The sequence below is a fragment of the Neofelis nebulosa genome, chromosome 15 (genome assembly GCF_028018385.1).
Source record: "Neofelis nebulosa isolate mNeoNeb1 chromosome 15, mNeoNeb1.pri, whole genome shotgun sequence".
Taxonomy (NCBI): Eukaryota; Metazoa; Chordata; class Mammalia; order Carnivora; family Felidae; genus Neofelis; species Neofelis nebulosa.
Genome location: NC_080796.1, coordinates 16,401,210 through 16,689,567, shown reverse-complemented (window position 1 = coordinate 16,689,567; position 288,358 = coordinate 16,401,210). Strand labels below are relative to the sequence as shown.

Here is a 288,358-nt window from a genome sequence, read left to right as displayed (position 1 = left end):
GAATCACCTTTTCGTGCTCTTAAAGAAGTTTTAGCACCCAGCAAAACTTTAATTTTGATAAAATCTAATTTACCAATTTTTTTCTTTTGTAGGCTGTGTTTCTGGTGTTATTGTTTTTTAAAAGATTTTATTTTTAAGTCATCTCTACACCCAACATGGCTCAAACTTAAAACCTCAAGAAATGAGCCAGGCTGGCACCCCTCTGGTGTCATGTTTAAGAACTACTCACCAAGTGTTGGGGCACCTGGGTGGCTCCGTCGGCTAAGCATCCGACTCTTGATTTTGGCTCAGGTCATGATCTCATGGTTCGTGAGATCGAGCCCCATGTCAGGCTCTGCGCTGACAGTGTGGAGCCTGCTTGTGAGTCTCTCTCTCTCCCCTTCCCAGGCCATCCCCTTCCCTCTCTTTCTCTCTCTCTCAAAAGAAATAAACATTAAAAAAAATTTTTTTTTAAAGAACTATTCATCAAGTCCTATGTCCTAAAGGTTTTCCATGTTTTTCACTAGTGTGAGGATTAAATGTTTTTCTTTTTTAATCACTTGTCCAAAATATTATCCTTCCTCTGTTTACTCCAATTGCTTTTGTACCTTAGTCACAAATTAGTTGGCTACACCTGTGCAGGCCTATTTTTGGGTTTTATATTCCATTTCAAAGACTAATATGTTAATTTCTCAACCAATATCCTCAGGCTTGATTCCTGCAACTATATAACATGGCTTGAAATTATAGAAAATGATTTCTTTTCCTCTTCTTTTTCAGAATTTTGCTAGCTATTCTAATTCTTTTGCATTCCCACATTAATTTTAGAATAATCTTGTCTGTTAAAAAAAATCACAGGGGGAATCTGATAGGAATTACATTTAAACCTGTATATCAATCTGGGGAGAAGTGATCTTTCCTATGTTGAGCCTTCTAACCCATGAATGCAGTAGATCTCTCCATTTCTCTGTGTCGTCCTCTAGTTCTCCCACCAGCATTTTGTAGTTTTTGGTATACATAAGTCCTGGATATGTTGTGTTGGATTTAAAACTACATAAGTCATTTCTTTAGCCATTCTTTTATGACACCTTTACTGGAGACGAGTTTGCTTTGTTTTCCTTCATCTAAAAAGGTCTTGATTTCTCCTTCATTCCTGAAGAAGGCTTCTGTTAAATACAGAACTTGGGATTTTGAGCTCTTTCCGAATACTTAAAAAACGTCATGCCGCCGCCTCCTGGCCTCCATGATTTCTGAGGAGAAATCCATTATCTCTGGAATTATTTTTCCCCATAGAAAAAGGTGTCATTTCTCTCTTGTTGTTTTCAAGGTTCTTCCTTTGCTCTTAGTTTACCAATGTTTTACTATTACTTCTTTGGGTTTATCTTGTTTGGAACTTGCTCAGCTCCTTGAATCCGTAGGCCTGTGTCTTCTAACAAGTCTTCTGGAAGTCGTCAGCCAGTCTTTCTGCAAGTAGCTCAGTCCCCTTTCTCCTCTCCTCCTCCTTGTGGTCTTTCTGTCATAGTCCTACAGGTCCCACAGCTCTGTTCATTTATGTGTTCTATTTCCTCCTTGTTCAGATAGGGCAATTTCTATGTTCTGTCCTCCAGTTCACTCTGTTCCCCTTCACTCTGCTGCGAGGCCATCCGGTGGGCTTTTGTTTCGGTTCCTGTAGTTTTCAGTTCTAAAATTTCTGTTTAGTTCCTTACATTTTCTACTTCTTTACTGAGGCTTTGGTTTCTAGGCTAAGACTTTATATTTTATTTTTCCTTTTACTGTTTCAGTGAAGAAGTTAGTAGTGAAAGTGCTTTAAAAATGATGGGAAAAATGATGAGCCTGGGTGGCTCAGTGGCTCAGTCAGTTATGTGTCAGACTCTCGATTTTGGCTCAGGTCATTACGTCACAGTTTGTGAGATCGAGCCTGCGTCAGGCTCTGTGCTAACAGTGCAGAGTCTGCTTGGGAGTCTCTTTCCCTCTCTCTGCCCCTTCCCCGCTCACACGCACACTCTCAATGATAAAAGTTTAAAAACTAAATAACGTATTTAAAGTGTTGAACACTTTTTAAATGTTGTACTTATAAACATTTTTTTTTTTTTTTTAAATCGTGGGACTATGTGGAAAAGACACAGATGCAAGTCTGAATGGTCTCCCGTTGACCAAATTTTGGGTAACACGAAGAAAATAAATTACAAAAATAATAAATTGTAACCATTTACTCATGACAGCTTATGAGCCCAGTTGATATAAATCAACAGGGGGAAGAGAAAGATTTTCCTTACAGAATGCCAAATAATATAGAAAGTCGGTATTTGGAAACCATTATAATAAGTTCAGTCGAAATGCTAAATCTAGTGGGCCAAAATTTGATGATGAAAAATGTACAGTTTCTCTACAAAATATTAAGCAATTACAAAGGGAAGATGTAACTTTACGGAGGAGAGGCTTGGTGAACGTCACCTTAATCAGGTGTTCAAAGATAACATCACTAGTCCAGGAACAAATCAAAACTGCACTACCAGAAAAGAGGAGTTGAGAGCACAGCATCACTTCCCTCTGATATTCCTGCCATAGATGCATAACCTGAATCTAATCATGAGGAACTATCAGATAAACCCGAGTTCATAGACACTCTACAAAATGTATTTTTCCAATACATAGTCTTGAAACTCAAGGAAAGGCTAAGGAACTGTGATTGGAGAACACTAAAGAGATAGAATAATTACATGCTACATACGATCCTGGATTAGGTTCTTTTGTTATGAAAGGCACTATGGCAACAACCAGCCAAATGTGGATCAGGTCTATGGATTAGTTGACAGGAAAGTAATACTGTTAATTTCTCGCATCTTATGTCTGTATTGTAGCGATGTAGCAGAGGGCCCTTACTTGGTAGGATTACTCACTAAAGTACTGAGAGTGTTTTGAGGTCAAAATAAAAAATAGCAAAGAAAGAAAAGAAAAAAGGGTGTGGGGGGGAAGCAGCTCAACAAACTGCCAGTATTTTATGATTATTCTAGTGGGGCCCTGCCCTCCTCATGCCACAACAATCTGTGATCACAAGGTGCACAGTAACACTGACAGCACAACAATTTTTAAAGAATTGTGAAATTATGTACAGTCAGAATGCACTTGAAACCAACTGAACAGTATTCTGATGGACATCTCAAGACATGGAGGGGCACACAGTTTAAAGCTCTACCTTACACATCATGAAGTTCAGATTTGAATCCGGACGAAAGCACTGAGGACCAAACACCCTTCCACAGCTGGTGTATCACTGACTTATGATCCAAAGTAAAAGAGCTTGAAACCCATCACAACACAAAATTTTACTATTTTATTTATTTATTTTTCAAGTAAGTTCCATGGCCAATGTGGGGCATGAATGAACTCACAACCACGAGATCAAGAGTTCCATGCACTTCTGAATGAGCCGGCCAGGCGCTCCTCTAATTAAACTTTAGAAACTCGGTTAATTTTAAGTCAAATCTACGCGGACAAAAGACAGTATTAGAAAATTAATTTTAAGTTGGTATTATAGAGGGGCACCTGGGTGGCTCGATCGGTTGAGCGTCCGACTTCGGCTCAGGTCATGATCTCACGGTCCGTGAGTTCGAGCCCCGCGTCGGGCTCTGTGCTGACAGCTCGGAGCCTGGAGCCTGTTTCAGATTCTGTGTCTCCCTCTCTCTCCGCCCCTCCCCTGTTCACGCTCTGTCTCTCTCTGTCTCAAAAATCAATAAACGTTAAAAAAAAAAAATAAAAATTTCAAAAAAGTTGGTATTATAGATACACCGTTACGTTCTTCTGAAACTATGATTTTAGTGGCACTACAATGTGATGGGTCTAACTTTCCTACTTAAGAGACGTTGAGCAAAAGACTTAACGTCCTCTATGGGTTGAATTGTGCCCCTCAAAAGCTGTTAAAGGCCTAACCCCAAGGATCTGTGAGTGTGACCTTTTTGGAAACAGGGTCTTTGCAGATCAAATTAAGAGGAGGTCAGGAGCGTGGGCCCCAATCCAATACTATTGGTATCCTTATAGAAAGGGAACATTTGCACACAGAGACAGATACGTACAGAGGGAAGACGAGAAGATACGAAACAGATTCTCCCTCGCAGTTTTCAGAAGGAACCAATCCTAATACCTTAATCTCAAATTTCTAGCCTCCAGAACTATGAGGTAAGAAATTTCGGTTCTCTGAGCCAGCCAGTCTAAGGCATCCCCGGGAAACTTCACATGCCATCTGAAGCTTAACTTCCTCATTTGAAAAATGGGGCTTATGCCATCTCTCACATTCGTTCTAAAAATTAAAATCGGAACATAAATTATTTTTAAAATGATCAAGAATTATAAAAATGATAATGGTAATATTATTATTATACTCTTGATAATTTAAAAAATATCACTGTCAAGATTTTTCTCCTGTTACAATAAAAAATTTTAAGTGATGCTCTCAAACATTTCTATGTACCTTAACTAATTTTTAATCCACAGGCCCCAAATCACCTTTGCTGTACACGTAAGAACAGAGTCTTAATAATGTTACCAGTATCTGAACATGGCTGATTTCTTCCTTTTTCTCATGTTTTAATCCTTAAATAACATTTAAACGCAGATTTTCTCTTTTGAACTCTTTTTGAAAAAATTTTATTGAGTTATGATTGACCTACATAAAGCTGTACATATTTAATATATACAATTTGATAAATTTAGAGATAAGTATACACCTGTGAGAGTACAAACAAGGCCATAAACTTGTCCATCGCCTCCAAGTTTCCTCCCCTCCTTCTTTTTCATTAAAAAATCTTTGTGTGTGTGGCAAGAGCCCTTGACGTAAGATCCACCCTCTAAGAACAATTTTAAGTGTGTAATACAGTATTGTTAACTATAGTTTCCCGCAAATTCAAAATCTGATGCCCTCCCCGGCAAAAAAAATCAAAAACTGACGCCCTTCTGGCCACATAAGCACGACAACAGCAATCCCAGGTAACTGATTCAGCCCCCTGGACATCACCACCAGCCTTTGATGCTGCCAAAAGCAGATGATGACAGAATATGGGAGGTGAACAGGCCGACCATCCAGACAAAAAGCAAGGCCGCATTTTGCACATTGTGCTTTCTTCGTCTCTTGGCTCTACTTCTCGTACTTCGACACCCCTACTAAAAACGAGAGCACAAATGTGGATGTGTCCAGCAGATACCCTACAGAGCAGGAATTCAATCCACATTAGCTGCCCCAGCCCTGCCTGACCCTCCTTCCTTGCTACTCAGGTGACGAGTACCTGCAAGTGATATTCAGGGAGGTGAGTAGCTTTGTAATCTTCTCAAAATGTCACAGTACCGATACGAGTCACACCGTCTTTGTAAGCTTCAGTTACAAAGAACTTAACTAAAAAAATCATAAAATTTGTCAGCGTATCTCACCTTTTACAAAGTCCTAACGTACGACTGCCTAAAACAGAAAGACACCAGGCAATCTAACGTACATTTCTCCTTTTGAATGATAGAGATTAAAATGCACATAAGTTATATTTCACGCTACCAGAAAAAAAAGTTACTTCCCATGAGCTACTAATAGAATGTTATTTTTAGTATCTCACTACCTACATTCTATGCATCCCCACCCCCTTTTGGTCAGGCAGGTGATGGTGGTAAATCAGTCAAAGACTGGGGGGGAAAGGTGAGTTTCAGGGGCTGGGTCAGGTTTTAAGGCAAAGATACACCTGGTTTTGGCGAACTCTGATACTCTGGGTACTTTACTAAATAAAGAAGAAGGAATTTTCTTTATATCTTCATCATTACAATTCCATTTAACATGGTAACTTTTTATTTATCCCCAAGCCAGACACTTGAAATGTATTAATTTTTGAATGTAACACCAATTTCTTTCATCACTTAACTAATTTTGAAAAATCTGTTTTAAAAATACTTTACAAAAATAATCATTCCTCGATGATCGACTATACTAAGTAAAAACACGGGAGACAAATGTTCAGTCACACAAAAATAGACCTTTGGATCTGCTCAAATTAGTTCACTTTAAGCATATGTTTAGAATATACAAATATTTTATAAACGCCTTTCTTTTTTAAAGGGGGTATAAGACCTCTAACTTGCAATTACATTATAAATATAGCTAATATGATTCCTATAATTAAAATCATTACAGAGGATGAAATGGTTTCTCCCCTAACTACCTCCATATGTCCCCTAAAATGCTGAGATTTTTGAATGGGTGAATTAGGAGAGGAAATTATTCCATAATCAGTATCCGTTAACATGTGATAGGCTGGACGATCAAGTTTTAATTCCTCAGGCTTCACCGCTGAGTCATGGGCTTTGAAGTCAAAGAAAACTGGGTTTAAACTCCACTTCTAATATCCTAAGCTATAGCACTCTCATTCTAAGCCTCATTTTCCTCTTCTGCAAAACAGGTACAAAATATGCCCAAGGATTCTCCTCACGCTTAAATAAAGTGTATCGAAAAGATTTAATAGTACCTAGTAGCTAAGTTAATACTGTTAATAGAGACAATACTTTATGTAGCATAAATAAATCCATTCTATCTTCTCTGATCCTACATTAACATTCTAAGCTATACAAAAGATCCATATGAAATGTCACTATGGTTTGTTTACTCCCTTGGGCATGTTAATTCTTATTTAAGGTAGTTAAAAAACGAGGATTTTTTAAAGGCCCTAGAGTAGGAATCAAAATATGTAGCCTCTGATCTAGATTCTGACCTCAGGTCTACACTGGCTAGTTGAACTTTCTTCAGCAAGTTATTTGATCTCTCTAATCTTCACTTAGGTCATGTGTCAAGTGGTAAAAGGTAGGCTTAATATTCTGATTACTGGATTAATTTTATAAAACTATTATTGACAAAGTACTTCTATTAAACTACCACGTAGGGAATATTGCTAATGTTATATCATCTGAGTAAAGAGGATACTCAGTAATATATTTATGTACCCTATTTGCATTAATTTCACAACCTTTTCCCCCCAATAAACCCAACAGAGCCTAATCTAAGTACCAGGGCCAATTCTAGACTAGCTTCTGTTGCTGGCTAGGGCACAGGCATTCTAGGCATCACTCCACCATAACAATAATATCAAATAAATTTCAGAGTTAATATCATATATATGATAAGTCATTTTTTATAGTCATCCCACAAAATTAAAGGTAATCATCATAAACACCTGGATTTATCAGAGGCTACTAAGTTAATAGCTTTTATGAGCAGAAAATATTTACCAGGTATAGAAAGACTGCATTCTTTCTTTGAATTGATTCATTGAAAACTGAGAGTAGTTTGGTAATTAAAAAGGCAGGAAAGCTCTTCTTACTTTTCCAGTCTATGAATACAAAAAGAGAAAAAGGCAACACTGAGTAAGCCGTATAAAATAACCTAACACTTTAAGAGGGAACAATTACACATAGTGGGCAACGCTGAACTACAGGTGTGTTTAACTGCGTAAACATAAAGTGATTAATAAAGGCAGGCACTTCTCTTGTGCCTATTTCCTCATCTACAAAACAGGGACACTAGCACCTGCCCTTACTTTAGGAACATGGAGGTGAATCAGAGAATTCTTGGAACGTGTATTAGAAGGTGCTACTCTTTCGTGAAACTGAGTAACACAGCCTACCTAGTATTTTCTTTAAAGAGTATATTTCACTAATATTAAAAAATCCCCAACTCCCTGTTACCTCCTTCCAAATTTACAAGCATCTACTTCAATATATATATATATACATATATATATATGTATATATATATGCACACACATAGATGTTCATAGATGATAGACTGATACATATCGCTATCACCGTAAAATATTCGGAAAAAAGGTACAAGACTACATTCTGATTTAGAAGATAAGAAATGTCAATATTTGGCGCACACAAGTATGGAAATTCACCATCACTGGCTGGCCACCACACTCTGACAGAATATCTTAGAACCTTGATCAGTAGAAAGTCCAAGCAGCCTTAACTAAGGAGGAGGAGTTGGTATGCGTGCTCTTATTGGCCATATACCTATACTATGTAGCTATTTGTGAATTAGCCTAATTACTCCAACTAGGATAAATTCGTACAACTGACTGAGTAGCATAACTTATTAATAATAACCTCTAAGTTTTATATAACTGTACTCGGTGCTCATGTAACTAGTCCATATAGTTGTCTTCTATACATTCACTGTTGGTCCTAACCATTTATGAAACTCTGAAACAAAGGCTTAAGCTCAATGGTGCAAACAAAGTCAAATACGTAAATAGTTCAAACTGCCTTCTTTTTAGAAAAAGTTACGTTTGTGAGAGAAGGGGTTCACAGTAGCTCCTAACACTTGCAAAGTACAGATCAACATAAACTTCTTCCATAATTCTGCAACAGTGGTCAAAAACTAAGACATTCTATTGCATTATAACTGGAAAGCAATGAAAATTCTTTGAAAAAGAGTCTGATCTACATGTACTTTTCTTTAAGAGTCTGATCTACATGTACTTTCTTTAAGAGAATTTTAAAATCATTAGGTTAGGATATTTAAATAAGGACATAAATTAGGATATTTAATTTAAAGAGATATTCCTAAAACAAAAGCAAAAACAAAACAAAAACACAATGACACAAATAAATCCACAAAACAAATAGAGACGTTAGCATGCCCACCAAAGCCCTCCAGAAACATGAACTATAGTAAGGGATACCCACCCAAGTCTTCCTCTTTAGTTAGACCAATATGATGGTTACAAACTGACAAGCTCTTTCTGGCTGACCATTGACTCATCTACAGACCTTTTATTCTTTTGAAATCTCCCCAATTTAAACTGGATGCAAATAAGCCAGGTATGGTCCTTACAACAGTAATCCTGCTAGACCCTATGGAGTTTCCATGGAAACACACACAGCTGGCAATGGCAAAGGAGTTGTACTGGCCTTAGACTGGTTAAAAAAGTCTCAATGCTCACTGAATGAAATAATTATCGTATCTTAGTAAAGAACAAATACAAAAAAAAAAAAAAATTCCCACCTTTGGGATCATCAAGCAAAATAATGCAAAGTATTTTCATCTAGGCCAAAAGTGGCTTTTGGCCCAGCAGCAATAGTCATCTGTGAAAAGTTAAGAGATGCCAATTACCAAATGGTAAATACGCTTTTACTAAAGAAATATAATTCAAGAGAGTACTCCCTGTGGGTCACTTAATTTAACAGCTGACAACCAGAGAGAGAAAAACAATACAAAGTCTAATCTAAACAGTAATAAATAGCATGTATCTTTTCCTTAAATAAATTCAGTATGACTGTTCCTTGCTGTATTAAAAGTAAGTGTTTTCAGGGTGCCTGGGTGGCTCAATCAGTTGAGTGTCTGACTTCGGCTCAGGTCATGATCTTGTGGTTGGGTCTGTGAGTTCAAGCCCCACACTGGGCTCTGTGCTAACAGAACAGAACCTAGAGCCTGGTTCAGATTCTGTCTCTCCCTTTCCCTTGTTCCTCTCCTGCTTATGCTCTATCTCTGTCTCTCTCTCTCTCTCTCTCAAAAATAAACATTAAAAAAAAAAAGTAAATGTTTTCACAGCAGTGATTCTCAAAGGGCAGTACCTGGATCAGCATCATCAATGTCATCTGGAAATTGTTAGAAATGTAAATTCTCAGGCCCCATCCCAGACCTACTCAATCAGAAACTTTGGGGATTAGAGGCCCACCGACTGGTGCTTTCACAAACCCTCCAGAAGATTCTGATGTATGCCAGAACTCGAGAACCACTGATTTACAGTGTCAAACCTGAGAAGAGACTGATGTATGAAATAGGAAATGGATTGTTTGGGGCACCTGGGTGGCTCATTCAGTTGAGCATCCGACTCTTGGTTTTGGCTCAGGTCATGATTTCACAGCTTTATGGGTTCAAGCCCCATATCAGGCTCTGCACTGACAGCGTGGAGCCTGCTTGGGATATTTTCTCTCTCTCTCTCTCTCTCTCTCTCTCTCTCTCTCTCTCTCTCTCTGCCCCTCCACCATTTGCGCTGTCTCCGACTCCCTAAAAATAAATAAATAAACTTAAAAAAAAAAAAAAAAAAAAAAAAGAAAAGAAAACACAATGCTTTATCTCACTCCTTGGAACTAAGTGAAGCTTAGTAATAAAACATAAAGGAGAACTCACTGGCCTCAACTGAGTATGTTGGCTAGTATCTCACTGCCTATAAAAAAGATGCAGAGACTAGCAGTGAGTGGTTCATCATGCCTATCCTTCCTATACGTGTCAAGCCAAAGTAAAAATTACAAGGGTCTGTTCATGATTACTCAAGGAGAGGAGGGTCCTCGTACCTAAGACACTCAATTCACTACCATTCATAGTCTATTACCAATCATGACTCATTTCTAATCACTGAGGTCTTCAGACACAGGTTAGCAAACTTTACCCTTTATTCCTTTATAATAAAAGAATAATAGTTTTTCCAAGACATCAAATATGCACGTAGGGAGAAGTCTGAAGTTTGAGTCATGAATTTTAACATTCCTCACTCCTTGTAAGAACTTAAAAAAAAAAAAAAAAAAGCATACTCGGATGCAGTTCCTCCTTAGTATCTAACACATTCGATCATTCATGTACTACAAAACACACATTTCATTTTTCCTTTAACTTCAGGATACATTTATAATTCCTTCCCTATTTCCTTTAAGATAATGGGCAGCACTCCAAAGAAACAGCCATGGTAGTGACATTAAAGTGACCAGAGACTAACAGAGAGATATAATGGAGAAAAACCACTGGGTAAATCAAATATGAAATAGGCTGTTAGAATTGAAGAAATAAGAGCAAACGAATAGCCTTCTGAAGCTCATAATTAAAAATAAATACAGAATAAATTTAAGTAGAAGACTGATTCACAGGCTCTGCGTTCTCTTAGGGTCTGTCCTCAGTCCACTCTCACTATACACCAGTGATGGCCAAGTATTGTCTTTGTGCTACTAGTGGGTCGGAACCGATCCCAAAATGCTAATTATTATTTAAATTGTTTTTCATTTTATTTTAGAGAGGGAGAGGGAGAGGGAGTGGGCAGAGAGGGGATGGAGAGAGGGAGAGAGAATCTCAAGCAGTATTTCTATTTTTAATTTTTTGAGGAACCTCTATAACTACTTTCCACAGTGGGCGCTAATTCCATTCACTTCGATGTGTCACTTCTGACTACATACTAATAGTCCAAGGGGGTGCCACTCCAACTCTCCCCATTTGGATAAGGGCAGTGCCATTTAGCAAATGACCTTGGCTCAAGGGAAAGAGCTGAATGATTCATCTCAACCCCCGAGCTATTGACTTATTCAGGACTAGACTGTAACCCAGAACATTCCTCAATTCTAGCCTGTGAAATCCAGGAGAGCTCTCCCAGACCTTTCCGGGACAGTTATTCTCACCTTTAGAGAACAGTAAGGAGCTACTATCCATCTCTAGACTCAAACAAGGAAGCACACTTCCTGGCTGCTGCTAGCAGCTCTTTGGCAACCACCAGGGAAAGGACCCGAGGGCAAAGCAACACGGACAGCCCAGTCCTGTTGTCCCCAGTCCTGCTGTCCCCGAAGCTTCAGGTCCCAGTCCTGTGAGCCGAGCCAACTCCTTTGTGCTTAAAACAGACTCAGTTTCTGTTATCTGAAGCTGAAAGCAACCTACCAATAACATATCTGTAAGTGATTAAGCATTACTAATCTGGTGCTCATAAATTAAAATTAGCTATTGGAGTCTGCTAATTAATGTGGTTGCCACCTAATGTTAGGCAACTCTGTAAAATTCCTAACGTACATGCACATAACATACAGGTTGGGATTTCCAAAATTTGGTCTTGTTATGTGTGCACGATCAATATTAAGTTATAGGTTTTTCAGTCTCAATTATTCTTTCCTATTTTGATCAATTTAGACATACGCTTGCATATTTGCATTGACATTTCTAGGTTATGTTCCAAAAAATTAGCCTTCATGACAGAAGTCAGTAAAGTTCAAAGAGTTTCCATATTTCACAGTAAAGTGCTTTGCATATAAACAGGAATGTTAGATGAGTTCTATGCATGATTCCACTTTTATCTATACCTAGAGGCATATATATATGCACATGGAAAAAGGACTATTCAGGTTCGTAACAAATGGTTAATATTCAGCATGCATATCTCTGTTTTTTGGTTTCAACTGATAGAGTTTTTGTAAAATTCTTTTTTATTATGAAACAATTTTTAGCTAAATTACTTTTTTAATGCATCTGACAATACTAGTTTTAAATATAAAGATTTGTTATGAGAAAGCTCTGCAATTAAGAGGGAACAAGGCACATACAAGGAAGACTTTCCAAAACAAAGTTCAGGTTGCCTAGAGATAATATCAAAAATATAAAAATACAAATCCTATAAAAATAATAATATAAAACTATAAAAAGGATTCTTTTTGACCATTTCTACACTTGGCCTGAATTTATTTACCTAAATGCAAAAAAGCTAATCGAAGTAACTTCCACAATGCTGCCCTACCTCTGAATCTCCTACAATAATCTACTTCCTTCAGTAGGGTAAATTCTTTGTCAACTCATGACTAAACTACACAAGAAGGAAGCACAATCTTCTACTTGTACAGTTTGAGACAAAATAAAAATGCTAATAACTTTTTAATAGTATGGCAGCCCCTACAGACTCTTTCTGTACTATTTTTAGTAGAGAGCAGTAGCTCCACAACATACCTCTATCATAGGTCCTACTTACTTCACAAAGTCACTCATTAGCAAATCACAACAAAAATTAACAGTGACCCTTCAGGGGTTCAAAGCGGCAGACAGAGAGGCCTTCTGGTCAACATGGTAGAAAGACGTTCTGTACAGTCCGTACATCCTATAATCCTTCTACACATCACGCTGGTTATGGTAACACCAAGCAACTGATTCCACTGAATGCCATTAAAAAAACTTTATTACAATTTTGGCCTCTGAAGTAATGTTCATACTCCACAAAAATGACGACAGGAATTTCTAAAGCCTTAGATGAAACTCCTAAACCCGTTAACCTATCAGCAGATGATTCTATAACCCAGTTTAACTCAGTGCTTCCTCCAGACAATAAAGCCAAGATATGTCAGAATTGCCAATAACTTTTTTTAAAATTTATTTTTATTTTTTAATTTACATTCTAGTTCGTTAGTTAGCATATAATGATTTCAGGGGTAGAATCCAGGGATTCATCTCCTGTGTATAACACCCAGTGCTCATCTACCAAGTGTCTTCCTTAATGCCCCTTGCCCATTTCGCCATCCCCCCTACCCAGAACCCCTCCAGCAATCCTCTGTTTGTTCTCTATATTTAAGAGTCTCTTATGTTTTGTACCCCTCCCTGTTTTTATTTTTTGCTTCCCTTCCCCTATGTTCATCTGTTTTGTATCTTAAACTCTACACTTAAGTCAAGTCATATGATATGTCTTTCTCTGACTAATTTCACTTAGCATAATACCCTCTGGTTCCATCCACATTGTTGCCAATGGCAAGATTTCATTCTTTTTGACTGCCGAGTAATATTCCAGTGGGGTGTGTGTGTGTGTGTGTGTGTGTGTGTGTGTTCCATTCATTTGTTGATGGACATCTGGGCTCTTTCCATACTTTTGAGTTGCTAGTAACTTTCAAAATAGAAAGTCAAGATAAAAATTCCAAGCAACGGGGAATGGTTAATGATTATTAGAAACAGGATCAATAAATAGGGGACATTTTAGTTAAATTTAGATCAAGATCCTGTCTTGGGGCACCTGGGTGGCTCGGTTGGTTGGGCATCCGACTTCGGCTCAGGTCATGATCTCACAGTCTGTGGGTTCGAGCCCCACATCGGGCTCTGTGCTGACAGCTCAGACCGTGACCGACGCGGAAACCAAGAGTCAGACGCTTAACCGACTGAGCAACCCAGGCGCCCCGGACACACGGTTTTCTGACGTGAATTTGGAAACAAACAACAGAAAAACCCAAGTTGAGACAGTGTGACGGGCCGGATCTGAGCAGCTCCAAGCCAGCAGCACTTCAATAGGGCAGCCAGACTGCACTCTGCCCACTACAAAGGAAGAAACGCGAGCACCTCTAGTAACGTCACTCAAAGAATCCAGTACCTCACACTGTTTGGGAGACCAAATGAGGCTATTAAAATTCTCTATCCTGGGGCGCCTGGCTGGCTCTGTCAGTGGGGTACGTGACTACTGATCTTGGGGTTGTGAGTTCGAGCCCCATGCTGGGTATACAGATGACTTAAAAAAAAATTCTCTAAGCTTGAAAACACTATTAAACAGATTTTATTTTCACTTTAGAAAACTTCCTCAACGATATACTGACGTGTGTAAGAGAGAATGTTATGCTTGATATGAAAGAGAGAAGTACCTAACACCTCCGCCCACACTGAAAATACACAACCTTAAAAAAACGTGCTGTATGGTAGACCGGTCCCTACTTAGAAATCACCAACTATCCAGACATCTTTTTGTTTGTTTGTACGATCCAGACATTTTACCATACTGACTGAGCCCCTTCTTACAAACATACCTCTTGTTTGTACTAAAATAATCTCAGTACTAAGAGAAGAATCAGGTAGATGAGGAGTACAGGCCATTAAAGTACAGGCAGTACAAGCAGCACAGTTAATCATAACAGAACACAGTATGCACGCTACCACTGAATCTTTTTCAGTGGCCTTACCTTTTAACAAGACGAGCTGAAGCACCCCTGTCCTGTATCATTAGATTTAGAATCAAATCTAACATAAAAGGCAAACTTCACCTCTCCTGGCTCTTGCAAATGTCAAAGGATAAAAAGCATAGAGTTTTAGAGCAGAGAGAGATGCTAGCAATAATCAATCCAACCCCTTCACCGTACAAACAAGGAAATCACGTGCAAGATTGCCTGATTTATTTCAGGACGAACTGAGTGATGCCTCAGCTAAAATTCAGATCCGTTTTCTGATTCTTAGTCCATATGAGCGAGCGCTCTACACAATGGCCACCTCCCCTTCAGAAATGCTTACCTTTTCCAACAATATTATAAAGGCACTTCTTAAACAGTGATCCATGTTACGTCAATCTTTTTAAGCATACTGACTACTGGTACCTATTCTCCAGAGATAAGTTCATAATAGATGTTCACATATTCATTCCTTCGTTCATTCAGGCACTCAAATAGTTTTAAGAGATTGGTATGTATAAGGAACTGTACTCTGCTCCATGGGGCCAGAAAGATGAATCAGACATGATTCTGATCTTGAAAAGCTTCAGTCTATAGACTGAAAAGCTAGAATAGACATCAGAACTCTCCAATTTGAGTAATAACTAAAAAAAAGTTTTTACTTAAACTGTGCCCGAGTGGCTCAGTCGGTTAAGCATCTGACTCTTGATTTCAGCTCAGATCATGATCTCACGGTTTGTGGGACAGAGCCCCGGGTGCATGGGATTCTCTCTCTCCTTTTCTCTGCCCCTCCCCAGCTTGCGCTGTCTCTAAAAATAAATTTAAAAAAAAACTTAAAAAAAGAAGTTTTACTTTTTGACAAAAGGGTACAAGTATATGCATCATTCAACACACAGGAGAAAGTGTTTTCATGTGATTTTAAGGATTTCTTACTTACATAGAAAAATCATAAATAACTAGATTTTATGAAATAAGGTATATTCTAAAGAAAACAGACTAATGCTTAAATTCTATGACATATCTTCAGCTTTCAGGTACTGCCTTTAAAGTTTCTTCCATATCTAACACGCTATGTATGATCTTTGGCCATTCTCTTGTCTCCCTACATACAAAACTAGATTTCGAATTCAACTAATTTTAGCAAATATTTTAATGTTTTTATATTACAGTGAGGTCACTAAAAACTGTCCAAATGAGACGGACCACAAGCCAGCAAATAAATCAAACATCTCCAACCAAATGTTACTGAGTTCACTGGCTGAATACAGAATAGGGCAAAAATTAGGGTAGCTTACAACCCTTGAGTCAGGAAAGGATATGAATTTAAGCGATGACAATCTGGTGTGATTTTTATACCATTATAAAATCAAAATTAATTTCTACAAGATGTAAGGTCATTTTAAACCATCACAAGGATATCCTCTCTCAGCACTTAAAATACCACAAACGCCAAGCTCACATGGGCCTTACAGCCTTTGCGATTTCTGTTCCTTCAGCCTAGGACACCTCTGCTCAGGTAGCTTCTTACTATTACAGGTTCTGATGGTCATCTCTCGAAGAGGCCTTCCCTGACCATTCAACCTAAAACACACACACACACCCATTACTATCATGTCACCCTATTTTAGTCTACGTTCTTTTGATAATTTTAAAACTTGTTTACTTGCTTCAGTAGAAGGAAAGCTTCTTGAGCACAGGCACCTTATGAACCTTGTTCACAACCTTAGTGCAGGAGAGAACCTGACAGCTGCTCAAAAGTATTTGTTAAGCAAATGAATAGCACCCAGAAAGTCTAATAAGTAGTAGATCAGGGATATCAACTTAAGTCCACAAAACTCGCTAATGAAACCATTCCAAAACCACAAAAACTATGTGCTGAGAGACTTCATCTATTAATTTTGGCCCTCTTAACAAAATCCTACTCTAAGTATACTCCTGATAGTGTATCTGAATTTCAACAGAAAAAATTCTGTCTGGCAAATACTTCTTTATTAAAAAATACTTTTAATGTTTATTTGAGAGACAGAGCATGAGTGGGAGTGAGGCAGACAGAGAGGGAGACACAGAATCTGAAGCAGTCAGATTCTGAAGCAGCTGTCAACACAGAGCCCGACGTGGGGCTCAAACTCATGAACCGTGAGATCATGACCTGAGCTGAAGTCGGACGCTTAACTTACTGAGCCACCCAGGCGCCCCTAGCAAATACTTCTTTTTTCAAGTCAGGAGAAACAGCAGTTTCTGGTTTGTGATATTCTTGGCCATTCAAAGAGTATCAAGTTTATTTTATTTATTACATTTATAATGTTTTCCCTAGATTATCAGACATGGGTTCTCAGAGACAATAAATTTAGAACTGTCTTCTAATTAATGGATGTGAAATCTGAGAACATTTGAGTAAATCAAGACTGACATTTAGGATCTTGGTAAACAGGGGATAAAGTTAGTTAATACGCAAATTAAAATTTGCTCAGCAGCCAATAATTTGCTCAGCAGCCAATAAACAGATACAAATCTTTCAAGAAACTTAGCCATTCCAAATCACATCCCAGAGACTGTGCCTCTTGATTTTATAAAATAAGACTACTTGTGTTGGGAGTCCTGTTGAAATTCTAGCTTCTCTTTGGGAAATTCTGAAATAAGCAGTCGATTCCTCTATTTGCCATGGTTGAACAAGAAAGCACACTATTTCAGGAAAACTGATGAGCCAATTATGTTAATCAAGCATTTACTGCGTATCAAGTTCTTAAAGCAGGTGTGTAGAGTTTACTTAGATTTACCCACATTCCCAACTTCTTGGTCTTTCCATCTGAGTTCAATTTCCTTCTTTAAGTACATCTAAAAAAGTTCCTTTAGTATGATGGGAGTGAATTCAGTTTTTGATTTGCCCACTTCATCTTTATTCTTGAATAAAAGTTTAGCTGGGTAAAAATTTTAAGGTTGGTAGTTATTTTCTCTCAGCATTTTATACTTTCATTGTCTTCAGGGTTCCACTCCTGCGATTGAGTACTGTGAAATTTGGGCCTTTTATGAGCAATTATCTATTCTTCCTGTCCCTATTAAAGATCTTCTCTTTGTATTCAATTTTCGTCAGTTACACTATAATATATCTAAGGATAGAATTTTTATCTATCCTGCTTGGGGTTTCATTGTGCTTCCTAAAGCTGAGAAATCATGCCTTTCATCAATTCTAGAAAATTCTCAGCCAGTATGTAGTATTTGAATTGATAATAGCTGCGAACTACTTCTATTCTGAGTTCCAAAATTAGATTCATTGTAAACCTTCTCATCCTATCCTCCAGATCTCTTACCTTCCATTCCAGTCTTTCATCTGTAACCACTAGTATTGCATCTGCCCTGATCCTTATCTCCAAAGTCACAGTGGAGCCCCCCCCCCCCAAAAATGATCTGCTAATTCTTATCTTCTTGTAGCCAAAGCAGGAATCACTAAAGCAATGTCAGTGCTCATGCGTTTCCTTGGATTGCTGAACATTCAGAATGTTTGCTGAAATCAGGGCAGGGAGGGGCGCCTGGGTGGCTCGGTTGGGTTGAGTGGGTTCAGCGTCAGACTTCTGCTCAGGTCCTGACCTCACAGTTCCTGGGTTCAAGCCCCACGTCCAGCTTTGTTCTGACAGCGCAGCGTCTGCTTTGGATTCTCTATCTCTGTCTCTCTCTCACAAAAATAAATAAACATTAAAAAAAAAAAGAAAAGAAATCAGGGCATGGATATGGTCAACCGCAGTGACAAGGTGGGGTAAAAGAAGAGCAATGACAGAGTGTACAATCAGAACATTTATGGCACAAAAACAAACACTCAGATCAATGGAACAGAATAGAGAACCCAGAAATGGATGCACAAACATATGGCCAACTAATCTTTGAGACAAAGCAGGAAAGAATATCCAGTGGAATAAAGACAGTCTCTTCAGCAAGTGGTGCTGGGAAAACTGGACAGCGACATGCAGAAAAATGAACCTGGACCACTTTCTTACATTACCCATAAACATACACTCAAAATGGATGAAAGACCTAAACAAACGTAAGACAGGAAGCCATCAAAATCCTCGAGGAGAAAGCAGGCAAAAACCTCTTTGACCTTGACCGCAGCAACCTCATACTCAACACATCTCCAGAGGCAAGGGAAACAAAAGCAAAAATGAACTATTGGGACCTCATCAAAATAAAAAGCTTCTGCACAGCGAAGGAAACAATCAGCAAAACTAAAAGGCAACCAACAGAATGGGAGAAGATATTTGCCAACGACATATCAGATAAAGGGTTAGGATCCAAAATCTATAAAGGACTTATCAAACTCAACACCCAAAAAGCAAATAATCCAGTGAAGAAATGGGCAAAAGACAAGAATAGACACTTCTCCAAAGACATCCAGATGGCCAACCGACACATGAAAAAATGCTCAACATCATTCATCATCAGGGAAACGCAAATCAAAACCACAATGAGATACCACCTCACCCCTGTCAGAATGGCTAACATTAACAACTCAGGCAACAACGGATGTTGGCAAGGATGTGAAGAAAGAGGGTCTCTTTTGCACTGCTGGTGGGAACGCAAACTGGTGCGGCCACTCTGGAAAACAATATGGAGGTCCCTCAAAAAATTAAAAATAGAACTAGCCTATGCCCCAGCAGTTGCACTACTGGGTATTTATCCAAGGGATACAGGTATGCTGTTTCGAAGGGGTACGTGCACCCCAATGTTTATAGCAGCACTATCAACAACAGCCAAAGTATGAAAAGAGCCCAAATGTCCATCGATGGATGAATGGATAAAGATGATGTGACACACACACACACACATATACACACACACAATGGAGTATTACCCGGCAATCAAAAAGAATGAAATCTTGTCATTTGCAACTATGTGGATAGAACTGGAGGGTATCGTGCTAAGTGAAGTTAGCCAGTCAGAAAAAGACGAAAATCATATGACTTCACTCATGTCAGGACCTTAAGATACAAAACAGATGAACAAAAGGGAGGGAAGCAAAAATAATATAAGAACAGGAGGGGGACAAAACAGAAGGGACTTAAATATGGAGAACAAACAGAGGGTTGTTAGGGGGGGTTGCAGGAGGGGGGATGGGCTAAATGTGTCAGGGGCATTAAGGAATCTACTCCTGAAATCACTGTTGCACTATATGCTAAGTTGGATGTAAATTAAAAAAAAAAAAAATCAGAACATTTACTGAAAAATGGAATGAATCTGAGTATATCACTTCCAGGTAACATGTTCTCTGTATTTCATTCGATGGGTATGAGGAGGTCAAGTTACAGACTTCTAGGATCTGGCCGCAATCTTTTCCAACCTTACCTTACACTATTCCTTTACATCGCCCTAATCTCTGATTAAATGGAAGGCCTCAGATTCACGATTTTCTGCGGCTGCCCTCTATCCTTTCGTCTGCTCCTCCTACTCCTGTAGTCAGAAACCCCTGTAAACAGTTAGATTCTACTCCTCTCTCAAGATCTAGCTCCACTACCAGGTCTTCAACAGAGCCTGTCCTGAGCAATCTCCTTCAGGAGAGTGTCTGTGCCTTATTCAACTCTGCGGCTTCCTGAAAATCTACCAACAGCGCCCTGTCTGACGAAGAAACTTAACAGAAACCGAGAAATTAACACTCGATAGGGATACTAGAGAAGGAATTAAGTTCTTATGAGGAGGCTGGGCTTGAACTCTGATATCCCCTCTAATTGTAAGGTTTTGTGATTCCATAAAACCTCTAGTAAAAGTCTTAAGATAGACCGTTTGTTTTTTAATCTGGTAAACACTTATTAAACACTCTTCACATACCAGATACTGTGCTAGGTAGGCTTAATGTGATCCCATTTAATCCTAACAAAACTCTGTGAAGCAGTTACTCTTTTTTTCTTTTACAGGTGAGGAAATCTATGCACACTGTCCTAATACAAATGCTATTCAAGTGCCAGAGTCAAGGCACAAACTTGATCTTTCGACTTCAAGCCTCCTGCTCTTATACTAACATCACAGCTGACAACTGATTCAGAGTATTGTTTAATTTCTACATTACAAATAAGAAAAAAAAAACATTGAAAATATCATAGACAAGCATGAACCCTGTATAGATAGCAAATAACCCCGAGTTATTCTTTTATATTGTGGCGGAAATTTTTTTCACTAGGCAAAGCAATTCATCTACTCAGCAGGTTCAATTCAACATTTACTGTGAAAGGCATGGCTAGCATTCTAAAAGAAAAAATCCAAGAAAACTATTAAAGCAGAGAGTCTACCATTGTAAGTATTAGAGCTCATGGTAGCATGGAGGAACATTTTATGGCTTAACACTAAAGATTAAACATCAAGTTATTCCCCATTTTTTGGTTAAAAAATCCCTTTTAAGAGAGAAATGTAACCGTATATTGACATAAAATCTTTTCCACAAGGCAGTGTTCTAGAGCAGGCTTTTTCCTCCAAATCAGAATATGGAGGTGAGAACTATATATTAAAATGCATCTATCTCAATTCCACCAAATGGCACCCATTAAGCCAGGGGGGCAGGAGATGCAGTGCGGTCTACCAGAAAGCAAAACCAGCGGATGCCAGAGTGCTGGGCTTCCACCTCTCACTGTACTAAGTACCTCTGTGATTTTAAGTAATTGACCAATCTGTGGCATACTCTCTGGAACTTTCAGATTAGAAATACGCAAATGGTTAGGGCGCCTGAGTGGCTCAGTCGGTTAAGTGTCCGACTTCGGCTCAAGTCACAATCTCACGGTTCGCAAGTTTGAGCCCCACGTCGGGCTCTGGGCTGACAGCTCGGAGCCTGGAGCCTGCTTCCGATTCTGTGTCTCCCTCTCTCCCCCCCTCCCCCACTCACACTCCGTCAATCTCTGCCTGTCAAAAATGAATAAATGTTAAACAAAAAATTAAAAAAAAAAAGAAATATGCAAATGGTTGCAATTAACAACAACAACAACAAATTTTTAGAAGTCAGTATTATAATTTGGACATTAGCTTTAAGACATACACTATGCAGAGCAAACAGAAAATTGAATCATTAAGGAAATGAAAAGGAAAAGAGGGGCGCCTGGGAGCTCAGTTGATCAAGCGTCCAACTCTTGGTTTCAGCTCAGGTCAGGATCTCGCGGGTTTGCGAGTTTGAGTCCTGCTTGGGATTCTCTCCCTCTCTCTCTGCCTCTCCTCCACTCTCCCTCTCAAAATAAATAAATTAAAAAAAAAAAATTTTAAGGGAAATAAATTATTTTCTGTTTATGTCACTGAAACCATTTCTTTCCCTTTTTGTTTCCTCAATTAGAGGGTAAATTGTTTTGGCCAAAGTCCCCTAAGAATGGTGAAAAATAAATATTAAAGAATCTGGTTTTAACTTAGTATTTCTCAGCCTGCTCTATTTCCACCAATCTACACAGGCAAAATATATGAAGCCAGTTAAATCCTAAAGTCAGTATTTACTATTAGTTTACTACCAGCATGGACGCTGAGGAATGCCTCATGGAAAACACAGACTTCTTCTAACTTTCATCCTTACAACCCACAGGAGCTGGTGAATTCTCGTCTTCTATCACATGTTGATACCTGGGCATTTGAACAGCATTCTTGTACCCAACTTTTCAAACACAACAGAAAGATGCAGGCCCTGAAAATCATGTCCCTACACAACAAACAGACAGGCTAGTCCCATATTACCAGATGAGAGAGCAACTATTTTGGACTGTCCGTTGACTTTCACATTTTCACAATAAGGCTGCCACTTCTCACAAACAGTCACCAATACCCACAATTCTGATCTTTCTAACCTGCTCATGTATCTATCCACCATCCCATGGGTAGCATCAGTATCTCTGGCATCTAGCTCAGACATGAGCAAATGGTTTCTGTGAATAAATACATCAGAGGTGGTAAATATCTTAGGCTTTGTGGGCCCATAATCTTTATTCACATACTCTTTTACCTGTGTGTTTTTTTTTTTTTTTTTTTTTAACAACCCTTTTAAAATGTAAAAACCATTCTCCTAGTTCATGGGCCTGACAAAAACAGGCCACAGTTTGTACTTAGCCAACTATCCCTGACTTAGTGGATGCCCAATAAATATATTTTTTAAAGATTATTTATTTTTGAGAGAGAGAGCGAGAGAGAGCACGTGTGTGAATATGAGTGGGGGAGGGGCATACAGAGAGCAAGAGAGAGAACCCCAAGCAGGCTCCACACTGTCAGCACAGAGCCCGATGCAGGGCTTGATCTCGTGAACTGTGAGATCACGACCTCAGCTAAAATCAAGAGTCGAGGGCTTAACCAACTGAGCCACCCAGGCTCCCCCAATAAGTATTTTTTGATGAAATTAAAGTTGAGTATAATTTAGTTCCTTCTCTCAAAAAAGTTCACAGTGCAGTAGAAAAGGGAACACGTCAGCAGATAGTATCTGCTATGAATGAGGTATGCATAAAATAATAACAGGTTAATGCTCACTAAGTGTTAACATGTGCCAGGTACTACTGTGCATGTTTGACCTATTAACTAATTTGCTCTCACAAGAACAAGCCTATGAGGTAAGTTCTATTATTACTCCCATTTGATAAGAGAAAACTGAATGATAGAGATTTAGCGAATTGTCCAAGGAGACCTAATCAGCAAAGAGCAGGGCTGTTTTGAACGTGGACAGTCTGCCTCTGGAGCCAGCCCTGCATTTAGCCTCTCCACGAGGACGCTAAAGGGGCAGAGAGGAGATGCAACATCTAGATCAGAGAACAAAGGCAGACCAGGCTTCCAAGCAGAAGCAAGTGAAACAGAATATTGGGTAGACAAGTACAGAAAAAGCAGAACATTTGTGACTACACTCCAACTTAATATAAAGGGAAAAAAAAAAAAGAAAAGAAAAAGTCGAACACAGGAAGGGAAAGAGATGTGACAGGCATGACACGTCCAGGAAGTGGCAAACACACGAGATGGTCAGAATGAAGGGTGAGGAGGGGGCAGGAGGTAAGGGTAGAGAGGTGGGCAGGGACAGTATCATCCACTTCCCCAAATTTAACTTTCAGCTCAACTTAACGTTTAAATTTTGTCCTTAAAGCAAAACTAATATAATAAAACAAACCAACCTTTATATATATATATAGTTTACTTGGTATCTGCATGAATACATGTTCCAGGGGCTAAGTCTGAAAACTGAACCAACACATGAACCCAAGGCAAGAGTGGAGGCCAGAACTAAGGTAGCAGCCAAGAGAACAGAGAAGAAACAGGTATGAAGAATATTACGAAGGAAGGTTTGGTACTTGCTCTAAGTGCTTGGGTAAGTGAAGGAGATGAGCAGAGTGACCGCCAGCCTCAAGCTGGAGCCCTAACTAGGCGGTGGAAAGAGGAAAACGAGCATGAGAAGGAAACATGTGAGAGGGAAGGGGAAAAGAAGGACTTTGGATATGTCTAAGTTGATGTGCCTATGGCAGAGTTTTAGCAAACAGTTGAATTTACAGAGCAAAGGTCCCTATCTTCTTCTTCCTGATCAAACGATTTTCCTCAGCACACTGCCTCCCTCCCCAATGATTCCACACACCAGGCAATCCCCCATTTCACTTACAAACTGTCATCTCTATCTCTCATTCTAACCATATTGCAATTCTGTTAAACCTCCAGAGTGACTTCAGGAGCCATCCCTACAGATGAATATCAAGGATCCCTATGTCTTCAAGCGTGGACTTTCTTTATTCAACCACTAAAGTGAACCTTCCTTATTCACTGTATTTTAACCAATCACCTTGCCTGGTGTACAAAAAAAGCACGTCCCGGGTACGTGCAACAAAAAAAGACCTAGGAAAAAAGAGATAGTTGCTAACAGTTTTACTGCAATCTCTAATCTAAGCAAATGTTGATTACATTTTTTTCCCCTGCTAGGATGGGGAAGGATGACGTAGAGCATGGAGGTTTTAGCAAGGATACAGTCATTTTAGTCTCCTGATCGCATGGTAAAAGACAATGTTGCACTCAACAAAGGAAACAATCAACAAAACTAAAAGACAGCCTAATGAATGGGAAAAGATATTTGCAAACGTGATAAAGGATTAGTATCCAAAATATATAAGGAACATATCAACTCAACACCAAAAAAACAATAATTCAATTAGAAAATGGGCAGAAGACACGAACAGACATTTGAAGACATCCAGATGGCCAACAGACACATGAAAAGATGCTCAACATCACTCATCATCAGGGAAATGCAAACCAAAACCACAATGAGATATCACTGCACACCTGTCAGAATGGCTAAAATCCAAAAACACAAGAAACAACAAGTGTTGACAAGGATGTGGAGAAAAAGAAACCCTCGGGCACTGTGGGAATGCAAACTGATGCATCCATCATGGAAAACAGTATGGAGGTTCCTCAAAAAGTTAAAAATAGAATTATCATCTGATCCAATAATTCCACTATTGGGTATTTAACCAAAGAATATGAAAACACTAATTACAAAAGATACATGCACCCCTATGTTTACTGCAGCATTATATACAATAGCCAGATTACAGAAGCAACCCAAGTGCCCATCCATGGATGAATGGATAAAGATGTGGTGTGTGTGTGTACACACACACACACACACACACACACAGAATGGAATATTACTCAGCCATAAAAAAGAATGAGATCTTGCCATTTGCAACAACATGGATGGATCTATGGATCTAGTGGGTATAATTCTAAATGAGATAAGGCAGTCAGAGAAAGACAAATACCATATGATTTTGTTCATATGTGGAATAAGAAATGAACAAAGAAAAAAAAGACCAACAAAAAGACAGACTGTTAAATATAGAGAACAAACTGATGGTTACCAGAGGGGAGGTGGTGAGGGGTGGGTGAAATAGACGAAGGGGATTAGGAGTACACTCATTGTGATGAGCATTTAGTAATCTATAGAACTGTTGAATCACTAGATTGAATACCCGAAACTAATATAACACTGTATGTTAACTACATTGCAATTAAAAAACAAATAACTATGCAGAACACGTAGCCAGCCGTCCGGCACTCTAGAAATTTCAGTAAAATTAGTTACTAGCTGTTAAAAAACAAAAAGACAAACAAAAAAACCCCTGAAATCAAAGAAGACAGAGCTGGAGACACAAATTTGAGTTAAGTTGTAGATGGTATTTGCAGCCAAGAACATACCCAGGGAATGAGAGTAAAAAGAGAAAAGGTTTGATTGTGAGTCCTGGGCACTCTAACATTTAGAGGTCACAATGATTAAGGAAGATCCGGCAGTGGAAACAATTTAAAGCTACAAACTGGCGTTCTTGAGCCTGGTTTATAGGAGTTCTATCTAAAGACATGTACTGATAAATGGGATTCTGAACCTGTCAGGCTGGAGACTAAATCTTGGGCTTTGGCATATTAGCTTGGATAACAAAAAACATCTTGTGAGGCTTCTTCCAGAGAGCCCCCACCACTCTGGCCAATCTGTTTCCATTTGAATTTCTGCACTTAACTCATTAATCTTTATATCAACTCTGGACATAACTGTTATTACACTCCTTTTATAGATGAAAAAACAGTACACTCCTTTTATAGATGAAAAAATTGGGGTGGGAGTGTTCAGAAAAGCAAGGGAATTTGCTTGATGTGACATGGGGAATTAATAGAAAAGCGGGGATTAGATCCCTGATATGTTTTATCTAAATTTCTTATTTTCTTCCATTGGGAATAAAGTGATCTACTGGAGAAAAAAAAAAAAAGAAGAGAATGTTGACAGCAAGGTGGCCAGTTTAAGGAGGTGTGTGTATGTATCACAGGGAGTCAGATTAACCTGATCTAAATCTGTACTCACATTTGTTTTATGGAGGGAAAAGTGGAGATAAAATTATAAATGTAGGCTTCTATTGCCAGGTGGCCTTTATTACACCCTGTCCTGGAACACAGTCAGCACTATGTCATTTTGGGCAGGTCTCTACTGTGTGGACCATCTTGTGCCCTGTAGGCTGTTTAGCTGCACCCCAGGCCTCTAATTATGAAACGCCAGTGGCGTGTCCTTCTCCTCCAACTCAGGGCAATAAAAAACGTCTCCAGGGTCAAATGTCTTCTGAGGGGCAAGGGGCGAAAGTGTCCACGTTTGAGAACATTGATCCAGACCCATACAAACTGATTCAACATCCTCTTTTCCGTGCTTGGAATGCTCTTCCACATTCAGCAGGCCAATCTTTTACCGAACAACCCTTACCACCCCCTTCTAATAAATCTCAAGCACCGAGGCGCCTGGGTGGCTCAGTGGGTTAAGAGACAGACAGACTTTTGATTTCAGCTCAGGTCATGACCTCACGTGAGATCGAACCCTGTGCTGAGTTCTGCGCTGTCAGCCTGGACTCTGACTGGGACTCTCTCTCAGAGTAAACAAATAAACATTAAAAAATAAAATAAATCTCACGCACCATAATCATATCTCAGGATTCTAAAAAGGTGAATATTTACATGCTACTGGAAGGCCTTCTCCACTGGATCTGATCTTCGGTTTGCCAGCAAATTTGTTTAAGAACATGCTGATTAATTGTGGAGGTGCTTTACATTTTTCATTTGTCTAATATCTAGTTCTCCAAATCTTTGAGAAGTTCTAGTGTTCTTCAAATTAATAGCTACCATTTAGTAAGCAATAACTGTTCTCAACACTTTGTACACATTAACCTCAAAAAAGCCCAATTTATAGATGAGGTAGCCAAGATTAGATCCCTGACATGTTTTATCTAAATGTGTTGTTATTTTCTTCCATTGGGAATAAAGTGATCTATTGAACAACAACAACAACAACAACAACAACAACAACAAAGATCATGTTGACAGCAGGGTGGTGAGTTTAAGGAAGTGTGTCATGCATCACGGCGAGTTAGATTAACCTGAGCTAACCCACATTGGTAGTAAGCCCAAGACTCAAATGCAGGTGTAGTCTGGCCATAGAACCCCATTCTCAAACCCTAGTCTACGCTGTGTCCCAAATGTTGATTAAAAAAAAAAACGCTGCCATCTATTCCACCTAAGTCAAGATTTTAGAACCTGTGATCATAGGTTTGTGTTTTATTTCTTGTTCTTTTATTTTCCCATAACAGCAGAAGCAAAATTAGTGACATAGTTTGCACAGACCAGTGGTATCCTGTCTGACAAAGGCAACAAAGAACATTTTGTGAGTCCGGCACAAGGCCTAGAACACTGTTGTTCCTCAATAAAAAATTGCTTGAATGAATGCCTAAAACATCCTCAAGTTTTTTTAATAATCTAGACTGAAGCCCTGCAACTGTTTTGTTTTTCTGGTCCTCTTCTGACCTTCCTTCTTTGCTGAAGCAATGTGCCCAAATCGATCGATCAATTGATATCTATATACATACACAGATTATTCTGGTATAAGAGTAAACAAATATTTTGTTTCTTTTGAAATCCAGAACTAGTCTTTTGGTCACAGTACATCAATCTGCTATTTTCAATAATAATAAAAAGTAATTTTTAATTACTTTTTCAAATGTTTATTCATTGAAAGAGAGAGAGAGAGAGATGGGGAAGGGGCAGAAAGAGAGACTGGGGCGGGGGGCGGGGGGCAGAGAGAGAGGGAGACACTGTATCCAAAGAAGGCTCCAGGCTCCAAACTGTCAGCACAGAGCCTGACGCGGGGCTCAAACTCACGAACCTCGAGATCATGACCTAAGCTGAAGTCAGACGCTTAATCCACTGAGCCACCCAGGTGTCTTGAACAGTAACTTTTAAATTCTCTTCCCTAGCAATAGCTTGAAAACTGTAATCCTACAAGGGTAAACTAGAATATTTTCCCTAAACACATTACTTTAAACTCACACACTATAGCTCTTTTGCCACTTAGACAATCGCAGTCTCAGGCATTTTGCTACTCAGAGAGTACTCCCAAATACTTTATGTACATTTTAAGTAAGACCAGTGTACAAATGGACCTCTGGAGAACTGTATAGCTTACATTTCTTCATCTAAACCAGACCCAAATGAAAACTAAACACTCCACCCTCCTTCTATGGGGATGCAGTCTTAAAGCATTTAAGGCACTTAGCTTGGTGGGATGCGGGTGAAGGGACACTATTTATATGAATGCCTTTGATACTATGATTTGCATTAGTGTTACCTGGCACTTTAAAAGCACTTAATAGACATGAGTCCCAAGAGTTCCTACTTTATTACTATAGAACTTAGCATAGTAGCAAGCACATGTGGACACTGAATAAATGCTTTCAGCATGAGGAAGCTGGTAATTCAGCACAATTAATTTCAGGGAAGGGGTGAGAAGAAAGATCATCCTTTTTATGCTTAGCTGGGACTGAAAAATAAAGGTTAAGAGCGGAAAGAACGTGCAAAGGAAACCATTTCAATGAAAAGGGAAGAAAGCCAAACGTTCACAAAAGCCTAATTTAAAATAATTTCAAAGAAAAGCAAAATTGGTTTGTAACAGACTTTGATCCTCACTTTTAAAAAAAAGAAAGGGTCAGGGGCGCCTGGGTGGCTTAGTGGGTTAAGCCATTTGACTCTTGATTTCAGCTCTGGTCACAATTCCACGGTTTTGTGAGTTTGAGCCCTGTGACGGGCTCTGCGCTGACAGTGTGGAGCCTGCTTGAGATTCTCCCTCTTTCTCTGTCCCCCACCCACTCCCTACTCGCACTCTCTAATAAATAAATAAGCTTAAAAAACTTTTTTTAAAGAGTCATATAAAAACCTAATGTCAAAGGCAGGCTGCCTAAGACGGTCCATTTTGGCATGAAGCAATTATTTTGACTTAAAAGCAATCCAAACCTAGCAGACCCAGGGAAAGCTCTTTATGCCCCTCAACTGTCTGCTTTCCCAGGAAGCAAGCTAGTAAACAAAGATTCCTCTTTGCAATTTATGTAATAAGGCAGCAAAAAATGTTTTTAGAAAATGTTTATTTATTTTTGTGAGAGAGAGCACGAGCGGGGAAGAGGGCAGAGAGAGAGGGAGACAGAGAATCCCAAGCAGGCTCCACGCTATCAGTGCAGAACCCGACATAGGGTTTGAACCCAGGAACCATGAGATCACGACCTGGCCTGAAACCAAGAGTCATTCGCTCAACTGACTGAGCCACCCGGGCACCCCAACACCTTTGTTTTCTAAACATCTCCTCAACTTCCTGTTAATGAGCTTTCTCCCTTTTGTACCCTCAGGCCCCTACCCCTCTCCTTAGCTCATATAAGCATGATGTTGCCTCACTGTCTTTGGAATTTCATGTGTATGTGGATTCTTCGTATGTATGCTATTAAATTTGATTTTCTCCTGTTAATCTGTCTCATGTCAACTTGATTCTTAGTCCAGCTACAAGAACCTTAAAGGGCAGAAGAAATTCTTCCTCCCCAACAATACCTTTAAATGATTTGGGCAGGGGCGCCTGGGTGGCGCAGTCGGTTAAGCGTCCGACTTCAGCCAGGTCACGATCTCACGGCCTGTGAGTTCGAGCCCCGCGTCAGGCTCTGTGCTGACAGCTCAGAGCCTGGAGCCTGTTTCCGATTCCGTGTCTCCCTCTCTCTCTGCCCCTCCCCTGTTCATGCTCTGTCTCTCTCTGTCCCAAAGATAAATAAAAAGCGTTGGAAAAAAAAAATTAAAAAAAAAAAAATGATTTGGGCAGATACTGGCACAGAACAAATGACTCTAGAAATTGTGTTGTTGATGGGGAACCTGGGTGGCTCAGCTGATTAAGTGTCTGACTTCAGCTCAGGTCATGATTTCACAGTTTGTGGGTTCAAGCCCCATGTCAGGCTCTGTGCTGACAGCTCAGATCCTGGAACCTGCTTCGGATTCTGTGTCTCCTTCTCTCTCTCTCTCTGCCCCTTCTCCACTTGTTTCTGTCTCTCAAAGGTGAATATTTTTTAAAAATTTAGAAATTGTTTTGCTGACAGCCTAACAACATGTTTACTAATGGAAGTGTTCAGGGTTACTGTTCCACATTCTCCAAATGAACAGACCAGCTATAAAATCTCAAAAACAAACAAAAAAATCAAGCTCAAATGTCAAACATCTTTGCTACCTATCATGTCCATTAAAAATTTTTTTTTTTAGTGTTTATTCATTTTTTGAGAGACAGAGAGAGACAGAGCATGAGTGGGAGAGGGGCAGAAAGGAAGACACAGAATCTGAAGCAGGCTCCAGGCTCTGAGCTGTCCGCAGAGAGCCCGACATGGGGCTTGAACTCACAAACTGTGAGATCATGACCTGAGCCAAAGTCGGAGGCTTAACCTACTGAGCCACCCAGGTGCCCCTCACGTCCATTTTTATTTTCACAAGACCAACAGAACAGGTTTTATTATTTCTTACATCACAAATTTATACTATGTTTTTAAATACAAATCATTTCATCAGGTTAGAATTCTTAGCATATGTTTCCAATCACAATTCCAAGCAATCACCACCTTTTCTCACTCTACACAGGTGAAGGGGTTCAGAAAGAGCCCCCCAAAGTCCTTACTCTGACATGGGGATCATCTTGAACCGAAGACTAAAAAGGCCCTAAAGACTCAGGAAGAGGTTTTTGTTCATCTGTTTGTTTTGTTTTTGTTTTTACCTCCCCTGTAACTGCCTCTAAGATAGAGGGCCTGGTCCAGGAAGAGAGCTATCACTAGGGACAACCACAAAGAACATGGGCTGGGTGTGGTAAGGGGAGGCCGTCCTCACAGGGCTTGTTTATTCAGGTTCTTCTCTGTGTCTGTTGTCTCTGTGTGACATGACAAACATTTGTTTACCAAACGTTCGCTCTTATCTTCCTGAAAAATCGCCTTCCTGTGCTTTGAGGACTCAGGCCCCCATTCCCTTCTCCTTAGGTCAGGATGCATATAAGCCTCCATTGCCTGTTTGCAGCCTCTCCCCTGTGAATCTGTCTTATGTAAATATATAGACAGTCAGAAGAACCTAGAAGGGTAGAGGAAAACTTTTTCCTACCCTATGCAAGAAACCTGCTTGCTAAGCCTTCTACTTGAAGCATTCATCATTACCCAACACCAACCAGTATGGGTTTGTTTCCTTTGAAACATTTATGCTGTAGTTCCTTCCACCAAGAATTACATTTCTGCCCCAACCGTAGATCGTATCTCTTCTCGCCTTTTAAGTATTCCTCAAGCACTTGTAACTAATTTATCAAGTATTTCTATAATTATCTGAGTTGCAAGGGTAGGTCACAGGTTATTCCCTTCATATACGTATACATATACATATACATACACATATACACGTACACATATACATATATACGTATACATATACATACACATATATTCTATCATGGTTGGCAGGACATCTATAAGAAAAAGAAATGGTTCAGTATAAACCTACATTTGTGAACTTGTGACAGCTCTTCGTCTGCATCCCAGGGCAGAAGTCAGTTGTACTATATTTGTAAAACGAGGCACTGAATTGTCACCAAGGTTAAACCTTTTCTTTCCATTAATGACATCTGTTACATACTGCCAACCCCTGCCCAAATACCTGGGAAGTATTCTACACATATAATGTGTGCTCACTAAATACTGTCAGGCTTATGCTAGAAGGATCAAGTACCATTATGAACACAAGGAAAGAGAAGAACTTAGGGACACAAATCTTATTCCAATAGCATTTGAATACCTTTAACATGCATAATTATGTATAAATTAAAGAGAACCTATTTAACTAATTAATCAAGTGAAAAAAATAGCTTCAGGTGAACACTTTATTTATAAAGCACTTTATTTAAAGAATCACACTCAAAGACCCAAATATGTAACTCTGTAAAACAGAGGTCTTGAAAACCAAATCCAAGTTTAAAATTATTTTAAATTCCATTATCATAGAAAGATCAATGAAGGAGAAGTAGCCAATTAAAGTTCTGCAAAGTGTCTGGCATATTTTAGGCCCTCAAATGTTTGCTGAATAAGAGCAAAATCCCGAGGTTGTCATTATCTTCTTTGAGGAAATACGTCAGGTCAGGTAAAAATGGAGTTCCCAATCTCAACAGATTCAAGTCCAATGCAGAAATCGGCTGATCTTATCTTTAGTTTCTAACTTGTGTTGAATGATAAACATAATATTATCCTTATCTTCGAGGCCTAAAAAGATTATGCTGTGCCCTAAGATTTCTTGAAAGTAAAATTTATGGGCCAGTGACGGATACCTTAAATCTATAGAAAAGACAGACTCTAGTCATTTAAAGACTATTAATTACCTACCACGTGCCAGGTAATGGAGATACTGGGAGTTCAGCAATGAATGAAACAAGACAAGTTTCCATCCCTCTTGGGAGTTTTCAGTCTCATCAGAGATATATAATGATAAATTATGATAAATGCTATAAAAGGAAAGCATATATATCAAGAAGCAGTTTTTCTAGGGAAACTCTTTTTGTGCTGAGATCTGAAGAATGAAATGGAACTAACTTGGCAAAAGGAGATGTGGACGGCAGGAGCAGGATACCTGTGAGGACGTGAACAGAGGCCTGGGTGGCTCAAGTGCCAGTTGGGAGAGTGGGAGGGAAGGCTGGAGAAGCAGGCATGCAAGAGGTTAGTTCGTACCCTAACAGCAGTGGGAAACAATTTTAAGCAGGAGAATGACATGACTGGGTTTGTACTGTCAAAAGACCACCCCAGCTTCAGTGTAGAGAATCAATTAAAGGAAGATTGGAGGGACTGCTGTCACTCTCAAGACAGAGATGCTGCTGCTCCTTCGACTGGGGTAGCAGAGAACACGGCCTGAGAAATGGGCAGGTCTTGGAATTATTAAAGGATACAAAACACACAGACTATGCTATAATAGGGCTTTGGGGGGTGAGCGTGAGGGGCAACTGGGAATGACTCTTAGGTCTTTGACTTGGTATTAAGAAAACACTACTGGTGGGAGCGTGGTCTCTCCTCACCAAACTTACTCCCCAGCAAAAGCAACCCCCACCGTGGCCACTGATGCGAGCACACAGGTGCATTTATTCAGCACGTACTCTGAGCACCTACTGAGCTCTGTTCACTGTTCGGGTGCTGGGGACAGCACAGAGAACACGCCAATACCTACGTCCTCATGGAGCACACATTCCAATATGGGAAACCATGATTCTTAAAAAAATACACATAAAAATAAATGTTAAGGAGAAAAACTAATTAAGAAGGAGATGAAGCTATTAAATAATGAGACTGGATTTCTTGTGTGGTTTAATGAGTCCTATTTATCACAGACATATCCAGGGAAGTTATTAAACAGTAAAATGGAGGCACCTGGCTGGCTCGGTCAGTGAGGTGGCCAACTTTAGCTCAGGTCATGATCTCGGTTTGTGGGTTCGAGCCTTGCGTTGGGCTCTGCACTGACAGCTTGGAGCGTGGAGGCTGTTTCTGATTCTGTGTCTCTCTACCCCTCTCCCACTTGTGCTCTTTTTCTCTCTCTCAAAAATAAGTAAAGCTTAAAAAAAAAATTGTTTTAAACAGTAAAATGAAACCCGTGATTTGCAGGAAAAAACCCAGAAACACAAGATATCACTACAAGAATGACAAAATAAAGGGGTGCTTGGGTGGCTCAGTCAATTAAGTGTCTGACTTCAGCTCGGGTCATAATCTTGTCGTTCGTGAGTTTGAGCCCCGCGTCGGGCTCTGTGCTGACAGCTCAGAACCTGACCCCTGCTTCAGATTCTGTGTCTCCCTCTCTCTCTCTCTCTCTCTCTGCCCCTCCCCTGCTCTCACTCTTTCTCTCAAAAATGAATAAACCTTAGGGGTGCCTGGGTGGCTCAGTCGGTTAAGTGTCTGGCTTCGGCTCAGGTCATGATCTCATGGTTCCTGGGTTCCAGCCCCGCGTCGGGCTCTGTGCTGATGGCTCAGAGCCTGGAGCCTGTTTTGGATTCTGTGTCTCCCTCTCTCTCTGACCCTCCCCTGTTCATGCTCTGTCTCTGTCTCAAAAATAAATAAACGTTAAAAAAAAATTTTTTTTAATGAATAAACCTTAATAAAATAAAAAAATTTTTCAAAGAATGACAAAATTAAATTAAATTAAAATTAAACTACTCCTCTATGCTCCTTACAAAAATACTGTAATTCCTCTATTAGGCAAACTGATAATGCTCCTTACCACTACTACCTTATTTTCCTCTTGCAATATGTACAAGTACTTCCAAAAGAAAAAAAGAGAGAGAGAGGGGGAAAGAAAGAAAGAAAGAAAGAAAGAGAAAGAAAGAAAGAAAGAAAGAAAGAAAGATAGAAAGAAGAAAGAAAACACTGTTGCTCTCATCATAGTTTTTCTTTTTTTTTTTTTTTTTTTTAATTTTTTTTTTTCAACGTTTTTTATTTATTTTTGGGACAGAGAGAGACAGAGCATGAACAGGGGAGGGGCAGAGAGAGAGGGAGACACAGAATCGGAAACAGGCTCCAGGCTCCGAGCCATCAGCCCAGAGCCTGACGCGGGGCTCGAACTCACAGACCGCGAGATCGTGACCTGGCTGAAGTCGGACGCTTAACCGACTGCGCCACCCAGGCGCCCCTCATCATAGTTTTTCTATCATCTATAGTGATTACATTCAACTAAGGTTGAATTAGCCCTGGAATTCATGAGCAGCAAATCTGAGGACTAAAAACAGATGTTCCACATGAGTATCTTTGAAAAGATAAGAAAAAAAGACTGAAAACAAGAACGAACTGTAAAGGAAAGGGGGAAGAGTGCCAATATTCTTAGATGGAGATGCTGGCATTAATGAAAAGGTCACAAGAATTCTTGCAAAAACTGGATTTATAAGAAAATGTAACTTTACCAAATTTCACGGTTTATACAAACATCATTAACAAGTAAGAACCAAACTACTTGAACTCCCCAATCTTTTTGAGAGCACAGGTGAGTCTACAGAGGAGTAATCCTACCAAATGTACACAGCAAATGTATTTACTATGTTAAAACTCAGAGCAGTGGGTAAACTTTTGGTTTCTACAGTGGAGTATAGCACCAAATACATAGCAAACTCTTCAAAAAGCAAGGCCAATAAAATAACAGGAATAGGTAACTTCTTATTTAAAAATCAAATCTGCCTCTTCAATAATCCCGTATCTCCTATACATATTTACCAGAAAAGTATATTTCAGGACTATTATTAGTTCTACAGCCAATGGATTTTTCATTTTCTAGCCAGGCACATTATGATAAAACTCCTTAAACTTTACCTAAAAGGGGCTGGGGGGATGACTAGGAGACAAAAGCAATGGGTTAACTACAAAATATTACCTGCTAGAGATTGCAGTTCTAACAAATGAGGAAAAAGATGTATAATAACTTACACAAAGTGTTTTTCTAAATCTTGCATGATCCTGCATAGAGTAATACAACGTGAACCACAAGGAAGTAAAAAAGAAAATATCAACCTTGGGGCGCCTGGGTGGCGCAGTCGGTTAAGCGTCCGACTTCAGCCAGGTCACGATCTCACGGTCCGTGAGTTCGAGCCCCGCGTCAGGCTCTGGGCTGATGGCTCGGAGCCTGGAGCCTGTTTCCGATTCTGTGTCTCCCTCTCTCTCTGCCCCTCTCCCGCCCGTTCATGCTCTGTCTCTCTCTGTCCCAAAAATAAATAAAAAACATTAAAAAAAAAAATTAAAAAAAAAAATATCAACCTTATCATTGCTTAGATATGATTAGAAACAAGAAAACCTAATTGAGGGGAAAATCACTTTGTTTGCGGCTGGTGGTCATTTAGAATAAATCAGGAATTTGATCTGCAATTACTACCTTTGTTTTTTCTACACAGAGATTCATCACAAACAACGTGCTCATGGTTCAGGCTCAATTATTTACGAGAAGAAATACAAAAAAAATTAAATAACTTAACTATGACTTTTATAACTTTGTTAAACCCAATAATTTATTTTACTGTGACATTTCAAAATCTCTAATTTTACTGTTCTAAGCATGGGAAGCTGACAGGAGGGAGCAAGGCAGGAAGAGTCAGAGAAACCGGACTGTAAGTTCAAATTTTTGTCTGCACTACTCCCTCTACCCAGGCAAATCAGTAAATCATAATATGGGTCATCCTAGCTTTCCCTACAGAAGCCCAGAGGAGCTCCCAGTTACTTCCCAACAAGGGCCACACTCCTGGCATGTATAATAGGGGAAGCACAGAGAACAAGAGAAAGACAAATCACTATTTTGTTTTACTATTATTTTCTTAATTTAACTTAATTTAATTTTAAGTAAATTCTAGCCCCAACATCTGGGCTCAAACTCATAGCCCTGAGATCAAGAGTTGCAGACTCTTCAGACTGGGCCAGCCAGGCACTCCAAAAAACCAACGTTTTAAAGAACAAGCCTAGGAGTGCCTGGGTGGCTTAGTTGGTTGAGGGTCCAACTCTTGATTTTAGCTCAGGTCATGATCCCGGGGTCACGGGATTGAGCCCCGCGTCGGGCTCTGCGCTGAGCATGAAGTCTGCTTGAGATTCCCTCTCCCTCTGCCCCCTCCCCTACTCTCGCACTCATAAGCTCTCTAAAATTAAAAAAACAAACAAACAAAAAAAAAGCTTAAAAACTAAAGAACAAGTCTATCGTGCGATTCCCTAAACGCATCTTAAAATGCCTGATTTACAAATTTTAGAGGGCCTAATGCTTTTGAGAAAGATTCATCGCCCATTTCAGTGTTAAGTGGCTCAAATGGGACGAAACTTGTCTGCGTAAATCTAAGATCTCAAACTTCGCCAAAGAGCAGTGTTAAAAACCACAGGCCCAAAATGGCATCACTTAGGCCAAGTCACCAAACAGGAGCTTAATACCTAATCTGATTGAAGTTTCAACCTCCCCCAGAAACCTACTCTTAACTGGTCGGTCAGGAATTTCTGATCAGCGCTGGTGAGGTAATCTGTCACAAGGGTCCTCTCCATTCCCCAAGGGAAGATGACAGGGTCTGCACGATAAGACAACCTGCCGTCCCCCACAAGGAAGAGTTACCTTGTCTGGAACAATCCCTTTCCTCTGCTAGTAACTTTCTTGCTCCATCTTCCTTTCCGTAAAAACCTTCCATTTTTGTACAACTACTAAGAGCTCCCCTCTACTTGCTGCCTGATTCATGAATCCTTTAATAGAGCTATTTAGATCTTCAAATTTCCTTGGATGAATTTTGTTTTTTAACAGCAGTAAACAGCTCTCCTAATGTTCAAACAATAGGGTCTCCCATCCTCCAAAGAAGAGAGAGCAGCAAAGCTTCACAAACTTGGAAGTTGAGACTGAGTTCTGACTATGGCTTGATCTTCTGAAATCTTAATGAGTCGGGAACATACTAATGAGCCAGAGCAAGAGCACCCCACCCCTAGAACAAGGAGCGTTTTTAAGCAACTCCCCCCAACCAAAAAAAGGTTGTATTTACTTTCTTGGCATTTTGCAGAATTAATGAAGCAACTCACTAGAAAAAGCACTCATTCTTGATGACCATACACAAGAACACTGAAAACAAAGAGGAATGGCAACCTTAGCAAAAATCCTATATTGTTCACTCTAACATTCTGCAGGCAATCCTTTATTATTATAGCAAACATGTTCTGGAAAGGTCCAGGAAGCAAACACTCTAGTCTTTATGAACCAGTCGATTCACAACTACTCACCTGTGCCACTGTAGCACAAATGCAGCCATCATAGCACAGATGACACTAAACAAATGGGTATGGTTGTGTCCCAATGAAACTTTACTTATGGATACAGAAATGTCGACTTCATAGAATTTTCATGTGTCATAAAATAGTACGCTTTTTTTTTTCCATTTCAAAATGTAAAAAGTGTCGGGGTGCCTGGGTGGCTCAGTCAGTTAAGCATCCGACTTTGGCTCCAGTTATGATCTCGTGATTTGTGAGTTCAAGCCCCACATCGGGCTCTGTGCTGACAGCTCAGAGCCTGGGGCCTGTTTCGGATTCTGTGTCTCCCTCTCTCTCTGCCCCTCCCCTGCTCACGTTCTGTCTTTCTTCTCAAAGATAAATAAACATTAAAAAAATTTTAAGAAAAAACAAACTTTAAAACAAATCAAAATGTAAAAAGTGTAAAACTCATTACAGCCATTATAGCCAGAGGACCAATTATGCCCATCCCTGTGTTATTTTTATCAATATTTGCAGAAACAAAAATTTATAAATGTCCACAAAAAGATTTTCTTTCTTGATCTTTTTTTAATCTCTTTTCTCCCTTCCCAGTTCCAAGCCTTCCACCGAAACTTTCTAAGGTCCTTTATTTCATCGGATTCCTTCCCTCCTTACACATCCCTCTCCCCAGGGTACAGCCAGCTAGTCAGTCCCTTCGATGTTTTTGAATCAAAATCTTACCCATGTCGGGGGAAAAAAAAGTCACCCATCGCCATTTTTTATAAATCCTACTTCCTTCAACTACTGTAAAGCTCCAAATCTTTTCATGCTCAATCTTTCAATAAATATAGGTTTGGCCAATCTTATCATGCCCGGTCTCTTTCAGCCATCATGGAAGTCTGATTCTACACAATGAGACCCTGTGAGGGTCACAGCCGCAGTTAGGCTGTGTTCTTGAGAAGGCAGGTTTTAGTCACAAATACATTTAATGTTTAAAATCTTGCCAGTAACTGTCCAAAGGGCATCTCAGGAAAACAGATGATCTTTAAAATGCTTTTCTCTCCATTTTCCCAGTTAGGTATTCTTTTCTATTTTTAGACTTACTTTATTGTTTTTCTAATTGCTATCATTGTTATAATAACATTATTAGGATGAGGTTTCAAAACATGTTAAACTAAACACTTACATCTCTTTCAATTTAAAGCCACAGAGTCCTAAGATGTTAAATTACTTAAATAACTGAAACAGTGTAAGTATACATTAACTGGAGTACAATATTTAAAATATGTTAAAATCAATACTAACTTGGAAAGGTATAATCATGAACCAGAAAGTGTCAAGAAATCGTTAATTTCAGAAGTGTCTCCATATGCGGAAAGTGTAAGTGTGTAGTCCCTGATGCAGGGGATCTTTCAGATTAGCATACACATCTGGGCATTAGTGAAAAGCCATGTGCTGGGGCAGAATTGTTTCCCGAAAGGTGATGGGCAGGAGACGGAGCGTTCAGTAAAGAATGAGCCTTCCCTCTCCATCTCTCCCCATTCACAAATAACAAGTGTTTAAATGCACCTATATTAAAATGGTTCCCAACGAACTGGGAACAGCAAAAATGCCACAGTTCAGCAATCTGTGTCTGACTGTGAAGTGATTTCTCCTGAAGATAGATGCCACCCTAAGGAACAAAAGCAGAAACACAATCCATCCTATGACCAGAGGCAAAAGCAAGAAAAGATGAGAACTGCAAGTCTCTGTGTCTCTGTGTCTCTCTGTCTCTCTGTCTCTCTGTCTCTCTCTCCCCTCTGAGACTCCCTGGCTACATCTTTAGAACATCCTGCGCAGACAACAGAAATGGTAATTTCCTACACAATACAAAGCGAGAAGCCCTTTGCCTTTTATTCTGTCAAGTATATAAACCAAAGGACTTCTTGCAAACTACTGTACCCCAAAAATAAGAAACCAAGGGACACGGTTTCTGAAAAGCAACATGCAGGGTCCATTAAAGGTCAAAATATTTCCTCAAGTAGTTAACACATTTAATTTCAGGTTTGGTTTTGTTTTTTGGTTTTTTTTGTTTTTTTGTTTTTTTGTTTTTACTTCAAGTGCATTAGCCAGGTTTTAGTACTAAAAGAAATCCTTAGGATGAAAAAAAAGTGGGGTGAGGGTTGAGTGTACTGTGTGCTTTTATTTAGAATGCACGTAGGGAAAGACACAAATACCAAAAATTTCCTCATGAAACTTTCAAGATAAAATGCTACTACTGTTCCCACAAAGGAATTATCTCTTTCATTTTCTTTTTACTCCACTGTAACCCTAAAAAGGCAGACACCCTTACCGAAGGCTGTCACAAGTTGCCCAGCATTAGTTCAACCTCAGATAAAACCCGTCAGAAGTTCTAACCCTGCTCTCCACTATAGTGCAATCTTTAATTTAAAAATACAAAAAAAGGGAAGACTATTCTTTCTTCCCCCATCGTCACTCTCCCTCTTCCATCGTTCTGACAGGCCCTTAAACCCTACCACAAAGCACTTACCATCCAACTTCTCTGAAAGAATAAATATAAATCAAGCCATAGTCCAAAACTCTAATCATCAGATACTTCATCTCTGCAGTGAATTAAGGAGGTCTCTGGCAATTTCGAAACACCCACTAACTTGATAATGCTTTTTCTCAATGAAAATGGCAAAGTATCTAGAATCACGTACTTCCTTACAAAAGCAACCACCTTTGTCATCAACATTAAAGCAACTTGACCGTAAGCAAGCTAAATTACACATACGTAGAACACGAAATTTCACTAATTTTCTCTGAAATTTTAAGTTTGTTCTGCATAGGCCATCCCTTTTGTTATTTCCTACGTAAAGCTTCTTTTTTGTGATTTCTCAGTTCCAGCCCCACGAAAAGTCCTGAAGACAACAAACCTACAGTTAAGCCATCTACGTGACACCAAAGAGCAAACATCCAAGAAGTAGGAACAGATTGGCAAGAGTTCTCATTATTACAAGAACTGTTCTCAGCAATTAAATTTATTCCCATTTGTGTGTTTTGTTACAGAGACAAAGAAAGGAGAGACTAACTCACCCATCTATACGGGAGTGTAAATCAAAGTCATTATCTTAAAAGTGCAGGATATTAAAAGGCACAGAGTGGAAGAATAATAGCAGTGAAATCTTTGGTTCCTTCCACCTGCCCTGGATTCTTGGGTTGCAGCTTCTCTATCAGCTAATTTTCTCTCCGTGTGGGGTTTTACTTGGTGTGCGTCCGTCCGTTGCTCTCCACTTCCATTTCTACCCCTGGAGTTTTTTAAAGGAGATAAAGCAACTGTATAAGAATGCCTAAAGACATCAAAGCCCCAAAGCTTCACTGGTTGTGTGTGGCATAGGAGGAAGAGGAGGAAAACGTGAGGTAATGAGGATCTACTGTATTTACCTTATGTGCAGGGCATGTGGGCGACAATAGAAACCATGTAGGGTGCACGTTTGGTCAAAAAAGAACATGGCAGCCTAATGGGAGGCCTTTGTTCTTCAAAAGGGTCTCCTTTCCCCCTTTTGTGTTTCACCTAATTCATGGCATCTGAGCTGCTCTTGAACTTGACAGACTGAGAGAAAGAGAGGGAGAAGAGTGGGGGAGTTGAACACACAAAGAGGAGAGAAAGGGGGGACTTCAAAGGGAATTCATTTGAAAAAATTAGTTCTCTTGCCAGTTTTGGTGAAGTTTTGGAACTTTAAAGGAGTTAGAGAATATCACTCAGGGTTGAAATAAGTTTCTTTTTCCCAGAGACTGTAACAAGTAATAACCTAGCTAAATAAGGAACCAAATGAACTGATGTCCTAAACACCTGCTATAATTGTTTTCTGCTACACTGTAGTTCTTGAAATGATAGTAATAGTACATCTGATTTTCAATAATTACATGAAAGATAGCATTCTACAAGCAGAACCAGTAATTAAATAATTTTCCAGTTTAGGGGAATTTTACTTGAGTGATAAACAGTACCACAGAACACTGCAAAACCAGCAGCACCGCCTGCAGGGTAAGTACAGATGAGCATTCTGCAACATGCTTCGAAGCCTAAGATTCTTTTAAAAAAAAACAAAACAATCACACTAACCTTTGCTAATTTCACTTTAAAGTCAAGAATTAAAACATTTTTAAAGACGAGTGAGTAACTTCGGATAAAGAACAAAAGCTCTAGGAACCGTTGGCTAATTTTAGGCATTCATGAATATAAATACAGAAGGGCTCGAAGATCCTTAAATGCAATGTTAATACAAAAAACTGCTTCAAAACAATAAACGATCGTGGCTTTAAAACAGATTTATATTTTTCTGACTGTAAAACACTACATTCATCATACAACAACAAACAAGTCTGAAATATTGGAAATCCCACTGTTAGATCTAGCATTTTTTCCTCCGGTTCTTCTATGTATAGCTTACATATATAACTCTGTATAATTTGTATATACTAGTTTGGGATTGCTGTTTTTACACACCCCTGCCCCAACTGAATATATTTGGTACCTCCTTTCATGTCAGTCGACATATCAAAATTTTTTGGTATAGTAGCAGTCAACTGAAATGACATACTAAGGATTAATAACCAACATGCTGTTGTTATATATTTGGACTGTTCCTATTTTTTCCACTTTACAAACAAAGCTTTAAGAAAGAGCACTGTAGGTATACCTTTGCTCACCGGTGTAAATGTTTCTATAAATTAATGGCTAGAGGTGGAATTCCTAAGTGAAAGGGTACAAACATTTTTAAATTTCATAGTATGACCAAACTGCTGTCCAAAAGTTTTGCCAAGTTGTCTTTCCAATATTATATGAGAATGTCTCTCTCCCATGATCCTAGACAGTAACGATAAACACAGTTTCTGTTTTAAATCATCTTAAATTTTCACATACCACTTCTCTTTATCTTTATTATTTTTTAAGTTTATTTAATTACTTTTGAGAGAGGGGGAGAGAGAGAGAGAGAGAGAGAGAGAGAGAGAGTGTGTGTGTGTGTGTGTGTGTGTGTGTGTGTGTGTGTGGAAGGGGCAGAGAAAGAGGAACACAGAGAATCCTAAGCAAGCTCCACACACACTGTCGGCGTAGAACCAGACATGGGGCTCGAACCCACGAACTGTGAGATTGTGACCTGAGCCAAAATCAAGAGTCAGACGCTCAACAGACTGAGCCACCCAGGCCACCTCTTTTTTTTTTTTTTTTTAAGTTAATGTTGGGCTCGAACTCACAACGTTGGTAGTCATGCGACTACCAACTCTACCAACTGAGCCAGCCAGGTGCCCCACAACTACTCTCCTTCAATGAGAATATAAACATTTATTTCCCAGATTTACTTATGACATATTCTGTTAGAAGACACATTACTTGTAATCTTCAGGGCCAATTATTTCTTGATAGTCATATCTCAACTTCGTCTTACAACCGAATCACTGCACAACCTCACTACTCATCACAGTACGTTCAGAAGGCGCAGTACATCTCAGAAGAAAATGTGGTACCAATAGGGAGGTTTAAAGGATTTCCTGCAGGTCGCAAAGGCAATTGTGAAAAAAAGGGCAGGATCACATAAACAAACGAATGACCGCTGCAAGAGAACGATTTTGAAGATGTAGCTTTCAACTGGATTTCAGTACATGAGCACACACGTGTGTCAGTTACAGCATATTTGTTTAAAACTTAAGTACAACCATTCTAATGAAATCTTGTATAGGCAAGAGGTTGTACCAGCCTGTGGCTGTAACGGTGTAACTGTAGGTTTGGCACTGACATAAGGTGAAGTTTTAATCCCTGAGGCAGGTCTTCTCGACCTCAGCACTAACTGACATTCTGGACCAGATGATTCCGTCGAGGGGGGAGGGCTGAGCTGGCACAGTGTAGGGTGTCTCGCAGCACACCTGGGCTCCAACGACTACTGCCACGAGCAGCACCCTAGAAGTTGTGACAACCAAAAACGTCTCCACACGTTGCCAGGTGCTCCCCAGGGGAGAACCACTACCCTAGGCTGACAACTATCACACACGTTTCACTACCGTATGCACGGTCTCACATGCTCAATTTTAAAAGTATACATGTATTTTAAGCACGTGAAAGATTTACCAAGTTCTTATTAGCCTTCACCACACTCTGCAGCCATCAGTGAGCAATCAGTGAGCACCATGAGACACAGACTTAAAAAAAAAAAAAAAAAAAAAAGACTCATCTAGTTACTAACATATTACTAGCTAACAATTATGTTTCACGTGCTTTAACGGAAAGAATACTAAATTTGTTAAGGTAAAAACTTGAGTTATTTTAATCATTGCGAACCATCCTGTTGAATCTGCCTCCAAAATATAGCTTGAATCCATCATTTCTCTGCATCTTCCACAACCTTCATCCCAGCCAACATCACCTCTCATCTGGACAAAGAACCTTTAATTGTTCTCACAGCTTCTACTCACCTTTTGCTCTAGACTCTTCCAAACCATTCTCCTTCCATTCATTCCTTCAACTAATACTTACTGAATGTCTGCTATATGCCAGGCACTCTATGCGCTGAGAATACATCAGTGCACAAGATGCGCTTACAAAATCCTTTACCCAGGGAAACTTAGATTCTAATATAGAACATCAGAGGTCGGTAAGTGTTTTGAGAAAAGAGAAAGGAAGGAAGGATGGGCAGGGGTGTGGTCCAGTGCCACATACAGCGGCCAGGGATAGATTCACCAGCTAGATAAAGGCCTGAGGAAGGTTAGGAAGTGAACCATGAGGATACGGGGGAAAGTATCCTAGACAAAGAGAACAGCAAGTACAAAGGCCCTGAGGTAGGAGCATGCCTCTGCCTTTTTACTCTGCATGAAATGGGAAACCACTAGAAGATCTGGAGCAGAGGAGAGTTATGCTCTAATATCTTAAAGGAAAACACTAACACTATGTCAAGAATAGGCCGTAGGGCTACAAGGGTAGAAACAGAGACCAGTTAATTTATATGAGATTTAGACCAGAGTGGGGTAGTGGAGAGAAGTGGTTAGATTTAGGATGTATTATTATTATTATTTTTTTAACGTTTATTTATTTTTGAGACAGAGAGAGACAGAGCATGAACAGGGGAGGGGCAGAGAGAGAGGGAGACACAGAATCGGAAGCAGGCTCCAGGCTATCGGCCCAGAGCCCGACGCGGGGCTCGAACTCACGGACGGTGAGATCGTGACCTGAGCCGAAGTCGGACGCTTAACCGACTGAGCCACCCAGGCGCCCCAAGGATGTATTATTAATCACAATATTTTTACAACATAAATCGGACCGTGTCATTCCTCCACTCAAAAGCCCTTCAATTGCTACTTTCTTCTCACTGCACTTTATATAAAACGAAAAATCCTTAACATGGCCTAAATGGCTCTATAAGATCTGGTCTCTGCCTAACTTTCCAGCCTCATCCTACTTCTCATTAATCAAAATACACTCTGGCCACACCGGCCTTTCCGGTTCTCTACTACCCCAAATTTTTTCCCACCGGGGGCACCTTCCTGTCTACTGTTCCCTCTGCCTGGAATGCCCTTCTCACGCTGGGCCTTGCCTGCATGACTGCGGAAGCTCTCACATTTCATTTCTCCGCTTATAAAATTCACTTCCTCAAAGAGACCTTCCCCAACACAAGTCACTCGGAATTAGCTTCACCCCCTTCCCCCATGATATCCTCTCCTAGTACCCCAAAGGACTTTTCCTTGATAGGACCTACCCTATTTAGGAGTTATAACATTGGTTTAAATTATACTTGATGGTTAATGTCTGTCCCTCAAGACTGTGGGCTATCAACAGCAGGGACCACTTCTCTTTTGCTTACCATCACGTCCATCCTCAAGGTATGACACAACACCCCGTACGTAGCAAGTACAAAAAATAATTTTTGAACAAATGATAAGAGCTTTGATCCCAGCTCTGCCAGTCACTTAAGTTCTCAGACCTCAACATATTTCCCCCCCTTTTTAATCTTATGACGATAAGTCCCAGAAAATAGAGTAAATGGCACAAGAAAAGGAAATCGCAACAGTCTTAAGAAGTTTTCTGAAGCAGTCTGGGAGTGGGAGAGAAAAATGAAGGAGGGCCTTGACTGTCGGGTTAAGTTCGGACTTTATTTGGTGGCCAAATGGAGAGGTGTTGAAAGCTTTCTGAGCTTTACGATGCTACAAGCAGGACAGTGTATTTGGAAGATTCAACACCCTCCGTGGTGCATAACTAACTGAAGAATCCGAATGCAACAAGTACTTCTGCTCTTTCCGCCATCTTGGAGCCCTCTGGGGGCCTGCTGGGAACAGGGTTCCGGGAAGGCTGTGGTGCAAAGCCATTTTTGCTGGTGATAAGCAGAGTCTCCGGAACCAGAGGGAACACATATCTCTTCTTAAAACTGAAGGTGTTTATGCTCGAGATGAAAATGAATTCTATCTAGACAAGAGATGTGCTGATGTGTACAAAGCAAAGCGCAGCACAGTGACTCCTCGTGGCAAAATGAACAACCCAGAGTACTCTGGGGAAAAGTAACTTGGGCTCATGGAAGCAGTGGCATGGTTCCTGCCAAATTCTGAAGCAACCCAACCTTCCTGCTAAAGCCATGGGCCACAGAATCCGTGTGATGCTTACCCCTCAAGGATTTGAACTTACTGCAAAGTAAATAAAGAACAGGTGTAGATTTGTTCTCTTGTATTTTTGTTAAAAACAAAACAAAATGGGGCACCAGAGTGGCTTAGTCGGTTAAGTGTCCGACTTCTGCTCGGGTCATGACCTCGCGGTTAGTGGGCTGAGCCCATGAGGGGCTCTGTGCTGACAGCTCGGAGCCTGGAGCCTGCTTTGGATTTTGTGTCTCCCTCTCTCTCTGCCCCTCCCCCACTCGCACTCTGTGTCTCTCTCAAAAAATAATTAAAACACTTAAAAGATTTAAAAAAGAAAACAAATACAAGTACTTCTTTTTAAAAAACAGTGTATTTTGACAGAGTGTGCGCGCGCGTGCGCCAGTGGGGAAGCAGAAGCAGCAGAGACAGAGAGGGAGAGAGGGAGAATCCCAAGCAGGCTCCGCATTACAGGGCAGAGCCCGATGCGGGATGCGGGCTCGAACTCATGACCTGTGAGATCGCGACCTGAGCTGAGGTCAGATGTTTAAAGGAGTGAGCCACCCGGGCGCCCCAGCAAGTACTTCTGACAGTGGGGAAGCCCCCAAAGAAATGCCAGCCATAAGAAAATTTTAATTAGAATCCAAGAGGTGAATAGGTTTATTTAATAATAGGTTTATTATTAAACCTATTCAACTAGTTTTAAGAGGTAGTGTGAATATGACAACACAAAAATATATACATATTTTTCTTACGTATTAATGAAGATGCTCAGCATTATTTAGTAGCTAAATTAAGCTTACGTTTGTTTTAATTATATTCTAAAGAGAAAACAAAAAGGGATCCAACAATGGAAAATACTTTCGTTTTCCCATTCATTCATTACTCACAATGCAACCAGATTAATCCTCCAAAAGCATGACTCAGACCATATTACTCAAAAAACTTTGATGGCTCCCCACTGTCTACTGAATTAAGTCCAAACACCTTGGCCTGATATTTAAGACCCTACACAAACTGGCCCCAATTTATTTGCTTTTACTCCCCTCCATTCTAGCAAATTGAACTACTTTGGCTCCAACATACTGGCTTTTTGTGCCTCTACCAGACGTAGGCTCACACAGTTCCATCTTTCTGAAATACTATTCCACCCTCCACTCATAATCCACCTGTCAAAATCCTCCCTTCCTATTTCAGGACCCAGCTCACACGCTACTGTCACCCTCAGTCTCTCTCCAGGCCACCAGAAGTACAAAATGACTTCTCCGTCTTCTGTAGACGCTCTTAGCCCCAGTGCTTTATAACTTAATACATTCCATCTTGAATGACTTTTTCCTATGTTTGATCCTCACAATTAAATTATAAATAATTTCTAGCCCCTTCCTCTTGTAAAAGGAAGAGGAGTGCTTACTTACACACACAAAATCAAGCAACTGCATTTACAGTCTGTAAACTGTTTCTAGGAGCCTGTTCCTTTGGAGGGCAGGAATTGTTTCTGATTTATCTTTGGTCTCCTACGATTCTTGGAACAAAGTGTATATTTCAACAACTTTGGTGACTAAAACTCAAAAATTTTAAGTTGAATATAAACTCACCCTTTATCACTGAGGTCTTACTCACTAAACCATATTAAAAGAAAGAACAATTGGTAAGCACCTGCAGTGTAGTTAGCTACTGTACTAAGACACAGTGCAGATTATTAAAAATAACTATAAAATGCCATCCCTGTCCTAAGAAGCTTACAATACTGTTAGGAACATAAGATAATTTCCACAGCAATCAGAAAAATAATAAAAGACCTATAGAACAATTCAATTCTCAACTATGAATTTCCAAAGAGCTGGTATAGAGAACAGGTTCCATGATGTCTTGAACAGGAAGACCACAGGGGACTACTAGCCTCCACGAAGAAAGCTTCTCAGAGGCTTGGCGAGAAGGGTAGGAGGAGGCCAGGTTATCCAAAACAAAGTGTTCCCCCAGGTTGCTCCAAGAGCTATATCCTCCCTACATCTTGGTTTAAAAAATAAGAATAGGGGCGCCTGGGTGGCTCAGTCGGTTAAGCATCCGACTTCGGCTCAGGTCATGATCTCACTGTCCGTGAGTTCGAGCCCCGCGTCGGGCTCTGTGCTGACAGCTCAGAGCCTGGAGCCTGCTTCAGATTCTGTGTCTCCCTCTCTCTCTGACCCTCCCCCGTTCATGCTCTGTCTCTCTCTGTCTCAAAAATAAATAAACAATAATTTGTATTATTGTTTATTGTATTTTGTATTTTGTAACAATAAATAAATAAATAAATAAATACTAAGAATAACCCACAAGAACACCAGATCTCTCACCTGTAAATGTCCTATACTAGCACTCATATGAAAAAAAATCAGAAATTTGATACACAACAAACATGTTCCAAAATATAAAATCATTTTCTACATTTTCCTCACATGCAACGTGAAAGGGGAAGAGGGAAATCTCAGAGACGACCATTTTAGGAGCCAAATTAAAATTTAAAAACAAACTACAATACATCTTTACGGCCCCTACTTGACTCCGATTCTAGGAATCACCTCCTTAAACATCAGTAATGGGACACGTTTTAGATGGGGTATAGTTGACTTGAAGCGACTGTTCAAAGGTTTCAAATGAGAAAAGTCACTTATAAACTCATTCAAATGAGAGATGGTCTAGAGCACAGTGGTTTCAAGTTGAGACCCTGAGACCAGCTGGCCTGGGCTCATAATCCCAGCTAAGTAGGCTTCCTCTGGGCCTCCGTTTATTCATCCCTAAAATGAGAACAAACATAGCTAGCTCATAGTACGGTTATGAGGACCAAATGAACTAATGCATTAAAGCACTGAGTACAGTAATCTAGCATTCAGTAAGCAACCAAAAGACCTACCTATTATTACCCAAAGGAATTAAGGACACTAATTCGGTCAGGACTACTTAAGCAATAAAACAGTGTAACACTCCCTTCTTACCCATGGCATTCCACCACCCCCAGGAGATACCTGAAGCCTCAAATCATACAGAATCCCTATACATACTATGCTTTTTCTTTACATACATATATACCTATGATAAAGTTTACTTTAAAAATTAGACACAGTAAAGAGATTAATGGCAAAAACTAATAATAGAACAATTATAACAATATAATGTGATATGAAACATAAAAGCTAGGTGAATGTACTCTCAAATATCTTATTGATATCACCCTTCTCGTGATGATATGAGATGACAAAATGCCTACATGATGAGATGAAGGGAGGTGAATGGCGTAAGCACTGTGATGTAGCATTAGGCTACTAGTGACCTTCTGATGAGAGTCAGGAGGACCATGTGCCTCTGGACCAAGGTTGACTGTGGGTAACAAACCACGGAAAGCAAAACCGTGGATAAGGGGAGACTACTGTAGTAAACAAAATGTACCAGCTTCAAAAGTGAAAACTGGGCATTTCTATTGTACGGACCCAGGGCAGGCTGCCCCCAAATGCACCACTTTGGCTAAAGATCATTTCGAGTTAAAAGCAACAAAAATGCAGCAGAGGCAGGATAGGCTCTCTGCCTCCCCCATCATGGCCTAGATTTACACTGGAAGTGAGAGCCTAGAACAGGAAGAGAAGTATTAACAGAGGCCCCCTTTACCTAAGGAACTCCTCTGCATAACAGAACAATTTTGTTTTTCCAAACATCTCCTTTCACCTTCTCGATAATGAGTTTTCTCCCTTTTGCGTCCTCAGGCCCTCACCTTATTCCTTAGCTTCGTGTTGTCTCCTTGTCTTCAGAATTTCATGTCTACGTGGATTCCCTGGACGTACGTCTAATAAACTGGATTTTCTCCTGTTCATCTGTCTTATGTCAACATGATTCTAAGTCCAGCTGGAAGGACCAAAGGGCAGAGGAAGGTCTTCCTCCCTGACATTATATATAAAATTAACGTTAAAGGAAATGCAGAACCGATGTACGCATAGACACTCACTGTATGACAGAGCTGAGAGTGCATGAAAACAGAGGAAAGGAAAAAAAATTTCAATAAATTACAATGGGAGAACTACAAATCCATTTATATGTCCTGACCTCACGCCATACACAAAAATAAATTCCAGGCTGATTCACAACCAAAACGTGAAATAACAAACGCTACAACTTTGAGAAAATACAAGATTTGGAACATGGAGAAGGAAAAAAATATTTCCTTAATGACACATAAAAAATACAAACCATGGGGGGAAAAAGGCTGAAAATTCAAGTATTAAAACTAAAAAATTTTGTTAATCAAGAGTCCATTTAAGAAATGCAAAGACAGGGGCGCCTAGGTGGCTCAGTAGATTGAGCATCCAACTTCGGGTCAGGTTATGATCTGTCAGTTTGTGAGTTCGAGCCCCGCGTCAGGCTCTGTGCTGTCAGTCGGAGCCGGAAACCTGCTTCAGATTCTGTGTGTGTATGTCTCTCTCTCTGCCCCTTCCCTGATCTTTCTCTGTCTCTCTCTCTCAAAAATAAATAAACATTAAAAAAAAATGCAAAGACAAAACACAGACTGGGAAAGGATAACACATAAAACCAACATTAGAATCCAAAAATTTCCACAAATCACTGAAAGATAAAAACAATCCAATTAAAAGTGGGTAAGACATACTTAACTGGCAATTCACAAAAGAAACAAAATGGCCAGTAACCATATGAAAAGATGCTTATCTCATTAATAATAAAGAAAAGACAAATTAAACCCTCATGAGATACCGTTTCATACGCACCGGGACTGGCAAAAGTTAAAACCTCTTGGCAAAGATGCGGAGCAGTGAGAACTACACTACCGGTAGGAATGTAAGTCAATCCAGTCACTCTGGCAACATCTAGTCAAGCTAAAAACAGGTATACCCTACAACACAAAAATTTCACTTCTAGCTTATGTAATACATACACATTTTGCACATGCATACTCTTTCTCTCTCTCTCTCTCTCTCTCTCTCTCTCTCACACACACCTTAATGAAACTCTTGCAGCACGTGTACCCAAGGACATGCGTGCGAGATTGCCCACAGCAGCACTGTTGGTAAGTGCCAAGAACTGGAAAAAGAGATATGCATTAATGTACATGAATAAAAGAATGTGCCAGTTCCTAGCCTAAGTCTCTAGGCCTTGCACTTCCTCCTGTCTCCTATAATCCCGCTCAGCTGACAAAATTGGGCTAATATCCTGCAACCTAAAATACGTTAAGCAGAAACAAGCTCTCTCAACCAAAGCATCCTGACGTACCCAAACTTCAACCAACCCAGCAGCTGGTCAGAGACACACACGAGCACGCCTAGCCATGGTCAGAGAGTCACCTAGCTGACCTGCAGTCTCATGAGCAACAATGAATGCTTGTTAAATTTTAAGCCGGTAGGTTTTAGGGTTTGTTACAAAGTGCCAGACAACTGATACATACACGGGTTAAAGTGACACCTATTAATATGACTAAATCTGACAAATAATGTTACAGGTAAAAAGCCGCACAAATGTAAGCTATCATACTAATTATGTATATATACATATAAAAACATAAACATATATAGGCAAGTATACGTGTATGTTTCAAAAGCATTGTTTAGAGGTATACTACCATTAAGTACGAAGAATGGTGGTTACCTGCAGGAGGGACCATCACTAGCCACCCTACATAAAACAGCCATCTTCCCAATACACTCTGTCCTATATTCCCTTTCCCGCTTTATTTTTCTACTTAGCACTTAACGTCGGCTAATTCCATAAAAGCAGGGATTTGTACTGTGTCTGTCACTGCTTCCTCAGCTCCCAAAACAATGACTGGCAGAAATTCTAATTTAAGGCTCCCCGGGTAACTACAATGTGCACCTGGCTGGAGATTCACTGCCTTGGTGAGTTAAGTGCCATGGTGGCAGTTAAGGACAGGAGCTGGCGGTCTGTGGGCAAAACCTGGCCTGCTGCCTGTTCTGTATGGTCCACACGCTCAGAACAGTTTTTACAGAAGAGCATTTGCAACTGCTTGATGACAGGGAACACTAACTTTGAACCTCAATTAAATGAAATGGTATTCTCCCCACCCACCCGAATAATTCTATTATTTTCATTAACAGACCTGTATTACAAAAATTTTTACTCAATTATTACTATATTTTGAATTTCAAGAACTGAAACTGCATGGAAATTTGGTTTCTCTCTGGTTATGCAAGTATCTACATCATATTCTTGAAAGGTCTCGAAAGCTTAAAATATTTACTACCATTTGGCCCTTTACAAAAAAGTTTGCCAGCCTCTAATTAAGAGCAACAGCCATGTTCAATCTTGTGTAAATTTAGGCAAGTTCTTAAACCCTCCATGCCTTAGTTCCCTCAATTGTTATCAATCTGAAAGAGCCGTCAGAAAGAATAATTATGTGAAATATATAGAACACACCTGACCACCAGGAATGGCTCAATAAACACAGGATATTATTAATAAGAAAACAATGCCGTCCAAAAAGGAAACAAAACAATTAATCCAATTATATAGCGGTTTCTAATTTATGATAAGTGCTATGAAGGAAAAAAAAGGATAGATAATAACCAGAATGCCAAAAAATGCTTAAGGATCATTTCAGAAAAGGAAGCAATATGAAGGAAATATGACGGGGAGAAGTTGCTGGTTCTTGCCCATTAAGTCAACACCCCCAAAAGACAGAGATGTACCCAAGCCATGAGGAATGGCAAAAAATTAGGTAAATTTTCTGTGAGGTCACTTCGGGAGTTACAGCACAACTGAAGGCGGCAGAGCGTACTGGTTAAGAGCGGGGCATGGGAATCACGTGCCCGCGTTCAAATCTCAGTTCTGGTATTCGAGGCTTCCTCTGGAACCTTGAGCAAGTTGTTCAACCTAAATTTCAGGATTTCTACTCGATAAAATGAGGGTTAGCAACACCATCTGCAACCTAAGACTCCTGTGTATTAAATAAGGTAACACAGGGGCGCCTGGGTGGCGCAGTCGGTTGAGCGTCCGACTTCAGCCAGGTCACGATCTCGCGGTCCGTGAGTTCGAGCCCCGCGTCGGGCTCTGGGCTGATGGCTCGGAGCCTGGAGCCTGTTTCCGATTCTGTGTCTCCCTCTCTCTCTGCCCCTCCCCCGTTCATGCTCTGTCTCTCTCTGTCCCAAAAATAAATAAACGTTGAAAAAAAAAATTTTTTTTAAATAAGGTAACACAGGGGCACCTGGGTGTCTCAGTCAGTTAAGCATCTGGCTCAGGTCATGAGCTCACTGTCTGTGAAATCGAGCCCTGTCTAGGGCTCTGGTCTGACAGCATGGAGCCTACTTGGGATTCTTTTTCCCTCCCTGTGTCTCTTCCCTGCTCGCTCGCTCTCTCTCAAAATAAGTAAACAAGAAAGGAACAAAGAGGGGCGCCTGGGTGGCTCAGCTGGTTGAGCGTCTGGCTTCGGCTCAGGTCATGATCTCGAGGTCTGTCAGTTCGAGCCCGGTGTCAGGCTCTGTGCTGACAGCTCGGAGTCTAGAGCCTGCTTCGGATTCTGTGTCTCCCTCTCTCTCTGCCCCTCCCCTGCTCATGCTCTGTCTGTCTCTCTCTCCTTCAAAAATAAATAAAAACATTTAAAAAAATTCTTTAAAAAAAAAAACAAAAAAGAAAGGAACAAAGGGAGGGAGAGGAAGAAAGGAAGGAAAGAAGAAAGAAGGAAGGAAGGAGAGAGAGAGAAAGAAGAGGAGAGAAAGAAAAGAGAAAGCAAGAAAGAAAAAGGGAGAAAAGAGAAAGAAAGGGGCAGAAAAGAGAAAGAAAGGGGGAGGGAAGGAGGAAATAAGGTAACACGGTGAAGCACAGTTCCTGGCACATCATCAGTGATCGGTAAATGATGGCATTATTACAACTAGTTACCAGCCTAGTCTAAATAGATCGCTTAGTATTTCCTTCAAAGCCAATCATTTATAGTCTGTTTTCCATTTTCTCCAATACCCTTCTGCCTCAAATAGTGTTTAATAAAGCTTTTTATTTCACTCCTCAGCAAATTTCTTTAGATTCGAAGCTACTATGTATTCTTAGCCCTGTATATTTCTACCACCTTCAACTGAAAATCAATATGGGGGCTCAAAAGAACGATGTTTTCTAGGGGAAAGAATGATGGTAACTGACACTGGGCCAAAATGCCATCTACTTCTCACCATTTGGACACAGGTATATATAATGTTACTATAGTGCTCTTCCTCGTTTTTATTTTCCATAGAACAAATAAAATAGCGCCAATGCCTCAAAAGAAGTTGTTTTTAAGTTATCTTTCTTCATGCTCATATGAGCATTCGCTGGTTTTTCTGTTTAAATCAGAGAAAAAGTAGTGCCAATGTCAGATTTTAAAGTGAGAGACCATTTGATGCCCAAAATGAGACATGATTCCTCAGCACTACCTATTCTTGTACAAAACAATAAATGGCTCCCTGCAGGACACAGTCTACAGCTCACCTACCCAACTTAATAACAATCTTATCACCAAAAGTACCTTGAGCAATAGATAGCATCAAGAAGTGGCTCTGTTATAAATTTAGGAACAAAATTAAAGGTCCTAGGGAGACATTTTCCACAAGCACATCCAGACAGTGAAAAGGCACTGCCACATTCGAACGGGATTTTACTGCTTTGTAAGTATCTCTCTCCCTGAAGCAACTCAAAATTATGACCGCCTCAAAATAAAGATTTGTGTAGCTATAACCAGTGTGCCCACACCCTAATACATCAGTAGATATGCAGTGAGGCTCTTTAGAGCAGGAGAGTCATTGTACTGCTATATCCCAAAGAGTTTTCCAAACATCATCACACACGCACCCACAAAAATCACTCTCCCTTTATCCACAGGCAGCTCATCCAAAGACCATCATTTTTTAAAAACTCTTCTGTTAGCGTAAGTCCAATAACACAGTATAAAAAATGACTGAGCTGTCCAAGAGCTGAATTCTAGTCTCCCCTAGTATTTGTCGGGTGCTTGATCTGCAGCAAGTCACTTAGCCTCATTTGTTTTTAACTGAGGAACTCAAAGTTACTTGGTGTGAGTATGAATATGCTCACCAAGTCTTCATCTGAAAATTCGTGTTATTTCCACCATTTATTCTCCTGCCTCAACAACAACAAATCATGATCGTTCTCTATCAGTGAAGAATCCTATCAATTTCGAGGGATAGGAACCCTAACACAAACAGATAAGTAAAAAAGGGGGGGGTTGGGGGGGGAGGATTTATTGGCTCACGTAACCGGAAGAACCAGAAGTAGAGCTTATTGCCAACACTCGAGCAGTATCTTCCAGCCTGATTTCTCTTTCTCTCTCACTCTCTTCTCTCTCCCTCCCCTCCCTCACTCTCTCCCAACTTGTCTCTCTTATTTCTGACTTTATTCCTGGGCTTCACCTGGTAGCCACGTAACTGCAGCCATTCTTGCCTTTTATCAGCCCGGGTTTAAGTCAGGATACTCTCTTCCACGGCTCAAGAAAGAAAGAAGAAGAAGAAGAAAAAAAAAGCTGTGGTTGGCTTCACTGGAGAAACTGAACTTGCCTGGGGGAACACAATCCTAACTGCTGAGCAACGTCAGCATCACCCATTAGGCAGGGACTAAAAGTAGGAAGGAGGAAGACCCTCCAAGCAAAACAGATGTGCTTTACACCTCTCCTCCCCAAGGTAAATCTCAGGCCCGGTTCCCATTTCCCTCCCCCATCAGCTGTAGCTCCACCCCACTATCTTCTTCCAAAACCCAGTCCCCCCTTTAAACCTTCACCTTGATATGTGGCACATCGTCCACACTCTCCATCCACATAAGTGAAAAATCACTTTTCCTCATCTCCCAAATCTGATCAGTCACAATTCTCAAAGATTCCACCTCCCTGGCCTCTTTTCTCCAATCTTCTTCCTCCCCAGCTGCTAGCGAGCCCCTTCCCCTTAGTGGAGGCCTCTTCTCCATCGCTCTGGCCCAGTTACTGTGACTGTACCTAACTCCTCGCCCCGCCTCCAGTCTTACTGCTCTGATCCATGCTCCATACTGTCACCTGTATCTTTCTGAAGTTCAAGTCTAATCTTATTCTCCCTACTTTATACTGGTTTTCTTTTTTTTCTCTTTTTATACTTTCTTACATCTCCTTGTTTCTGGCCACATAAAAACCATCTCATTTCTGACCACCTTCCCCTTATGGTTCAATCATGCCAACCACTGCAATTTCCAATATTTAATAAGCTGTTTCTTACCTGTCCTTTTGTTGACATTGTTCGCCATACGGAAATTTACCTGGGCTACTCTTGGATTCAAGGGTCTCCCCCTACTCTAAAACACCTGGGAGAACAAGATTCAGCTAAGGTGTGTCTACTTTTATGAAACCTTTCCTGAGGTACCTGCTAAATAAAACTTCTCTTTGTGTCCTCACTATACCCAATACAGTTATCTCTCACAGCACCTATAACACTTTATTGCACTCAGCTATTTGCAGGTAAATACGATTCTCAAAAGCAAACATGCTTTAGGATCATCTGAAAAGCTCTGTAAAGAACAGATGCCTGAACCTACACCACACTAAACATACTAAACCAGAATTAGGGCCCAGGCATGTATACTGTGAACGAGCTTCAAGATTAATGTTGCCTGCTCCCCCTCTCCAGGTAAAAACCACTTATAGATGATCATCTACTTAAGGAAAACAATCTCTATTAAATATATCCAGTTCTTCAGACTGTTCCTGGCCATAGGGAACCAATAAATGTTATGGAATGTAAGTCTTACACACTGCGGTGAACTATAGTTGCCAAAAATCACCCGGCGGAAGAAAAGAAACCACAACATACCATTTCTAGGCATTCCAACTAAATAAATTTTTATACACTGGGTGAGGGGGATGGAGAAAGAAACAGATGAAGAAGTTACCTGAACACCTTTTACCTGAACACTCTCGATAATCAAGAACAGAATGTTGTCTTATATGTTCAATTGCTCAAGCTGAGGACAAATGTTTCTGACTCTAGCTTCAAGGTCCTTTATGCTTACGAGTACTTGCTGCTTTTTAATGACGAATAAAACTAATACTGTCTTCTGCATTAGCTTTTTACACTGCAAGAATCGAGATACATAGGGAACACAGCTCTGGTAGGAATTATACTTAGGTAACACTCAAGGAAACAGAATTACCCCTACGTCAAACCCCATTTAATAAATATTTTCCGGGGTGCCTGGGTGGCTCAGTGGGTTAAGCATCTGACTCTTGATTTTGGCTCAGGTCACGATCTCACGATTCGTGAGCTCAAGTCCCGCAATGGGCTCCACACTGACATTGTGGAGCCTGCCTGGGATTCTCTCTCTCTCCCTCTCTCTCTGCCCCTCCCCTGCTATCTCTCAAAAAGAAAAAAAATATATATACATGTATACATACACACATATATAAATATATACACATATACATATATATAAACATATGTATATACATACATATACATACGTATATAAAAATATATACATATATATGTATATGTATGTATGAATGTGTATATATATGTATATATACATATATATTTATGTATATCTATGTACACATATGCATTGCAATGAACACTGTACTGCAATAAAAAAAGGCCGTTTTTTAAAAACCCAATGGTCCAATTAGATTATGTAAATCTGAATTAAATGTATACATAAATCAGTCAACACCCAAAGCTCCTGGCAAAATGCCAGCCGGCAGTCTTTGGCAAGAGAAATATTAGAAATGCTATCCTAGAGGAATACATGCTTTTTTCCCCCTAGTGTCATCACACATCAGAATGAGAGCTATAGTCATCCATGTTAACCTGACACTGCTGTGAGCAAGAAACTATCAAATGCAGTTATACTTTGAAAGAATTCTTTCCTAACCTTTTCTTTTCTTTTTTTTTTTTTTTTTTTTTTTTTAATTTATTTTTGGGACAGAGAGAGACAGCATGAACGGGGGAGGGGCAGAGAGAGAGGGAGACACAGAATCGGAAACAGGCTCCAGGCTCCGAGCCATCAGCCCAGAGCCTGACGCGGGGCTCGAACTCATGGACCACGAGATCGTGACCTGGCTGAAGTCGGACGCTTAACCGACTGCGCCACCCAGGCGCCCCTTTCCTAACCTTTTCTATTGGCCACAAATGCTTTGATTCATTTGGCCACTTGTGGCTCAGTTATGAACATTCTTGGGTTTGGGAGTTTGCAAAAAAGTAAAAAACCAAATCTAATAAAAGCTCTAATTTAACTACACAATTATACAGAATATAGATAATTATCTGGTTTGTGCTCTCAAACGATCAACAATGGAGTTTCTTATGGTGCTAGTTCGCCTTCACGGTGAGAAAAAATTAACACTGAAAATAGATTGGGGATCCTAGGACCCCCTACAAAACTTTGTATTAGCAATTCCTGCATGGCCCTCTCCAATTTGTAAAACTATACAGGAATTAACTTTGGACGGCACTTTGGAAAAGCACACTTGAATTCCTCAAATCTTTCAGGGAGAAACTGGTGGGGACTACTGTTTTGGAGGCATATTCTATGAAGAAACTGCAAACATCTGTGCTGCTCCTCATTTGCAAAGACATAACACATGGAACCTGAACTACTGGTTCTGAATACAGTCTCTCCAGAGGTCTGTTCAGAGAATCCTAATAGCAAATAGGATGGCCTTTATTTGTAGAAGCATCCAAAGGGATCCTTTTAGGACATAAAAAGATAAGAAAACACGTTTAACAACCTGGAGAAAACTGCCGACCCTTAGAAAAGAAACACATTTGACTAAAATAACCCATATATAAAGAAAAAACAAAATTTTAATGTTATCTTACACCCTATCTTCTCATCGTTGTCTCTTAATGGCAAAATATGGATAATTATTTTACGTTATGCATCATGAAGCCTGTCACAACATATAGTCAGTGATGACAAAAATGACAATGGGGTTTTCACTCATTTTGCAAAGCTTACTATGTCAAGCAGGAAATAACCTAGAGTCAGAACAAGCTCAGGCTGTCAAACCAGGAGAATTTCTAAAAAGCATGACTTTTTTTTTTTTTAAGTTTATTCATCTATTTTTAAGGTGAGAGAGAAATAGAGCAGGGGAAGGGCAGAGAGAGAAGGACAGAGAGAGAGTCCTAAGCAGGCTCCACACTCAGCCCAGAGCCAGACGTGGGGATCGATCCCACAACCCTGAGATCATGACCTAAGCAAAAATCAAGAGTGGCTCAACTGACTGAGCCACCCAGGCGCCACTGAGAAATATGATCTTTTAATGGAAAAATGCTATTTTCCTAGTACCTGAGATGGAGAGAACAGGAAAGAAAATCAAAAGGAAAACTTCTCACTAAAATATTGACTCTATCTCTAAACTCTATTTCTCCCCATAATCAGGAAAATATTGATAAATATCGGCCCTAATTTACTAAGGTACAAATGAATTCCAGATTAGTGTGAAAGCTAAAACCTCACAGTCTGCTCATGAGACTTTCTTATACCTGTCTGTATCACACACACATAAATCTCACTATTATTATCTGAAACTAGTTGGTTGTTGGTTAAATCTTTACTGATCCCTTGAGGAACACAATTCAGAAACTACTAAAATAACATATTAATTTACTTTTACAATCCTAGCAAAATAAAGTCTGTGTGTGTGTATTCATTTTTAATCTAATCTAAGCTGCACATAACTAAGGAAGGTAACAAACTTTGAAGAAATAACTTACAATAAAAGGAGACCGGATGTTATTAAAATATATTTTTTAGATAATGCTCTAATACCCCAGAATACTGAAGTATGTAATATATTCCAGGCACTTAGATTTCCTCTGTTCATGAGATTACTAGAAACCATTTTTTTAGAGTCAGTTTGATCCACTCTGTTGATTTAACAACAACAAAAAAAAAAGGTGGCGGGGGCAGGGGGCTTCCAGATTCCACTAAAGATAGTTATGCCAAAGTTCGTAGAAAACCAACAGACTGGGGCGCCTGGGTGGCGCAGTCGGTTAAGCGTCCGACTTCAGCCAGGTCACGATCTCGCGGTCCGTGAGTTCGAGCCCCGCGTCAGGCTCTGGGCTGATGGCTCGGAGCCCGGAGCCTGGAGCCTGTTTCCGATTCTGTGTCTCCCTCTCTCTCTGCCCCTCCCCCGTTCATGCTCTGTCTCTCTCTGTCCCAAAAATAAATAAAAAACAATAAAAAAAAAAAAAAAAGAAAACCAACAGACTGTACCACCACCTTCGTTGTTTGTGCTCATCAATGTTTAGCCCCAAAGTAGTACCCTTTTAGGGGAAGGCTAATAATAAGCTAATTCTCTCAAACATAAGATTACATTTTTTCCCCTGATGTTCCTGTGGTGACATCCTCAAAGATTAAAAACACTGTACTATGAAGCATCATTTTCCATTTTTACCTAAAATTTAAACACCATAATCCAAATCCTGAGAAGCACCTACAACATTCTAACTGTACACAATTAAAACAAAACAAGCAAGAACAACAAAAGGAAAACAACAATTATTTCCCAAGCCATGATTACTGCTTTCTTTCTATCTGACTCGGGTGGACATTCCCCCAAACTTTCAAACATTCTGAAGTAAAGATGTGTATACATCCACATCTTCACCTCACACCCTTTTCTCCTCTTTGATTTCTGGAAAGAAAATGCCAGAACAGACTGCCCAGAATGACAGATAAGGTCAAAATCCTGCTAACACGAGTACTTACGCTAGGAAATATACAAAAAGAAGGCACATACAAGAATCTGATCAAATAATATTCCTTTTCCGTGAAGCCTTTGCATTCATTACTCTATGCAAACAAGAATAAAATGTCAATTACAAAGGTAAACACATCCCTGTTAATAAAATGAGTATCTACCATCTAACAGCAAGCAACAGAGATAATAAAAGGGCATTTTGCAAATTCTGCATTCTTTCTTTCTTTCTTTGGCTCACCACAGTGCTCACTGTACATATAAGGCCCCTCCTCACCCTAGGGGACCGGCATCCTCCACTCTAATGACTGTCCCTTCAGTCACTCACACCAGTGGCCAGATCTCGAACCCATCATCACCTAGAACTCTTCCTCTTCTAATACCTTAAACTCTCCCAATACAACTCCACTCCTCCTGGATCTGTCACTCCCTTAATCTTCTCATCCAGTAAGTTAGGCACACCTCCTGGCCTCCATTTTCCCCCAGACCATCAATTTGCTCCTTTCTTCAATTCCATCTCAATTCCACTGAAACCACAATGTCCATTAATGACTTTCTTGTCAACCTTTTCTACCCCCTTGCTTCCTTGTCCATCTGCTGTACATCCCAACAAAGCCCCCAATCCCGGAGGATCCCACCTGCGTTCTCCATTCATATGCCTTGGGTTTCCAAGCACGGTTAGGGAAATTAAAAATAGCACAGCTCTACAGACTGGTCCTCCACAATCCAGCAAGTTTCCTCATGAATCCCTCTTTAGAACCCAGATTTCAATGGGCTGAGGAGGGAATTAAAGGCATATAGCAGAAGGAGGGAGTTGAGGAGTTTGCATTATGTTCAAAGATGTTTGGAGCTAAGGAAAGGCTGGTATGCAGAGGGAAGAGAAACAAAGCAATTGGATCATGCTGAGGTACAAGAGGGCTGGTAGCTGGAGGAAGAAGATGAAGATGCCCAACGTTCCTCCAGAAGCAGAACAAATGGAAAGAATCCACGGTTTCACATTTTACGAAAATAATATATTTGCTCCAGTAATACAAGTTAATTGAAAGGGTTTATCTCCAATGCAACCCAGAGTTTAACTTCTTGCATAGTAAAAGCCCAAAGCGAAATGAGACAGACTGGGTTTGAATTCTGGACCTACCACTTCCTAGCCACGTTGTTTCCTAGACAAGGTATTGCATCCTTGCCTCAGTTTCTTCATCTGTAAAATGGGGATAATTCTAATACCCACATAATAGGGTTGTTGTTTAAATGGGAGGAGTTAATACACACCACGAAGCTGGAATGGTGGCTGGCACATGATATGCACTATATTAAATGTCAGCTATCATTCTGGATAAAAACTTAGCATGCTATTTAAATGCTCTTGTGTTCAGTCCACTACAGAGAATGTACTGGACTTCCCTGACCCCCATACTCTCAACTTAATCCCTACCAGCCTTCTGGGTCTTCTTTGACAAGTCTTCTCTGGCTCTTCTCCCTCCTCCCTGCTAAATAACTGGGTTAAATGAATCTCTTCTATTCTTGCACAGCACACTAGGTTTACGTTCTCACAGTATTTATCACAGGGTATTATACTTTTCATCAATTCATCTGTCTCCCCCTTCCCCAAAACTGAATTGTGAGTTCTTCCAGGATGAGAGCTATCTTTTCTAAAAATTTTTGAACGTTTATTCATTTTTGAGAGACAGAGAGAGACAGAGCATGAGCAGGGGAGGGCCAGAGAGAGAGAGAGAGAGAGAGAGAGAGAGAGACAGAATTCAAAGGAGGCTCCAGGCTCTGAGCTGTCAGCACAGAGCCTGACATGGGGCTGGAACTCATGTATCGGGAGATCATGATCTGAGCTGAAGTCGCACGCTTAACCGACTGAGCCGCCCAAGCACCCCAAGAGTGATCTTTTCTGATTAAACTTCAGGGGGTTTAAGAGTAAGTGATGTATGCAACTGATGAATGGATAAAGAAACTGTGGTTTATATACACAATGGAGTACTACGTGGCAATGAGAAAGAACGAAATATGGTCCTTTGTAGCAACGTGGATGGAACTGGAGAGTGTGATGCTAACTGAAATAAGCCATACAGAGAAAGACAGATACCGTATGTTTTCACTCTTAGGTGGATTCTGAGAAACTTAACAGAAACCCATGGGGGAGGGGAAGGAAAAAAAAAAAAAAAAGAGGTTAGAGTGGGAGAGAGCCAAAGCATAAGAGACTCTTAAAAACTGAAAACAAACTGAGGGTTGGTGGGGGGTGGGAGGGAGGGGAGGGTAGGTGATGGGCATTGAAGAGGGCACCTTTTGGGATGAGCTCTGGCTGTTGTATGGAAACCAATTTGACAATAAATTTCATATATTAAAAAAAATAAAAATAAAAAATAAATAAAATAAAGTTGCATAGTAAAAAAAAGAAAGAATAAGTGATGTATGTAAATCAGTATACCATCACACTTAATGGGTAACAATAAAGGTTAAAATAAATTAATAAATCAGTTCTTCTAGTCTCAGATGATCGTTCTTTCTTTCTTTCTTTTTAATTTACTTCCAAGTTAGCATATAGTGCAACAATGATTTCAAGAGTAGATCCCTTAATGCCCTGACCCATTTAGCCCATCCCCCCTCCCACAATCCCTCCAGCAACCCTCTGTTTGTTCTCCATATTTAAAAGTCTCTTATGTTTTATCCCCCTCCCTGTTTTTGTATTATTTTTGCTTCCTTTCCCTTACATTCATCAAATAACTGTTTTATGCAAGAAAGCAAACAAGTTGTCTACTTAGTATCTCTCATTTATAAAATGTGCTGCAGTTAAACTCTAAAGTTAAAAAATGTAACTACCCCCTGAGCCCTTAAAGAGCACTACTGTACCCCAAAGAATTACCACACACATACTTCTGCAATGCTTCCAAATTCAGAATATGCATACACATTACTCAAGTAACTCCGTCCAAAATAAATCTGGTAACGGCTTAAAAGAAGTAAAACTGTTATCTACTTTGTAAAGCAAAATATTTAACTCCCAAGCACACATCTTTTCCTAAACCACAGATCATTCTATTACCAGAAATTGACACTTCCCCCTCACTGATGATCGGAAACTGACTAGTGTCCATTTCTCTCTCTGCATAAACCTAAAGAGACAGAGGGAGAGAGAGAGAGAGAGAGAGAGAGAGAGAGAGAGAGAAAGGAAGGAAGGAAGGAAGGAAGGAAGGAAGGAAGGAAGGAAGGAAGGAAGGAAAGAAAGAAAGAAAAAGAAAACTGAAGGCAGCACAATTTATATGACATTCAAAGATTCAAAGTATGGGTGGTTTCACTGTGTGGTATAATTACTCTACCTGCACTTTTTGTTTAAGCTAACTTTTCAGAACATCTTTTCAACGTATGCATATGAAACATGTATCAAAGCCAAGCTATTTTTCCTTTTATTTTCCATTTTATATTTATTTTATATAATAAGTCTTAGAGACTTCTTATACTTAACACTACTGACCAACAACAGAATTACTACCCAGAAGTTAACAGTATGGCAGAGCATGTGTACCAGATCATCATATTTTGGACAGGAAAAAAGAGAACTTAAAAAAAAATTCCATGTTCCAACTACTAAGAAAATAGAAGCCTAATATGTACCACATAGTTCAAAACTGAAATTCAATTGCAGATGCAGTATTCTCAAAAATTCTGAAATAATAAATGAAAAGAGGGCAAGAAGAAGAGAAAACCTGAAAGAGGGAAATGTGAGAAAAGGAAATTTGGGCAATGATGAAAATTTATGCCCTGTTTCTAAAGGTCCTTTATAAATCCAAACTCATTTTAAAATCTGGGGATATAAAAATTGAATAATGTATATAACCTGACTTACTTACAAACTTACATTTAGCATTAAACTTAAAGCACCACTGTTCAGAGTTATCAATTTACTTATGTCTTTCACGGCAATTAAAGTTATAAACATATCATTGTTTTAAAAAATAGCAACACCTCATTTCTATTAGCCTATGAGAAACAGACAAAACTCTGATGGAAGAAATTATCAACATAAAAGCAGAAGGAAAATAAAGGATATGGTCTTCCTGTCTTCCATAAGATACAGGAATCACTAAATTTCAATTTTTTAAAAACCCACTGTATAAAAGCAAACACATTTTACTTGGAAATCTGAAATCGAGAGTCTCTTTTTAACTCTAAGATCTTGGCCAGGTAACTTAATTCCTCTCTAAATGGGGGAGGAGGAGCTTAGGGGCTTCAAATCCCTTCCAGATCTAAAAATTATAGATATTATCTTCTATTCATTCATTTTTTTATATAAATCTTTTTAAATATTTATTTTTGAGAGAGAGAGAGAGAGAGAGAGTGTGTGTGTGTGTATGTGTGTGTGTGTGTGCGCGCATGTGCAAGTAGGGGAAAGGGAGACAGATGCGGACAGGGGATCCGAAGCTGGTTCCACACTGACAGCAGAGAGCCGGAGGTGGGTCTCGAACTCACAAACCGCAAGATCATGACTGGAGCTGAACTCAGATGCTTAACCGAAGTCGGATGTCCAGAGGCACTCCTCTATTTATTCCTTATTAAATAAATTTTAGGCTTCGCTCCCTCTACGACTCATCTCATAAGGAGGTACCATGAGAAGTGGCTCCAAGTACAGCTACAGAAATCAGACTCCAGGATTTGGACCCTGGCTCTCCCACCCAGTAGCTGGGTGGTCCCAGACAAGTTATTCCAGCTCCCCGAGCCTGTTTCCTTGTGTACGAAACAGAGTACCTATCCTCATAAGGTTGTTGTGCGGATGAAAAGAGAAAGCACTCAGCACACTCCTGGCACACAGTAAGATGCCAAATTAATGCTAGCCGGCATGATTCTGTTTGGTGGTTTTTAAAAAACGGTATTACTCTTTCCATCAAGTAGATACATAATAGTTTACTTAACAATTCCATTTAGGTGGTTTCTAAATATTACCTTCTTTAAATAAAGGAGGAGATAAAACACTTTTGTGCATAAAACCTTTCCCAAACTTAGGGCATTTCCTTAGGATATTTTCAAGAGGTTAAATCACTGGATCAAAATATATGGATATTTTACGGCTTTACAAAGAGACTGTATAGATTTTCACTTCCACATATGAAAGTGTCCAATTCACTTTCATAATTAGTTTCATTTCTAATAATATGATTTAAAATGTTTCTCAATGTTGCTATAATTTTACCATTTGATTATTTGTGAGGCTGAGAATTCTTTGTTTAAAAATATTTTTGGGGCGCCTGGGTGGCTGGGTTGGTTAAGCGTCCGACTTCGGCTCAGGTCACGATCTCGCCGTCTGCGGGTTCGAGCCCCGCGTCGGGCTCTGGGCTGATGGCTCAGAGCCTGGAGCCTGCTTCCGATTCTGTGTTTCCCTCTCTCTCTGCCCCTCCCCCGTTCATGCTGTGTCTCTCTGTCTGAAAAATAAATAAACGTTAAAAAAAAAAATTTTTTTAATAAAAAAAATAAAAATATTTTAAGAACAACCTCATCCAAAAATTTTTAAGCAAAGAAAAAAGTAAAACACACAGAATAAGGAAATTAAAAAGGAGTAGAAGATTAAAACAAGCATAAAATTAGAATGTAAATATGTAAAGTTATTAAACTAAAGCATAATTTGGCACTAAGAATCCTACTGGCTAAAGCCAAGAAGAAAATGTTCTGAACTTTGCTTTGGGAGGGCAGGAGTCAGGGCACAGCAGCATTCAATTCCTCCAGAAAAACAAGACTTTTTTCAGATATTTAGGATCTGAAAGATATTTCTTAGATGGGTCTTCATGAAAAGGATACAAAATGACTTAAGGACAACACTCTCCACAAGAAATCTGACAGAGGGCTCAATTGTTGTAACTGTATTACCCTTAAATTTTGAAAGTATAAGAAGTAAAGTAACTCACTAAACCTAGTGTTGGTATCTGAAACTCAGTATTCTGGTCATTTCCTGAGTTCTTACTGTACCACTGCCTACCATTCCTGCTGTCCCTATACCTCCATGTTGGCAAATCTCCAGAACTGAAGGCCTGACCAAACTGAGACCAGCTTCTCTACAATTTCTCAACTGCTTTTGTTGCTTTATTTTATATATTTGCAAAAACACAGATTTTCTTGCATATACTCTAGAAAGTATATATGAACTTGGGAAAAGCCAAAGAGGGACACACAAAGTGGTCTGTCCTTTGCAATAACTGAGGTGCATTATTAGTAATGTCATTGGAGGACCTTCCTGAAACCAAAAATCTAACTATATTTTGTAATCCGAAACATTTTTAAGATCTTATTTTTAAGTAACCGCTACACCCAACGTGGGCTCGAACTTAAAACCTGGAGACCAAGAGTCACATGTTCTACCTACCAAGCCAGGCAGGCAAACCCTGAAACATCTAAAAAGTATCTTTCCAGGGGTGCCTGGCTGGCTCTGTCAGAAGAGCATGAGACTCTTGGGGCACCTGGGCGGCTCAGCTGGTCCGACTCTTGATTTCAGCTCAGGTCACGATCTTGCGTTCAAGACCCGCAGCAACAGGCTCTGCACTGACAGCTGACAGACAGAGAGGATTCTCTCTCTCTCCCTCTCTCTCAAGATAAACTTAAGAAAAAAAAAAAAAAAAAAAAAGAACAGCATGCAACTCTTGATGTCAGAGTCGTCAATTCAAGCCCCACAATGGGGGTGGAGATTATAAAAACAAAACAAAACAAAAACAAACTTAAAGAAAAGAATAATAAAATAAATGTTTCCAATATCAAATGCTGAAACCTTTCAAATTTTCTAATGCTATTGTATGCATATATCTATATTACTTCTGCTTTTATATGTAAATCTTAAATATTGATAATACGGCTTAGCTGACATTCTTCTCAATTACATATTTGTAAGCAAAAATAAATGTAGGCTTCCAAAAGTATTATTTTATGTTGCCATTTAGAAAGTAAGGGGTATGAAAAATACAGCTTCTTGCCCAGACTAAATGACTGATATAAACAATTTTACAATAAAATCTTACCACAGTTTTTGTAAATTATTTGGGTCATATAATGGATTTCAGCCATGCTGAAATTTCTCTGAAACATTTTAACAACCATTTTAAAAATTATTACCCCAAACTCCTTCTCTTTGAGAACTGAGTTCTGGAGTTCCCTAAAGGGTAACTAACATACGTATAAAGACCCTTAAAAAAATAAAGTTTGACTTGGCTCTTGGAAGAATACGTTCTTAGTCTTTTCTCCCAGGCCTCTCTAAACTATAGGCATTAAAGCTAAAGAAAATCTGGACGCGAAGACTTGTGATCAAAATCCGGTAATCCTATTTTATGATACGAAGGGCTTAAATAAATATTGTAGCAAAATGAATAGCTTTACTATATTTATTTGAGTGGGTTCCATCTAAGGGAGAAAAAAGTAACAGGAACTTAAGATAAAGGAGGGATGGCAGAAAAGACACTGAAGACAAACGTCATACACTGAAGTTTTGCCTGAAGTCACCCCTTACCAAAGCTGCGACCGCTCATTTTCTTTCCCCCAGCACAGGCCATCTTAAGAAATTCTGAAGACAGACAGAACCTTCATCATCTAATCCATGGCTGCATTTTACAGATAAAGAAATTTTTGCCCAATGATATTAAGACCACAGAAGTAAACGGTGGCAAAATGAGTAGCAGAACCTTTTCACAATGTGGACAAGAAACCATGCATTCGGGCTTCTCAGGTCCCACAGGATAATAACAAATGTTAGTTAATGCTATTTTTCCATCTCTCAATCAGGCAACCTAGGTACCTGCATTCTTTCTTCCTACTAAGGACATGAAGTTAAAATGACGAGGACAAAATTGTGCTTTGTGTTCTCACAGCAGCTATGAGACGATTCAGATGTTTTGACTTTCATAACATTTGCTATTCTTCCTGTCATGTTTGTGTCATTTCCTAAAAGATGCTGATGGAAAATGGCTATGTAATACATAATATTAAGATCTCCCTCTTCAGAAAATGAAGTCCACAAAAATCAGAGGCTTTCCTCCTTTCATTTTCACTCCACAGGCCCAAGGTCTTACTCTAGAAAAACACCTTTTTAGGGATGGGATTGATTCCCACACATATTCCACTAATTTAATATGTTTAGATTAACAGTTCTCTAACTTTATCTCAAGGCCCCTTCATACTCTTAAAAAATCACTGAAGGTCCTGTGGGAGGCAGGTTTCAGGTTTCTAAGCCAGGTCTTAGTCTTGGTGCCTTTGTGCAGCCTCCTCCTCCCCTTGAGTGTGGGCTGGACAAAGTAATTTACTTCTAACGGAATACTGCAAAAGGGATGGAAGATCACTGCTATGGTTAGGGTATACAGACTGATTCCTAACACCTTCTTGACCCTTGAACAACATGGCTTTGAAGTGGGCAGGTCCATTTAGTTTTGGATTTTTCTTTTAAGAGTTGACCAGCAAAATCCACAAGGCATTTATTTACAACTGCCCACTCTAGTCTCCGCAGGACTGAATTAAAGGCTACTGGCACAGGGGTTACACCTGCTGCCTTCTGAGTACTGGGGAGGCCATCAGCTGCTCCTGGGGCTCCCCCGTGCTAAGTGGGTGATCGGTGAAGCCTGGGGTCTGGTGGGCAGGAGGCGAGGCTAAAGCAGAGAAGCACATGCCCAGAAGCAGGTTTGCGCGGGGTAGGGGATCCCCAGTCCCCACCCCAGTCCTCGCAATGGGTCAGGGCAGCCGGGACCTGAACTACTCCCAGCAAGATGTCAAGCCCCAGATGCCTTGAGGGCAGCACCCAGCCTGAAGCCTCCCAGCAGCCGGCACACTCACGTGTGGCCGTGGGCTAGTGGTATACCTCCAGGCAGAAGGGGTAGCTGTAGGGTGCCTCCAGGCCCCTATTGCCACAGGCCACCCTCCAGCTGCCCTGCCGAGCCAAGGCCACCAGGCTGCGAAACATCGCTATTCCCTAGCCTGGCCCACCTACGTGTGGATTTTTCTCAATAAATACACACATGTACAGTACTGTAAATCTGTTTTCTCTTCCTTGTGATTTTCTTAACATTTTCTTATCTCTAGCTTACTTTATTCTGAAAATACAGTATATAACACATATATAAACTATATACAAATCAACTGTTTATACCTATCAGTAAGGCTCCTAGTCAACAAGTAGACTTACCATAGTTAAGTTTTGGGGGAGTCCAAAGTTATAGGGGGACAGGGCTAGACACCTAGCCCACAGGGTTTTCAAGGGTCACAGTTCTGGCCAACACCTGACTACAGCCTTTTGAGAAACTGAAGCAGAGGGTTCAGCTAAGCTGCGCCCAGATTTCTGACCCACAAGATCTCTCCCTCTTCCTTTACATGCTATCCTCCAACCTAAGAACTATTCCCAATTCCAAACCAGAGCCCATATTATCACACTGCCCCAGCCCTTCACTTCAGTAAGCCGAGCAGAGAAAGGGCTTTTGGTATATGAGACTCAGTGTTCAGGATTTTCAGAGCCAGTATGAATAGGAAATTGGCAATGTGATTTAGAACACGGACCAACCCAGAGAGACTATACTCTGGGTCAGTTACAGAGGGCACATATGGATAAGAGGGCGAAAGAAGAAACGGTTCTACGTGATGGCTGTTAAGATCTGTGTCTTCTACTGTGCCTATTAGTATGGTTTGTTTTTTTGTTTGTTTGTTTGTTTGTTTGTTTGTTTGTTTGTTTTTTGAGTAGGCTCCATGCCCAGTGCAGAGCCCAATGCAGGGCTTGAACTCACAACCCTGAGATCAAGACCTGAGCTGAGATCAAGAGTCAGACGCTTGACTGAGCCACCCAGGCACCCCTATCAATGTTTGTGGTGGTGGACGTGATGCTAATTACATGGGACATGGAAAAAGGAGGAATGTCAATCCTGAAACTAATTCAAGAAAATTGTTTAATGAATATTTACTCAATTATCTACTAGAAGCTAAAATGAGGTGCTAAAATGAAGTACTAAGATTAACAAAACTTGGCTCCTATCCTCACGGAGCTCAAAGTCTGACACGTAGACCTTAAGAGTAAAATTAAAATCTACTTTGCAAAGAATAAAAATTACACAACATGGTGTTGACTTTGTTGTTTTATTTGATCTCAATAAATGTAGTCTTCCACAGTTTATTGCTTATCTTTTGACATCTTAAAATCAAAGGAGCCTTTTTAAATATGGATAATCATTTGCTTTGTGTGTTTGTAACTTTGTATGACACATTAAAAATTAGAGCATTTGTTTACACTTGCATTTTTACCATGAGGTTCCAAATCATCAAAAGATTTGAAAATAATATGAAGAAAGAGCTTCTATAAACTCACAGGTTCTTGGGGCGCCTGGGTGGCTCAGTCGGTTGGGCGTCTGACTTCAGCTCAGGTCATGATCTCACGGTTTGTGAGTTCAAGCTCCACATGGGGCTCTGTGCTGACAGCTCAGAACCTGGAGCCTGCTTCGGATTCTGTGTCTCCTTCTCTCTCTGCCCCTCCCCCACTTGTGCTCTGTCTCTCAAAAATAAATGAATGTAAAAAAAAAAAAAAAAACTTTTTTTTAAATAAAAAAAACTTACAGGTTCTGGGGTGGGAAAAATGTATAGGTTTCAATTTCTAGGCAATGTGCTCAGCAATTTATGTGCATTATCATATTTAATCCTATACACAGCTATGTAAGGAAGGATTTTTACAGTGAAGTTCTTAGAGCCTAGGTTTCTCTAAGTACCTAAAATAATATCTGACACATAGTAGCACTGAAATATTTGCTGAAGGAAGAAAGTTACTGGGCAGGTATTTGTTAGATGGCTGGGCCAGGGTTCTTAATTACCATGCAATGATGCCCTAAGTGAAAACATGAAATAGAGATGGAGAAGCAGGCGATCAGAAGCAGTTATTTAGAGGCACTAAAGAACAATAGATCCTGCCTCCACCAGGAGACATTTCCTCGAAATTCAACTGAGTCAAAAAGAAAGAATTCACTTTGGGAGACTAAGGAATGAGAGAGAAAGAGAATATACTCATACGTTTACATATGAATAAGTATGATATACCACCATTTTCTGAATTTTTATTCATGTACAGATAAAATATTTATTCTACTAAAAGCAGATATCATAAATCCGAAGTGCCATTTCATAGCCAAAAAATTATTACAAACTCACGAAGGTTTTTTTCATTTTTTTGTTACTTTGCTAATAAGAACAAGTAACAATTCCAAATCTCAAGAGTTGAGTCCATTTAAGTCAGTTAAGTTGTGGCTCCTGATCTGGATTAATTTTACATCAAGGGTATATAGGCAAAAGTTAAGCTGTGGAAAAAAACATCCCGTTTCTCATCCATTTCAGGACAAAATCCAGTCAATTCTATAGCTTAGACCATCTTGTGAGATGGACTCAAGCATTTACTGTTTCAGCACGTCACCCGCGGAAGAAAGTTCATCTTAGAATCTTTCTGTGATGGGGGCACCTGGGTGGCTCAGTCGGTTAACGTCTGACTTTGGCTCAGGTCATGATCTCGTAGCTCCTGAGTTCGAGCCCCGCGTCGGGCTGTGTGCTGACAGCTCAGAGCCTGGAGCCTACTTCGGATTCTGTGACTCCATCTCTCTCTTCCTCTACCCCCTACTTGTGCTCTGTCTCTATGTCTCTCTCTAAAATAAATAAGCGTTAAAAAAAAAAAAAAATTAAAAAAAAGAATCTTTCTTTGATCTGGGTCCTTCCATCATCAGCTTTTCATCTGTTTTTCAAATACCAGCTTTAACGGTCTTTCAGAATTATCAAGGGCAAGAACCTCTTCGAAGAGGTCCAGAGCAGAACAACGGCACCCAAATCTTCCCAAAGATGTCCACGTCCGATGGTTTCTCTTCTGTCGCTGTAATGCTGAAAGTTGCATTCATGGCATTTACTCTGTCACTAGACACGCAGGACCACTCGGTCTTGACACCTCAACGCCCAAAACAAGAAGTATTAAAGCTGGTGCTCATTGGTTCATCCACAGTTAACATCCACAATACTTCCTAGAAGTGCAAAGGAGCAAGTAGCACTTAAACGCATAATTATCCCTAAAAATATTTTACCACCCAACAGATAACTTCATTTCCAGATCTTGAAAAAAGGAATTGACTGCTATAAAAAAAGAACGTCTGCTACAACCGTCTTTCCTAACCCATCAAATATGGAAGTCCACTAAAGTTAACTGAAAACTGGAATCAATACACTTACATCATTTTAAACTAAATTCAACGCTTCCCAGTTATGTTAACTTTGGGAAATGGCATAACTTCCCCGTGCTTTGGCTTCCACGTCTACAAAATACAGATAACAGTATGTGTATCGTAGTGTTAGGTGACGATTAAATGAGACAATCCACAGGAAGAGTGACTGGCACATGAGCTAAAAACAAACCTGAAAAACTGTGATTTTATCCAACCCAGACCATTCTATCTCGAGCTAACGCCACCAACTACGGTTGTTATTTAATTTTTCAGCTGAAGCAACAAACCTTGCTGTTATTTACCCATAGCAAATTGTGCTTTACAATTCTTGTAACAGCATCACTTCACCTGCTCAATTAGCTCTGCTGATTATCAGTGTGTTTACAACCCAGAAGTACCTAGAAGGCAAGGGGATCTCTGACTCCTTCTTTTCAAACAAAATATTTCATTACTTCACCTGGCACTAACAGAAAAGATTCTGTAGACCATTTGGAGTCATGCCTGTAAGAAGACAAACAGGTTATAACAGAAGAGATGGCTCCACTAAGGTTATTGCTTTCCACTGGCCAATGAGAAGCAGGTGAGTGAAAGAGGAGAGAAGGAGGAGAGCTGGTTTACTGCTACCTCCTGGGTGACAATTTCATTACGAAACAAGCAGTCTCCTAACTCAAAAGTCCCAGAGTTGAGTTCTGAATCGGAATGGAAGTTCCCATAAACAAGCATAATGAAAAACCTGGGAAGGGCTTTAAACTACCAGAAACCAGTACCTTCATCAGGACATGGACACATTTATTAAAGATGTCTGTGCAGGAACACAAGAAAAGGGGAGTTAAAACAACAGCTGACTTTCAGTTATCTATGAGACACTGATCTTGGAACAAATTAACAATTACCGCACAAGCTCAGGCAAGGCATGAACCCAAATCACTTATCTGTTGTCCCGCATATTAAGTTAGGAATGGCAGGAATCCCTTGTCTACTTAACTATTTCCTGACTTTAAATATTTTTCCCTCCTTTAAAGCAAAAAAGGTACCAACTATATAAAAAACACTCCTAAATTACCTCTAAATAATGGCCAGAATTCATTTCAACTCTATACTTTTTCCACTACCATGTTAATTTCTCCACCACCAACCAAAAGCACACTTCTTCCAATTTCTTCATCCTTTCATTATTTTACCTATTTGGCTTGAAGAAGGCTCTGTCTTTGCAACTGAGAATCTTAATCAGGTTTCATACGTTTATACTCCTAAGTGAATGCCTACTCATACATTTTGACCATTTTCTTTCTTTTTTTGTTTTTAGTTTATTTTTTGAGACAGTGAGAGTGAGAGAGCGCTCTTAACACACGAGAAGGAGAGGGACAAAGAGAGAGGAAGAGAGAGGATCCCAAGCAGATACCAGGCTGTCAGCACGGAGCCCAACAAGGCTTGAAACTCACGAATCATGAGCTCATGACCGGAGCCAAAATCAAGAGCTGGACACTTAACCAACCGAAACACCCAGGGACCCCTTGACCATTTTTTTTTTTAACTTTTTTAACGTTTTTTTATTTATTTTTGAGAGAGAGGGAGAGAGACAGAGAGAAAAAGAGCATGAGCGGGGGAAGGGCAGAGACAGACGGAGACACAGAGTCCGAAGCAGGCTCCAGGTTCTGAGCGGTCAGCGCAGAGCCTGACAAAGGGCTCGAACCCACGAAGCATGAGATCATGCTCTGAGCCAAAGTCAGATGCTTAACCGACTGAGCCACCCAGGCACCCAGCCTTGTCCATTTTTCTATTGAGATATTTGTCATTTATTTTTGATGTCTAAGAGTATTTAATACATTAAGAAAAAGTTAATTCTTGGGGAGACTGGGTGGCTTAGTCGGCTGAGCATCTGACTTCGGCTCAGGTCATGATCTCAGGGTCCGTGAGTTCTAGCCCCGCATCCAACTCTTTGCCGATAGCTGAGAGGCTGGAGCCGGCTGCTGATTCAGTGTCTCCCTCTCTCTCTGCCCCTCCCCTGTTCATACTGTGTCTCTCTCTCCTTGCCCTCTCTCTCTCTCTCTCTCTCTCTCAAAATTAAATATTAAAAAAATAAATTTAAATAAATTAAAAAAAAAGAAAAAGTTAATTCTTTCATATAGGCTAATATTTCGTCCCACAATATTATATGACTCCATTATATCTGTAGATTCTTTTGGCAGATAGAACCTTCCATATTTACACTCTGAAATCTATCTTTTCCTCTTATGAGTTGTGTGTCATGTCAAAAGGCTTTCCATCCCTAATATTAAATTAAAATTATCCCTACTTTTGTCCCAGTACTTTTCCAAGTTTTCTTTTAAACATTCAAATCTTTAATCCCTCCAGAACTCATTTTTATGTATGGCATAAAGTATAACTCTGACACACAATTTCTTTTTTCAGACAGACAACTGTCCTAATACCACCTGGTCCCTCTACCTAATGTCAAGTTCAATCATGTCAGGCTCCTAAATTCTGGTTTAATGCTGACAGGAAACGTTCATGTCTGCATTAAAGTGATCACTTTTCAAAGCATATTGTTTCAAGGGGCTACGTATTCTGCTTCTAGCATTCCCAGCACCTGCTAGAATGAAAATAAAAGGGAAGGCTGGGATGGGAGTATCAAATTTGACTACAATGCCAAAATATAACCATTAAGGCACCAGAGCAGTTTATCATGCATGTGTACACCTGCCGTATGCATTAAAATGACCACTTGAACTGCTGCCTATGGACAGCACTTTTATTTACGTTCTTTTACTCTCGCAGGGCAGTGAAAACTATGAAGATAAACACATTTATCGTATCTGAGAGTGAACTATGTCTTAACAGCATGGCAAACAAGAACACGGGAGTGGAGACTCACAGACAATCCAAATACCAAATATCAATCTTCTCCCTTATTTATAACACCTTTTAAGCAGACCGTTCAACCGAGTTTTCTTTGCCAGTGGCAAACAATGTTCTTAGAGGACAGTGCCTGGATTAAGAACAGGAAAGGGAAGCCTGGAAAACAAAAATTTTCAGGATGTGCTTAGCCAGCAGGAATTATGACCATTATCATAATTAATTAATTTCCTTGGCCTTGACCAAGAGTCATTAAGCCACTCCTCTGATTATAATTTGGCTTCTCCTAAAGCAAGATTACGTCCTGCTGAATGGCCGGCAATTCCAGTCCACTGTGCAACTACACTTCCCATGATGGGTTAACACAAACAAGCGTTGTTTCTATTCCTGTCAATCCTGTATTTGGTTAGCAAGAGTCAGTTCCCTTGAACTCCATTACCTGCCAGTATGATAGCACAATCGAGTTTCTGAGAAGCAGGCCTGCCAAGGAGCCTGACATTGAGGGGCTGCCAGAAGGGCCGCCTAGTCTTCCTGAACAGGGCCATCTTCTCCACTTTCAAAAGTACCAACGAAGAGAATGTCAAAGCCAGTGCAGCCCATATGTATTCCAAAAAGACTTCTTACTGCCAGGAATTCTGTACTTATGTGCGCACAGATATATCTCCTTCCTCAACAAAAAGTTGAGAGAGTAGATATGAAAGACTGGCCAAGGATATGCACTCTATTCCAAAATCTCTTCCTCTTCTAGCTCAGATTGTTTTGAATCATCCACCACTTAATGCCTTTATTGGAGGTACTCTGGTTGATGTGTTTGGCCTACAGAAGGGCATCGTGAAGTCTGCTGGTGCATCCATAGTAGGCTACTAACTAGGAGCCCACTGCTCCTTCCGTTTCATGGGGTCCTGTTCAAAGAGGGCCTCAGAGGAGAACTTTCCTTCTGATCTTAGGGTCAAGGAATTGTGCTGTTCTTAAAACAAAAGTGTGTTTGCTTTTAAATGTTATGGACATAAACTGACTAGGTTTCTTTCTTTGCACCATCTAATAGGAAGCTTAGAGAAATACTTGTGCTCCACTGAAAGGAAACATTAGACTTTTATATTAGGCCTCTGATTTTATTTTATATCTGTATTTTGCATTTCTTACTAGTTTATGAATCGTTATAAACCACCTTAAGTTTGGGAGGAGGGGATGAAAAGAAACAAACGGATAGTTTGCATTAATGCATTGTAAGAATTTTTTTTTGTTTTTAATTTAAGGCGTCAGGAAAAAAAAAGTCACATGAGAAGTCAAGGAAAAGGAAGGATTTAAAGAATAGAATATATGGATTGAAAGAATAAAAATCTTAATTAACTAGGGAAAGAAGGAAGGGAAATTAACATGAAAAGAGGTACAGAGAAAAGATTAGAGAATATCCCAAATAATTTATATAAATTAAACAAATGGAAGTAAAAAATGAGTGTAAACTTAATCAAGTGTACTGTATGGTTAAGGATATATATGATGCTTAGAAATATGTATTATTCCACAGGCATCACTCAACACAGTAAAAACAACACAGTTACAGTGGATAAAGAAAACATTAAACTGCTTGATAAAAATGGTCAAAAGGTATTACTACCTGGAAAAACACACATACAGATTGTTACTGTAAGCTATGTCTTATCTGAGCTCTCCCCCCCCTCCTCCAACTATTAGGAAAAACCCTATGCATTGCAACCATCTGAGTCTACTGAGGTCTCAGCTTTATTAATAACCCAGCATAGTCTAGGTAGTTTAAACTCCCCAACAAGCTTGATCAAGTTTTTGCCAGGTAACCTCTCTCCTTCAAGGCTGCTGTCATCACGCCTAGCCACTAAGAGACTTTACAATGCTGTCACTGCTGTATGTCAACCCGGCTTCATACAGAACACTGTTGAGCCATCTCCACTCAGAAGTTAAATTATTTTTCCCTATTGTCAGCTTCCTTGTATTTCTTTTTCCCCATGCCCCAGAGAACCCCAAGTTTGCCAGAAGGTTAGACCCCAGTTCAATTTAGCACTGAAAAGATTTTAGGTTGGGTCCCATCAAGTACATCAAGTCTAAATAAACTCCTAGACTGCCCAAATGGCATTATCTTTCCATTCCTCCTTTACCCTTCCCCTCCTAAATATCTGATCAAAAAATTAAAATGCCTTAAGAGCACACAGTTAAGAAAATCATGCTCTCTAGTTTCCCTCTGCTGAAAGGAACATCTTATACAAGGGTAAGGTATGATTCTGCTCTCCAGTGCCACAGCTGACCAGTCCCTACCCAACCTCTGCAACTGTCCCCTCTCTATGTCTGAACAGCCAAAAGATGCCTAGAAATAGAAAGCATCTGACTACCAAGGTGATAAATATATCAAGCATTTATTGATTACCATGTAGAAGTCAATGAGAGATCACTTAGAATATGTAGATGTTTCTGCTTATCATTTTTATTCTTTCAAAAATGCACTATTTCTTTTAAACTATGGCTAGTCTGCATACCAGCTGGCTCCAGGTTAGTAAGATCTGGCTGTCAAGGAAGCTCTGCTAAGTGGGAGGGAAATCAGCTACAGATCCAGGGGAAGGAGGGCAAAGGCCTAACAGTCACATGGGATACTCCATTAAGACAAGCACTGTGGTTCTTACAATCACAAACTCAGGACAATGCCTTGCAAACTGTAAGCATTCAATAAATATTTGCTGTGCATAAACTTGTTAAGTAAAATAGATTATTCTGTAAAGTACTACAAAGAGGCCAAGTAACTAGCCCATTGGCCCACAGCCAGTAAGTGGCAAAGCCAAGATTCCAACCAGGTTGGAGAGTCCGTGTTCCAGAGTCAGTGCTATTTTCACTTCTGTATGTGCTTCTTATGGGGAGACCAATATACCAAAGATCTCTGGGAAAGTACTCAAAGGCACAAGATAAACATGCTAGATATCTCTGGAAAGTAAATTTTACTCCAAGTTGAATCATTTTAAGTATTTGATATATAAAACACCAATGCATTACAAAAGAGAATACAGAATCCATAAGTACTAATTTTAGATTACATGGCCATGACATCCTCTCATTTTGTAACAGCCCCAGGCTCTCTTTAAGGATACAAGTTCATCCTCCTCTTCGACTAGATGTACAGATAGCAGAAAATCTGAGAATCAAACCATCACTCCATCCATACTGGGAAGCCAAAATGGGCCCTTCCAAGCATGTGCTGGATCCGAGGAGGAGGAAGCAGTGGAGGTTTGCACACTCCAGCGAGGGCACGGTCAGGGCAGTCAGGACAAGGTCAGGGCGCACGGTGATGTGCTCGGGTGCTCCCGGCCCCGCCCACCGGACAGGGCTGGGCCGAAGACCACCAGTTCCTGCGGCAGGCAGGCCAGCCCGCACGGTGTGAACCAAGTCTGCTCCAAGCCGTAGGGGCTGCCCTGGAGTGAGCTGGCCGCCGCTGTGCAGCTCTGAGAGTCCTCACTTCCTACTGGACTGGTGAAGATTCCACATACAAAATCTCAGGTTATCCTCACTGGTCCACTCCACAAGGCTAGGAGAAGAAATCCTGCCACCCAGTGCATCACCTAAGCAGTCCACCAGCACAGGGACATGGGAGGGCTGACACGTGCAGGTGCGAGAGCAGGAGCTAAGGCCATGAAAAGGGCCGCAAGTTCCTCCGCACTGTCGGTGGGTCTCACGGTGCAGCTTGGAGAAGACCAACGCTCTCCAGCACCATATAATACAGGTAATGTCTGTACAATTCTTCCCTAATAAACAATTTAGGACAGTCATATCTTGCTTAAAAGTGTTCTTTGTCTGTTAAAACTAGTTGTCTACAGACTGTTGCATGAATACACTCTCAAATTATAAAAGTCCAAATGCAATAGTAGTTGAAGACTGATGGGTGTTATTTCTAAGATAACGCTTTTGTCTTTGCTTTATCTTATTAGGGAATTTATGTCAGTGTTTAAAATGCTGTTTGGTGTAACAAGGGTAAAATTAATTCTATACACGCAGAAAATAAATAAATAAACACAACCTTGCTAAGCACCAAAAACATAGCAAGCAGGTGTTAAATGTCAGGGTAAAATGTAGTCCTGAATCTTACAGAGTTTAAGCTATTCTGAAAAAGAGAAATAAGTTAGCCAATAATTAAATTAAAAGCTAAAATAGATGCTGGAATATCATCTGCAGAAACAGAGAAAAGGTCTCTAACTCTGACTCTGCAGAGTTTGGGGAAATTGGGAAGGCAGTGGGAGAGTTTTAAGAGTTCCCAGTTGGTAACCCAATCTCTTCTCTCATCCCTAAACTGCTTCTCAAAAGACTTATAGGCCTTAATTAATGAAAGAAGGGGGAGGTACTCATGTAAAGACAATATGAAAGTTATACATTTTCAGGAAAACCACAAATATTCTGAAAAGGCTAGAACCAGTGCAAAACAACAAGAAAAAAATCATTGACATTTGAAAGATATACAGAAAAAGAAAAAAATTTAATAAGATGCCCAACATACAATAAAAATATGAAAACGATAACATATTCATAGACATTCTTTATCTATCAACAAAGCAAAAATTTAAAAGAGCTTGTGGGGAAACTGACATTATTAAGTATTATAGATAAAATATATACTGTAGATAAAAATATAGAATGGTACCTCTCCCAAGGGCAATCTGATAACATGTCCAAAATATTGAAATATGTAACTTTTTTATTCTGTCATTCTTATTCCTAAGGATTTATATTTTAAAAAATATAACACTTTAGGGGCACCTGGCTGGCTTAGTGGGTGGGGCATGTGATTCTTGATCTCAGTATTGTCAGTTTGAGCCCCATGTTGGGTGTAGAGATTATTTAAAAATAAAATCTTAAATTTTTTTTTTTTTTTTTTTTTTTTTTTTAAATCGGGACACCTGGGTAGGTGATTTGGGTAAGCATCCACCTCTTGATCTCAGCTCAGGTCATGATCTCACTATTCATGAGTTTAAGCCCAGTGTTGGGCTCTATGCTGACAGCACAAAGCCTGCTTGAGATTCTGTCTCTCCCTCCCTCTGCCCCTTCCCCGCTTGCTCGCTCTCTCTCTCTCTCTCTCTCTCTTTCTCAAGATAAATAAAAACTAAAAAAAATAAAATAAAATAAAAATAAAAATTCAAAAATAAAAATAAAGCACTATAGATGGGATGCTTAGATCAAAAGGGATCAAGTAAATAATTGGTCTGTCTATACAATAAAATACTGTGTCATTTGTTATTTATGCCACTAGAAGTCATTCAACTAAATAAAGTTCAGAGATCTTAAAAAAAAAAAAAAAAAGGAAAAGTAAGGGGGGGAAGTCAGCCTTGAAATTACCCAAAGGTTACTTGCACCTAGCAAATAAATAAGATTGTTTATCTTATTTACCTCAACAAATTCTAAATAGGGAGCCCTGAAAAAATTTAAGCAAAGGGATGGAGGCAAGTCACAAAACATGTACACTATGATTCCTTTTGTAAATTATGCGCACACACGAGGGGCAGGCCCATCTGGGGGATGAGTTTGGATGTATGGATGCACATAGTCAGGGGCACATTCCAGGAAAGGGGCTCTAACTGAGCCAACATCATATCGGTCCTCACAGCAGTATGCAACTGACCAGACGAGACTGTGGCCTCATGAGCTGGCAATGGCCCTGATACCGGTCCTTACGGCGTATGTAACTGACATGATGAGACAAGATGCCAACGTCATGAGCTGGCAATGGCCCTGACGCTAAAGTCTAAGTCCCTGAAATCACACCATCATTTCTTCCAGCATCACTCATTACATTAGTCTTCCCAGGCGATAGTGATGTCTACAATGTCTTTCATAACATCAGAGGACTTTCACCGATTCCATTCTAACTGATTGGTATATGAATGTGTATGTATTACTCTGCCTAAACAGCATTAGTGGCCAACTGCACGAGAAAGCACCAGGGGAGCGCGAGAGTGGCTCTCAGCAGGGTCGCGTAAATTAAAATATTTCAGACAACTAAACAGGGTGATGCCGGGCAAGACTAAACAGAGGATACGTGATTGAGAACACCAATACTACTAAATGGCTAACTTATCAGAAACAATAATCAACAGTCATGTTTCCTCAACGGAAAGCTACAGCCCTGGTTTAGGAACAGCTTGGTCAGGGGAGCAGTAAACAAATGCATGCTATTTGCCTGCCTACCAATTTTAAGTCACAACTCATTTGAGAAACATTAAAACATTTTAGACACATGTTCATCAAAAGAATACATAACAGTAGAAGTCCTGTTTCCTAGGTAGCAAACTAGGTCATGAAAAAATATAAAATAAATGATGCCCCAAATAAAAATTATCTGAGTGCTAACATCTGCAAAGAGCTTCAGTTTTAAATACAATTCTTAACAGAAACCCAAAATGTTCAGGGTTCAGCAACCTATACACAGTTTCAAAATATTTCTATAGCCGACATATGGAGATACCTGAAATCTAGGTGAACGCTGGATCTAGTAACCAGTTAGACGTCCATCCCTCCAAACTGCAGGATATACAGTTGGTTCTAGACCACACAATTTGGGCCCGGGTAAGCGCCTGGGAGCTGTGTGTAAGCACACTAAGGATAAACTCAAATAACGGTTGTTAACATACTTCATCATCAAAGTGACTTGAAACAATTTAATGGTTAAAAGCATGAGAATTCTCTTAATTGCTCGCTGCCGCAATCAAAACGGGTCAGAGACCTAGATGTGCCACTGAGCCTCTTTACACTGTCGTCTCACGTGAAAGAAGGGGATGACAAGCACACACACCTCATGGGGCCATTGTGAAGATTAATATGAAAACGCATATAAAGATTTTGTACAGTAACTGGCACAAGGACTTGGTGAATGTTATGTATTATCGCCACCGGAAATTCATACATTTGGTAGAAGGTATGGAATCTCTTCCACAGATTTTGCCTGTGTATTGGGCCATTATGAAGGACAAAGAGCATGAAAACAGCCTCGTAATTTGAAAACCATCTTCAGCTCTTGAGCTAAATCTTACTCTTTCTGGACCACCCAGACCAAACGTGAGTTCCCTGGAAGTGCTGTGTTTTCACTGGTTTCAAGAATAGGGGCACCTGGGTGGCGCAGTCGGTTGAGCGGCCGACTTCGGCTCAGGTCGTGATCTCGCGGTCCGCGAGTTCGAGCCCCGCGTCGGGCTTGGGGCTGACGGCTCGGAGCCTGGAGCCTGCTTCCGATTCTGTATCTCCCTCTCTCTCTGCCCCTCCCCCGTTCATGCTCTGTCTCTCTCTGTCCCAAAAAAAAAAAAAAAAAAAAAAAAAAAAAAAGTTGAAAAAAAAAAGAATAATGTATATACTGTTCCTTTTGCTTAGGACATCTGCAATCCTACTTCCCACTCAGCCTTGGACTGATTAACTTGCAGTCATCCTTCATGTCTCAGTGTAAACATCATTTACTCAGGGAGCCCTTCCCAAGTCCTCCTGTCCAGATTAGGTACCCCTATCTCATGCTTAAAGGCCCTATCTTATTCAGAGTACTCTAGATTTCCCGTATTTTACTCAATTAAGTATGAACAGTGTTATTTAATGTATGACTTGCCCAGCAGATTATAAACTTTGAAGGCAAAAACTCTATCTGTCTCACTATTCTATCTCCAACGTTGCGTACGTGGCAAGGAATAAAACAAGCTCTATAAATATTTACTGAATTAAATGAATGCAGAAGGACCAGTCAGGTTGGTTAATTATAATCCAGTTCATGCTCACATTGAGAACTAGTACAGTTCCTGATAAGCTTACTGTCTTTGTTCATTCACATTCTAATAAGATGTCTCCAGTTTAAAATCCCAATGCTACCTTTCTGGACTACCCATCTCACATGATTTAGCTCTGTTGCTAAGATAGGATCAAACCTATCATGCTTTATATTCTTAATAGATTTATTAAAATAGTATTCAGATGAAAGCCAAGCTACTCAAAGTATCTGTGTTTACTGGCCTTCATCCAAAAGATAGTACTGAAGAATTCCACAGCTTAAAAAGAAAAAAAGAAAAAAAGTATGAAAACAATCCACAATTCATCAGTGAGAATCCTATGGGCTAGAAAATTTAAGTGATTTGTTCAACATCAGAAAGCTATACAGTGCTGGGCGCCTGGGTGGCTCAGTCAGTTAAGTGTCTGGCTTCGGCTCAGGTCATGATCTCATGACTTGTGGGTTTGAGCCCCGTGTCAGGCTCTGTGCTGACAGCTTAGAGCCTGGAGCCTGCTTTGGATTCTAGCTCCCTCTCTGCCCCTCCCCCACTCATGCTCTGTCTGTGTGTCTGTCTCTCTCTCTCTCAAAAATAAATAAACGTGAAGGAAGGAAGGAAGGAAGGAAGGAAGGAAGGAAGGAAGGAAGGAAGGAAGGAAGCTACACAGTGCTACAGACGGAATAAGGATCCAGGTTTCCTAGTTCTATTGGTCTTTCCACTACAGAGACTTTTTTTGTACATTGAGAACCACTGTTCAAGATAGTGTAAGCAATGGTCGTGAAATGCAACTATCCTTATTTAAATTGTCCTAATCATTCAATGCTACTGAAACATTTGTAAAGCTTTTTTAAACTATGCATGCCCAGACCTCTAGTGTATTAGAAACTCTGGAGGTAAGGCCTAGGCCTCTGCATGTTGAGAGTCCCAGGGATGAGTCTTATCCCAGCAAAGATTGAGAACCCCTAATTTAATCAATTAAACATTATCTGCTAAATGTGCACTCCGTCCCCAGGAGTGTGTTCTTGATCTCAAGGCTCTTGGAGACAAGGTTTACTTACATAACTCAATTAGAGAAGAAAATAAGACTGTGTATAATGAAGTGCTGAATTAGCTAAATGAACACAAATTAAGAGCTAACCTCAGAGAAACTAGGACAGTAGCACAGGCTTGAGAGATCAGCTATTTCAGGAGCTAGGGCCTTTATGATAAACAAGGACAACAGCTTTCAAACCGTGTGCTGAACAGGAGTCCTTCAGGATCCTGTGAAAGTGCCTTGAGGGCCACCATGGGAAACAGGGGATGCTTTTCCTACCTCTGACACCCATTTCAATCAGAATTGCTCCACTCTCACCTTTTATATAATAAGCTTCTGCCTAAAATTCATTACAAAAAACTCCAACGGCTTTTTAAAAGTGTGAAAACTCTTTTATTTACAGATATGTAGAAAAGGAAAAAAGTCAGTGGTGAAGTAACTTGTCCCCAAGTCACAAAGCCAATCAGCGATCCAGAACCCAGGTCTCTCACTCACTGTACCACATCACACACCCTGACATTCCAAAGGGATGTCAGTGTGAGCACAGGTTCTGACAGAGCATCCCAAGTGCCAGCCTGACCAAAACGGTGGGCTTACTTTCAAACTGGGATGGGGTTGTGCAGCAGGACGGGGAGGGGATGGGAGGGGGTGGGGAGGGAAGGATGAAGAGAGCCCAAAGCACCAGAATAAAATACAGCCACCCTCCTTGAACAGCTCTTCAACACAAAGTTTTAGGTAGATTTTTTTTTATCATTTTAATAAACTTTTTAAAGTTTATTTATTTGAGAGAGAGAGATAGAGAGAGAGCACATGCACATGCACAAGCGAGGAAGGAGCAGAGAGAGAGGGAGAGAGACAGAATCCCAAGGAGGCTCTGCACTGGCAGCACAGAGCCCGACGAGGGGCTTGAACTCACAAACTGTGAGATCATGACCTGAGCCGAAATCAAGAGCTGGACACTCAACCGACTGAGCCACTCAGGTGCCCCTATTTTATTTTTTTTCATGTTTATTTATTTTTGAAAGAGAGAAAGACAGAGAGAGAGAGAGAGAGAGAGAGCGAGCTCATGCGCATGATCGGGGAAGGGGCAGAGAAAGAGGGAGACAGGCCGAAGCAGGCCCCGTGACACCAGCTCAAAGCCTAGCTTGGGGCTCAAACCCACGAAACATGCAATCATGACCTGAGCCAAAGTCGTAGGCAACTGAGCCACCCAGGGGCCCCTAGGTAGAATTTTTTTTTTTTTTTTTTTTTTTTTAATTAAAACCTGGGGTGCCTGGGTGGCTCAATCGGTTAAGCGTCTGACTTCAGCTCAGGTCATGATCTTGCAGTTCATGGGTTCGAGCCCCGCATCGGGCTCTGCTTCGGATTCCGTGTCTCCCTCTCTCTCTGCCCCGCCTCTGCTCGCACTGTGTGTGTGTGTGTGTGTGTGTCTCAAAAGTAAATAATAAACATTCCAAAAAAATTAAAACCTGATAAAAGAAACACTGTGTTTGTGGTGGGCTGATAAGGGTGGAACTGTTGAATCATGCTCTGTAAGGAAGGAGTAGGAGATAAGAATGCATAGGCAGGGATGGGGGCCAGATAACAGAGAACCTTCAAAGTTTCTGTCTGCTACAATGCAACAACTCCATGGGAAAGCTGTCAGAAGAGCACCAGTGGAGTGCATTCCCTCTCCCAAGGTGCTGGCCGCACACGGAAATGTATAACCTGAAGTACAATGGCCCACAGAATCAATCTAAAGCTTCTCTACAGCAGCACCAGTAATAAAATTGCTGATTTTACTCTTGTGCTCATGTAAGAAAAACTATTACAGTCCTTAAAAAATTCTTCTGCTATCAATTTGTTACTCACCACGGCATGCCTCTAACACCGGTGTTATCACCATCTGATTGTTGAAAGAAACAACCACAGAAGTCAGTAGCAAAGTCAAAATGAGAGGTCTAGGATTTACAATGCTCAGACTCAGTGCTCAGTCCACACAATGGACTGGCAGGAGCACAAATCTCAATCCTAATATTTGTACGTTTATCACACATTTAATTCAGTAAAACTGTCTTGATTTTCACAATGAATTTATAACGCAGTAATAGCCACCAATCATGTCTCAAATGACATCTCCAAAGTTGAATTCATTGCCTAGTCTCCAAATGGCTCCCTCTTCCAACCTCCCTGCTTCTGTTTACTTGGCACTGCTCTTTATAATCTAAGCTCAAAACCTTAGCATCCCCCTTGACTCTAATTAGCTGCTAAACACTTAGAATTAAGGGCTTTGATCATGGCTAGTCCAGAACAAAAAAATTCAAAGGATCCCTACTGCCTAGCAAAAGAAATCCAGACTCGTACACCACCAGCCCAGAGCATTCAGAGCTCTCCAGAACAGAGTCAGTAACCTTCCACTGCTCCCCACTGTATAGCCTAAGCAATAACCGACCTGGAAGTCCTGCTGTTCCCCAAACACACTTTGTGCTTCCTGAGCACATGACTTTGGGGAAGTCACTTAATCTAGGCTTTATTTTACTCAACTTTATAAAATGGGTATAATAATACTTGCCTGAAAGGGCCAACTAAGGTAATGAAAATGAGAGGGCTGCTATAAACTTTAAAGTGCTATAAAAATACAGACAGTATCATTATGTTATGGTGATGGTAATTTATTTTATTTACACCTGCTTTGCTCCAGAAGGGATATAAAGCAGCCCACATAAAACACAAAAGAACAAGAATTTAAAGACAGAAGCTTAAATAAAAGAAATATAAAACAAAAGGTAAGGACATAAAAAGAAACTGGGAATGAGGAGGCTAAGAAAAATGCATACCATAATTGCCTTTCCCATCTTTCAGGTTAATAACTTGGTCTGAACACTGTAGTTTGATTTGAAAAGAAAACTAAGTCAATTATTAGCAGTGTCCAGAAGACTAAAAACAAAACTATTGGTGAGAAATAAAAAAGTTCCTAACATAAAGACCTGGCAAGAATTTTTCCCCAAGGTCCTTATTCTGTGTGATTAACTGGACAACATCCACAACATCCTCAACATATTTATCCTGGATTCTCTATTTTATTGCATCGTTATTAGACTGAACGCCTCTTGAGGTCAGGTGACTGTTCTTTGTATCTCCAATAGCATTTAAACCAATTAGTCGGCAAACCATATGCCTCGATTTTTATATATTGGTTTCCATGGATACAATCTCTGCGTTCTGTTTCAAACCATCTTGTACACCACATCAATCCTAAAACATCACTTTTATCACGGGATTCCTTAAAAACCCTGCACCTAGAACAAATGCCTCATGCTTTACCTACAATCCTGAATATTTCCCCAGCAATATGCTTCTCTGTCTTCCCATTCCTAATTCTTTTTGCCTTTTTTTAAGCTCAGCTTTAAAACTCATCTTCTGCTTAAAGTCTTATCTGACTGGCAGTGATGTGGCAGAGAGACTGGGGGTGTGGGGAGGAGTCTAGAAAGTCAGAAGTCTTGCGTTCTGATGCCTAACTCAACAGTGAAGAGACTGAGGGCAAGACACTGAATCGCTGTAAGAACATTTCCTCATCTGTAAAGGCTATAAGGATAGATGGTATCTACATTACCTTTCAGCTATAAAGGCTCTAGGAACCTTTGGTTCCTGCGAATTTGGACACACCCTGATATCTATCCTGATCACGATTATCTGCTACATATTCTAACATATAATTATATTACGTACATTGTTTTTTGATTTTCCTTGCTATGGAAAGATACCAACTCCTCCATAGCATAGTCTTATATTTCCCTTGTTATCCCCAAAAACAACTGACACAAGACCAGGTACACAGCAGATATATTTTGTAAACTATGAAATAATTGTAAATAAATAAAGGACTGATTATAATAAACTTCCTTGCTGCAGTATGAATCAGCCAAAAAGACATTTCTTTCATTAAGCAGACCATTAAAATAAATGTACTAAATCAAGAAAACAGGTAAGTCACTTTTCTGTAAAAAAGTATATTCACACAGTAAGTTACAAAGCCAGTCGGTACAACTCCATTACATGTTAAACAAAAAGGAGTTAAAAGACACAACATAATATTCACTCCCAGCCATTCCTGTTTATATCTCCTATTACAAAGAGGAAACTCACTAGTCCCCCCACAAAAAACCTACTAATTTGTTATTTTACTGATTTAACTTTACATACTATTGTTATGACTCCAACATAAAAACCAATAAAGTCACAGAGAATTATGAAATAAACCATGTGACTGTACTTTCAATGACTTTCTTTCAACATCACAGGTTAAGTAAAGCTACTACCAATATTCATACTGAGCTTAGTTTTGCGCTTTTCACATTGTCTTTTTTTTTTTTTTTTTTTAAATAAATATTATGTATCCTTTTCTGGATGAATATCCTAGTTTCCTGGACAGTACTTTAAAAAGAAAATCTGATAAATGTAGAGGTTTGCTGATTCTTCTTTTGTTCATTACTAGTCCTGTCAGCAAATCTAGGCAACAGTGAAAACTTGAGTATTTGCTTAACTGGAAAAAAAAAAAAAAACCCAAAACATGACACAAAGGAGCTATATCAGCAACTAAGTATAAACAACATAACCTATCAATGCTCAATAACACCCTATAGTGAAAACACACAGAACTCTATAAACTACATGCATAATATGTAAAGAGCTTCTTTAAATCAGAGGATCTGAAACTCAAGACAATTCTCATATTCCAAATTCTAAATATATTGTAAATGGATCAGTCACAGGCAATGGCTCCACTCATGCTATTTTTTTTCCCACTGCTATTACTGCTGAAAGAGTTTATAAGGGCTCACGGCCAGTTTAGAACACGGAAATATTTCAGTACAAAATAAAACAGATTTATTCCTAAGAAGAAATATAAGGAGGGAGGCTGGGAAGACGGTGGAGTAGGAGGGCCCTAAGACTGCCTCTTCCCATAGATATGATTAGATAACACTCACATCAGTGTAAATAACTTAAGAAGAAATATAAACCTGAAAAGTCATTATCTTTATTCACAAAATGTCAATATTGCACAAAAAATGTTCAGCAAAAGATGGGTAAGGCAACTGCTATTCTCTACAATCTGTAGTTATTACCTCTTTCATCCCTGATTCCCCTCAAAAAGATATTTACCTTATTTAAGCAATACAATAAAAGAATTAGGCAAAATCCCTGCCCAAAGAGTTTCCTAAAAAAAGAAGGAAAGCATTCAGAAGGGGTACAGAAACTCCGGTAAGACAGATGTATGACAATCAAATGCACATTCTAACGCCTAATACTGGATTTCCTTGAAGAAATAAATAATAAGCATGTTTGCTCAAGCATTTAAATTCAATATTAAAAAAAGGCAACAGAAACAAGAACCTAAGTAACCCAAAAGGGGCATGTTGCGTTACTTATTCCATTCTGTAAACAATAATTATTTAAATAGTTTTAAACCCAATCACTTCCACTGGGAAAACACATCCCTGCTTAAAATTGCACTTCACAGTATTTACTAATCACAAAAACTGTGTAACTGAACAAGTACTGTTGTATAAAAACAAGTTAATGATAGCCATATACCAGTATTTTAAAATATAATTGGTTTTAGGGGCGCCTGGGTGGCTCAGTCAGTTAAGCGTCAGACTCTCGGTTTCGGCTCAGGTCGTGATCTCACAGTTCGAGAATTCAGGCCCCGCGTAGGGCTCTGCGCTGACAGTTTGGAGCCTGGTTGGGATTTACCTCTCCCTCTCTCTCTGCCCCTCCCCAGCATGCTCACTCTGTCTCTCAAAAATAAATAAACATGAAAAAATTAAAAAAAAAATTATTTTAATAGTGCTCAAAAAACTAAAGAGTAGAGCAGATACAAAGAGTAGAGCTGTGTGTTTTCAATGTAAAAAAACAAACAAAAATAACCGTTAATAATGAGGCAATCACCACTACATAATGTTATAGTCTTCCTAGTACAAAGGAAACATGTTCATGAAAGTGAGTGACCAATGTTAAAAACAACTTAAACACAAAGACATACAACCAAATATCCAAGATCAAATAATATAGATTCAAGAAACTTCAAATATTTCATTTTTAATGCCAACCACTTATGAAAGATAACATTCAAATTTCCAGGTCTGTCATTCTTTTTTTTTAAGCTTTGGGGAAAGGCTAGGATATTACATGACTTAGTTACCTCATTTACATTACAAGCTTTTTAAAGTTAATTTACTTATCTTGAGAGAGAACAAGCATGTGAGGAGCGGGAGGCGAGGGGACAGAGGATCCAAAGCAGGCTCTGTGGTGACAGCAGAGAGCCCAATGTGGTGCTCAAACTCATGAACCATGAGATCATGACCCGAGGAAAGTCGTGCACTTAACCAACGGAGCCGCCCAGGCACCCCTCCGGTTCTGCCATTTTAGAAGCACCTGCCTAAGACAGTCAAGGCTCCTTTAAACATCTTTGGTGGCTTGGTAAGAGCGACTTAACATTCTGAGCCCTAAATTTATTCTGAAATCCGATGACCAGATGAATAACAGATTAACAATTACTTCAATCTAGGCAGCAATAAAACACATTTTATTTCTTCTGCTTTCTGCTGCTTATCGATGCAGAGAATAGTAAATTAAAAATATGGCAGAATACTATTCACTGTACACCTGAATAATAGTCACTCTTTTTCCTTGATTCCTGGGAGTTTTGACAATGACAAAATGAAAGGAGTTAAAAATTAGTTTGGAAAAGATGTTTAAAATTACAGTAATAGCTTGGAAGCAGAACGGTCCTTTCAAATATTAAAAACATTTGGTCAGCTGTCACATGAATTTTCAAGACCTAAACTCAAAAGTACCATTATAATTAGTAGGTGGGGCAAGTTAAGAAAGGGACAATGGGTCTTCTGAAAACTTGTGAGTAGCCTGCCAGATGGGTACACAAGGAGATGGGCAGGTTATAAACTAAGGCTCAAAAATAATCTAAAATACTCTATCAAGCTTGGAAGAGTTAGGGATAAAGCACAGCATCCTACCACATTCCTAAGGCATTTTAATCAGCACCGTAAGATACACTAGTTAAAATTATGATGAAAAATGTCTAAAAGGAAAACCTTTCTATGTCAAAAATCTTAGGTGGAATCACTACCTCACAATGTAGTAATTTTAAAAATCACTAATCAATCAAAATACATACATTTCTCCAGACTAAGACAAATCCAAAAAGAATTTTGAATTATTTTTTAAATTGTATGCAAAGCACATGCTTTCTTATAAGTATCCACCTTATTTTTAAACACTGTAATTTCAGTTTTTAAAAGAATGTATAGTGCTCATTCTCTTCAATTTCACTGTACTCATTAAAATAGGTACCAAGGCCAGGGGCGCCTGGGTGGCTCAGTCGGTTAAGTGTAGGACTTCGCTCAGGTCGTGATCTCACGGTCTGGGAGTTGGAGCCCTGAAAGCTCAGAGCCTGGAGCCTGCTTCAGACTCTGTCTCCCTCTCTCTCTCTCTGCTCCCCACCCCTGCTCACGCTCTGTCTCTCTCTCTCTCTTTCTCAAAAACTAAAAGATTAAAAAAAAATTCTTTTTAATAGGTACTAAGGCCAATGATCTCTCTTTCTTTAGCCTGGCACCTTCTTATTAGAGTTGGGGAGGTCACAAAGAACCTCTCTAAAATAAACATTTATATTGATCACTTCCAGGATTATACTTACTTAAAACCCATAGTCTCCATCTGAGAACCTGAGGAAACGAATTTTTACAATAGCATGGAATGCCAACCAAAATGCCAGTTAACAATACTCATCCTTTTCTCTATTAAAACAATTCTAACAGTGGAATTTTGTTTATAAAATTCAGCATACATTTTATCATCCTGGATAAAATATCTGCAGCCTCAGTAGTGGTTAAATTGCAGCTATAAAGGAAATTGTCCTGAGATAAATGGTTTCCCTATGAGAAGGTTTCACTGCTACACTTCACCTCAGGACAATAAATCAAATTAACTGCACCTTGTCCTCTGTCCAATGACATCATCAGTTTGACCACATCTTGGGAATCGGGTGCAAAAACATATGCTATTTAAGGCATGAAATCATATTACTGCCTTTTGTCCATTCGACCTCATGCTTCAGGTCTCTAAAGCAGTCAGTCACCTGAACATTCACATGAAAGCTACAGATCCCCCCCCCCCCATCCCCCAGCTGCATTCGGGCTGGCCTACTGGATGTGAAAGAGGAAAAATGATGAGAACTGGTTATTTGAAATTGGCTTGCTTTTAGCCCACCAAATCTACAATTTTGTTACAAATTAAACTGAAGACTAATGTCTCCCAAAATATGTACCTAGCAACTGACCGTAAATAAAGTGCCTTATAATTTCAGAGGTTTAACACATCAGAGCTAAATAACACTTCTCTGGTACTTTACTAGCAGGGGTAAAAAAAAAAAAACCACCAATGAGAAGCAACTCTATGTTCTTATAAAACACACTAAAACTAGATATAATGAAAAGGGGGAAAAAAGCTTTACTAAGAGAAAAACCAAAAATGAAAATTATTGTTTCCTCTAAACAACAGAAGTTAGCCTGACTTTCACAGACCAATTGTCCTGATTCTACATAAAACATAAAATCAATTCTGACAACTTAAAGAGGGGTGGGTGTGCTGGGAAGAGAGTAAGTTCCAAGATCAGAGTAGACACAATGACTATGTTTATTCTGCTATGTTCACTCATTTAACTGTGACACAAACCGCTCAAAGAAAACCTAACCCGTCTCTGTTTTTAGGAGTGCTCCCATTAAAATACGCAAACCTTGACAGGGACAGCACAAAATTAATATCAGCCCTATCTTAAATTAGAATGAAGAAGTTGAAAAGGAAACGCTGCACTGAGACATTCTGAAAGTGCTGTTAATTGGAATTTCTAAAACACTTAACTATTCTACAACTCCTAGGGAAAAACAACAACAACAACACACAACTATAGGTTTTACAAGTAGTGCAGACCTTTCCAAAGCCGGAAAGTGTTTAACTTGGAGGTGGAAGCCAAGGGGCAGGGGAGAGCTATCACTAAAGTAAAGTGACTCACTTGTATTAAGTCAAAATAGGTTTCACTCGTCCCTGAAAATGAGAAGATTTTTTTTTTCCCTTAGGCCTAATATTACTGCAAACTATGAGAAAATCTTTTTAGGAGAAAACAAAACACGACGGAGTTGGAGCTTAGCTAGGAGCTGGTTTAATGCTGGTGAAGGCCCCGGGAGGGTTTGTTTTGCCCGCGGAGGCCGGGTACGTGTGTGGAAGTTGGTGGGGGAAAGTCATTTTGGTTATTAGTAAATAAATCAAGCGGCAGAAAATGAGGCCTAGGCAACTGCCAGAGGAGCCAAGGCCTAGCTCTCCCCCTGCTCTTCCCAGCACAGCCTGGGTTTGATCTCAGAGCCCCGTGGATTGCCAAGGAAAAAAAAAAAAAAGAATCATATCGAACCACAAAAGCACATGGGGCGAATGTAAAATATAAACACGGCGTTGGGCTGTGAGTGGCTGTTATTAAAGGTCTGAATTACTAAACATGAGAGGCGGGGAAAGCCGGGCGGCCATTTCAATAATATAAACCTCCCCGAATTAGACATTATTCAAATGAGAGAGGTTCGGCTAAGCAGACAGTAGAGAGGACCCAGCACCCAGCAAGAAACCGACACCACAGAACCGAGGAGGGGGATCCCCGCCCCTACCTAACTCCCAACAGGAGAGGGGAAATCGAGAATACTATCAACTTGTCAGGCCGGCCGGTTGTGGGGCAGGGGCAGGAGGGCAGCCTTTACATCCGAGTTCTTGAGAGGCCTCCGGGTGCTTCTGGGGCCTGGGAGCAAGAGGGCCCCGAGGGCCCCCGGCCCCGTGGGTCCGGGTCAGCGCAGAGGGGCGGGGGAGCGGGGAGGGGCAGGGGAGAGGAAGATGAGACCACGCCAGGCACCTCCAACCCAACTCCCGGGGGGAAAGCACGGCCCACCGGAGACTGGGAGCTTTTCCAGCACCCAGGGGACTGCTGACCGATGGTCTGGAGCACATGGGGCTGCCCCGGAGGACATCCCCCTCCGAGGGGAACTTCCCACGAGGGCCGCCTTTCAACCCTGTCCGCCCCGGAGGGGGCGAAGCGGACCCCTGCGCGGGCTCCCCACCCCCGCCGCCCCGAGGCCACCTCGCAGCGCCCGCGACCGCTCACCCCTACCCACCTAGAGCGCGGGCCTGGCTCAGGTCAGGCCGCCACACCGGGGACAAGCGGGGCCCGGCCGAGGTACCCGGGGCCGTGACCCCCCGGCTCAGCCCCGCTCGGACCCCGGTGAGGCGGCGGGGCGCGGGCGCCGGCGGGGCGCTCTCCCCGGGCGCACCCCCGGCCGCCCTCCGGGCCGCCCGCCCCCCCGCCTGGGCCCACTCCCGGCGGGGGGACGCGTGTGGCTGTCCGGCCGCCGGGGTCCGCTCCGGCCCCGCCGCCTCCCCGGCATTGTGCTCGCCGCCACCTCCATCCCCCTCCACGCCCCCCCCCCCACCCCGCGCCCGCCCGGCCCGGGTCGCCCGCCCGCGCCCCGTCGGCCCAGTGGCTATGAATATGTAAAATGTCTTTATTGTCCTCTCCCTCTGCCCCGGCCCCGCGGCCCCGCCGCGGACCCGCTCGGGTTCGGGCACGGCGGCGAGGAGGCGGCGGCGGCGGCGGCCGGCGGAGGAGGAGGGCCGGTGCCGGCGGGCGGGCGAGCGGCGGCGGCGGCGGCGGGGTGGGCCAGGGGCAGGAGGAGGGCGGTGGATCGCAGCCCCCTTTGCCCCTTGTCTTCCCCCTCCGCCTGGCCGCTCCGAGCCTCTTTCCCCCTCCGCTCGGCGCCCGGCGGGGGCTCCGTGCTCCCCGGCCCCCCATCTCCCCGCCGTTAATTATAATAATCCTGAGTACTAATAAATTATGCTAAGTCGCGGGGGGGGGCAGCGGGAGCCGGGGTTGAGTATGAATATGAATATGTAAAATGCTGTAATGATTACCTGCTGCTGCTGCCGCCGCGGCTGAACTCTCATCTTGACTCGCTGCTCCTCCGTCCGCCATTTTGAATATTTTAACCAAAATCGCCCGGTCGATAAACCCTCCCTCGCTCCGGCTCCCCTCCCCCCTCCCGCCCTCCGTGCCTCCTCCCTCCTCTCCGCCCCCTCCCGCTCCTTCCTCTCCCCGGGCTCGCGCCAGGGGGCGCGCGAGGCCGTCCCCTCGGAGGAGCCCCACCCCTTCGGGCGCTGTGCGCACGCGCCCGCTGCCTGCCGTGGCTCTTCACTAGCTAAAGCGCCCTCAACCTGCCAGTCACCCCTTCGCTGCATTTTTTTTTTTTTTTCCTCTCGGCTCTGCACATGCGCGACTTTCTCCACGCGCCTGAAATGCAGGCGGCGCATGCGTTACCTCTCGGCTCCTTGAAGCGTAACCTGTGTAGTACGTTGAGTGCTCGTCCCTTCTGATAATCCTCCCTTTCCTCCCGCCTCACTGCCCTCCCGGCTTTGCTCCGACGTCCCCCAATGGCCAGTGGCATACTAAAAGGGCAAGGGACACGGCAGCCAAGAGCTTGGAAACGCGTGGAGTACCCGTGGGCGGACCAGCCCCGGCGTCCCCGCCGCTGCGCACTTTTTAAGGCTTTCCGCGCAGTTGAACTGCTGACAACAAAGGAGGGGCAGCTCCCCTGCTAGGTAATTTCCGGCCCGGTGGGCAGGTAGGGGCGGAAACGCCCGCCGCGGGGAGCCGGGCTGGAGGCACCTGCTGAGCTACGCGCGGGCGTCCCGCTTTAAATTTGAATCCTAACTAGTCCCCGCCCCCAGCCCTGCAAATGCTGGAGACCCGGCCTTGGCTAACACGAGGGGGAGTGTCTTGTGCTGGTTTTAATTAGCCCCAAATCGCTTCTACTCTACTTGTTTCTAACACCCAGCCGGCTTCTCGGGATCCGAGTGTTTAAGTCGCTAATTTCCGCCCCCTACCCTTGGTGGGGCTTTCACGTGCCTCGATCGCCGCTCACCGGATCGAAACGAATAGTCCAGCCCCTAGTCCGTAAAGAGGCAGTCTCCCTTTCGCTTAGCAACATATTTAAAACCTAGCCGTAAACTGGAAACTGATGACCTAATAAACCAAGATGTCGAAATCAGCAGTAGCTTCATCAAGAATTTTCCTTTGCTGTGTTTCTCAGAGTAACTATAATAGTAGGCGTTTCCTGTTGTAAATATCTTTATTTCAGGCATGTTCTAAGATTTCTTTAATGGTAAATTTCCCTGGACAAGACCCAGGTCTAATTATGTTACGAATTTTTTTTTCAAAAGCCCTAATATTTTTCCAAGAATATTGGAATATCCCCCAATATTTTTTAAGAGTAAAAAGAAAAGTATCTCAGGGTAAGCAAAGAGAAAGAAAGGAAGGAAGGGAGGGAGGAAGGAAGGAAAGATGGAAGAAAGATAATCCTAGTCTTGAGAGAAATGACTGTAAAGTTTAAATGGAGTAAAATTGCAGATTCTACACTGAAGAAAACGAATCTCTAAGAGAATTAGCAGTTATTCTAACGACTAAAGTTTTAATCATGGGTCTTAGCCTCCTCACAATTCCTTACACTGTGCAAGTACAGTTGAAGCTATTGTCAGCGACAGCCAATGAATTTGGGGTGGGATTGATTTATTCATGGTAATTAAGCTTTAGGGTGTGTGCATGACTGTTCAAATAATTGGACCAGCATATAATCTAATTATTTCAAGCCACACCAACACCACACAGTTAAGGAAATGCAAATTTCAATCATGTTACAATTAATCCGGAAATATGGCATAAATTATACTCACCAGCATTACTATAGGGGAAGACATGCCCCTGCTCTGAGGACAACGAATTTGAAATTACCTCCACTAAGACAAAGAACCCAAATACCTTTACTTAAATTCCTATCTTCTATTTACTCTTTGTTTTGCTCTTTTGTTTAAAAAGTAAATTAATATGACTTTCAGAGAGTAACTGAAGCCAGTGCCTGTGCTATTCATTCTTTATCTCATTTCCATAAAAAGCAAATTTCATGGAATGAATTTTTAGTTAAGGAAGAATAGCTCTGTGAGGAAAAAAAATAGTTTAAAATAGTCTATATCAATGATTCATTTTCCTCTTAATGAAAATATTTATGCCTGGGTATAGTAGATACTCATAAATATTTGCTGAATAAAAACTAATGAATAATACAGTTATATATGTTAGGATTCTTTTAAAAATTGATAAAGTCATTTATTCAACAAATATTTATGAACGTCTGCATTCTGCCATGAGCTTTACTCAGGTGGTAAAAATACCAAAATGTACGAAACACTGCTTTGACCTCAGCAAACTCACGTATACCATTTCCTTTTTTCAATCCTCACAACTCTGGGAGGTAGAAACCATTTATCCCAATTTTCCAGGAGGGGGAAATTGAGACACAGAGATGTTACATAACTTGCCTGTATTAGGGTCCTCCGGAGAAACAAAACCAATGGGAGAAATATATGTAATGACTTTCATTATGCAGTTGACCCTTGAACAAGGCAGGGTTGAGGATTGCTGATACCCCACGCAGGCAAAAGTCCAAGTTCCTCCAAATTCCTCCAAAACTTAATGCCTCCAAAACTTAACTACTAACAGCCTACTGTTGCCGGGAGCCTTACCAATAATAGAAATAGTTGAAAGGTTAATTAACACTATTTTATATATTATATGTATTATAAATAAATATAAAATAACATTTTATATGTTCTAGCTAGCCTATATAAGTTATATATTGGTACTATATTCTTACAATAAAGTAAGCTAGAGAAAAGAAAATGCTATTAAAATCTTACGGAAAGGGGCACCGGTTGAGCGACCGACTTTGGCTCAGGTCATGGTCTCACAGTTTGTGAGTTCGGGCCCCGCGCCGGGCTCTGTGCTGACAGCTCGGAGCCTGGAGCCTGCTTCGGATTCTGTGTCTCCCTCTCTCTCTGCCCCTTCCCTGCTCATGCTCTGTCTCCGTCTGTCTCAGAAATAAATAAACATTAAAAAAATTAAATAAAAATAAAATCTTACAGAAAATACAGTTACAGTACTATACAGTAAAAAATCTGCGTATAAGAGGACCTGCGTACTTCAAACTCATGTTGTTCAAGGATCAACCATATATATGAAAGAGATTTGTTACAAGGAATTGGCTTACACAGAAAGCCATGGAGGTTTAGAAATCCACTTATGTTCCTTCTACCACGGTCCCAGACCCTTAATGTCCATTCCCACACAGGTTCCCTAGATTTCTGTCTGTATAAGTTAGAAAACTCCTGTAACTCTTTTGATGTTTTATTTATTTTTAAGACAGAGAGAGACAGAGCATGAGCAGGGGAGAGGCAGAGAGGGAAACGCAGAATTGGAAGCAGGCTCCAGGCTCTGAGCTGTCAGCACAGAGCCCTTCACGGGGCTCGAACTCGCGGACCGCAAGATCATGACCTGAGCCGAAGTCGGACGCTTAACCGACTGAGCCACACAGGCACCCCCCCACATAACTTTTGGAGTCTAATGTCCCTCCTCATGAGTCAGATAACGCTGTCCGTAATGAGCAGCTCAGGTCTCGTGATAATATGGTGACCCATGGTTAAGCATTCGGTCTCTACTAAGGTCCCGTAGAATCCAAGAGCTATTTCTCAAAAGGAGAATAGTTCTCCACACAGGATGTCAGACTTTGCTCTAAAATTCTAAGGGTCGGAGGGGCATCTGGGTGGCTCAAGTAGGTTGGGTGTCCGACCTCGGCGCAGGTCAGGATCTCACTGTCCATGAGTTTAAGCCCTGCACAGGGCTCTCTGCTGACAGATGGGAGCCTGGAGCCTGCTCCAGATTCTGTGTCTCCTTCTCTTCCCTGCCCCTCCCCGCACATGCACTCTCTCTCTCTCTTTCAAAAATAAAAACATACAGGGGCGCCTGGGTGGCACAGTCGGTTAAGCGTCCGACTTCAGCCAGGTCACGATCTCGCGGTCCGTGAGTTCGAGCCCCGCGTCGGGCTCTGGGCTGACGGCTCGGAGCCTGGAGCCTGTTTCCGATTCTGTGTCTCCCTCTCTCTCTGCCCCTCCCCCGTTCATGCTCTGTCTCTCTCTGTCCCAAAAATAAATAAAAAACGTTGAAAAAAAAAATAAAAAAAAAAATAAAATAAAATAAAAACATACAAAAATTAAAAAGAAAATAAAATCCCAAGGGTCAGAGCTGCAAGTTGGGACCTCCCAAAGGCTCCCAGTTGTATCCTGACCTGCCACCTCCAGCACCACTGGATCCTACTGGATCACGTGGCCCAAGCAGCAGGGCAGCTTGCAGGGCACTCTGGACATGTCGTAGACTCTTCTCATTCAACAGCTTTTTGAGTCACTTGGGAAACGGGTTGGAAATGAGGAATATGTCACCCCCAAAATCCAAAGAGGCCCACGCAGCATCGGGCCTCTTTTTTGATCATAGGAGGGGCCAGATGCAACAATTTATCCTTTACCTTAAAAGGGACCTGTTGACGTGCTCTGTCCCACTGGACCCCTAAAAATTTCACTGAGATAGAAGGCCCCTGAATTTGTGCCGGATTTATGTCCCACCCTCTGACACACCGATGTCTTACCAATAAACCTAAGGTGGTTACTACTTGCTCACTGGGTCCAATCAGCATGAGAGCATCAGTGTAATGGATCAGTGGGACAGCCTGTGGAAGGGAAAGGAGCTCAAGATTCCTTTGAACTAAATTATGACTTAGAGCTGGAAAGTCGAGGTACCTCCGAGGAGGGACAGGGAAGGTGTATGGCTGACCTTGTCAGCCAAAAGCAAACTGCTTCTGGTGGTGAGGAGCCTACTTTGAACTCTCTGTCTCCCTCTCCTTCGGTCCCTCCCCCACTCGTGGTTAGCGCCTGTACTCTCTCCCTCTTTCAAAAGTAAATAAACATTAAAAAAATTTTTAACAACAGACCTGGGATTCCTATACAGGTCAGGAGCTTACTCTTTCTTAACTGTAACAGTCTGCTGCTTGCTAGAGATTCCTACATTTCAGTGTGGGAAGAGAAAACAGTAACCAATAATGTCCCTGTATGTAATCTCACCATAATAAAACTATGGGTGAAAATTTATGTTCGCACAACAACATGCACAAATAGCAATTCTATTATAATTGCCCCCAACTAGACGTAATCCAAATGTCCTTCCCGAGGTGAATGAATAAACGGGCAGGGGTACATTCATACTGTGGAATGCTATTCAGCGATAAAAAAGAAATCAACTTGGGACACATGCAACATACCACAAACAACTTCAATGAATCTCAGAGACATTACGCTGAATGAAAGAAGGCAGTCTCAAAAAGGAATCCTACTCTATGATTCCATTTGTATGACATTCTTGAAATCACAAAACTATAGTGATGGAAAACAGATCAGTGGTTGTCAGGAGGTAATGGTGGGAGAAGGTGCAACTACAAAGGATAGGCAAGTGAGAGAATTTGGGGGGTTCTGTGTCCTGATTGTGCTGGTGTAACAAAAATCTATACATATGATTTTATTCATACACACACACACACACACACACACACACGACTTACTCTCATACCTGAGTAAATCTGCCGACATATAAGGAACATACTGGATGTTCCTTATTACCAGTAGTAACGTGTAAATGACAAGTGTCACTCTGTCTTGCTCATGTGCGCCACAAAAGCCTTTGCAGCTAGGTGTGACCATGTGACTACATTTTGGCTGCTGAGTTTAAGGTGTTGTTGGACAGGATTTCTGGGAAAGCTCTTAAAAGAAGCAAGTTCCTTTCTCCTTTTTTTCCATCCTGCTGTCTGGAACACAGATACCAAGACCCAAATCCCTGCCGGTTTCTTGGGCTATGCGGTGCCTGTTCATAAAGATTATCATTCTGATAGAGGATATTAATTTGTTTAGTGACCTGGGGATGTATTTTGTAACTAATTACTCCAAACTCATTATAGCAGAGGCTTTCAAGCCGTGTTTCATGAAGCCCTTAAGTGGGCTGAAAACCAACCTTGCCTATGGTGGAGTTTAAGATGAGGTTTCATTTGAAAACATGGTATCAGAGGATGTACACTGAAGTTTTTAACAAGTCGATACTTATCAAAAAGCTCAATATCATTAATGTAAAACTATCTGATGGATACATAGCCCATTTTCCCCCTCTGGTTCATGGTCAGCAAATTCATGCCACTCCTCTTACTCCTATCCCTTCCAAGCCTCTAGCCAGCTTCTTTAATCCACAGCCCTTGCTTATGCTGAGCCGAGACTCTTGCCTCAAGCACGATTCTGCCCAACCGGTGCTTTGGGCAGTCACTGGCATCTCATCAGCATTGGCGAACGGGATGAAACCATTTGTAATTCTACCCTAGATACTCTTAAGAGCCAAACTGTCAGAAAGCGGTGCACTTGAAATACATCATTTTGTCCCGTTGTAGACTTCTTTCCTAGAATTATGCTTTGGACTTATGTCATCAGCCTACATTAAAAAAAGAAGAAGAAGAAAAAAAAAAAAAACCTCTGAGAAATGTATCCTATTTACTATAGGAATGTTTGGGGACTGTCTTCTTTCTGGGTCTTCTTCCTGAATATCTGAAGGGCTGAGGTTAAGCAACTTGCCCAAATTCATACAGTAAGGGACAGAGCTAGGAATTGAACGAAAGATTGCCTGATCCCATATCCTCTCTGCCTTTCCTCTCTAGGCCCCCACGTTTGCTCCCTGCCTCGACTGCCATCTGCCTTCCCGTCCTGCCTTCCTCCTAACCTCTAGACATTTAGCCCTTTGCTTTGTTTCCATGAGCTTCGGTGCCTATGTTTTCTCGTATTCATTGATTCCATTTCTGCCCTTCCTGTTTTTTTCTGCCTCTTCCTATCCTTTCTCATAAGCTTTTCTAGATAAACTCTTCCTGCGTTTACTCATCAACTCATTATAGTCTGACATCTGCTCCAATCATTTGCCTGAAATTGCTTTATTGAAAGTCACTGATGACCTCCTAACTGCCAGATCTGATAACATCTTTACTCCTCATCCTCCCCAATTCCTCGGCAATTTGACAATGGTGATTGTTTCTTCTGCCTTAAACCATCTAACTCTGGCTTCAGTTACAAATTACTCTCCAGTTTCTCCTGTTGCCTCGCTAACCATGTCTTGGTTTTCTTCATTGGATCCTCTTTTCCTTCCCATCTAACATATATAGGCACTCTCCAAGGATTTGCCCTTGCCCCTCGCCTCATTGCTGCAAACCTGTTGGATGTCATTATTTAGCCCAACAATTTCAGCTGTTAGCTCTCTGAAGACAACCCCCAAATCTACACCTTCAGTCCTGCTTTCTCCTCTAATGTCAGACTGTGTTTGTTACATTTGTCTCTTTCACGAAAGTATAAACTACTCAAGGTAGTCTATCTTGTCCTTATTATTTTTTGCTATCTTTTTACACTTAATGTTATAGCTCAGGGGCTGAACATGGTCTACGCTTAACAATTTTTTTCAAAACAATTTTTTCATACCTCATCCTGTATTTTAGTGACCATCCAATGTCATGCGGGAAGACTTTACTCTCTCATGAGTCTTCTTCAGGTACCTGCCAGGTACTTGGCACCGCTCTAGGCAAACATATTTCTTTTTGGTTTTTGAAACATCTTGAGATGAGTACACATCTCATTCGAACTTTTTATCTTGCAAGTCTATATCTATACCCCTTATTTTATCTACCTTGAGATGCACATTTTTTCACTGTTTAATATCTTTGAAATCAAGATGCATCTTACAAAGGTTGTGTAACAAAGCATTGCATCATAACTTATTTGGCAGCATTAAAATTTTTTTTTTCATGTTTATTTATTTTTGAGAGAGAGAGAGTGAGACAGAGTGCAAGTGGGGAAGAGGCAGAGAGAAAGGGAGAGACACAGAATCCGAAGCAGGCTCCGGGCTCTGAGCTGTCAGCACAGAGCCCGATGCGGGGCTCGAGCTCTCCAACTGTGAAATCATGACCTGAGCTGAAGTCGGACGCTTAACCGAGTGAACCACCCAGGCGCAGGTTCACATATCTAAGCATTTCCTCTGCTATGAATATATAGCAATTATAGATAAAATGCAAAGACTGAAACCCAAAAGAAATGGGCTCGAAAGCAGTTATTATTTCCACGAATCAGGAAGAGCACAAAAATACAAACCATGAGTCCTGTTAGGGTACAGGAGGCCCAGAAGCAGGCAGCGGTGCCTGGATTTTTAGTGCCACAAAGAGGAAGAACCAAAACACACACACACACACACACACACACACACACACACACACGCCCCTTTTGTATCTGGTGGGGTTTTGTTATAGTTTTATTTTACATAAATCTTACATAAATCATCTTCTATAGATAGATCGTACCAAAATCATAACTCAAAACTATAGCATTTTAGGATACAGGGAGAATCCCCATATTCACCTCTTTCCCTACTTCTCCTCTTTAAGAAACCATTTACATTAAATTGTAACATCTCTTCAAACATCTCTTTTTGCAGCTATCTACATTTTTATTTCTCTCCTTTTTTTTTTTTTTTTCAAGTAGGCTTCATAGCCAGCACGGGGCCCAACACGGGGATTGAACTCATGACCCTGAGGTAAAGACCTGAGCAGAGATCAAGAGTTGGATGCTTAACTGACTGAGCTGCCCAGGCACCCCTCTCTCTTTTTCTTACACAAAAGATACCTTATATATACTGTTTTTGCACCTTGCTTTTCTCACTTACCCGTATATTCAGAAGATCACCCATATCAGGGGGCGCCTGGGTGGCTCAGTCGATTAAGCTTCCGGCCTCAGCTCAGGTCATGATCTCATGGTCAGTGAGTTTGAGCCCCGCGTTGGGCTCTGTGCTGACAGCTCAGAGCCTGGAGCCTGCTTCAGATTCCACATCTCCCTCTTTGTCTGCCCGCCCCCATGCTTTTTGTCTCTCAAAATTAGGTCTGTACCTCAAACTTAGACCAGGATCAATTCCCCATGGTTAAGTGTAAAAAAGAAAAAGAAAAGTTCTAGAAGAAAACAAATAATGAAGTCCTTTATGAGAAAGCTATTTAGCAATATTGTTATCACAAAAATTGGAATTTAAGGCAAAAGAAATAAAAATACATGATGACAGAAGGCTAATCCATAAAGACGCTATAACAATTATGAACTTGTATGCAACTAGCAACCTACTTTGAAATGGATAAAATAAAAACTAAATTACAAAGAGAGAATGACAAGATCATAAGCACAAAAGATTTTATTTTTTTGTTTTTTATTTTTTTAATGTTTATTTAGGTTTTTTAATTTTATTTTTTATTTTTTTAAATTTACATCCAAATTAGTTAGCATATAGTGCAACAATGATTTCGGGAGTAGATTCCTTAGTGCTCCTGACCCATTTAGCCCATCCCCCCTCCCACAACCCCTCCAGCAACCCTCAGTTTGTTCTCCATATTTTTGAGTCTCTTCTGTTTTGTCCCCCTCCCTGTTTTTATTTTTGTTTCCCTTCCCTTATGCTCATTTGTTTTGTCTCTTAAAGTCCTCATATGAGTGAAGTCATATGATTTTTGTCTTTCTCTGACTCATTTCACTTTGCATCATACCCTCCAGTTCCATCCACGTAGTTGCAAATGGCAAGATTTCATTCTTTTTGATTGCCAAGTAATACTCCATTGTATATATATATACACCACATCGTCTTTGTCCATTCATCCATCGATGGACATTTGGGCTCTTTCCATACTTTGGCTATTGTTGATAGTGCTGCTATAAACATGGGGGTGCCTGTGTCCCTTCGAAACAGCACACCTGCATCCCTTGGATAGATGCCTAGTAGTGCAATTGCTGGGTCAGAGGGTGGTTCTATTTTTAGTTTTTTGAGCCACCTCCATGCTGTTTTCCAGAGTGGCTGCACCAGCTTGCATTCCCAAGCATAAAAGATTTTAATACAAAAGGCGTTTCCCCTGTTATTACTTGACCAGAAATGTAAATTAACCATAATACCCATTCTACTCTCACTACAATCAAGTGAGTTGGACTCCTCAGACTGAGTCCAAACTGCATGCCATAGCTGTGTCTGGACATATCTAGCAGAGTGAGATGGATCAGCATACACCTGTTTGCTTAAAGGTCTAGGGTAACTTCTGGGGAAAAAACAATCCCAAATGATTCTTGTACTGACAGCCTTTCTCACAGCTCGTGGGTTCGAGCCTCCTGTGTTCGAGTCAGCTGTGCTGACAGCTCGGAGCCTGGAGCCTGCTTTGGACTCTGTGTCTCCCTGTCTCTCTGCCCCTCCCCTACTCTCTCTCTCTCTCTCTCTCTCTCTTTCTCAAAAACAAATAAACATTAAAACAAAAAAATTTTTAAGACCATTTTGATGAGGGAGCGGGGGTGGGGGGTGGGGGGGCGGGCTGGGGACAGAGTGCAAGCTAGCGCCCCCGCCCTCTCCAGGTGGGAGGTGTGTGACATTCCTCAGGCCCTCCTGGCTGCCCAAGGACCAAGGAAAGGAAAGAAAACAAATGGTTACCTGATAGAGATCACAGTCATCCAGGACACGGGCCTCCATCCATCGGTTTACAAATATCTTAGTAAATGGCAAGAAAAGGGCAATCTTATCAAAAGCCTAATCTCCAGAAACTGTTTCCTGGAGCCCCAACATCACCCCTCCATAGTGATATGGAAAGAAGGAAATGGGAGGTAAAATTAAATTTCCTTGTAACCTACAGCCCATGGACAAATACTTGAGGCAAATGCAGGGTAAAACATTTCTCCAGGAACTTACTACGGTCTTAATACTAACGTTTTGCTAGAGGGAAAAACAACCTGAACTTGACAATAGCAAGTCCTCAGGTATTTTAGGAGTTTCCTTTAGCATATCAAAGTCCCTCTGGAGGTTTCCCTTTTGACTTTACCTCCCTCAACTTCATAGTATACAACTAGCCACTCTTCAGGACCCTAGTGCAGCTCTTTCTGCCCAGGGGTCCTGTCCCCATGCTTTAATAAAATTGCACCAAAGACGTCTTCAAGAATTCTTTCTCGGGCATCAGCTCCAGGCCCCCCATCATCAGCCCAAAACCTCATCACATTTTATGTGATTTAAGCTTTCTATAGGAAATCGAGACACAGGGAGCCCTGGTACCTCTCTGAGAAAGTTTCATGCAGGGGAGAGAGAGAACTCTGCCCAACTCTGGCAAATCAAAACCTGCAGGGCTGGAAAGGGGCCAGCAACACCAACCAAAAAGCAGTCGCAGTGCTTGGAGAGGGAAGCATAAGTTCACGAAAAGGTATGAAATGGATGCGGTGGGTAACTGATCAGCCGGATTAAAGGGGCTGAGCTCTGGCATCAGCCAGATCTGAGATCCATCCCATTGTGTTGGTCGCTCAACCATTTCACCGCAGGCAAGAGACTTGAGTGCCCTGGGGATCACGGTGTTGTCTCAGGGCAGCTACCACTGCAGGTGGCAGTAGGAGTGTGGGACACACCCTCAAGGTCCCCGAAATGCCCTCGGAGACCAGACCTGCATGGCTTGGCGGGGCACGAGCCAGTGACACGAGAGCAGCACAAGTTAGGATAAGCAGGAATAGGGAGAGAGCAAACTGGGATTTTGCGAGCTATTTCTCGTTTATTTTACTTCAGTTCCATAGGTATCATCTCCAGAGATAAAAACTACAATTCCTTCCCTCGAGAAAATTTTAGGTTATAGAGCGCTCACCAGTGTGGGTTAAGTACACAGTATGTAGTGCGTGTAGACCAGGCAGTCTCAAAGTAGATAAATCTGACTCCTAACACTCTCGAATTGGGGTCAGGGAGTCAGTCATTCAGAGGCTCCGGGAGGAAGGAGAGGGAGGAGACAACCAGGACCTCCTGTGAGTGTAGGGGATGTAGGGTGAAGGAATGTGCTGAATGTATACTACCTTATTTAAATATTACCTGTCCTGGGGGCGCCTGGGTGGCTCTGTCGGTTGAGCAGCTGACTTCTGCTCAGGTCATGATCCCGCGGTACGTGGGTTCAAGCCCCGCGTCGGGCTCTGTGCTGACAGCTCAGAGCCTGGAGCCTGCTTTGGATTCTGTGTCTCCCTCTCTCTCTGCCTCTCCCCCTCCTCGCGCTCGGTCTCTCTCATCTCTCAAAAATAAATAAACGTTTAAAGAAATTTTTTTTTTTAAATATTACCCGTCCTAGGGAAGGGTCATTTGCGTTGCATGATGTTCAGAGGGACTACGATTGAGAGAAACTTAGTAACTTGTCCAAAGTCACACAGGCATTGAGATTTGAACCCAGGACCATCTTACATCAACTTTTCTTACTAAGCCAGGCTGCCCCAACTCCGGAGAGAGAAAAAACCTAGTATTTCTCACTGCCAGAGAGTTCTGATTGCTATTTACTTTCTCATCTATTTCATATTATGATAATGTTTTCCTGGAATTGGATGATATAATACTAGAAATTGAAGATGTTTATTCGCTACAAAGATTACATATGCAGGCTTCCTGTCATAATCAAGGGAAGTTGCTCACATCATTTATGATTTCCAGTCTTCTCTGTATATGATAATGCTTATTTTAGAAAATCTGTTTTTACTAAGCCTGCTGGTCTTCAAAAGAAAAACAGGCAGAGGCAGGACAGTGATATACCCTTTTGATATTTATCGAGTCTGGAGTCTATCTTAAATTAGTTTGCTGGGAAGCATTGCATGTGATGAATGGTATAGTATTTAAATGATGCTGTGGATGTTTTCCCTTGTAATAAAGCAAATTACTCTAACAAAACTACTTTGTTTCACTTCTTCATACAAAATTCATGTTTGAATTTCATCTAGGCCCTAAAATTTTAAATTTCCATAACAAGTTTTATGCATTATTAAATTTTATACACCACTGCATTATGCTTTTGAAACTGGTTGTACAATCTAATTAATTCCAAATATTAACTACAATTTCCATAAAATGAAAAGGATAATGTTGCTCAGGGTAAGACAGTGGGCTACCCTCTCCCCCGGATCTCAATTATATGTGCAGTGAAACCACTTCTCTGGAAATCCCTTATCCGGTAACTTCAATTTGGGGCAACACAGCCAAGACCAAAAGTTAATTCAAAATGCCTCCAAATAGACAAAATGACCATCTTAAAGACTTGCACTTCATTCCTCGGCAAACCTTTCCGACCCTGTGTCAGAAGTTAGAAGGCGATTTTTTGTGTGTGTGGCTTTTTTAAGAGAGAATTTTCACAAGAACCGTGTGGTTTCTACATCCAGAGCAGATTAAATATCAAATTAAAAGGATGACGAGTTTAAAGTAGATTCCTAGAAATGGTCTCCCCAGGAGAAGCCAGAAGTGTCTATCGATAGTCAAAATTGGCTTACTTGGAATATCATATTTCCTAGTAATGTGAAATAAGTGAGGGTCTTATTATATAATGTAAATTGACTCATTTTTCTTCTGTTTAAAAAAAAACATAAATCAGGCAAATCACATGGATGTCATACACCCCCCGATGTCTCAAGACCCTACTGGCCTGTGGATGCAAATGAGGTCAAATGATCGTGGATTATCCCAAAGTGCCTGTTCACAGCAGCACCAGCCATCGTCACCGGAGAACATCAGCACACCCCATCAGAAGGTGTCCCCTCCTGTTCCTCTCTGTACAGAGCCACCCTGCTGTCCCTGCCAGCCAGGAGAAGGTGGCCCCCCAGGGCGGCCGCAAGCCACTGGGCACACCACGCTGGATGTTTGGCTAGAGTATCGTGCCCCATTAAGTGTTTGAAATTCTTCAATTGGTTAAAAAGAAAAAAGGCATCATATGAAGTCCTAACTTTCTTTTTCGGTAATCATGGGAACTCTCCCTTGAAACCCAATCTTTCCTCAGAAACTTAGCTCCCTTGCCCCCCTGTCCCCCTGTCCTAGGAACTGCCACATTTCTTGAATCCACACTGTGGCATCCGTAGGCCGAAGGCAGTGGTTCAGTAAAATCGGTCCCTAACTGGATGCTGAGTTCGTTCGTCACTATTTCACCCTCCATCACCTCACTAAGATACTTTTTCATCGCTACTTTAAAAAAAAAAAAAAGTGTCACGGGGTGCCTGAGTGACTCAGTCGGTTAAGCGTCTGACTCTTGTTTTCGGCTCAGGACATGATCTCACGGTTGGTGAGATCGAGCCCTGCATCTGAGCTCTGTGCTGACAGCATGGAGCTTGCTTGGGATCCTCTCTCTCCCTCTTTCGGCCCCTTCCCTGCTCACTGCACACACCCCCCCCCCCCCATTCTCAAAATAAATAAATAAACCTAAAATAAAAAAGTGTCACATTCTTCCCTAGAAGAGCCTGCCCTTGGGTTCTGGCAATCCCCATTTTACTTCCACCTGACAGGACTCGTGCTGGTTCAGGAGTGCACACAACACAGACACCAAGATTCTTGGACACCGTTCTGTAAGGGCAACTGCTCACTCCGTATGCTCGCCGTGAGCATGAGAAGCTTACAGTGTATGGGGACAACTCCTCTTACGCGGGGCCCTCTCTCTAAAACCCCCGACACCGAGTTCTTTGGTTTCGGGACTTGACAAAGACCACCAAATGGATTAACTGAGAACAGCAAAACTCTCACCGCGGCATAAACTGTAGTTTGCTAAACAACTTACAAATAATCACATATACTGATGGAAAAACTAATGTTCAATAGTTACCATAAAATAATTCTGGTTTCTTTTGAGAGCATGAGTGTGAGTGGGGGAGGGACAGAGGGAGAGAGAGAATCTTAAGCAGGCTCCACGCCGGCCTGGAGCTTAATGTGGGGCTTGATCTCACGACTATGAGCCTCCTGGGTGCCCCCAGTTGTTAACTCCTTGGTAATTCCTCATCATGTGGCTAAAAGGAGAACCTTTGTTCTGAATCTCTCTGGATCCTCCTTAGAGTCTGTCCAGCCCATGTGTGACCCCTTGGAAAGCCTCCAGCAGTTTCTCACCGTGGTGTTAATTTGCATCTCTTTCGTGACTTACGGGACCGAGTAAACTTTTAGTATGTTTGTGGGCTATTTTGCGTAATGTCTCTTCAAAGTTTTTGCTCATTTTAGTATTGTATTGTCTTGCTGATTTGTAGGAGCATTGTATACTAACCTTCTGTTGGCTAGATGTATTGTAAATGTCTCCTACCATCCCAATGTTTGTCTTTTCACTCTCTGTGGTGTATTTTGATGAACAGAAGTTCTTAGTTTTAACGCAGTCCACTTTGTCAATCTTTTCACTCACTGGTTAGGTAGGGTGACCAATCTTTCCAGTGTGCCTGGAACTAAGGGGTTGCCCAAACATGAGATGTCAATGCTAAAACAAGAACAAGAACAGTCCCAGATAAGCCGCAATGGTTGGCCACCCTAGCCTAGGTGGTTCTTGTTGTTGTTTGAGGGGACGGGTCCTGTCATGTTGCAAAAATATTTTCCAATGTTACCTTCTAGAAGCTTTATAGTTGAATCTTTCATATTTATACAAACATCCATCTGGAATGTACTCTTTGTGTGTGGTGTGAGGTAGAGACCTCATTTCCCCACCCCCCACCCCACCCCCCCCTTGGATGGATACAAACCTACTCAGCACCATTTATGGAAATGACCAAACTTTCTCTATTGCTCTGCAGGGTTACCTTCATCATAAGTCATGTGTCATGGCCCAGTTGTCAGCTTGGTTTCTGGACTTTACTATGTTCCATTCATCTAATTTGTCTCTCTCTGTGCCATTGTATTTATTTAGCTTCACAGTAAGTCATGAGAGCCGACAGTATAAAAATCTTCTGACTTTTCTTCTTTTTCTCTAAGATCGTCATGGCTGTTCTTGGTTGTTTGCATTTGCACAAACATTTTAGAACTAGATTGTTGAGTTCCTGAAAAAAATGAGGGTTTTCGATGAAATCTCTAGATTACTTTTGGGAGTTAACATCTTTTTTTTTTTCTTTTCCAATTGTTATTTAAATTCTAGCTAGTTAATGCACAGTACAATATTAGTTTTAGGAGTAGAATTCAGTGATTCATCACTTACATACAACACCCAGTGCTCATCATAACAGGCGCCCTCCTTGATATGCATCACCCATGTAGCCCATCCCCCAGCCACCTCCCTCAATCAACCCTGTTTGTTGTCTATTTTTAAAAGTCTCTTATGGTTTGTTTCCCTCTCTCTCTTTTATTCCCCCTTCCACATGTTCATCTGTTTTGTTTCTGAAATTCCACATGTGAATGAAATTACATGGTATTTGTCCTTATCCGGCTGACTTATTTTGCTTAGTGTAATATACTCTGGCTCCATCCACATTGTTGCAAAGGATGAGATTTCATTCTTTTTGATGCTCAAGTAATATTCCATTGTATGCATACACCACGTCTTCTTTATCCACTCATCAGTCGATGGACATTCGGGCCTTTTCCATACTTTGGAAAGAGTCGATTGGCTCTTGTCGATAACTCCCCTATAAACATTGGGGTGCATGTGCCCCTTTGAAACAGCACACCCATATCCCTTGGATAAATACCTAGCAGTGCAATTGCTGGGTCGTAGGGTAGGTCTATTTTTAACTTTTTGAGGAACCTCCATACTGTTCTCCAGGGTGGCTGCCCCAGTGTGCGTTCCCACCAACGGTGCAGGAGGGTTACTCTTTCTCTGCATCCTCACCAAAACTATTGTTTCTTGTGTTGCTAATTGTAGCCATTCTGACAGGTGTGAGGTGGTATCTCATTGTGGTTTTGACTTGTATTTCCCTGATGATGAGTGATGTGGAGCATCTTTTCACGTGTCTGTTAGCCGTCTGGATGTCTTCTTTGGAGAAGTGTCTACTCATGTATTCTGCCCATTTCTTCACTGGATTATTTGGTTTTGGGGGGGTGTTGAGTTTGATAAGTTCTTTATAGACTTTGGATAACCCTTATCAGATATGTCATTTACAAATATGGGAGATTTGACATCTTTACAAGCTCAATGTTCCAGTTCATGACCATGTTATTTATAGATCGGTGTATATTTAGGTCTTTCATTTCTCACATCAGTTTTTGGTAACTCTCTGGAATAAACCTCTAAATAGACATATTCAGGGGCCCTATTCCAAACCTAATGAAATAGAATCTCCAGAAACGAGCTGTGGTTATGACTGAGATAGTTTGGTACACGTTCTCCAGACTTGATTCAATGCTTAAACAAACATAAGTGGGTGTATTGGTCTGCAGAAGTTCTGATTCTCTGGGATTTAAATAGAATTATCGAACTCCACTTTTTGCTAACTACAGTGCCTATCCTTCCACTTCCCTCAATATAAGATTGCAAATTTCTGGAAGCAACTGTTCTCATGGTCACTTCTGGCCCTAAGCCCTGGTCTGGCAGACCTCTAGATCTCACTTCATTTTTTTTTAAATTTTTTTTTTTTAACATTTATTTATTTTTGAGACAGAGAGAGACACAGCATGAACGGGGGAGGGGCAGAGAGAGAGGGAGACACAGAATCAGAAACAGGCTCCAGGCTCCAAGCCATCAGCCCAGAGCCCGATGCGGGGCTCGAACTCGCGGACCGCGAGATCGTGACCTGAGCTGAAGTCGGACGCTCAACCGACTGAGCCACCCAGGCGCCCCTCTAGATCTCACTTCTATCATTCCCAGGCTTTCCTCTCTTGTGAGCCTCACAACAACCCAAGTAATCCATGGGCCCCCTAATGGAAGTTACGTCCTTTTCTCATTCCCTTTCTATCACGAATTCAGCATAACTTCACTCCGACACCCTCTGGACTCCATTCTGGCCTGCCTTTGCTCATCCAGACATATTGAGGTGCTCTGAAAAAAAAAAACAAAAACAAAGGCCATCATTATAAGCCTCACATTTTAGCAACAAACAATAATGAGGATTTAAAATATCTGTGTTTTTTTCTTCTTTCTCACAACTCCTACTCCCGCGAGTATCTATAAGCAGAAGGGACAAATTGGAGATAGCTATTTCCCCATGCATAAACAGTATTTTAGCATTATTCCAACTTGCAGAGGTATGAGGTTTTTCATATGTGTATATATACAACATACGCATATATACCCGTGTGTATACGCATATGTATGTATGTATGTGTAGCCACACATCTTTAAGTTTATTTTTAAATTAGCCTCCATATTGAATTCAGTAATGGTTGTTTTAAAAGTGATTCTGCTGTGGGGCACCTGGGTGGCTCATTCAGTTAAGCGTCTGACTCTCGGTTTCGGCTCAGGTCATGATCTCATGGTTTTGTAGGTTTGACCAGGGCTCTGCACTGGCAGCACAGAGCCTGCTTGGGATTCTCTCTCCCTCTCTGTCAGCCCCTGCCCTGCTCACACTGTCTCTGCCTCTCTTAAATAAATAAATAAAACTTGAAAAAAATATGTAAAAGTCACCCATTAAAATAATAATAAATAATAAGGGATTCTGCTATGGAGCGCCTGGGTGGCTCAGTCGGATGGGTGTCCAGCTTTGGCTCAGGTCATGATCTCCCAGTTTGAGTTCGAACCTCACATCCGGCTCTCGGCTATCAGAGCAGAGAGCAGATCCTCTGTCTCTCTCTCTCTCTGCCTGTCCCCTGCTTGCACATGCGCGCTCTCTCTCTCAAAAATAAACTTAAAAAAAAAGTGATTCTGCTATGATTTTTAGGTATACAATTATGTCATTTGCCATAACAATAATTTAGAAGAGACCACAATTAAAAGAAAAACTATATGCTTTTGAGAAAGTAATGAACACTTTGTGGCTTGAGGGTTGCATGCTACTGGCCTTGCATTTTGTTCTAATTTCATTAAAAAGGTCGAAAAAAAGCCTCACTTTGCTGCTTCCTTGATGGGTCTAGATATATTCATATTTATCGACAACAAAGCAGCTTTCATTTTTTCTGAGTTTACACTACTTTTATGAGGATAGAAAAATTAAGACATTTCTATTTAGAAAAAAATAAGAGAGTGGGCACCATAAACTTTTTATGTTACGTTTTTACATTGGCTCTTACATGAAAAGATTGCTTACCACTGATTTTGAATCTGGAGATTAATTATATTCGTTTGCGTCAAAAAAAACACATTTGTCCAAGAAAAGGCTCAAGAATGACTTCCCTTAATCTTCAGGAAAGCCCACCTACTGAGCAGATACTTCTGGACTTTAGGATTCTTCATCAGCGGTTGACCCACAACAGATCGTTGTTTTGGGGGAAGGTGAAAAGTCTGGCTTCCAAAATGGGCGCCCACAAAAGCAAGCTTTATTCAAGCTACTCCAAATAGATTTTTTAACTAAATTACATAGTAGTCATTTTAACCCGCTTTATACAGTTTGCACCATCAAAATTTCCTCCCACCGTCATTAAATGGCTTTGCTCTCCAAATACAAAGAAAGTGTGGACTGATAACTTGGCAAAGGGGAGGCAGAAAGATGAGGGGTAGTGGAGGCAGAAGAAAACTGCAACGTTTACAGCTTCAAAAGGGATTCTAATCTTTGGGGTGGAAACAGCAGAAACGTCCAGATTTTGAGCACTAGAAACCTTCCAGTCGAGGTGCTTGGGACTCCGACACAGATCGGTCTGAGACGTGGCACAGACATTCCCCGGGGGATTTGTACTGCTCTCATCTATGGGATCAAGCGCTGTGCATGCATCATATGACGGTTTCAAACATTTGCAGAGTTGGAAGTTACCGGGGTCAGCATTTTCCCCTTATTGAATAACAGCAGCTTTTGAGTTATCACTCCCTTGAAATTTTCTTTTACATAAAAGAAGTTGCGGCCTCTCCTTGGGTAAAAGAGACAAATCTCACAGAGGGAGGGCCTGCGCGCTTTTGTTTTAAAGGAAGATGGTGATCTCAGCGCCGGTCCTTATCGCTGGCGCTAAAAAAATGTTATTTCTGACCGAAAGTGCTTTCTGACTCTCACGCTTATCAATCTTTTGCTAAAATAGACAGTGAGGAAAGATTCCTGGAGTGCTCGTCCTAAGCCCGTTTTTCAGCCGCAGGAACTAACATTTATAGAGCACGGCTTATGAATCGTGGTTGTTGCTTTTTAAAATTTGTACATGTTGACTCACTTAAACTTTGCCACAACCCTAAGAAAAAGTTAGGAAGCCCGCTTCACAGATGAAGAAACTGAGGCTCAGAGAGGCTGAGCGACAGCCCAGTGCTCACAGAGCAAAAAGTGAAGCCAGGCTTCAAACCCAAGCCAGCATGGGGGCGCCTGGGTGGCTCATTCGGTTGGGCGTCCACCATCAGCTCAGGTCGTGATCTCACGGTCTGTGAGTTCGAGCCCCGTGCCGGGCTCTGTGCTGACAGCCCGGATCCTGGAGCCTGCTTCGGATTCTGTGTCTCCTTCTCTCTCTGCCCCTCCCCTGATCATGCTCTGTCTCAAAAATGAATACAAACACTAAAAAAAAAATTTTTTTTAAACCCAAGTCAGCATGTCTTCCTGATGGTTTCCCAGGCAGTCCAAGGTGGTCCTTGCTTTGTATTTGGAGATCACTTGTCTGCCGCGGCAAAGTTGTTGGGAGTAATGGCACATTAGCCATATGTTTGCTGCCTCTTCTTTATTCTAGTTCACTCTTTTTATAAAGGAATAAATGACATGCCTATGATCCCATAAGTGGCTGAGCCGAAATCAAAGTTCAGGTTCCTTCGATCTGTCGTTGTTGCTGTTAGACAACATTATACGTGGAGACATGTAAATACTCTGACGTTTAGTATTCAAATGGACTGGAATTTCTTATAGAGTTTGGAGCTCAATGATGGTTAATCTTGAACAAAATGAAATGTTTTCTCCAGCAAAATGCAAAAAAAAAAAAAAAATTTGCCATAACTTATGACGTCACATGGGAATGGCCTCAGGCACACAGGTGCTACGTGCTGGGGCTGACGATGTGCTGGGCTAGCCTCCCTGCGTGCTGTTGCCTGACATATCGCGATCACAGCTGGAAAGTCTGAGAAGTTTAACACCCAATTTCAAAGGCCAAGAGTATTCTGACAGTGCTAGAGTAGCATCGCCCTGGCATTAGACATCACAAGTCTCGACGCTGACACGGCACCAAGTGTGATCAATCTTCTGGTTCATTTAGAGTCTCCTTCGGGCCCGTGACAGAAGCACAGGCGGCTTCGTGAAGAATTTCACTACTGCAGTGTTTATGCAACTTAGCCCGCGAAGGTAAGCGGAGGTTAGTAACTATACATACGCAAGCAGGGACGCACAGGTGACCTTTGGGAATGATGGCGAAGTCTCCTCGACTTTGTTGTTATGGTTTATTCGGCGTAAGAGCAGTACAGGCTGTGAAACCACTGACTGCAACACAAGACTTGCAAAGCATAGCCGTACCGCAGAGAGACCGGCGTGGGTCATAGGTTCGAACACTGTGGCCACCCTCTCCTCTGTCAGCAGGGTTGTCTTTTGAGTACAAAAGACAAGGAGGTACATATTATGTAGTCCACTGTGGCCATCAAAGGCCAAACAGCTTTTTCTCCCAGTTAGAGCAACCTGTCTGACCACACAATACCCAAGACCCAGGGCAGTCCAGGGGCGAGTGCCCCACCCCGGTGCTTAGCCCCGGTCACCTCGGAGAGAGCAGACAGGGATTTCTCAGGGCTTTACACACTGCCTTTGTCGGCTGTTTCCAAGGTGACAAAGTGTTCTGTCCTTTGCTGTAAATAAAGACAGGAGCAAAGGGATCCAACCCCTTCCTACTCCCCTATTAGCTTCTGTCACACATACTTCTTGTGCCGGTGCGTGTGTAAGCTCTGCATCCCAGAGTCAGGCCTTCCTCGGGGATGTTTGCTTGTTTGCTTGTTTGATGTGCCTGGGGAACCCTGCTGGCAGTGAGGAGCCTTGGAGCTGGCCTTCTCGGCCCCTGGTTCTCACTCTTACCCCTCAGTCCAAAATGTCTTCCCGTCAGCGGAGAAGTTAATCCAAATGCTGTTCAAGATTGTGTTATACGTTCCCAAGGAGTCACTGAACCTCCTTGTGAAAGGGTTTTATTTTTCCAAACCACTGACACAGGCTTAGCATGTGACAGCCTTTGACCGAATGCACTCAGAGGGTGTGACGTAGGCTACGTCTGAGCAAAGGTTTTAAGAGCCATTTCGTGGTTCTGCCATTTTTCTGCTCTTTTCCTCCTCGGCCTTGAGAATAGTACCTCCTAGGAAGGTGCCGTTTCCTCGGCCTGGATCCCAGAAGGAAGGAGACACACAGAACACGGCCACAATCAACCACAGCTGATGTGTTAAGGGTGAGACCTAAGGCTTGGTAGTTGTGAACCACTGAGATCTGGGGCGGGGGCGGGCGGGAGTGTTTGTTACCACAGCATAACCCAGCAAAAGTGGACGGATAAAATACTGGTAAGCATGAGACAGATCAAGTAAAGCAAATGGGCCAGGTTGGGACTGCATCCAGGAAAACTCCCACTCTGCTCTGGGGGGGTGGGGGTGGGGGGGCTGGCAATTGGGATTCAGCTCCAGACTGATGTTGCCTTCCAGGAACACAGACCTATTGCTACCAGACTTGCCAGTTTTTACAAGAATATGAAGAATCCAGATTAAAAAAAAAGTTGGGGGGCGCCTGGGTGGCTCAGTCGGTTAAGCGTCCGACTTCGGCTCAGGTCATGAAACCACAGTTCGTGGATTCGAGCCCCGCGTCGGGCTCTGTGGTGACTCGGGGAGAGAGTCTGAAGCAGGCTCCAGGCTCTGAGCTGTCAGCACAGAGCCCCATGCGGGCCTCGAACCCACGAACTGTGGGGTCATGACCCGAGCCGAAGTCGGATGCTTAACCGACTGAGCCACCCAGCCCCCCAATCCAGATTTCGATGTGACGTCTACCTGTTTTGCAATATCCAAACTAAATTCAGGCCAAATAGTACACATACCACAGCTCAAATCAGACACCAGGTTCCAGTTAATAAACTCTGTTCCATAACACCCTCGGAAAGGAGCAAAAGTAGCCTGCTCCCACCCCTAAATTCCTAAATTCCCCTTTTCAAGGCCTTTGTCACGTTCTCCTTCCTCCGTTCTCCCCAACCAGACTATCCAGCCCTGAACTTATAGTCTATATAGACTATGTGGACTAAATAGTCTGTTAGGGTAAGCATTTTGCATGTGTCTCCAACGTGCTTCTTTATCTTCTTATAGACATATTCTGCCTTTTGAGAATCTATAAGCCCAGTGAAGACAGAGATCGTAGCTTATGCTTTTTGGCATCCTTGGTGCCTCGCAGATATAACGGATACAAAATTAGCGTTTTTATATGATAGCTTGTTGGTTCAGATGAATACCCACATTTGATGATCTGATTCTGAGGTTCTTGAAAACAAAGGATGAAGCCCAAAGGAGCCAGATTCTAGACACTTAATCGCCTATTTTTCTCATACTGGGTACCGCTGAGGGTACCGCTCATTAACAAACAAAAACCAATCAGTCGGGTTTGAATTCTGCACACGCAAATCTTGTTAACACCTGTGCTTCTTTGTACATGAAGTCCAGTCTGCAGCGAAATAGACAATTAAGGATATAATATCAGGGTTAATCCAGTTCAGATAGGATTGAGTTCTGCTTTAGGTTGACCATCCTTCTAAGACCCCAATTATAAATCATTTCATGCCTCAACAACCAAAATAAGTTAGACATTCAGTCGAATTCTTTTTTTTTTTTTTTTAATTTTTAACCTTTATTTATTTTTGAGACAGAGAGAGACAGAGCATGAATGGGGGAGGGTCAGAGAGAGGGAGACACAGAATCCGAAACAGGCTCCAGGCTCCGAGCTGTCAGCACAGAGCCCGACGCGGGGCTCGAACTCACGGACCGCGATATCATGACCCGAGCCGAAGACGGACGCTCAACTGACTGAGCCACCCAGGCGCCCCTCAGTCGAATTGTTACAGAAGGGCATTTCATTTGTCAAGCTTCTGGGACACGCTTTCCAGCACCTTTTGGAAGATACTATTTTGTGCCGTAGCCACTGCGATGTTTGCGGTGAGCCTCAATATAAGCTTGTGGGATGAATAAATGAATTAATGAAATGCTGTAATACTGCGGGTGTTCTATAAGGGGAGCCTGGATGGCTCAGTCGGTTAAGCGTCCCACTTCAGCTCAAGTCATGAGCTCGCCGTTTGTGAGTTTGAGACCTGTGTCGGGCTCTGTGCTGACAGCTCGGAGCCCGGAGTCTGCATCTGGCTTCAGATTCTGTGTCTCCCTCTCTCTCTCTGCCCTTCCCCGACTCACGCTCTGTTTCTCTCTCTCTCTGTCAATAGTAAATAAACATTAAAAAAAAAATACTTCAGGTGTTATCTCTCCAGCATAGGAAGATTAAATTCCCACCATTGTCCCTATTCTTTCATACTCCAGACTGGTTGAAGCCCTACAATTTTCACTGCTTTCGAAGTAATTCTGGACTAATAGTCCCCCTAATTTCCCCGAGAACCTAATTTGACACTAGGAGAATCTAGCTCTTTAATTAGCAAATACTTAAAACAAGTCTTTTCTTATATTTTAGAAATGAGATCTTCTGTGCATATGTGAAAAAGGGCTAAATAACACCCCATGGTATTAAACCAATTACTAGAAGATGTAAGACCAGATCTGTGCTAGGAAAATAATATCAGAGTCAAAACAAATCACTTGGAAATGAATCACTTCCCTTTGGCAATTGAAATTAATTGAAACAACTCCCCCCCCCCCCCATCCCTATGATGTTGTCTGACATTTCTTTCAAATGCCATGAGCACCTCACTTTGTCAAATTAAATAGGTCCAAGCTGCTGGTATTATACAACTTTAAAGCCATATGGCCGTATGTCTAGGATGTTCCAGGACACTCTGATTTCATGTAATTTTAATCTTTTTAATAAATGCAATTCGTCAAATATATAACTAAAGATGAAGCCATCTTATATCATTGTGAGACTTCATATGATTAGAGTCACAAGAAAACATTCTCTGCTATCATTCAGTTCAACTCAACCAACATTTACTGACTACTCTATGATATGCCAGTTGCTAAGTTCAGGGAATCTAGATGTAAATAAGACATTCTCCCTGCCCTCAAGGATCTTACAAAGGAAACAATAAATTATAATTTGGTGATCCATATAACAATCAGATGTTCCAACCACGGAGGAGGAGGAGTATATAACTTCCTTGAGTTTGGAGGAGGGACAACGGTAGGGGAGGCTTTCCAGAAAAGGTGACTTCTTGGCCGGGTTTTGAAGGATGAACAGGTGTATCAGGGGATAGGCCCTGGTAATCAAAGCAGAGGAATAGCCTGTATGTGTACTTATTTTTTTTTATTTTTATTTTTTAGAAAATTAGGATCATTCCATAGAGTAGAATAGAGCTGTTGGCTTAATGATATTTATTGCACCCTCAGAAATGTCTCTGGAATTTTGATTTTTGCTTAAAATATTCTCTTGGCTGCCTCAGTTGGGAAGAAAGTTTATTGGGTGTAGTTGTGTTTGTTAAAAACCTATGTAAAAATCACTTCCCGGAGTTTTGTTCATCAGCTACAAACAAGAAGGATCGCTATTTTCTTATCTTCAAAAGTGGCAATAATCACTTTTCCAAAATTTCAATATGGTTAGCCTACAGTGTTAGATTAGTTTCAGGTGTGCGATATAGTGATTCAACAATTCCATACGTCACCCAGCGTTCATCACAGCAAGGGCACTCCTTAATCCCATCCCATGTTTCACCCATCCCCCCACCCCCTTCCCCCTGGTAACCATTGGTTTGTTCTCTATGGTTAAGTGTCTGTTTCAGGTTTGTCTATCTTTTTCTCCCCGCCCCCTCCCCCCCCCCCCACCAGTTTGCTCGTTTGTTTTGTTTCTTAAATTCCATATGTGAGGGAAATCATGTGTTATTTGGTCTTTCTCTGACTGGCTTATTTGCTTGGCATTCTACTCTGTGACTCTATCCCTTGTTGTTGCAAATGGCAAGATTTCATTCTTTTTTGTGGCTGAGCAATATTCCACTATATATATCACTTCTTTATCCATTCATCTACTGATGGACACTTGGGCTCCTTCCATAATTTGGCGATCATAAATAATGCTGCTATAAACATAAGGGTGCGTGTATCCCTTTGAATTAAATAATCCCTTTTAAATAACCCAAAGGAGAAGATATCTCTCCAGGCAGCTTCCGTTACTCATTTGCAGGCATCCCAGCTTGGTGCCCGCCGGGAACAAGACCCTTGTTGGGCGTGGTGACAAAGGCCAAGTTGTATGCGAACCTTTTCTGTCCTCGAGGAATTTCTCATCCAGGAGACAGGATGGATCCCCTTGGGGAGGTGATCTCTGCACTGGGAGGTGAAGACTTTTCAAAGTTCACAGGATGAATAGAGAAACACTTCTAGGCAGCTTTTTGGAGCTCTTGGAATATCATGAAAAACCTCTCAGCTCTATTCTCCCTGACATGATTGAGAGGGAAAGGCAGACCCAGCCCCTGGCGGGTGCTAATTCACACTGTGGGAGGGACCATGAATCTTTCCCTGCCTCACTGTGAAAGCCTCCGAAAAAGCTGCCCTAATGCAAGTCTGGCTCCAAAGGAACTCAAGAAAGAACGGCCCCATTATTCACCATATTTCCTCCTCCTCCCCCTTCCATCTCCTTCCAGCCCAAACCATCCCTCAACACATTACACTGCCTGCTGCTCCTCTCTCTAACATCTCTTAGCGGGGATAGTTTGGAAGTCTGAACACGAGGCAAGCCCAGTCCACTTCCGTGCCACACAGTGAATGCCACGAGTGGCCTCTGAACTGAGCCCAAACCTACCTGCTGGTGGCACCAAGATAAACCGGGAGAGAGAACTTGGTTTGTTGGGATTCGCTAGTTTGTGAAATCCCATGACACGGTTTCTCTCCCATCCGACACAGCTGACATTCGCTCTCATGCTTTGTTAAAAAGGGAAGGACAGCCCCTCGGCCACACTCTTAACGGTGACGGTTTGGGGGTCAGGGCGGGAGAGGGAATCATTGGAACATAATCTGGAGTTTGCAATAGCAAGCCACTAGCTGGCCATGGTCTCAGACGTAAGGGAGAATCTGAAACTTTGAGGGAGACGGTTTCTTCCCAGGTAGAAGCACACAGCAAGCCCCGCTGACCGAAAGAGAGTCTTCTACGAACCCAAAGTGACTACTAATTACAAGGGCCTCTATGCAGTAAACTTGCACCAGTAGAATGAGTCTTTGAGGACTGGGAAAGAGAAAACGAAGCGTCTTTCACTAAAGAGGAAAATTAAGATGATCTGCTTATTTTAGACAGGCTTCCTAGATGTTCAGATACGCTTTCCCCCCACCCGCACGCAAAGTATTTCTAAGAATCTGCCTGGAAAGCAGACATAAAACAGACAATAGCAGCACCTGGGTGGCTCAGTTTGTTGAGTGTCCGAAGCTTGATTTTAGCTCGAGTCATGATCCCAGGGTCGTGGGACTGAGCCCTAGGTCCGGCTCTGTGCTGACAGTGTGGAGCCTGGTTAAGATTCTCTCTCTCTCCCTCGGCCCCCTCCCCCATGCTCGCTCTCTCTCTCTCTCTCTCTCATTAAAAGAAAAAAAAAAAAGAAGAAATGGACTTATATGTATAATTACAGTTTCATTTTTGAAATATTAAAAACATCCTAAAGGCCATAATTTCACCCTGCCTTTAAGACCGAATCTATCATCTATTTCAAGCGTTTTGTTTTGATGGTTTTTTTTCTTTGCCTTTATAATTCAACACATCGAATTGAGGTGTGGGATTGTTTGTTTGTTTGTTTGTTTTTTACATTGACAACAGTAAGTCCAATGAACATCTGTTTTAGGCTAAAGACTGGCCACTGGAGCACAATGATTTTCATCTTTGTCTTAAGTCCATTAAATTAATGAGAACTTTGCCTCCTATCACTAATAAAAGCACTTCTATTTCCTGTTCTCCAGTCATTAAATATTTTTTAAGTATATCAAAGTAAAACATGCATATATATATGCTCAATAGCACTCTAGAATTTGCAAATGTACCCGTGTGCCCCATCTTTTTTTTCTTTTTTTTTCAACTTTTTTTTTTTTTAATTTATTTTTGGGACAGAGAGACAGAGCATGAACGGGGGAGGGGCAGAGAGAGAGGGAGACACAGAATCGGAAACAGGCTCCAGGCTCCGAGCCATCAGCCCAGAGCCCGACGCGGGGCTCGAACTCACGGACCGCGAGATCGTGACCTGGCTGAAGTCGGACGCTTAACCGACTGCGCCATCCAGGCGCCCCATCTTTTTTAAATTGTTAAAAAAGTTTTTATTTATTTTTGACAGACAGAGAGAGCAAGCATGAGCTGGGGAGGGGCAGAGAGAGAGGGAAACACAGAATCCAAAGCAGGCTCCAGGCTCCGAGCTGTCAGCACAGAGCCCGACCCGGGGCCCAAACTCACGAACCACGAGATCGTGACCTGGGCCGAAGTTGGACACTCAACCGACTGAGTCACCCAGGTGCCCCCTTTTTTTTCCTCTAATGCTTATTTATTTTTGAAAGAGAGACAGACACAGACAAGAGAGAGACACAGAGCAAGAGGGAGACACAGAATCTGAAGCAGGCTCCAGGCTCTGAGCTGTCAGCACAGAGCCCGATGTGGGGCTCGAACTCACGAACCTCGTGACCTGAGCTGAAGTCAGACGCTTAACCGGCTGAGCCACCCAGGCGCCCCGCCATGTGTCCCAACTTGTTCCCCATTCTACCGCCTGCTCCTAGAGGCAACCATATAAAAATCTTTTAGCTATTTCTTCTGTTTTTCACTCTCATATTTCTAAATATGCTTATATTGCTACTTTTATCAACATTTTCTGTTTTAGACATTGTTTTATTTACTTCCAATCATAGAAGACAAGAATTTACTTTCCACCTCCATACGCATACTTCCTCACTTTCTGTCTGCCGGAAGAATTATGTTACTATTATTTTTATTAAATCAACATTTAAAATTACACTCAACAATATAAAAATCAGAAGTGACATTTTTATTGCTAGGCAAACATAGATCCCAGTTGAACCACTGAATCTACTATGCTTATATTTGCTATCAGATACTACATTTTTCCCCCCTAAAGTAAATGATTGTTTTATTTTTTGTTTCCTCAGGTTTCCATGTTAAAATTATGAATTCATATCTAAATTTTCTAGAAGTATGATACTCTTCTCAATATGGTCAACCATAATTTTATGTTTTTCTTGAAGCTGTCTCTCCAGGGCCTTCGCCAGGCTGCCTGACCTACACTTGGTGCCCCTGCAGCCTACCCTTGAACTTCAAGTTTACCCTGGAACTTCTCTTTGCCAGCAGCCTGAGAATCCCCTTCGCTATGCTCCTGTGTGGTATCCCTTCCTTCCTCGAGCCCACATTTTCCTTTTTCTTGACTTACCCCTCAGTCTTTTGAAACAAATCCAGCAGTAGCTTCTGGAGAAAGAGGGCACAAGAAATACTTTATTTTATTCTATTCTTCTGAGATCTTAACCAATCTTTTTTTAAAAAAAATTTTTTAAAGGGGGCGCCTGGGTGGCTCAGTCGGTTGAGCGTCCGACTTCAGCTCAGGTCATGATCTCGCGGTCCGTGAGTTCGAGCCCCGCGTCGGGCTCTGGGCTGACGGCTCAGAGCCTGCAGCCTGCTTCGGATTCTGTGTCTCCCTCTCTCTCTGCCCCTCCCCTGCTCATGCTCTGTCTCTCTCTCTCTCTCTCTGTCAAAAATAAACATTAAAAAATATTAAAAAAATTTTTTTTGATGTTTATTGTTGAGAGAAAGAGAGAAAGAGGGAGAGAGAGAGCATATGGTGGTGAGGGACAGAGAGAGAGGGAGACACAAAATCTGGAGCAGGTTCCAGACTCCAGGCTGTCAGCACAAAGTCTGATGCGGGGTTCGAACTCACAAACGGTGAGATCAGACCTGAGCCGAAGTTGGATGCTTAACTGACAGAGCCACCCAGGTGCCCCAAGATCTTAACCAATCTTAATCCTACTTTTTACTTCATTAAATATTTAGCTGGGAATAGAAATCCAAGTTAAAAATCATGTTCTGTCAGAATTTTAAAGACATTGCTTCAGGGGCACCTGGGTGGCTCAGTCGGTTAAGTGTCCAACTCTTGGTTTTGGCACAGGTCATGATCTTGCAGTTTTGTGGGTTCAAGGCCCACGTCAGGCTCTTGCTGACAGCTTGGAACCTGCTTGGGATTCTCTCTCTCCCTGTCTCTCTGCTCCTCCCCCACTTGCACTGTATCTGTCCCTCTCAAAGTAAATAAATAAACTTAAAAAAAAAAAAAAATATATATATATATATATATATATATATATATATATATATATATATGTAATAAAGGCATTGCTCCAAAGCCTTCTAGCTTCCCACGTTGCTTTTGAGAAGTCCATTCCTGGTCCTTTGAATCTTTCTCCTTTTCCTCCTTCTTCTTCTCCCAGAAACTTTTTAAATCTTCTCTTTCTTCCTATAGTGTGGGAAGTTTGCTCTTATTATTTTATTGATAATTTCCTCTCCTTTGTTCCTTCTTTCCTTTTCTGGATTTTTTGTAGCTTGAAGATTAATCTAAATTCTTATCTTTTTTTTTCTCCTTCTATTTGTTTGTCGTTTTCCCTCCATTCTCTGGAATATTTCCTCAACCTGATATTCCAACCCTTCTGTTGGACTTTTAACTTTTGATATTATATATTAGTTGTTTTACTATGAATAGAGCTTTCTTATTTTCTAACTGTTCTTTTTTTGTAGCATATTCTTACTTAATAGATGAAATATCTTTTTATCTGTCTGCACATATTACTTATACCTTTTGTGAACCTGCCTCTGTTCCCTACATAGTCTTTCTTCTAAGATTCTTTCTCTGCGTATTTATTTTTTCCATCTGCAAAGTTATAGGATTTCCTCAAATGTCTGATAGTCAATTCATATTTAAGAATGAGGCATTACAAATCTGACTGAAAGTTCTATGTGCGTGGGCAGAAATTATTAACTAATGAGTTAACCACAGGGAACTGCTCTTCATTAGGAGACCCCAAACGTCAGTAGCTATAGGTCCTTTGCTTGGGATGGTAAATTTCCCCAGAGGGGGGATCTTCTCGACTTTTTCTGGGAGTGGTGGGTAGTTCCAAGAGACGTGTTTGGCTGAGAGCAATCTGGAATCCAAGCGTAGAATCCAGGAGTTCTTAACCATTCCATAGGCTATCTTTCTATATGGCGTCTCCTTCCCACCTCTAGGGGCGCTAAGTGTCCCTAAGCTCAGAGACACTGCTTCAACCTCTAGGCAGTCACCACGTCTCTGTTGTTGGGGTGAGGAAGGGATAACTCACAGCTACTTAGGCTGAGGGAGGAGACCTGGGGTATGTAGACTTTCTGCCAATACTCTAGTTGAGAGTTTCATCCCACATTTAAGCCTTTGTTTTTTGGGTTTTTTTTGGTAAGATTTTATTTCTTAAGGCATCTCTACAACCCAGCGTCGGGGCTAGAACTCACAGCCTGGAGATCAAGAGGCACCTGCTCTACCGACTGAGCCAGCCCGGTGCCTCCCACATTTAAGCTTTTAGCACTGTTTGTCATCTTGATTCCCCTAATTCTGTCACTAACATGAGTACACTCTTTTAATAGATTCTCTCTTCTGCTGAGTCAGAAACTACTCATTCACTCATTCATTCGTTGTCCCTCTTCCAGGTTTGTTGACATTTCTAAGCTGTGCTCATCTTCTCTTCCACTTTCTTTCTCTTCATTTGTTTACGCCTTTTTCTTTCTTTACTGTTATTTTAGTTGGGTTTTAGGAAGAAACAGATGAAAAAGTGTGGTCAAGCACATGTTTATTTTATTTTTATTTTTATTTTTTAATTTGAGAGAGAGAGAGAGAGAGAGAACACAAGCAGAAGCAAGGGGAAGAGGGAGAAAGAGAATCTTCAACAGGCTCCACACTCAGCACGGAGCCCGACGTGGGGCTCGATCTCATGACTGTAAGATCATGACCTGAGCCGAAATCAAGAATCAGAAGCTTAACCAACCGAGCCACCCAGGCACCCCAATACTTGATTATTGTTTTTCTTTTCCTTCTTTTTTTTTTTTTGTTAGTTTTTCTTTTATTTCTCTCTCTCTCTCTCTCTTTAAGTAGGCTTCATGCCCAGCATGGAGCCCAATGCGGGACTTGAACTCAAGTCCCTGAGATGAAGACCTGAGCTGAGATCAAGAGTCAGACACTTAACCAACTGAGCCACCCAGGCGCCCTACCCCACAAACACTCATGTTAAAGTAGAACTCCCTAGTATTCTATTTTTAAATAAGATAACAAAAGATTTAAGTAGCAACAAGAAAAATGTAAATAAACAACCAAAACTACTCCAGAGCCAAAAGTGCTGCCGTTGAAGCTGAATGTGTGAGAGTTCAGTGTCCTCCTGCTAGCAGAGTGCAAAAGTTTGAATTCCACATATGAAAGGCTACATGTCTGAGTATTTTAGCTGTATGAAAGTTACCACAACGTAGGATCACAGCGAACAAATTATGCCAAAATAGTTTGAGTTATTTCCATGAGTGAGTGATGCGTTGTACAGATAAAGGACAAGAAGCAGATAGATATACAGTCAAGAGTGGAAATTTTACTGAGTTTTTCTTCTAGGCAAACCAAGAAGACGTGGTCATTATACTTACCATTTTTATATGTAGGAACCCTTAGCAATAGTTTTCTTACTTTGGAAAAAATTACATTCTCATACTTCAAAAAATCTACAAACACTAAAAAAGTAAAACATAAACAATATTTCACTGTCCAGGAAAGTTCCAGACACTTTTTATATAAATAAAGATAAATACAATTTTGTTTAACTTGAGAGAGAGACAGAGCAAACAGGGAGAGGGGCATGGGGAGAGAGAGAATCCCAAGCAGGCTCTGCACGGCCAAGTGCGGAGCCTGACACAGAGCTCGACCCCACAACCCTGGGATCGTGACCTAAGCCGAAATCAAGAGTTGGACGACGCTCAACCAACTGAGCCACCCAGAAGCCCCTAAATGAAATCATTTTTAATAGTTGAATGGGCTATGCTATTTTACACTACAATTTACTTAACTAACCCACAGCCAGGTTATCTCCAAGTTTGAGGATATTATAAACAGAATTGTAACAGATAATTTGGGGCATATACACTAGGGATTTCTACAAAAGAGCAAATACACTGTAGGATATCAATTGATTGAGGAAATGCATAATGGCCAAAATCTCATATGAATTTGGTAACAATTTTAAATGAATTTGTGATTTAGTACTCATAACAGCCTTAAGATACATTTTAAAAACAATACACATATGGCTGAAACATTATTTACAAAATCTACAAACAATGATACACAGACAACAAATAATATCTTCTTACCCGTGTACCCTTCTTCCCCCCCTCCCCCAAAATTCATGACCCACCGGTTTGGAATTATTGGGTTGAGTGTATTAGATGGTACCCAGTTGGTTTGAAATCATCAGCAAAAACATATAGTGTTAAGGACTGTCCCGCAGAACCTAATTCTAGTCATCTAATATTTTCATCAACAATTTAGATGATGGACTTCCAGTAGGGTCATTACTTTTTCAGAGGACAAGCTGAATAGGGTTGTTTGTGAAACTTGACTCGAAAGCAGTATTATATTCTAAAAATGGAGAGTAGGGGTGCCTGGGTGGCTCAGTTAATTAAGTGTTTGACTCTTGATTTCGGCTCAGGTCATGGTCTCACGGTTTAAGTTCGAGCCCCGCATCAGGCTCTATGCTATTAGCAGAGAGCTTGCGATTCTCTCTTTTCTTCCCTCTCTGCCCTTCCCCTGCTCTCTCTCTCTCTCAAAATAAATAAATATTAAAAAATAATAAATAAAAATGGGGAGAAAAATGTCAATTGAACAAAGAGCATCCTTCCCCTTATAAAAAGAAGACATGCATAAGAGAAAGGCTAAATGGTTTTTAGTGGGTCCCAAGCTGGAAGAGGGGTGTTCTTTTTGAGATAATCATGGCAACAGGATCTAGTAACAGGAGAAATACATTCAAGGCCAAGGTGTAATCCACCCAGTATATATCCAGTGCCCTAACAGGTGCTAGTGGCATGAATTTTTCCCGGTATATCTGACTCTCCGACGCAAATGTATAGTCAACATAAATGAAAACTAATCATCTTAGATATTTTCACACACAATTCCTTCGGTGATGGGTTTGACTACAATGCAGTATGTTCTTAATTGATTCTCACACCACCCTACAGACTTGCAAACCATTCTTTGAAATACTCTCTCTCTTATGTGATTGGTTGGTTGGTTGATTTTTTTCCCCGTCCAGACTGATGATAGCAGCTCGTTCTGGATGGCTGCTTCTCCCCAACTCCCTGGATGCTGGCGTTGCCAATGTTTGTGAAGATCCTTTAACCAAAGCTCCGACTTCACTGATGCAGAAACAATTGCCAAATTGCCCCAGCCTGTGGATTTTACTGCCGACTTAACGTTAAACCAACAGGTGCCCAATCTGGCGGGCCTCTACCAGCCTGCCTCATTTAGGGATGAGAGCTTCAGTCAAATTTCAAATTCTTGCCATCCTGGGGAAGGTCAACGTCTAGCCCTCCCTGGGGGCTGGCTGGATGCCGACCACGGATCCCAGAAGCCACCTCAGCACCACCAAGCCTGATCTGCGGTGGCCGGAGATGCCCCGGTAGGTCCGATGACTTTGCAGGGATGGAAGCAGCTGATGTACCACTCGCCCTGCCCTGTTCGGTTCAAGCCAAGAGGAGAGACTGGTTACCAGACGGGGAGACTGGGGCGGGGTACCTGCCGGGCTGCCTCCGTGTGGGTCTGGTCCCGGGAATAGGTACATGAAGGAACGCCTTCTCGCCCCTGCTCAGCATGTCGCTCCCTCTGGGACCTGGGTTGTGCCACTCCACCACCCTGGGCCTCAGTTTCACTTTCTGTCAGGGAGAACGATAATGGCCTCCTCCAGATCAGCTTTTTTGAGGATGAAATTAAATAATAATGAGAGCTAACATCTGATCTGTTGAGCACCACCGCATGTGTTTCACATCCTCTGCTGATTCTAACATCTATGCCAGTCCTGGGTTGGACCAGTCAACTCTGCAATTGACTAATTATTCCCCTCAATCTGGATCGTGTTTTCCTGCCTCTTTGCCAGCCTAAGAGTCTTTGATTGGATGCCAGGCATCGTGAATGATATGCTGTTGTGTGCTAGGTCTTTGTATATTACTATCAATCTTCTTGAGCATTGCTCTGGGATGCAGTTACTTGGAAATAGTTTGATCCTTTTGAGTCTCGCTTTGATGATTTGTCAGGTGGGTCCCGAGCAAGGCTCTAGACAGTGAGATAAGACCGTCCTGAGTACACTACCCAATGCCCCGTGACATGTAAGTGGTTGCCAATAAGGAGAACACAGTTCAGGCGCAGTTCCTGGCCCTGTGTTGGCACAAGGCGCTGTTTCCTCTAAGCCCTTTGGATGGTTCCCTCCCCACATCCAGTGTTCTGACCAGGGTCCTCCTTTTGCAGAACTCCAAGGTTCTCTGCCCTCTCTCATACCCTGTCCTCCACTCTGGCTGCTTTGGTGTCCCCAGACGCTCAGCTCTGTCTCCTCAACCCAGTGAGATATCACTGGCCGCAGCCTCAGTTTCCCCTCCTATGTGGTATCAGGAGGCGATGGTAACTGTCGGGCTCTTTAAGTCTGTTCCCCATTTCTCCGGGCTCACTGCCCTTCGCCACCTGGTACTCAGGGTCTTGAAACCACTGTTTCGTGTCTTTTGTGTCTTTCTGTTGTTAATTCAGGCAGGGGGATGAAAGCCAGGCTCTGTTCCTTTATCTTAGCCAGAGAAGAAGGCAGAACATCATGTCTGAAGTCGCCTAAACTTGGGTTAAACAGCGGACTTTGTTCCTCAAGACGTGTGACCGCGGTCCAGCTATACGAACTGCCCGAGCCTCCGCTTGTTTTCTGTGTCGTGGGTAAATACGCTTCCCAATTCAGTGCCACGAGCGCAGCCCATAGTATGTGTTGAAAAAAACAGAAGGCGCACAGCTGGGAAATCTGGAAGAACAAGGAGAGACAGAGGAATGAATCGAGTAAGAGAGGTGGGTAGAGGAGACGGGGGCAGGAGCATGAGTACAGGACATGGGGAAGAGAAGGAGAATGGGGAATGAGTTGGCATAACAGAGACACGGAGGGGTAAAGAGAAGGGATTCCGCAGCCACACGAGTTCCTGTGGTTTGGGCCCAGCATAGAGGTGCCCAGCTCAGGGGTGACGAGGGCTTAAAATCTAACCTGAACTTGGCAATCTAGGCTGTCTTCCCAGAGGAAGACGCCTTACCTTCTCACAGGGGCTCCTTCTGCACCAGGCTGTGGCCTATGGGGCTGCATCCGCCCAGAGGGAGTGCGTTTTCCTAATTTGCACAAAGATGCTGTGTAGACTGTGAAGTCCTGTTTACAAACCCTGGATAGCGTCAGACCTGGAAGCTTCAAGTAAAATCTCTCTTCTCTTGGACAGTAATGAGCATGACGTCTTGGATTCATTCGTGTATTCACTTGTCCCCCGCACTACTGTGGGCCAGGCCATGTGCTGGGGCCGGGGGGTCAATTGATGATAGTCTCTGCCTTCTGGGGGACAGGGTGCTGTCACACACTGGGTGCTGTAGCACCTGTGGGCTGGCAGCCAGAGGAGAGGAGCAGAGTCAGTGGGGATGGAGACTCCCTCGGCTAGAGAGGGGGCTCCAGGAGGCTGGCTAGCCAGCCGGCTGGCTCGTACCCACCAAAGGGAAGGATGATCACTGGCTGACTCTCTCTCCCGTCAAAACTGGGGGACAGGGGTGCTGGGTGTTTGCTTTGGGGATGACAGGGCCAGTCTGCTGAGCCTGAGGAAGTGGTCTGTTCCCCGGGGTCAGGGGCCTCCTTTAGAACGTAGGGTTCTCAGCACTTGGCCCTGAACTGTTGAGTTCCAGTAACATCACGTGCATTCTCCCCGTGGGTACAGTGTTTAACCGGCAGAAAATCTGTTGAATAGATAAAATAATCATTCGACGGAACATACAAGAGTCACACTAGGATACAGAAGAAAGTAAACCTCCCAGCTACCCAGTTTCCTTCCCCAGAAGCAACTATTCTTACCTGTTTCTTGTTTGTTTTTCCAGAGATTCTCTGTGCATAAGGAAGCAAACATGTACATATATAAACCCAGATGCTTTTTTTTTTTTTTTTAACACAAATGCTGGGTGTAAAGTTCCAGCCAGCTCACTCTTACATACAATATGAGAAAGAAGAAGGTGGTAAGTTCCGTTCCTGAGGTCTTGGGTCACCGGATTTGATCCTTGAGAGAGTCTTATGTCCCCTGCCCCCCCCCCCCCGCCCCCCCCCCCCCAGCTCCTTTCTGCTACCAGGTTCCTGCTCAAAGCCTTGGGGCTTGACCCTGGAACCCTGAGACCCGGACTCCCGGTCCTCAGTGTCCCATGAGCTTCCTGCCTGAGCCTGGGATCACCGGCCTTCTGGGATGTGGGGGAAAGTTCGCCGCAATTGAAGCAAAGCCCTCCCCGTGTCCGGGGCTGACTGCCCTTACGTATTTGTTGTAATCAAAGTGAAACCCGACCGTCTCCCGGGGCCGTGCTGAGAATGTAAAACTCCATTTTTATCACCGGCTGAAAATGCCAGTGACCTTTCCGCGGCCACGCGCCAGGGTGCGTGTGATCGGCATGTGCTTCGTCGTGGATCCAGCAGCATCGTTTGCAAACACGCTCCGCCACGGGGAGAGCCGTGCTGACGCCAGCGCGGGCCTCTTCTGTGCCTCCGCACAAGCCGCGGCAGGCCGACCCGGGGCAGATTAATTTTAAATTTTCATGGGCTTAATGCCCCTTCACACGTATTTAAAGTTTTGTATCCTCTATATAATTTATGGGGAACAAAATGTATTTGTCCAAGAGGAAACCCAATACATAAACTTGTTGACCGGTCAGACCTTCTTAGGCAGTTAATGGAAGAAAACGTTCCCCTGAGAGTTTACAAATTATAAAGTAGCTGCTTGATTTTTCACAATGAAAATAGTAGGAATCATTTTCAGAGAGATGGATGGATGGATGGATGGATGCATTTATTTATTTTTAAAGTTTTAATTTTAATAACAGTTAACATACAGTGTGTTTTTCGGAGAGATTGAAAATCCAGTTTGGTTAATTTCGCTCATGCTAAGTAAACACTATTAGATACAAATGCTTGCTTGAAAAACTTCAAAATTTGTCTTCTCTGGATCATTTGTTTAAAATTTTTCCGTTTATCCCTGTGTCTGCTGCCCGTCTCCCTTCCTCTGTCTTTAGTTATTTACAGAATTTTAGAAAAGAATCAGAGACCTTGGAAAAGACCTTAGAGTTTTTCTGTTTTGTTTTGTTTTTTAAAAATAACCTCTGCTCATCAGTATCCCCTGGGATGCTTTTTAAAAAAAAAACGTGCTCTTTAGCCCTATCACTGGCAAGTTTATTTCAATAGGTGTAAGATGTGGCCAGGGAGTCTGTACTTTTAAAAGCTTTCCAAGTAATTCCAAGGGCACTCCCAGCTGAGAAACACAGCTCTTCAGTGGATGACAGGGGGCTCAGCACATTGATTTCCTCATTCACGTTGTGTACAGGGCATGTCTATGGCCCAGGCACTATCCTGGGTGTGTGAAATTCATCAGAAAACCAAGTGGAAAGAAATCCTGCCCGGTAAGCAGCTTATACTAGAGAATTTATTTATTTATTTATTTATTTATTTATTTGATTATTTTTGAGAGAGCAAGCACCAGCGGGGGAGGGGCAGAGAAAGCGGGGGACAGAGAATTCGAAGGAGGCTCTGTGCGGTCAGCGGGGGCTCGAACCCAAGAACCGTGAGATCACGACCTGAGCCGAAGTTGGATGCTCAAGCGTCTGAGCCACCCAGGCGCCCCTACTATAGAATTTATTAAAACAAAACAAGAAAACTTCATCCAGAGCTCTACCCTGTCTACCAACGTAGCTGTACCCATAAGTTCTGTTGACCCTCTTGCAAAGGCCTGCGCCCTGGTCCTAAGGGAAGTGAGATAATATACAGAAGGATAAGAGCCCAAAAGCTGTGTACAAGAACCATCGATTATTTTTTCCCACCTCGTACTGTCTCCTTGCAGAACTTGCCCTCAACTTTTTCTCAGAACTGCTGCTCCTGCAGGCCCTGCCTCTCGAGAGGGGCCTGAGCCACGCGACTCCTCCTGTGGGCAAGCTGCTTGGACCACGGGCAGATACTTGGTCACGGCTGGGTCAGTCTATTTCTTCTTCTGGGAGTTCAGAACATGCACTTAGAAAAGTCGAGGGGGGTTGCAAATTCAAATGCCTACAAGGGTCAAACCTGTAATACAATGAATGACGCTGGCTGGCCGGGTGTAAGGAAACCAATAACACAACTTCTTTTTTTAAAATTTGTAAAAATGCTTTTGTTCATTTTTGAGAGAGAGAGAGAGAGCATGCGCGTGCGCGGGAGCATGAGCGGGGGAGGGGCTCAAACTCACAAACTCACAAACCACCAGATCATGACCTGAGCTGAAGTGGGACGCTCAACCAACAGAGCCGCTCAGGTGCCCCCCAAAGGCACAACTTCTAAGCACAATTTCACCTGACCTATGATCGTGGGGTTAGGGATCCTGCTATGAACTGAATGCTTGTGTCATCTCAAATTCTTATGTTTTAAGTCCAATCTCCAGTGTGACAGTATTTGGAGATGAGACCTTTGGGAAGTAATTGCATCACGAGAGTGGGGTCCTCATGCATGGGATTAGCGCCCTTGTGAGAAGGAACGTGGGAGAACTTTCCCTTTCTCTCTTCACCATGTGAGGAAACCAGGAAGAAGCCTCTCGCTGGAACCCAAGCAGGCTGGCACCCTGACATCAGGCTTGCCAGAGCTTCTGCAAATGGTGAGCGGTAAGTGTGTGGTGTTGACAGCGGCAGGGACCGACGAGGACGGAGGAAGTAACGAGAGTCGAGGTTGCAGGGCTCCTGATCCGTGCAGAGGGCGGACTGTTACTCAGCTCCCGCCAGTGGCTGCCACACGAGAGCCCGGTTTGCCAGGTTTTTCTGACGTTTCCAGAGGTCTGCAATTCAGGTTTTGATAGGAACCCTCACAAGTTAACAGTGTTGAACTTATTTCACGTACAAAAATATTGTGTCGTCCCAGACAAACCCAGTTGCTGGCCGTATCTGCCAAGAGGCACCAGCTTTGCACTCTGGCCAGTGCGTGAGAGACGGGACGGAGAAGTGTGGTGATGCAGGGTCTAAGGCTGCTGCAATTTGGTCTAAGCATCCAGAGAAGCAGAGAGCCAAACACAGAGAAAGAAGGGTGATACTGACACCGTACAGATCAAGTTGGAGGTGTCTGTTACCTTCTTCCCAGAGGGCAGTGTTATTACTAAGCGTTAGGGTAACGAATATCGACTCTTCTGTGTGTGAGCTGGTGTGGTACATGTCAGGCACGTCCCGACGTATTGAATGAAAGCGATGTTCGTCTAGTGGTTGCCAAGCCCGGCTGTGCATCAGTGTCACCTGGGAGCTTTTGGGAAAATACAGATCCTCTTGTAACCAGACCCAAGTTTGTGTGCCTAATGCACAGCCGGGACAATCCCTGGGACAGAGAGTCTGCAGCACGGAGAGAGTTTATTTGAGAGGCAGCTAGAGAGATGGGAGGGCAAGCTTCACAGCCACCTCTCGGGAGAAGGAGTCGCGGGGAAGTTTAAAGGCAAATGAAAGAAGTCTGCGTAGAAAGTTGCCATCGAATTTGTTAACCTGCATTTAGTCCCCTTAACCCTCTGGCTACTGGTTTCCCTCGGATCCCACACCCCGCCTACAGAATCAGTCACCAGAGGTAGAGCCTGGAGGCCGTATTGTGAGCTCCCCGGGGGAGTCTGAGGCCGCCAGCCCCACACTGGTCTGAGGACCAGCGTTTTGGGGGACCTCCATGAGACCACCATCAGAAATGGGCCACGCCAGAGCCAGGGTGGGCCGCAGTTGCTTAGCTATTTAAGAAGGATCTCAGGGAGATGCGAGCTTTAAGTTATATTATGCCGTAACTGAAAAGTCCTACATCTTGCCCTCTCATCCTCTCTTGACCTGGAGAGTATGTTGAGAGCAGGAGATCCGGGAGCCTCTTGGTTAAATCCGTGTGGGAATCACACTCCATGGGCCTGCACTGGCTCCTCTAATTCCCTTTGATTGCCCAGTGGTAAGCAGGTGAACTCAAACAGCCCTCCGTGCAGCTTCTCCGTAACGGGATTTGTGGGTGAATCTTGGGGTTGATAACAGCATAGACCCTTGGCAATTGTGGGCCTCTTATTTAAAGCAGTCCGGGTGCTTCATAAGAGATGGGAACTTGAGTGGGGGAGGGGCTAGATGGGTGATGGGCATTGAGGAGGGCACTTGCTGGGATGAGCATGGGGTGTTGTAAGTGATGAATCACTGAATTCTACTCCTGAAACCAACATCGCACTGTGTGTTAACTAACTAGAGTTTGGATAACATTTCGAAAAGAAGAAAAAAGGGAAAGGCTTGAGATGTGAATGTGTTTTCTCCTGTGTTCACCTGGAGTCTGTGGGCTCAGTCAAGGCAAAGGACCATGTGTTTGTGGACCGTGTGGTTGAAGAAGGTCACTTGGTAGGATTCAGGTAGCAGTTGGGCTTTTCTGTGGGATCCAAGAGTCAGAGAGAGAGAATCCCAAGCAGGCACCGTTGTCAGCATGGAGCCCAACGCAGGGCTCGAACTCATGAACCACGAGATCATGACCTGAGCTGAAACCAAGAGTCAGACGCTTAACTGACTGAGCCACCCAGGTACCCTAATATATGGCTATTGTTTTAAGCTATTATTATTATTATTTTTTTTTTTTGGAGTGACTTGTTATGCAGGAAAGGAGTTAATACAAGTATGAGTAAAGCGGGTTGTTTCTCAAAGTATGGACACATTCGCAGCCAGCTTGTGTTTGCCAAGCTCTCTTCTCTCTCTGTCATGACACCAGGTACGTTCCACAGAAAGTTTGCTTCATCAGTTCGGGTCCTAGAGTAAAAGCAACGTAGAGCTCAACACAGCTGATCCAAGATGGATGTGATGCTTGCGCGAGAAATAAGTCTGTGCTTGTCAGCCTTGAGATTTTGGAGGTGTTAATTATCACGGCATAATCCAGCCTGTCCTGGCTGATACAGCTACAGATTGTCCCTATCGCAACTTAAATTCAAGCCGTGTTCCACCGCTGTAAAGTAATGGAGGATTGCCGTGGACAGAAAAGCAGCCATCAATTAAGAAAGCGTTCCAGTTCAACAGTGAAAACGTCTCGATGCCAAAAGCATGCAACCAACTCCTGACTTAATACTGGGTTAATCTGTTTAACAACAGAAGCAGTAATGCTTAATGTGAGTAACAAGAAATAATTCTCCTTGCATAAGCTTATATCAGGGCGAGTAAGCACTGATAGTTACCAACCAGGTAAAAATAACCTAAGTATAAACTATATAGCAAACCAATGGCCGACCCGCCACCGGCATGCAATCAAGATGAAAAGAAGTAAAAGGAACTCGGCAAACACCAACCCCGCCTGTTTACCGTACACATCGCTTCTAGCATTTCTAGTGTTAGAGTCCTGCCCTCCTCTCCACGCCCTGTAGAAACGGGCCGTGTAAACACGCTGATTGAGAAGCACCAAGGAGCCTTCTCTTCAGCCAGCCTGCGTCTCTGTGCATGGCTGCCCACGGGATCCGAGAACAGGTGCTTCGTGCCCAGTGGTTCTGCCTTTAAACCGGGGACATAGCTGGCTGCCAGAAGTCATCCTTCCTGGGCCAAGGAGGTCAGAAAATGAAGGTACCTTCCGAACCCCCAGCGGACATTTCTCAATGAGTGCTAATAGCCACTCAGCACTGCTGGTAACTGTCTATGGGTGAGTTTGCAAAAATCCAGACTTTATTATTGACTTTACTGCTAACTATATAGGAAAGGAACCAGCAGGAGAAAGCAGGGAGAAGAGTTCAAAGTCATTTACAAAGTTGGTGAGTTTTCCCAGCTTAGAATTCATTGTTTACATCATCTCCTGAGAGAGCAGCCTAGAGCATCCCTCTGCGTGTGGGTTTCCTGCTTGAGATACCAAACGGGGGCAAAGCCTTTAATACGGGAGTATTACTACAGTGTCTGTCTCAAGCTAATTTGTGAGGCATTGCCAGATCGAGGCTCCCAGTCTTCTGGAACCTTGAGAAAATGCCAGACAATATTGCTCTGAGGGCCAGAGATAGAGCGGGAAGCCATTCACACACTGATAAAATGAATCCAGTTTCTGGTGGTTTCTTCCCCCAGTTCCTAGGTCTTCCCGAACCAGGGATGTGATCTGTCAGGGGAGAGAAGCAGGCTGGCTTCCTGCTGTCCCTGCCACCCAGCCCTTGCCTCACAGCTCTGCATTGTCACTGCGGTCCTACATCTGGGGAGATCACAATTAACATGTTTAAGCTCATCACCTCCGGTCTCTTTCTTCCATCTTCTAAGCTAAATTCCAAAAGGGTAATTGCATTAGTTATCCCCAAACCCAGCCTTCCCGTGGGGCCAGCCCCGCCTCCCACCTGTCCCGTTCCCTTCCCCTCCCTCTTTCATGGAGCTGGAGCCCCATTGCACAAGCCTCTGCCCCTGAATTTCCAACCTGTACCCTCTGTGGAACCTCATCCTTTCTAGACACTAGCCATCCTCGTGGGAGCTGAAGCCCAGAAGTTTCCAGAATATAACCCTTCTTGTCACTCCCTCCGCCTTGTCGCCAGCTACAGGCACGGAAAGCTAGCTGCTGCCACTGCAGCTCCGTGCAGGGAGGGAGGGAGGGAGGGAGGGAGGAGGGGAAGGATGAGGAGGAGGCTTTAAGAAGAGGTGGCTGGGAGGCCCCGGCTGGGAGGCCCCCGCTGGGAACCGGGCCAGGCCCTGGGCCAAGATGGGTTGGAACGTGCGAAGGGATTCTTGGAAGCTGGGGTTGGGTGTGAAATTGTGCACAACGGCGCTGAATTGCAACCCTGCAGAGGAAACGCTAACAAGAAGTTTCGTCAGTTTTCCCTACAACCTTGGCATTTTCTCCAGAGTAGCTGTGATTCTCTGTTCTGTGGATGGGGCACCAGTAACTGGCTTAGGACTGTTCACTGTATCTCCTCACCTGCCTCCAGGCCTAAAGACACAGGGAGGTGTTTGAAATAGACATCACTGCCCCCTGGGGTGGGGGGGGGGTGGGGGGGGGTGGGGGGGGGTGGGGGGGGCGTCTAGCTCATTAAATAAACACATTTGAACCTCCACTCATTCGCCCACCGGTGGACCCCGAAGTTCACAACCCTGTTCAAGGAGGGGTATGTTTCTGCTGTGGGGCTTGGGGTCAGAAATGAGAAATTTACTTGCTGTGTAACTGTTTTTAAAAAGTTTTAATGTTTTTATTTTTGAGACAGAGAGAGACAGAGCATGAGCAGAAAGAGAGGGAGACACAGAATCTGAAACGGGCTCCAGGCTCCGAGCTGTCAGCACAGAGCCCGACGTGGGGCTTGAACTCACGAACGGTGAGATCATGACCTGAGCTGAAGTCAGCCCCTTAACCAACTGAGCCATCCAGGCGTGCCTGTAACTTTGTTTTTTAAATACAGATAGATACATCTTTTTTTTTTTTAATGAAGTTATAAGAAATATACTCTCTGTCATCTGGCATCCATTCTGGGCTGATGGCTCTCAAAAATTTATTTTCATAAAAAAAATTATTTTCACGACCCAGTTGCTCTTCCAACATTTGCTGAGAACTTCTTGTGCGCCAGGCATGATTCTAGGTGCGGGGGGGGAGGGAGGGAGTACAGGGAGCGGGACACAGCCCTGCCCTGGAGGAGCCTAGATGGGTGGAGAAGCAGACTCCTTACCAGAAAAATTCTGTGTGTGCGAAAATAGGATGTGTGCTGTAACAGAGGAAGCACCAGATTGCTATGAAAGGACAGAGAGGGAGCACCCAAGTTGGGGTAGTCAAGGAAGGAAGGTTTCACCAGGGAGTTGACATTTATGCTGAGTAAGTAGGGTATTTTGACACCCGCTGGCCTGTCGCAGTGCAATTCTGGTGGTCACTTCTCGGAGTCAGCACATCCCCACAAGACTGCCCCCACTTCATACCCCAGCCACAAATTCAGGGGGTCCCCAGGCCACCTGCCCTTCTGGCTGATTGGCTATTAATTTAGGGGCCCTCTTGACCACATTAGGTTTGATAATTTGCTAGAACAACAGACAGAACTCAGGAAAGAGCTGCATTACAAGTACAGCTTGATTGCGGAAAAATACCTACAGATCAGGAACAGCCAAATGAAGAGACACACAGGGAGAGGTCTGGGAAGATCCTGTGCCCTCTTCTCATGGAGTGGGGGTGCATTATGCTCCCAGCACATCAAAGTGTTCATCAACCAGGAACTTTGTTCATCAACAGCTGAGCTTTGTTGTCCAGAGTATGATTACATGGGCATAATTGAGTGTATCGCTGGCCCCATGACTAAACTCAATCGCCAGCCTTCCTTCCCTTCCTGGAGCCTCGGCCAGCTAAAAGACCCAACTAAAGGCCCTCTAATCATAGGTTTCGGTCTTCCTGGTGACCAGCTCCCATTCTGAAGCTATCTAGTGAGTCATCTCTTTAACTTAATGATAGTGTAGTGACCCACAGGGCTCATGAGTAACAAAGGCACTTGTATCACTCGGGAAATCCCAAGGATGTTAGAAGCTCCATGCCAGGAACCTGGGGGCAAAAATCACACAAATTGTTCATGACATAACAAATTCTTTCTTTTTTTGTAGCATTTATTCATTTTTTGAGAGGCAGAGAGAGACAGATCATGAGTGGGGAAAGGACAGAGAGAGAGGGGGAGACGCAGAATCCGAAGCAGGCTCCAGGCTCCTAGCTGTCAGCACAGAGCCTGACGTGGGGCTCGAACTCATGAACCGTGAGATCATGACCTGAGCCGAAGTCAGACGCTTAACCGACTGGGCCACCCAGACTCCCCATCTATCTATCTATCTTTTTCTTTTCTTTTTTTCTTTTTCTTTCTTTTTCTTTCTTTCTTTCTTTCTTTCTTTCTTTCTTTCTTTCTTTCTTTCCTTATGTTTATTTTTGAGAGAGAGAAACAGAGCATGAGCAGGGAAGGGGCAGAGAGAGAGAGGGAGACACAGAATCCAAAACAGGCTCCAAGCTCTGAGCTATCTGCACAGCTGATGTGGTGCTTGAACCCACGAACCATGAGATCATGACCTGAGCCGAAGTCAGATGCTTAACCGACTGAGCCACCCCTACAAATTCTTTTTTTTTAATGTTTATTTATTTATTTATTTATTTTTATTTTTTTATTTAAAAAAAAATTTTAACGTTTATTTCTTTTTTTTTTTTTTTAATTTTTTTTTTTCAACATTTTTTATTTATTTTTGGACAGAGAGAGACACAGCATGAACGGGGGAGGGGCAGAGAGAGAGGGAGACACAGAATCGGAAACAGGCTCCAGGCTCCGAGCCATCAGCCCAGAGCCTGACGCGGGGCTCGAACTCACGGACCGCGAGATCGTGACCTGGCTGAAGTCGGACGCTTAACCGACTGCGCCACCCAGGCGCCCCCGTTTATTTCTTTTTGAGACAGAGACAGAATGTGAGCTGGGGAAGGGGCAGAGAGAGAGGGAGACACAGAATCTGAAGCAGGCTCCAGACTCTGAGCTGTCAGCACAGAGCCCGACGTGGGGCTCGAACCCACAAACCGTGAGATCGTGACCTGAGCCGAAGTCGGACGCTTAACCGATTGAGCCACCCAGGCGCCCCACAACTTCTTTATACCAACTAAGGTAGGCTGGGCAGAAAATGTTATCGAATGATGGAGAGTTGTTCCAAGTGTAGATTTGAGGGTCACCGGCCTACACTGACCAAAAACTAAGTTGAAGATTTCCCTTGGTCCCTGTACCAGGTAGCAGGTGAACTTAACGTGGATTAAAGATAGCACGAGTCGTCTCTGTTTGTTCTCTCCCTCCTCTTCAGTCTTGATCTCCCCCTCCTTCTGCTGCTGTTCCTTTCCATCAGCTCCTTCAACCTTCCCTGCCTGAATTGCTTAAAGTCATGGCACAAAGCCCCAAACTCCACTGGTATCAGCATTACATCAGAGAGCCCTCATTTCTAACTGCACTCTTCCCCAGGGCTGCGACTTAGATGTCAACCCCCGGAGCCCCATCACTGCATCTCACACCAGCAGCCGGAGGTGAAATCGTGTGGCAGTCACCATGGCTCGGATTTTACGCTCTTGAAAGTGGCCACAACTCAGAAAGAAAAATTTGGAGCTTTTTACAGAAACCTTAGAAAGAAGGTAGAAAATGACATCCCCCCAGGATCTCTGTGATGTGAGCTCTGTCTCTCCTCGTACTCTTTCCTCTGTCACTGGATTCTCCCTGTCCTCTTCTGGGAGGTGGTAAGGAATCATCACTGTCCTTGCCTTGCAGATATAAGATTTGTCCCAAAGGATGGCTCTGACAGAAAGAAGGATTCCTGTGATAGTGCACATGCATCCGTGAATTCTCTCTCTCTCTGGGGGGTTGTGGTGCTGTTACGGAAAAATTATGAAAAGGGGGGTAAGGTTCAAACTATAAGCAAATAAAATAATTTCCCTCCAGGAGATAAAGATTTTACATCAAAATTCTCATTCTTCCCAGAGGCATTATGAGATTGGGTAGGGGAGGAGGAAGGTTTTGTTCTGTTTTCTTCTTTTTTTTTAATGTTTATTTATTATTGAGAGACAAAGAGACACAGAGCGTGAGCAGGGGAGGGGCAGAGAGAGGGGGAGACACAGAATCCGAAGCAGGCTCCAGGCTCTGAACTGTCAGCACAGAGCCCCATGCAGGGCTCGAACCCACAAACCGTGAGATCGTGACCTGAGCCGAAGTCGGACGCTTAACCGATTGAGCCACCCAGGCGCCCCACAAATTCTTTATACCAACTAAGAATCCGAAGCAGGCTCCAGGCTCTGAGCTGTCAACACAGAGCCCGATATGGGGCTCGAAGTCACCAACCGTGAGATCAAGACCTGAGCTGAAGTCGGTCGCCTAACCAACTGAGCCACCCAGGCGCCCCTGTTTTATTTTCTTAAGGAGTCCTAGACCTCTCACCCATCCATTCGACAAATACTTACTGAGCACCAACTACGTGCAACACAGTATTCTAGATGCTTGGAATGCAGCAAGAAATGTAATCGAAAAAGTCCCTCTGGGGACAGTCTCTTCAATAAACGATGCTGGGAAAACTGGACAGCCACATGCAAAAGAAAGAAACAGGACCACTTCTTACACCATACACAAAATTAACTCAAAATGGATTAAAGACCTAAATGCAAGACTCAAAGCCATAAAACTCCTAGAGGAAAACAGGCAGTGAGCTCCTTAACATCAGCCGATTTTCATTTTTTGAATCCGACACCCAAAATAAAGGCAACAAAAGCAAAACGGAACAAGTGGGACTACGTCAGACTTCAAAGCTTCTGCACAGAGAAGGAAACCATCAACACGATTACAAGGCACACTACTGAGAAGGTATTTACAAATCAAATATCCATTAAGGGCTTACTACCCCCAAAACATAGAGAACCCATACAATTCAACAGCAAAAAAGCAAACAATCTGATTAAAAAAATGGGCAGAAGGTCTGAACGGACGTTTTGCCAAAGAAGACATACGTATAGCCCACAGGTACGTGAAAAGGTGCTCAGCATCACTAATTCACGGAGAAATGCAAGTCAAAACCACAGTGAGATATCACCTCACATCCGTTAGGAAATGGCAAGTATCAAAGAGACAAGAAACAGCAAGTGTTGGCGAGGGTGTGCAGAAAAGGGAACTGTTGCGCGGCGTCGGTGGGGATGCAAACTGGTGCAGCCGCTGTGGAAGACGGTGCAGAGGTTCCTCAAAAAGTTAAAAATAGACCTACCATATGATCTATCATTTCCCCTTCCGGGTATTCCTCTGAAGAAAACAAGAACACTAACTTGAGAAGATATGTGCACCCCCATGTTTATTGCCGCGTTATTTACAATAGCCAGATGATGGAAACAACCAAAGAAACAACCCAAGTGATGGGTGAATAGATAAAGAAGTTGTGATAAAGAGGATAAAGATAAATAGATAAAGAAGTATGTAAATATACATATGTATATTTATGTGTATCTATATATATGTATATACTTGTATGTATCTATATATATGTATATACTTGTATGCGGAATCTAAAAACAAACAAATTAAAAAACCTGAACTCACAGATAGATTGGTGGCTGCCAGAGGTTGGAGGGGGGAGTAGCGTGAATTGGGGGAAGGGGTCAGAAGGTACAAATTTCCAGTTATAAAATAAGTAGGTAATAATCTAATGTACAGCACGGTGTTAATGCTATCTTGCATAGTTGAAAGTTGTCAGCCCGATAGATCTTAAAAGTTTTCATCACCATAAAAAAATTTTCTATAACTGTGTATGGTGATGGATATTAACTAGACCTATTGTGGGGATCATTCCGTGATGTTCACAAACAATCATTATGTTGTACACCTGAAATTAATATAACGTTAGCTGCCAATTATACCTCAATTTAAGAAAAGAAGAGAAAAGAGAGGGGCGCCTGGGTGGCTCAGTTGGTTGAGTGTCCGACTTCAGCTCAGGTCATGATCTCACGGTTCATGGGTTCGAGCCCCTCCGCATCGGGCTCTGTGCTGACAGCTCAGAGCCTGGAGCCTGCTTTGGATTCTGTGTCTCCTTCTCTCTCTCACTCTGCCCCTCCTCTGCTTGCACTCTGTCTCTGTCTCTGTCTCTCTCAAAAATGAAATATAACATTACAAAAAAGTTTTAAAAAGAGAAAAAAGAAAGAAAATGTCAGATAATATACTTTAATAATTTCCAAGATGTTACACAGATTCCTTAGGCAGAGCTGAGTTAATCACTGACAAATTAAAAAGAAAACACAAAGAGTTTCAGATGTTTATATTAGTAAAGTGAAATAATCCTATATATCCTATCTCCTAGGATATTGCTTTTATTTCTGTAGTAGTTAGTTTTGCAAATACTTAGGCTCCATGTATTTTTTAAGTTGAAATAAAAATTTATAGTAATTAAAAAAAAAAAAAAAAAAAAAGGAAAACCCCTGTGCTGGTGAAGTTTACATGCCTTGGAGGGAAGAAAAACAAACTAAAAACCATGATATGGCAGGTGGTGATAATGGCTATGGGGAAAAATAGACCGGTTAAGGGATTAGAGAATGATGAAAAGGTGTGAATTTTATATAGGGAGATCAAAACAGCCTCACTGTGAGGTGACATTTGAAGTGAGTTGGACAGTAACAACATTGAGGAGAGCGAGTTCTTAGTGGAGGTGACCAATGCAAAGGCCCTGAGGTAGGACCTAACACAATCCTAGAAAGTCAGTACTATCTTTTTTTCTTTAATTTAAGGTTTTTTTTAGTTACATACAGTGCAATACTGGTTTCAGGAATAGAATTTAGTGATTCATCACTTACATACGACACCCAGTGCTCATCACAAGAAGTGCCCTCCTTAGTGCCCATCACCCGTCTAGCCCATCTCCCACCCACCTCCCTTTATCAACCCTTAGTTTGTTCTCTATTGTTAAGAGTCTGTTGTGGTTTGTCTCCCTCTCTTCTCTTTCCCCCCTTCCCATATGTTAATCTGTTTGTTTCTTAAATTCCACATATGAGTGGAATCATATGGTATTTGTCTTTCCCTAATTGACTTATTTCACTTAGCATAATGCATTCTAGCTCCATCCACATCATGGCAAATGGCAAGATTTCATTCTTTGTGATGCTTGAGTAATATTCCAGTGTGTGTGTGTGTGTGTGTGTGTGTGTGTGTGTGTATACACCATGTCTTCTTTATCCATTCATCAGTCGATGGACATTTGGGCTCTCTCCATAGTTTGGCTATTGTTGGTGATGCTGCTATAAACATCGGGGTGCAGGTGCCCTTTCAAATATGTGTTTTTGTATCCTTTGGGTAAATACCTAATAGTGTAATTGCTGGATCATAGGGTCGTTCTATTTTTAGTTTCTTGAAAAATCTCCATCCTGTTCTCCAGAGCGGCTGCACCAGTTTGTATTCCCACCAACAGTGCAAAAGTATTCCCTTTTCTCTGAATCCTCACCAACACCTGTTGTTTCTTGTGTTGTTAATTATAGCCATTCTGATAGGTGTCAAGTCATATTTCATTGTGGTTTTGATTTTTACTTCCCTGATGATGAGTGATGTTGAGCATTTTTTCATGTGTCTGTTAGCCATCTGGATGTCTTCTTTGGAGAAGTGTCTGTTCATGTCTTTTGCCCATTTTTTCACCTGGCTATTTGTTTTTTTGGGTGTTGAGTTTGATAAGTTCTTTATAGATTTTGGACACTGACCCTTTATCTGATATGTCATTTGCAAATATCTTCTCCCATTCCACCGGTTGCCTTTTCGTTTTGCTGATTGTTTACTTTGCTGTGCAGAAGCTTTTTATTTTGATGAGGTCCCAGTAGTTCATTTTTGCTTTTGTTTCCCTTGCTTTTAGCCACGTGTCTAGTAAGAACTTGCTCTGGCTAAAGTCAACGAGGTTTCTGCCCATGTTCTCCTGTAGGATTTTGATGATTTCCTGTCTCACATAAAGGTCTTTCATCCATTTTGAATTTATTTTTGTGCATGGTGTAAGCGGTCTGAGTTCATTCTTCCGCATGTCGCTGTCCAATTTTCCCAGCACCATTTGCTGAAGAGACTGTCTTTTTTCCATTGGATACTCTTTCCTGCTTTGTGGAATATTAGTTGGCCATACATTTGTGGTTCCATTTCTGGGTTCTCTGCTCTGTTCTATTGATGTATATGTGTCTGTGTTTGTGCCAATACCGTACTGTCTTGATGCCTACAGCTTTGTAGTACAGCTTGAAGTCTAGAATCGAGATGCCTCCAGTTTTGTTTTCCTTTTTCAGGGTTGCTTTGGCTCTTCAAAGCAAGTCTTTTGTGGTTCCATGCAAAATTTAGGATGGTTTGTTCTAGCTCCGTGAAGAATGCTGGTGATAGTACTATTGTTATCTTCCCACCCGCCCCCCGCCCATCGTTTTTTCTCCCACCTCTCCCACAACTTTTCCTCCTTCCTTTCCTTCCCTGATTTTCTCCTTCTTCACTTACCTTGGAGTAAGCCCGGTCTTGTCCAGAAAAGCTAAACTTTTTAAAAAGTAGGGGAAAAGAACAGAAGGAGAAAAACCTGTCTCAGTGAGTGACACTCAGTCCGCACGTAGCCGCCATGTGACCATAACTCGCTGAGAAAGCCCTTCCCTGGCTCAGGACCACCTGCAGAGCAAACTTCAGCTCTTCAAATGGGGCTGCATTCTGCCAACTGTCAATGTCTACTGCCAGCTCTGAAGAATATGGGAAGCAGGACAGGGTATGGAGAGGAAGAGACCGCAGAAAATACATTTCTCTGTCAGCAGCCCAACTGAAAACTCACGACGATCTGCTGTGACAGACTTCCTGGTTCGTGAATTAAAGTCAGAATGCTTAACTGCTCAGCCACTTCCATGAGAGGAAAACCTAAGTTGTTTAGTTTGTATACAGTTTGAGAAAATGCATTACATGTTATAAAACAGAGAAAAACATCTTTAACAATGGCGTAATTTCCCCATCCCGTTCTCCTTAACCTTATGCTGAAAGATATGCCATGATCAGAGTCTCTCTAAGAGCAAGCCCCATTCAGGGGTGCCTGGGTGGCTCAGCCAGTTAAGCGTCTGGCTTCGGCTCAGGTCGCGATCGCACGGTTTGTGAGTTCGAGCCCCGCATCGGGCTCTGTGCTAACAGCTGGGAGCCTGGAGCCTGATTCAGATTCTGCATCTCCCTCTCTCTCTATCCCTCCCTGACTAGTGCTTTGTCTCTCAAAATAATAATGATAATAATAATGATAGTAAATGTAAAAAAGATAAGAAAAAAAAGAAAAAGTCCCATTCATATGTGCAAAGATCAACGCAGCCACAAATACGTTCGGAGTGTCTTTGAAGACTTTGGCGGGGGGGATCCCCTGGTGGAGGTGGTTCCTGCCTCAGATGGGGACAGAAGACGAACGGACGACCGCCCTGTGTCGTTTATTTCCTCTTCTCCATTCTCCTGTTCCTGGCCCCTCCTGATCTCATCATCAAGCCACCAAACCCACCCAGTCTCATGTCCCTCCCGCTGAGAATCCCACACGCACCCCCGTCTGTACTGGCCGCACTTTGTGTCTCTGCTGACGCCCTCCTCACACTGTGGCACGACAGCCCCTTTCCACGTGGCCTCCCCTACCTGCCTGCAGGCCCCTGTCTGTCAGCCTTCGGGTGTCTGTCATCCCCGGGGGTCCCCGTCCCCTGTGAGGGCCCAGAGATGGTACGTGAACGGCTGAGGGGTCGAGCAGGCCTTGCTTCTGAGGGGGAGTTTGTAGCCCTGTTGGGTCTTACCTCTGAAGTTCTCATGTCACTGCAATAGCTTTTCCTGAGGCACTTCTTGCCCTTGAAGTTACTAGTGTCCACCCCCCCTCCCTCCCTCACGATCCTCCCCTCATCTTTGTGTTTTGTCTGATTTACGCGAAGGAGTCCGCGTTCCGCCTTGGTACGGCGCTTGATGCGTTTCAAATGGCAGGGCCCAAGTCTGAGTTTACACAGTCAGTGGCAAGGGCTTAACCCCCAGTAGGTGTGGAACCCTCTGCCGGAGTTGGAACGGTGCCCTCGAGGTCCCAGAGGGAAAAAAGGAAGGAAGAATGGGGACTCTTTACAAAGGAAACAGCTGGAAAATGAGTCCCATTTCTTCATTCACTCGTTCGTGTACTAGTTGAATAGAAAACGTATTCGCTGAGCCCCCGTTGTCCTGGATATAAGGCACGTAGGAGTGGACGTGGCTTAGGTGGCTGTAGGCCTCAGTGTTTGTGGGCTAGCGCCCCTCAGGAGGCTGGGGACTATGCCTGGCCCAGGTCCCATGGCTGGAATACCTAGCAGCTTTCCCCGGTTACCATGGAGACCCCAGGGAGAAGAGGAGGGAGGTCCTCTCTGGTATCATCCAGCAGCTTCTAAGTTTCTTTCCTCTTGGTCTAAGCTGTGGCCCTTCGCCCAGCTGCCAGTGCCACCCACACTGGGCCCCTGGCGGAGGAAAGAGGAGCTCTTGACCTCTGGGGGCTTCGGGCTGCGGGCGACCCGCGGCCACGGAGGAGGAGGGAGCGGGCTGTGCCTCGCGGCTGGCCAGGCAGAACTGCCATGAAGAAAATTATGAGGTGAATTAAACTTTAATTTGATTTTTATTTGGTTTCAGCAACCAATAAAGGGACAGCAATTTTCCAAGTCCTGTCAGCGGTTGGAGGAATGCTTTGAGAACATCTGTTTTATTAACAGCGGCAACAATAAAAGCCGATCCCGTGTTTGTAGCGGAGATGCCTTCTCAGGGCTTCTCAAGGTACATGGTGATGTGTGGTCGCAGGGAACGAGTGGGAACGTGTTTCTGGTTGGCAGAGAGCTCCACCTTTCTGAAACAATAGAAAAATACAGAAATTTCCTATTGGCCCCCAAGCCTTTTCTCGCTTTCCTCCCCTATAAATCGCGGAAATGCCCGAATTGTTTAAAAAACTAGACATCATTTATTCTAACTACTCGACAGAAACTATATAGGACAGCGATTTCCAAGTTGACTGTAGTTTAGGCACTGGAAGTGATGTGCTTTTGCTTCAGAGGTCAAATGGGATCCACGAAATACTGGATATCCCTGCAGTGAAATACTGTTTGGCCGGGAAAAGGAGTAACATCCATGCTTTCTCGTGGATGCCACTTGAAAACACTATGCTAATTGAAAGATGCCGGTCACAAATGACATCACGTTAACTGTCCAAGTTAGGAAACAAGAAGGGTTTAATTTAACGACGGGATCAATTCTTCCAAACACTGCGTTGGATGAGCAAGGTCATAGAATGCATATGCATGCTGTGGGGGTACACATCTTGGGTACCTGGGACTGGGTTGGAATGATGGTCAGGGATGAGGGGAGGGGGTCTTAAATGCATTAAAGATGATAATATATCAGAACTGTGGGGTTTGATTACCTTCGAAGGTTATTAAAATATTGCCAAAAAGATTCTTAGGAAAGAAACTGGGGTGATAAACCATGTAAAGAACAAAATAACGGGACGCCTGGGTGGCTCAGTCGGTTAAGCGTCAGACTTCAGCTCAGGTCATGATCTCACCGTTCGTGAGTTTGAGCCCCACGTCGGGCTCTGTGCTGACAGCTCAGAGCCCGGAGCCTGCTTCGGATTCTGTGTCTCCCTCTCTCTCGGCCCCTCCTCTGCTCACACTGTGTCTCTCTCTTTCTCATAATTAAATAAATATTAAAAATTTTTAAAGAAGAACAAAATAAAGCAAAATGTAACCAAGAGTCATGTGTTTCTCAGGTTATAAGTCAACAGGGAAATCCAGTCACTTTTTACAAAAATTGAAATTATTTTCTCTATTGAAGAGTATTATATGAATTAAAAGTATGAATAAATGAATATTTCTGTTGTTTTTTCCAAGCCGTTTTGGGGTTGTTTTTATTTTTATTTATTTATTTTTTAATTTTTTAATGTTTATTCATTTTGGGGAGAGAAAGAGAGAGACAGACCACGAGGGAGGGAGGGGTGGGGAGAGAGGGAGACACAGAATCCGAAGCAGGCTCCAGGCTCTGTGCTGTCAGCACAGACCCCAAATGCAGGGCTCAAACTCATGAACCGTGAGCTCATGACCTGAGCCGAAGTCGAAAGCTTAACTGACTAAGCCACCCAGGCACCCCTGGGTTATTTTTAAAGTTATTCTCACGGTGCAACCCATATTATAACACACAATTTTTGGTTCAGGTTATAAGAAGGATCCTTATCCACGTTATTGCAAATTCTTACTAAATATCCCATTAATCGGGCAACTTTCTGATTATGCGTATTGTGAGAAGGGAACAGATTGAAAATGACGGGTAATAAAAAAAATCGTCTCCACAAAGAGACGAACTTTGATTAGTCTGACTACTTACAGAATTAATTCTCATTTATAAAATAAGTCTCTGCCTTAAAAATCATGCAGTGTTCTAACCAGGGAAATGGCAAATACAATCAAGAAGAGCAACAGCACAAAGGTATCAATATTAGCTTTGCTTCGCCGGCCTCTCGGGCAATGATTTTTTAAAAAAACTATTCTCAGGATGCCGGCAGATACGGAATGGGACAAAGGAGTCAATTGGATGGTCGAATGAGGTTGTTTTAAAGTCACAGCTGAAACAATAGTCTGGAAAGGCAAGGTACCAGAGAGGGGAAAGGGTTTTTAAATTCCAAGAGCTGGCTTTGAACATCAAAAGCCAAACCGGAAGGAGGCTGGGCAGAACGTTCATCCACAAGCCACAGCACAGGTAGGAATGCGGGACCCCATAGGCTGCCTCCTGAGAACTGTTTGTGACTGAGGGAAAGAGCTCAGAAGAGAACGTAAATCACCTTTATCGCCGTGAACACGGTTGTGTTCAGTGGGCGCTCTTTTTTTTTGCTTTTGGTAGCCAGACGTCTTTGATGCGGGAAACAGTGTGGTGATTCATGTGCCAGCATAGCCTCCCTCTCTTGTCGTTAACCAGCGCTTTGAGCAGCTTGAGTGCGAAGAGAGAGCTTGCGATCCCACAGCGGGGAGGGAAGAGAGAGACCTGGGCAAGGAGAATCGGAGAACAGGCGATAGTGCCGCTTCCCCGCGAGAACGTTCGGAGTCCTGATCACCACCCCTGCTCCCCTCTCCTTAGGCTTAATCCTGGCGACTGAGCGTGCAACAAGATGGACGGGCCCCTCTGATAAGGTTCAGGGAGGTGGGGCCGGAGCGGGGCAGGCATTTGTGCCTTGCTCCCCAAGGGGTGGCTTAGGGAGGTGGTGAGGCTCTAGAGATAGTTCCCACCACCACCCGCAGCGTGGCATGGTGCCAGAGCGGTGGTCACGGCCGAGGAATAAAGTACTTGAGGACGGCCTCCCAGCCTCTTAAAGACCTCGAAATCCACAGCTCTGGCATGAGGGGAGGAGAACTGTTGTGCGAGGGCAAACGGATGCCAGAGGCCTTGGGTTGGGATGAGGAGGGGCCAGAGCGGTGCATCTGGTGTTGGGAGGTCTTGGCTGGTGCTGGACATCTGCTACAAAGGGTGGGAGGACAGTCGCATGGCCCTGTGGGCCCGCAGATGAGAAGGCAGTGGCGGGCAAAGGTATGCCCCTGGGCCCCTCTTCCACGGGGGCACTTACCTACTCTTCCTACTCCCTCCACCCCCTGCCAACTGAAATGTAAACCGAAAGCAAACCGACCACAGCCTTAGATATACTGTCCCCCTTACCCACTGGACAAGGAGGGGAGCAGAACCTTGAGTTTATCCAGTATTCCTCCCTCAAAAAATGGCTGACCAACCCGTTGAAAGTGAGCAGAGTGGGGGAAAGACCAGATCTCTACATTGGTAGAAGTGAGGCCTTGACTGTCAAGCTCAATCAAGAGGAAATAAAGGTCTGTTCTCGTACTCTCCAGGTCGTTTCAGCCAGGGTAGGCTAGACTGTGCTGCAATATCGACCCCTAAATGTCCACAACACATCTACCGTGGGTCCGCTGGTAGATGGGTACTTGGTTCATGCTGTTCTCACTTCAGGAGCCGACAGAGCTGGTCGGGGGGCCGTTCACAGAAGGGGAGAAGGCTCTGGGAGGCCCCAGGGCAGTGGTGACGCACACCATTTCCATTGTTTCCACTCTCAACTCCTGGGCCTAAATGGGTCATAGGGCCTCACTCAACCCTGGGGCGGGGAGGGGGGGGGGTCAAGAAGTCTGCACCCAAAATGTGGAGATCTGAAATATTTGGTGAGCACCACTACCCCTGTGGGTGTAAAATTCTCACCCACTATTTGGTTTAGGGCATAAATACAAAAACTAAACAACATAACATAAAAAAAACAAAAAACAAGATAAACATAGCATAGCTGTTTAGAGCATGGAACCTGGGGTTGACTTCTGAGTCTCCCACTTGCACATAGTGATAGGATCGTGTCTAGGTTTCTTAACCTTTTGGACCTTAGGGTTTCCCTCAGGTCGGTGCAAATGTTACTTAAAGCAACTTCCTGGAACAGAGAAGCGACTCAAGAAATGGCTGTTATTTTCATCTGTTAACAAACATTTAACAAAATGTTAACAAACATTTTGCTTCTTTCTTGCCTTTCTAGTTTTCAATCCTAATTAAGTAAGAACTCTAGTTAGTTGGATTCCAGCCAATCGAAGTGGTCTTTTTAGGTTTGTTTTCTTCTAAAAATACCGTCAGACTCTCCCGTGTATTTACAGTGCTAGCCTTTGGGGTCACTCTGCATGGTAAATATCTTGACCGCCCCCCTCCCATCCTGGAATGGCTGTATGCTGTTGGGTGGCACCAGTGGTCAGTGACTAAGGAGTGGTCTGCCTTCAGTTTTGTGTGCTTTATGGTTGGCAGTAATTGGGAATAATGGCCCACCCCCACCCGGCCTGACAGATGTGACATTAAGTAGAAGATAAACAATGTGGGGGGCACACCCCCGTCTCCACTGTGTTCACCTTAAACCAGTATTGACGTGAGTCGCAGTTAACCCTGGGAGGATTTCCATGAACAGGTGGTCCTGTCACTTCTTTAGAATGAAGCCAGGGGCACCTGGGGGGCTCAGTCGGTTAAGCGTCGGGCTCTTGATTTCAGCTCAGGTTGTGATCTCATGGTTTGCGTGTTCGAGCCTCGAGTCAGGGTCTGTACTGAAAGTGTGGAGCCTGCTTGGGATTCTCTCTCTCCCTCTCTCTCTGCCCCACCCCCACTCGCTCTCTCTCAAAATAAAAATAAATAAACTTAAAAAAATAAAAGAAAATTATTTCGAATGAACCCAGAGAGGCCACCTGCTATAGTCTGGGGTATGAAAAGGTCCCCAGCAGAAATGTGGAAACAGCAGCACTGTCCGTTTCCAATCCCCGCTATGTGCACTGGGGGGTTTAGCCTGGGTCGTGGAACAGAGAGGAAGGAAAGCGCCTCTCTTGAGGCAGCCACGTTCCAACTTAGTTGTCTCCTCTTTCCTGACCATTCCCTCTCTCACTCTGCCTGCAGACCACCATGGGGCTGGGGGACACACGGGCCCAAACTCACACCTCCCTGTACCCCCTCCCTCCTTTAATCCTTCTCAAGGAATAGGAACACTTCTGGGAGGCACGTTTCTCCCAGAGTCTGTGTGTGTGTGTGTGTGTGTGTGTGTAGAACAAGCCCCTGTGTGATCTCTTTAATCACTGGGGGACCCAGTATGGCAGCTGAGAGTGAGATGCTGGACACTGACAGAGAGTCACCTTACAGGTGAATGGGTTTGGCCTGAGGCGGAATGATGGAAATGACGTTCTTTGCAGAGAGCCTTGCAGGCATTTAAGGATATCCCCTGCTAACCCCGATCGTGTTGTAAACTAAGCTCGACCAGCGTGAGGGCACTCCCTTCCCTTAGTAGTGCCACCAGGTTACAGCATTCCCCCAAACCACCCCAAGAATAAAACGAAAGACAGGTCTAGAAAGAATTTTTTTTTTTCTATAGACCAATCCCCAGTACACATTCTGCAGAGGGAATAAAAAATGTCCTTCAAGGAAGGACAGCCTCAGAAGTTGCATTCTCTTTCAAAATTAATTTTAAAACCCCATGGCAGGGGCGGGGAGAAAATCCTTTAGCATACCTTACAAAACGCAGGATAAGGTCAATCACAAATAGCAGAGTCCCTCTCCTAACTTGGTTTGAAAAAAGAGTGAGGCCGAGACTAAAAGATTCCACAAGAAAGGGAACGCTGAAATTAATTAGAGGTACCTGCAGAATGAGAATTTAGACCTCCCTGAGGACACAGATGTCCTCCATGAATCCTGTCTGGAAATGATGTTGGGAAGGTGGGATTCCGGGCTGATCAGAGGCTCTCTGCTTCTCAGAGCAACAGAGCAGAACCAGGGAAAATGTTTCCGTTTGCAAGGTGAAGCCTGCGGCCAGCAGCTATCAGTCAGGAAGCCAGTAACGGGGTTGACCAGCAGCCTTGGAAATCACCGGGGTCAAGAGCAAAACGTGTGTTCGTGGGTGAGCACGTGGGGCGGTGGGGGCGCACGGGACCATGCATAGATACGTGATGAGGGAGAGAGGGGTTGAAAAGTCCTTGATCCCAGAAATGGAACCCTACTCATCCTGGTGGACATAAATCTAAATGTGCGTTAATAAAAGGGCAGGACCAAACCCTACCGAGGTCCCGTTCTGAAGGTGCAAACACGGAGATCTTTCCCTGGCCTGACCCCTCGGGGTCGTGGAACCTTGGATGCAACTGTTAGTTGGGTCCAGTCACATCTGGTGTCTCCCAACACCACCTAAAGGGTTTGTGACTTTATGGAGACAGCAGAAGGGCTCATTGATGATGACTGTGCCCACACTGCTGTGGGACTGCTGGTGGCAGTGGTCATACCTGACCGTGAGCATCAAGCTAAACAAATGAACGTATCCTTTTGTTACAGTGATAGCTTGAAATGCTCTCTCTCTCTCTTTTTCAGGATTATATAAGTGGCCTATGTTCTTCCGTGTGGTTTTGGGGCTAGTCCTCGCTTCCACCTCTCTCCAGATTGGTAGGACAAAATATATAAGAAAAGCATTTTATTCCCTCTGCCTGCAGCTATTTTGGTTCCCCTTTGTAAGTGTAGAGCCTTCCTCAACTGTTTGTATAGAATATAGACATGTAAAATAAAGCTTCGGAGCCAACTGGATGAACCCAGAGCAGACCTGGGTCCAGCCATTACGCACAGACACTGAAAAATTAATCTCACCAAGGTCCCAGGGGTGATCAGACGCAGTGGCTTTGACCCACACTTTACAAAGCTCATAAAATACAGATGGCGGAACAAAGATGCCCTGTTACTAATGCACATTTCGATTTACGTCCACCAAGGTGAGTAAGGTACTCCTGACCCTTGACCTACAAATTCTCTCCCTGAGGGAAAACGACTGGAGAAGCTCGTTTATAACCAGAAGCATTCCAGGTGAGCGCAGAGTTGGAGACGGATGGGCCGAGACTCACCTGTCCTGCCTGAGGCGGCGGCCTTCTCCACAGTGGGGATGATGTGCAGGCCAGACTGAGAATGAGACGTCAGCATGACTGAGCGGTGCTGAGAGGGGTTCTCCCCATGCTCCCTTTTGTCACTCTTATTTCCAACCCCCTTCTGCTTGTCACATCACTTCTTTTTTTTTAAGTTTATTTATGTATTTATTTTTAATGTTTATTTATTTTTGAGAGAGAGAGAGAGAGAGAGAGAGAGAGAGCACGAGTGGGGCAGGGGCAGAGAGAGAGGGAGACACAGAATCCGAAGCAGGCTCCAGGCTCAGAGCTGTCAGCACAGAGCCCGACGTGGGGCTCGAACTCATGGACCGCGAGATCATGACCTGAGACAAAGTTGGACGCTCAACCAACTGAGCCACCCAGGCGCCCCTTAAGTTTATTTATTTTTGAGAGAGAGAGAGAGAGAGAGCAGGAGCAGGGGTAGGGGCAGAGAGAGGGAGAAGATCCCAAGCAGGCTCCACAGTCACCAGAGAGGCCTACGTGGGGCTCGAACCCATGAACCCACCAACCGTGAGATCATGACCTGAGCCTAAATTAAGAGTCGGACGCTTAACAGACTGAACCACCCAGGCGCCCCTATCGAATCACTTCTTAAGGGAAGCAAAGCAACTTTCCAAAAGCCACTAGACCAGTTTGCTAAAAGCCATGTGCTGGATGACCAATTACTGCAATTTGCTGAGTGACCAACTTACCACATTATTGATTCGCCAAAACCTTGATTCTGTTAACTGCTTATGGAGCTCGCCACAGATTGTATGACGTTGTTTGGATTTGAGGCATCATTTGCAGTGTCTGTGTGGACAGACATTCGTCCACCTCTTCTACTAGCAATTTGTCAGGCCGGCCCGGTTGAGTTTGGTTTTATGTTTTTTACTTTTCATATCTTTAGTGCACAGCAGTTTCTATGTTAACGGGTGAGCCCACTCTTCAGCACAGTCTATTGCCTTTCTCTAGTTTTGAGGCCCTTATGCCTCAACTAGATAACTTAGATTTTATAGGCCACGTGCCTAAATTTATACAGACGACTCATTTTCTGAAAAGAATTTTGCTCGTTTCTGCATCGGTTGCGGATAAGCAAAATTAACGAGGAGACAAAAATCTTTTTCCAAAGACTGATAAAGTCGGCAAAAATAGGGAAGGACACATTGTTATAAAACTGGGTTCAAAGGGCAAACCTTTAACCATATTCTCTCACGTATATGACATCAAAAGTGAAGGGATTCTGGGGGCGCCTGGGTGGCTCAGTCGGTTAAGCGTCCGACTTCCGCTCAGGTCACGATCTCGCGGTCCGTGAGTTCGAGCCCCGCGTCGGGCTCTGGGCTGACGGCTCGGAGCCTGGAGCCTGCTTCCGGTTCTGTGTCTCCCTCTCTCTCTGCTCCTCCCCCGTTCATGCTCTGTCTCTCTCTGTCTCAAAAATAAATAAACGTTAAAAAAATTAAAAAAAAAAAAAAACTGAAGGGAGTCTGAAATTTGAAACATGCACAAAATATTTGAGCTTATTCACAAGGCCGTGATTAACAATAATAGGAAATGCAATGGGCTAAATGTAGTTGCAGAGAGAAACCTACCTTACTATTCATCAAATCCTTGACATTGGAGATGTGAGCACTGCATGAAATTTGAAGTATACCAGATCGTCTCATTGCTTAATGACGTAGACCCAGAGTGCCAACTACACTACCAACTGGCCAGCCTCAGTGACACAACTCTAGCAAACAGTGATCTATTGCAGAGGTCTAAGTTTTAAGGTCCCAGATTTGGCAGTTTGGGGTAAGTTAATCGTCCAGCAAATTAATTTTCAACGCATTGGATTTCGATGAATTGGCCATTGAGTGACTTATCTTTCGGTGAATTGACGTTTGATCCATTGATCTTCCCCAAATTTACCTAAAGTTCTTTGGATTCATTCCCACCATCATTAGGTTAGTGTTAAATCTCTAGTGTTAGGCATCTCTAGCTCTTTAAGATGATTTAACAAATCCCCGACTGAATCCTCCTACGTTGAGTGTATAGTTTAGTCTGAGGGCAAGCATATTTTTAATTTCTTGGGAAACGTGTCACTAACACTTGCCTATACTGTTCGTCAGTATTTTGGTCTCAGCTTCCATTATGCTGCCGAATTATTCACACCATACGCAGAGTTAGGGCATGCGATTTTCTTGTAAATGGTTTCCTGGGGTCTCCCCAGACATTGGTTCTCAAGGAAGGTCATGCCCCTGGGAGTATTTGGGAAATTTATGCGGGCACTTTTGTTTGGCACAATGACTGGAGGCACCACTGACATTTCAGGGAGGGGACCAAAGATGTTGCACTTCGTAAGAGGCACCAGGTAAATCCTCCATAACGGCAGCTGTTCTGGGTCTCACATGACTCTGGGAAGTCACGCTACACATTTGTGTCGTTGAAAATCCTGCAGATGATTATCTGAACCTAGCATAGAACTGTGAATCGAGGGAAGATGATGTTGCGTTTTGTTTAGAACTTCACCAAGAGTTGTCCGCGATGTACGAAATGCGTGTTTCTGACGGTAATACCTCTCGCGATACTGAATCACCAATTTAACCGCAACGATACCAGTTTGTCTTTGTAGCTGTTGAGCTCACAAGGAATTTATGCAAAGGTGCAAGCTGCCAGCATCTGGCTCTTTGCTGTCTTCTGGGGTAGTTGTGTGCCAACGTCACATATTTAAGTGTGCTTTATTTTATTACCGCCTACTTTCCCTTTATTTTTTTCTTTATGTTATAGGCAGGACGTTGTATTGATTTTTTAAAAACCATATGTGTAGGTAGGTTAAAGTGTCTAAGAATTTCATCTGCAGAGAGTAAAAGGGATATTAGGAAAGATCTCCTATAAAAGGGGAGCGCTGCGTCCGAGAGGGCTGGCCTCTGAGGAAACAGGGCCCTGGTGTGGTCAGGCCTTGGGTCTGGCCAAGAAACCCAGGTGCTATGGGTCCTGCAGGGGTCACCTGGAGGGATGGGGGGGGAACAGACTTTACCAGGGGTTTGTCAAAGACTCGTCGTCTCAATGCCAGTGACGGAGAAGAGGAGAGACAATTTCCCACAGGAACGGGCCTAAAAAGCTGACATTATTGCCACATAAAGGTGGGTTTTGCAGTAAGGATAGCAGGTAGGAAGTAAAACCAATTAGTTATCTCTGTTGGTGGAATCAGAGGTGACTTTCACTTTCTCCCCTTTCCTTTTCTGTGTTTCATAGAAAACGGTGGGCAAATACATAGCGTCCTGGCCGGAGTCTGGCTCTGTGGTCACATCGCTGGGGTGTGAATCCCCAGGTTGCCACTTAGGAACCGTGATCTGAGACAGATGACTCACCCTGCCTCAGTTTGTTGCCTCAAATGCAAAATGGGCAGGTGCTAGAACGGACTTCCCAGAGCAGGTCCAAGTACTCAGTGAGCTGGTACACAGAGTGCTGTGGCGCTCAGTACCTAGAGTCACTCCAGCGACTGTCACTTTGGAAGAGTGGGTTCCTCTGGGGTTGATCTGGACTAGCCACGCCTCGCGAGAGGTAGTCACTGCCTGTGTCACCGGGGGCCTGACTCTCCCACGTTAGGGACACACAGGCATCCTGGTCAGATCCTCCCCTGCTCTGAATGGACAAATAAATGGACCAGCCCAGCCCAGAGAGCCCAGGAGGTGGTGGCAGAAGGACAGAGGAATAAGTGGGCAGCTGGCCCAGAGAGGGGTCATCTAGGAGAGAAACGATCATCATGGTGACCAGGGCAGGCCTTGCCCACGGAAGTGGGTCATCAGTGCCCTCCCTCTTCCCCTTCAGCACCCCCCACCATCACCAACCTTGGTTCTTTGAAAGTAATGATATCGTGGGCTAGAGCCAGAGTATTCTTACATGGGACTTTCCCCTTACTTTTCATTAGCTGCCAACACAAATCTTTTTATTATTTTTATTTTTTTTAAATGTTTATTTCTGAGAGAGAGAGAGAGAGAGAGAGAGAGAGAGTGCGAGCAGGGGAGGGGCAGAGAGTGAGGGAGACACAGAATCTGCGGCAGGTTCCAGGCTCCCAGCTGCCAGCACAGAGCCCGACACAGGGCTCGAACCCACAAACTGTGAGATCATGACCCGGGTCGAAGTCGGATGTTCAACCGACCGAGCCACCCAGGTGCCCTGCCCGCATTACTTTTAGAATACCATTTGCCTCAACTTTCTCACCCATCTTTGGAAATTCCAGCCCCTTTAACTTTGGTAGTTTTTTTGTTTTCCGTTAATCAACCAGTATTTGCTGAGCGTGGGTTACATACTGGACGGCAGTCAAGCCCTATGACTAGCCAGCATGGGCTCGTAGAGTTATTGCAAGCACACCAGATGTCGATTTGGGGCGGCATGAAGGGAAACTTGCCTCCCATTGGGAAGGTCAGCATGTCTGTACTACTGACTCCTGATGTTTAGGGCCCTGCGTGAGTTGTGGGCTCCCAGGGCTCTGAGGATATGGAAGTGGTGCCCTGGGTGGATGGCAGCTCGGATTTGCATCACGAATGCTGGTGTGCCTCCTGCCGTAGCCCTCGAGAACCCTCCTACCTTTCTGAGTTAATTCTGTTTTATCTTCAAACTTCCCACAGAACCTTCTCTCTACCCCTTTTGCTTAACTCAAAGCTCATCCCAATTAAAGGACGTTGTTTCCTTTACTGTTTTCCTAAGTAGAATCTTCTTCTTATCTCATAGTCTTGACATTGCAGGACCCAGAAATTCAAATTTGTAGTTCACTGGGAGTACAGGAGTCTTTAGGAGCTTGTTTCTTATTAACCAATTTACAGGATCCTGGTGTATAAATCTATACTACCCATTTTTCCTTTGCAAAGGGAGATATATCCAACCAGCAAGCCCTAGGCATTCTGCTTGGCATACAGAGTGTTCGGAATTGTGTTTCACTGTTAGCAACAGAGCTCTGGGATACCGGTGGTTTTAAAAAGATAGAAGTTTATTTTTCTGTCATGGAAATGAAGGTTAGATGTTGGCAATTAAGGGCTGATGTGCTGACTCTGTCGCCTCCTCAATGTTCCTGCCTCCTTCAATAAGCCATCCTCATTGGATAGCTTCCATTCACAAGGTCACTCAAGTTGGACATTGCCTCTCCAATCACCGAATCCACAGTTCTAGCAGGAAGAGAAGGAAGGGGACGGCCAATGGGGACTCCCAACAGATTAAACGATCCTTTCTTAGGGGCTTTCCCCAAAGGTCCAACATATTAGAAGCCAGAACTTAGTCACAGAATTACCTACTCTCTTTAAGAGGAGCTGGAAATTCAGTTTTCATCTGGGAATTTCATCACTCACCCTCTTCCCAACATGTTAATTATGTTATAAAAGAAGAAAGGGACAGAATGAATATTGGGTAGACAACTAGCAAGCTCTGCCATTATTGGGGAAATAGGATCAGACTATTTTATTATTATTATTATTATTATTATTTTAGAGAGAGAGAGAGCACAAGCAGGGGAGAGGGAAGAGGGAAAGAGAGAAAATCCCAAACAGGCTCCACACTCAGCATGGAACCTGATGCAGGGCTTGATCCCAAGACCCTGGGATCATGACCTGAGCCGAAATCAAGAGTCAGATGCTCTGCTGACTGAGCCACCCAGGCACCCAGGATCAGACTATTTCAAAGCAGCTGTAGAATCAGAGATCAGCCAGTTAGGTACTCTTTCTTGAGTGAGATCTCATTTGGGCTATGGAAAAGATGGATGAGCACCCCAGCCACACCCAGGGGTACTCAGGGGTATTCGCTCCTGGACTGCAGTGTCCATTTCCTCTTGGCGGGATGGAATAAACACGGATTAAGTGTTCATAACATTCTTCCCCCATGCAGACCATGCAGACCGCACTGCAGCGGGACTGGTCGGCTTACACTGGTGCTGCTTGTGTATCCACTGAGACACCCGTATCGGTTATGAATAGAATGTTGATTACCGATCAAGCGCCTGAAGTTTCCTCTCTGACCGGTAGTTTCACTCTAGGAAAGGGGAGAAAATAACCAGCGGCTTATGACTCTTCCTCAGAGAGAGGGACTCTTCCCCTATGCCCTTTTATTAACTCAGAGGCCAGAAAGTAGGGAAGGAAGGGAGACCAAGAGGACATAGCGGGGGTCCTGGGAGGAGAAGGTGCTAGAGAATTCTGGCTTCCTGAGATATGCTGACAGGAGGAACACTCCTTTAAGGTCCTTTAGAGGGAAATTGGGAAGCTGCTCAAAGCTTTTGTTCATTCGGTGAGGGAGGTGTGACATAGCTGGTAGCTAGAAGCCCAGGCTATTGGTCCCAGAAGTTTGCACCCAGGATGGGGATCCTGTCATTCCTGGTTGTCCTGTGGGGGGCGCTCTACCTGCCTTTTCAGTACTCCGCTTTGCCTTGACAAACAGTTGTTACTTAGAATTACATCAAATTTTCTTTGGCTGCGGTCCACATTGCCAATTTCTGCTTCAACTTCAGAATGCTTTAAGCTTAATGCTTTCTGGGCCAGCCCCTCAGGTATTGAACGAGGTGAATTGGAAACTTGGCACACCCACATAAACACACACTGATAATTATTACAAAGAACATCTTACTCTTCTACAGCAATTCCACAGCAACTTGCCACGGCAGAGTGAATAAAGGCATCCTTCTGGGGACTAGAGTGCAATTTAATTAACCTCTGCAATCAAGGATAATGTCCTTCAGTAATTTGTTTTATCTTAAAAATGGATACAAATTCTGCATTTTACTACTTGACGTTGCTATGTTTACATCAATGTTTCTAACTCAATAACCATCTTGTAATATCTCTATTCCAGGAAGCTGGAAAGAATGACTTTTCATATTATTTGTGTGCCTCCAGGGTATGCATGATCCATTTTGAGCTTTCTTTGGCTACCTTTTGGTATTGAGTTAGGATCACCTTGACTGGTATTGGGACACTTGCCAATATTTTTTGCAGAAACGTGGTCACTTCTGGTGATGGCAAATCCTTTCACTGTTTGTTTATTATTTATCATATCTATTTATTAATTTATTAAGTTAGTCAACTAATTAAATGATATTGTATAGTGGTGATTTATATTTATTTACAAAAACAGATGCTCTATTTAAAGACTGTCTTGTCCATTTTTATATCCTATGGACTTTATTCCTGGGGAATGACTGGCAAATTTTTTCTGCGAAGGGCCAAATAGCAAACCTTTTGGCTTTGTGGGCCTTACAGTCTATACCAAAACTACTCAGCTCTGCAGTTGTAGTGTGAAAGCAGCCATAGACAATGAACAAATGGGCTGGGTACGGATATGTTTCAATAATATTTTATTTGCAAAAACCGGCAGTAGGTGAGATTTGGACCAATTTATTAATTCCTACTCTATACCCTATAGAAATTGAATATTGACAAAAATTGGCTCACACATTTCAGCCACAAGAACCTAACAAATACAAACACCAAACAACTGGACATCATTATTTTATATTTTATTTTTATTTTTTTACAACTGGAAATTCTTAAATACTCTCTTAAGTAATTCCTGCATCAAAGAAAACAATCAAAATTGTAATCACAAAATATTTAGAAAATCATGGTAAATAAAAAGAGCAAATAGCCAAACTTTTGAAGACTAGCCAAAGCTATACTCAGAGTCAACTTTGTGGTCTTTAAGAAATTTAATATAAATACATATTTATTTAAATTTAATATAAATGTGTATTTATATTAAATATATATTATATATTAATTTATATAGTAAATATACTCGTATATTTAATATATAATAATAAATATATATTTATATTTATATATTTATATTAAATATATTTTTATATTAAATACACCATATATTTATTGAAAAATACATGTAAATAAAAAATGAATGCACTGTGTTCTATTCAAGATGTTAGCAAAAGAATAGTAGAACAAACCCAAGGAAAATGGTAATAAGGAATTAACAAAGGTAAAAGCAGACATTTAATAATTAGGAAACAAATAGTAAAATAGAGTTCCTTTTGACAAAACACAACAAAGTAGATGATCTACTATCTAATCTAAAACAAAAATGAATAAATAAATATAAAACATTAGGAATGAGAAGGAGACTATAGTCATAAATACAGCAGGAACGTTTAAGATTTATAAGTATGCTTCATATAGTACATTTGACAATTTGTATTAAACAATTTCTAGAAAAGTATAAGCAGTTACAATTTCCTCAAAAAGATGTAAAAAATAATAAACCACAGGCCATGGAAGAACCACTTTAAATGCTGTATAGAATAACTAGACGGAAGATCAGCAAAGAACTAGAAAACTTGAACAACACTATAAGCCCACAGAACTAACAGCCATCTACAGAACGCTATATCCAACAAAAGCAGGATACACATTCTTCTCAAGAGCACTTCACCTAGTTAGATCATATGGTACATCATAAAACAAGAGTCAGTAAATTTAAAAAGGTCGAAATCACATAAGGTATGCTCTCTGACTAAATGGACTTAAATTAGACATCAATGGGGTGCCTGGGTGGCTCAGTCAGTTGACCGTTCAACTCTTGATTTCAGCTCAGGTCATGACCTCAGGGTCATGAGATTGAGCCCGGAGTCAGTCTCCGCACTGGGTGTGGAGCCTGCTTAAGATTCTCCCTCTCCCTCTCCATCTGCCCCCTCCTCGCTCATGCACTCATGTGCTCGCTCGCTCTCTCTCAAAACACATAAATAAACATTCAAAAAAAAAAATTAGACATCAGTAACAGATGAACATAGGAAGAAATTAAACAACATACTCCTAAGTAAATAATCCATGGGTCAAAGACGACATCACAAGGGAAATTAGAAAATTCTTTGAGATGAATGAAAATGAAAGCGGAACATACCAAAATGTATGGGATGCAGCTAAAGCAGTGCTTAGAGGAAAACTTATAACTGTTAACACCTATATTTTTAAAAGAATGACTTCAAGGCAATAATCGTATCTTCCACCACAAGAAACTGGAAAAAAAGAAGAGCAAAGTAAACCCAAAGGGAGTAGAAAGAGTAAGTATTATTAGAGCAGAAATAATTGAAATAGAATAGAAAAATAATAAAGAATCAATAAAAGTTTGGTTATTTGAAAAGGTTGACTGGAGTAACAAATCTTAAGCTGGACTAAGCAAGAAGAAAGAAAGAGAAGACAGAACTTCCTAAAAGCAAGAATGAAGAAGGAGATGGCATTTCTAACCTTACAAAAATATAAAGGATTGGGGCGCCTGGGTGGCTCAGTTGGTTAAGCGTCCAACTTCGGCTCAGGTCATGATCTCACAGTTTGTGGGTTCAAGCCCCGCGTCGGGCTCTGTGCTGATGGCTCAGAGCCTGGAGCCTGCCTCGGATTCTGTGTCTCCCTCTCTCTCTGCCCCTCCCCTGCTCGTGCCCTGTCTCTCTCTGTCTCAAAAATAAATAAAACATTTAAAAAATATATATGTAAAGGATTGCAAGGGAAGAATATGAACAACTGTATATATAAATAACTAATTATATACATAAGCCTTCTATTTGTGTGAATTACTGAATAGGAAAAACCAGAAGGAAAAAGACGAAATTTTTTTGACTTATCTCAAAACAAAATTTCTGTATATATGAAAAATTAGCATTAATAAAACTACAAGAAAATAAACTGAGGAAATAATTTATTTGCAAGATATATGACAAAGTCCAAGTGCATTATAGCTACAGACTCTATGTAAATTAGTCAAAAGATAAATACCCCGAAGTGAAAAGGGCATAGCAACTGCAGAGGGTGCAACTTATAAATTATGAAATACCAACAGTCAGTAAACATATGGGAAAAAGCCAGATTCAGCAGTAATATTTTAAAAAGTATGAAACAATGAGATGGCATTTTATTATGTGATTTGGGGCAAGCTGCTGATACTTTCTATACTTTTCTTCTTTAAAATTTATTTGTAATTTTTATCAAATACATATGTGTTGCTTTACATGTACATCATTTCTAAAGTTAAATACAATTACAAAGTTAATAACAAAAATCAGGAGACACCCGCGTCAGCTCTCTTCCCTGCTGATTTCTGCCTTCTGTGGGCAACCACCTTCACCTGTTTCTTCTAGCAAATAGGACAGGCGGCCCTGCGGTGTGTGATGAGTAAAGGTATAAATAGTCATTGCCTGGGAAGGCTGCAGCTGAAGCTGGGTCCTGAATGAAACGCCAGATTTCTTTTAAGGCTAGGAGAGGATGAGGGCAATCGGAGAAGGACACGGGTCCTCAGGGAGTACCAGGTGTAAGGCGGCCTTTGCAGGAGGGTTTGGAGGTGGGGAGTAGTGGGTGCGCGGGCATGGGCCAGGAGGTACAGGGCATCCTGGGAAAGATGGTGTAGAGAAGGTGGGGCCAGGGTGGCTGACACTTGAGCATCATCAGATGAAAGAGGGGAGTGGGGATAGTGCGGTTTTGGTTCCCAGTCTCTTTGAGAGCTAAACAGTGGGCTGGGACTAGAAGGTTAGTTTCACTTGGCCTGATGGAGGACCTAAAAAATGACAGACTCCCACCAGCTCTGGGAAAGCACTGGCACAGTGCTTAGCACATAGCAAGCATTCGATAACCTCAGCCATCGTTAGCATCACACTATTTTCGCAAAGATAAGTGTGTTTGCTAATATCCAGCCCAGGTGGCAGTGTGGAGAACTTGTACTTCTGCTTATACTGAATTTATACAAACTTCATAGAAGGGAGTTGACCGTATGTTACAAAGAGGGTTTGTTTTCGGATTCTAAGTATACAGGCACTGAGGTAAGAACTTACAGGAGTTTATTTTGAAGAAATAGCTGGACAGCCATGTGTGTATAAGGTGATTCATCTCGTTGACTGCAATAGGGAAAACTAGAAAACATAATTGTAAAATGAATGAGGCAGCCCCAAGATAGAATACTATGAAGTTGTTAAAAATTGCGTGGTGGGGGGGGGGGTGCGTCTGGGTGGCTAGTCTGTTAAGCGTCCGACTTCAGCTCAGGTCACGATCTCACGGTCCGCGAGTTCGAGCCCCGCGTCGGGCTCTGGGCTGATGGCTCAGAGCCTGGAGCCTGCTTCGGATTCTGTGTCTCCCTCTCTCTCTGCCCCTCCCCCGTTCATGCTGTGTCTCTCTCTGTCTCAAAAATAAATAAACGTTAAAAAAAAAATTTGCGTGGTAGGGAAATACCTTCGGTGGGAAAATATCAAGTGGAGATTAAGTTTAAAAATGTATATAATATGACCTCAAATATACAAAAAGTATGTATTTATATATACACATAAAAAATATCAACAGTGAACTATGATTACAGGTAGATTTCTTTCCTTTTTGTGTTTGTGTGCATGTGTGTTCCAGATTTGCTTCAGTGAAATTTTCCTTTTTATTTTATTATGATTATTATTTTTGGTAATGGAGGGAAAAAAAACCCTCCAGAATGTTATTGGGAAAAGTGTAATGATTCACACCATCCAAGTTCACATTTCATTATCTACTTTTTAAGTATTCTCAAATTGATTCTCTAATTCGTCAATGGGCATGGGGTTTGTCTTGTCTGGAAATTGTATTCTGATGGGAAACTGCTTTGGCATGGACGCGTTTCTTATCCTCAATGTTTCTGTCAGACCAGAGCCACAACCCCCGCCTTTAAACAGCAGCTGTACTCCCAATGACAGCAGAAGTCTGCAGAAGTTAACTAATCTCACCAAGCCTTTGGCTGAAGCTTCTGTAATTCCGTGATGGAATCACTGTCCGCAACAGGCACAGATCTCTTTTACTGGCTCTGGGGCGAATTTGCCTTCTCTCCTTCGAAATACCTAGAACATCGAGCAGTAGCAATGTAATTAAGTAAGCTGATAGTGGCATTAGCAACAGAGGCCAGCCTCACTTTACACAAACATTCTCAAGCAACAGGTATTAATGATGTTTGTGGCGTGCACCAACAAATCTGACAAAGCAAGTCTGATACCTACAGCAAAGCTGAAAGCCCAATGAGAAAGTTGTTCCAGAAAATAGCAGATGCTCTCAGATCACATATCTCTTCCCAAAGGAAAAAGAAACAAACATCGGAGATGATCCCAGACATGATCAGGGCGTCCAGTTGGGGAAATATCAGTATTAGAGACCAATTAAAAAACTACGTGCTCGGGGCGCCTGGGTGGCGCAGTCGGTTAAGCGTCCGACTTCAGCCAGGTCACGATCTCGCGGTCCGTGAGTTCGAGCCCCGCGTCGGGCTCTGGGCTGATGGCTCGGAGCCTGGAGCCTGTTTCCGACTCTGTGTCTCCCTCTCTCTCTGCCCCTCCCCTGTTCATGCTCTGTCTCTCTCTGTCCCAGAAATAAATAAAAAACGTTGGAAAAAAAATAAAATAAAATAAAAATAAAAATAAAAAACTACGTGCTCAGGGTTGATTTATGGTATTAGTCCTTGATTGAGGGGTCGGGGAATGGTAAAATGAATTAGGAGCATGAGACGATTCAAACTCCCAAGACTTTCAAAATCCCAAGCCATACCTGCAAGAGCATTTTGCAGTTGGGAGGCCAAGTAGGGTGTGAGAGAGGGTGTCGGCTCCAGAGTCCAGCAGAAATGTGTTTTAAGGTCAGTCCTGCCAGTCTAGGTGTGTGACCTTGCGCGAGTAATCAAACTTCTCTGAATCTGTTTTCTTAACTGTAAAATGGGCATAGAAATGCCTATCTTGTAGGATTGTTGTGAGTATGAAACAAGAGAATGCGTGAAAATATCTGGCATAGTGCCTGTGGACATTTCACCCACGGTGGCGCCGAACATTATGAGGAATATTAAGGGACCAGTGCACAGGATCACACAGAGAAGCAAAACAGACTTTGACAAACAAGCAAACAAACCCAAATGGGGTGCCTAGTCATCCAGTTCCTTACTGGAGAAAATAACAGAATGCTTTCATTTAAAACTAATCATGGGGTTAAACCAATCAATGTTGAGTTGAACTCTTCCACACTCAAAGTGTGGCAAAAAGATATCACTGTTCCAGAAAAGGCTTGGTGGGAGGGAGTATTGTCTAGAATATTCTTGAGAAAAACCAGGATTTCATTTATTTTATTTTATTTTTTTAATTTTTTTTAATGTTTATTTTATTATTTTTGAGACAGAGAGAGACAGAGCATGAACGGGGGAGGGGCAGAGAGAGAGGGAGACACAGAATCGGAAGCAGGCTCCAGGCTCTGAGCCATCAGCCCAGAGCCCGACGTGGGGCTCAAACTCACGGACCGCGAGATCGTGACCTGAGCCGAAGTCGGACGCTTAACCGACCGAGCCACCCAGGCGCCCCCCAGGATTTCATTTAAAGAGAAAGTTTTAAAAATCACCTTAAGGAAATTGATAAATTTCTAGGAAGTTCCTAATGGCTAGAGGATGGGCATTGAAGTAAAAAAAAAAAAAATGTGAAAAATCGTCTTGCTGATCCATAACACTAAAAAAAAATCTACTATGTAGTAGTCACATTTGAATTATTAACTAATTATTTTTAAGTAAAATAATCAAAATGCCATCACATATTGCTTTGGATCTAGAACGAAAATCAATTAAAGTGGCATAGTGAAGAAATTGTCGGGTCCAGGCTCAAAGTTACAAGGTGGATTCCCTTCTCTGTCTTTCCCAGTCGATTGCCCTTGCATAATTTCTTTAACTCCTGGACCTATTTTTCCAGTGCAAAACGGTGATTAAATGCCTTCTTTTGGTTGTTGTTAGGTCACCTAGATGACGTAGAGTCACAAAAGCTGGGATGTGCCAACCGTGGCTTACCGTAAGGTCTTGGTGAGTCCTGGAAACTTGGGTGGAATACAGGCTCTGAAAGCCAAGTTGAGAGATTTTGTGGAGAAATCAGAGGCGGGGGGTGGGGGGGGGGGGTAGCGTGGGCTACAACCGTGCAGCTGAAAGTTGACTTAAAGCTTCAGACTTGAAGAAACATAATTTTATTTAACAACAAAAAAGATGGGAGAATAATGTCTGACGCCATTGTAGCCTATAATTTTCTTGATCATTTCTTAGCTTTATCATAATGAAATAAACACAGCATGATAGGCATCTTACATAGAGAGGTGCACAAGCTAATGAAATGACATTTTATCGGCTAAAGGGAAGGAAGGAAATTTTGAAGGTTGTCCATGCAATTAAATTGTTCTGCTCACTTGCCTTCTGTAGTAAGTACTCTCGGCTTGGCCAGGCCAGTGGAGACATTGAAGGTGCCATGGAGGGCTGATGGCTGTCCATGCACAGGCATGTAGTATTCATCTGGACAGAACTCAGTCCTACCACTGAGACTTCATTGAGGGTCAGGCCTGCAAGGCCAGAGTTTAGAGGGCCTAGTTCATCTTGTTCACTAGTGTGGTGGTGGTGAAAATATTTTATGATCGTAAATGCAATTTTTAAAAATCATCCAGTATACAATCATAGCAGACATGATATTTGTGTATCAAGTAAACATTATCGCCTAAAACTCCACATCTGTCATAATGCAATAAAAAGCTTTGATTGGCTTGGCTGAAATGCTGACACATAGACTTTATAAAGAAAAGAAAATTTAGGGGCACCTGGGTGGCTCAGGCGTTGAGCTTCCAACTTCGGCTCAGGTCATGATCTCGTGGTCTGTGAGTTTGAGCCCCACGTCGGGCTCTGTGCTGACAGCTCGGAGCCTGGAGCCTGTTTCAGATCCTGTGTCTCCCTCTCTCTCTCTGCCCCTTCCCAGCTCGTGCTCTGTCTCTCTCTGCCTCAAGTACCCCAATGTTTATAGCAGCGCTTTCAACAACAGCCAAATTATAGAAAGACCCTAAATGTCCATCAACTGACGAATGGATAAAGAAGATGTGGTTTATATATACAATGGAATACTCCTTGGCAATGAGAAAGAATGAAATCCTGCCATTTGCAGCAACGTGGATGGAACTGGAAGGTATTATCCTAAGTGAAATAAGTCAGTCAGAGAAGGACAGATATCATATGTTTTCACTCATATGTGGATCTTGAGAAACTTAACAGAAGTCCACAGGGGAAGGGAAGGGGAAAAAAATAGTTACAAACAAAGAGGGAGGAAGGCAAACCACAAGAGACTCTAAAATACAGAGAACAAACTGAGGGTGGATGTGAGGGGGGGGTGGGGAAAAATGGGTGATGGGCATTGAGGAGGGCACTTGTTGGGATGAGCGCTGGGTGTTGTATGTAAGCCAATGTGACGATACATTGTATTAAAAAATAAAAATAAATACATAAAAATAAATAAGTGTTAAAAAAATTAAGAAGAAAAGAAAATTTGGAGTGGAGGGCCAGGATGTTGGAAGCGAGCTGTGCGGTCTTACGACCCACTGCATGCACTGAGATGTACATCTTAAGAGACTTAAAATGATAGAGGAAAAAGGAGGGAAGGGATCTTTCTTTTTAAATTTTTTTTTTCAACGTTTTTTATTTATTTTTGGGACAGAGAGAGACAGAGCATGAACGGGGGAGGGGCAGAGAGAGAGGGAGACACAGAATCGGAAACAGGCTCCAGGCTCCGAGCCATCAGCCCAGAGCCCGACGCGGGGCTCGAACTCACGGACCGCGAGATCGTGACCTGGCTGAAGTCGGACGCTTAACCGAAGGCGCCACCCAGGCGCCCCGGGAAGGGATCTTTCTTGATTTGCAAATGGCCCCATGTTCCCCTTGTTATTCCTCTGTCACAACTTACAGGCTCCCAGAGCTTTCGATATTCCTCAACAAACCTTACTTTCTCGGGGTCTGTCTCCTTTCACAGGGACCCCAGCTTATCCATGCCGCTGAGTCACCCCTAATTCACAGACACTGTAAGTACAGCTGGGCCTTAATTCAAAGGAATGAGTCTAATGCTGGGATTTCAAGCCGAAATTGCCTCGGGCTCCCAAGTGCCATTCTTTGTCAGAGAACCCACCAGAGCATCCGCACTCTTCAGAGGAAGACGCTGTGTTTCATTCTTCTTTGCATTTGCAGCGCCCAGAACAATTCTTGTTCCCTAGAAAGTACTCCCTAAATGCTGCTTGAATGAAAGAAGGAAAGAATGGATGAAACCAGCGAAGGAGAGCTTTTCTGGCGGGTCCCAACTGTTGTTGATTAATATATTATAAACCAGGTCGACGGAACGGGTCTAGGATTAGACCCATTTGTCTAAATGTTGGCTGTATGTGAAGTCCTCATGCCCCCTGACCCCACTACTATCGGGTAGGGCGCATTTTCCTTCTGTTTGAAAGACTGTGAAGATGAGTGATTTGCTCTTTCTCTGTCTCTGTTTCCATCTCTGTCTCTGCCTCTCTCTCTCACACACACACACACACGTGCCCACACACACACACACACACACACCCTCCAGCTCTCTGCCATCTCCCCCAGCAGCCTTTGTAATAAATCAAGAGCTACATAACTACCTGTGCCGAACAGCTTTAAAAAGAGAAAACTGTCTGAAATACGCACAAATATTGTGACTCCCTGGAATGAAAGCTTCTCTCCCAGGAGGAGGGAGGAGACAGCGTGCTGAACACTGAACCTCTTTGAACAGCCGTCCTGTAGGTACAGCTCCTATTTAAGAGCAGTCCCTGGGGGCTCTGGGCTTGTCATCTTCCCGACACTCTTTTGCGCTGGGCTGTTTATTAGTGAGACGGCTAACACAGACGACGGAGGGAGGCCAACTAGAGCACCGGCTTTGTTCAGGGACTGCGTCTTCTGGATGCTGCCCTGCAGTCAGATTTCAGACTTCTCGGCAATTCTGGTTTCAATCCTCCCTGGGCATAGATCTTTCTTAAAGGCAAAATGGCATGCTAGAAACAGTGGATTTAAAATTAGACGTACCTAGGTTCAAATGTTCGTTCCCCTGCTTACATTGCCATCCTGGACACATCGCTTAAGCCCTTTGAGTCTGACTTTTCACACCTGTGAAATGGGGATGGAAACAGTGGTTTTACAGGGGCCCCTGGGTGGCTCAGTCGGTTGAACGTCCGACTTCGGCTCCGGCCACGATCTCGCGGCTCATGAGTTCGAGCCCCGCATCGGGCTCTGTGCTGACAGCTCACAGCCTGGAGCCTGCTTCCGATTCTGTGTCTCCCTCGCTCTCTGCCCCTCCCCCACTCGTGCGCTGTCTCTCTCTTTCAAAAAGAAATAAAGGTTAAAAAAAATTTTTTTTTAACAAGAACCACCCAGTGGTTTTACAGAGTTGGATTGGTCAGCAGGGCTACGTGGGACTTGGCTGAGAGGTGGTCAGCTGCCTGCCTCTCTTGCTAGGCCACTCTTTGGGGCCAGCAGGGCCAGGAGCGGGAAGCTACCGAATCGTCTTCCTGTCTGAGGGCTCGTTTGCCTTGTCGTCTCGTTCCAGCAACTTTAATAAGGCAACAATCCATCTGAGCCACGTCTTCTCAGCGTCCTGCAAAGGGCAGGGAGTCATGCCTGCTGTCTGTCCTTTTGCCGGCTGTGGGGGCCTTTCTTGTTCTCTGTTCCTTTGAGGGATACCTGCTTCTCCCCAAACCACTCTCAGCGGCTTCACGCGAATGAGGTCACAGCAGGCCAGCTATCGCTGGTGCAGAGCAGGGCCGGGACCAGTCATAACTGTACCAGCTTTTGGAGTGGCTTTCCTTTCCCCTCCCTTCCCTCCACGTCAGCCTCAGCTCCCCCTTGGAGAGCGTGGACTTTAGTCAAGACTGGCCTCTCCTGAAGCACCTGCAGTGCCACTATGACTCGGAGAGAAATGCTTTCAGCAGCTCTGGTCCAGCCGTCAGTGTCAGCGAAACGGGGGCTGCTCTCCCAAGCGGGTGCCTGAACTGCTGTGCCTCCCGTAGACGTCCAGAATTCCCTCGGATCTTGAGTATCCCGGCACATACCCCATCACTGTCCCATCACACCCTCACGGTCTTGCTTACTCGTCACGGGGAGAAAAAAGGAAAAAGATCGCTCTGAAACTAGACGGAAACAACCTGACTTCTTTGGGTACTAAAAATGACCCATGCTGAATCATTAATTAACTAGGCCGATCAATAATGCCATGCTTTTAAAATAAGACTGATTTAAAAACTGGCGATCCAATAGTGGGTGTAAAAGATGCTTATTGAGCATTTATGATGTAACAGGCATTGTCCTAAGCACTTGACGGATGCCCCCTGCTCTGTAAAGTGTGTAGGCTCTGAAATCAGATGGTCTCCATTGGCATTTTGGCTTTGACATGGAGTTGCCATATGACCTCGGGTCACTTATGGTTTCACCCCTCCGGACCCCAGTGTCCCCATCAGGTTCTCTGTGGAGGCTGTCTTTCCTTGGGGTCCTTACCTGACTGGCTCATTCTCATCATTAGAAAAACTGTCCCCCTTTGGGGCGCCTGGGTGGCGCAGTCGGTTGAGCGTCCGACTTCAGCCAGGTCACGATCTCGCGGTCCGTGAGTTCGAGCCCCGCGTCAGGCTCTGGGCCGACGGCTCGGAGCCTGGAGCCTGTTTCCGATTCTGCGTCTCCCTCTCTCTCTGCCCCTCCCCTGTTCATGCTCTATCTCTCTCTGTCCCAAAAATAAATAAAAAACGTTGAAAAAAAAAAAATTAAAAAAAAAAAAAAAAAAAAGAAAAACTGTCCCCCTGATCACTCCCCACCCACCGTTGTTGTGGGGCCCCACTCCCCACCCACCGTTGTTTCCACTGTGTTACCCAGCTTACTTCTCTCAGAGCACTATTGTCTTTAGCCAAAACACATGTTTGTTAAGAGCACCTTTTAGCCTAGGCTTGACTTCCGGGTGCTGGGGACACAATGGCGAACTACAGGTACCCCCATGGGGCTTGCATTATCCCATTTTACTTTATTTTGTTTTGTTTCATTTTTTTGTGAGCTCTACGCCCAATGTGGGGCTTGAACTCATGACCCTGAGAGCAAGAGTCCCGTCTTCCTCCAACTGAGCCAGCCAGGTGCCCCGGAGCGTGCATTTTAGCAGGGAGACAGATAAATAGGCGGGCAGATAATAAATAAACAAGTAATAATCTAAATCTTCAAAATTCCTTGTTCACTGCCTGGCTCCCTTAAGAAGATGATTAGCCCCTTGAGGGCAAGTTCACCCGTGTCTTGATAGCTCCTGAATCGCCAGTGCCTCTCATTGTGTTTAGTCCATCATGTACTTCGACAAAGCGAAGTAAAAAAGTAAAGGGTGCGATTTCGAAGAGAAGGAGTAGATAATCCATGCTAAAGCTGTTAGCATGCCCGGAGCACCGTAAACACTTAGTAAAGTATCAGCTGTTTTCCCATTAGATTCCAAAGCTGTGTTCTTAACCCACTTTACCACGTCGTGTCTATGATAATTCTAACAGTGGTCACATTATCGTTACAGAATTACACACAACAGCGTACAACTTGCTAAATGCTACAGCATGCCATCGCCTGTCTAGGTATGTTCAAATAGTATCTGATTTAATTATAACCTCACAATAATCCTAATAGACCTGGAAATGGAGGGTGAGGTGGCCCGTGATGGCCAAGTGAAGAAATTTAAGTTTCGTCACACAGGCCGTAGGGAGCACTGTCGTTTTTAAGCAGAGGAATACAAAGAACCAGAATTATGGACCCTGGGAAGATTAGTTTGGTTCTGGGCTAGACAGAAAAGAGAGGAGTCTGGACCTGGTTAGGACCTTTGGCAGTTGCCAAAGCCAGGTGGTGGATAAAGGAGGCCTGGTTTGGGGAGTGGAGACGGTAACAGAAGGAAGAGGGCAAACGTGGTGGGTGGGGTTACTTGGCCCGGGTAGAGGCAGACAGGCAGGTGTCAGACCAGGTGTCGCAGGTGTCAAACCTGTGAGGTTTCAAGCTTTAGGGGATGCTCTCCTGATAGACCCGGCACACTACAGAGCCTGGACTCATTTGTCATTGGTGACCAATTCTCCCACGCCACCCCAGGGGTGAAAGTTTCAGAGAGGCCAGAGAAATTCACATCCCTCTTTAACATTCCTAACACCCACAGCAGAGTCTTCATAATCCAGCATCACCACTGTGTCACAGGGCAGCTGGTGCACTGGCCCAGCAGCACTGCTGTGGGAATCTTCCCCACCCCACCCTCCTCACCCTCCTGTGTGCCCACGAGGCTGATCGGATGCCCTATACGCACCAACTCTCTTGCCTCTGGCTTTTGGTTTGTGGGGGGACCGGCAGGAGACTGGAGGCTGAACACCTCTGGCTCCTTCCCTGTGGGGCCCTGCCAGGCTGGGTCCCAAGACCAAAGGTATCAGCTCTTGTAGGACAGCCCCCTCCGCGCAGCCGGCCCTCCCTGTCTCTAGGGCTCCCGTGACAGCTCAGGCTCAGCCTCTTGCCTCTTCAGCCTAGAGATGTGACGCCTGGGGTGCACGCTACCCCTCTACGCTCTGCTCACCGCTTTGTAAATGGACCTCCCTTTTTGAATTACCCTCATCTGGGCTTTCTGTTTCCTTCCGGCAGGCTTCTGATATACGTTGTTTCTTCACAGCCTCCATGTGTTCATTTCCCCTCTAAGGCCTCACCTTTGAGGCAGCAAAAAAAAAAAAAAAAAAAATCTGTTCTCTCTTTCTCACCGCCCCCCCCCCCACCCAAGGATTCTGCGCAGTATGTCCACTCTTGCGGGGTCCCCTTCTGCATACTATTCTCCCGTTATTGTGGGAGTTTTCTCCTAGTGAACTCTACCCAACTCAGGACTCGACAAAGGACGTCGGTTCAGATTTATCTTTTCTTTCCCGTAAGACAAAATTACTGGCTTTTGGTTGGGTTTGTGTAGCTAAAACCCTGTCCCAATAGTTAATTAATTCTTAAGAGTAGATCGGTCCTGTGTTCAGTGCATAGTGTTCTCGGTCCTTTAAAACAACATCATTGGGGAGGCTCCAAAGACACGGCCTTTCTACTGAAATCTATGCATCTCTGTGCTGGTTATCCTCTGTTTGCCCCTTCAGATGCATTTGTTTTGCTCTTCTCCAACACTGGGCTCCCCTTCCGGCTGGATTCCAGGCAGGTTTGGCCAGTGAAAGTTACGAGCATGACACCACATGCTAGGAAGAGAGAGAGGTCAGGGTATTTGTTCCCTCTCCGCCTCTGCCAGGATATCGGGTGGCCCTTCTCCCGTGGTTGTGGGTCTTTGGGCTCTGCAAACAGCCCCTACATATTGTCCCTTCAGCCCTAGGGTGGCATCCGTTTCTCAGGTAGTGCTAGTACCCGGATGCTTTGCTATTCCTTCCTGTCCCCTTACCCCTGTCCATGCCTCTGTGCATAGTTCCTGCATTAAACTCTCATCCGTTTCCAATGGGGGTGTGCCATCTACTGGGACCTTGACGGGCAACACATACCTTTTAATGTCATTCAGAGACTGGATGGCTGGAGTGCCACCTATCATTCTGGGTTTGGTCTAAAGCAGATGTCACCGTTGTAATCCTAACCCTCTAAATCCCAGCTATTCCTTCAAGCTCATCAAAAATCACATAAAATTTCTATCGGTGTCATTTCCCCAAATAAAGTCTGGACTCCAGGACTCACCTAAATTCAGAATCCTAAATTCTCAGACAGACACCTCTCTGACTACAGGATTCTAAAGGAGCTCTCCTTGGAGACACAGCAAGCAAAGGCTTTTCTCCAGGTCTTGACCTCACCCCTCTCTCGTTTCATCCTCTAGTGAGCTGAGCGCCTCCACAGAGGGGCCAGTGTTGCCCTCTAGCCTATGAGTGCAGCTAAAAGCAGGCCAGGTGGTCTGTGTCCCCCAAGGCTCACACTCAAGGCTGGGGAAAGACTGGGGGTGACTCTCGAAACCAAGAGTTTTCCATGTTTGTTCAACATCCATTCAGGGGCGTATGAGTTGGGAGTGACTAGGTATGTTTTTAAAACAATTGTCTACCTTGAGGTGATTGAGATCACCTTATTTATATTTTTCACTTATGTTAAAAAAGAGAGAGACATGTGTGAAGGCCTGAGTTAATTCGCTCCTATGGATGGGTGGGTGCCGGGGGCAGCTGCTCAGCTGGCCTGTCAGTTCATTTGGTCTCTTCATCCCTGACCTTGGCTTTCTAAGTGTTTATCCTCAAATCACAAGATTATTCAAGGTAAGGGGCGCCTGGATGGCTCAGTAGGTTAAGCGTCCGACTTCAGCTCAGGTTACGATCTCACAGCTCGTGGGTTCGGGCCCTGCATCAGGCTCTGTGCTGACGGCTCAGAGCCTGGAGCCTGCTTCGGATTCTGTGTCTCCCTCTCTCTCTCTGCCCTCTCCTGCTCACACTCTGTCTTTCTCTCTTTCAAAAATAAATAAACTTTTTTTAAAAAAGTAAAAAACAAAAATCCAAAAAACCCCACAAAAGCCACAAACAAACAACCAAGATTATTCAAGGTAAGAAGATCAGAAAAGGAAAACACAGCTGTTGTCTCAGGGACATTCTCATTGCTCCCTCCAGAAGACTAACCTCCCAGTTTATTGTGCTTGTGCCAGAAACTTCCCCATAGGAGTGAGATGTGCATACCCTAAAATGGGCCACAACTAGTCTTCTTGCTGGGGGCCATTTTGAAAGTTTACTTATTTTGAGAGAGAGAGAGAGTGGGGAATAAGAAGAGAGAGAGAGAGAGCGTGAGTCAGGGCTTGAACCTACGAACCATAAGATCATGACCTGAGCCAAAACCAAGAGTTGGCTGCTCAGCCAACTGAGCCTTCCAGGGGTGCCTTGCTGGGGGCATATTGAGATGATGTCGTTTCATATGATGAGAATGTTCTATCAGGCTCTGGAAACCAGGGACCAAGGCTCACTGAAATTCAGTGAGCAAAGGGAGAAGGAAAGGGCCAAATGGGACAAAAACTGAGCAGTGTTTTTTCCCAAGGCCTCTTTCTTCCTCTCAGTCAGAGAGAAAAGGCCCATCATCAGATGCCGCTGAACTGTAGCCTGAAGGATTAAAGGGAAGGCAAGCGAGTTAAGTCAATTGCTTCGACGGCAACTACGTGCAGTTCTGAGTTTGAGCTCACATCTGCTCCCTTCTGCCTTAGTGTTTTTATCTTTGTGCCCATTGACATGTTTGATGCTTGAGTAATAATCCACACAGTAAGGTTACATAATCTCCGCATCCCATGAATCTCAGTTAAAAACAAAACTGGTCACATGATTAGCGATCACCTACTATTCATCCCGTTGGTGGGTTCCTTGCCACTCCTCTTCCTTCTCATTAATCATCCTATTGCCAACTGCATCTCCTGAAGTGGATTTTTGCATTGGTCCAGACATCCTGGAGCCCTGCATGGCACATGCCTATCTTCAAATCTTGCAAATTGCAGCAAGTTGAAAGGAACTGTAGAAACCAACCCACCAATGCTTGTCATAAGGGGCTCAAAACATGTCTGCTGGATTCAGGAACCCAACCTGTGTCCGGGAAGGCAGACGTGCCTCCGGGAATAAAGGGTAGAGAATTCTCACTGACCTAGCTCATTCAAAGTGCAGGAAGGATCCAGTGGGCTGTCCACTGGATTGTCCAACCATCCTCCAAGGAATGAAAAGTAAGGGTGACAACGAGATTTCATAAAACCCTGTCTCCATCTCCTTGCCTTGGGCTTCTTTTCTTCCCACCCCCCGCCCTGTGGTTTGCTTTTGTTTCCCTGCTGTTCCAGAGCGACCCCCTCTCCACCTGTATCTCTGACCGCAATAAAACCCAGTCTCGGTCTAATTCACGGTTACTCTCAAGGGTCCTCCTCGTGTCTTCCCACTACGTTGTATCATAGGTGAAATACTTGATTACTGTTTTAATGTGATGACAGTGCTGTTGTCTGGAGGCACAGCGTTATGGAAGGAGGTGAGGCTGGCTCGTGATAACCTGCCTCTGTCTTTTAAGGTGGGTTCAAATGAGCTGAAAGTGACCGGAGGGAAGGGGAAATGTTTGACAACATACCACTTTAATGGAGATCCAAAGCACTGAAAAGGAACAACCAGAACTCAGCTTTGTCAGGAGAGGGGAGACTTGCCACAGGAGACATTTCCTGGGTCTCGTTACAGAACCACAAACAGAACCACGTCCTGCATTCAGTCCTCCCACGGACGTAAGCCGAAGTCTCTGGCAAGCTCTGGTTCCATCACGAGCTCACCTCGCCAGTAGGTGACGGACACTGTCAAATACACGAGGGAAGCGTCAAAGCTCAAGAGGACGCCAGGCAACAGAAAATGGTGTCCGGTGGCCTAGCATGCAGACCGCACGCCGACGGCTCTCCTCCTCCCCTCTATCGCACCTCTGGGGCCCTGCTGCCTGGTACCTCTCTTTTAGGCTCTGCCCCTCAGGACGATCCCTTCCACATCCCTGTCCCTTGGCGGGTGGTGGCAATGTGTGTCCTGATCCCTGTGCTAAGCCGCGAGGCTTCTTGCCATGTTCTCAGTCTCCCAGGTCCGCCTGGCCCAGCTTAATCCTCCCTCCTTCTCTGCAGCTTAGTCCTGGTTTCTTCCTGCCGACGTCTCCAGGCAGCGATGATGGCTTCGTCGTCCATTTCTTTCTCTTCCTCTCCGTCCATGCTTCTCCGATACTGGGACCGCCGCCCCGAAGCAAACCTCCCTTCTTCTCTGCTTTCCATCCTCTCTTTCTCTCCCTCCTCCTCAGACCTCATGAAGCTCTGGGTGAATTTCCTCTTGGCTCCGAATTCAGAAAAGTCTGAGTTGGACGACTCTTCCACGTCTTCCCAGTCCCTGGGCCTGGCCCAGTTCCGACGCCGTGGTTCCGGGGACTCTTCCCCTTCCGAGGGCTCAGGGGTCCGGCGGAAGAAGTAGGGCTCCGGGCTCTCCTCCCGGGAGCTCGAGGTCTCGCTGAACATCGACCGGGAGAATCTGTGCATCTCTCTGCCCTCCCGGGTAGAGGAGGAAGAGATCCGTGAGGTGCTCCTTACGGAGTTGCCGCTGGCCTCATGGTAGGAGGACGTGTCCTGTTCCTCCGACTGCGATTTGGAGAACTTGTAGCTGGAGGACTTGGACTCCGTCTCCCGGAGCAGGGAAGATCTGGTGTACTTCCCCCTGGAGCTTCCAGACCAGTCGCTCTGGGGAGGAGACTTTTCCTCTGTCCTGAGGCCACTGAGCCACTTAGCGATACTGCCGTCCGTGTCTTTGCCGACGCTGCTAGCGCTTCCACGGCGATCAGGGCCAGCCAGGGAGGAGGACGTGTCTGTCTCGGGTTTTTGGGAATTGCTGCGGGAAGAGTACCGGAAGCTCCCTATGGCACTGTCAGTGTCCTCGTCCCTGTCACCCCCACCCTCCTCCTCATCTTCCTTGACCTTCTTCTTCTTGAAGAGGGAGCTCCGTTTGTGGTCGGAGGCCAGCTTCTCTAGCTTGTACTCGGACATCTTCTCCCTCAGCCCCATTTGTATCTCCCTCTCCTTCCGGCCAAGCTCCTTCAGGTCGACGTCGTCAGCAAAGAGGCTGTAGACGGGCTTGCTGGTCCCCCTGACTTTGCTCCCAAGACCTTCGGCCCTCGAGCCCGGCGCTGTGCGGGAGGACAGCAGGGACTGCGAGTCGGGGCCGGGTCCCGGCTGGCCCCGGGGCAGCAGGCAGGCGCCCAGGGAGGAGCTGCCGTGTCCGCTGAGCAGGGACACCTGGTCATCCCCCAGGCAGCTGGCCTCCGGCGCCGCCTTCGCGCTCAACACGGACGGCGGGCGGGACAACAGCAGCACCTCGTTTTGCTTCTGGGCGAGAGTTTCGCTGACCACGCTGGCAATCCAGTTCTGAATGCTGGCGATGGAAATGGTGTCTCCAGGCCCCGCGGGCAGGTCAGGCGGTGCGGGGCCAGGGGCAGAGGCCGGGCGTCCGCCTCTGTTGCTTCCGGCCTGAGAGGGGCGGGAGCCGTGGCTCTGGGTGCTGAGCACCGATGCCGCGTCCTCCCCGGCACTGACCGAAGGGGCCGCCGACCAGAAGGCGGACAGGGGGATGCTCCTGCCCGCCGCCGAGCTGTCTGCCTCCCAGCTTCCCAGGGACTGGCTCTCCTCCAACGTCTGCCTGCTCCTCTCCAGCAGCTCCAGCCTCCGCTGCCTCTTCTTGGCCGAGGCAGCGTCCTCGCCCTTGCTGAGCTCCACTACCTCCTCCCTGTTCTCGCCGCCCACCTTCTTCTGGTGTTTCAGCTTCCAGGCCTGGTAGGCCGTCAGGTCGACGTCGGAGAGACGCCTCTCGCCCTCCGCCTCCTCCGCCCCTGGCTCGGTGCTGCCGTCCCCGGCCCCCAGCTCTTTCTTGTGGAATCCGAACTGGATTCTCTTGATCTTCCACCTTTCCAGGGCGGTGAGCTTGTCCTTGTTCCTGCTGCAGAAGTTGGAGAACGAGCTGGCCTCGGAGGACACGCTCTCCTCGTCGTCCTCTCGCACCCTGCCCCCCGCCTCGGAGCCTGCGTCCGCCGCCTCCCGCTGGCTCCTGGAGTGATACTCCCGGGAGGCTTCCCTCTCGATCTCCAGCAGCCTCTGGTTCCACACGTCCCAGGTGCTCTCGGTGGACACGGAGTCCGAGCGGCGCCTGCCCCCTCGCTTCTGGCCGCTCGTCTCCAGCTGCTGCTCCAGGACCCGAACGTCGCGACTGCGGACGCTCGCCGAAGTGCTGCTCTCGCTCAGGGTGTGCCTGCGTCGCCTCGTCACGAAGCCTTCGGCGTCGCCTGCCTCCACCTCTGCCTCCTCTCTACCCCACCTCTGATGCCCCTCCGCCTGGTACCTCTCATTTCGGCTCTGCCACTCCCGGATCATCCTGTCCACGTCCTCGTCTTCAGGCTCCCCGCCATCCTGGCCGGAGGCCGAGCGCCCGCCGTGTCCCCCCGGGGGGGCCTTGGCTGTGGGGAGGCCCCGCGCCTTCCTCCACTCCTCATACAGCTTCTCCTCCTCGTCGTCGTCAATGAGGGTGAGGGGCTTGGAGGCCTGGCTGGCCTTCCCCAGGGAGGAGCCGCTCAGGTGGCTGGGGGTGTCGTCCTCCTCCTCCACCGTGAGGGCGCCCACCCTGGCCCTGCTGCTGCTCCCCACGTCCTCGCCCTCCTCAGCCTCACCCGTCCCCCCTTCCTGGCCGGAGTCTTCTTCTCTCTCCTCCATCAGCTTCTCATTGAGCTCCCGGAGCTGCTTCAGGAAGCCGTCGTTGGGGTAGATGGCCCGCTTCTGACGCACAGTCATCAGGGCCTCCAGGATGGCCATGTTGTGGAAAATCATCAGGTAGGCCACCACCAGCACTGCTGACCGGCTGATGCCCATCTCGCTGCTGACCAGGACTTTCCCTGAAAGAAACCACAAGAGATACTAATGTAACCACAGTGGCTGCCTTATGGTTTTGTTTTGTTTTTTAAAGCACTGTTAAAAAGAACTGTTCAGATGTGCTGGATTTAATACATTTGCTTGCCCCCAGCATTCATCTGCGCTCAAGTCCCGTGAGGGACGAGCATCGCTGCCCCAGATCACAGATGTCTGAGAGGGCAGGGAGGCCGCCTGCACTCGTGTAAGCGTTTTCTGCACTGTCTGAACACGGGCAGAGAGAAGGAGGGAAAGGGAACTAGCCAGCATCCCCGCTTTTGAAACACTGGAGTGTACGACTACTTTCTTCTGGCCAAGCCGAGCATCGGAGGGAGGAGAAATAAAAGAGTTGGGGTGGGGGGCGCCTGGGTGGTTCCGTCAGTTAAGCGTCTGACTCTTGATTTCGGCTCAGGTCATGATGGGCTCTGTGCTGATGGCGAGGAAGCAGCTTGGGATTCTCTCTCTCCCTCTCTCTGTGCCCCTCCCCGTGCATGCTCTCGCATGCGCTCTCTGTCTCTCAAAATAAATAAATAACATTAAAAAAAAAGGGTAGGGGAAGTGGGGAGAAAGTAGAAAAGAAATGCAGCTAAGGTGAAGAATCACAGACACATGGAGTCTCAGCGTGGGAAAGCACCACAGACATAACAGACACTTGAGAATTCCCTTTACAGAATCCCTGAGGCTGGGTCATTCATCATCCAGTGGAGACTGGATCCTTCTGTGACAGGGAGCTCAGTATCCTGCGTACACACACACACACACACCCTTCACTCCATATTTAGATCAATCTACTCTTTTGAAACTTCTTTCACATGTTAGGGCAAAGTATACCTTTCTGTAATGGGCACCCAGGTCAATAAGGAACACATCTATATGAACAGGGGCTTTCATACAAAAACTACTTAAGAAGATCACTATCATATTCTTCATTAATTTTTTTCTTTTCCTGGCGATTCTAGGTTTTTCAGTCATTATTCAGACACCTTTTCGTGTCCCATTACTATACTAACCAACCTTGCAAATGAAACTTTATCACTTTTTTTCTTAAGAGTCTGTGTCAGGATGGAGCAGATAGGGGCACCTGGGTGGCTCAGTCGGTTAAGAGTCCGACTTCGGCTCAGGTCACGATCTCCCAGTTCGTGGGTTCGAGCCCCGCGTTGGGCTCTGTGTTGACAGCTCCGAGCCTGGAGCCTGCTTCAGATTCTGTCTCCCTCTCTCTGCCCCTCTTCTACTCGTGCTCTGTTTCTCTCTCTCTCTCTCTCTCTCTCAAAAATAAACATTAAAAAAAGAAAAAAGGATGTAGCACATGTATTTCAGGTTTGGACTGGCCCACACAGAGCAGAGTGGGCCTCTCTCCACTCTCATTCTGGGCATCGAGCCTTCACGGATGCCATTTAAGCTTGCAGTGTGCATGGCTATGTCCCCAAATGAACTCAGATTATTTTATATCAACTGAAACCTGTAAAGCTTTTTTTAAAAAACTTTTTTTGTAGCATTCTTAAAACATAAGGCTAACTTTACAAATTCCTATTCGTGTATTTGGTAGATATAACCGGTTCTTATAAGCTAACCAAAACTTTTACCAAGTCTTGACCCTAGCATTCAATAGATCAATTATCCCCTAGCCTCACTTTCTGCTTTGTATCCTTCATAAACGTGACAAACACGCCTTCTGTGCCTTTATTCTAATGGCTGTTTACAGTGCAGCCTGGAGCCACTGGAGACTTCCTTCCAGGCTGTCATCAATCTATTTGCCAGCAGTCTTTGGGGATGTTTGTCCAGTCGGTGAAGAGTACTAGCTAACGATATAGGATGGGCAGGGGGATGACTTTTATTAGTACGTCTTTGCATCAGTTAAGACCGTATCTGTCACACAGGAGGTGGGAGACCAAGGCAAGACTAAAAGGGACCTGAGGCCCAGTGATGCTGAAAGGCATTATTGCCAAAGGCCAGCAGTCACTAGAGGGAGGCAGGTGGGCAGAATCAGAGCTGCTTAAGGTGCATCTACAGATTCACTCTCTCATCTCCTCCCACCCCAGCTCCAGGCTCAGCTGTCTCTCGCCAAGGACCTCCCTTTATTTTTTTTATTTTATTTAAGAAAAACTTTTAAGGGGCTCCTGGGTGGCGCAGTCGGTTGAGCATCCGACTTCGGCTCAGGTCATGGTCTCACGGCTTGTGAGTTCGAGCCCCACGTCGGGCTCTGTGCTGACAGCTCGGAGCCCGGAGCCTGCTTTGCATTCTGTGTCCCTCTCCTGCTCTGTTCCTCCCCCACTCACGCTCTGTCTCTCTTTCTCTCAAGAATTTTTAAAAAATTTTTTAACGTTTTGTTTGTTCTTGAGAGAGAGAGAGAGAGAGAGAAAGAGAGAGTAAGTGGGGTTGTGGCAGAGAGAGAGGGCGACACAGAATCCCAAGCAGGCTCCAGGCTCCGAGCTGTCAGCACAGAGTCTGACGCGGGGCTCGAACCCGCGAACCGTGAGATCATGACCTGAGCTGAAGTCGGACGCTTAACCCACTGAGCCACCCAGGCGCCCCACCAACGACCTCCCTTTAACTGGCTGCCCAGGCCACCATTTGCTACTGCCGGCACCAAAGTCCTCCTTCCTTCCTTTGAAGGAGTTACCAGGCCAGCTCACATCAGGACGCTTCAGGCACAACCAGCCAGGCTTCCTCATAGGGACATCAAATGCCTCTTAGACTCAGTCTGGCAGAGACAAAGTTGGGTGGGCCATGCTTTCCCATGATGTGGAATGTGTGCCTGGCACCCTGGGATGCCTCCGTGGAGCCTCAGCGGCAGCCTCTGGAAGAAGGGAGAGCCTAAGGGTCAGACCCTGGGTGACAGGATTGTCCATTTTCTGTTAGGTTCAAGGTCACACTAGCACACACAAGAGCACACTAGCACTGTATAGACTGTGCTCTACACAACTCCAGGGGGCACCTTTCGTGTTGAAGTCAAAGTAGATTGGTTATGATGAAAACTTTCCAGCTGTAAGACAGCTGGAGGGAGGTGGTCTTTTTCTAATTTGCAGCCTCCATTTTGATTAGCAGCAGGGCCGCTGCGGGAGGGAGGTTGCATTACGACGTGCTCTCTCTGTTGTAAAAATTTGAAGGGTGGAGAGAGCACTGGGCGTGAGTGAGTTCTCTCCCCATTCTCAGTATGCCTTTACATGGCAGGCTTGTGTGCTGTATTCTTCCGATTCATAATTCTCGCTCGCCTCAGAACTTTCCCTCTCTCCATACCTGAGAAAACCAAGAAGGACTTGCCCAGAAACCACCCTCCCCACCTTTGCCACCGTGGATAGAATTCAGGGTAGACAAAGGACCAGAGTCTGCCAGGCGAATTTTCTCTCTCAGGGAACTTTGGAAATGGGACTGAGGCCGGAAGTTAGCCAGTCTGTGCCCAGGCCTGCGGGCGGCCTTGCTGTCTGAGGTAGGGAGAAAAAGAGAAGATGGAAACCAAGAGTCCTGAGATTGTCCAGTCCTTGTTCCAGATGATCCTGAGGCCACATTCTCCTCTTTGGATTTGTGCTTGTATTGTAATTAATGCCTTTGGCGATGGTTAGGTAGTTTGAGACGGGTCCTACATACCAGCAACCAAGATACTAATCTTGATTATTACACAGCGGCAAAGTCGCTAAACCTTCCGTGGGTCTCAATTTCCCATTTGTAAAATGTAAGTAACATCCTCCGGCTGTGGGCACTGTGATTATTACATGAAGCACCCAGCCCAGTGTTAGCTTTCTTCCTTAAGAGCTGTCTCCCAAGCATCTTGGAGGCAATCACAGAAACTAAGGCTCAGGGGCGACTTCTAGGGATGGTGACAACCGTCAGGGCCCTGACGGGAGGAGGAACCACCCCAGAGGCAACCCCAGTAAGGATAAGGTCCTTTCCCTGTCCGGCAGGGGTGCGGGAGGGGAGGGGGAAGGGACGCGGCGGGCTGAATGTGAGAGCAGGGGGGCAGGTGTGCCGGCGCGGGCCCCTGCTGGTGGCGGGGCTCCCCCGGGTGTCCCCAGCGCCTGGGCCAGGCACCCTGCGCACCACTCGGGCCACAGGGCGGCCCACAGCGCCGCCGCCTTCCTCGAAGCCCTGACGACACCCGGGTGGCGCAGCTCCGGTCCGCCCAGGCCCCCCCTCAAGCGCCCGGCAGCTTCTCCCGCCATCTGGCTCTCGCTGTCGCCCCACTTCTGGGGCTGTGCGTCTGCTCCGCTGATAGTCACCGGCCCTAGGGGCTGCTCCAGGCCCGCCGCCCGAGGCCGCGTCTACACGATCTCCACTGCGCCGCCCGCTGGAGTCGCCAGGGCGCTGCGCGCGACAAGCAGCCCAAGAAATCCTCTCCCCGCTGGCATTTGGACACACGCTCAGATCACATTGGTCAGAAGGAATACATTTTTAAAAAGAAGTTGTTTTTTTTTAAAGCATTGAAAAAAAGGAGAAAACCGTTTCATATATATACATACGTATGTAATATATATATATGTAAAATTGATAAATTTCACTTTTTTAACGTTTATTTACTGTTGAGAGACAGAGCGTGAGCCGGGGAGGGGCAGAGAGAGAAGGAGACACAGAATCCGAAGCAGGCTCCGGGCTCTGAGCCGTCAGCCCAGAGCCGATGGTGGGGCTCGATCTCATGAACCGGGAGCTTGTGACCTGAGCAGAAGTCAGAGCTTAACTGACTGGGCCAGCCAGGTGCCCTCATAAATTTCACTTTAATAAAAATTTATACGTATATAAAAACATTCTATGTATAGATACGTATTTATAAATATACATATATACATAACATATTTATTTGCAACTCTTATGTGCGTTTTAAAATTTTACTCCTGGGGCGCCTGGGTGGCTCGGTCGGTTAAGCGTCCGACTTCGGCTCAGGTCATGATCTCACGGTCCGTGAGTTCGAGCCCCGCGTCGGACTCTGTGCTGACAGCTCAGCGCCTGGAGCCTGTTTCAGATTCTGTGTCTCCCTCTCTCTGTGACCCTCCCCCATTCATGCTCTGTCTCTCTCTGTCTCAAAAATAAATGAACGTTAAAAAAAAAAAATTAAAAAAAAATAAATAAAATTTTACTCCTCACAGCAATTTTAGGACGATTAGGTCTCTTTGTCTCTGTGCTATACACAAGGGAAACTGAGGCTCTGCTGGAGAAGGGAACCGCCCAAGGTCCCATGGAATAGAGAGCGTAGCAAAGCCTGGCCTCAAGCCCAGGTTTGTGACACTCCCAGCCGCCCCCGCGGCATGGGCTGCGGCCCGTCCGCACTGAAGGGTCCTACCCACTCTGCCGGCTCCCACCGCTGGGGTCTCCCAAGCCCAGAGAGCAAGGTTTCTAAAACGCAGATCAGATCAAGGCGCTTTTCCACTCCCTCACCTTGGCGGTCAGCTGCCTGCGTGTCGGGGCCCCTGCCACTCTGCCACTCTGACCCTTCCCCGCCACGCCGATCTGCTCTGGCCTGTGATCCTGAACGTACCCCGCTTACCCCACTTTCGGAGCTTTGTGCTAGCACTTTCCCCTGGCTGGGAATGCTCTTCCGACTTCTCTGTGGCCAGCTCCTTCTTGTCACTCAGGGTAAAATGGCCCCTTCTCAGAGAGGACCTCTCAACCAGCCTCCCCAAGGAGCTGGCCGGTCACTCCAACACATGGTCCTGCTTAGTCTCTCTGCCTCACGCTTGTCACGGACATTTTTCTTTGTAATCTTCTCTGCCATCACCACTGTGTGAGATTCAAAGGCCAGGACCCTTGTCTGCATCTTCCACCACCGCACCTACGACAGCGCCCGGCACCTGTTAGGCCCTCAGTCATTACCGATAAGGTGCATGATCATCCTTTCCTTTCCCCTCTTCTTAGAATGAGACAAAAATCTTAAGACAGATCGCCTCCAGACACGACACATAACCCAGAGGTTTCCATGAGCTCTCCTGGTTGCTTCTCCCCCTTGCGGAATTAATTCGAGCAGCCTGGAGCAGGCAGACTCCCCCCTCCCCCCTCACCTCTATAGGTCAGCAGGGCTTCATCGATGAACTCGGCAGCCTTCCGGAAATGCTGGGAGATGTCCACCTCGGGAAAGTCGTCCACCTCCACACCCAGGTACTGAATCTCCAGGCCAGTGTAGAATTCGGGCCCAGTGTAGACGCCGGTGCCATGAGCGGCGTTGAGGATGTGAGTAATTCCCAGCCTCTTCAGCCTCGCCTTGTTCACAGCTACACTCCTGGGGGGAAAGAGGCAGAGACGATGTTTGCCAGAGTCAGAGCTAGAAAGGAAAGGTGCACCGCCACTGAGACCCGCAGCCTGCTTCGGCTGGCTCGGGAAGGCCATAGCTCGGTGAGTGCCCTCTGTGCTGCCAGATATGTCCCTGGCTCACTGCAAATACAGTCATAAGCGGGGGCCAGAGAGAGAAGGCACAGGGAGCCGGGCAGGGGAGGGCAGGATGAAGGGAACAAGACTGATGTGTAAGGAAATCTTCGGTCCACAGATCCCTGGTTTAAAAACCCTCTGCCTTGGGAATGGACATTCATCAAGACACAAAAGTGGCAGGGGAGCCTGGCTGGTTCAGTCGGAGGGGTGGGCAACTCTTGATCTCCGGGTCGTGGGTTCGAGCCCCATGTGGGGTGTAGAGATGACTTAAATAAATAAAACTTAAAAAAAAAAAAAGACACAAAAGTGGCAGACAAAAGTAGTAATCAAACCCGGTGTGCTTCACTTTTTCAAAGTCCTTTCACATGCATCATCTTATTGTATCCCTAGTACTAAACTTAAGAGGTAGACAGGGCAACTATTTTTATTCCCATTCGAAGATTCGGAAAGTGAATCTGACAGCTTTTTTGACTTCCCAAGACTGAAAGGAAAAAGGACCAAACAAGGGCAGGTGTTTCTGGTTTCTAGTTCAGAGCTCTTTTTGCTGCAATGAATCAGTGAAGACAGGGTTGCCAGAGAAGGAGCAGAAGCCTGGGGCTATCTGGAGGTGTCTGGGTCCCTGGTGAGCACGATGTGAATGTTTCTGGGTCTGCAGAGCTAGCTGGAGATCGCTCAGGACTTGGTGTCCAGCTCGGAGAATCAGGTTCTAGGCGACAGACTACTTCCGGGGGAGTACTCAAGACCCACCGTCCAAACTTATCTTCCCTACTGCCTGCCACGGGGGCCCCAAATTGCCTCCTTTGCTTCTGCGTATCTGAGTATTTACACTGGGAGAATTAGTTTCACAAACTAGCCTGTTGGTGCCAATTACGCACTGGCAAGAAGATCCTGAAGGAACTGCTTTGGGTTTTGTTTGGGAAACCACTCATAAACTTAAAAAAATAACATTTTTTTCTGATTATAAAAACAAGTGGTGTTTCCTTAGGAAATCCGTCCGGTTCAAAAGAAACCTAAAGAAGATAAACATCAGTGGTAGAACCATCGCCTAGATGGTTACGCTTTTATCTCATTTGTTTCGAATTTGTTACTTATGCAAAAGCGCATACACATACACACCTATATATTGCTCAGGTAGCATCATACTGTATATATAATTTGTAATTTAGCATCATACTATATATATACATATATATCATACTATACATATATCATACTATATACATATCATACTACATATATATCATACTACATACATATCATACCATATATATCATACTATATATGTATCATACTATATATATCATATTATATATATCATACTATATATATACTATATATATCATATTATATATATCATACTATATATATACTATATATATCATACTATATATATATCATACTATATATATATCATACTATATATGTATCATACTATACACATACTATATATATCATACTATATATATCATACTACATATATATCATACTATATACATATCATACTATATATATATCATACTATATATGTATCATACTATATATATCATACTATACACATACTATATATATATCATACTATATATATCATACTACATATATATCATACTATATACATATCATACTATATATATATCATACCATATATGTATCATACTATATATGTATCATACTATATATGTATCATATTATATATATCATACTATATATATACTATATATATATCATACTATATATGTATCATACTATATGTATCATACTATATATATCATACTATATATATATCATACTATATATATATCATACTATATACATATCATACTATATATCATAATATATATATCATACTATATACGTATCATACTATATATGTATCATAATATATATATCATACTTTATATATCATACTATATATATATCATACTATATATGATATATATATACTATATATACTATACTATACATATAGTATATATATTATATATAGTATACTATATATATACTATATATACTATATACTATATACTATATATATATACTATATATATCCTATATATACTATACTGTATATACTATACTATATATATATATAGCATATATATATATACTATATATACTAGTATATATATACTATATATATATGCTATATATATATCATACTATATATACTAGTATATATATATATACTATATATATGATATATATACTATATATACTATACTATATATATAGTATATATACTATATATATAGTATAGTATATATATACTATATATACTATATACTATATACTATATATACTATATATATATCATACTATATATGTATCATACTATATATGTATCATACTATATATGTATCATACTATATATATATGATATATATATATCATATATATATATGTAATTTGTAACCTCTTTGTCCTCTTGTGAAATGTTTCGGTGGTTGGCAATACATACAAAAATCAGTATCATCACTGGCTCCAAATGTCCCATCAGGCAACATCAACTTGCTGATGGAGTTATTGGGGCCTTTGCCGAACATGGGGGAGTTTCATCGCTCTCGGGCACTGTCCAGAAGGGTAGGACAAAGGGTCGTGACCTCCCCGCAGTCAGACTCACTTCTCTGCTATGAAGATATTGGGCCAGACCTCATCCACCTCATTCCAGGGGGTCTCCTGGCGGTCTTGGACCAAGGCCCGCTGCAAATCCAGGATGCAGGGGGTGTTGTATAGGCTGCTGTCGTCCATCTTCTCCCTAACACGGTTGTACAGGTCCTCCACCAGCAGGTGCTCGGCCGACTCCAGCATGCCTGGACACTCTGCCTCGGCTCTGATCCCCCGCGGCTTGAATTCTAGAAGGGACAGGCAGCATTCTCGTCAAAGAGTCAAGAGCACCATGACGCTCCCTGTTCCTCAGGAGAATCCACTCTTGGCCAGTCTGCTGCCAGGACTCTGGACATGAGCTCAAATGCCAGGAAGGACTTAATGAAGGCCCAGGGTGGGGAGGGGACCTGCACTGGCCTGGACACTTGTGGTCAGGGCCAGCAGCAGCAGAGGTAGATTGGTATAGGTGAAGGGACACTGGTGTTCTTTACTCCTTCCTGTATTTTTCTCAAGCTGGCTGACAACTTCTTAGACCAAGGTCCTTAAGTACCTGGTATATGTCTGATTCACACTTACAGTTCCCACAGTGCTCCATACAGGGTGGAATCATTTACCAAATGAATAAATGACACTCTTTCATAACGTAAGTCACTTTATTAGTTTGACTCCTTTACATACATAAGGCAAGTAATCTTGGGAAAAGTAAAACTTTAGACTTCACGTGCGATCACTTTCCCATACATGTTTAATTAATTTATTTCACGCGTTGTCTGCTTCTTCCCACTGGCGTCCGAGCGCCTGTGAGTCTCAGCCTCCCAGCTTTCCAACAGGTGGCAAAGGTTTTGCCAGGAACTCCAATGCCAGTCCCAAAACAGCGCTCAGGGCCTTTCTGCCAACAGCTCAGAAAAACTCAGATTCTAGATGAGTTCAAAATCCATTCACCCACCTCTCGAGCGAGACTCTCTCTCCTGCTCCTAATATTTTTGTTCTCAATTGATCAAATCTGGGGGGAGAGTCAGATATTTCTTTCTCTGAGAAAGTCTGCAAGAATAGTGGGGTGGGGGGGGGGCGAATCCTTTCCTGCCACTTAGGAGCCAAAAATCCTGACTAGAGATGGAAGAAAAGTAAGAAAGGCATGTTGCCTGTGTTGGCCATCGCTTTCCCTGATGGGTGAAAGCCACGTGTGGCTTTCACGTGAGAGCACAGCCACGTGTGGCACATAGACGAGGCCCAGCCCTTCACGGGAAAAACAGTACACCGGGCTTGCTGCTCAGGGTCTGCGGGTCCTGGGAGTTCTGGGTTCTAGCACTCCCTTTCCCTAAAGCCCTTCTCTCTCTCTCTCTTCCCTTTCCCGCACCACCCGATGGGCCCCCATATCCCTGCGTCAGATCTCAGCTCTAAATGTTCTCTGATCTCCGTTTCAAAAGCAGAAAGAAGAAAACCCCTGCAATCCCAGAGCTTTATTTTGTTTAAAAATAGATGAATCATTCCTATTTTCTCTACCACTCAGTCTCCCCTGGCTCTCCTGGGATCTTACTTAGCAAATGTAAAAGCCCCTCTCCTTTCCTCCCCTAACTGAGATGGCTCTCCTTTACTACATGTAAAAAAGAAAACTCCCTGATGCTTCATGAAAATATACATACAGCATTGTCTTCCTCAGCTCTTTATATAGCAGGTCGCTGTCTTGATATTTCCCTTTCCAGTGGAACAAATGTCCCAGTCCCTCATTCCTGCTGGTGGCTCCTGCTTACAGTAGGTCTGTGGTCCACCCCTCGGCCTGTTTCAACTCCACCCCCTCGCCCTGCATCAATTTCTCCCATTTATTTTTTTCTTCAGAGGAACGCATATGCAGACTTTCAAGAGAATGAAGGATTCTTCAACAATCATTTTTATCTTTAACAATCTAACAATTTAATCTTCAACAATCATTTTATCTGATCACTGGTGAGCAGGGCGATGGCTTGGAATATGACTTGGTACGTTTTTCTTTTCTCTGTCATATACTGTTTCTTCCCCTACCGCCCTTCCGCCACTAAGATCGAGGAACTGTAAGCTTACTGCCCCAGACAAGAGGAGAGTAGCTAAACCCTAGAATCGAAGAAAGGCTTTCGATTTCAACCTACGTGTTCAATGTCCTATAGACGTGTCCATAGCATTCTATAGGCTTGACAGTGAAGTTTTCAGGAGGGGAAATGGTTTTCTCACAACTCCTAAAGCTGGATTTTCGCTTAGCAAGAACTCAGGCATGGCGGGCGGTGGGGGGGGGGGTGTCCAGAGAGTGAAACACAGAGCAGGGATGATGCAGGCTGGAAGGTGAGGGAAGTTCCCAAACACACAGGAGGAAACAAAAAACAAAACTTCCGGACTGAGGGTGGTCCCTGTGGCAATTTAGAGAGATCTGGACCGGGTGAAGCCACTTTGGTCTGCCTGGAGCAAGGGAACAGAGACCCCAGATAGGGTGGTGAAATAGGAAAAACTTGAGAGTTCCTTAAAAAGATGGGGCCTCCCACGGTGCCCAGATCGCAAGCAGAGGCAAATGGAATTTCTGGCTCCTCGCGAGGTGAACAGGAGACCTACGCGTCTTCAGGGACCCTGTGGGGACCCAAAGAGCCCAGAACTGACAAAGACCCGGGATTATATAGAGCAAGCAGCATGCACAGTTCTCACGACCAATGGCCGGGGACCGGATTGTGGCCACCATCAAGTGGATGTTGGATTAAGCCCAAAGCCCAGCAGGGCCTTGTGTCGTTAGCGACATCCCACCAGCAGTGACAGAGACACCCAAGACAAAGGAAGAAGAAAAGAAATTTGCTCAAAATGGATTAGAGGGGCGCCTGGGTGGCTCAGTCGGTTGAGTGTCCGACTTCGGCTCGGGTCGTGATCTCAAGGTTTGTGGGTTTGAGCCCCGCGTCAGGCTCTGTGTAGACAGCTCGGAGCCCGGAGCCTGTTTCGGATTCCGTGTCCTCCTCTCTCTCTGACCTCCCCTGCTCATGCTGTCTCTCAAAAATAAATAAACGTTAAAAACATTTTTTTTAAATTGATTAGGAAAAAAAAAATCCATCCAATCAGGATGAGTATATTTTCTGTTGTGTGCATATTAACATTTCTCCCCTCCCCACCTTTCCCTACCTCCTCCTTATATATATTTCAGATTGAAAACCATTTCCAGGCACTAGTGGAAATGCAGATCTAAATCTGGATATCCCTTTGAAGAGAACTCTCTGGGTGCTTCTGGTCATTTCTTGGGCTTTCAGGTCTGTGTCTCTAGCATAAGCCACTCCAGGACCTCTGATATTAACTGAAAGAACTGAATGGGAGGCCATAGGAGCAGACTGGAAATGCCTCCCCGGCTGTTGACTCGACAGAGTTATCCATTCACCCTGATACATAATAATTTCCACCTCCGTCTCATGAAGGTGGATAGTGACTTGTGTTGGCAGAAATGCCTCCTCGGATCTGTTCCTCTTAATGTGACGGGCAGCACCTGGGAAGCACACTGACATCTTCCACGGGGCCCCTTCCGAGGGTCCCCAGATGAGTCGCGGGCTCTCCCTGCTCCCAACCGCTTTCTGATGGCATTACCTTCATTGATGATCTGTTTAGCTGCAACAGCTGAAGACAGGTGAATGGGTTCCATGAAAATGCTTTCTGTTTCTGCATCTGAGACCATTGAGTACCTGAGAGAAGAGGACATCTGTGTGAGAAGGTTCTGGGCGGCATCTGAACGGGAGCCGCTCTGACTAGACAAGACCCCTGGATCTGACTTCAGGCATAGTGCAAAGCAACGAGAGATGAAGGGAATGCCTTCCTCAGTGTAGGGAGCCTGAGAATCTAGAACACCGTGATGCTGTCGCCACCTGTGTTCAGACCGGAGCTGGCACCTGTGTGAGCTGGCGTTTAATGACGAGGTAGTCCAGGCTGTGGACGGAATAGTGTCTGTGGTTGGGCCTGATGTGGCCTCACCTTCTCTACTGGGTTCCCATCCTTGGCTGTAGTGCTGCTCATTTTTTCCCTCTCGCCCCCGTTCCTCTGTTGTCAATACCATAGCATGGCCCTAACCAAGGTGCTGCTGGATTGGCGGGCTGGGCAGACGGCCACCGTTCCCTCCATGCCCCACATCTTTCCCCTGTTTGAAAGAGAACGGGCTCACAATAAAGGGCTGGCATGGGGAAATCCGAAGGTGTGCTCAAATGCACAGTCCTGATTCTCAATATAAGCAATCAAGGTTCAGCCTGAGACCAGGGATGCAATAAAGTAACTTAGGTAAATGTCAAGGCAATTTTTCCAGAAATAATTCAGCAGAGATGTCAAAAAGGATCTGAGGAACGCGGCGAATTACAGGCAGAAACAAGGGTAGGACGCAGTATCCCTTACGCTGCCCCTTTATGTTCAGCCCCTCCCTGAACCTCATCCCCTGTAAAATCGATGATCTGTTTTCTGTCCCTACGGTGTGGCTTTTTCCCAGAATGTTATATAAGTTGAATCATATCATCGTCTTTTGTATCTGGCTTATTGCACTTCGTACAAGGCATCTATGAGTAATCTATTCTATTGCAATAATCAATAATTTGTTCCTTCTTACTGCCGGGTAATATTCCATGCACCCCAGCCTACTGTTTCCATTGCCTCCAGTCACAACTGGGTATTCCAGAGGGAAAAAATGATACTCATATTGCTGGTTTGGTTGTACTTTGAATTCTATCTTCCTCAACCTGCCTGCTACTATTTACTTTCCAGAGTCCTTGAACCGTTGTTGTATCCTTCTGTTCAGGTTTTATAAAGGCAATCCATGGGACCGTGGCGGGTGTGTTTGCCGACTTACCCAGAATTGGAACCTCTGTTCTACTGTCTTTTTGCTTTTACAAAGTCTGAAGTCAGTGTGTTTCCTGATCCTTGCAAATTGACTTATTTTATCTTTATGGAAACTGATAGGATCTTTTTTTTTTTTTTTTTTTTTTTTTTTGGTTTTCAGTATTTAGAAACTTCCCAGGGATGTTCCTTGGTCTATTTTCATTCATTGTGTTGCGAATGGATACCATTTTGGGGCTCCTTTATGAGTTTCATCCTGGCAAAACTCCCACGCAGCAGGTATTATCATTTCTGTTTATTTTAAGTAAGGAAACTGGGGCCCAGATAGGCTAATGAAATTCCCCCACGGCGGTCAATAAGAGGCAGGGCTATGATGCAAACATAGGGCCATCCTGTTCTGAGTTGCAGTGAGTCCAGTTGAACTGACCGGAGCTAACTCAAGTGAAGGTAAGTGTAGCCGAATCGATTAGCAGGACAATTTTCTCATAGAAATCCACATTAGAGTCACCGCCTTGGAGAATGGTGTGCTCAGGGCTAGAAAGCCTACGGAGGAGGAAATCGCTTTGCCAAAACAAAGGAGTAGCCTACGACTCTACCCAGGATGGGGCTAGACCTGCCCATGCAGCATAAGGGACAGCACAGTGGGCACTGTCGTTGGTAATTCCTGAGGGATTCCCATTCTTGCACCAAGAATGACACTCCCCTGGCACTCCCAGCACTCCAGAAGATGCATTTTTAGGTAAGCGTGACTGGAGAGTGGGGGTGGATTAAAGGTGAGGTGTGTGGGATACGATCCTTGGATGAACTGGAGACGTCCCGTGGTTTGGTGAAGGTGGAAAAGAATAAAACACCTGGTGGGGGCAGGTGTGAGGTCTGTAAAGGCACACATTAGGTCCTTTCTTCGGCCCCTGTAGCTCCAGACCAGTGAAGGTGATCAGACAGACAGATCACACTGAGTGAAGGGTGGGTGGACAGATGGATGAACAGACGGACGGATAGATGAATGGACGGAATTTGCCAGGTACTGGGCAAGGTGCCCGCACACCACCTTGGGGAGCAAACCCAGTGGTCTCCAGGCCCTTCCATCTCTGGCCTCTTTCTCCTTTCCAGCCTCAGCTTGCGCTGGTTTCCCTTGGGCTGACATCCTTTTGGGAGGCTAATCTTTTGGCCTCCCTTCCTCACCCAGTTTCCTCGTGCGATGGGACTTTGCAGAAGCCCATCTCCCTGTGGACATCGTGGGCCCAGGTTTCAGGGCAGTCTCAGTTTTCAAATAGCAACACTTCATAAAACTAGGGTCAGAGCCTCAACTTGTATAGAAATGGGAGTCACATCCCCATAAATAAACAAACAATATTTACTAAGGGAGTTTTATTCTTTCGTTTGTAAGCAATATTAGTCATACTAGTATTAGTAAAATAACCATTTTGTTTATTAAGGGTCAGTATTACGTCAAACGAGGTTTGGGGGGGAAATCACAGCAAAACCCTGACCAGGTAATGAGCAGAGAACCCTTGTGTTGCTGCGGGATGAGAGGGGCTTTCTCCTGGCCCCGCACCTCTTTTCTCCCTCAGGGTGGTTTTCCCTGTGCTCTGCGCTCTGAAGAGGTTTTCTCACTCCTGTAATGGGTTTTCTAAACAATGGGCACAAACTGAAAAGGGACACAGGAGGAGCCCTCACCTGGCAGCTGTGTGGAAAGGCTGGCCAGGGACTCACCCGGCAGTGTCCCCAGGATCCCCGCCTGGAACTCTCCGCGAAGCCCACGATCACGCCGTTTTCCCTAAACAACACAGACGCCAGGTTGTCGTGTGGATTTGGTTTCCACGACAAATACAGGGAACTGAGCATCTGTCCTAAATGGACCTGAACTCTGAGGCTGTGGGTTTGATAGGGGAGAATTTGAAATTCAAATCTGAAAATGGAAATGGGTGAGAGCATGCTCCCCTCTTGTGGGTGGTCAAGATTGAGAGGCAGCTAACGGGTCAGTGAGTCTGAGACTCTGGAAGACTCTACCCAGTACACTTTTCAGGAGTTGGCGGCTTCATGGTTGAGAAAGGAGGGGGGTAAAGAACAGATTCTTCCCCCAGCCCCGTGATGTGTCTGTTCTTGGCTGCTGAGGCAAGCAGGTGAACCACAGTAAACTGAGCTCAGCATTATCTAGTGTTGAGGATAAGATGTAAATTATGAGTCATCTGCTAAGAGAAAAGGACGTGTAAACCTAACGGTCCTAAACTGTTGTGCCACAGACGCGGTTTACTAAGTCAAGTGAGGAGTGGGACCCCAAAGGACCTAAGTGGAGAACAAAGTTTAGGCATTGAGAAGCAGTTCTCTCATTTTCCGTGGAGAAGCAGGACTGCAGGGAGGAAAAAGGAGAAAGAGAAGCGAGACCTGAACAACGGGCCCTGTTCATATTTGCAAGGTCAGTGAGATGGTGGCCGGGGAGGCTGTGATTTATGACCATGTCTGTGCCTCCGCCCGCAGATCTGAGACAGAGTGAAATGACACTTACACCCTGATTGGAAAGCAGCAAGGCTGGCTGCTCGAAAAGACAGGCAGGGAAGGAGAGAATCTAGGATCAATACACACCTCATCACAGGATCACAGAGCAGCAGCTAAAAAGCCTTGAGGGTGATTTGGAAGAGAAACAATAAAGCAGAATTTGATGGACTTCCTAACCAAGAGCAGGAGACTGGTGCAGTTTTCTTTAGACCTGTGTTTTTCAAAATTACAGACTGTGCCCGTTAGTGTTTCATAAAATCAATTCAATGGGTCCTGCCCAGCATCTGAAAAAGGAAGGAAGGAAGGAAGGAAGGAAGGAAGGAAGGAAGGAAGGAAGAAAGGGATGAAGGGAGGGGGGAGGAAAGAAGGGGGAAGGGAGAAAGGGAGGAAGTAGGGAGGAAGGAAGATAGGGAGGAAGGGGGGAGGGAGGAGGGAAGAGAGGGAGGAAGGAAGGAAGGAAGGAAGGAAGGAAGGAAGGAAGGAAGGAAGACAGGGAGGAAGGAAGGGGGGAGGGAGGAAGGAAGAGAGGGAGGAAGGAAGAGAGGGAGGAAGGAAGGAAGGAAGGAAGGAAGGAAGGGGGGAGGGACAAAGGGAGGAAGGAAGAGAAGGAGGTAGGAAAGGAGGAAGGAAGGAAGGAAGGGAGAGAGGGAGGGAGGAAGGAAGGAAGAGACGAAGAGAGGGGGAAGGAAGGAAGAGAGGGAGGAAGGAAGGGGGAAGGGAGGAAGAGAGGGAGGAAGGGAGGAGGGAGGAGGGAAGAGAGGAAAGAAGGAAGGAAGGAAGGGAGAAAGGGAGGAAGGAAGGAAGAGAAGAAGGGAGGGGGGAGGAAAGAAGGGGGGAGGGAGAAAGGGAGGAAGTAGGGAGGAAGAGAGGGAGGAAGGGAGGAGGGAAGAGAGGGAGGAAGGAAGGAAGGAAGAGAGGGAGGAAGGAAGGGGGAGGGAGGAAGGAAGGGAGATAGAGAGGGAGGTAGGGAGGAAGGAAGAGAGGGAAAAGGAGGGAGGGAGGAAGGAAGAGAGGGAGAAAGGAAGGAAGAGAAGGAGGAAGGAAGGGAGGAGGAAGTCCCCCCCTCAAGGAGTCCCTCGGGAATGAAATGGAGGCAGAGGCCCAGGAGGGGGTGTCTATCTTGATGTGGCTTTTGCAAAGAAGGAACAGATTTCTGAGTTTCTTCCAAGTGTTCATTCACTTCAGAGAAAGTGACCACACAGGCAAAGTTCAGGCTCCAGAGAAGGAGAGAAGTCAGTAAACTTAAGCAAATGGATTTATGGCCAGCTGCTTCCAGCAAGGTTTGTGAAAGCTGGAAAAATCTTCACGGAAAAAGAAATATAAAAGAGAAAGGGTAATTAGGAGTAGCCACTTCCCAAGGACACACAGACCTGACACTCCATGTCCCCAGCTCCTGTCCCACCTGCCACTACCAGGCACAGAGACCTCGCTGTAGGGAAGGTTGGCGCAGCATCGTTAAGGGACTTAGCGGAAGGTGGAGAGGAAAATGCTGTCACGAGAGACGGTCTGAGGAGATCATCAAGGAGTTCTAGAAAGCGCAAAGGCTTGAAAAATTCAGGTCCAAAACGCCGAAGAAAGAAGTGAATTTTGACTTGGAAAGAAATGAAGGAAAACAGAAAAACGCTCTCCAAATCAGAACAGGAGAAGGCTAAAGAAGTCTGATCCTTCATTTGGAAAGGAAGAGAAAATTGGTCGTAGCCAAGGAGGAAGAGGAGAGGCAGACGTGGGCTCCAGACCACCTAGAGAGTTGGGGGGCGGCGGTCTCCTTACTAGGGAGGGGAGGGCCGGTCTACAGCTTGGTTTGTGGCAGAAGCACGCTGACTTCTTAGACTGTGCTCATTTGGGTAAGTGGGGGGGTCTGATGGAGATTATGGAAACGGGCGAGGCCCCACCAAGTCGTCCCACTGGACAGGAGGTTTTAACTTGTAGTGTTAACTCATAAATTACCTAGGGAAATTTGTCTCACTGGGAGATGGCTGAATCTCTAGCTGAAGGCTTTCTTCCAGAGAGAATGATTCACAGAGGCGGGTTTGAATTTAAGGCGTTTGAGGTCAGTGCCTCCAGTCAGGCAAAAACAAAGATCTGACAAGCTCTATCCACTGTCTACACATCTTTCTCAGGTTCTTAGTTCACCCCGGGATGAAATTTACTGACGAGGCTGGAAATGTCAAGACTCCCTGCCAGGACAGCAAGCAGACGTCACCCCTGAACGCGCTCTGGTTGACAGGCAGTGGCTGCCTGCAGCACTGGGTAGGCTTTGCAAGTTCCTGTCCGGGTTGCCCAGGGCACAGTACGGTTTCGTCTCCCAGGGGCTGGAGCTAGGGCAGCGGTGAGTTGAATGGTGGTATCCCAGAAAGACATGCCCCCCAGAGCCTGTGAATACAGTTTTATTTGGAAAAATGATCTCCGCAGATGTAATTCAGTTAGGGATCTTGAGGTGAGATCATCCTGGATTAGGGTGAGCCCTAAGTCCAATGGCAAATGTCCTTAAAAAGGACACACAGAGAAGAGAGAGAAGAGGAAGCATGCGAAGGTGGAGGCTGAGGTTGCGAGGACACGGCCACAGCCAAGAAACTCCTGGAGCCGCCAGGAGGTGGGAGAGGCAAGGAAGGAGTCCTCCCTAAAGCCCTCGGAGGGACAGCGGCCCTGCCAACACCTTGATTTCACACTTCCGGCCTCTGAAACTACAGGAGAACGTATCCGTGTTGTGTTTAGGCAACTCAGTTTGTGGTCATTGGTTACAGTAGCCGTAGGAAACCAGGACCAAGAGTGGCTGGTGGGGTATTTGCTGACTCCGTACATATTTAATCTTAAAAAGACTCAAGCCTTTCACTGAAAAGATAAAGCAGCGGGCGCCTGGGTGACTCAGTGGGTTAAGCGTCCGACTTCAGCTCAGGTCATGATCTTACGGTTCGTGGGTTCGAGCCCCGTGTCAGGCTCTGTGCTGACAGCTCAGAGCCTGAAGCCTGCTTCACATTCTGGGTCTCTCTCGCTCTCTGCCCCTCCCCCACTCGTGCTCGCTCGCTCTCTCTCTCGAAAATAAATAAACATTAAACATTTAAATAAAAAATCAATAAATGTTAAAAAAAAAAAAAGATAAAGCAAGAAGGATGGAATTTCAGTCACTAATTAAGTACAGGGAGGACTATTCAGGATGGAGACCAAAAGCAACGGTGACGATCAGCTGCTTAGAATACAGTATTTGCTGACAGCACGAGAGACATGTGCCATTTTAACAAAGGTGGGTGGGTCTCTGGTTAGATACAAGTTCCTTGACATCGTTAGTTACTGTCAGATATCTTTCTCTGGAAGAAAAAGGAAAGAACCACCATTTATCAATACCTAATGTGCCTTTCTATGTTACAACAATGTGTGTCATATATTACATGTATATTACAAACAACATACGTTATATCATTTAATTTCCACCACTGGGCAAACCAGCTATTCCAATTTTATGAGTAAGTAATTTATGGACGCTCTCATGGCTACTAAGTGGGAGAGCAGACCTGACTTCAACTTTGGCCTCGGTTATACCATTTAAGTTCTTTCCACAGCACTACGCTGCCTCCCGGAAGAGAGTTTTATGTCCCCTTTCATAGCACAGCTTTTTGAGGTATATAATTGTTACACAAATGGCACATACTTAAAATGTGTGATTGGTTAACATTTGACATACGTGGAGCCATCATCACAATCAGGACTGTGAACGTATCTATCATCCCCCAAGTTTCCTTAGGCCCCTTGGAAGCCCTCCCTCCACCCTCCCCCTGCCCGACTCCCCAGGCCACCGCTGATCTGCTTTCTGTCACTATAGAGAGTCATTTGCATTTTCTGGAATTTTCTATAAATTGAATCACATGGTATATACCCTTTCTTGTCTGACTGCTCTCATTTGGCATAATTATGTTGAGATTCATCCATGTGGTTGTATGAATCGATAATTCATTCCTTTTCACTGCTGAATAGTATTCCAGTGTGTAAATCCACCCCCGTGCATTTACCCATTCACTGGTTGATGGACATTTGGGTTGTTTCCAGGCTCTTATGCATACAGTTGCTCTGGACATTCATGTACAAGTCTTTGCAGGGACACAGGCTTTTACTTCTTGTGAGTAAATACCCAGGAGGAGAATGACTAGATCATACAGGTGTAGGTATATGTTTAAGCAGGTGTACGTTTAACTTTTTTAAAAAGTTTATAAAATGGTTGTACCATTTTACGTTCCCACCAGCAGTGGGACTGGGCCTTCCACATTCTCACCAATATTTAGTATGGTCGATCTTTTTAATTTTACATATTCTAATAAGTATGGAATGGTATCTCCTTGTGGTTTTAATTTGCATTTCCTTAATGACTAAGGATTTTGAGGATCTTTTCATGTGCTCATTTGCATTTCATGTATCTTCTTTGGTGAAGTATCTGTTCAAATCTTTTGTCCATTTTTTTAAATTTTATTTTTCATTTTTAAAAATTTACATCCAAATTAGTTAGCATCTAGTGCAACAATGATTTCAGGAGTAGATTCCTGAGTGCCCCTGACCCATTTAGCCCATCTCCTCTCCCACAACCCCTCCAGTAACCCTCAGTTTGTTCTCCATATTTATGAGTCTCTTCTGTTTTGTCCCCCTCCCTGTTTTTATATTATATTTGTTTCCCTTCCCTTATGTTCATCTGTTTTGTCTCTTCAAGTCCTCATATGAATGAAGTCATATGATTTTTGTCTTTCTCTGACTGACTAATTTCACTTAGCATAATACCCTCCAGTTCCATCCACGTAGTTGCAAATGGCAAGGTTTCATTCTTTTTGATTGCCAAGTAATACTCCATTGTATATATATATACCACATTTTCTTTATCCATTCATCCATCAATGGACATTCGGGCTCTTGCCATCCTTTGGCTATTGTCGATAGTGCTGCTATAAACATGGGTGCATGTGCCCCTTTGAAACAGCACACCTGCATCCCGTGGATAAATGCCTAGTAGTGCAATTCCTGGGTTGTAGGGTAGTTCTATTTTTAGCTTTTTGAGGAACCTCCATACTGTTTTCCAGAGTGGCTGCACCAGCTTGCATTCCCATCTTTTGTCTTTTTTTTAATTGGGGTGTTCGTTTCTTTTTTATTGGGTTTGGGGAGGTTTTTAAACATATGTTCTTGGGGCGCCTGGGTGGCTCAGTCGGTTGAGCGTCCGACTTCGGCTCAGGTCACGATCTCACGGTCCGTGAGTTCGAGCCCCGCGTCAGGCTCTGCGCTGATGGCTCAGAGCCCGGAGCCTGCTTCCGATTCTGTGTCTTCCTCTCTCTCTGCCCCTCCCCCGTTCATGCTCTGTCTCTCTCTGTCCCAAAAATAAATAAACGTTAAAAAAAATTTAAAAAAAATAAAATAAAATAAACATATGTTCTGGATACACGTTCTTTATCAGATATATGATTTGCACATTTTTCTTCTAGTCTGTGGATTGCCTTTTCTTTTTTAAAGGTACTTAGACTCATTCATCTGGGCTGGTTTAGGCCTGGTTCTGTAATGCAGTGGGATTGACTGAATGATAACTCAAAAGCCAGTGGAGCTGTAATAGTTTATACCTCAGGTTTTATGACGATTATTGCAGGAAGAGATGGCCCACGAAGTGTCGCTGTGTTTGCCTCCCTTGACAATCTCTGAAAAGGGCTATAGCCAATTTGGGGTCAGCTTCAAAAACCAATTGCTAAGGAATCTATACAAACCAAGAAAAGCATCAAAACCGACAGGATTCGGCAGGAGTCACCGAGAACCTGGAGAAAATGAGCTCTGTATGCGGGACCATGCTTGTAGGAAGCTCAGCCGGTTCCGTGTAAGGGGGACTTACAGGCTGAGCCTGTTTTTGCCCAGGACGGGGACTGGCAGCTGGAAGGACTAAGGATTGAATACCACTGGAACTTCTTCTCTTATAAACAGATGCTTTTGTCCTGTGCGTGGCAGGCTAACTTCATGTGAAACTGTGCAAGCAACACGATTGGCCTTGCCTGTCTCCCACCTCCCCTGATGGTGACCCACTTTTCACCTTCACAGCCAGTGCTCACCGCTTGCGTGCCCCAACCAACAATCCGAGAAGCTCAATGACTAACGTGATAAGCACGTAGTAAAAATATTTATTCCCTAGGGCAGTATCTAAAAATATGTATATACACCAGACTTTGTATATCCAGCCTACGGTTAATTGGACAGTTCATCCTGTTATTTGCACATTCTATACCCTTAATGACTGTTAGCTGCTAAAACATTCCAGGACTTCTCTCCCGGTGCACAAATGTACTTATTTCTGTTAGGTATGTATCAGCAGTGAGCCTGCTGGGTTACAGGACTAAACATATGCTTAGCTTTAGTAGATACTATGAAAGAGTTTTCCAAGTGGTTGTGCTAGTTTCCTCTCTTCCTAGTTACGGATGGAGTTCTGATTGCCTCCCATCCTCATTAATATTTGCTATCACCAGGTTTTGATTTTAGATAGTTTGGTGGATATGTAGCAGTATTGAGTTGCGGTTTAACTTAGAATTTCTATGATATATTTCTGTGTTTATCGATTTCTAGCTGAATTCTCCCAAGGTCAAATAACATATTTTGTACGATTTCAAGCATTAAAAATTTGTTGATACACGTACGGCCCAGCATATGATCTATTTTGGTAAATGTTTCATGTGCGTGTGATAAGAATGTATATCCTCCACTTCTTGGGTACACGTTCTGTTAATGCCAAACATTGTTTATCATTTTGTTTAAACTTCCTATATTCTTTTTTGTTTCTCAATATTTATTTTTGACAGAGAGAGAAAGGGAGCACATGAGCAGGGGAGGAGCAGAGAGAGGGGGAGGGAGAGAATCCCAAGCAGTCTCCTCGCTGTCAGCACAGAGCCCCACGTGGGGCTTGATCCCATGAACCATGAGATCACGACCTGAGCCAAAATCAAGAGTCAAACGTTTAACCGACTAAGGCACCCAGGCGCCCCGAAACTTCCTATATTCTTAATGATTTGGCACGGGGGGCTCATACTATAACAGTTGCTGAGGTTGTTTTTAAAAAAACTTTCCATTTGACTAAGATTGTGGGTTTTATCTTTGTCTTTAGTTCTGTCAATTTTTGGCTGTATATATTTTAAGGCTACATTATTCGATCATCGAAATCTTTTTTTTTTTTTTTTTTTTAATTTTTTTTTTTTTGGAACGTTTTTTATTTATTTTTGGGACAGAGAGAGACAGAGCATGAACGGGGGAGGGGCAGAGAGAGAGGGAGACACAGAGTCGGAAACAGGCTCCAGGCTCCGAGCCATCAGCCCAGAGCCTGACGCGGGGCTCGAACTCACGGAGCGCGAGATCGTGACCTGGCTGAAGTCGGACGCTTAACCGACTGCGCCACCCAGGCGCCCCTGATCATCGAAATCTTAAATGATGATATCTTCCTGGTGAACCACACCTTTGGTCATTGTGAAACATCCTTCTTTGTCTCTGGTTACGTCCACCTTAGTCTTCCCTGTCTGATATCAGTAACTGGCTTTAGTTAGTGTCGGTGACTGTGGCAATTTGTGTTTTCCAAAGGTGGCCCCAGCGTTTCCCACCTGGCTCGTTCTCTTTACTCCTGCAGTGGTAGCAGAATTCATGTTGCCTCCTTTTGAGCCCCTGTAGTCCTTTGTATGATTTCTGAGGCTAGCTCATGAGCATCAGTGCACTTCTGTCTTGCTTTCTTGAATGCCAACCCTTGGAATTCAGTCACCAGGCTATGAGAAGCCCAAACTGGCTCGCATGGAGAGACATGTGACAAGACCACGTCAGGTGCTCTAGCCTACAGCCCCCCTAAGGCCCCGGATGATGTGTCAGACGTGCGAAGATGCCACGATGATACCAGCCCTCAGCGGCCGAGTCTCCCTCAGCCTCAAGTCCTCTTGGACCTTCAAGTCTTTCCAGCCGAGCCCTAGACATCTTGGAGTGAAGAAAAGCCACACCACTGTGTCTTGTCCAGGTTCCTGATTGTCAACATTAAAAACGGTTCTGACACCACTAGGTTTTGAAGGTGTGAGCAATTGTAACTGAACAGGGTAGTGTAAGTTTTCTATCCTTTGTTAATCGTTGCATATCTCTATGTTTTTAAGGTGGGTCTCTAGTAAACAGTAGGTAGGCTTTTAAAAAAAAAACTGAGTCTGATAATACTGGCTTTTAATTGGAGTGTTCAGTTTCTATTCTGTTTAACATAATTATTTCTCCAGGGCTTTGAATCTACAATCCTACTATGTTCTTACTATTCACTATACTCTCGCTATATTCCTTTTCTCTTCTCTCTTGCCTTCTTTTGGACTGACTCTAGTTTAGTTCTGCACCGGCCCTTCATTAACTTGTCAGTGACACACTCTGTTGTCAAACTTTTAACAATTCCACTGCACATGGCAACCTGCATCCGGGACTTCCCACTCACATTTAAAGTCCCAGACACCCTCTCAAGATTACAGTCTTAAGCATAGAGTGAAGTATGCAGACAAGGAGGCCAAGAAAGAAATCAAGATCGAAAATTATATCTAGGAAAGAGCTTGGTGCGTGGTTTCTGACACAGGAGGCTGTCTGGTCTATGTCCATCGGAAACGTATTTAGTTTCTGAAGGGATCATGTTTGCAAAGGAACCATGAGCCCTAAAAAGCCTTTGGCTGTTTTCAGCCAAATTTGGGCCCCCAAATTTCTATAAGTAGGACACAGTCTGCCAAAGCAACAGCCTTCAAGGAAAACACACTCTCTCCAAGGGCCGTTCAGATGTGGTTTGATAACAGACAAGGAAAAAGGCCCAAACGGGGAAGTTAGAGGCCACACAGAACAACAGACAAGGGAAGGCTACCCTGAGAGCCCAATCAAGGTCGAATCTGGGAGATCTTCCTGTTTCTTGGGCAGACATGCTCATTACTTATATGGACTGATGACTGTACCTCCTGTTCCTCCTTTTAGCAAATGGGAGCTTGTCCTCCTTCACCCTGGCCAGCCCGTGACATACTGCACTCAGACCTGGGCAGCGGATGCAGACCTTCTGGAGAACCTCGCCCTTTTTTTTTTTTTTTTTTCAAGGTTTTATCTAAATTCTAGTTGTTAACCTACAGTCAGAGAACCTAGCCTTTGAACTGTACGCAGAGGTTGGTAAACTGCTTTGGGGGTTGTCTCCCCTGGGGTTTCACGAGTGGGGAGAAAAACACCATGAATATTAACCGCCTACAGGGGTATACTGCAGCTGAGACTGGTCTGTATTACCAAACCCATTTCCTCTTTTTTCGGGGCTCACGGACCTCATTCCCCATCTTCCCTTGTAAGAAAGCACGGCTTTGCGGAGTTCTAGCCAATGGAAAATGAATGGAAGAGAAAGGGCCATTTTGAGGCCTGGCCCATAAAAACCTCCTGAGAGATTCCGTCCCATTTTGTCTTGATGCTAAGGGGCACGGTGACTTTAGCAGCCTGCCTTAAGAGGGACGAGCTACAGGCGAGAAGGAGCCTCCGTTCCGGAATCACTGCTCCGGCACCTGTTTGGGAATTTACGTGAGTGGGAGAGAAATACCCATTTGCTAAAGCAAGCTAGCCTTACCCTTACTACCACACAAAGCCTTTCTTCACCTACCTCAATCACACACACAACTCTCTCTGCTTTGTCTGGTAGTTAAGAGAGGGGAGGGATATACTTTAAACACTCCATCCTGATAGTGTTTCTAAGTGGGAACAGAACGCCGAATTTTAAAGGAAAAGTCCCCAACTCCATTTGGACAAAGTGTCCTGGCCCACGAGTGGTAACACCTGCCCTGTTCCCATCTCACTCCAGTGGGGAAGGCTTTTGAACCCTGGGAAGCAGGAGCCAGCAAGACCCCAGGAGAACGGAAGAAAAATGGAGTCAGGCAGAATCACAGATAATGTTGAGGCAAAGTTACCTTGAGGTATCCTCGTTGGGTCCTTCCTCCCTTTTTTACAGATAAGGAGACACAGGCTCAAGAATTAAAGAGAGTCGTCGCATAAATTTGGTGACAGGGCTAAGATTAGAAGCCGGGTCTCCTACTATTATCTATGGCAGAAGAAAATAGATAGGCACACACCATTGCTGCAGCCGGCGGTTAAACATTTCTTTGATGTCTCGTGGTTTTCCTGAAGATTTCATGCCAATTCCCCAATCGATACCATAACATACGCTCAATAATTTTATGTAAAAGAAAGTTTTAAATTACTCGTCATCAACTAGAGAGGACTCTCCCGGAAGACGCACTATATTTATCTACCCCTGGACACACTACCACTTACCTCCAGGCATGCACATACCCCAGGTTGAAACACGTGGCTGGATCGCAGATGCAAAACGATCTCAGCACAAGGGCCTGGGCCTGAACTCTTCTTGTCCTGATTCCTTCCTTCTATGGTCTAGCGCCCAGATTCAGCCTCAGTCCTAGAGAGTCAAGCATCACCCTCCAGGTGGGCCGGTCGGACTCCCACTTGTCCTTCGAGGTTCAGGTCCAACATCATCTCCTCTAGGAAGCCTCCTATGACCCATCCAAGTTTCCCTGCCCCACCCCCCACGCACTAGGCCCGAGGCATCCTAATTCCCGCACTCCCCACGCCTCGTTCCAGTGCCGTCTGTTGGTATGTTTGCCTCTTCCAGAAAGTATGACACATAAAAAGTACTCAGTAATAGAAACGAGTGACCTGAAGGCGGTGCCTGGGTCTCCCTGGGGCCCACATCTCGCGCTCCCCGGTGCACTCCTGCTGGGGCCGCCCGGGTAGGGAGCTCGGCAAGTGCACACTTACTGGCTGGGGGAGGGGCTCCGGAGGTAGTGGGCCTGCACGGCCCTCACACTGGTTTCATCCTCCTCACTTGGGACGACCTGCTCCTCCTCTGGGTCCCCGCTGGTCGCCATGACAGCCTGCCAGTCCCTGTGGGTTTGGCAGGAGAAAGGTGGTTAGGGAATCCGCTTCTGGAGGTTTTGTGGGGGGAAGGGGTATATCGGCGGCGTTAGCGGGGGGAAGGTCAGCGCGTACCACCCACCCCCGGGAGGGAGACGACCCATGGGGAAAGCCCGGTCTGACTTGGGTTCGGCAGGACACCGAGATGCACGCTCCAGCTGTGTCAGCTGTCCACCTTGGAGTCACAATATTTAAGAAGCGACAACCTGGCCCCTTCTCAGATCCCGGCAAGGAAGCAGCGAGGCGACCCAGCGCTCTGCGTCGACTAAGCTAAAGCCTTTGGAAAGCAAGGGATTCCTCAGGCCAGAAGGATCTTTCTGTTGGAACTCCTGGGTGTGCCCTCACATACACACAGGCACGTGAGCACACACACGCACGCGTGCGTACATATATGTAGGCACACGCCCCACTCGTGCACAGACGCACGCCTTCGCCTCTCCCGGGGGAGGGGCGGCTGGCCCTCTTCAGTGCCTCTCACCAAGGCCGCAGGGGTCATTGCCTTTGGCTCAGGCACCACCCTGATTAAAGAACATGAAATCCCTCCGGAGCTGGTCCCACACACGGCTGGGCCTTGCCACTCCAGGCAGAGTTGCTGCCCCTCTGCTTGTAAGTCGCGGGCTCACAGGACACAATGAAGGGAGAGACACACTCACCGCGGCTTTGCCTAGATCTCCACACCAAAGGGCAGTCACCCAAGGGCTGAGGGACCCGGATAAAAGGGCCAAAAGTTCCGATCAGCGAGAGGGACCAACCTCTCTCCTCTCTTCAGTGCTTCTGCTCTGAGGGACAGGACAGCTGTTAACGGGAAATCTTAGCTACCTTCTAAATTTAGCCTCTGGCCCCATAGCCTGGCAGATCTCTGGGAGGACGGAATGCAGTCTCAGGACCCAGACCTGAAAGCTGGCCCCATTTAACTCTTTCCCTCCTGCTCCTGGCTGATTCTCTGGACACCGGACACTGACATTGAGCAGCAAAGTTAGAAGAAGGTCAGGCTTCATAGATGGAGAGGCCTGAAGAAAAGGTTTCCTTTGGACTCTCTCTCTTGCCTGCAGCTACCTATTCAAAGTCTTTCCAGAAGGCGGTCTAGTGCCACAAATCTAGAAGAACGGAACAAATTGTATCCCAGCCCCATGTCAGTCTAGAGGGTGCTGGGAAAAAATACCCAATATATAGATTGGGGCAGGGGCTCTGATGGATGTCGGGAGAGGACCGTGGTGCAACTGAAGGGTATAGTCAACGGCTTGTGACCAGGGTTACGTTTCTTTGAACAGCGATGACTCTGAATAGTAAACGAGTAGCTGTGTTCACCCTCTACAGTCCCTCCCCGACGACACTCACGTTCGTGGGGATGGTCAAGTGGCAAGCCTGGGTGGTGTAAAAATCCCACGAGCTTCGGGGCTCCTGGCTGGCTCAATCGATTGAGCGTTCGACTTCGGCTCAGGTCATGATCTCATGGTACAGTTCTGTGAGTTCGAATCCTACATCAGGGCTCGCTGCTGTCAGCACAGAGCCTGCTTCCAATCCTCTGTCCCCCCTCCCTCAGTGCTCCTCCCCCACTCCTGCTCTCTCTCTCAAAAATAAACATTAAAAAAATTCCACAAGCTTCATAAACTTCAAATGAGCTCATAGCCCAGGTTACTCCCCTTTGTAACCTCCCACCATCACCATGACCAAAGCAAAGCCCAGAAACCCAACAGTTCAGCCCCTCATCTCACACATTCTATAATTACACCTCCATCCATCCATCCGTCCATCCCATCCCATTGGTCTACCCATTCACAAATGGTTATCTACTATGCGTCACATAATTATATGCTCAGAATGGTCCTTCTCCTTGGCCAAATGGAACAGTGTCCTACACACAGTACCATCAAAAATTGGCTAAATAAATGAATGAGCTTACGCTTTATTAGGAAGAATGAGACACAGATCAAAAATAACTCCAGCATAAGGCAGAATGTAGTTAGTATCCTAAGAGAGATCCAGAGTGCTGTGTGAGTTCACAGGAGGGAAGAGCCCTTCTGGCTGAAGAAGTCAGGAAAGTCTCCATAGAAGAGGTAACGATACACATACTGGCCTTTTAAAAAACAAGTTGGATCATAAGAGCAGATATGATGGGGGAAGAAATGCCAGAGGGGAGAGCATGAACGAAACTGGGGGATGCCAGTGGTTAGAGCTGGGAAGAAAGCAAACATGTTGTGTGGCAGAGACTGGGCAGGGCTGGAGTTAGGGGCTCCTTTGGAAAGAGTGGTCAAGGAACACATCTCTGAGGAGGACATGGCACCACCCCTGGCCAGTCACCAAACCTCCACCCTGAGGGTCAAAATAGGGACTCAGGAATTGACTGCCAAGGAATGGCCATAACTGAGAAACGCTGGGGATTCATTTCATGCCCACCCACTTCAAGGTTCCATAAAGATGAAATGTGGTTTGGGAGAGAGGTGAGATAAGGGAAGGAAGGGGCAGGGAAGGAGAGAAGGGCTGCCTCAGTCAGGGTGAGGCTCAAGATGATAGGACCACAGCACAGAGAATGAAAGGGTGGCAGGGAAGTAAGGGAGGGAGGGAAAGATGGAGAGCCAACAACACACCTAAGAGAGGCAACAGATAAGGAGGGGACCACTCAGGAGGAGGCATGGCTTCTGTCTTCTGTATACCCTCAGTCACCTGCAGAGGGTGACATCAGGCCACTGGAGTGAAATCAGAAAAACACTCACTAGCTGTATGACCTTTGAGAGCTCATTTCACTTCTCTGAGACTCAGATCCCTGTTTGTGAAATAGAGAACGGTCATACCCATCTCCCCATTTTGTTCTGACCACTCAGCCTAAAGTGGGGCCCCTTTCCTTCGCTCAATTTCATTTCCTGTAACATTTTCTGGGTTATGTTCCCCATAGCACCATCACCCTTGAAGTAGGGTGACCGGTCATTTCCACTTTGTCTGGACTAAGAGATTCCAGGGACAAGGGATTTTCTCTTTTAAAACCAGGGTAGTTCCGTGGGCGGGGGCGGCGGGGGTGGAGACAATCCCTTTAATAAATGGTGCTGGGACAACTGGACGGCTACGCGCAAAAAAATGAAACTGGACCACTTCTTACATCATACACAAAAATAAACTCAGGATGGATTAAGGACCTAAATGTGAGACATGAAACCATAAAACTCCTAGAAGAAAACACAGGCAGTAATTTCTTTGACATCAGCCACAGCAACATTTTTCTAGATATATTTCCTCAGGCAGGGGAAACAAAAGCAAAAATAAACTATTGGGACTACACCGAAATAAAGAGCTTCTGTACCATGAAAAGAAAAAAAAAAAAACCATCAACAAAATGAAAAGGGCAACCTACTGATTGGGAGGAGGTGTTTGCAAAAGATATGCCCTATTCGGGGTTATTATCCAAAATATAGAAAGTATTACTCAACACCAGAACAACAATCTGATTAAAGAATGCACAGAGACCCTGAATAGACATTTTCCCGAAGAAGACAGATGGATGGCCAACAGACATATGAAAAGATGCTCAGCATCACTAATCATCACGGAAATGCAAATCGGAAACACAATGAAGACATCACCTCACACATGTTAGAATAGCTAACAAAGAAGAGACAACAAATAACAGGTGTTCACAAGGATGTGGAGAAAAAGGAACCCTCAGGAACTGGTGGTACAGCCACTGTGGGAAATAGTATGGAGGTTCCTCAAAAAATTAAAACTAGAAATACCATATGATCCGGTAATTCTACGGATACAAACTCAAAGAAGATGAAAACACTAACTGGAAAAGACATATGCACCCCTGTTTACTGCAGCGTTATTTACAGTCGCCAAGAAGCAGCCCACGTGCCCTCTGATGGCCAAACCGATGAAGAACATTACTCAGCCACAAAAAAGCACGAGATCCTGCCATTTGCAACAACGTGGTTGGACCCAGGGGGCATTATGCGAAGTGAAATAAGTCCGACAGAGAAAGGCAAATGCCGTTATCATTCCACTTACGTGTGGAATCTAGAAAACAAAACAAACAGACAAACGAAAAGCAGAAGCAGGCCCATAGATACAGAGAACGAACCGATGGTGGCCAGAAGGAAGGCGGAAAAATCGGTGAGGGGAGTAGGAGATCCAGGCTCCAGTTAAGGAATGAATAAGGCACAGCCAAGAGAATTACAGTGAAAGGTATCACAATAGCATTGCAGCATGGTGGATGGTAGCTAACTTGTGGCGAGCACAGCATAAGGTACAAACTTGTTGAATCGCTATGTTGTACGCCAGAAACGAATGTCACATTGTGTCTGGTTCAACTCTACCTCGATTTTTTTTTTAAGGACAGTTCCAAGCAAACCGAGACAAGTTGGCCATAGTGTTTCTAAGATGGTCTTCTTTCTTTACTCGTGTAACTCTCATCTTCCCAACCAAATGGTCAATTCTCTGAGCATAGAGCCTTCCTGTCTTCTTCATGACTGTGGCTGCAGTGTGGGTCAGGTGGGGGTTGAGGAGAAGGGAAGGAAGAAGGGGATCCTATTGTGCTCTGGGGTGTGTCAGCAATTGTGGGCAACGCCCTTCTTTTATGGGCTTAGCGAACCTGCCTCTGAGATCATTCCCCTTTTTATTACAAGATGTTAACTTCCTATCTGTTATAGCAGCCCACGCCTTGGGGAGAAGTCCAGGACTTTGTACACCTGCCAAATGGAGAAAAGGCGGGGGGTGAGGGGGCGGCGACTGGTTCAAGTCCAGTCCAATAGGGTAGCTCCTCTGCCAGACCAGCTGACGAGCACAACTGGGGGGCCAGGCTGGGCAGACGTGTGCAGGAAAAGGGAAACCACAGCGACAGAGGGCTGGGCCAGGCCAGAGGCTGCTGTAAATTCAGCTAGTCAGCCCAGACCTGTCTGGGGCTCAAGCCAGGCTGGGCTTGGGGCACAGAGGAAGCAAGACCATGGCGAGGAAGATGAGGCCTGTGCTGGGGATGCTCTGTGCAGGTGAGTAGGCTCTTCCCCTGTCCAGGGCCCAGGGGCGGGTGAGACAAGGGGCCTGAGTGCTGACAGTGCCTCCTCAGGGAGGCCCTCCAGTGACATAGTTGAGTTCCTGCTGGGCAGAAGTACAGGTTCTGCTGTGCAGGCGGCAGGTTCCAGGCCAGAATCAGTATCGGAATGGTCTGTATATGCGTATCAGTAAATAAAATCCCGGTCCATTTCTGAAATGAACAAATCATAAATTCTCAAGACTGTAAATTCTGATCCCAAATCAGATCACGAGATCAGACACACGATCTGACAATAGGGACTAAGTATTTGAAATCAAGCCCCAGAGAATCCGGAATGTGTGGATATCGACATGTTCACTACCTGGGGTTTTACCCGTCGCCTTAAAACTAGAGGAAAAGGCAATGGTAAAAGTGATAATATCTCCATCCCACGTAGGGAAACCGAGGCAGAGAGACACTGCAACTTGCTCAATATCATCCCCAGAGCAAGAGAAGACTCAAACCCTTCAAAAACCAAACTACAAAGGCCCTCTCCAAAGGTCGAAGCCCTTCAGCCCTTCTGATACTCTGGTCGCTGAAAACTTGGCAGATGGGAACACCCTGCAAAATAGAAATCAGACATTTGTCGATATAATGTTCAGATCCAAATCCACTGCTGCCAAACAGCAAAGTCATTGCATGGGGCCCATGGAGTGTTTAAGGGTTAGGGCAGAGGCCTTGGTGTTGGGGTACTGGGCACAGGGAGGAAGTAGAATGGAGAATGGAAATGGGGAGACTGGGGCTGAGGGAATTGGAGGGGTATCTCTAATTTAGTGTATTTGGCTATGCTGAGAAATCCCATCGGCCTGCCATCTAGAAACTGTTCCAGGCTTCAGGGATCTGGTAAAAATGGGGAGGAGGTGAAGAGTTATACCAGGAAACTTAGGAAACCCCAAGGCCTGGGAAGTGGGGCCAAGGTATTCAGCTGTTAGAGCAAGCCCCAGGACCAGCTGGCCTGTCGGCCCAGCGGGCCCCACACTTCCCAATGCTCAAAACCTGGCCTTCAAGCCCTTAGGTGGAGGTCAAGGCCTGGATGTGGACCTGGGAAAGATCCATCAGCTCAGGCTGGCTCAAGCCCCACAAGAGGCCCAAATGACTGGGGGTAGAGAGGCCCTCATGAGCAGGTTAGAGGGCCTCAGTGGTTCATTCCTTCATGGAAACCTCTTTACTGAGCACATGGTTTCTGCAGGGGTCTCAGGAGTGAGGGGTCTGGAATGATCGCAGCCATGAGGGAAACTGTCTCAGCCATCAGTTGCAGACAGTAAGGATGCTTCAAGCCCTGAGGGAGGGAGGCTGAAAGGAAATGACCATCCTCCCCGGACTAGGCCAGGGACGCTCTGAGCCCGAGGTCTTGCCAGGGACGTTTCCCCCTCCCCCACCCCCCTGTACACGTCCTTGCATTTGCAGTCTGGCTACAACCAGTGCATTTATGGCCTAGCAAACAACTCTAAAACAAAATGCTCACCCGGCTTAGAATGAAAAGTGGCCTTAACTCTGAATTGCCCGGAGGGGTCCATTTTGCCCCTTCCTTTGAGGAGGCATGTGACCCCTGGGGAAACTCCCCCAGTGGAACCAGCTCTTGGGCCTGCGCTCAGACCGGATGATGAAGCGTGCCTTCTGCCGTCATCCCCTTCCCTCTACCCGCCCGGCCTGCCCGGTCCAGCTCCATGGGTCTACCACCTTTGCCTCCATACCTTACACGAAGGGGGAGGAGCTGGAGCAGTGGGCCGGACAAGCCCACTTGGGCAGGACAAGCCCACAAGCCCCGTGGCCAGCTCGGGGCGTAGGGACGCTTCGCCAAGTGGAAACATCTGGGGACAAAATGCCCACTGCCATGCACAAGTGAGCAATGAAGGTGTTCAAAGGTCAAGCCTAAGGGCATCTGGGTGGCCCTTCCCACCATGTGTCAGGAGAGGACCCCAGAGGAAGGAGCAGGGAAATCAGGGAGGGGCTCCTGAAGGAAGCGGAGCTTGAGCTGCGTTCCAGAAGACCTATTAGCCTTCCCTCCTGCTTCCTTTCGCCACCTGAACCTGCACAGGAATGACCTAGATTTTGCTGATGTCCTGGGCAGAGCAACACCCCCTCTGAATGAGCCAGTAGGCCCCAGGACTCATCAGACTTTGGGGAGACAGAAATTATGACATACGGTAGGGACCCAAATGGAAGGTGGCATATTAAAAATTTTAAAAACAATATGAAAGCCCACGGGAAATCAGCCTGACAAGACTAGTTCGCCCTTCCAGAGCAAATGTTCCCACCTCCTCCTATCATGGAGCTCTACCCCGTCACAGGCACTGGGAGGGGCCTCTCCCTTCCTGTGCTGACTTTACACGGCGGCGGTGGGGAGGGCAAATTAGTTAACCTCCATAAACCTCCGTTTCCCGCTCTGTGCAATGGGGGAGGGTAATCTATAATGTGTACAAATGCAGTGTGCCTCCCACAGGGTTATTATGGATAGTAAATGAGTTTGTAAACGTAAAGGTCTTGGAACAGTGCCTGGCGCATAATAAGCATTCAATAAATGCCAGTTATGATTATTACGGATATTATTAGTGCGGGCAAGTGTAAGTTACAGAGAATTAGTAGACTTTGGTAATCAGTTGCCTGAGCGCTGGGATCTGGTTAGACGTGTGCCAAGAAAGAGGCAGGGTCACCGTGGACGAGTCCTGAGTTATCGCCCCTCCCAAAGGCTTCTGGAGAAAACGGCCCAACTCGTACACAGAACTAAGGCTCTTCCCCTCCGGGGGAGTTTTTCCAGCCACCAGACTCCGTGAGACTTGAAGTGACGGCGGTACAGTTGCAGGAAAAGAGATGTGTAAAGAGGAAGCCGCCCGAGGGAAAATAAAGTCTCTAAGCAGCTCCGCCTGGAGTCACTAAACTCTTTGAACACTTGATAAAAGACACAAAAAAAGCCCCACCTTCCCAGAACTAGAGGAAACCCCTTTGAAGCTTATATTAGAAAAACTTTGGAAAGTACCGCATTACACAGAGAAACAAAGGAATCTATCATCCCAAAACACAGTAGAGGAGGAAATACATTTTTTCTCCCCCATCCGAAAATATTTCAACAAATCCATGGATGCTTCATCCATGGGGGGGGGGGGGGTCTTTCCTGGGATCTAGGCGTCCAGGTTCCTGAACTGAGGCTGACATGCCATTTTAGATCCCTTCCCTGGGGTCTCTGCTAGAGCCACAATTCCCAGCAGGATAATTTTCCCTAAAAGACTTACACTTGTCCGCTTGGAAGGTCACACAGGCTCGGGGTCCCTGTGCTCTGCCCTGTCACAGTGCAGCAGATCTGAGCTCAGTGTCAAGCTGTATGTCCAAGCTCCTAAGCAGGGACCCGGCCCAGGCTGTGAGGTTTGTGGATTTCGGCCTTAGACGTGCACACCTGAGTAGAATCAGATAAGAGGGTGGCCTTGCGCCCAGCGAATCTTGACTCTCAGAGGACCGGTACTCAGGCCAGGGCCAGCATGGTGTCAGCGCGGCGTGCTGTGACATGGGCAGCCCAGGCTTCCATCTGCTCCGTGGGTATAAGCCCTGTTGTCACGCCCATCCCCCGGGCCCGGCTCCCACCAGGGGCCTGGGTACCACCTGCTCCTGGTATCTGAGCACAGGTCAGAAGCCAGCACTCCCAGGGAGGGCTCATGTGCCCGGGGAATTACACAGTCTACCTGCCAGAGATTCGATCAGGATTAAAATGCCTCAGTCCCAGCCACAGCCTCAAAGGGGAAGGATGTCATGAATGGTCAGCCCAAGGGGAAGACGTGTGCAAAGGGGGAGAAGTGATGGTTTAGGGCAGTGGCTATCAACCCGAGCTGCCCATCACAATCACCCGGGGAGTAAAAAACAGAGATGCCCTGGCCCCCCAGACCTTCTGAATCAGAATCATGGGGAGGCAGAATCTGCGTGTCTCCCTGAGGTTGACACAGTTACCCAGGTGATTCTCACGTGCCATCTATGTTTATGTCATATACTGAAACTTGAAAGAAAGTAGGTAATCAACGGTCACCGCTGTTGCCACGGATACTCTGCAAGTGACTCGGCTCAGTTGTGCGCCATCTGGAGACTGTCCTGAGTTACCGTCCGGCCTCTGATTTGGTGTCTGGACTCAGGGGCCCAAGTGCGTGCATTCTCGCACTTTCGCGCGCATAAACGTCCCCTGGGGATCTTGGTAAAATGCAGACTGATTCGGCAGGGCAGGGCCGGAGATTTCGCATTCCTAACAAGCTCCCAAGGGATGGTGATGCTGAGAAACGGTTTAAGAAGCAAGACTCCAGGGTGGAACAGGTTGGTGGGCACAGGTGTGACCCTCATCTTGCCCTTGTCCCCCAGTCCCATCCCCGGGCTTCTGGGTAACGCAGCCACACTGCTGACTGTGAGGTTGGTCCCTGGGAGGCCTGGGGAGAACGCGTCTGGCTCAGGATGTGCTGTATTCCTGGCAGCCCTTGACCCTGCTCATCCCTCCTTCCGGAAACTATTCTGTCTGCCCCCATGATACCCCCTCTCCTGGTTCTCCTCCTCCGTGCTGGCCTCCTCCTCTCAGGTGTGTTTTGGGGCTTCATTCTCCTCTGCCCACCAGGAAATGTCAGAGCTCCTCACGCCTAGACCCACTTCTATTTTCACTCTACAGTCGCATCCACATCTCCGGGCGTCACCCGTTTCCAAGGGGCTCACGATTTGTGCCTTCAAACCCGACCTCTCTCCTGAGCTACCTACACCCGCAGATCCAATAGCCCGCATGACCTCTCAACTTAGATGTCTCAGAAGCACTTCCCAGACTCACCAGCTGAAAAGCAAGCTCGTAATCTTTTCCCCTAACCTGGCCTTTCTCAGTGGACTCTGCCTCGTAAATGACACCCATCCGTCCAGGAATGAAAGCCAGAAACCTAGCAGTCATCTGTTAACAGCTTCCTATTGCGGTGTGAGAAACCAGCCCCGGACTGAAAATGAGAAAGTAGGCATTTGTTTTGCTCACGACTCTGCCGTTTGGATGGGGCTGGGCAGGGATGCTTGTCCTTGCTCTGGGCGGCATCACCCGGGATGACTTCCCGGGGTTGGAAGGCCCACTTCCAGGATGGTCCACTGGCTGGCAAGCTGATGCTAACTCTGGCTCCTCTCTCTCTCTGGGCCCCTCTACAGGGAGGCACAGCCTCTAACTGGCCCGGTGTGCCTGTTTTGCCCCTTCTGTCTGTCCTCTACACTGGAGCCAGAACGATCTTTTAAAGTAAAATGATGACCATGTCAACTACCCCTTACTTAAAGCTCTGCAGTGGTTTCCCACCTACTGCCAGACTCAAATCGTGAGGGTAGGTTCTCCTAATTAGGTTAGATTTAAGTTCTATAGACCCCTGGAATGTTCACCGTCAGCACTCCGACTGATCCCCGAGACTGCCTCCTATATCTTGGACAGTCCAAATATTTCTGTCATATCACGTGTTTACTCCTCGGTTTGGAAACTTATTAATCACTGGCTTTACCTGTAGTATCCACACCTTCCTTTTTTTTTTTTTTTTTTTCCTGTCTAATCTTCAAAGGTCACAAGTCCCTTTCCTCCATTAAAGCCTTCTCAGGTCACTTTGGGCCCCACTGATGTCTTCCTAATAGGAATTTATCGTCTGACCACTTTGCCATTTGTTATGTTGCCATTCAATCTTACACTCACTTTGGGGCTTAGTTTTCCTAAACAACCTGGGGGTAAGAACTGTTCAAATTTTTCTCCTTCCTTCCTTCCTTCCTTCCTTCCTTCCTCCCTCCCTCCCTCCCTCCCTCCCTCCCTTGCCTTCCCTCCTTCCTTCCTTTCCTATCACAGTTACCAGAACAAAGGCTCACAAAGTATGCCTGGTTTTCCACAATCCACTATCACTTTCTGGTCCACTTTTCCTCTCCAACTCTTTTCATTGAGCCCTCTCCTCACCTCTGAGACTCCCTTTGGTCTGACTTGGGCTTCCACCCTACCAAGCATTCTTAGCTACTGTTATTGATCTGGGAGATTCCACACTGCAGTCCTGTCCTTGGTGATAAAGGCTCTTCTGCCTGCTCCTCTCCTTTTCAGTACTCCCCTCCTCTCCCCTCAAAATCAAAAGTACCCTTCCAGGCCGACAACTTCCACAAAACAAAGCTTCTTCCCAACCAGCAGCTGACCTCTCACCCCTCCCGAGTCTCCTTGCGCCCATTTCCGGGCACTCGTTCTCTTCCCTAAGATGGCCGCCACGGAGCACAGGGAAGGCGGCTGGCGTCCCGGCCATGCGGGGCCACCACCATGCTGGGGCGGGGGGGGGGGGGGGGGGGGGGCAGGGGGTCAGAGGAGGTTGGGCCTGAGGAAGGGGGTGCTTGAGGAGGAGGAAGGGCCGGAGAGGGGGACCCCCGGATATGGCCGGCCCACGAGGCTCACCACTGAGCTCCCAGCCTCTGGCTCTAGCCAGAACCCACCTGCCTGGCACAGGAAGTGGGGGCCTCATCCCCCAGCATCAGGGGCCGGAAGTGATTGTGGCTGGTGCCCAGATGTGGGGTGAGGGCGTCTCTGTCTCCACCGAGCGCTTAGATGGGCTCTTTCTCCGACGTGGCAGAGCTTACGAACCCGTACTACTGTTGAAAATAACTAGGTCACTTGGCCTTTTGATGCTCGCCACCGGGTTCCTTGGACTGAAACCAGTCGTTATAGCGCAAGCCGTGATGACAAAAGTTGTGTTGAGGGGGTTGCTGTCAACCAAACCAGGAACCTAGGACAAGAGATTGGCTGAGAGCACCTGGCAGTGCCTTCCTTGCCATGAAGACTGGGATAAAGATTTGTGGGAACAGGTCAACGCCCATTTGGGCATAGCCAACTACTTTAGCCACAACAGCCCCACAAACAGCATAGTTATGGAATGTAAGACTAACCTGGCTTTAAGCATGCCCCTTTCCAAGTCTGCTGTATGCTCTGCCGTGGAAAACCGATGGCAATGCGCGATAACCGAGTATATTATTCACCCGCCAGACTCTAGATAATGCTTGCCTTTCCCCACTAGCAGGGGGTTCTTCATTTTTCTCCTTATCTAATTGTAGAAAGGTAAACTGGTTTTCAAACTAATTAGTGCTCTTTTTTCCCTCCCCCGCTTGAGTCTTCACTTCTTTGATGCAAAAAAGAACTGTATCAATTTAGCCATCAAGGCAGATAGCAAGAGAACCCACACACAATAAAACCCCTCAAATTGTCGTCATGGCCTTTTAGACTTGGGCCCTGTTCCACATTTCTGGCCACAAGGCGTTCTAGGACAGCCCAGAATTGCATTGTAGGACAGTCTTGAGGGGACAAGGGGAGGCAACCTGGCTGAAAGAGGACAGATAGTGGGATTTGTCCTAAACGGCTTCTTTTCCTTTCTGGAATGTGCCCCACCTTCTCCACGCCCTGACCTCTGTACAATGCTCTTCCCCCACCCCCATCTCTTCATCAATTTCCTTGTGGTTCACTCCTGCTCATCCTCTAATGTCAGCTCAAGAGGCTCTCCCTTAGGATCACCTCTTCTCATCCCCAAATTCTGTTATATCCTGTCGCTGAATGTGTAATACTTGTCTTCCATGGCGGTTTTACATTTGTCTCTGGGATTCTTCATTCCAGTCTGACTCACCCAGAAGATTGAGCGCCGTGAGAGCGGTGACCCTGTCTGCCCCTGCTTGTCATTTTCTCCCCAAAGCCTAGCACAGTGCCTGCAACATGCGTACCCCGCAGCCATTTGCTGAACAGGCTGTTAATGAATGAGAACCCACCCTTTGGAGCCTCACTAGGCAGCAAGCTGGTTTGCGTATAGTTATCTCCTGTCCTGCCTTTCTTTCCTTCCCTCTTTCTCTAGGCAGTCCCAGCTTCTCTCCAAGTCTCTACTTTCTAATCTCATCTGCTTCTATCAAAAGTCACCCATTCTAGGGACGCCTGGGTGGCTCAGTGGGTTAAGCGTCCGACTCTTGATTTGGGGTCGGGTCATGATCTCGTGGTTCGTGAGTTTGAGCCCCACATCGGGCTTTGTGCTAACAACCCAGAGCCTGCTTGGGATTCTCTCTCTTCTCTCTCTGCCCCTCCCCCGCTAGCATTTTTCTCCCCTCCCCCCGCAACAAAATAAACTTAAAAAAAATGATAAAAACACTTAAAAAAAAAAAGTTACCCATCCCGAGCGCCTTTCCAGGGTCTGATGGATAAGAGGGATTAATTAAGGAGATGGGTCGGTCCTGCAGGTGAGAGGAAGAGAGTCGCCCAGTGTGTCCCCCCTCCTTCCCAGACAGCACTTGCATTCAGCAGCTTCAGTGTCGCCCCTCAGTGGTAGGGATTTCAGTATTGAGAAAGTTGGTGGCAGACATATTCGACCCGGAGGCTCTTATAGAGGGTGTTGCCCCTCAAACTCCTCCGTGTCGGCAGAACCCAGGTCTTCCCCGCTGGGCTTGTCTCTGTTCCCAGCTAGCCCTGTCCCTGGAGCGGCCCTCTCTGCCCCAGCACCAGCTGTCACACTTGGAGCCCGCCTCCTTCCTGAGGTGCCTCCCTCCCCTGTGCCACCCGGTGGCCTTTGGGCTGCTTCCTCATTTTCTGCCCTGGTGAGTCAGGGATGCCCTAAACACCTGGCACGGGCAGGACACAGTCACAGACAGGGGCTCCCACGTAGGGACTTGTCTCTCCGCACACATGGAAGCAGCTGACACTCGCCGTGAGCACGGCTAGTCCCATAGGACCTGATCCCACCCTTCTCGCCCTGGCGGGAGTCTTGCTTTTTCTGGCTGCTGCTTCTATGTTCTTACATATACAAGTTCAGCATAGTGAATTGACTCCTTCGGGGCGGGGCAATTCCAAGTCCCGCCTCCTCAATGAGCCTTTCTGTTACAATCCTTCTTGGGGTGGTAACACTGCCCCTCCCGTCCCTCCCCCTACACTTGACTCCCTTGACACTTACGCTTAATTAGGCTCCATTAGGCTGCCGGCTGGCAGGGACCTCTGACTCCTTCCTGTGCAGGGACTGTGCCCCAGGCCACTTGTTTTTAAGTTTATTTATCTTGCACGAGAGAGAGAGAGTGTCAGTGGGGAAGGGCAGCGAGAGGGAAGGAGAGAGAGAATCCCAAGTAGGCTCTGAGCCTTCAGCACCGAGCCTAACGCAGGGGCCCGTGACCCCAAGCCCAAATAGGACGCTTAACCGACCGAGTCGCCCGGGCACCCCAGTCCACAAGGTCTCATGAGCACCCAGCTCTGTAGAAACCTTGAGGGGGGAGCTGGCAGGCAGTGGCGACAAGAGAAACGGGAGACACCCTGCCAGCAGGAGCGTGCCATCTGCCTGCACGCACCAGACGTCAGAACGTGAAGATTGTGTGTGCACGAGAAAAGCGTGCCACCTGAAGCAGGTCCGGACAAGCCTGCGAGCAGGCGGGGGCTGGGAGGGTCCCGGTGGTTTCTGGAGGAGGGCCCGGTGGTTTCTGCTCACTTCCCCAGCGCCTGGCCCTGAAGTAAGACCCTGGCGAAATTCATTGACTCGATTAGAAGTTACGGATCCCTGCAGGTCCAGGCTGACAAATGCTAAGTTCTAACCACCGCGGCCACCAGTGGAGGCAGCACAGATCCCACCCCCCCAGTACCTCCCCCCCCCAGGCCCTGTGAGCTGCCCCTCCCCCTCCAGGGGACTAACACTTCCTCAAGGCCAGAGCCAGCGCCTTGCCCTGGGGGCGGGTGGGGTCACCTCTGGCCTCGGGGCACCTCCTCCTTAACCATGTGGTTTCTCAAAGCAGATGGATTTTCCTAAGTGAAAGCCTCACTGCCAGTTCCCCAGGGGTTCCAATAATGCACCGCGTTTGCCTCAAGCGGCCAGTTCCATCAAACATTTCATTATCCTCCTTGGATGTATTACTTTCCGGTGAGCTCTCAGGAGACAGTTTATTATCTTCTTAACAAACCTTAATTATTTACAAGCAGTCATCAGGGCTTCAGGCTGGGTCTCCGACCCCACCCTTTTAGGGAGGTTCAATGGACCTTTCTCCTTTCCAACTGGGGCGTCTTCCCCTCTCGGGGGGCTCTTTTGGTCCTTTATTTGATTTTTTGGCATGTTTCTAGCAATCGGTAAGACAGGTTCTCCAGCAAGTTTCTCTGGGTGTGAATCCCACCCATCTTTGAAGCTCAGATTCTCTACAACTCGTTTATTTGCTGTGGAAGAGTGCTTGCTTGAGCACCTCCTCGGTGGGGCCCTTTGTTGAGCCCTGGGGACACAAAGATGAGGAAAACAGAGTAGCAGAGGGGGAAGACGTGACAATCTAGAATGCTGGTATAGTTCTTGCCCCTGTGCCAGGGTAGGGGACATGCACGCTGACTACGGTAAGCCATGCAATCCCCCCCAACAACCTTGAGTTAGGTAATACTGTTATCCTCGTTTCATAGCTGGGAAAACGGAGGCACAGAAAAGTTAATTAAGTTGGTTAAGGTCACACAGAAAAAGAGGGGTGCCGAGGCGGCTCTGTCGGTTAGGTGTCCAACTTTGGCTCAGGGCATGATCTTTCGGTTCGTGGGTTCGAGCCCCGCGTCGGGCTCTGTGCTGACAGCTCGGAGCCTGGAGCCTGCTTTGGAGTCTGTGTCTCCCTCTCTCTCTCCGCCCCTCCCCGCTCACGCCCTGTCTCTCTCTTTCAAAAATAAATAAACATTAAAAAAAAAACGTTTTTAAAGTAAGAATGATGATGGCAGCCTGGGCAGCTTGGCTCCCGCATTTGGGCCCTTGGCCACTCTGCTGTATTATGTTATAAACTTTCAGGAGACAGAAGTGCTAAGAGGCAGGTACTCCTGGGTAACAGGTGGCACAAAGGAGAGAGGCATCCACTCTGCTTGGGAGAGCCTGGACCTTCCCTCTAGGACAGTGGACCCACTCTAAACTTCTTCCTCAGCAAACTATGGCACCAGGAGATTCTGATTCCTTCCAAGAGGTGAAAGCACTCGCTCTCCCACTTTGTCTGTCCTTGGAGTGGTTAACACAACGCTGACCATTTTTAACCCCTTGTGGGGAATTAGCTGAGTCAGTTGGATACTCTTCACGAATAGAAGGGCTCAGCCTTGAGGAGAACCTTGAGGGGGGTGAGGGTGAGAGAGAACCCTTTGAGCATGAGGCAGGCCGCTCTCAGGCAGCAGCAGGAAGGGGGGCAGCAGCTGTTCGGGGCAGGGTGGGTTCTGGGCAGATGGAAAGGAGATACTGGATAATTGGAAGGCTCTAGAGATGAACTTCTCTACTGCTTACTTTTCTCATCACAGATTAGATGTCCCGTCTGACACTTTTGTCTCACTCGCTGAGTAGGGATGCAAAGATCCCATAGAAGAGGAAAACAAAGGCTGCAGTATTAAAAAAACATTGTTTAAATCATGAAACATATATTTTTAAAAAGGCACAAACCTCTCTCAGCCCTACAGACTCCTTTAGCCCCCACAGCCCCTTTTCTCTCTCTCCCTTTTTTTTTTTTTAATGTTTATTTACTTTTGAGAGAAAGAGAGAGAGACAGAGGCGTGAGTAGGGGAGGAGCAGAGAGAGGGGGAGACACAGAATCCGAAGCAGGCCCCAGGCTCCGAGCTGTCTCCAGGCTCTGAGCTGTCAGCACAGAGCCCAAGGCGGGGCTCGAACTCACAGACCATGAGATCATGACCTGAGCCAAAGTCGGCCGCTTAACCGACTGAGCCATGCAGGCGCCCCCTTCTCTCTCCCTTTTGGCAAAAGCCGTCCTCTTCCTCTCCTCCCATTTGCTCTTGAACCCATTTCCCAGGCTCCATCCCTCTCCACTCCGTGGAATCTGCTCATACCAAGGTCACCTCCATGTGACCACAGCCAGTGGTCATCTCTCGGTTCCCAGTTCCCTGGCCCAACAGATGGGCAGCATCGGAGTGGTTGGCCCCCTCTGCATTCATGAAACGCTTCCTGCGCGGCCTCTGGGAAATACTTTCTCTTGGCTGTCTTCCTAGCCCCCTGGCCAGTTCTCTTTCTCCCTTGCCGGGTTTCCCCTCATTTTTGCCACCACTAAACACTGGAGTGCCCCAGGGCCCCGTCCCGGATATCTTCCCTGTCTTCGTGCACTTCTCTGTTTTCCTCCCCATCCTCTGGCCTTCAAAGATCTCTCCGGGGGAACTTCAGACTTGCACAACCGTCTCCTCAACACCTAGGTGTCTAATAAGCATCTCAAACTTCACATGTCCACAAACAAACTCCAGATCTTCCCCCTGAAACCTGCCCCTCCCTCAGCCTTCGTCTTCTCCGTAAATGACGATCCCACCCTCCCAGTTGTTCAGGCCAAATCCCGTACAGATCCTTGCCTCCTCTTTTCCTCTAACATGTCAAATCTAATGTGCAGCCAAATCCCATTGGCTCTATTTTCTACATCTATTCGAATGTGGATCACTTCTCTCCACCGCCACCACCACGACCTCCTGCGCCCAAGCCACCATTTGCACTCATCTGGACTGTTGAAATAGCCCCTGGAATGTTTGCCCTGCTTCCGTTCTGTTCCCCAGTATCCTCCTTCCTTTCACCTCACTTCAGCCAGGATGATGCTTTAAAAATGTATGTCAAATATGGGAAGGCAAGCTGGTGCAGCCACTCTGGAAAACAGTATGGAGGTGACTCAAAAAACTAAAAATAGAACCACCCTCCAACCAGCAATCGCACTACTAGGTATTTACCCAAGGGATACAGGTGTGCTGTTTCGGAGGGACACAGGCACCCCCATGTTTATAGCAGCTCTATCAACAATAGCCAAAGTATGGAAAGAGCCCAAATGCCCATCAATGGATGAATGGATAAAGAAGATGTGATATATATATATATCACATATATATATACATATATATATCACGTGATATATATATGTATCCAATATATATTGGAGTATTACTCAGCAGTCAAAAAGAATGAAATCTTGCCATCTGCACCTATATGGATGGAACTGGAGGGGATTATGCTAAGTGAAATTAGTCAGAGAAAGACAAAAATCATATGACTTCACTCCCATGAGGACTTGAAGAGACAAAACAGATGAACATAAGGGAAGGGAAACAAAAGTCATATAAACACAGGGAGGGGGACAAAACAGAAGAGACTCAAAAATATGGAGAACAAACTGAGGGTTGCTGGAGGGGTTGTGGGAGGGGGGAGGGGCTAAATGGGTCAGGGGCCCTCAGGAATCTACTCCTGAAATCACTGTTGCACTAGATGCTAACTAATTTGGATGTCGACTTTAAATTAACAAAACGTATGTCACATGTATAACCTCTGCTTAAATCCCTCCCAAGGGCTTCCCACGTCTCCAGAGTAAAATCTAAAGCCCCAAATATGTGCTATAAGGCCCTTCTCTGTCTCATCTTTCCTCCTCACTCCCCTCCCACCCTTGTGTCTTCCTTGCTGTTCCTCGCGTGGACCACACTTACTCCTGCCTAGAAAATTCTCATGACACGTATCCACGTGGCTTTCTGCTCCAACCACCCATTGCTACAAACCAAACCACCCAAGACTTAGTGTCTTGAAACAATGCCAACATGTATTTTGCTCAGGAATCCTCACTATGGGCGGGTTCTGCAGGGTCCGTTCGGTTCTGCTTCCCTCAGATGGCTGGGCTTGCTCAGTTACAGGCTGGGAAGTGAGGGTGGCTGCCCGGGGACCTCCGCTGGGGGCGTGTCCCAAATACCTGCACGTGCTCTTTCCATGTGGCCGCTTCACTTCCTCGCGGAATGTTGATTTAGGTTCTCAGAGTGAGCAGCTCAAGAGGACCAGGCAAAGCTTACGGCCTCTTACAGGTTAGCTTGAGGAGCCATATGGTGACACTCACACTGTAGTCACAGCCTCACCCAGATCCAAGAGGAGGGGACACGGAGGAGAGTCACCATCATGTGGTAAGATGAGCACACATGATGGGACATACTGACGTGGCCACACTGGTTTCCTCACCTTGTCCTGATAAACTTATGTAGAATAAACTCACCAGGGACACCTTTTCCCGACAAACCCCAGGGAATACCTTCTATCTCTTTACCTTGATCTAATCTTATTTATAAAACTCCTTACCACCTTTAAGCGCTGCATAAAAATGTGTTCAGTGAATGACTACATCATCATCACAAGGAAAAAGATGGTGAGGACTATTTATCAAGAGCCGTCTATGTGACGGGGACTAAAAAAATATATCTATTTACGCATCTTATCACATCAAGTTCTCCCAGAAGCTCTAGGGAGTATCCGTGTTCCTACTTGATGGATGAGAAAAGTTCACGCAGCTGGTAAGAGGTGGGGCTGAGGCTCAAAGCCGGGCTTTTAGCTACCACACTACCGCACAATACATTTAACTTTGTGGTGCTGCGGGATGGGTATAGGGTGGACCAAGGTACACGTTTGTCTTCGCCTTAGTCTTGGAGGAGAACAGCTGGTGCGCCACGGCCAAGATCACAGTGTGATCTTGTCCGGCTGCGAGTGCAGGGGGAGGATGTCCCTGGGTATTCCCTCAGAAGCCCTATGGGCAACGAGTGGCTATGCCATATCATTTACTTCTTCCCTCTTCCCACTTCCTTTCCAGTCTGGGTGACTGCCAATGCCATCATTGTGGAAACCCCCCGGAATGTTCTCCGGGCTGCCTGGGGAAACAGCGTTACCCTTCCGTGCACCTACCACACTTCTGCCTCCAACCGAGATGGATTTATGCAATGGGACAAGCTTCTAAGGAGTCACTCGGTAAGGATCCTTAAAAAATACTCCTGTCATGGGAATGCGTATTACCTGACCACGACCTCTTAGGGGACAAGCACTAAAGAGTCTTTCAATAAATGTTAGAATAAACGTTAACACCCAGGCTGGGCTGACAGGAGGAAGCAGTGAATGTTGGCCCCGGGGAGGGGTCCTTTATCATGAAAAAGTGACCTTCTCTAAAATATCCTTCTGTTGGACTGTCTCATATGACCTAAATTGTGTCATTCGAGACCGTCATTCCTTTTCATGAGCACAGAGCTCTCCCTGAGACCAGATTTTATAGGTAGCATATTCCAGGCTGTTCTGCCCCTTGGCATTTTTCACTTCATATCGTTCCCAGAGAGCTTCCTGTATCAGTTAATAGAGAACGCCCGCATTCCTTAAGAGCTCATAGGAGTCCATTGTGTGGAGACACTGTTAATATTTAACCAGCCCCGCAGTGATAGGCACCTGTTTCTTCCCAATCCTCCAATTACCAGTAATAGCTATTTCCATATGTCATTGTGTTCGTGCACAGGTAGAATGCGCTCCCAGAGAGGGTAAATGCTTTTATGATTTCACGGAGGCTACCAAGCTGCCCTCCACAGGGCAGCATTTTGTGTTCCACAAGCAGGGCCTGAGTGCCTGTTTCCCCACAGCCTCAACTGGGTGAATGTGTGTGTCTAAATAGCACATGCTTGACAGAAGACCTCGGGGGAGGGGAAGGGGGGAAAAAAAAAGTCACAGAGAGGGAGGGAGACAAACCCTAAGAGATGCTTAGGTTTGCCAAACTGAGGGTTAAGGGGGCGTGGGGGAGAGGGGAAAGGGGGTGATGGGCATGGAGGAGGGCACTTGTAGGGATGAGCACCGGGTGTGGTAGGGAAACTAATTTGTCATTAAGTGACATTAAAAAAGTAAATATATAAATAAATAACACATGCATAGGACCGAAGTTGAAGCAGTAAAAAGGTACCCAGAGTGAAAGTCTGTCTACCTCATACCCTAAACCCCCAGTCTCCTGTTCCCCTCACCAGAGGGAACCACCCTTAACAATTTGGGGGTGGCCTTCAATACAGGCTATACACAAATACAAACGTACGTGTAGACTTATGTATGTGCACATATACATATATGAATATGTATGTTTACATAGACTACACATACGTCATTCTGCACTTGGCTTTTTTCTGTTAATACGTACCATGAAGATCTTTTCATACGTCGGTACATTTACATCTATCTCATTTTTTAACCATCTGCATTGTGTTTCATTTTAGGAATGTGCTATTTGTACCAATGATAGACATTTGGTTTGTTTCCTATATTTTGCTGTTACGAGTAATGGGGCAATAAATATCTCTATATGAGTGTCTATGGATATATATATATATATATACACATATATAATAGCATGAAGGTATATTTAAATTATATACATATAGGATCAATTATTTAAAACGAAACTTCTGGCTCCTAGGTGGCTCAGTCGATTGAGTGTCCGACGCTTGGTTTCTGCTCACAGTTCGTGAGTTCGAGCCCCTCATTGGGCTCTGCACTGACAGCCCGGAGCCTGCTTGGGATTCCCTCTCTCCCTGTCCCTCTCTGCCCCTCCCTCTCTCCCAAAAATAACTCAATAAAAACAATTTTTTTTAATGGAACTTTTGAGTCACAGGATATGTGAATTTAAAACTTTGATAAATAAAATCAAATTGCTGTCATTCGATGTCATGGCAATGTCCACTCTCACCAACACGAGGGCACCTCCTTCTCCAACACAGAGCATTCTCCAGACTGTTTGATATTTGCCATTTTGATAAGTGAAAAAGGTATCTCGTTATTGATCAAATTCACATTTCTCTAATTTTAAGAGGTGGAGCACCTATTTAATTTTTTTAATTTTATTTTTGGAGGGGGGGGGCAGAAGAAAAAAGAACATCCAAAATTTATTCTCCAGCAGACAGACAGCATCAGCTAGTAAAACTGCAGGGGTTTCTCTCCTGCCTTCACAAGGCATTATTTGCTTACCAGTGAGAAAGCCTCTGGTGTGTTCTTTGCAACAATATCCACTTCACGGTATAAATGGGCACCAGGATTGTGTTCCACTTACAATCCAGGAGGAAAGGCACAACGTGGCAAAAAAAAAAATTTTTTTTTTTGGATTCTAAAGTCAGGGGCAATCACGCACACAGACTTTTTTTTTTTTTTAATGTTTATTTTTGAGAGAGAGAGACAGAGTGCGAGCAAGTGAGGGGCAGAGAGAGAGAGAGGGAGACACAGAATCTGAAGCGGGCTCCAGGCTCTGAGCTGTCGGCACAGAGCCCGATGAGGGGCTTGAACTCATGAACTGCATGATCATGATCCGAGCCAAAGTCCGATGCCTGACCGACTGAGCCACCCAGGCGCCCCCAGACAAACTTTTGATAACAGTCTTGATCTCCTTTTCCACATAGACGGAGACCCCCTCCCAGAAATTAGGGTCTTTCTTTCTCCTTCCTTTGTTAAACATTAGAGCCATATTTCCTCATTTTCTCATGCTTAGCATTACATATACAAAAAGGGGGGGGAGGTTAAAAAATCACAAAAGTATCTTGAATGTCCCCCGCTCCCCAAACGTGCCTGCCAGAGGTGAGCATTAGGGCCCTGGGATACCCAGAGTGAAGGCATTCAGCTTTCTCCCTGACAGGAGAGAAGGGGTGACCCAGGACACCCAGGGCCTACAGCAGAAGGACGGATGGTAAAGGAGAGGAAATCGTGGCCTGCTGCACCTGCTGTCTGTGGCTCCAGGGATGCTGATGGGCCAGGGGCACACGACCTATTTCCGGAATCCTAGCGGGGAAAACCTAGAGAGGGAAGCTGCTGCCTTCAGCCCGAGAAACTGAAGGATGTCTCTTTCACCATCACGTGGGTTCAGCCAAGCAGATGTAAAGTCTGCCAGGCACCTCCCCGAGTGCTCAAACACTAAAGCTCTTCCGGATGGATCCCTCACCTCCGAAAGGATCTGAGGCAATCCCCTTGAGAGTAAGCAGGCGTGCAGAGGAAGGGATTCGCTCTGTGTTCTCAGGGAGATTCTTGTGACACGGGCGAGGGGATGGGTGATCAGGGAGAAGCCACAGGACAGCTGTGATTGGAAGGGCGGTTGGGGCATGAAGAGTCCGGGGCAGAGCCAGCAGGGCCGAAAAGAGCCGAGCTGGGAAGGATCTGCGTCCACGGACCGGTCCACAGCCGAGCCCGTCCCTCGTCTCCCGCCCTGATGCTCCGCCCCTTCTATCTGTCCCCTCCGGGGCGGTCGCAGTGACGCCCTGCCCGGCAGGGGGCACTCCATTAGCCAGCTCGAGTGCCCTGGCACAGGCTGCGTCTGCCCGAACACTAGGCCTCCTTTTTCTAATTTCCCCAAAGGACACGGGCGGCGGCACCCCTGACACTGTGGCCACGCTCCCGTCTCTCCCCAGCGTGCTCTGCCCGCTGCCTCCGCCAAGCCCCTGGCATCACCAGCAACTTCTCTGCCGCTGACTTCAATGTGCTCCTCCGGCCTGCGGTTTCATCTCGCGCTAGCAGCTCCCACTATCAACCTCTTTCAACCTCCGTCTCGAATCTTCCTCCCTTGGCCTTTCGGCAGTCTCATCCTGGGTTTTCTTCCTACCTCTCTGACCTCCCCTTGACCTTTCAGAACGAAGTAACCCGGCACTTGGCGCACCTTCTTCATTTACCTGGGGCGGCTTCATGTGGCCCACGGCTCAGTCAACATCTAGGTCACTGACTCCCAAGCCCCCATCCCTTGGAGCCCAGCTCCTACCGAACTCCCCCCGGCCCCCTGCTGCCCGCCCCCGTGTCCCATCAACGCGTCAGGCACATCACGTTTAGCACAGAATGAAGTTTGTCTTAGAACATTCTCTCTCTCGGGGCACCTGGGTGGCTCAGTCGGTTAAGCATCTGACTCTTAATTTTGGCTCAGGTCATGATCTCTGTGCTCTCGGTTGGTGGGAAGGGGCCCCACATCAGACTCTGCACTGAGCACGGAGCCTGCTCCAGATTCTCTCCCTCTCTCTCTCTCTCTGCCCCTCCCCTCAAAATAAATAAACATTAAAAAACCCATTCTCTCTCTAGGTGTTTCCTCTCTTGGAAGTGACATCACCACACACCCAAATATCCGGGCCAAAGACTCTCACCCTTGACGTCTGCCACTCCCCAACCCTATACCTTTAATGCGCCCCAAGCCCCATTGTCTTCCCCCTTCACGCTCCTCAAATTCACTCATTCTTCCCATCTGCATGGGCACAGCCTTACCTCAAGACCCATCACTTGTCATCTGAATTGCTAACTGCAGATTTCCTAACGGCCCTTCCTTCTCCTTCTAATTCATTTCCCACCCTGTGTTGAAGTACGCAGGCTCTCCATGCTTTGGGGGTAAAATGCAAACTATTCAGTCCCATATACCCGGAGTCTGCAATCTGGTAACATAGAATCAATGTTCAGGCTCTGAAGCCAGAACATCTGGTTCAAATCCCTGCCCTGCCATTCAGTTAACCATGTAAACTTGGGAGAAGTCCTTAACCTCTCGGTGCCTTGGTTTCCGCATGTGTGAAATGGGTGTAATCACAATACCTCCATCATGGGGGTATTGTGAGGATTAAGTGAGATAATACATACAAAGTGCTTAGAAGAGTACCCAGCATGCAACACGTGCTCAGTAGACAGCAGTCTGATCTTCACTGCTACCTGCCCGTGGCTCACCTCCCACCCACCCTTCACTACACACTCACCTCCTTTCCTATGAACCACTTGGGGTTGACCCAGAGCTTCCCACTCCGAGGACCTTCCCCGTTGTTCTCCGTTTGCCTAAAATGCCAGATACGTCTGTCTTCCTCCAACAGGCACCGCCCCAACTCCCCAGCCCTTTGCCTGGCTGGTTCTCCTTTGTCCTTCGGGGTCCAAGGCACTGTCTTCCGGGAACTCTTCCAGGAAGGCTTCCCTGATTTCCCAGTTTAGAAGCAATACCTCTCTTCTGAGGTCCCATAGCTAATTATCGGGCGTTGTTAACATTGGGTTGCCTATCGCTCTTGTTATTCTTTAAGGGCAGAAATCATGAGTGATCCGTTTTTGAATGTCAGGCACACCTAGTAGGTCCTCAGGAACAATTATGTCTAGCGCTCACAGCAAACCTAGCATGTCGGGCAAAGCCCTAACTGCTTTGCTTATATTACCTACTGTCCTCCTCACAAAAATCATATAAAATAGGCATTATTATTTTGATCTCCATTTCGTAGAGGAGGAAACAGGGAGGTCAGCATTTTGCTCAAGGTCATACAACTGGTAAGTCGCGGAACTGGAATTTGAATAGAGGCAGTCTGGCTAGAAAGTAGTGATCTGAGCCAGTGTCATGTTCGTTTTGGCAAACAACGAGTATATCAACGAATGAACATATTCCAAAGGCACGAATCAAGTAAATAAAGTGGGCTCGGAAGCCGAGGGGGGCTGCCTAACACCATGTATGGCACATAATAGGTGCTCAATAAATATGGGTTGGCTGAATGAATGAGAACAGACAATGGACTGAAATTGAATGGGTAAGAGAGAGGCCAGAACTGCCACTTGCACGAAAGGCGACAGCGCGGGGGTCTGAGAAGGCCCCATTTATCCACATGTGCTCCTGCGGTATGAACGGCCTACCTGCCCAGGTCTTCCAAAATTTTCGTTAAAAATATACATGCACAATAAAAGGATCCGCAAACGGGCACCACGTATTAGAGCTGTTTGTTCTGATGGGTTGGTGTGTCAGCACTTTGGGCTTGGGAACGATGGGTGAGGGTGGTCAGCACGGACTGCAAGCTCCGTGCTGAGACTTGGGGTAAGACCGAGTGCCGTTTCTTCTTCCTCCCAGGAAATGGTGCTCATCTGGAAATTTCTGACCAAAACCCTCATCAGTGGTGAACTTTACAAGGACCGAGTCAATGTATCTGGCAACGCTGAGATCTCAGACGCCTCCATCACTATCGGTCAGCTGACTATGGAAGACAATGGCACCTACGAGTGCTCAGTGTCACTGATGGAGGACCTGGGAGGCACCCCAAAGTCACGTGTCCAGCTCTTAGTCCTCGGTGAGTGTCTCCATCTCTTTCCTGGGCCAGCAGGGCCGTGGTGCAGGGAGGGGTGCAGGGAGGAGGAGCTCCCTGGTGGTCAGGTAAAGCCAGATTCCCCCAGGGCAGGGGGCTGCTCCTCCCTTTTTTATTCTGAGCTGTGTCCACCAAGGACAGTTCCCCGGGCAGAGGAGAAGGCCTGTTTGGAGTGGCCCCGGGGTCAGCCTGGGAAATTCTGTCCCTGCTCTGTCCAGTGCTCTTCCCCATGCCCCAAGCTCTCTTCCTTTTCAAGGCGAACTTATTAGGGAGAAGCAAAGAGAAATCGCAGATCCTAGATAAGGGCTCTCACTGTGCCTTTCTGTGGTGCTGAGGGCCAGACATCTACTTTAGTATCTGCATTTTGTAGACGAGGCCCAGAGAAAGTAGGCACCTGACTCAGAGTCCAACTGTTACTGGGAACATTTTAGTCAATGCCTACTCTATGTCCAATGTGAGGAATGGCCTCTACCCTGGGAGGTGAGCAGCACTTTATTTTTAATTATTTTTTTTAACATTTATTCATTTAAAAAAATATTTTTAATGTTTATTTATTATTGAGAGACAGAGAGAGACAGAGCATGAGCAGGGGAGGGGCAGAGAGAGGAGGAGACACAGAATCCGAAGCGGGCTCCAGGCTCCGAGCTGTCAGCACAGAGCCCGACTCGGGGCTCAAACTCACGAACCGTGAGATCATGACCTGAGCCGAAGTCGGACGTTCAACCGACTGAGCCACCCAGACGGCCCTAACATTGATTCATTTTCGAGAGACAGACAGCATGAGTGGGGAAGGGGCAGAGAGAAAAGGAGGCACAGAATCTGAAGCAGCCTCTGGGCTCCGAGCTAACCCTTTAAACCCAAACGATGGATCATTTTCCTTTGTAGTCTCCCTTTACACTACTTGGCGGGATTTTCTTTTTAATTGAATAAAGTGGCTGCCTGGAAGCAGTTGTTGATATAATGCCAAACAGTATAGCCCTGAATAAAGAATAATTAACTGTCTCTTCCTTCCAGTCTGCCACCAGCACGGTAGCTATTGGTGATACTGATGTGTATTCTTCCATACTTTTCACCATGTGCTTTCAAAACACGCACATGCGCACGTGTGTGCATGTACACACACACACACACACACACACACACACACACACTTTTTCTTTCTTTCCTTTCCTTTGGGAAAAAAAAGAGATCATATTACAAAGATCACCCTGCAACTTATCTTGGGTAATGTTACGTGCATATTTCTCCAGGTCAATATTGATAGATCTACCTATTAGCATACGTTCGGTCGCATGGATGTACTACGGTTTGTTCCAGTGTTCCATACTGATGGATATTCTCAGGCTGTTCCCGTTGTTTTTTGTATGCGCAATACTGATATCAATAGATACATAGATATTCTTCCACTCCGTTCTTTTTATTTTTATTGGATAGATTCTTAAAAGTAGGATTTCTGGGTCAAAGACTATGCTCTCGTTAAATGGCAATCCATCCCGGCAAAGTGTTTTCCCCAGAGCAACTTACATTGCTGGGAGCATTATCTGAGCATAACTGTGTCCCCATATCCTTACCAGCACCGAATGTTACCTTTTAAATTTTCGTAAATATTGTTCATTTGTTAGGTGAAAAAAAAAATCAGTTGAGCCTAAATCAAAATCTTAATCCAGCCACTAATAGGCCTCACTATCCCCCAATCGGGCCCAACCCCCTAAAGCTTAGGGACCAGTGGCGGGGAGTGAGGGCTTGGGTCTGTCTCCTTCCCCTCCTTAGTCCAACTCCTTCCACCCCGCGAGGCCATGTGGCTCCTCTGAGGCCATGGCCAAGGGAGGCAGGGATAAAGGGGAAAAGGCAAAGGCCTGCTCACCTGGCTGGACCAGGTATATCTCCGTCCTGGCTCTCATACAATTCCAGTCATAGCGGACCTCCCCACCACAGCCTTTTTAGGGGTGCCATGGTGGGTTCCTCCACCTGACACAGGTAGTGTGTGTGCCCCCCTCCTTTTCTCTACCCAGCCCCTGCTTGTGGCACTCACTCCTGCTCTCTGCGCACCCACTCTGGGCTCCCTGCAGCCCAGCAAGCAGAGTCCTTCCGTTTGACACGAATCGGCCCCCGCCCTTACCCTGCCTTCGCAGCCTGCTCCAGCCAGCTTCTCTCGGCAACAGGCAGGCCCCACAGTCTTCAGATGGGTCCCCAGAAACGCAGGAGCGACTATAAAGTCCTTCCATCATCGGGTTGCAGGATCAGCACCCAGGAGCTTACAGGTTTCTGTCACTCAGGGAGCTTCAGCCAGGGAATGAGAGATGCCCGCTCTAATGGCAGAGCACCCCAGTCTCCACGTGGGATTCTCTGGGTGCCTCCCTGACTTGAGATGGGGGACATGGCTCCTTTACTTCTAAAAGAAGGAGGTGGGGAGGAGGGGTGCCTGGGTCACTCAGTCAGTTAAGCATCTGACTCTTGATTTCCGCTCAGGTCATGATCTCATGGTCCGTGAGTTCGAGCCCCCTCCCGGGCTCTGTACTGACAGTGTGGAGCCTGCTTGGGATTCTCTCTCTCTCTCTCTCTCTCTCTCTCTGCCCTCCCCCCCACCACTCTCTCTCTGTGTCTCTCTCTCAAAAGAAACAAAATAAAAACTTAAAAAAAAAAAAAAAAGGAGGGGAAATGCTTCTGGATCTCTATTCCTGAGCACCTCCTCAAAGGAATCTATCTCCTCCTTAATGAACCTCCAGGCTTCTCTTCCGTGGGTGGGAGGAGTGTGACAGATAACCCAAGGGTTTGCTCCTGGAGAGGCCGCTGGGACCTTTCTCATGCTTCTCCTTAATTCTGAGGACACTTGCCATCCTGGAAGTTGTGGTGGAAATTCTGAGACACAGAAGTCCCGATCTTTGTCTTGTTGATGATTTCTGTCATGCATTTGGGGCCCCTTGTCATGAACGTCTCTCTCCACTGCCTTTGGGACTATAAAAATGAAGTCAATGTTCTTTCCTTATGTCTTTAAGTCTTATTTTTTACACTCAGACCTTTATTATATCTGGAATCTACTTGTGTAAATAGGATGCTGGGAGTTTAACTTTGTTTTCTTCCAAATGGACAGTCAATGACATCGGCATCATTTGCTGCAACAAAGAAACACTTATTATTTCACTGGACTTCCAGCTTTGTCACATATTAAGTTCTTACACAGACATGGCTGTTTGTTTACTCTTCATTTTGTTCATTTTCCTTTTGATTATTCCTCTGCTGATATGACATGGTTTTGATTACAGCATGTTTATAACCAGTATTGATATGTATATTTTAGTTGGAGCGATCAGGCTTTTAATATCTGGCACCGTGTAATATCTTTTCTTGCTAAACTTTTCCCAAACAATTTTGTCAGTTTTTACACGTTTACTCTTCCATGTTAACTTTTAACCTGTTGCTTAGTTTAAAATAAAAGTTGATTGGGGGCGCCTGGGTGGCTCAGTCGGTTAAGCGGCTGACTTCAGCTCGGGTCATGATCTCACAGTTTGTGAGTTTCAGTCCTGTGTCAGGCTCTGTGCTGACAGCTCAGAGGCTGGAGCCTGCTTTGGATTCTGTGCCTCCCTCTCTCTCTGCCCACCCCCTGCTTATTCTCTCTCTCTCAAATAAATAAACATTAAAAAATAAATTAAAAAAATAAAAGTTTACTGGAAGTATGGTCAATTTACACCCTAATTTGCAAAGGAATGACATGTTAAAAATATTAAGTCCTCTCATCTAGGAAGATGTATATCAGATCCAATGACCTTCAATAAAAAGGCATCTCTGTAGAATATTCCAGGCCTCCTGTGGACAGATGCGGAGCCTTTCTTTGTGTGCAGGAGACAGGCAAGGAACCCTTTCACAACCCTGCACCCATCCCCAAAGCCAAATTCTTTGTGTCCTCCTGCTCTGCAAACAGAGGGGATTTATCTTAAATAGAGAGAAAACTACCATCAACTTGCAATGACCTTTGTCTGTGTGAAAGTTGCCAGAAATTCATGCTAACGGCTCCCATTTACTGAGGACCAGGTATGCACCAGGCATCTGAGAGCTTTACAGATATTAGGGTTTCTAATCTTTGCAATCTATCAGTGGAAGCGGACATTAACACTCATGCTTGATGAAGAGAACACTGAGGCTCGAGAGGTTGAATGTCCTGTAGAAAATTCTCCAAGCTTCCATGGAAACAGGACAGCCCAAATGCAAAGCCCTTCACTGCTCCACCTCGTAAGCCTGCCATTCCCAGCCAGCAATGGGTGCAGTTCAGGATGATTCCCGAATCCTTCTAGATTTATTTTCCTTTTCAAAGTACTGTCTCTTTGAGTGGATAGCAGACGTAAGCTTGAGGACGATGTTTGATCTCGCCCCAGGCAGTAACTTGTGCTTTGCCCCGGGGCCAACAAAAGAAGGTTGGAGGGGGCAAAGCCGTGTCAGCCCTGGATGTGCCCCTCGCCCTCGTTTGCCCATAGAACACCCACATCTTGGCCACAACGCTCATTGATAAGCGAGAGTCTGTAACTGCTCTTCTCCGGGAAGGTCTTTGCTTAGGGTCTGGGAGACAGCCCCGTGAGTGCACGAGCCGTGGTTTCTGCGTCTTCACTGGGAGCTCTAGAGGGTCTTAGTCCCTTGGAAACATCCCCAAGGGACCTTGGCTCTCTCATCTCAGGGACCAGGCTGTCATCATCACACTCTATCCTCTATAGCATTTTTACAGCTGTGTTTTAGCTGGTCCCAATCTAGGTGGGGTGCCCCGATGTGTTGTGCTAGCTGGCTCCGTTCGAGCAGGGGGCCTGCTGTCTGGAGGGCTCCTCGCGTAAGAGACTCAAGTACACAGAAGGTTGCAAGTTGTTAAAATGGAGCTCTGCTCGCCCGCTCTCTCCCAGTGTAGCGACCTTGATCCAAACACATATGAGGGCGTCTGGTGATCCCTCCCCTCTTGAAAATACTAATAAGAAAAAAAAGAGAGAGGGAGAGAAACTAAAAAAGAAATTCAGTGGCGTCCCTAGGTTTTATGCTTGTGCGCGTTTACTTCCAGCTCGGTCCCCGACTGACCGAATTTGTAGCCTAACAGGTAGCACTTCCTGCTGCCCTAGCCCTGAGCGCCCTCGAAGCCCCCCGCGGTTCCAGCAAGTGGGTGCAGAGTCCCCCGTCCCTGGACGGAACATGCAGCCCGTTCCAATTAAGGCTTTGTAAATAATGTTGCAAGAAACCGTTCCGTGCGCATAGCTCTTCATTTTTTATCTGCATCGGCTCCCGGGAGAGAGAGAGCCCCAAGCCAAGAAAACGCGCATTTTTCGCTGGTTTCTATTCTGCACTGCTTATTGCCTGTTAGTCCCCGGCTGAATCCCTCGCTTCCCCTGGTCCTTTTCTGGCTAATTCTGTCTCCTTCCGGCTTCCCTTAAGCAGCTCCCGTGTTCAGCGGCCAACACGCGCTGGTTCGGGGCTGGGCATCCAGACGTCACCTTAGTGTGAACGTCCGCCTCCTCCCTCCCTTCTCAGGGCCAGCTTCATTGTAAGACGGGGACTGGCTAGCTGGAAGGGCAAAAGATACAGTTTAATCTGGGAAGGTGGAACTCGGCGAAACCAACGTTTTGCTTTCAAACAGAGGAAGAGAGCGCGAAAGAAAGCGAGAAATCGTTTTGTACCAAATGTTAAGGAATCCAATAAAAATCTTAAAAAAAAAAAAAAAGTTTCCAAATGCCTTTGCCACTGGGTTATTTTTAGGCAGAAGGGCTTTAATTATACGGGGCCGCCCCCTCGGGCCGGGTGACCTCACCGTAAACACCGAGCCGAGAGCTTCCGGACGGAGGCGGAGCCCACGGAGCTGGTCACCGAGCGGGGGAAGCCACCTGGCCCGGGGGCGGGACAGCCCGTCTCCCCGGCCTCTGGCGCCCCCTGGCGTCATCAGCGGGAGGTGCAGGCTGTGGAGCGACGCGGTGCCTTAGAGCCCCGGGCTGGCCTCCCCCAGCGCTCCAGCTCCTGAAATCCTTCCAGCTACAAACTGGGTGGGGGAAGGACGAGCCCACCCAGAACCCGAGATCTCCGGGAGCCCCGCAGGCCTCACAGCCGCGCAGCGGGCGGAGGGACTATTTGAACTAGAGCAGACTCCAGGCCCTAGCTAGTTCGGATGCGGTGGGGGCTGGGGAGGGAACCCTTAGAGAAGGGTCTGGACAGAGTGAGGGCGGGTGATCCTAGGCTGGGTTGAGGCGGGAGGGCAGCTTGGGGGCTGAGGTTGGTGGCCCCGGGGTGACAAATACTGACACATTCCTCCGGAAGGCTGGCCTCCTAGGCGCTGGTTGGTCTCTTGTCATCTCTTCTGCCTCCGGAGTGAGTTAAGGATTTGCCTTGATAATTTCCCCTAGCAAAGCTAGCCTCCGGTTTGTTCAGATTGCTTTTCTATGCTCCTTTGCCTCGGACCCTTGTCTCCCCTTTTTGTCTTGGATCCCAGAGAGAAACCTGGACACAGAGGGGCCTGGCTACATTTATGCGCACTTCGTATGACGCTGGTTGTTGTGACACTTCTCAGGGGATACTGTATTTTCGGCCAGCTCTCTGTGAAATAAAGTTTTAGTCCCCTGGTAAAGGCATACTGGGCAACAGGGTGATGCTTTTGATGAGTGGAGAGGGATGTTCCTGTACCCCTGGAGAGTGCAGAGGCAAAGCTTGGCTCCATAGCCCTGACCTAGAGCCAGTCTCTTGGGAAGCCGTGTCCCCCCCGCCCCCCCCCCCCCCCCGGGGTACCTGCTTGCTGGGCCAGCAGAGAGGAGGGCTCCTTGTCAGGGCGGTGAAGGCAGCAGCCTCTTCCTTCCCAGGCTGCTTCATTCCTGGCGCCTGGACCAGGATGTAAGAAGCCTGTTCTTGAACTTCGGGCCTCTTAGGTTTAGGGGCTGTCCAACCGGGCTGGCATAGGGGAGCACCTGTAATGTGTTCCATGCTTGTCCCACACCTGGCTGGCCCTCCCTAAAGCAGCAGGAGATGTGGGTCACACCTACAAACCCCCTGCCTGTTTCAGAGAAAAACTGGTTCTGGTTGGCAGGGAGAGGTGCATTCTGGGTAGCTTCCCCCAGCAACTCCTGGTGGGGCTACGCGAGACCGGAAGGCAGTCTCCACGCTCCGTGACCACTCAGGGCAGCACTATTTCCTGGGCAAGGGTCTAAAGAAAGAGGTGGAGGGGACAGGCCTGCCACACAGCAGTTCAGTAATAGCCCTCTGCACTGCGTGTCCTCCCCTTCCCTGCCCCAAGGACACTACCTGAAACCTCATGCATACTTGATGCTTCTTCCTGCCTCAGAGCCTTTGCACATGCTGTTCCCTCTGTGTGGCGTGCCCTCACCTCTCTGACCACCACCACCTCCATTATTGGCCTTGTTTAGTCTCATTCTTCCTTCAGGTCCCAGCCCAGGGTGTGATGGGGTCAGAGTCCCTTCCCTACCCTAGCAGCCTTGCCTCCTGCCTGGTCATTGTCCAATTACTTGTCTCTTGTCTCCACTGGATTCCTTGAACACAGGAAGTCGCTCACTATGTCATCCCAGTGCCCAGCGGTATCAGACATAATAGGTGCCCAATACAGTTTGTAGAATGAACCACCCTACACAGTGGTAGTTAGTGCCGAGTGAAAAACACCGGCTTAAGGTCTTCAGGAATTATGGGAGATCAGGTTAGGATTGAGTTCAGGGGGGCTGTTGGTTTTTGGAGCCTCCTTTCTGTAGGCTTCCCTTTCTCTGTCTCTGCCTCTCTGTCCAGCCCCCCCCCCCCCACTTCTGTCCTCATTTTCCACCCAGAATGCAACTCTGCTGCCCCCTGTGGTTTTTCCAATCACCCAGTTACTCCGAGTAGTTGCGTTTTATCAGCAAAACACGGGACAAGGGTCATGCTTAACACAAAGGGAATATTCCTAAGAAGTTTGAGTTGAAGGGCTCCAGAGAGAAGGGTTTTCCCCTAATCCAGGGGTGGGCAGATGTGGCCAAATCCAGCCTGGGCCTGTTCATACATGGCCTGCAAGCTAAGAATGGTTTTTGTGTGTATAAAGCTTTATTTAAAAAGTTGAAGCAGTGACAGAGCGCAGTGTGGCTCACAAAGTCCAAAATATTACCTTTGAGCCTTTACAGAAAAACTCTATTGTCCCCTTGTCTTACAGATGGGAACACTGAGGGATTGCAAGATTTCCCTAAAATGGCACAGATGAGCCAACATTAGGGGGAACTTGAATGGGCTGGTGGAGAGAGCACTGGAAGTGCAAGTCAGATGACCTGGGTTCTGGTCCCACCAGGCTCTTGCCTAGTCTTCTCTCTGGGCCTCAGTGTCACCCACGTTTATAACAGTGGTGACTCTAATCTTGCACTCAGGATGCTTCCTGTGGTACTGCCTCTCTGTGATGGTGACAGGCCACGGAGGAGATATTTCGGGCTGCACTGACCTTCCAGCAGTATTTCTCACCACCAGACTATGAACTTCTCCACCTGAGAACAAACAAAGCAGTATGTGTGTATTTCTGGGGCAGGAGGTGGCTGTCCCCAAGTCCCGCCTGATTCATGCCTTCTCTTTGGTCCTTCGCCTACACAGTCCCACCCTCCAAACCAGAGTGCGGCATCGAGGGAGAGACCATCATTGGGAACAACATCCAGCTGACCTGCCAATCAAAGGAGGGCTCTCCTGCCCCTCAGTACAGCTGGAGGACCTACGACATCCTGAACCAGGAGCGGCCAGCCCCACCAGGTAACAGGGAAGACAGCGGGGAAGACAGGTGCCCCCGCCCACCCCAAAATGCAGGTGATTGGCTGAGGCTGACCAATCAGGCCCCCCTGAAGGCCGTCCCTTTCCCCCACCCTGCAGTCAGCCTTTGATATCTTGCAGCATCTCTAAGTTAACTCATGATAATACCCATCTTATAAGTTGTTGTGGGAAATAAAAGTGACTCATGTAAAGCACTCAGTGGAAACACATAGTAAATGTCCATTTGTTATCTTCATTCCCCGCAACTCAATTCTCTTGAATGAGCGTGTCTGGATAACCACTCAGTGCAAAAGCACTGAGGAGAGGAGGATTTTAATTTTGACTACGGTCATGTCCTGAAGTATACATTTGAGGCCCCCAGTCTAACTCTATGGCTCCACTCAAGGGTGGGAATTTCTCATACCCATTCCAGATCCAGGCTGGTCCATCTTAGATTCCACTGAACCCCAGCTTCCCAGACCTGGCCCCCGTTTATGGGCGTGCCCACCCACATGACCAGGTCTGCTGTAAGGGTCCCACATTCTCAGAAAAGGAGACGGTAGGTTCAGCTGTGGTTGCCTGGAGACCAGCTTTGTACTGGGAAGCTTGGTATTTGACCTTTGGTCAGGAAACAAACTGAAAAAAAAAAAAAAAAAAAAGTCCCCCATCCCTGGGCTCAACATGCAGCCCGTTCCAAACAGGAATTTCAGTCCTGACCTCGACACTTGGTAGCTGTAAGTCACTTACAGCCCCTCTGACACTTATCCTCATCTGGAAAACCAGGATGATCATTATACCACCTTCCCTGAGGGCTGTAAGGAGGATAAGAGGAGATCCCATGTGTGATAGTTCTGAACATCCTTGGTAAACCCCACCCCAGTCAGCTGAGCGTCATGAACTGATGGAGTAGGAATTGGGGTATCAGTGAAGGAGGGAAGGGTAATTCTGGGGGCTAGAGCACTTTAGGGGAGGAGGTTCTTGAAAGGTTGAGGGGTGGCACAGGCCCTGCAGCCAGGGAGGATCTTGAGGGTCCTGGATGAGAGGTGGCGGCCCGAGCTTGCGGAGAAGCCATAGGATCGGGGTTGGGGGGGACGAGTGGAGAGAGGCCGGGAAAGCTAAATCTTGCCAATTCGACGTCAGTGCCCCTGGGAGACCAGGGTTCCTCGGTGGGGAAATCTCTCTCCAGCAGGAGCCCTGGGAAGTGGGAGGCTGACTTCCCATTGCGTCCCCCTTGTTGACCACAAGGTGCCGCCACTGCAGCGGAAACGTTAGCTTTAGCGGACTTTCAGAAAACTGTGCTAGGTCCTTTCCAAGAGGAAAAGGGGCTTGGGAGCCCCAAGTCAGGATAAGAACAGGTCTTGTGGCACTGGATATGCACTGGTTAATCCCAGAGCAGTTTCTAATGTCCACCGTTCCCTTTGAGGAACAAGGTCCGGAGCCCAAAGCTGGCCTCTGATAACGGGAAGGTCCTAGGAGACACTCTGAAGTCTTCTGTCCTGATCTGTCTGCAACGTGCTGTGTATACCTTACACGTAGACCGCAACTCTCACTCTGAAGAGTGGGATTCTGATAAGGGCTATAGACCCCCTAAGTATTCCCAGGGTCATAGAGCATTTCCCAAAGTGTGTTCCTTCTAGATGCCTCTTAAAAAAAAAAAAAAAAATCGGGTTAGTTTACAAAATAAGACCGTTAATACTATAACCCCCATTTTATTTTATTTTTTATTTTTTAAATGTAATTTATTGTCAAATTGGCTTCCATACAATACCCAGTACTCATCCCAACAGGTGCCCTCCTCCATGCCCATCACCCACTTTCCCTTCTCCCCCATCTCCCATCCACCCTCAGTTTGTTCTCTGTATTTAAGAGTCTCTTATGGTTTGCCTCCCTCCCTCTCTGTGACTATTTTTTCCCCTTCCTTTCCCCCATGGTCTTCTTTTAAGTTTCTCAAGATCCACATATGAGTGAAAACATATGATATCTGTCCTTCTCTGACTGACTTATTTCACTCAGCATAATACCCTCCAGTTGCATCCACGTTGCTGCAAATGGCAGGATTTCATTCTTTCTCATTGCCAAGGAGCATTCCATTGTATATAGAAGCCATAACTTCTTTATCCATTCGTCAGTTGATGGACATTTAGGCTCTTTCTATAAATCGGCTATTGTTGAAAGTGCTGCTATAAACATTGGGGTCCAAGTGCCCCTGCGCGTCAGCACTCCCGTATCCCTTTATTATGGGCGTAACGCCCATTTTATGGATACGCGGTGCTCATTAGCATATTAGAAGCTCTAAGAGTTGTGTTCTTCAAAACCTGATTTAACCCTCTCTTGATGATGTCTAAAATTGTTAGGTCGTGGACCCCTTTCTTAGCACCGTGTGTTAATGTCACATGTAAGCAATATTCCAGAAAACACTCAGAGGGATATGAGACTATAGGAGAGAAGAGGCAGCATTTTATAGAGAGTGAGCATCCAGAAATACTGCTGTGGGTTTCAAGGGAAGAATTTAAAGAAAGTGCATGGGGAAAGATTGGAAGAAAATAACCCAAATCACCAGCTGTTATTTCTAGCTGGTGAGATTATAGATGATTTTATTTTATTCTCTGCTCTTTATACCGGCTTTCCCTGCCCCTTCAGATGAGTATAAACTCCCTTACTGTAAACCCAGATAGCATTTCCGCTTTGAACTCTAATCACCCTGTGGTCACCCTGGTTTCATATCTACCATTTTCCTACCAGGAGGACACAGACCCCCCTCATCTTGTTTCGAGCTGATGCGAGCAGCCTCTGAAGATTTTCTGGACTGGACTGAATTGAAATAATAGCTTAATGTCGTGTACAAAGTCTTATAACGAACATACGTTGTTTCTAGAATGTATATGTATTTTTGAAGACAATTGTCAGTTGCTCCAGGGAGTTCTAGACCTAAAACAGGACTTTTGTGACGCTTGGTCATCTCTTAATTTTGCTACCTTGGGCAAGTTCCTTAGCGTCTCTGAGCCTCCAGTTACCTCTGTGACATTGGAGATGGAAATATTTGGTCCACCGTCCAGACACGATTGTTAAAAAAAATCGTAGGAAATCGTCCTTGAGGAAGTCTAGCGGGTAGCACATCCAGACCCGGGAAATCCACACCAAGCGACTATCTTGCCAGAGCGTGGAGGTGGGGCAGGGGCTGGTCTGGACACCAGGAGAATTGGCAAGAGATAAAAGCTGGTGTGAATGCAGGACCAGATCTGTAACCCTGTGATCATATTAGGAAGCCTGGACTTGCAATTTTTCTTTTAAGTTTTAATTTCAATTCCAGTTAGTTAACATACAATGTTATATTAGTTTCAAGTATAAACTATAGTGATTCAACAATTCCGTACAACATCCAATGCGCATCACCACAAGTACACTTCTTAATCCCCATCACCTCTTTAACCCACCCCACACCCTCTTCCCTTCTGTTGACCATCAATTTGTTCTCTATTAATAATAGCCTGTTTCTTGATTTCTTGCTCTCTCTTTTCGCTCATTTATTTTGTTTCTTTTTGTTAATGTTTCTTTATTTTTGATAGAGAGAGAGAGAGAGAGAGAGAGACATACAGAGTGTGAGTGAGGGGAGGGCAGAGACAAGAAGACACAGAATCCGAAGCAGGCTCCAGGCTCTGAGCTGTCAGCCCAGAGCCCGATGCGGGGCTCGAGCTCACGGACCACGAGATCATGACCTGAGCTGAAGTCGGGCGCTTAACTGACTGAGCCACCCAGGTGCCCCTCATTCGTTTTGTTTCTTAAATTTCAAGTGTGTGGAAAACAGGATGGCGTTTCCTCAGAAAGCTAAAGTATTTACCCAAAGAATACAAAAACATGAATTCAAAGGGATACGTGCACCCCTACGTTTATAGCAGCATTGTTGGCAATAGCCAAGATATTGAAGCAGCCCAAGTGTCCATTGATTGTTGAATGGATAAGAAGAAGTGATACATAAATATATATATATATATAATGGATAATGGATTATATATATTGGAATATATATATGTGTGTATATATATATACATATATACATATATATATGTATATATATATGTATATATAATTCGGCCATAAAATGAATGACATCTTGCCATTTGCAATGGATGGACCTACAGAGTGTAATGCTAAGTGAAATAAGTCAGAGAAAGCCAGGACCTGTTACTGGAGCTGGTAGGCCACCTCTGAGCAGTGCCGTGACTAGATCCTGCTTGCCATGTCAGATGTCTCCTCTGGATGAAACGGAACCCACCTGGTGGCAGCAGAATCTTATGAGGTTGACTCTGCAGCAAATTAGACGGAAAGGTCTCTCACTCTCCACTCCAAACAGCACTTGTGACGAAGCGTCTTTGAGGACAGGAAGTACGTGTAAGCATAAAGCTCTCCCTTTCCAGGTGAAGAAACCCACAGGATCACAGATTCAGCAGGACGGTGTCTCACGAGGACAACTGGACCATTCTTGATTTCTTTTTTAAAACAAAATTTTTTTTTAATGTTTATTTATTTTTGAGACAGAGGGAGACAGAGTGCGAGTGAGGAGGGGCATAGAGAGAGGGAGACACAGAATCCGAAACAGGCTCCAGACTCTGAGCTGTCAGCACAGAGCCCGATGCGGGGCTCGAACCCACGAACCATGAGATCGTGACCTGAGCCGAAGCCGGACGCTTAACCGACTGAGCCACCCAGGCGCCCCCATTCTTGATTTCTTAGAGACGTCTCCCATGAGTCCAAGCTAAGGGATTCGGTTTCGGAAGATCATAAAAGTGGTTACAGCCACATTTTCTACTTATAAAGCATTTTCATGTCATGCATAACGTATTTTATGTTTCCTGAGCACTTGCAATACACCAGGCATTCTGCTGTGGGCTTGTATCGATTAGTACCTCATTTTACGCTCACAATTACCGTGTGCGCCGCGGATTATGACTATTTCCATTTGTAAATAAAGAAGCTAAGGTTCAGTGCACCTAAATTCCTGGGCCAAAGCCACAAAATTAATCAGTGGCAGAACCAGGCTGCGAACCCAGGGGGTTTGAATTCTAAGCACTTCAGAGTTGCGCTTCCTGCCTGCAGTTGTTCTAGAAGGCCCGGAGGTGGACATTTTGTCCACCTTACGGACGAGGCTCAGACAAGTTCAGTGGTAGTGCTTGTATCCACCTAGGAATTCAGGCTTCCAAATTCCCAGCGGTTGCCACTGAACTGCGGTGACCGGTCTCCTCACCCTGACTGTCCTTCCTTCCCAGTCACAGGCCAGACTTTGTCTCTGAAGAACATCTCCACAGACATGTCGGGTTATTACATCTGCACCTCCAGAAATGAGGTGGGGGAGAAGTCCTGTAACATCACTGTGGCTGTCAGACCTCGTAAGAGCAGTTTGGGCGTGGGGGGAGGGAGAAGGGTAAGGGGGGTGGACGAAGCCCAGGAGATCACTGGCTTGGGGTGCAAAGAGGCAGCTGAGAGAGACCCTGTGGAGGTGAGTTGGGGCAGCCTCTTTAGGGTCACCGACTGGCAGGGTAGCTGGGGTGACCTCAGCCAGACGCTCCTGTCCCGGGCTCCCTTGTCTAGAGGCCAGTCCTGTTCCCTTGGTTCTTTGGAAGAAGAGCCTCAGACTGACTTCTGGAGACCTGCTCAGTCCCGCCTGCCCTTAGGGCTGCTCGATGGCTATGGGGAGGTGCCCAGAGTCAGCTGCCACAGAGTCTGGACCTTACCCGGTCACCTTGACCAGCTCAAGGACAAGCTAGAGAGGACCTGGCAGGGCTGACAGCTGAGGACGTTTCAGGAGCCTGGGTAGCCCAGGGAGTGTTGGGACCCAAGTCGATTGGCCTGTGTATCTTTGTATACACGTCCATCCTGAAGAGTGTTCCCCAGCCCCACCCGGCCACCTTCCTACAAGGCCATGCCTCATGGAGTGTTACTAGAAGCTGGCTGCGCTGGCCCCTGGGCTGGGAGGGGGACTGGGTCTTTCCAGAGGAATCCCTCAGCACGGTTCGTCATCGTCAGCTCTGCTCACGCCCCCAGAGCCTGGGCTTCTGGCCTGGGAGGTGCACCTGCCCTGCTCTGTGTCTTGCAGCCTCCATGAACGTGGCCTTGTATGCGGGCATTGCGGGGGGCCTGGCTGCAGCCATCATTGTCATCGGCATTGTCGTCTACTGCTGCTGTTGCCGGGGGAAGGACGAGGCCAAGGACACAAGGCAGTGAGTGTCTGGGGACACCCGTTGGCGAGGGTCTGAGCAGTGTGGGAGGAAGTGTCACAGCTCCTCATGGCCCCTTCTAGTCATGCCAGCACTGGGCACAGCTGCCCCCAGGTGGCGTTACAGGCCTGGTACCTGACTCCAAGGCCCCTGGTTCCCCAGGCTTCCTGTGGCCTGTGCAGGGACAAGCTTGGGGTTGAGCCCCTGCCACCGTCTGGCCCCTCCTTGTCTAGTGGAGCCGGCCTGTTGCCGTGACACCCTGAGCTCATGAGCAGAGCAAATCTGTGCCCCCTGCCCGTTCTGCAGCCCAGTGTCCCTTTGCATCTGGAGGAGTAGGGATGGCAGGTCCCGTGGCTCTCTTCCCACGCAGGGCACTAGGCCCACCTCCCCGACGCCAGAACGAGGGCAAACCCTTCCCCTCTGTCCTCGTGCCCGCAGGAATCGGGTGGCCTACCAGAAGCCTCCAGAGCAGCTGAGAGAGCTTCAGACGGGGAGGGAAGAGGAGGACGACTACAGGCAAGAAGACGAGAGGAGCTACGGGCGGGAGTCCCCGGGGCCACGCTGACCGGTGACTGGAGCACACTGCAGGCTGGGGTCGGGGGAAGATTGCGGTTCATGCCTCTGCTCCTGCCTCCCGTCTCCTCGCCCATTTTTCTGGCCCTCCGTCCCCGTCATGGATGGGATGCCTCTTCCCCATATCATCTGCTGGAGGACCTGGCTAAGGGGATCTCGCTCGTGACTGACCCTGCCAAGTGCCCTCACCCAGGAAGTGACCTCTCCCTGCCGCCCGCCTAGCTCAGGGCCTTGGACCTCACCCTGGACCAGGCCACAGCCCCACCTTCCTCTGGAGCCGGGAGGGGGGGTTCCCAAGGCACAGCATGGAGCCGGGTGCTCCCTCGATTGGCCTCAGGAGGGCAGTGGCTGCCAACAGGTGCACCCAGGGGGGCGCCTCGGGAGCGCCTGCCTGTGTGCGTTATTTGTTGAATAAAAGAGAGAATGCGTCCAGGAAGGACTCCCAAAACTCCTGCTTCGGGACCCACTTTGGCCTCCGGCTCCCTTTCCAGTTCCTCCTGCCCGCTCCCCCGCCCCAGATTTCCCGTGCATTCCAGAAACTGCAACCTCCAACCCACTGCATGCTTCCTCAGGGATTCCTGGCTTTCTCTCTCTGCCTGGGATCCCCATGCAGTTTCTCTCCCTCTCCGCCCGTCCCAGCAGGCCCTTCTCAAATCCCAGGGACTCCGGATCGTTCCACACATGGGAACAATCTTGTCACCTTGTCCCACACTCACCATGGGCCACATGGCCGTTACCTGGGCATTAGTCTCTCCCTACGCTGACGTCTGAGCTACCCCAGCCGCATGATCCTCCTGGCAGGTGCTTACCCCAGCTGAAGTCGGGTCCCTGCTTTGGTAGGTTGAGTCTCCCCCTCTGTGGTCTCTGCGATATGTTTGTAGACGCACAACTCCCACCCAAACCCCCTTGCTAGTTTAGGGAAGGAAGTACGCACTGCTTTAAGTGAACGCATATGTGTGCACACGGGGCAGCTTGTTCGCAGTAGGTCCCACATTCTCACATCACGACCATTCCTCTCAAGGCCGGAATAACAGGCATGGCCACCCCTGCTTCCTGACACCTAACCCTGGCCCTGCCTGGCCCTGGCTCCGCTCTGCTGGTGCGTGGTCATCGTGCCACAACTCCTCTGCTGGCTGGGAGCTCACGAGACGTGTCCCGGCTTAGAGCTCGAGGGCCCCTGGCTAGTCTCACCCAAATGCAGTTTCCTACTAAGTAAACATCCCTGTCTTTTCTGGGTGATCAGAAAACCAATTCTGTAAATCTGTCATCTATTTGTGATTAAAAAAATTTATATATATATATATATATATATATAGTTGTTGTTAAATTCGTTGCTTCATTCAAAGTGCTATCAGTAATAATAAACTTGTTAGTGGAAATTCTTATTTCTTTTTTAACGTGGGGCTTGTTCCCACCAAGGTAAGTCTTGTGTCCCATGGGTTTGTGTCTACTTACCGTATATGTCATCTGCTTCCGAGGAGAGGAAGGCGACGTGATGCCTGAGACTAGAGGGTCAGATCCTGTGGGTCCCATTGCCCATAGCCATAGGAGGGTCAGGCTGTCTCTAGTGGTTGCTAGGGACAGGACAGCATCATACCTGGCAGCCGAGAGACACTCCAGGTAAAGTGTTGGACAGGCCATGGCGGGCCTTGGCAGTCAGTTTCCGGGCTTCAGGGAAGATGGTGGAAATGGTTATACCCAAAATGGCGCCCCTCCCGGGAAAGAGGAGAAAACGGTTCTCCTGTTCTAGCCGTCAGAGAGAACAGGTGGCTCTCCCTCCTCAAAGCAGCACGATCCACGGTTGCTTCTCGCCTCTGACATGGTCTCTTCTGCTACGTGTTCAAAGTTCTCTCTTCCGTGTCCCTTCCCATGGCGACCTGTGCTCCCTCCTGTCCCAGCATCTGTTACCATATGGTCTGTTTCTACCTAGGCCTTACGATTTATGAGGACAGGAACCGAATCTCATTCATGGCCTGGCGCATGTTGACACTTGGTCAGTGTTTGCAGAGTAAATGATGTTTGGTATCAATGTGTCTTGCCCAAGGTCATCTCCTGGTCTTCTAGATACTTGGAGGTGTCTTCCAGTCCTCACGATGCAAGGCTTGTTCTTGCATGTTCTTGAGGCAGCTGTGAAAGGGCAGGTGTCCACCTCCTCTGATTTGGGCTGGCTTGTCTCTCTGCCTCTGGAAAGGCTCTGAAGGTTCATGTGCCTTAGCCCCAGGCTTGAGTAAGAAAATAGGGGAAATCAGGGCCCACTGCATTAATTCAATGACCTTAAATCAGGACCTAATGCATTAATTCAATAACAAGCCTTTTGTGAGCATGTACTATGGACCAGGCACTCTGCTGGATGCAGGGTATGTTAAGGTCACTAAGACACTCTTACTTAGGAGGAGTGACAGACAGGAACACACGTACATGAGACGGAGAAGATGCCATAGGAACACAGTGGGGACCCTCAGGGAGTTCAAGAAAGCTCCAAAGAGGAGGTGACGTTTGGGTTGCATCTTGAAGGAAGATGAGTGGTTTTGTAAGGGGGAGAGGGGTGGTGCTGACACGTCCATACTCCAGTGTGGGGCTCTATTACTTGAGTCTCCAATCACATTACCAGCTGGCAAGGCTACCGCCTCCTGCTGAATTTATTTCAATCCAGAAACTCAACGGGAATTAGATCGTTGCAGGTTCTCTTATGGTCAGAACCAGCTGATACAGGTCTCCTCAGGCTGTCAGGCACTCCCTTCCCAATTTGTGGTTTCTGGCCGACAGTTCAAAGACTTGTGGTGCTTGAGAAGAGAGGCAAAGGCCACCAGTGACCTGGTGTCTCAACAACACATTTGAGACAGTTTTTCATACAATCCTTATTTACGGCTTCAAACACGAAGGCACGTGGCAAGATGAGGCATGCGTATTATCACCTAAGGAAGGACTCTGGCTGCCCAGAGACGTCCCTTCAAAGTAGCATGGACCTCGGTAAATCGGCCACTCTTCGGGGTCTTGTTCTTAAGTTGCTTTTGTGCACACCCACGTAGCACTGGCTTGCAAAGGCAGAGTGACACTAACGAACCGCACAGAGCTTGATGGACAATATTAATAGCAAACACTCAGGTAGCACTTGCTCTGGGCCAGCCACTGTTCCAAACACTTTCTATATAGCTCTCATAATCCTCACGGCAACTTGGAGAGCTAGGTGCTATTATTATCCCCATGTTACAGTCGAGGAAGCTGAAGCACAGTGAGTTTTAGCAATTTGAATAAACACAGAATGTCACTGTGCTATTTGCAGTGTTAGGCACACCAGACTTTCTGTCTACCTACCCCAGGCATTCTCACCCCATGAGTCCCATGCTCTCGGTTGCTTATTGAACATGGACTCAGAACGAGGGAAGCAAGTTACGTTCAAAGATCCACGTGCGTCACCAGGCATCGTGTTATCTGGGGGGATGGTGACAGATTTGCCGGCCTTTCCCCATCCCTGGGGTTCTGGCTCAGGACCCTGAGCGTAGGCAGGGGTGGTGCCTAGTCCCTACTGGAAAGTGCTGTCCTGTGGGAAGGACCTCCTCGGGGACACTCAGCTATTGGCTCTTGAGTTTGTTCGTGGAGACTGGCTCTCTTCTGGCCAATTTCCAGAAAGGTCTTTCTACCCTTTCTGTTACAGATGAGGAAACCGAGGCTCAGGGAGATAAGCTCATCTGAGCTAACATAGGTAGTAGGATTAGACTCAGTTCTGTCTGTTGCTGAAGACCATGTCCTTTCTCCTTGACTACATTTCCTCCTGACCCCATGCATATGTACAGGATGACTGAATGGGGAAAAAAGCAGGGATGAAGAAAGAGTTATGGGCTTTTTGCTTGTTTTAAATTTGTATATGGGAATTGTTATCTACTATAATACAGACATTTCAGATATAACACTATATGTGCATTTCTGAAGACCTTTGCATTCTGCAAAATCGCACACTAAAAATAATAGGGCTTATAAGAAAATTAGGGTAAGAGGCAGACCACAGAAAACCAGGAATTTCATAACTGAAAACCAAGGAATTTCATTACTGAATCACTTTTAAGACAACAATCTCAGAAAAAAATACAGTGGGGCTGAATTTATGCTGTTAACAGCAAGTAGCTCATCAAACTTCCACCCTCAAACCCTTTTGATGTTCATTTCTATAGCAACCAACTTATCAAAATTTTAAAAATGACCCAGGCGGGGCGCCTGGGTGGCTCTGTCAGTTAAGCGTCAGACTTCAGCTCAGGTCATGATCTTACAGTTCATGGGTTCGAGCCTCGCATCAGGCTCTGTGCTGACAGCACAGAGCCTGGAGCCTGCTTCGGATTCTGTGTCTCTGTCTCTCTCTGTGTCCCTTCCCTACTCAGGCTCTGTCTCTCTCTCAAAAATAAGATAAACATTAAAAAAAATTTTTTTTAATGACCCAGGCAATTCATCTGGCTGTAGAATTGGGGAAGGGGAGTCTCCCTTTAAAAATTTTTGGCTTTTATCCTGCGTGTTGATTTCTAGCTATGTGCCTATCTTTGTACTTGAGTTCTCTTGTTGGCATATGGGTATATCCTGCCTTTGCCAGTCGTGGGAAGGGGCCAGGATATATTGCAAGGTGGCTTACCATTAGATCATCTTTTATAAAACCAATCCTTCCTTTTTTTTTTTTTTTTTTTTTTTTAATAGTACAAGGTAAGTGTCTTTTGTATTAATCAGCTTGAGGCAAGTTATGGGATGGTAACCACCTATGGTCTCAGCAGCTCACAACTACAAAGGGTTATTTCTTGCTCACATTGTGTGGGATCCCAGGTTAGCTCAGGGATGCCGCACTTCCTGATCGTGGGATGCAGGCTGAGGACCAACCCAGCTCTCGGGACCTTGCTGGTCTCAAAGGCAGAGGGAGAAGAAAATGACCGACACTGAGAAGACTCATACGACTTCTGCTCGGCAGGGGCCGCCACTCCCCCCCCCCCCCCGCCCCCCCGCTCCGATTTCGTGGCACGGAGCGAATCACATGGCTCCGGGACAGGGGCCCACCATCCTTCTCAGGGAGAAGCGGTGAACTGAACGATCACACCATCTACTCCACCTTCACTGTCTCCTCCTGGGCGCTCACGACTTCCCCGTACGGTTTAACCCAAAGCAAAGTGAATCGATTCTTGAAATCACTTACCCTGAAGCCACTTCCTGAATGAAAGGAAGGCACTTGCGCAGTTGCATTTAGCTTTTTTTTTTTTTTTATTAAGGCCACCATGTATTGCGTAGGCTTTGTCATGTCTGGGAAAGCCATCACCTCGCCAAGGCCCAAAAGACAAGGGGAGAGAAGGGGGTGAACCCTTCCAGAACCCAGTGGGAGCTAGAGACACAGGAGAAGGGGTTTCTAACAGGAAGTGGAGTCATGGAGAGACTCCAAAGCCAAAATGGCAGCACCAACGCAGGGAGTGGGCAGGGGAGGAACCACCACTCTCCCACCCTGCCCGCCTCCCCTGGCAGAACCCAAGCAGAAGCCAGGTGACAAGACATTAGGTCACTCATACTGTGGGGATCAGCCTCTTGGAGTAAAAATGGAGGAAGAAAGGGCAAGAGAATGAAGGTGCGGGGGAGGTGCAAATGAAGACTAACCAACACACCTGCCTTCCCCTACAACCAATGGTGCATATTCTATTTTGAGTGGGCACTAAATCTCTTCATTCCCACTCTTCGGCACCCCCTGCACCTTCTTAAGGGATGAAGAGGGATTCATTCTACCTTCCACTGTTTTTTCTTTTTTTAATTTATTTTGAGAGAGAGGGAGAGAAAGAGAGAGAGAGCACGAGCAGGGGAGGGGCAGAGAAAGAGAGGGAGAGAGAGAATTCCAAGCAGTCTCTGCACTCAGCACAGAGCCCAACATGAACTTAAACTCACAAACCATGAGATCATGACCTGAGCTGAAACCAAGAGTCAGACGCTTCATCGAGTGAGCCACCCAGGCGCCCCCGTTCTACCTTCTAAAAGAGTAAAAGCTCATTCAGAGATGACTCAGTCTAAGTTCCAAAAAAAGGAATTTAGAAACACTTATATCCTATTTTGGGGGCCCAAAGAACAAATGTCTTCCAGTGTCTTCCTAGTACCAGAAAATGGGGGATTGATTCTTCAGATGGCTGGTCCTGCAACCGCATCACAGGTGACTGGGAGAGGCTGTAGGAGAGGTGCAGAAGGGATGCCAAACGTATACAGGAAGGTGCTATACTATCTCTCCACTGGATTATTTTCTTCTTACACTATTTTTCTTGAAACAACCTCAAACTTACAAAAAACGTACAACATGAAAGACCTCTTCCCCGAACCATCTGAGGATGCCAACACAATGCTCCCTCCCCCTACATGTGTATTATATATGTATAACATTTCATGTGCATTTCCTCCCTATAAGGATATTCTCCTGTGTAACCACAATACAGCCATCAATATCAGGAAATCAGCATCGATATCCTCAGACCCCCCTGTTTTCCCAATCTTCCCAGTAATATCCATTAGAGTAAAAGAGTCTAGCTCAGAATTACTCATTGCATCTAGTTATATGTATATATCTCTACCTATCTGTTGTATCTATCTATCTATCTATCTATCATCTCATATATGTTGAGACTGAAACAATTCCTCAGTCTTCCCTTGATTTTCATGACTCCGACACTTCTGACGATGGTAAGCTAGGTATTTTGAGGAAGTCTCTCGATTTGGGTTTGTCTGGTATTTCTTCATGATTAAACTCGTGTGTTTTTAAGAAGAGTATTACAGAAACGAAACTGTGTCCTCATTGTATCCTATCTGGTGGCACAGGAGTTTAGTATTCCTATTGCTGATAATGTTAACTTTGATCACTAAATTAAAGCGGTGTCTACAAGTTGTTTCCACTCTAAAGTTACTTGTTTTCCCACTGCAACAACTTTTTTTTTGAGAACTTCTTAGACACTATGCAAACATCCCATTTCTCATCAAAATTTTAACTTACCCATCAATTTATTAAATCTCTATGGGCTCTTGTGTTTCTATTTTATCTTCTGGGTTGTAATTCATTGCTATCATTATTTAAAAAAAATTTTTTTTTAACGTTTATTTTTGAAAGAGAGAGAGACAGAGCGTGAACAGGGGAGGGGCAGAGAGAAAGGGAGACACAGAATCCGAAGCAGGCTCCAGGCTCTGAGCTGTCAGCACAGAGCCCAACACAGGGCTCGAACCCACGAACTGTGAGATCATGACCTAGGCCGAAGTCAGGCGCTTAACCGACTGAGCCACCCAGGCGCCCCTATCATTATTTATTCTGATGCTCAAATAGTCCCAGGTTTGGCTTCTGTGACCTTTGACAATCCTTCTTTGTACACTTCACCATTTTCTGACATAAGGTATCTCAGGTTCATTTTGTACTTTCTCTTTCTCAGCGCTGAAATCGGTTGTTTCCCCAGAGAGCACTTGTCCATTTCAGTGAAAAATGGTGTGCAGAAATGAAGATCTGAGAATTAGGTGAGCTCGTTGTTATTGTTTTCAAGGCCCTCTCAGCAGTGTAAAGGTCTAGTGAGTGAATTCTATATCTATCAGACATAAAAAGTTATATATAATATATAATTTTAATATAATTATTATATAATTTTTCTATATACACATTATCCTTTACTTTACCTCTATATTTGTTTCTATATTAATAATCTCTCTATATTGAAGATCATTAGTTCACACCAGTGCCTCCAGTTCCAGGCCAACACCCCAGGGGGCTTGAGTTTCCTCCTCTTCTATATTTGTAGCTTCCTCCTCCTCCAGCAGTGGGAACCATCAGCGATCTTTCTCCTTCCAGATATGAGAGAAGTTTGGAGACAATTCCCTATAACCAACTCAAGGGAAGTAGCGTGTCCCTGATCTCCTCTTACCAGCAAACCTCTATTAGCCAAAAAAAATAACAGTTAAGTTAAATTTTAAGAAGGAATGAAAAGAAAAATTGTGAGAAAACACTCCACTTGGTTTTCAGTAGTGGTCCCAACGCCACTTGTCATTGTTATGGTGTGGAGGATTCACCCAGAACTTCAGAGGAACAATAAGGTCAGTGAGAAGAAGAAAAAGAGAAGGGGAGGAGTGAGGGGTGCACTAAGGAGCCACCAAAGTGAATGCATAATTTCTAGACGTATTTTGGTGGTTCCGACTCTGAGCAGTATGCATGGCCTGAAGCTCCTTCTAATCCTAGACGGAAAGACTGTCTTCTGAGCTTGCCAGGGGCCACACGGCAGGGGGAGCAGCTCCGTATCTGTTCCTCTTGCCCTCATGAAGGGAGTACCCATCCAGATGGTTACCCTTATTCTCTCTGAAAGGCCTTCCCCACTTCAACCAGAAGCTACTGTAGAGTAAGGTACAAGCACAGGTCTTACACAAATGTCTTGGCAAAGAGGCTGATGGGCTGAGGTAACTGAAAGCCAGAAGCAATGGTGTCTTAGCTGTAGAACAGAGACATGACCAACTGGCATTGAGGTCTGCGTGGCTTTGATCACCAGATGCTAAGGGAAATGGGCCAAGAGCGAGATGTATGACCTGGTAAGCTTGTTTCCTCTCCATTTCCTTTGTTGGAAGGCAGAGAAATTGAAGATAAGGGTTTGTGGAAGGTGATAGATACACCCAATAAAGTTACACAGAGACCATCTAACTTCACCTACTGCGATAACCTGCTTGTCTCTCCCTGGAACTCCTATTATTTGAGTAACAACACGTCCACTTCTAGCATCCAGATCTAACCCTTTTTAGATTTTCCATCATTCATTTCTTCCTGATACCTTCTGGGAGTGTTCCTTAATCCAGTCTTCTAGCTCTAATTCTGGGATTGGGGCTGGCTTCCTACAGCTTCCCCTGAAAGCAGAGCCTGGGAACAAGGTGCTTGTCTTACAAGGTGATATCAGGAAGCAGCCGTGAGGCAGTAAGGAGAGTGACATAGGGGAAAAGTCAGTAAAATCTGTGTGATTGAGCTGGTTCCTGCTGTGGGCAACTAGGGGTCAAACACACTGCGCACCTTCCGAGAAACTGTGCAACATGCCTCGGAATTTTCCCACTGAAGGGATGACCTACGGGGGCATTTATCTACTAACTCCCATCCCCTATAGATTCTGCTAGTCAAGAGTTGTTTCTGTAGGTGTTGACTTTCCCACCCTTGCTAGCTGCCCCTGCATAGGTCATGTGATGTCCTCCTGAGGCAAAAAAAAAAGGGAAAGAGATTGTAGCATGCATCCAAGTGGGTGCAGAAGCATCATGCACGGACCTGTCTGTCTCGTAACTCCACTGAACTCAGGTGACAAAGAGAATGAGGTGAGGGACCACAAGTGTCTGCCCAACCCTAGTTGCCAGGGTGGAGAGTCTTCAAGGTTGCTCCCACCCATCTCCCCTCCGGTAACCATATAGTTTCTTCTCTACAGTTGAGTGTCCAGGTTTTGTTGTTGTTGTTGTTTGGGTTTGTCTCTTTTTTTCCCCTTTGGTTTGTTTATTTTGTTTCTTAAATTACATACACGTGAAATCATATGGTATTTGGCTTTCTCTGGCCGGCTTATTTCACTTAGCGTAATACCCTCTAGGTCCATCCATGTCGTTGTAAACGGCAAGACTTCATTCTTTTTCATGGTCGAATAATATTCCGTTACTCTTCATCCATTCATCAGTCCGTGGACACTTGGGCCGCTTCCATAGTTTGGCTGTTGTAAACAATGTGGCAATAAACACAGGGGTGCAAATATCCCTTTGAATTAGTGTTTTTGTATGTTTTGGGTAAACACTCAGTAGTGCGAATCCTGAGTCATAGGGTAGTTCTACTTTTAGTATTTGGAGGAACCTCCACGCTCTTTTCCAGAGTGGCTGTATCAGTTTGCATTTCCACCAACAGTGCACGAGGGTTCCTTTTCTCCATATCCTCGCCAACACTTGTTGTCTCTTGAGTTTTTTATTTCGGTCATTCTGACGGGGATGAGGTGATGTCTCATTGTGGTTTTGATTTACATTTCCCTGATGATGAGTGATGTTGAGCATCTTTTCATGTGTCTATTGGCCTTCTGCATGTCTTATTTGGAGAAACGTCTGTTCATGTCTTCTGCCTATATATATGTTTTAAGTATTTATTTATTTATTTATTTATTTTGAGAGAGAGAGAGCGAGGGAGAGAGGGAATCCCAAGCAGGCTCTGTGCCATCAGTGCGGAGCCCGATGCAGGGCTCGAACTCATGAACTCTGAGATCATGACCTAAGCTGGAACCAAGAGTCAGACGCTTAACCCACTGGGCCACCCAGACGCCCCTCTCCTGCCCCTATTTTAATTGGATTATTTGTTTTTTGGATGTTGAATTGTATGAGTTCTTTATATATTTTGGATACTAACACTTTATCAGATATGTCATTTGCAAATAACTTCTCCCATTCAGTAGGCTGTTTTTAGTTTTGTTGGTTGTTTCCTTTGCTGTGCAGAAGCTCTTTGTTTTGATGTAGTCCCAATAGTTTATTTTTGCTTTTGTTTCCCTAGAATACATCTAGAGATGTATCTGAAAAAGGTTGCTAAGGCTGATGTCAAAGAGGTTACTGCCTGTGTTCTCGTCTAAGATTTTTATGGTTTCCGGTCTCACACTTAGATCCTTAATCCATTTCGAGTGTATTGTTGTGGATGGTGGAAGAAAATGATCCAGTTTCATTCTTTTGCATGTTGCTATCCAGTTTTCCCAACATTATTTGTTCCCATACTTCAGCCTCAGGCATTGCCCCTCTTCAGCCTCAAAAATGTGGAGGGAAGGAGGGTCCAGCCAGGGTCCTTCTCTTGTTATTTGCTCTGGCATGTGCTTTGATGTTTGCAACTGATTCCTGCAGTGTTGCATTGTAGGCACTTCTCTTCTGTGTATCAGCAGTGATTTGCCCAGGGCAACATGGCGAAGAGAAAAGAGCACAAGTGAAAGTCTTTCCCCCACATGAGGGTCCTGCTAGACCACTCTTTCTCTTCAAATCAACCTGTGGTCAGTTCTGAAGATTCCCCCCTTTTCTTTAGCTTTTTTCCCTTGTGTCGTCGTCCTCCTCTCCATTCTCCTTGCTATTTTGGCATTCTTCCATGGCACAGAGATCTGGGCCTCATTCGTGGACACATCCCTGGTGTGGACTGAACGTGGAATTGTTTTCTGTCCCTTGGTAGCCTCTCAGTCCATCTCCTTGAAGAGACAGGTGGAATGGCTTCTGCTAGGTAAGCGTCTAGATTATGCATTGCAACATTCATAAAAGGATGTCACTTTTACCCCGACTCCCGATGGCTGGCTTTTAAAGCAAGTGTGTCCTCGCTTAACTGCCAAGAAAGACTATTTGCACACCAGAAGCATCAAGCAACTGTAACTTAAGACTCACTGTCAGTCAAGAAATTTCAAAATGTCTGTTGAAAAAAAAAAATGAAACTCACAGAAAATTCCACAGAGTATATAATATTCTTTACCCTTGACTGAAACCACACCATCCGTTTTGCATACTTGGTTTGCACCATTTTAATTTCTTCTGGAATTCTTTCACATTAACTGTGTTATACGTGTTCTTTTACACAGCTATGTTATTCCGTTGGACACTATGGTAGAAGGTTTTTAGAAACAGTGTTGGGTCTCTCATTTTTGTATTTAGGATGCTGTCGAGGACACTGGTCATTACACTGCAAATTTCTTGTTGATGAGAAGCCACCAAAGAATTTTTGCTCATTTCTGCTTCCTAGAAAGGTTTTTGCTACTTGTGAACAATGAATTTGCGACAGCCATACTGTTTTAATTTAACGTATGAATTGTGAACGTGTGTTTCCCTCTTTGCGAAGGTTACTAGCAAGCTCAAAGTCAGACCCATGATGCAGGTCAAACAACCATATAGAACTTTTCTTTTTTTTTTTTTTTCAACGTTTTTTTTTTTTTTTTTTTTTTTTAATTTATTTTTGGGACAGAGAGAGACAGAGCATGAACGGGGGAGGGGCAGAGAGAGAGGGAGACACAGAATCGGAAACAGGCTCCAGGCTCCGAGCCATCGGCCCAGAGCCTGACGCGGGGCTCGAACTCACGGACCGCGAGATCGTGACCTGGCTGAAGTCGGACGCTTAACCGACTGCGCCACCCAGGCGCCCCTGAACTTTTCTAAATAGATTTGTGAACTAACGTTTTCCATTACCTGACTTTTTTTTCCTTTGCCCTCATTTTTATCTTCACATTGATCTTGACTTTATTTATCGTCTTGAGTTTTCATCTTTTATGTATCTTTGGAATCCACTTTAAAATTCTTTTGAAAATAAGTTGGGCTTGATTGGCAATAAGGATAATGGAAACAACGATGGGGTGTGAGGTCTGAGTGCCCGGAGCTCCGGAGAGAGTTTTAGCTGGTTCAACACTTCAAGGGTCACCAGCATCCAGGAGGTGGTGAAGTCATGGGAATGGAGGAGATGCCCTGGGTGAGGGGGTGGTGAGAGAGAAGCCAAGAAGAAGTCCCGGGGACATCTCTAACGACGCATGGAGGAAGAGAACTCAGCAAAGGAGATGGAAGTGAAGCCTGCACCAAGGTTGGAGGAAAGCCCAAGAGAACAGCAGGAGAATGGAGATTCTCCTCTTTTAAAATATCTTAAACTGAGGCGCCTGGGTGGCCGAATCGGTTGGGCAACCCACCCTCGATTTCAGCTCAGGTCGTGATCCCAGGGGGCGTGGCCTGGAGCCTTGCTCAGCGTGGACCCCGCTTGAGATTCTCTCTCTTTCTCTGCCCTTCTCCCCTCTGCGCGTGTGCGCGCGCGCCCTCTCTCTCTAAAACAAAGAAGAAAGAAAGAAAAGAAATCTTAAACAAACCCATCGTGTCTCTCTATCTCACCTTTGCCTCATAAAATCAACACGAAGTATTTCACTGTTTAAAGTGTTGATTGAGCCTAGCTTATTCAGCACAGCAATCTTCTATGATTTTTTATTTATTTTTATTTTTTATTTTACCCACGGAGAGACGAGCCTTTCTGTTTCCACCCCAACATTCCCGGAGGCCTTGATGGACACCTGTCAGCCTGATCTCCCGCCAGGTTAAGAAGCCTTCCAGTACTTTGAGGCTGAGAGCCTGCCCAGACTCCAGGCGGACCTCCCCGGGGGCAGAAGTGCGGGGCTCGGGAAGCACCGGTGGTGGAAAAGTGACGTCAGCATCGCAGAGGGGCGGAAGTGGATTTCTGCAGAGACACCTGGACTCATAATTTAGGCAACTGTCACTTCCTCCCCCACTTGGCAATCAAAACCGGAGATGCTTTTGAGCTTTCTTTTGTGCTGCCAGGAGAGAAGATGGGCTCACTGTGCCAATGGGTAATTATTTCATGTCGCTCCAGAAAGAGTACAGACTGCAGCTGCCGTGGAGCAGGGGCTTTGAGAGGTGGATTTAAAGAGCCTCATCTCACCCGGCATCCAGCAGGCGGCTTCAAAGAACCTGCTGAAACATTAACTGAGCAACTTTCTGGAAAAATCAGCCTCAGCGAATGGCAACTAGTCTCTCTAAATATTGTGGGGTATGTATACGCATGCTTGAGGTTGTTGGGGTGGGAACCGTGTATCAGAAGTTCAGGAATGGCTGGGGCGCCTGGGTGGCGCAGTCGGTTAAGCGTCCGACTTCAGCCAGGTCACGATCTCGCGGTCCGTGAGTTCGAGCCCCGCGTCAGGCTCTGGGCTGATGGCTCGGAGCCTGGAGCCTGTTTCCGATTCTGTGTCTCCCTCTCTCTCTGCCCCTCCCCCGTTCATGCTCTGTCTCTCTCTGTCCCAAAAATAAATAAAAAACGTTGAAAAAAAAAATTTAAAAAAAAAAAAAAAAAAGAAGTTCAGGAATGGCTAGTTCAAGATTGGGAGAAGTATTGAACTTTATAAAGCGTATTCAAAGACATGACCTATTTTGATCTTCCCAGTCACACTATCAGCCAGATAGCCACACTATCTCAGAAGAAACCGAGGCTCAGAAGAATTGAAGTGACCTGTCAAGGATTCAGGCAGCTGGTTAGTGATAGAGCAGGAGACCAAACTCAGGTCTCACTACGTAAGTCCTGGGCTTTATTATAGAACTTTTACTCAGAGAGAGAGAGAGAGAGCCAGAACCCTCAAACAAATAGGTTAGTTGCTTATGTATGACTCTACATGCCATGAGCCTTCTTCCTTTCCTTCAGGAATAATCTATATGGTTTATCAGCTCAGAGCAGCCTTCCTCCTTTTCCAGCACGTTGCTTTTATCTTCCTGCACCCACTTTTCTCGAACTGGTTTTTATTATCTCCCTCATGAAATTAAAAACACCTTGCAGTCCCTTCGAATCCATTCCATGACTCCGGGGAGCTCTGTGGCTTGGCATGTAGGGGAGAGCCAGGAAACAGGCAGGCAGAAACAATGCCACCACCAAAAATTGCCCAAGGCCCCATTAATTGGAGTTATTCTCTAGACCAGACAGGGACCAACAGATGGGGTTCCATTTGTGTTAATTTTGCTCCCTTAACTACAGTGTTGATGCTGTGGAAATAACTCAGGAAGACCTGAAAACCAGGGGCTTGGCTGTGTGACTTAGTAATAAGATCTCTGAATTTTTTTTCCTTCATTGATAAAAGAAGGCAATGAGACAAAATGAGGTCCAAATGTCTTCTTCCAGCACCAATAGCCATTTCTATGGCAACAGTTTACCGCTGCTTTGACCCACTAGTAGGATTGACCCCAAATTTCTGGGTTTCACAGGTGGAACCATGGGGAAAGTCATATGAACTAAGAGGATATTCTTTTAGGGAAAATCTTTCAGCCTGACTCAGAAGAACAATGTCAATTTCAACAAGAACGAGCTTGTTGCTGGATGTCCAGTACCTAAAACAGTGTTTGGATATAGCATGTGCCCAGTAGATATCAGTTACATTAATGAGTAAATGAAATTAACGTAAACACCCAAGAAATCGAAGGTTTTCAATCTCGTAATTCAAAAAACCCTGATCAATATTTGAAAATATTTGTACACATCACCCTTCGACTTCAAACTGAAAGGTTTCTTTGATGTATCCTATTCTTGCTAAAATTTGAGACTGCGTTAGCAGAAAGATAATAACTTGAAACATAAGGAAAAGCCTGAAGAATCCATTATCAGAGATATGAATGGACAATGCACAAAAGAAGAGTGAAAATTACCGTTACCATGTGAAAAGATGTTCAACATCACTCACAATAAGATAAATGTAAATTAGGGGTGCCTGGGTGGCTCAGTCAGCTAAGCGACTGACTTCGGCTCAGGTCATGATCTCATAGCTCATGGGTTCAAACCCCGCGTCGGACTCTGTGCTGACAGCTTGGAGCCTGGAGCCTGCTTCGGATTCTGTGTCCCCCTCTTTCTATGACCCTCCCTCTGCTCATGAGCGCGCGCACTGTCTCTCAAACATAAATATATTTTTTAAGTTTTTTAAAATGTTTTTTGGAAAAAAAGAAAAGATAAATGTAAATTAAAACTACACTGAGCTCTACTTCCCACCTGTAAGACCTGTAAGAATCCAAAATTTGGCCCATACACTCTGTGGGTGAGGCTGCGGTAAAACAGAATCTGTATGCATTGCTGGGAGGCATACAATGGCCCCACAGTCCCGAGGGAGGGGAAATTGGCAATATTCGGCCACGTTATACGTACGTGTATCGTGTGGTCCAGTAATCCCACTAGAAATTGATATTGTAGGCATCTAGATTTCACTATCCTGAAAACCCACGAACAAAAATATGAGATGATGTATGCCCAGATGATGTGCACCACCTGTAGTAATAAGACTGGCAATAACCTGAGTCATGAGGAAAACAGTTAAATGAAAAGTGCTTGAGCTGCACGGTGTAAAAAGGAATGAGGCGTTATGTCTACAACCGACAATGCAGGGATCTCCAGGGAGTATCGTTAAGGAGAAAAGGCATAGCAGAGAAGAACGTGTATAGTATGCTACCATTTATATTAGAAAGGGATGATTTGCATTTATCTGTACGTTGATATAGATATTAGATAGACACGGGGATACACATTTACGCGTCTTCACCTGTAATAAAAACCAATAAAAACCAAACTAAAGGAATAGCGCAAAATTAAAAATGGTTATATAGAGGGCAAGATGGAGGAACTTCTTCAAATAGTATAAAGATTTGTCTTTAGAGGCATAAATATTTCACAAAATTAGAAAACAAAATTAAATAAGACCCCTCCAAAACAAAAATAAAATACATGTGATTATATCTGCACATCCAGTTAATAGCGTAATGACACAGAGATGAGCTTTTTCAGGTGACTTTACGATAGTAATTTGACCGTATGTTCCCACCGAGATCAACCGTAAGCACAAAATAACAGCAAAAACCAGAACAAAGCCTTAAACTGTTCTCCGTAATCATAGCGTTGCTGGTAGATGGGGGGCTGCTATTCTGAGATTGTTTTACTGGAAGAGTGAAGAAAAGTGATTACTTGTTATCGTTAAGAACCGGATATTTCTGGCACAGTTGGAAGGAGATACAGACACAGGATTAGTGAGTTAAGTAAAAGCCTGAGGACCTGTACTTTGTAACGTAGCAGAAAGTCAGGATGTGTTCAATCTTAAAAATGCATGTTCTCTACTTGTACCTACTGAGGAGATGCAGACACAGTTCCTGACTATATTCAGGGGTCCCCGAGACCAACCTTAGGCTCACTGACTCTCTAAAAATATTTATAGAACTCAGCAAAGCTGTTATACTCCCGGTTACAGTTTATTCAATGAAAGGGTACACATTGAAATCAGCGATGGAAAAAGGCACATAGGGCAGAGACCAGGAGAGGCCAGGAATAAGCTTCCAGTGGGTCTCTTCTCAGTGGAGTCATGCAGACAGTACTTAATTTTCCCAGCAGTGATGTGTGGTAACCAGAGAATCTTACTCTAGTCTTGACGTCAGGATACTGACCTAGTACCAGTGAGGCCCCCCCTAGTACTCCGATCGTGGTTTTTAAATACTACTGCTCACAAAAGATAATAGGGCTCTTTGGATAAATGGCTGAATTCGGGCCTAGGGCAGGAAATAATGTACAAGGCAAGCCCAGAACATATTGTCATACCGGAGTAAGATATCAAAGACCATTGGGATTGTGTCAGTAGGAGTCAGGAATCAATCGTTCACTGGCCAAAAAGAACAATTCGAGCATCGACAGAGATAATTACTACAGTAGATTAAAACACATAAAAAATATTTATATCTAGGGGCGCCTGGGTGGCTCAGTCGGTTAAGCCTCCGACTTTAGCTCAGGTCATGATCTCATGGTTCATGGGTTCGAGCCCTGCATTGGGCTCTGTGCTGACAGCTCAGAACCTGGAGCCTGCTTCAGATTCCGTGTCTCCCTCTCTCTCTCTCTGCCTGTCCCCCACTCACACTGTCTCTCTCTCTCTCTCTCTCTCTCTCAAAAATAAACATTAAAAAAGTTTTAAAAAATACTTATATCTGTTATTCATAATGGTATTAAAATAACCACAACATTAGTCACCTTTGGAAGATGCTAGGAGCAACACACATCATTAGTTTGAAAAGACGTAAATGAAGCATTTGCCCTTTCTTTCCTAAATGATCAGGGAAACCAGATCATTGATGTGGGGTGAATGTGCAGGGGCTTCTCTTTGTGGAAGTATTTCAACTAAAAAGAGGTGGAAGGAATGATAGAATACCACTCTTTTTCAAACACTACTGAACTATTGGATTTGGGCAATGATCATCACCCCTTAAAAAAGAGAGGAAACAAGAGACTGTTCCTCCTATTAGAAGTACAAATACCATGAGTAAAGAGGTTTGAGAAAAACAGAGGAACCAAAATGTGACCAAGCACCTAAATCTACTGACCAATTTATAGGCAACAGGAGACAAGGGGACATGTAAAATGTCCCTTGGGAAGGCAGCAATGCAGTCAGCAGAGTCCAGACTATGGGGAATACAGTACATTTATGGGGAATTAGTGCTATGGAGCTGGTTTTTTCTACCAAAAGTTTGCAGAAAATAAAGGAAGAATCTATAGAATAAAAGAGGCACAACATCAAATTGGAATATATAATACTTATTTGTATCCTAATTCAAACTATCAAAGTGAAGAACAAAGCAAAACTAAAAACACAGCTGGGAAAAGGTGAACACGCATTATGTGATGATATTAAGAAATTAATTGATTTTAGGTGTGATGAAATTGTGTCTTTCTAAAGGATTCCTTATCTTTCTTTTTTTTTTTTTTTTTTTTTTAAAGTTTTTTTTTTTTATTTATTTTTGGGACAGAGAGAGACAGAGCAGAGAGAGAGAGGGAGACACAGAATCGGAAACAGGCTCCAGGCTCCGAGCCATCAGCCCAGAGCCTGACGCGGGGCTCGAACTCATGGACCGCGAGATCGTGACCTGGCTGAAGTCGGACGCTTAACCGACTGCGCCACCCAGGCGCCCCAGGATTCCTTATCTTTCAAAGATACACAATAGAATCCTTACAAATGAAAAAAATACCATGTTTGGGATTTGCTTCAAAGTAATCTTTTGGGAAGTACAGGGAATGGATGGGAATATAGATGAAATGAAATGGGTCATACTTGTATTGATAATTGTTCAATTGGGGTGAGAGCTCCAGCATATATTCGACTTTTACATGTTTGAAAATTTCTGTAATAAAAAATAAAAATAACAAAAGACAACAAAAAGAAAAGTCCTGTAGCAAATAGTAAGGCGATCCCATTATTTTGACTGAAAAAAGGAATAGGCAATCTCATTCATTCATTCATTCATTCATTCAACAAATTATTGATCATCCATTCTGTGCCAGACAACAGTGAAAGGAAGAGAAAGAAAAATTCCTTGTCTCCATGGAGCTTACATTCTAGTGATGGGAAAAGGCCACTGTAAATTAAATGAGTGAAACAAAGTATGCCAGATGATTCTAACTGTCATGGTGGATTGTCAATTAGCCTAAGGGGCTAGAGAATTTGGGGGAACGGTTATGTTGAAGAAGGTGTCCACAAGACGATGACATTTCTTTCTTTCTTTTAAGTTTTTATTTTAATTCCAGTTAACTACAGTGTTATATCGTTTCAGGTGTAAAATATAGTGATTCAACAATTTTATGCATCACCCAGTGCTCATCGCGACAGCCACACTCCGTAATCCCCATCACCTATTTAACCCATCCCCCCCCCCCCACCTCCCCTCTGGTAACTGTTCTCTATAATTAAGAGTCTGTTGGGGCGCCTGGGTGGCTCAGTTGGTTAAGCAGCTGACTTCGGCTCAGGTCATGATCTCACGGTCCATGAGTTCAAGCCCTGTGTTGGGCTCTGTGCTGACAGCTCAGAGCCTGGAGCCTGTTTCAGATTCTGTGTCTCCCTCTCTCTGGCCCTCCCCTGTTCATGCTCTGTCTCTCCCTGTCTCAAAAATAAATAAAACATTAAAAAAAAATTTTTTTAAAAGAGTCTGTTTCTTGATTTGTCTCTCTCTCTCTTTTTTCCTTTTGCCATTTGTTTTGTTTCTTAAGTTTCACATGAATGAAATCATATGGTAGTTGCCTTCCTCTGTCTGACTTATTTCACTTAGCATTATACCCTCTAGTTCCATCCATGTCATTGCAAATGGCAAAATTTCGTTCTTCTTTATGGATTAATAACATTCCATATATACATCCATTCATCAATCCATTCATCAATCGATGGACACTTGGGCTGCTTCCATATCTTGGCTGTTATAAGTAATGCTATTATAAACATTAAGGTGCATGTATCTCTTTGAATAAGTGCTTTTGTATTGTTTGGGTGAATACCCAGTATAAGTAGTGCAATTCCTGGATCATAGGTAGTTCTATTTTTAACTTCTTGAGGAACCTCCATACTGTCCGCCATAGTGGCTGTACCTGCTTGTATTCCCACCAACAGTGCATGAATGTTCCTTTTCCCCCACATCCTTGCCAACACCTGTCGTTTCTTGTTTGTTGATTTTAGCCATTCTGACAGGTATGAGGTGATATCTCATTGTGGTTTTGACATGCATTTCCCTGATGATGAGTGATGTTGAACGTCTTTTCGTGTGTCTGTTGGCTATCTGGATGTCTTCTCTGGAGAAATGTCTGTTCATGTCTTCTGTCCATTTTTAGTTGGATTATTTGGATTTTGGATGTTGAGTCAATTCTTTATATATTTTGGATACTAACCCTCTATCAGAAATGTCGTTTGCAAATGTCTTCTCCCATTCAGTAGGTTGCCTTTTAGTTTTGTTGAATGTTTCTTTTGCTATTTATTTTAATGTAGAAGCTCTTTCTTTTGATGTAATCCCAATAGTTTATTTTTGCTTTCATTTTGATGTAGTCCCAATAGTTTATTTTTCCTTTGTTTCCCTTGCTTCAGGAGACACATCTAGAAAAAAGTTGCGAAGGCTGATGACAAAGGGGTTACTGCCCGTGTTCTCTTCTAGGATTTTCATGATTTCAGGTCTTACATTTATGTCTTTAATCCATTTTGAGTGTATTTTTGTGTATGGTGTAAGAAAGTGGTCCAATTTCTTGCTTTTGCATGTTGCTATTTTCCCTACACCATCTGTTGAAGAGACTGTCCTTTTCCCATTGGATGTTCTTTCCTGCTTTGTTGAAAGTTAATTGATCATATAGTTGTGGATTCATTTCTGGGTTTCCTATTCTGTTCCATTGACCTAGGTGTCTATTTTTGTGCCAGTGCCATACTGTATTGATCACTACAGCTTTGTGATATAACTTTAAGTTTGGAATTGTGAGGTGTCCAGCTTTGCCTTCCTTTTTCAAGGTTGCTTTGACTATTTGGGATGTTTTCTGGTTCCACACAAATTCTAGGATTGTTAATTCTAGTTCTGTGAAAAATGCTGTTGGTACTCTGATAGGGATGCATTAAATGTGTAGATGGCTTTAGGTAGTATAGAAATTTTAAAATATTTGTTCTCCCAATCCATGAACATGGAATGTCTTTCTATTTCTTTGTGTCATCTTCAGTGTTTTATAGTTCTCAGGCTGCAGGTCTTTCACCTCTTTGGTCAGATTTTTTTCCTGGTGCAATTGTAAATGGGATTATTTTATTAAGTTATTTTTGGTGCAATTGTAAATGGGATTATTGTAATCATTTATCTTTCTGCTGCTTCATTATTGGTGTATAGAAATGCAACAGATTTCTGGACCTTAATTCTGTATCCTGTGACTTTACTTAATTCATTTATCAGTCTTAGCAGGGTTTTTTTTTTGGTGGAATCTTTTAATAGTATCATGTCATCTGCAGATAGTGAAAGTTTTACTTTTTCCTTACTGATATGATGCCTTTTATTTATTTTTGTTGTCTGATTGCTATGGCTAGGACTTCCAATACTATGTTGAATAAAAGTGGTGAGAGTGGACATCCTTGTCTTTTTCCTGACCTTGGGGGAAAAAGCTCTCTGTTTTTCCCATTAAAGATGATGTTAGCTGTGGGTTTTTCATACATGGCCTCTATTATGTTTATATGCTCCCTCTAAACCTACTTTGTTGAGGGGTTTTATTGTGAATGGATGTTGTACTTTGTCAAATGCTTTTTCTGTGTCAGTTGAAATGATCATATAGTCCTTAACCTTTCTTATTGATGTGATGTATCACATTGATTGATTTGTGAATATTGAACCACTCTAGCAACGTGGGAATAAATCTCGCTTGATTGTGGTAAATGATTTTTTAAATGTATCGTTGGATTTGGTTTGCTAGTATTTTATTGGGGACTTTCCCTCAATCTATGAAGATCTATATTCATCGGGGATATGGGCCTGTAGTTTTCTTATTTAGTGGTGTCTTCATCTGGTTTTGGTATCAGGATAATTCTGGCCTCACAGGATGAATTTGGAAGTTTTCCTTCCTTTTCTATTTTTTGGGATGATTTGGGAAGAATAGGTGTTACCTCGTCTTTAAATGTTTGGAAGGATTAGCCTGTGGAACCATCTGGCCCTGGACTTTTGTCTCTTGGGAGGTTTTGCTTGTTTGTTTGTTTCCTGATATAATTTCTTTCCTGGTTATTGGTCTCTTCAAATTTTCTATTTCCTTCTGTTTCAGGCTTTGGTGGTTTATCTAGGAATTTATCCATTTGAGAAAACATGTAAAGAAGGTAAGGGGAGAGGTGCATAGGTATCTATGGGAAGAGCATTCCAGGCAGATGGACCTAGCACACAGGCACTAAGGCAAGAGGGCATTGAGAGTGCTAATAGAACAGCAAGGAGACTAGTGTGGCTGCAGGAGAGTGAGCAAAGGCGAGGGTAGGAAGCCAAGTCGAAGACGTAGTGCAGGGTCTTGGTAGCTACAGACAGGACTCTGTGACATGAATTGAAATGGAAAGCCATTAGAGGTTGATTGGTCTGTATTGATTTATTTATTGATTGATTGATTTAAAAGTAGGCTCCGGGGTGCCTGGGTGGCTCAGTCGGTTAAGCGTCCGACTTCCGCCCAGGTCATGATCTCACAGTTCGTGGGTTCGAGCCCCGCATTGGGCTCTGTGTTGACAGTTCAGAGCCTGGAACCTGCTTCAGATTCTGTGTCTCCCTGTCTCTCTGTTCCTCCCCTGCTCTCACTCTGTCTCTCTCTCACTCTCTCAAAAATAAATAAAGATTAAAATAAATAAATAAATAAATAAATAAATAAATAAATGTAGGCTCCATGCACACCCAATGTGGGGCTTGAACTCACTACCCTGAGATTAAGAGCTGCATGCTCTACTGACTGAGTCAGCCAGGTGTCCCCGATTGGTGTGTTTTTTTTAGTTCATTGCAGTATGTATTAATTTCTTAGGACCGCCATACAAATTACTACAAATTGGATAGCTTAAACCAACAGAAATTTATTCTCTCAACATTCTGGAGTCTACAAGTCCAAAATCAGAGTGTCAGTGGGGTTTATTCTTTCTGGAGGCTGAACCCCGAGGAACTGTAAAATTTAGATGAAGGGAGAAAGCATAGCTAAGACTGATGAACAATCAGACAGGAGGGAACCAAGAGAATGTGGTGTCCTGGAAACCAAGTGAAGAACCTGTTTCAGCTGTGTCTAAGAAATGTTGCTGATAGGTTCATTAAGAGGAGGACTGAGACTGACCATTCAACTGAACAATACGAAAGGCACTGGTGACCTTGGCAGAAACAATTACAGCTAAATGACAGGGACAGATACCTTATTGGGTTCGGGAGACAATAGGAGCAGAGAAAAAGAAGAAAAGACCATTCTTTTTGAGAAGTTTTGCTTTAAGAGAGAGCCAATAATGGAGCAATATAGAGAAGTACAAGGATAGCTTTTTTTTTTTAATTTTTTAATTTATTTTTTACTTTTTACAGAGAGAGAGAGCACACCAGTGAGCAGGGAGGGGCAGAAAGAGAGGAGACACAGAATCTGAAAAGGATCCAGGCTCTGAGCTGTCAGCATGGAGCCCGATGCAGGGCTCGAACTCACGAACCACGAAATCATGACCTGAGCTGAAGGCAGACACTCAACCGACTGAACCACCCAGGCGCCCCAAGCTTGTTTTTGTTTTTAATGGGAGACACAATACTGAGTTCATAGAGTAATGGGAATGATCAAATAGGGAAGGAAACATGAAGGGTGCCAGAGGAAAAAGAATTGCACGTGAAATGCGCTGGATGAAAGGGATGAGTTTAGATTGAAGGAGTGGTGTTGTCCTGAGTGTGACCAGATCATCCCTTCTATAGGCTGGGGTGGAGAGGACACAGACATAGGACAGACGCCAGCAGCTGGGTATATGTCATGGTGGGAGCTCGTACAAGTTCTCTTCTGAATACTGCTTCTTTCTTAGTAAAGTGTGAAGCTAGGAGTGAGGAAGGGGTAGGAGGTGTTGGAGTTTTGAGGAAAGAAGGGTAGGTACGAGAGAGCTATCCAGAAGAGTGGGAGAGTGAGCGACTAGGGCAACATGGCAGCATTAAGGGTGTCCTTGAGGTGGTGGTCAAACACTTAGTGAGACGGGGCAGCCTGGCAGCGTGCCTTTCGCCAGCTCTTGTCAGATGTGCAGGTGTTGACACAGAGTAGGCAGAGAGCTGGGTTTAGCAAGGAGCTGCATTATGCCAAGCGAAGAAAGAAGATAAGCAAAGGCGGTGAGAATGTATGCAAGGGAGGGATGATAACACTTGATGTGGACTTTTAACATGGGAAAAAGCAAAGTGAAGACGGTGTGGTACAAGGGGGAAATGGTGATTGAATCAACAGGTTGTAGGTCCCGTGTGCAACACAAGAACTATTGAACTTGGGTATCAGGAGATAGGAGCTAGAAAACTGAGGTGGCGAGTAGAGCGGAGAATTTGAAGTGGGATGGATTCTGGGGTTGTGTTACTGGTAATTAGCAGGGCCAGGATACGAGGAGGGAGTGGGTAATTGAGGTGGGATGCAGGACAAGTGCACTGAGAGGATGTCAAAGAACCGAGGCATGAGGATTGAAAAGATCGTCTCCACGGAGACTGGGATGTCCAAGAACCAAGGCGGAAGTAGCCCTGGAGAGTGTGACAGTGAGCCCAGAGCTGAAGTTGTCGAAGAATGAGTGCAAGCGTGCTGGCAGAGTAGAGGACAACGGCAAGGAGCCGTAGGTGACAATCTATCCAAAGGACGCTCCAACCTGGAAGTTCTTAGGGAGAGGTGATGGAAAATGAGGAGCTGGGGGTGGGGCACCCGTCTCACCTCTAGGCCCAAGGGTATGAGGAAGGTGGGAGAGAACCAACCAGAAGTGGAGAGGACTGAGGCGCAAGAAGGGGAGGGGAATGTTCTGACAAGAGGTGGAGTATGCTGGAAGATGTGCCCACAACTCTCTTGAGCTCCGGAGGGCCCAGTAGAAGAGTGTTATGAATGGGGAGGGCTGGGAGATTGGGCCAGAAAAGAAATGTACAGAGCTGCAGAGGGTTTCCCGTGCGGGGAAAGAGGATGACCTGAGTCTGATGTGGGGGAGCAGGGGGCGGGATGGATGATAAAAACAGAAAAAATGGCCCAAAGAGATTGGTCTCAGGAGTCTCAAGACAGAAGGTGGTGAAGCCACTGCATGTTGGGTGTGAGGGAGCGGTAGGGTCTTGGGCTATGGGAACGTTCCTGTCAACCAGAGATGAGGAGGCAGGGGAGAGGACATTGAGAGATCCCTGGAGGCTTGTGGAGGTAGGGGTCAGGGCCGGGTTGTCTTACCTAGAATTTGCTTGGCGCCACGAATATTCTGAGTGCATTAAATCTCTTAATCCTCGTAACCACCCTACAGAGCAGGCGTTATTATCCCCACTGTTAGATGAGAAGCACAGAGAGGTTAAATAATTTGCCCAAGGCCATACAGCCAGTGAGTGGTGAAGCCCAGATTTAAACGGACACTGTCTGCCTCAGGGGCCATGTTCTTGATCACTAACTCTACCAATATTTGACATTCGTTGAACGTCGGCGGGGTAATATCTATGTGCCCTTTCTAAGGCACGTGATCTCTGTGAGCTTTCTAAGAGTACAGACTGCTGTTCATCTTTTTCTCCCCTGCACTGGCATAATGTCAGGTAGTTAGAAGGTGCTTAATAAATGTTTGAATAGTAAATAAATGGGTGTAGGAATTGAATGAGTAACTAGATGAACGAAATAAACAAATTTGACCTTGCAGAAGGCTAGAGGTTGGGTTTTATTTTATTTTATTTTTTAAAAAATTTTTTAATGTTTATTTTTGAGACAGAGAGAGACAGAGCATGAATGGGGGAGGGTCAGAGAGAGAGGGAGACACAGAATCTGAAACAGGCTCCAGGCTCTGAGCTGTCAGCACAGAGACCGACGTGGGGCTCGAACTCATGGACCATGAAATCATGACCTGAGCCGAAGTCGGACGCTTAACCGACTCAGCCACCCAGGCGCCCCTGGAGGTTGGGTTTTAAATGAATGAAATTGTCCCTTTGCCATACCGGATCTTACAGATAAACAACCAGGTACTCGTTGTAAAGCGATAAGGAAAACAGGGCATGAACACATGAATAGAACAGAAGTCAGGCATTAGACCTAAATATGCAAAGGAATTTATTAAGTGAAAAATCAGCATTTTGAAATCACTGTGGAAACATGGATTTAATAAGGGATCCAGGGAAACGGTTTATCCCGGGGAAAATGTATATCTAGATTGCATCTAGAGAAAAATGTATGTCCAGATTGCATCTAGAAAAAAATGCAATCTGGATCCATTTCACATTGTCACCAGGATACAATATAGATGGATCAAAAATTAAAATATAAAACAATGAAATTCTAGAAGTCTGAGGGACAAGGATGTACACACTACATGCATTTTTTATCTCAATGTGTGGAAGGCATTGATAAATGTAATAAAAAGCCCCAAAACGTAAAAGGTTGATAAATCTGATCAACATAAAAATAAAAATTTCAGCCTGGCAAAAGCCACAATTAATCAAGATAATAGATACGCAACAAGATGGGCTAAAATATTTGCAACTCCTGTCATAAAGGGCTTCTAAAAATCAAGGTTCAAAACAATTCAATAACATAGTGGACAAAGAACAGGAATGCGTAGTTAAAAAGAACGGAAATATAAATTGCTATCAAGCACGTAAATATCCTCAGCCTCACTCATAAGAGGAATGGGATTCAGATGATATGGCATTACCACGTTGCTATCACGCCGGCAAAAATCCAAGTTTTGATAACATACTCTGTGGTGAGAGTGCGGGGAAACAGGCACCCTTGTGGACTCGCGCACGTGCAAAATTACACACGAACAAGGATATTCGCGGCAGCTGTTATAACAGCAAAAGATAAGAATCCATTAAGGATATGAGGCATATACGATACCCATGCAGGGGTGTGTTGCTACACATACAGGTAAGTACAAGCACCTGCTAAAAAGCGGAAGGAAATTCTATAGAAGGATGTGGAATGGGCTCCAAGATTCATCGAGTAGAAAAACAAAACAGGGGGCAGAACAGGATGCTACCATTTCTATTTTTTTTTTTTTTTTGTTTTCCCGAGAGAGAGGAAAAAGAACCTATGAATGTATACGTGTTTGGTGTCGTTCGATAGAATAGCACATGTTGAAGGATGTTGAAGGATAGCCAAGAAACCGGCAATATGGGGAACACAGTGAGTGGTCTTATACATGTCACACATAGACACTCATGCATACCCTTTGTGTCTTTTGAATTTGTGTGTAAGGTACCTATTCCGAATAATTGTAGTAATATAAAAAGAATGTCTTTTTGTCCTCAAGTTGGGGAGACCCTGCTTTACTACAAGATGAAAAATGTTAGGTGTCCTGAGAGAGGCAGAGATGAAATCATGTTCTGGCCTGGCTAGAAAGACGGGGCTGGTGGAAATTTAGCGGGAGTGTGCTTATATTTTATGTAAATATACCCAAATGCACTGGAATGAGTATACTTGATGTCTAAGTTCAGGTCATGTTCAGCAGCACTTTAGCCCCCAACAATTTTTTTTTTTCCAGCCGAAAGCAGGTGCCTGAAAAGTTGAAGAATTCCACAAGGGCACGGATAGCATGTGGTAAAAGTCAAGGGTCTGAGAGGGGCGCCTGGGGTGGCTCAGTCGGTTGAGCTGCCCCTTCAGCTCAGGTCATGATCTCACAGCTCGTGGGTTCGAGCCCCGCATCGGGCTCTATGCTGACAGCTCAGAGCCTGGAGCCTGCTTTGGATTCTGTGTCTCCCTCTCTCCCTGCCCCTCCCCTGCTCATACTCTGTCTCTCCCTCTCTCTCAAAAATAAACATTTAAAAAAAATTTTTTTTTTTTAAGTTAAGGGTCTGATGTTACTAGTTAAAGGCTTTTTAAACACTCACCAAGCTCCTTTCTCACCTGTCCTGGTGGTAAAGTAATTGTACTTAACACCATTGTGTGCCAGTGGGAGACAGAAAATGTATGTTATTTTTAGCAAATTCTAGTAAAAAGGGTAGATGCTCTTTGGACCCTGCTGGCAGATTTGCCTCTCAGCTCTTGGGAAGCCAAATTTATTTAAATTGCCATCCTTGCCTGTCATCTCAAATGGAGAAATGGACTTTTTAGATTCCTCCAACTGTGCTGTGGTGGGTGAATCACTTCCCAAGGTGGCATCCAACTGGGGCTGGATAAAAAGTTTCAGTTTTTCTTCTTAAAGCCAAGGAAAGACACAAAGCCTCAGCTCAGCAGCTGATGCAGACACCTAATTTACAGATGTACCACTCAGAGCACCTCTGCCTGTATTTTCTTAAAAAAAAAAAAAGTTTTTTTGTTTTTTTTTACATATATTTCTTTTTTGAGAGACATAGAGAGACAGAACACAAGTTGGGGAGGGGCCGAGAGAGAGGGAGACACAGAATCCGAAGCAGGCTCCAGGCTCCGAGCCGTCAGCACAGAGCCCGACGCGGGGCTCGAACTCACCGACCGTGAGATCGTGACCTGAGCCGAAGTCGGCCGCTTAACCGACTGAGCCACCCAGGCGCCCCTGCCTTTATTTTCTAAAGTAAAGTTCCAGGTGACTCATTAACTCTAGCCCTTTCCATATCAACTAGCAGAAACCGTCTTAAAGATTAAGATATTGTTACTCGAGAGAAGGAAGCTCTTTATTTCACTGTTTATTGCCCGAGTCACCAAAAACTTCTATTAAAATTTGCTCTGTATTATCCCTTTCAGTGTAATATTTGACACATATATTCCTCTGCCTTTTTCACTTTCATTCCCCAGAGGCAGCCACTATCCTGACTCTGTGTTTCTAATTTCCCGCCTGTGGCTTGTCTTCGCATAATCTCTGTAGTTTTGTTTTTGTTTTAACGAGCACAAGTTCATTAAAGTAGCCCACATGTATCAATAGTTTTTATAGTGAACTCTTTCTGTATTATGTGTTCCAAAAATCCTTATGACCTCAATCCTTAGGACCTTATACATCTTCTAAAACTCTCAATTTCTTTTCATATTTAAATCCTTAGGCCAAGTAAAAGGACTTTTTTGAATAAGGTAGGGAAGGGGTCTAATTTCAGGGTTGTTTTTGTTTTTGTTTTTGTTTTTTATTTTTGCATTTATCAATTTCTCTAAATAGACAATTTCTAAGTGGACAATTTTCTAAATAGTCCCATTGGTCTGAAATGTCACTTCTGTCCTATATCAGTTCCATGAAGGCACGGTCTTGGACTCTGTTGCATTTGTTAATTTGTCTATCCTTACTGCAATATCTCATACTGCAGAATTCACAATCTTAATTATAATTACAATAATCTTTGAAATAAACTGAAGAAACCGTGGATCTGAAGATTCACGTTATTCCTCTACAGGGGTGTCCTGGCTTTTTCTTTGCCTCTATTCTTTCCAGAATTCACTTACTAAGTCCCATAAAAACAAGGTAAGGATTTTAACTAAAATTGCATTCAATCTACAGATGAGTCCAGGGAGAATTGAAATCTTTATGATATTCTTTCTATAGTTAGAAAACCATCTGTAAAGAGAAAACCTATCTATAGAAAGACTCGATATTAAATTTCTGTGTAGGTCTTTATTAATGTTTTTCACTAATGTGTAGTCATGTGTGTGTGTGTGTGTGTGTGTGTGTGTGTGTGTGTATTTGCTATTATAAGTGCTGTCTTTTCTTTTTAAAACTTTTTTTCCAAACTATCGGTTGCTGATGTGTAGAAATGTATTTGACTTTTTATACTGATCACTAGCCAGCCAAACTTACTATTTCTGCCCATTATCTATAGATCTTTTGAATGTAGACAACCATATCTGTGCATGACAATTTAATCCTTTCCAAATTTTATTTTCCTTTTTATACTGTACTTGCTAGAAACTCCAGTACAATGTTGAACACGGGCAGTAACAAAGGGCATTTTGTCTTAATCCTGGTTTGAAAGGAGATGCTTTTAAAGCTTCCCCACTAAGAATATTTGCTGTAGAATTTTTGTAGTTGCTTTTCATCAGGCTAAGGAAGCTCCAATCCTATTTCTAGTTTGGAATTTTTACCATGAATAGGTGTTGAATTTTATCAAATGCTTCTTTCTCCATCTATTCTAATAATAACATGCTTTTCTCCCTTGAATCTATTAATGTAATAAATGACATTTATGGATTTTCTAATGCTAAATCACTTTTGTTCTCCTGAATAAACCCAGCTTGGACACAGACATATGTATACGGTGTAGGCTTTCTCTGCCTTAAGGCACTTCTAGGGAATTATATTTTTCTAGGAATTTGTTTCCGGTTCACCTGAGTTTTCAAATTTATTGGTTCGAAATGTTCATAGTATTAGTCCATCTCTTTGGCCTCTGCTGGCCTGGATTTATGTCCCTTTTTACATTCCTAACATTGTTTGTGCCTTCTTTCTTTTTGGAATGGTTCATCTCATCAGTTTTTTATCTATTTCAATAGTCTTTTCAAAGAGCCACGTAGGACTATGTTGAACCTTACTACTGTATCTTTGCTTTCTATTTCATTGAGGTTGAGTCATTTTCTCCTACTTTTCATGGGTTTATTGTTCATTTTCTAATTTCTTAAGTTGGGTATTTAGTTGCTTAATTTTCAGCCCTTCTTTTCTTAGTGTATTTAAAGCCATATTTTCCCTCACTCAGTATCCTAATGTAATATGTAGAATTTATATTATTGTTTAATTCCATCCAGAATCATAACATTTGTTACTATCATTTATTTTACTATCATTACTATCATTTAGCTACAAAGAAGTTTTTGGATTCCACTATGACTTCCAAATGTATGGAGTTTTTTAAATTATATTTTTAGAACTGGGGTGCCTGGGTGTCTCAGTCGGTTGAGCGTCCGACTTCGGCTCACGTCATGATCTCCCGGTCTGTGAGTTCGAGCCCCACGTCAGGCTCTGTGCTGACAGCTCAGAGCCTGGAGCCTGTTTCGGATTCTGTGTCTCCCTCTCTGACCCTCCCCCGTTCATGCTCTCTCTCTGTCTCAAAAATAAGTAAACGTTGGGGCGCCTGGGTGGCGCAGTCGGTTAAGCGTCCGACTTCAGCCAGGTCACGATCTCGCGGTCCGTGAGTTCGAGCCCCGCGTCAGGCTCTGGGCTGATGGCTCGGAGCCTGGAGCCTGTTTCCGATTCTGTGTCTCCCTCTCTCTCTGCCCCTCCCCCGTTCACGCTCTGTCTCTCTCTGTCCCAAAAATAAATAAAAAACGTTGAAAAAAAAAAAATAAGTAAACGTTAAAAAAAAAAGAAAGAAAACACAAAAATATAAAACTCCTAGAAGATAACAAAGAAGAAAATCTAAGATGACCTTGAATATGGAAATGACTTTTCAGATATAACATTATAGGCACAATCCATGAAAGAAATCAATGATAAACTGGGCTTCATTCAAATGAAAAATTCTGTTCTGCAAAAAACAATACAAAGAAAATGAAAAACCACAGAGGAAAAACTATTTGCAAAAGGTACATGTAATACAGTTATCCAAGTTGTATAAAGAACTCTTAAAACTTAATAAGAAAATGAACCACCCAATTAAAAAGTGGGCAAAAGAGGGGCACCAGGGTGGCTCAGTCGGTTGAGTGTCCGACTTCAGCTCAGGTCATGATCTCACGGTTAGCGAGTTTGAGCCCCGTTTCAGGCTCAGTGCTGACAGCTCGGAGCCTAGAGCCTGCTTTGGATTCTGTGTCTCCCTCTCTCTCTGACCCGCCGCTGCTCACGCTCTGTCTCTCAAAAATAAATGTTAAAAAAATTTTTTTTCAATGGGCAAAAGAACTTAAAGGATACCACACCCGGTTTTTATTTTTTATTTTTTTTTAATGTTTATTTATTTTTGAGAGAGACAGAGACAGAATGCCAGTGTGTTAGGGGCAGAGAGAGGGAGACACAGAATCCAAAGCAGGCTCCAGGTTCTGAGCCGTCAGCACAGAACCCAATGCGGGGCTCGAACTCACAGAGCTGTGGGATCATGACCTGAGCCGAAGTCAGACGCTCAACCAACTGAGTCACCCAGCTGCCCAAACACACCCGGTTTTTAATTAGGTTGTCTTGTATTGCTGTTTTAAGAGTTATTTATAAATTCTGGATACTAGACCTTTATCAGATAAAATGATCTCCAAATATTTTCATCCATTCCGCGGCTGTTTTTATTGACTTTGACAGTGTCTTTTGATGCACAAGAACACTTTTACTGGACTTAATGTTGATGAAGTCCAATTTATTTTTTCTTTTGTTGCTTTTACATTTGCTGTCCTATTAACCAATGTCTCATCTAAGGTCAGGATTTACCCTTATGTTTTCTTCTAAGAGTTGTACAATTTTAGCTCTTATATTTAAGTTTTTCATCCATTTTGAGCTAATTTTTGTAAATGGTGGAGCCCAAATTCATTCTTTTGAATGTGGGTATCCAGTTGTCCCAGCACCGTTTGTAGAAAGACTATTATTATTTCCCTCATTGAATGGTCTTGGCACAAATGTCAAACCAAATGACCATAGTTTATTTCTGGATTCTCAATTCTATTAGTTGATCTATGTACGTAAGCACTTTTTTTTAATGTTTATTTATTTTTGAAGGAGAGAGACAGAGTGTGAGCGGGGGAAGGGCAGAGAGAGAGAGGGAGACACAGAATCCGAAGCAGGCTCCAGGCCCTGAGCTGTCAGCACAGAGCCCGACTCGGGGCTCAAACCCACGAACCGTGAGATCATGACCTGACCCAAAGTTGGACGCTTAAATGACTGAGTCACCCACGTGACGCTAAGCACTTTTAGTAATACAGTAATCCTTCATTACACCCATGAAATGACATTCCTTGAAGACAGGGGAAACAACTTATTCACCTTGGTATTTTCTACCCAGCATTCAGCAGACCCTCAGAACATGTTCACCTGAATAAATGAAATTAATCATTTACTTTTGAGGAAAGGAATGGGAATGGATTCCACAAGAAAGATGGGCTCCTTTCCTCATGGAGTACTTTACTGTTTGATGTGGATTTGGAATTCTGGCATTCCTTCTCCACTATCTGCAATGGTAATTTTTTTTTTTAAGCTTCGAGTATACGATTTACTGACACAACATTTACATACACCACCTGGTGCTCATCACAACAGGTGAGCTCCTTAATCCCCATCATCTATTTAATCCATCTCCCCCTGCCCCGCCCCTCTGGTCACCATTACTTTGTTCTTTATATAGTTGTTTCTTCATCTGTCTTTTTCCCACGATCGCTTGTTTCTTAAATTCCACACGAGTAAAATCATATGGTATCTGTCATTCTCTTATTTCACTTAGCATAATACTCTCTAGCTCCATCCACATCATTGCAAATGGCAAGATTTCATTCTTTTTATGGCTGAGTAATATTCCGTTGTATGTATGTACACAAACACACACATCTTTATCCAATCATCAGTTGATGGACATTTGGGCTCTTGAGAATTTGGCTATTGTTGACAATGCTATCTATAAACATCGGGATGCATGTATCCCTTTCAATCTATCTTTTTGTATCCTTTGGGTAAATACCTAGCAGTGCAATTGCTGGATTATAGGGTAGTTCTATTTTTAGCTTTTTTGAGGAACTTCCATATTGTTCTCCAGAGTGGCTGCATCAGTTTGCATTCCCACCAACTGTGTAAGAGGGTTCCCCTTTCTTCACATGGTCACAAACCTGTGGTTTCTTGTGTCAATTTTAGCCATTCTGACAGGTATGAGGTGATATATCTCACTGTGGTTTTGATTTGTATTTTCCTGATGATGAGTGATGCTGAGCATCTCTTCATGTGCCTGTTGGCCATCTGTCGGTCTTTGGAAAATATCTGTTCATGTCTTCGGCCCATTTTTTAACTGGATTGCTTTTTTAGGTGTTGAGTTTTAAGTTATTTATACATTTTGGAACCACAAGACCCCAAATAGCCAAAGTAATCTTGAAAAATAAAAGTGCAGCTAAGCTGGAGGTGTATTATAATTCCCGATTTCAAGTTATAACACAGAGCTGTAGTGATCAAGACAGCATGGAACTGGCACAAAAGTAGACACAGAAACCAGCGGAACAGAAAACCCAGAAATGAACCCACAAGTACATGGTCAACGAATCTTTGACAAAGCAGGAAAGAATATCCAAAGGAAAGATGGTCTCTTCAAAAAATGGTGTTGGGAAAACTGGACAGCAATCATGCAAAAGAAACAAACTGGTCCACTTTCTTACACCATACACAAAAAGAAATTCAAAATGGATTAAAGACCTAAACGTAAGATAGGAGACCATTAAAATCCCAGAAGAGAGCACAGGCAGTGCTTTCTCTAACACCAGCCATGGCAACTTTTGGAGGCGGGGAAACAAAAGCAAAAATTGGGATTTCATCCAAATAAAAAAGCTTCTGTCTGCACAGCAAAACTGAAAGGCAACCTATGGAATGGGAGATGTTACTGGAAATTATTCATTCTAACGTTCACTGAACATCTCGTACAGAAATATGGGCACCTCAAAATGAGCCACTGAGGAAAAACTCAGTGATGAACTCAAACAGCAACAGTTAAAAGCTGTAAATATTGTCAGATAACACAAAGAAAATGTTACTGAAAATGGAGCGGAAATCACTTTCAACCAGGATAACTTTGATTATCCCAATCACTCATCAAGTCTTCCCGAAGGGTAGTTAATACCTCAAATTTGCTTTCAAGAGAATTTTGAAAAGAATTGGGAGACAGGAGTTTGAATTTTACTAATGAGATTTGGGGGGTTTCTGAAGAGAAAGATCAGCCATTCTTCTAACCTAAATTTCTGGAACTTCTTGTTTTGGTTTATCTGACATGTATACTACAAAAGTGCAGCACAAGCTACAAAATTTTTAAAATATAAGTTGAATAATTAATACAAGATTAAATTCAGATGGCATAGAACAGGACTTGGGCACCTAAAGCCATGGATCGGAATTATAATTGTAGGCCTTCCCTTCATCTCCCCAGCCAACCCAATTACTGTCATGTTGATTTTGAAGAAAGATAGGTTTTCAAAGCTTGGATGTAAGATTTTTTAAAAAATCTTCTAGTAGCAAACGCAATATAAACTTACACTGTATGAGTTTTTTCTTGTTAAAAGATCCGATATCAAAAATAGATGAAAAGGAACCAGAAGACAATGCCGTATATGAGAAACAGTCCCTGGAGTCAGTTACAGTTACTCCTGAATGTGACCTGGATCTCTGAGTCGTGTGCGTGTGTGTGTGTGTGTGTGTGTGTGTGTGTGTGTGTGTAAAATGGAGGTAATCTCCTTTCTCAAAATGGTTATAAGGATTTCCCAAGATGATAGATAACAGATAGGTCTATAAAGTAGGTACTTAAA

At 44.4% G+C, this 288,358-nt stretch overlaps 3 protein-coding genes and 2 long non-coding RNA genes across 10 annotated transcripts in view; 2 read left to right on the top strand and 3 right to left on the bottom strand.

The window, feature by feature from the left end:
- The window catches only part of POU2F1 (POU class 2 homeobox 1), a 185,903-nt gene extending 89,016 nt beyond the window's left edge, over positions 1-96,887 (bottom strand). The window contains exons 1-2 of one of the 3 annotated variants that reach the window (XM_058701609.1): positions 96,700-96,887; positions 96,297-96,338 (exon numbers count right to left, since the gene is read on the bottom strand). In XM_058701609.1, the coding sequence (XP_058557592.1) occupies positions 96,297-96,338; positions 96,700-96,826 (169 nt within the window). In that variant the 5' untranslated portion in view covers positions 96,827-96,887. Of the gene's footprint in view, positions 1-7,233; positions 7,335-96,296; positions 96,394-96,699 lie in introns of those variants that run through there. The other 2 variants (XM_058701612.1, XM_058701610.1) reach the window with 2 other exon arrangements.
- Positions 96,888-142,896: 46,009 nt separating this feature from the next.
- Positions 142,897-145,084, bottom strand: LOC131496067 (uncharacterized). The gene is made up of 3 exons (XR_009254293.1): positions 144,983-145,084; positions 144,443-144,553; positions 142,897-143,783 (listed from the first exon to the last, which is right to left on the bottom strand). It is a non-coding gene; the product is annotated as an uncharacterized LOC131496067 (long non-coding RNA).
- A 5,109-nt stretch (positions 145,085-150,193) lies between these two features.
- On the top strand, positions 150,194-172,625 carry LOC131496636 (uncharacterized). Its single transcript, XR_009254582.1, has 3 exons — positions 150,194-150,740; positions 171,122-171,187; positions 172,119-172,625. It is a non-coding gene; the product is annotated as an uncharacterized LOC131496636 (long non-coding RNA).
- An 8,618-nt stretch (positions 172,626-181,243) lies between these two features.
- On the bottom strand, positions 181,244-212,586 carry STYXL2 (serine/threonine/tyrosine interacting like 2). 4 transcript variants are annotated; one of them, XM_058702434.1, is made up of 6 exons: positions 212,444-212,586; positions 211,635-211,760; positions 197,124-197,218; positions 193,558-193,789; positions 190,577-190,794; positions 181,244-184,579 (listed from the first exon to the last, which is right to left on the bottom strand). In XM_058702434.1, exons 2-6 carry the CDS (start codon positions 211,742-211,744, stop codon positions 181,761-181,763), a joined length of 3,474 nt encoding a protein of 1,157 aa, XP_058558417.1. In that variant the 5' UTR covers positions 211,745-211,760; positions 212,444-212,586; the 3' UTR covers positions 181,244-181,760. The 4 variants fall into 4 exon arrangements, with proteins under 4 accessions (XP_058558417.1, XP_058558418.1, XP_058558419.1 ...); XM_058702435.1 differs by lacking the exon at positions 212,444-212,586 and adding an exon at positions 211,914-212,090; XM_058702436.1 differs by lacking the exons at positions 211,635-211,760; positions 212,444-212,586 and adding an exon at positions 211,134-211,615.
- Positions 212,587-216,410: 3,824 nt separating this feature from the next.
- GPA33 (glycoprotein A33) lies at positions 216,411-253,539 on the top strand. Its single transcript, XM_058702439.1, is given in 8 exon segments — positions 216,411-216,766; positions 231,346-231,500; positions 237,373-237,589; positions 246,167-246,319; positions 251,581-251,700; positions 252,408-252,531; positions 252,967-253,081; positions 253,083-253,539. Coding segments are annotated over 8 exon segments (945 nt in total). The 5' UTR covers positions 216,411-216,723; the 3' UTR covers positions 253,101-253,539.
- The last annotated feature ends 34,819 nt before the right edge of the window (positions 253,540-288,358 follow it).

Coding starts and splice junctions, on each gene's coding strand:
- STYXL2 (XM_058702434.1), bottom strand. CDS start 211,744: ATGGCGACCAGCGGGGACCCAGAGGAGGAGCAGGTCGTCCCAAGTGAG. Junction 197,219..211,634: donor CGGAGCCCCTCCCCCAGCCA/GTAAGTGTGCAC, acceptor CTCTTCTCTCAG/GTACTCAATGGTCTCAGATG. Junction 193,790..197,123: donor TAAACAGATCATCAATGAAG/GTAATGCCATCA, acceptor TGTCCCTTCTAG/AATTCAAGCCGCGGGGGATC.